The sequence below is a fragment of the Coturnix japonica genome, chromosome 5 (genome assembly GCF_054131305.1).
Source record: "Coturnix japonica strain WE chromosome 5, WE-NBRP24, whole genome shotgun sequence".
NCBI classification, from domain to species: domain Eukaryota; kingdom Metazoa; phylum Chordata; class Aves; order Galliformes; family Phasianidae; genus Coturnix; species Coturnix japonica.
In genome coordinates, this window is record NC_140667.1 from 41,401,590 (window position 1) to 41,689,947 (window position 288,358).

General features: G+C 37.5%; 5 protein-coding genes and 1 long non-coding RNA gene across 21 annotated transcripts; 3 read left to right on the forward strand and 3 right to left on the reverse strand.

Moving 5' to 3' along the window:
- Positions 1-4,070: 4,070 nt before the first annotated feature.
- On the forward strand, positions 4,071-35,124 carry SPATA7 (spermatogenesis associated 7). 3 transcript variants are annotated; one of them, XM_015865376.3, is made up of 12 exons: positions 4,071-4,437; positions 12,178-12,264; positions 13,382-13,474; positions 14,268-14,315; positions 22,294-22,427; positions 29,725-30,206; positions 30,604-30,670; positions 31,318-31,388; positions 32,548-32,601; positions 33,455-33,532; positions 34,183-34,240; positions 34,550-35,124. In XM_015865376.3, the coding sequence occupies exons 1-12, from the start codon at positions 4,269-4,271 to the stop codon at positions 35,039-35,041; spliced, it is 1,833 nt and encodes a 610-aa protein (XP_015720862.1). In that variant the 5' UTR covers positions 4,071-4,268; the 3' UTR covers positions 35,042-35,124. The 3 variants fall into 3 exon arrangements, with proteins under 3 accessions (XP_015720862.1, XP_085406645.1, XP_085406644.1); XM_085550519.1 differs by lacking the exon at positions 4,071-4,437 and adding an exon at positions 4,566-4,933; XM_085550518.1 differs by lacking the exon at positions 4,071-4,437 and adding an exon at positions 4,583-4,734.
- Positions 35,125-46,799: 11,675 nt separating this feature from the next.
- PTPN21 (protein tyrosine phosphatase non-receptor type 21) lies at positions 46,800-81,948 on the reverse strand. Of its 4 annotated transcripts, XM_015865345.3 has the most exons (20): positions 81,564-81,948; positions 78,160-78,531; positions 69,348-69,517; positions 68,328-68,425; positions 65,650-65,717; positions 65,125-65,195; positions 63,755-63,842; positions 63,451-63,539; positions 62,468-62,555; positions 62,236-62,315; positions 61,007-61,108; positions 60,314-60,374; positions 59,244-59,328; positions 55,979-57,450; positions 53,604-53,741; positions 51,545-51,766; positions 50,838-50,966; positions 50,299-50,533; positions 49,578-49,738; positions 46,800-48,768 (listed from the first exon to the last, which is right to left on the reverse strand). In XM_015865345.3, exons 2-20 carry the CDS (start codon positions 78,337-78,339, stop codon positions 48,640-48,642), a joined length of 3,666 nt encoding a protein of 1,221 aa, XP_015720831.1. In that variant the 5' UTR covers positions 78,340-78,531; positions 81,564-81,948; the 3' UTR covers positions 46,800-48,639. The 4 variants fall into 4 exon arrangements, with proteins under 4 accessions (XP_015720831.1, XP_085406642.1, XP_085406640.1 ...); XM_085550516.1 differs by lacking the exon at positions 61,007-61,108 and having other exon boundaries at positions 62,236-62,311; XM_085550514.1 differs by lacking the exon at positions 61,007-61,108.
- A 3,358-nt stretch (positions 81,949-85,306) lies between these two features.
- Positions 85,307-105,184, forward strand: ZC3H14 (zinc finger CCCH-type containing 14). 2 transcript variants are annotated; one of them, XM_015865295.3, is made up of 17 exons: positions 85,307-85,410; positions 86,193-86,235; positions 87,665-87,779; positions 90,256-90,296; positions 90,668-90,863; positions 91,210-91,630; positions 93,594-93,754; positions 95,411-95,511; positions 96,689-96,844; positions 98,133-98,207; positions 98,679-98,835; positions 100,118-100,341; positions 101,724-101,844; positions 102,288-102,424; positions 103,457-103,551; positions 104,176-104,282; positions 104,907-105,184. In XM_015865295.3, the coding sequence occupies exons 1-17, from the start codon at positions 85,375-85,377 to the stop codon at positions 104,911-104,913; spliced, it is 2,193 nt and encodes a 730-aa protein (XP_015720781.1). In that variant the 5' UTR covers positions 85,307-85,374; the 3' UTR covers positions 104,914-105,184. The 2 variants fall into 2 exon arrangements, with proteins under 2 accessions (XP_015720781.1, XP_015720780.1); XM_015865294.3 differs by having other exon boundaries at positions 85,312-85,946.
- A 4,227-nt stretch (positions 105,185-109,411) lies between these two features.
- Positions 109,412-196,266, reverse strand: EML5 (EMAP like 5). 9 transcript variants are annotated; one of them, XM_015865289.3, is made up of 44 exons: positions 195,842-196,266; positions 179,583-179,742; positions 177,205-177,303; positions 176,618-176,686; positions 174,485-174,670; positions 168,350-168,485; positions 164,416-164,617; positions 163,176-163,313; positions 162,233-162,489; positions 161,476-161,688; positions 158,957-159,124; positions 158,562-158,668; positions 158,095-158,213; positions 151,219-151,405; positions 150,544-150,649; positions 149,654-149,747; positions 147,842-147,942; positions 146,607-146,809; positions 145,329-145,440; positions 143,807-143,934; positions 142,932-143,073; positions 140,981-141,133; positions 140,059-140,190; positions 139,007-139,095; positions 138,097-138,273; positions 136,922-137,123; positions 135,303-135,429; positions 133,554-133,568; positions 130,465-130,473; positions 127,571-127,649; positions 126,867-126,996; positions 126,096-126,194; positions 124,040-124,060; positions 121,055-121,228; positions 119,765-119,973; positions 118,637-118,794; positions 117,591-117,705; positions 116,921-117,109; positions 116,560-116,732; positions 115,889-116,051; positions 114,967-115,070; positions 114,113-114,266; positions 113,280-113,380; positions 109,412-112,988 (listed from the first exon to the last, which is right to left on the reverse strand). In XM_015865289.3, the coding sequence occupies exons 1-44, from the start codon at positions 196,036-196,038 to the stop codon at positions 112,952-112,954; spliced, it is 5,934 nt and encodes a 1,977-aa protein (XP_015720775.1). In that variant the 5' UTR covers positions 196,039-196,266; the 3' UTR covers positions 109,412-112,951. The 9 variants fall into 9 exon arrangements, 6 of the variants coding, with proteins under 6 accessions (XP_015720775.1, XP_015720778.1, XP_015720779.1 ...); XM_015865292.3 differs by lacking the exons at positions 130,465-130,473; positions 133,554-133,568; XR_014947257.1 differs by lacking the exons at positions 130,465-130,473; positions 133,554-133,568 and having other exon boundaries at positions 112,140-112,988; positions 126,100-126,194.
- Positions 196,267-197,629: 1,363 nt separating this feature from the next.
- LOC146760777 (uncharacterized) lies at positions 197,630-198,898 on the reverse strand. The gene is made up of 2 exons (XR_014947260.1): positions 198,604-198,898; positions 197,630-197,824 (listed from the first exon to the last, which is right to left on the reverse strand). It is a non-coding gene; the product is annotated as an uncharacterized LOC146760777 (long non-coding RNA).
- Positions 198,899-207,201: 8,303 nt separating this feature from the next.
- On the forward strand, positions 207,202-241,990 carry TTC8 (tetratricopeptide repeat domain 8). Of its 2 annotated transcripts, XM_015865296.3 has the most exons (15): positions 207,202-207,398; positions 212,630-212,659; positions 215,752-215,872; positions 219,876-219,939; positions 220,096-220,255; positions 221,129-221,218; positions 224,161-224,205; positions 229,596-229,681; positions 230,874-230,961; positions 233,382-233,492; positions 235,431-235,570; positions 236,846-237,020; positions 238,347-238,469; positions 239,709-239,792; positions 241,306-241,990. In XM_015865296.3, the coding sequence occupies exons 1-15, from the start codon at positions 207,285-207,287 to the stop codon at positions 241,420-241,422; spliced, it is 1,548 nt and encodes a 515-aa protein (XP_015720782.1). In that variant the 5' UTR covers positions 207,202-207,284; the 3' UTR covers positions 241,423-241,990. The 2 variants fall into 2 exon arrangements, with proteins under 2 accessions (XP_015720782.1, XP_085406646.1); XM_085550520.1 differs by lacking the exon at positions 215,752-215,872.
- The last annotated feature ends 46,368 nt before the right edge of the window (positions 241,991-288,358 follow it).

Sequence of the window (288,358 nt, forward strand, 5' to 3'; positions counted from 1 at the left end):
ATAGTATGGCAATTAACCACTGTGTGATTATATATTCCTATAGTTCCAATCATCTTCTTTATCTCATTCTCTCTTACTTTAAATTAGCTCTCTTACTGCATTCTAAATTACAGCATACTAAAAACTTCAAGTTTTAAGACATGGATCACCTCCTCTTAATTGTTTCTGCATCATCATTCCCAGTGGGGCCCTAGCCTTTACAGAAATATCTGATTACTGTTCCCATACAACAATAACAAAACAACTAAACATGCTGCCATGAAGAAAGGGAAAGAGTCTCCAGCCTTGTCAGAATTTTGAAAGTAACAATGTGTGCAGTCTACATGATTTTAAACAACTCTAAAGACCAAATGACCAAAAAAGACAAGAAATTTCTCCTAGAAAAGCATGCTTAAAAAATTACCCTAGATTTTACTTGTCTTTCCATTTTGCCGTTGCACCAGCTCTTGGTGAGCTACTCCTTTTGCCTGACACAGTAATTTCCCAAGTAGGAGCAAAAAGTCTGCTCAGGCAGTCTGTTTAAGTGTATTTAGAAAGCCCTGCTTCCTCTGATGTTTCAGGGAAACATTTTTCTATCTAGACCACTGTAGAAGAATGGATTATGTGTGCAATAGTCTGAAAGTGTAGGCTGGAGATTTCTGCAAGGCAGCAGCTGCCTGCTGTGAGCAGCAGCCAGTGTTGGGAAGGTGTACACGCTGAGGCACAGGCAGATGATAAAGCCACACAGGGCACTGATGCCAAAATGGAGAGAGCGATAATCTCAAGAAAAACTAAAAAAAAACTTATTTTCCAGTACACAGTGTGATGAATTCAGGGCTTTTCTGTATGAGCACAGTGGGCAGATTTGGTTTGGGGGATGTGTTCTGCCTGCATATGTAGGCTTACTGAGATAGACAGCTGTAAGGAAAACAGCATGAAGGAAAATACAAGCAAAGACTCTCCAAAAAGAAAAACAAACAAAAACAAACAAACAAACAAAAACAACAAACCATTTTACCAAGCAGGCTAAATCCCAGGAATGTAGAATTTTTGTCATTACAAATTGATCTCTGTCCTAAATGAAATGCCAGCTGTTGGAGGTGCTACCTGACAGGCAGTCTTTTTCAGAGGAAACCAGTCTGATCTGTGCTAATCATGCCAAAAAAAGCTAAGCATCTTATGGACTGATTCCTTTTTCTGATGTCCTTTTCTCTAACAAATTTGTTTCTTCCACAAAAATAAACACTACACAGATCTTGAAAATGCTGTTTTATTGCAAAATACTATTAACGATAAATATGCAGAATGGTAGGTGTCTACATTAGGTCACAGAATCATAGAAGTACAAAGGTTGGAAAAGATGACAAAGATCATCGAGCCCCATGACCAACCTATCATCATCATGCCAATAAGCCATGTCCCTCAGTGTCACAGCTACCCATTTCTTGAACAGCTTCAGGGATGATGCTCTACTACATCCCCAGGCAGCCTATGGCAATAGGCCATAATTACCACTCTTTCTGAGAATATTTTTTTTTCCTTTTATCACAGCAAATCTGAATGTCCCCTGGCTCAGCTTTAAGTCATTCCCTCTCATCCTGCCACTGTTATGTAGGAAAAAAGGGCCAAACTCCACCTCGCTACAACCTCCTTCCAGGAAATTGTAGAGAGTGGTAAGGTCTACCTAGATGATAAACTGGGGAGATGTAGTTTGCAAGTAGGTGATAGTAAACCCTTCAAACATAAGAACAGGTGTCCTTCTAGACCTTCCACTGTGACTCCTCCTGCTGCTCCCATCCTCCCCAGTGCAGGCACACTTTAAAACCATTTTGTATGCTAAAGTTTCAAGGAAAATGGGAAAATGCCCTCCTGAGAAAGACAGCCAACAACATTCAGTGCTGTGTTTCTTGTTTTCAATTTGGAAGAGGACAACATTTATAGTTTTCAATACGCTATTTCTTTGACAATGGTCTCTGCAGCAATTCATTTATTTTTGAACTTACTGTGATAGATCAAAATCCATGACCAATTAAATTTATTTTAAGGCTTATTTTTATTTAGTATATGTTGCAGGACTTAACGTGTGAGCACACTGCAATATATATGGGTTAGCTTTTAATTACATACACTCTTAGAGATCAAATAAAGCCAAAGAGCAAAAGCCTGTGAGTCAGACCAGTTACAAACACATAGAGCTCTGGTATATGTTGCTATTGGAGGTCAAAAACTTCAGAGCTGGGGTGTTTCTAGGATGCTTCTGATCGAGGGGGAAATAGTGGAAATTGCTACGTTCCCACAGTGTTGCCTAGAAACCAGCAGAACAGTGTTTCTAAAAACACTCACTCACATTTGGGAGTTGTAATTATCTACAAGGTGGAAGAAAACATATGAACAATGGGAAGGACACTATGAGAAATACATAATTAGGGTCAGAAAGAGCAGCCTAGTTACTATGCTTTGAGAATGATACACTGGGAATTCAAGAACCAGAATTTCTGAATTCAAACAATGAAACAAAAAGTATTTGAAAAGTATAAAGATATTGCTATGTCTAGCTCATTCGAAAGCAACAAAAACAAAACAAACAAAAACGAGAGATCTTTTCAGTAGCATGATCTCTGTAGTCAATACACAACATTACAGCTACTGCCCAGGACACCACACAGCAGTGAGATCTCACACACCTAACATTCTCTGCAGTATCATCAAGTATCTGAAATCAACACTGCTTTAAGACAATCCCTACCTCCACAGTTACTGATGTAACTCTGTGAATTATTACAAAGAAGTCTAAGTACTGAGACACAGCAACTAAGGTTTCCTGAAGCCCTATCTCCTAAGTTCTAATTTTACAAGCAATCAAAAATCTGCTTTAGGGAAAGGGAAAGAGAAATAGTACTTGGGTTCAGGGCTTTCTGGATTTGCACTTTATGCATGGAGGAGTCAACTTATCAAACACTATTCATGACATCATTGTCTTCACACCAGAAGAGATATCAGAGAAAGAAAAAAATGCTTCTAAATGATTTGTTTTAGCAACAAACAAACAAACAAACAAAAAAGAAAGCTATTTTGTCATCTAACAGTTGGTGAAAGTTGACATAGCATGGGAGCAGACACTATAAAAAACAATCAGGAAGATGAGTTGGAATGAGGATCCAGGGAGGCTTGTATTTCCTCTCCTGACCCCTCTTAGACAAACTTAAAAACAATTAGAATTACAGATGATTTTACAGAAAGCAGTATCAGACTGTCAAAATGATCACTATGATGTGGAGAACAAGAACTAAGGCTATTTCCAAAGAGTACTTCACACAACTAATGTGTGTGTGAACCCAGCAAGAACTAGGGGTTAACAAGAAACTTCAGCTATGCATCCAACATTCAGTAGTTGACTACTCAAAAGTTTTCTGAACTATTTGGTAAGCACTACTTTCACGCAAAGCATACAGCAGTACTTAGGGTTTCATCCAGCATGACTATATCTGTTTCTGTGACCTACTGGGAGTTTGAAATGAGGATGAAATAAGGCTCTTGTTCATCACTGGCAAAAATGCATAGCTAAGGTTGCTGACTGCGATGAAAAACAGCGTTTTGTAGCTGAGAATTCGCTCTACCAGTGTTTCTGTGTTCTTTGTATCATCTATTGTAGTTTCCATGGAGATAAATAGGAGACACTACTTTTGGAGTGACTATGTAAAACCAAACCTATCACTTCTTCAAAAAGTTAGAAACAAGCACATCAGCATTAATACATACATCAATGATACGATCAAATACTGCTTTTCAACATTTGCTGCTGTGGAACTGTTCTTTTGAAAGAGTGAATTTCTTCACTGTAACACACTGGGAATACTCCAGCTTCTCTTCTCTCTTCCAAAAACAAGAGTAATTTTGCTTAAAACACTCATTGGTACCAATTATTTTGTTACTTTCAGTCAGGTTGCAAGCAGGTTTAAATAATTACTGTGGATTCCACAGAAGAAGCAAAACTTTGGAGTGTAACACATTGCTTAAAGATTCCTGTGCCAGCAGTGATTCACCTTTATCCAGCTCACGTTACATGAGTTACAACAACGAATGTAAAAAAACTGACAGCAGCGCAACGTGGATGGGAGCCCCAGGCCCAGGAGAGGACCCAGCTCGGGGATCGAGGGCTCCCGACAGCGCTGCTTCCCAAAGGCGGAAGTTAGTGCAAGCAGACCCCATGCTGTGACCGGGGCCGGGGACAACCGCCCTCCGAAGCCGCGGCCTGGCCCTGCCCCACCCGGCGCGACGCTCCCGACACCATGGAAACAGCGGAGGCCGCCGGGCCAGGCCACGTCTCTCCGAGCCAGACTCAGGGCCCCGCCCCGCTCGGCAGCGGCGGACGTAGAGCCGCTGCTGCCTTGAGCAGAGCGTCGAGCTCTCCCAAGAGCATGGGGGTGAGGATGGAGAGCGACGGCAGGCGGAGCCAAGGTGCGGGGCCGGGGGGCAGCGGGCGGGGCCTGGCGGCGTTGGGGCGCGCTGCGAGACTGCATTGCTCGGCCTTCCCAGCCGGGGGGTGCTGGGGCGCGGCTCTCTGTTGAGTGGGGACGGTGCCGGGCGGGTCTGTTCGGGTGTCAGGGTAGTAATGGCGGCGGTGCTGCCGGGGACCGAGCCCGCAGCCTGCCCCGCCGTGGCCGGGACCGGTCCGGTTCGTGTTGAGTTGGGCCGTTCAGAGCCGTTAGGGCATCTGCCCGCAGGGACCACGACTCGGCAGCGGCCTCCAGGAGGGTGAGGGGCTAAAGGTTTAACCTAGAAACGTGGCCGCTAAAGCGACCGCCTTGCAGGCAGCATCGTTGCGCTGATTCTGTTTTTTAACGGCGCTCAGCGTTGCTGTCTCAGTGCGGTATCGGATGGGCAAAGAGCCGCCTCGTTGTCAGTCTGAAGTTCTGTGCCCTTTGGGATCAACATTTGTTCTTTTCCAAAGCTGGTACGGCTCTGAACTGTCCTTTATACTGCGGAGTTTTTCGTTGTTGTTTGTTTTTATGTGTGTGTGAGCAGAATTCCACTATTGGGCTTGGGCCAGGTGATCTGCTGCCCTTCTGCTGCTGTGATTCTGTATGATTCTGTAATTCCTTACCCAGATTTAATCATCTGTGGGCTGCCGTTGTGCTCAGTTCCTGCAAATACTCATAGAGACATTTGTCATTTGCGAAATAAAAACAGGCATAAACATGAAAAAAATGCTAGCATGATCTAGCTCCAGCTCTTGGAAAGTATCTGAAGTATTTTTAGATATGAACTTGATGGCATGAATGGTATAAAACAGTGGTAGGAATTACTCAGTGCTGTGCAGTCAAAATTGTACACAGCTGTGTCAGGTCAGATCTAGTGAGATAACATTTCACATTGCATCTTTGTGGTGTCAGATCAAGTCTTTGGAGTTGGTGACAGATGTCGCTCCAGATGATGTCTGGTATCAGAGTAGGGTTTTAACATGAGGTCTGTTACTACATGGGAACTTCTGGGCAAAAACTAGGACCTTCTGCATCCATATATGTATGTATAATGTTCTTGCAGTTTCTGTTGAAGACATTCCCCTTCACTGCGTGAAGACAGACTGTCATGTTCTTCACTGTTCATGTTCTTGATTCTCAAAGTATTTTTATGAACAATCATAATCTGTTGACTGTAAAAACAGAATAAGTAAAATATAAGATCTAAATTTCATTCAGGTTGCAGAAGCTTTGAAAGAATGACCCTCACTGTCAATAAAAAAAAAAAATAAAATCATACAAAATAATTCAAATTAGGAAATAATCATCTCTTTAAATGCTAAGCTATTGTTTGAATGCTTAGGAATGTATCACATTGTTTTGCCTGAGCAAAATGGGCAGAACAGCCCTCCACGTGCTTACAGGCAGTTTGTGAAAGAGGCAGAACAAATATCTGTATTCTGTATGAGATAGTTGTGTCCATATAATGTCTGTCCAGAACAATTCTTGTTGTTATACACAACAATCAACTTAGTGATACCATTCTGAGTCTTCAAAAGTTGACCAAAGAAGAAATGACATACGGTTGAACCATAACGATACGTTTTAACTGAACGTGGCAAATGTTAATTGCTGACCATAACTTTTTACCAAATTAAAACCTTGTCTCAGCCAGTCATTTAAACCTGTCATTAATTTACCCATTGGTAAAGTAGTCTACTCAGTGACTTTTATTCACGTAGTATGACTCATCCCGTCTTCATTGAGGAAATAGTTTAAAATTGTTGTAGAACTGAAATACCTAATAGGTCCAATTTCATTGAAGGTTTCTGGCATGCTTCAAATGAAGTATGTGCTAAAGTAGCAGAATTCAAATCATTAACCCTAGTTGCTCCAGATCATACTCTGCAACGTTACCTGCAACTCAACGAAGCAAGAATTCTCTGATGTGTTCTGCACAAGGCCAGCTGTGCCTTTTTGGTTAGAAATATGGGTAAGTGGAAGATAAAATACTGATGGAGAGGGAATTCCTTGTAGGCACAAGTTAAAAAAGATCAAGAGGCCTTTTGTGTCTGTACACTATAAACTGAGTAGAGTGTGTTTTTCTCTCTATATATATGCATGTCGACTTGTACGTGATACCTGCTAATGGGGAAAATTGTAATATTTTTCAAGAATTCATTAAATAAGACTCAAAAGAGCCTGTTTTAAGGCTATTATTTTGTTTTATTTCTTTAATCAGGAGGTTTTGAATTTTGAAATATTTTTGTTGAATAGTTTTAATTTATGCAAGAAACTGTTACACTATTAGTTAAGATAATGTAAAGAATTGAGAGACCCAAGTCTTGCACATTGAGAGTAGATGTAAAGAAGAGGTTTTGTGTAATCCAGCAGAGTAAGCATATAAATAGCACCTATCTAATTAATGGCTTAGAAGATTATGTATGGTGTGCGTGTCAGGGAATGGTTCATTGAATTACTTTCATAATATTTTGCCTCTGACACAAATGATCACGTGCAAAATTCAAATGGAACATTAGGATCTTCATTTTAAAATTGGAATATTGTAGCCTTATTCATCACATTTTACTTCAGAAAAACTGGGAAACAGCGACAACACATTTATTTATTTATTTATTCATTTCTGGTTGATTCTCTACTTTTAAAATAAGTCTTAAATGTGGTGTTGTAGAAGGCAGCTTTACACCTAAGACTTTGTGTTCTCAGGATTCATGGGAGATTTTCTTTGTAATTGAAACCAGAAGCAGTTCCAGGAGTCTTTTGCTTAGTTTTCACAAACAGGAAGAAAAGTAACATGTTATTAAGTCATTATGAAGGGCTCAGTTTTACCTCTCATACTTTTCAGATAGAATTGAACACTATCAGTGCATTCCATAACCAGCTGACTATGAAAATGTTACCTTTTGTGATTGTACCGCCTGTCTTCCTGAAAAAGGAGTCTGTAGGTTTATCTCTACTGTCTGCCAGCCTTTTCTTCTTTCTGGTCCTGAATTTGTTAAGCAATTTCACCCAGCTGTGAGTAAGAAGTAGGAGTCTTAGTGTTTACTGTGTGTCTATGTTGTATTCATATGGACAACTTTTGCAGCATGAAGAGTTCATGGATATTTTGATTTAAATGTTCTCATAGTACCAAAAAGGTAAAAATCTACTTAGCGGGTCCAAATTTCACTCCTTTAAATATGACCTTTTCAGAAACGTTAGATTTAGATGCTTGAAGGAGTTGCCTCCACTCCTGATATATTTAGGATTTCACACTCCTGTTCATGTGTACAGTGTTAGTGCTGCAGAATGCTGTTAGCATGTACAGAGTTAGCAAATGAATCTGTAGCAGGATTCACTGAAATGATCACTAAACTAGCCAGGAAGGGTGATAGAGAATCCTTGGCTTCTGGTAAGTTTGTGGCAGAAAGCCACTTCTGTGTGTAGTTTCTGGAGTTACCCACTTGGGCAGAGATGTCTGGCTGGCTTTATTTTAGAGTATTCAGGCACTGGGAAGGAAGAGAAGAGGAACTAGTAGTGGAAAAGGCAGCAGCTCAAAGCCTTTAGAAGTTAGGGTAGTGGATATTGTGTTTGCATAGCATTTTGAATGTCCTCTGGGAGATCAAATTGTCACATCTCACATGAATGCTGCAGTTTCAGTCCATTATAGGTGCTTTCCAGCCAAGAGGCCACTGTGCATCAGGGAATGCAAGAATCTTTGAGCCACAAAAAAATCCAATACATGAAAGGGTGGTGGCCTTGGCTGAGTGATGGGCATGTTCCACTGGGACAGCTGGGGAGACCTGAGGTCTAAATCTACATAGGGCTTGGGGTTGTTTCAACCTCAGATCAATAAATTGCTTTTACAGAAACACAGAGCTCACACAAATCTATACAGTTAGGTGGAGGGCTTGTGGCTTCTAGTCCTGCATGTAGGTGCCTGTACTCAATATTTCCCCTCAGGTCTCTGTATTTTTATGAGTTGTCTATTAAATAACAACTCTTTGTAAGGTAAAGGTGACTAGATTGAATTTTTTTCAGTATTTTTGATTTGCTGTATCTGAAGCATAAAAACAGCAGGTTAATAGATGTGTTTAAATCCTTCCTATGAGAATGCTGTAATGAAAGACTGGCAATCTTTTCTGTATCTATTAATGTTCTAGATCTGAAATTATAGAATCAGCAAAGTTGGAAAAGACCTGAATCCAGTCCAACTGTTCACCTATTACCAATAGCTCCCACTAAACCATGTCCCTCAACACAACATCCAGTTGTTCCTTGAACACCCACCATTATTTTTGCTGTTGTCGTTTTGTTAGGTTTATGTTTGATAACTAAAAAAATCCCACCTTCTTTATTTTTCGTTTGGGTTTTTCTTTTCTTTTTTTTGTTTGTTTTTCACTTATCTAAGCCTTCAATTGTAGTTAGTCTTTGCTACTATGTAAATAACTTTGAAAACAAAAACTGAATTGAAACGAACACCTGCTCAAGTCAGTAGACAAGTATCCTGTGAGACATTTGAATCCTAACATTCTACCTCGCTTCAGTTGTTTTGAACTAACAATAAAATAAGTCTCCCCACATACCAGGTTCTCTATTTTCTTCTCTGGCTTAAGCAATTTAAGAGAACAAATTCAAAGCTGTTTTGAATTTCAGACTGCAGGTTTATGGGGTAAAAATGTAAGCTGAACTTAATGTAGCAATGATAAATGCAGTTGAATGTCTACATGAACAGTCCCAGATCCTAAGTAAACAAAAGTTTACTTACTCCTTACTGCTTCAGTAGCTCTGACCATTGCTTATTTCAGTCAAATTGGTATCTTTGAGGCATTTGTCTGTAAAAAGAAGGTGTCAGTGAGTTCTGTGAGACGAGGCGGTTCACAGAGACTCAAACATCCTCTTTAATGGAAGTGTTACAGAAGTGTCTCCACCACTTCATTTGGTGCAAGGGACAGAGAGGGTGGGATGTAGCACTACAGGTATGTGTGCTTGTGTGCTCTGCCCACAGTCGGAATACTAGATGAGCCTATGAGATATTTCTTCCTCCTGACACTTTCTGACAGCGTTTCTTTCTTATTTAATAATGATGCAGGATGTTGGGGTAGGAGAGAACTTATTATTCCTCCCCCCCCTCCTCCTTTCCCCTTCCTCCCGACTCTGTAACACATGAATTGCATAGGGCAGAAGGAGCCAATGCAATAGTTCTTTCCATACAGCTTATCCGTGTTGCCATCTGCTGGTGATGCGAAGTAAGTGAACGTGTCAGAATCCTCACATTTTTCTTCTAGTGCTGAATAGAGATTTACTTCCATCTACAGACAGTGCAAGCAACAGTTTCTGAGTGGATCTGATTCTCTTTAACTCAGGACAGAGGCATTAAGCTTATCAGAAATGAACCATCTGCCGTTACGAGAACATCCCCTTGCATTTTTAAGATGCCCATATTTACCTCTACAACACTTGCACACAGAAATTAGTTAGAGATGACCTTATAGCTGTTAATCTCATGGTATCAAGTGTCATCTAGAATTATTACTTGGCACTGAATGCAGAAAATACAGGAGGTTTTTTAGGTTATTTTGAGCAACTGTGAGTGAAAACCTTCAGATTTTCATGTGCCTGTTGAGATTACATTTCTGGCTTATATATAGCTTACACATTTTCCTTTTTTTAATCATCAGGACAATATTTTATTTACCAAAATGTTATAATCAAACACTTAACTCTTTCAAAGGACTTCCATTCTCTAAAAATGTGAGCACTGTAACTTCAGGAGGTCGTGATTTTCAGGACAGTTATCCAACTAGGTTGTGAGTACCACTTTGGTGTTACACTGCAAGAGAAAGGTAATCCATAAATAGGAAAGTAAGCCATTATTGACCAGGGTATGTAATCATTACAGAGGCAGTCATTCTAAACCTGATAAATTCTTGCTATATGCTTGGAATGCTAATACTTTTATAGTCTTGCTTGCCCATGTATGTTTAAATTATAAATAGAGACTAGGGGGAATTGTACCACAAGCAGATTTTAAAAGAGCAGATTGAAATGGGTGTAGAAGAATGTTTCCCTTTGGCTTCAAAGAAGATATCATACCTTAAGAACAGTTTCAGGCTAGCACTGAAAAAATCTGTGATAGCACATTTCCTTTGTTCTGCCTTCCTGGCACCTCCCATCAGAAGGGGTGGGAGTGTTGTGCCTGAAGACACCATGTCAGAGCTGGAGCTGTGTAAAGGCAGGCTTTTCTGAGTGTGGAACTCTCATGCTATTTCAAAACTGGTACAAGTTGTGCTTTGCAACTGTGGGAATCGACAATGTTAATTCAGACATGACAATGTCCTAAGAAAATATTAGGTAAAAATCCACATACGTTAATCATTTTCATTTTATTTATTTATTTTTTACTTAAGCTAATCCTAATCACTTGAAATTTAGTACAACATGTCTTTCTATAAAGTCTTTGAGGAAATGATATTAAAAAAAATATTGAGAATAATTTATTTTGATGTGATCTCTGCCAACTAATAGTTGGACAGCATCTCATGCAGCATGTTTAAAAGCAACATTTAAAGCTGCGCTATGACACACTATAGTGATATTCATAGCTTTAACAGTACTGTTTTATACTCATAACTGTCACATAACAGTGGGAAATGAAGATAGAGAGGATGGAAAGCAAAGTGCTGGGCAGAGGTAAAAAGAGAGTAAAAAGCTATGAAAAGTGGAATTAAGGGGCTGTTAAAAACATGGCTTAAGCCTGGCTACGTCTTTCAGCATAATTTCTTGCACTGTGCAGTTATTCTGTACAGATGCCTGCCTTTGCTGATCCAACTGAAGCCCAGACAGAAAGATTCCCACTCTCCTCATTTGTTTTAATTTGTACTCTGAGCAGGGTCTTGGAAACCATGAAAAAATGCTTTGTATGTGCTAGTATTTGAAACAGCAGTGCACCTACCTTCTGTTACAATTTGTTCTAAAAATGCTATGAATTCTAAATTAAATTGGATGTGTATTTTAAATCATAGGTCACCTTACAGACAGTGGTTGTGAGCCTGACATTGCTACTTCCCTCCAACCCCCCCCTCCGCTCTCCCCCCCCCCCAAGGGATTTCAATTCACATTTTTGTATTTCGGGACAATTGGATGTTTATGTTTTGTCAGTATCTACATTTGTTTAGAGGGTTTTCAGTCTATAAACTGACAGAAGATGGAATAGCAAACCAAATTCTTTTTGCATTAACAGTAACAGATATTTGAAAGAGCATGTCCTTATTAGTAGGGTGGTTTGTCGCACAAATGTAATTAGTTTCTTTTGAATCTATTAAACTCTTGAGTTTCATACTAAACACAATCTTTATCTACATACAGAATTTCTTACACATTAATTGTTTGATGTAATGATAAAATTCAATCAATAAACATTTAAATTAGAGTTTATCATAGCTACATAACCTTGGCTGAGTCTCTGTGCAGTCTAATGACTAATGTTCAGGTTGAAGTGATCTAAAGGTCTCTTAAGCTGCTTAAGCCCTTGAACCAGTAGATGTTTTACAATCGTATTTTGGCATCTTTATTAAGTTACTTAGTTATGCTGTTGTATTCTAGGGTAATGAAGACTTTTCATCTAGGAAAAAGTGTGCTACAATAACTGAATAATTCTTTGGGGAATTATATTTTTATTTATTTTGCTTGTCTGTCAGAATGTGTATTTTCTCATTTCTAACTGTTTGACATTTAGTTAAAGTGCTTGAATACCCAGCTGTGGTCATTCCCAGATGTGGTCCAGCAAGCCCATTTAAAGGACAGCTAAGTACTAAAAGTAATGGTAAGTAACACACTTTCTTTCATTGAAAGGCTGTTAGGGTTTTTCTGTGTGAATTAATTGCATTCATGATCAAAATGCTGGAGTCAGAAGTTGGACTTGATGAACCATGTGGATTCCTTCGAACTCAGAATATTCAGTGATTCCATGGGCATTTACACTGAGCTCTATTGGTTAAATTTAATAGTACTTAAAATTACTACACGATATTGATTTTTTTTTATTATTTTTGCCTGGACTGTTACACTAGCTAGAAATAATTAGGAACACATCTGCATTAGCTGGAATAGGTAGAATTACTACTTGGAGGAAATGTTGAATTCAAACCTGTTCCTTTGCACGTAGTTGCTGGGATAGGATAGGATAGGATATGTTTCTGTGCCATCTCAGACTCTTTTTTAGAAAGAGCTGGTTAAAAAGGAAATTTCCATGCTGACATTTTCCAACTTCAGCTACATCAGTAACTATTTGTCAAGCTGATGGCTCACTGTGGGGATAGGGGGAACACCAACAAAGGAGCTAAGATAGTTTCCTGTTATACTGGCAGGTTAGGCAAACTGGCTTCCACTGAACAGAGAAGCACACAGTAATTTTGAGTTTGTAGCTTCTGCCTTCTGCAAACACTGAGTGTTCCAGAAACACTACTAGATGTAAACTGGTGCTGCAGTGGGAGTAGGAAAAAATGACCTACTGCTCAGAGAAGTGCTTTTTCCACAATGCTGCTTCTCTGGAGGTGTCAAGGCCAGGCTTGATGGATCCCTGGGCAGCCTTTTTTAGTGGCTAGCAACCCTGTCCACTGCAGGGGAGCTGGAATGAGATGATCCTTAAGGTCCCTTCCAACCCCAAGCCATTGTATGATTCTGTGAAAGCTTAAGTGGAAGTCTGTCAAAAGCACAATGTTGTAACTGGCTCATAGAAAAGCAGAGTTTTATCTCCATACTTGATACAGGATAAAAGTTAAGAGCAAAACCACCTTAATGTTCTTTTGGCTTTTATTTTTACTGGTCAGGTGTCCAGCTGTTATTGGAAATATGGGCTTTTATATTTGAATTGCAGTTAATAACTTCAAAGTCAGAATATTCTTTTACCTGCTTTATAATGTTAATTTTAATCTTAATAGCTTTCTGCATCGACTCCTCCCCAAGTCTGACAAACCAGTACCTGATCAGAGACCACTTGATGTTTCATTATAACAGAATTCTTTCAGCCAAAGGTAAAAATTGCATATATAAATAATTTCCACTTCTAGATTTATCTCATTTTTCAGAATAGGCTTATATCAAAGGGTTGTCAGAAGCCTAATTTTTTTTTTCCTGTTTTGTGCTCAGAGTGATGTCAGCAAGAAGATACAGCTTTTATGTAGTAATACTTAAGTGATATTAGGATCGAAAGTTTTGTATGAAAACCTTTTCTCTTGAGCGCTACCAAAGTTACAACTTTATTTAAGGGTACTTTGTGCTGTATTCTCTTCATTCAGCAGTAGTGCTGTAATAAAACAGGATACTGAGATAAGCATATGGAGATAACCTCAAGAGCAAATATTCCAAACTTATTTTACAAATGATTACAGAACATTTTCAGTTAAACTAAGGCCACTGACTTTTTTTTTGTCTGTATATAGCTGTTAGTGTCTATATTTTTATTTTTTCATTGCATAAACTTGTTCTGGGGATTTAAGTCCAAGAAATATTAATGTTCAGGCTTGGCAGAATGTACTGAGTGTTTAAATTCAGTGCAGAGAATTTTGCAATAATATGACTTATGTGATAAAAGGTTTTTGAATACCTCCCAAAGCACTGTACTTTCTTTCAAGCTATTTTCAGAAACAGTGTTTTGGATGTGCTTATGCTAATTTTCCTATCATTTCTCCATTTCTTACTGTATTTTAAAATAGTGAAAAATATGCTTTATTCTAATTAAATTAGCGTATGTCCTGTTTTATTTTTTATTTTTTAGCCATGACAAACACTAATAGTGAATTGCATCCATTTTTTTTCTATTTTTAGCCTCTGTAGACTGTTCACTGCCCAGAAGTAGGCTGAGCAGCATTAAACGTGAGTATCTGATACAGTAATTCTGCAAAAGCTTCTGTAAAACTAACCTAACAAAGCAAATGCCAGGTGAATGGGAGAACAACCATCAATGATGCATATTTCTATATGCTTGTTTCTTCAGATTTTCTTATCCTGCTCCTATCTATTCATAGGATTCTGTGGTGAATGTAATATCAGTGAGATGATCATAGTTTATCAGTGATTAATTAATTCGACTTAGGATCATAACTAATTTTACTTAGGATCCTTTTCTGCACAGTCAGTGGAGCAGAAGAGAAATGTAGTAATTTCTCCCTTATTTCTTGTGATACGATGTAAGCTTAGACTTTCATGAAGAGTGCTTATGAGTACAAGGTTAAGAGAAATTGGGGAACTGAAACTAAAACATGCTGTCCTTTTGACAGAAAGTATAGTCAGCCACAAATGCCCATCACAGCAGCCTGAATGCAGTCACTTTTTCTGAGAGTTGCCTCATTTCTTAATGCTGATGAAATGTGTCAGTACTGTAGTTTTTCTTTGTTTTAGCTGAAGAGGAATACTTTCAAGTCATTGACTTAAGGAATATGAATTATCAAGGAGTGATGGATAGCAGCTGTTGGTTAAAATAACAAAGATGTATTTCTGCTATCTGAAATCTTTTTTTCTAATCCAATTAGAGAAAGTTCTTTTTTCTCCAATTCAGTATTCAGTTACATCTGCTAAGATACTGGAAAAAAATTAAAGCGTTTATTTGGGATAGAAAGATAAATCTTTTCTGAGTAGTATACTTTTTAAATCTCAAATCCAGACAAACCAAAGTGATAATGCTTTGCTAAGTGATTAGAGTAACCAGAGCTTATGTAGAAAATCACTCATCCTTTTGGCAGAAAGACTTCAGCGTTTTGTTAGATTTATTTTTTTTTTCCCATTACTTTTGCATAAGGAGTTGAGAGTGAATGAGGCAACAGGCTGCTTTCAAAAGGTGCAGCACAATTAGGAACTGTATTACAGGGCTATCTGTAGTTTATGGATTGAGATAACTATTATTGTTCCATCACTTTTCGGGTCTTTCTAAACATCAGCAAATGCCAGATCGTTTTAGTCTGTTTTCTTTGCAGATAAAATGCTCCCAAGCTTGTGTGTTTCACACCAGCATGAGTTGCACAGAATGAGTTCATTTTGGAAAATAATTATACAGCTTTAACATTAACAGATAATTATCACAGGTGTAGCAGGTGTGCTCTGTAGTGAAGACATTTCCATTTTAGGTAGTAGGCTTTTTTGCACTATGTTTCAGTTTATCTTTCTTATTCTAGAGTCTGACTATGTAACTGTGTCCTACGAACAGACAGAATATTAATCTCTTATACAGAGTGTGATGGAAACATTTCACCTTTGTTGCTGCTTTAGTTTTTATCCATCTGTCCAATAGGTGCATTAAATTTCATTAACCTGCTCTTTCAACTATTTTCAATCTACACTAGAAAAAGCTGATGGTGGTTTTTATCTTATTAACCATGGTTGCAACCAAGACGGCTCTAATTTTTTTTTCTTACCTGTTTTCTTAATAGTTTTGTTGTCTGACTGAGATGTTACTTTTTATAAGCAGTTAAGAAATTATTACATAGGCTGAAGTTTCTGCAGACTTGGCAAAGGTATATTCTGTAATGGCACATCTACTTTCAATTTCTTGATTACTGCTCTTACAGCCTTCAAGGTGGATAAGGTACTCAGGCCTCCCTTGGCCGGTATGTGCAGCGTTTTTAGAAACTGCTGGTATTTAGGATGAAATTGAAAACTTTATAAATTAATTTCGTACCTAAGATTAGATGCTTGGTTTGTGGTTTTGGCTTTTTTTCCCCCCTACTGTTATAAGCATTATTTATTCTTCAGAATCATAGATTTCAGTACTATTCTAATAATGCAGCCAAGTACAAGGTGTCCAGATACTAAGCTTAATGCTAGGTATCATTTATTGGTTCTCTGTTCATAAAAGGGGGATATTATAAAGCATGCTGGGGAGATGACAGCTAGTACTCAGGTAGCAGTATTGAAAATAGAGCTATTGAAAATCTGCTCGTGAATTAAGTACACAACAGGATTTGGAGAATGTTTTCAAACCAGTGTATTTTTTCTTACTGAAGAAGGGACACACCATCCTCAGATGCAACACCAGTGTGACTATCAGCCATACTGATAGTGTCACTTGGATCACAGAGTTTACAGCCTTATTCTTCACATAGTTCTGTGCCTGTCATTGCCTCAATTGAAGCATAGTACTGCTTTTCTCTTTAAAAAAATATGGCGAAGGGGAATAAATTTTCAGTTTGAAATGTTCAGATCTATTAATAGCATAGAGTTGCTAAATGGAATTCCTGAAGATAGTGTTAAAAAAAAGCCCCTAAAAATATGCATCAAGTATAGCTAAAATAGCAGGTGAGTATTTCCCTTTGGGGTTGTTGCCATGAATCAGTTGTTAGTGTTTAAGAATTAAACATGATACTGTAGCTGGCATGCTCCCTGGACACTAAATGTGTACTGTCCTTAATGCGGCTTTAGTTTCCACTGTTCTTTTCCTGGTATCTTAGCTGGCAGCAAAAAAGGCAAGCTGCCATGCAACTGAGCTCTCAGTGAACATGTTCCTGTGTATTAGATCAGCCTTATTAACTTAAAATAGTTGTTAAAATGTGAAACTTATTGACATGTGAAACTTCTATGTTCAGAATTAGTCCAAGCATGTTGATTGATACCGGTGGCCATTAGAAGTCTGTGGTTATGGAATTTGTGCCAGAAAAGTTGATGTAAGCTGTGCCAAGTAAGACAGCTGCTGCTACACATGTCCAGTTCCTAACAGTCCTGTCTTTTCAATCCATATGTTTAGAGGTTTTTCCACGAGTATATTGATAGCACAGCCTGAACCCAGTGATTAGTGTGCTTGGAATGCAGGTCTCTTTGATACTAAGGGGGTGAAAAAAATAAAAATAATAAAATAAAAAAAAATAATAATAAAAAGAAGAAAGGAGCAGCATTTTCACAGTTTCAGTCTACACAGGCTGCTGTACAGTGCATCCCACCAGCAGGAGTAACAGTGAGATTCTGTATGAAGACCCTGTATGGATCAGAGGTGAATGGATTCAGGATGACATTGCATTTCTAGCCTCTCTGAAATTCTTCAGATGTATTCAAGTCTCACTGTTAGGCTTTACTTGGAAGCTTTAACAGTGACCAAATTCTGCCGTTAGCAGCATTGCCAAGCAGTGTCATGTTTCTTAAGTAGATCATCTGATGCAAATATTGTTTTTCTGAGTAACATTCTATTTGATATAAGTAAGGCTATAGGTGTCAAGTCCTTACCAAATCCTTTATACTCTTTCCTCATTGTGATTCCTCCTTTATTTGATAAAACAGAATTACCGATAATGGATATGTAGAAGGACTGCAGAATCAATAAGTTGTGAAATCTGAAATTTGTGTTATGAAATTTTTAAATTTAAAATTGTGAACTTCCTACCAATAGCAAAACTCAGTTTGAATTTGATGAGAAGTCACCCCAGTTACATAAAACATGTTGTGTTGGGGATTTCTGCTGTTAGGAAGGTAATGCTAAAAATGCATATGGAAGGAAGAACTTGTGTGTAGCCATGATACTACCTGGTCAAACAATGAGGTTGATGTTTGCACTATTGATCTAGGAGAATTTATAAGGGGGGAAAAATAAGAAGTGTGTTTTTGTAAAAACAGTTGATATAAAGACATTGCAGGAATTCTCGATGCTTTTGAGATACCCCGTTCAATGAGCTACAGAAACATTTAATTGTTTGCCTTGGCTTATTTACATCAGTAATTAAATGTCTTGAAGGTTAAATCCACAAAGTGTACTGTAATGTGACATATGATAAATTTAGAGATTGGAAATTCAGAGCTAAGGACAACCACTTGCATTCCAAATCATAGTGTCCTCTTTAAGCACAAACCTTTCAAGCTGCTTAGGCGTGTGATATGTATGATTTCTTTTTTCCTTTCATGTTTATGGCATTCATTTTATAATTCTAAGTGTGGGTCTAGGAGCACTGCTGCGGCCTAGATTTAAAGGAAGAAAGAATCGAGTATGCAGAGGGAGTATTCTAGCAGAGAAACACAACAGTCTGATCTCCAGTTTCTGAGTGTAGTGTAAACTTTGTGACAAGGGTATTTGCCTCAGCAAAAGTGTTAGTTCTATGAGAGTCTGGTTGGAGTTTTATAGTTTACTCTTTATACAGAATGCTACAGTTTAACCTCTGAAATTTATAGTTTTTCTTATGCCTACTCTCAATGCTAGTAGAACTGAGATAACAGATTCATGGAGTGGATAGAATAAGTTATGGAATTTATTTAGTTTTTCAGACTGAATTTATCGGATGTACAAAAATTACTACTTTATTTATCATCTAATGCACTGTTCTCTTTATTATGCTGTAAATCTTTGTCATGGTTTTAAGCACAGCAGTAATGAGATACATTAATCTCAAAGTCTTCTACAAGGCTTAAAAAGAAACTTGTGCTATTTGGGTCTATAGACAGTGTTTCTAATATCTAAATACTTAGCGTACTGTTTTTAAAGAAATAAAAAACTTATTTTTCTTCTTTTTTCTTTGTCCCAAAATACCTTGTGTCTCGAGCTTTTTCTTTATTTTCAAATATGACACACTTCTGGTGCCAATATACAAAGTTATTTGCAGTGAAACTGTAAGTTCCTATTAACAAGTTCAGTTTATATTTACTTTCTGCTACTCTATGACAGTATTTTAAAGGCATCCTGTGAAATTTAGATTATTAACTTCACTGAAACTAAAGAAGCTGTGACTGTAATTAATTTGAAGCAGAAGCTGTCTAGAACAGCGTAGAATCTTTCCAGTTTTTAATAGATACATGTCTCTTTCAAAACTGTGTATTTGTTCCTGATTGCTGCTCTCATTCTTTCTGTGTATAATATACACACAGATGCAGGACAAGTCGTTGTGTATGGCAGTCTGGAGTATCTTCAGCTACTGTCAGTTGTAATGTTATTTGTCATCAGTGCCTCAAACGCTCAGGCATTTGGTAAGATACCATTTCCTGTTCAGCAAACGCAAGGTCTGGATTCTTCAGTCCTTGCTTGGAGAAATGATGTGTTAAGTAAGGATAAGCTGTCAGCATGCATTTTTGGGGTCTATACCCTTGTTGGTGTGGCTTGCTGTCTGCCTCAGGTCTGTCCTAACTTGCATCTAGTTGTCTGTTTATACCTACATTAACTCTATTCAAGAGGGATTTCTTTTTTTCTGAATTTGCTGGTTTTACAGTTCCTACCTTTTACAGCAGATCTAGCTTGAGATCTCCTTAATTTGGCAACAAGGTAGGTGGGTGCTCTGCTAGGATTTTCTGCCATTCTGTTTTGCATGTGTCTGCTTTGGCCTGCAGTATGCATGAATGACTTTATAGCTTTTGGAACACACTTGATGGATTAGCTGAGATAAGCTTATTGGTGTGAGGCAAGGGCTTTACATTTCCCATGTAGGTGACAGTAGTCCCAGTGGGTCATTCTGACAACCAAAGATAGCCTTAGCAGCCTGGCGTGCTTACTGTTCTTTCTTTACTCTTGACTTGGGCACAAGCCATATTTTGGCTGAGAGAAGTCATAGCACACAGTCCTGGAGGTGATCCGTAGAAGCAGGCTTTTATAGCTTTGAACTCCAGTTGTAAAAACCAAGTCTACCCACGTGTGTGAAATCTCAAACCTTATCCTGTAAAGAGTGGAAAAAAGACAACAAAATAGCTCTTTTTTGTTGCTGTTTTTTTGTTAGTATTCACCCTGCTTTATGCTTTGCCAAGAAACTCCCAATAAGTCACAGTATGCAGGCTGAACAGACAGTAAGAGGTTTAAGCATATATTTTTGTAGACAAGCCCATATTCCTCCTAAGCACTTGAATGTAAAGAAGTTTCTCATTAGCCATCTACTCGTACTTACAAAATGAGAAAACTATAATTCTGATTTGCATTCTTGCCTTGTAGAGCTCTATCACTCATTCATTCATTGTTTCTTAAGATGTTTATTCAGTACTCATGCACCATTTTGTATAAGGATTCAGCAAGACTTCAGTTTATGCACACAAATGAGAGCTGTATATACAGACACGGTCTGGTAGACCAGCATAATTATCTAAGCATATTAAACTTTTCACATGTAGCTAATTTTTGAGTGCCCTTTTGTAGCTTTTAAGACAAATAGAATTAGAAATAATAATAATTTAGAATAGCCACATAATAACAATTTAGTGTAGGAAGACAAATATTGAGTTTTGATTATTCAATGGTTAGTTCAGTTATAAGTCATATTTTAAATTCATAGTTGTATAATTTAGCATATCTTAACTTCAGCTAATGGCTTTCCAGTAATAAAAACAACTTTATATTGTAAGTACTTTAATGGAATATACAGAACAAACCAGCCGCTGTAAAAGAAATTACTTTGTATTTTACTTTCTAAAATGTTTTAATAAAATTAATATATGCACTTAACTGAGTCCTAGAGACACAGTGTCTCAGATTAACGTACATTGATGCAAGATGATTGTATGTCCCCAGATAGCTGTAGTTCTCAGCTGTCTGGAAGAATGTACCACATCAATCCACGAAGTGCTTGTCCATGCACTAAGTATTATAATCTGTGTGAAGGTTGAGGTCTACTGGAGTATGATATAAATACATTTTGAAAGTGAAGAAGAAATATGCAAAGGCCTTTCTGTGTGTCTGTTTCAAACATACCATTCATATGTTCAAAAAAGACAGGGATCTTCTAGAAAGAGTCCAGGGGAGGGGGCCACAAAGATGATGAAGGGCATGGAGCGTCTGTGGTATGAGGGAACGATGAATTACCTGGGTCTGCTCAGTTTGGGGAAAAGAAGACTGAGGAGGAGATCTGATAAATGTTTCTAAATATCTAATGGGAGGTGGGAGGCAAATGGATGAAGCCAGGCTCTTCTTGGTGGTGTGTGGTAATAGGACAAGGAGTAATGGCTGAAAAATTGAACACAGGAAGTTCCATACAAATGTACAGGAGAACTTTACAAGAGGGGTGATGGAGCACTGGAACAAGCTGCCCACACAGGTTGTGGCATCTCCTTCTTTGGAGATATTTAAGACCCATCTGGACACCTACCCATGTGACCTATTGTAGGGAACCTGCTTTAGAAGGGGGGTTGGACTCAATTTTTGAGGTCTCTTCCAAACCCTATAATTCTGTGATATATCTGAGTCTGTATATGGACTTCCAAAGTATGCCTTCATTTGTGTTTGAGAATAAATTATTCATGTTTTTGATCAGTCTTAGCTGGAGTTTTAAATTTTGTGAACTTTGTCATCTGTGACACCTAAGTGCTCATAATATTAAAAAAGCTTTGCGCTATCTAAGATAACAGATGTAGGTGATAGCAAACTCAAACATAGAAATCATACCCCAATAACAGTTTCTCCTCCTTATCAGGCTGCATCCCTTCCACAGAGTTAGTCTTCATTGTTTGTGCTCATTACATGGAAGTATTGTTTTGCGCAGGATTTCTATACTTGGGAGATTATTTTTACATAGGTTGAACACAGACTTTTATATATTCCACATTTGCTAACTAGCAAACATGTTGTTCCTTGCTGAAATATTGGATGAGAGTACAGTTATATGAGATTTATCCATAAAAGTTTAAGAGCAAACTTGTGAGTTTTCAAGCAGGATGTTCTGATAGACTTACAGATCTTGGAATTAGTGCACATTCTTGTGCTACTTGTGAGATCAACTACTAGCATACTCTAATATTAATCTTCTTCTAAAAATGCAGGTAATTTTTCATAATTCCTGAGTAGGGTTGAACCTGTTTTCGTGGCCTCACTTTGCTGAGCATTTGGAAAACCCTTTGATATTTTCAAATCACTTAGGACAAAAAGAGAGTAAGATTTCAGATTGGATCTGACCAACTTTGTCTCTTTCCTAAGTTGCTGACCAGCGGAGAAGAGAGAAACTGAAAAAGAAGATAGACAGGTATGAAAAAGAAATGAGTGTGGGCAAAAGTGCCTCACGATCCAACTCAAGAGCAAGTGGAAGGCGTCTGTCAACTTCTTTTGGAAAGGTAGATATTTTAATTTTGTTTGGTAGATATCATGATTGGCTTGCCTCCCCTAATGACAGCTGATGACCAATGCAGCAGTAGTTTTAGAAGGAGGACTAGCATATTTCTAACAACAGAAGATAAGACAACTGTCTTCCTGGTATGCACCCAGCTCTCTTTCAGCCTCCTGACAAAAGTGGCAGGTATGTGGATAAAGCGTGCCTGTGGTAAATCCAAATTGTAGTTACCCTTTAATTCTTTCTGTATCATCTCAGGTCAAATTCCCATGTCTTCTCTCAGTCATTGAAATTGAAAATAGTATTTAAGCCATCCAGACGAGTGAAGATGACTACTTTTCTGTCTCAGTGTTCAATTATTTTGATTGACACTTCACTCAGATATATGGTGTGTGTTACCAAATAATAAGTAAGCAGCCTAATAAACTATAATATTATTCATTATGTTACATTGTATGCAACTTAAAAAATGAATGCTATTTTAACTTTGGTGATTTTGGTGGCAAGCACATCATTCATATGTTGTTTTAAGCATATGTAAACTACATTTCTAAGTAGAACAGGAAACATCAGTAGTTTTTCTGTGTGACTCTTTTGTTTGTCTTTGGCAGTGGGCAGTCTTTGTATGACCTTATTGTAGTGAGACATAATGCTCTGAAATTCAGTACATAGCTCTTATTTACAAATGAAATGATAGGCATGAGTAAGAAAAGAGAGGAAGTGCCATACTTAAAATCCAAGTTGATTGGATTTTAATTCTTCTGTTGATAATATTTTTGTTCTTCTGCACTATTTGCTGTATACTGGGTGGTGGATAAATTCCTTTACTTGTTTTTGCTGTGAAGTAACTAAAGAGGGCTTAAAATCTCTAACTGCTATACAAATTCTCATTTCTAAGCAAAAGGATGTAAGTGTGGACTTAATACATCTTTATGAGATTGTCACTCTCCCTATGCTTTAATCACTTTCAAAACAAAGTCTTCCGACAATAATTTCCCAGTTCTACTAATTAAATACAGATACTTTCCCATCAAAAGTTGTCCTGAAGGTGTAGTTTTTATCATACCAAGAGTAACTGCAGTTTTCCTTATGTTTGTTAGCCTCAGAATGAAAAAAAAAAAACAACAAAAAACAACTGAGTCTGAACTTGAATATATCAATTAGAATATCAATAGAAAGATGTGTTTTATGAGTGATTTTTGTGGGCTTGCCAATTTAGTGTTTAACAACACGTAAAAAATAGTTTTTTTGATTTAATGGTTTTGAAGGTTTTTTGTTTTTGCTTCTGTAGTATTTTTGAGAAGTAAAAATCTGTAAGAGAGTCTTCTAATGGAAGGGTAAGCAGAGGAAGTAATTGGCCTCATTTTTAGTAGAAAAAATACAGCAGTCCATATTTAATCTTTACTAGATTTGACACAATTTGCATTGGTTTCCTGTGTTTGTTTACACACCAAGGAAGGATTCTTCCCCTTTAAGGATTAGATGTTTTCTAATGCATTGTTAGGATAACTTAACTTAGCTGTTCTAATTGTATTTCTCCAGCTATAAGAATATATAAGTAGGTGATACTTGGAAAACAAATTCTAAGGATACCAATGATAACATAAAGATTTTCTGCCATCTCTTAATCATATTACTACACTATCTGTTGCCACTAGGAAACTAAGATAATTATACATCATTCATTTGTGGAATTACATGAAAAAGTGTGTTGTTAAATTAAGATATTCCTCAGTTGGGATGAGATTCAGAAAGAAAAAAAAATTGGAACAGGTAGTTGGAGGTAATGGCAAAAAGTAGAAGTGTCTTATAATGTAGCTGGTGGAAAAAAGTGGCAAATAGAGCTCTCCAGGCTTTGCCAACACTATATTTAAATGTGAGAACACAAAAGTTAGAGATGTGACTTTTGTAATGCATAATTTATTGACTAATAAACCCTGACTCTTATGTATACATATATATTGAGTTTAGAGTAGTAAGTAAAACTTACAGCTCTGACCAGGTCAATGTCTGAATAGATTCTAGGCTAAGTGTGGGCTCATCAGTTTTGATTTACGCACCTGACTTTTTATTTTCATTACCAATCACTTTTTATGCTTTCTGTTAAGTCTGCTGCTTTTATTTTATCATTCTTCATTTTTTCCAGAGCTGCATTTATTGTGACTTAATTTTGTACTAGAGCAGAAAAACTGTTTTAAATTGAGTCTATGCTTTATGCATGGTAAAAACAGAGCTAAAATTATTCCTTTAAGACATAGAGATTATAAGAAATTTATAACTTACTATGTGGTTGTCATTTAGTCAATGTATTTTATTATACACTGAACTGAGTATGAAACTGAATATCTGTAACGTGCCTTGAATTTGACTAGTCATCTTTTTCACTATTTTATGCAAGGGTTTGAATGCATAAGAACAGTAAATTCTTCATTTAATAACTAGTTATAAATGTAAAGTTACTGTAATGTGAGAATCTACAGCGTAATGAAATTAACTGAGGAAGTTATTTATGTTGTGGTGACCTAAGTTTCATTACTGAGTTGATTAAAATCATAGATTATCTTTAAAGGAGAGGGTTTAGATCACTAAGTTGATGTGGGTTAAGGTGTGATAGATGGTTGTGCTGCATCATGCATTTCTGTGCTTTTAGCAAAGACCCAAATGTGAGAAGCTAAGGAGCCAGCTGGTTGTCAAAATACACAATGGAGCAGCCTTTTCATGGGATCACTCACAATTAAGATGCTTCAAAGACAGTCATTTCTCTCACAGTCAAACAGAGGAGCAAGGAAAGCATAAGATGTATAAGAGATTGCTTTACTTCTCTTTTCTCATTCCATGCTACATAATGTTGATAATTGACACAATGTGTAAAAGTTTATCAAAACAGTATGATAAGCTACAGATTTGGAGGCTGAAAGAGCTGATAACTTTGTGTGTCTTTGTAAATAGATAATTTTGAGTATTTAAAGTCTCCAAATATTGAGGATGAATAAGCAGCACACCTGTGGGCATCCAGAGATTTATCTGTCACCAAATTAAGTACATACATTCAGTATTAATTACTTGAAATGATTTTCTTACAACAGAAGGGGCTTTTTAATGCAGTCTGGAAAATGTCATGTTCAGTAAGTGAAGCTGTATGAAGCTCAATATGACTTAATTATAAGCAAGAAAACCTGAAATGACTTTCCCATGAGTAAAAGCTCTGATTTGAGCAAGACTTGCTATTTTGCATTCCATGTTTAGATAATCTTATTATTGGGCATTTCTGACTGCTAAACATTTTCAAAAGAAATTACTCCACGCCAAATGTCAATTGAAGGGATTCTAATCATTTTTAAAAAGAGTTGTTTTAAAAAGAGCCTTTGGAGTGCTAAGGACTGCTTCACTTTTCAAGATGGCTTTCAGTCTGATTTTTTGAGACTTTGATTTCTTAAAAATGACAGGTATGACCTTTCATATGCTTGAGCATATGAAAAATAGATTAGGAAACACCATTAACAGTTTATAATATCTGTTAATTTTTTATGCTGTGCACATGCATGGCTATGTGAGTTACCTACTCAAATGGTTTGTGTTTAAAGATTTATTATACTGTTATGATGAGTCTGAAGAGGTATCATGCTTGAATTAGTTCTTGTCAGAATGATATATGTGAACAACTAAAGGAGAAGAACCTTCTGAATATCATAAGATGTTTTCATCAGGAATGTTCAATACATTCTATATCCTACATTCTATGTTCTGTACTATTTCTTTTCTGGCTTCACAACAGCGACCTCCTCCCATATGTTGGTTGTTTGAATAAATGTGTTTCCATATGCACCTTTAGTAATTTCCCTTAATAACATAATGCTTCTTGATAGAAGCAGTGATGTGTCGCATTATATAACTCAATAATATGTTCATGTGCATATAGAAAATGTAACTAGAATGAGAAAAATAGTTATTATTGATGCCAGCATGCAGACTGATTATATTCATTCACATCTTTCTTGTTCCCAGGTTTGTGTGAATTTTCTCTCTTAATTTTCTCAGTATTTAAGTAAATATCAGTGTATAAGGAAAGGAACAGGTGATATACTAGGAGGACTGTGAGAATATCAAATGTAAAGAAGGTTAAGAAAGTCGCTTAGTAAATGAGACCATTTACTCTGTCTGAAGAGCAGAGAGCAGGAATTCAGTTGACTTACAGCAATATTAGTGGCTTACAAATTGAGCTGTGTCAAGTTAAAACAATCAGATGTTCATTTATTACCAAATTGCAGTTTCTGTATCTTGACAATACAGTTGATAAAGTGTGAGCTATGATGGTAGATTAAAATACTTACAATTGACTTCTCTAGAATGCTGACAGATTACAGAAAAGCAGCATTATCCTGCATTCCTTCAAATCTTTTTGAAGTCAGCAGCATAGTTCCTCATTCCTGATAGTGTCTCTCTGTATATCCAGAGGCTTCGTGCCCTTCCTGTTTGAGCAATAAAGGTTTAGCCTGAGATGGGGGGTTCAAAATACATTGTCTTTCTCAATACTTGATTGAATATAACTCAGGATTGACACAAATGCAGATATGGTTTGTGGACCTACTAGCTAGTCACTAGGCCTGTTCTGCTTATGACATATCTTAGGAGAAGAAAAGAATTTCCTGAACTTCCTCAAAAATATGGAAAGTTTATGGTATATTGCCATGTTTACCCCGTCCTTTTGTCTTGTTTTAACTCAACTAGATCCACAAAATAGGTTATGTGGCTCTCACGAGTAGTAGTTCTCATTAGTATGTTTCGTTTTGTTTTTTGGCTGTTTTTTTCCCTGTAAGATGAGGCAGCAGTCATCGTCCTGTGTTAGCAAATGCTTTTACAGTCCGATGTATTTTGCAGCTCCAATCACTGAGAGTAAAGAGTATACAACCAAAAAAGCTGTTTATAATACGTATTTGAAAGGTGTGGAATTAACTTTTCAAAATAAATATCTATATAGGTGGATTCTGGAACTTTCCAGTCCTATCTGTTTTCTGTGGTGCTGAGCTACCACTGCAACTATTTTATATGCAAACAATCACTCTTGTAAGCCTTAATTGTGCTGTTTGCTAACACAGGCATTTGTTTGGCATTGTTACCGTATGTTATCAGTTCAGCATTTAATTGTGCTGTAGTGGTAAAATTAAGTTGGCAAATGTGAGACACCATCAAGAAGGGCTTTTTTTGGCTCTAAAATCACTTCTTTGCATCAGTGGTAGGTCAAATTCTGGGCTACTAGAACAGATAGTTCTACTGATTTGGGAGGAAGTTGTGTGGAATTGTAAAGGAAACATACAGCATGACAGCAGTGTGTTCTGATTTAATTTTGATGATAAACTCATTTTTGAGTATTCCTTTTAAACAGCATTTACTGCATACTATAAAGTATATATTGATTGTCTTGAGTTTTAATTTAAAATACAAAGCAGTTCTAAAAGGTAAGAACTGGAATAGTGTAGATTCAAAGCATTAACAGTAGCAGTTATGAAAACATCCAACATTTTCACGGTAAAAAGTCATTATTTGGGTGTTCTTAGAAGCTTTATTGTAGAAACTGAATAGTAGAATAGAAATTCTGTGCATTTACAATCACCATACATTACACAGGTTAATCTTCCATATGTTACTCTAATTTATATTACCAGGCTACAATGTCATGAGTTTACAATAAATACACAAGGACTATTAGGTGTCTGTTTTTCCCACAGCACACCTACATCCTCAAAGTAGAAGGCTTCAGAAGTCTCACAGCAGATATTTATTATCTTGCAAAGTTCCTATTATTTGTTTAGATGGGAGGTATATCAGCAAGTTAATTTCTGTATTGCCTACGTGGACTTCTGTTAGAAATGTGTTCCCTAATTGGCCTTAGGAATTGAGTTCTCATATGAAACATCCTTGTTTGTATACATCCATTTAAATCTTGCAGAATTTACTGATGCAGTTGCTGTGTAGCTGTGCAAACAGGCTGTAAGGAACAGTAATACCTGAACTCTTAAATTAGACATGAACTGAATCAATTTAAGTTTGTAGTTGTTGGTTTTGAATTGGGCTTTGTCAGATGTTATTCTGTTCTAGCTGTTATTTTGTCTTGTATTATATGGCTTGCATGGTATAACCTTGAGATTTGTCACTCTCTGCTCTGCATTTTGCAGCGTCATCTCAAGCACTGTGAGGTTTTGGGCTCCACAATATAAGAAAGACAAAAACTATCAAAGAGAATCTAAAGTAGCACTACAAAGATGGTGAAGTATCTGGTGGGCAAAACCTATGAGAGCAAGTGAGGTCTCTTGGTTTGTTCAGCCCAGAGAAGAGTAGACTGAGGGGGGAGGCCTCATGGCAGCTACAGCTTCTCACAGGGGAGCAGTGAACAGTGCTGAGCTCTGCTCTGGTGACAGTGACAAAACCCAGGGGAATGGCATGGAGCTGTGTCGGGAGGACCAGTTTGGTTCTTTACCAGAAGGTGGCTGGGCACTGGAACACAGGGTAGTAGACTGCCAGAGATTGTGTAGCATTTGGATGCACTCAGACATAGGGTTTGATTTTTGGGTAGTCCCATGTGTAGTTAGGAATTGGACTCAGTGATCCTTGTGGGTCCCATCCAACGTGGGACTCCTGTCTCTGCCACTAGCACAGTGTTTCTTATAAGAATCAACATAACCAAAATTTAAACTGTTAGAAACTTTTTGTGCAACTGTACTGAAGATGTGCATCTTGCTCCCACAGGTAGAAGAAAAGGGTTACACAGGGAATAAGCAGCTAATTATAGTATCCTTACTTTGTATATTAAGCCATGTTACAGTAGTTTCCTTGTTGATCTAAGATGAATCAGAGAGTCGTGTCCTTTACAGAATGTGTATTTTATAAAGATAGCTACTATATGATGAATTTTTAATCAAATAGGATTTGGAGAAGGAGGCAACAAATACACATGTGAAGAGAATTTAGGTGGTGTCATCAGGATAATTGTGGATAATATCTATTTACCTTACTTTGTCTGGGCAGAACTAACAAGCATACCCAGATAAAATCATTTGTCTCAATTCAAGGATTATTAGCTACATGACTTTAAAAATGTTGTATGGTTTTGGTCTAAAGTAAGATAACATGAATCTTTTCACATCAAGGTGTTAATACTTGTTAGCACTGGAGCTGCTTTAAAACCAGTTTCATCTTAGGTCAAAAATACTTCCAAGTTGGTAACAAAAATACCAACTGGGTATCAACTTGAACAAAGCTGGTAACTTGCAAAGCAATCAAATCTTGGTTTAATTTTTTTCTAGAGTCCTTTGGAAGTACAAGATAAAGACAATCTGTTCTCCAGCGCTGAGCATTCACCATACTCACTATACCTGTCAAGAGGACAGTCACTTTATGGCGAGCTTGGCTTGCTTCACTCCAGTCCAGTGGAATGTGCCAGAAAACATTCTTGGAATAGATCTAATGCATCTAACTCAAACTCAAATGTCAGTGTGTCAAGTACAACAAGAAAAGGCTCCGGAGTTTCAAGCTGTTGCTCCTCTGATAGCTCTGTGAGCATCACTCAGAGGCATCAGAAAAGAAACGCCATAACATACAGTGGGGATCTTCTGGACAGGCACTCAGAACTTTTTACCAATAACCAAAAAGCTTTTACTCCACGCACCTTAATATCAGATGCTAAATCTACACTGATCAGGTATAGGTGTTACACTGCTGCTCAAAGGCAAAGGAGAAAGCACTGCAAGAGACACGTGGAAGCTGAAACACAGACTGATGTGATCAGGTACAGAGATTAAAACTTTGTTTTGCAGCTGTGGAATTTCACTACCTGCTACTATACTATTTACTGTTCTGTATGGTGTGTATTTGTGCTTTCTGTCTTCTAAAGAATTAACTGCCATAATTATGCACATCTTCCCGCCCTCCCCCCTCTATTGTCCCCATAGTCTCACACTTTCCAATTCATTAATTAACACATCATGCAAAGAAACGGTTTTTATTTCTTGAGTGCAACTCTTTGTTGCCTTTTAATCATTTTAATTTAAATGCCTTCAGATATATCCAATATGAAGTATCCCAGTGTCCTTCTGAATTTCCACAGTGGGTGGCACTGGTATTCACATTCTGTTTACCTTGAAAGTAGCTGCCTTAGAGATCTAATGCATCTCTAAATTTTGTAGCTTTTCAAGTACAGATGAAGCATCTGATAGAAAAGTTGTGACTGAAGAGCAGGCGATGACAGCAAAGGTAATACAATTATCATCTATCTGTCATCTAGATACTTTTTCCCCACCCTTCACTATCATTTTGGAGTATATAATTCCTCTCTGCCACCACAATGTGCAGGTTTCGTTTTCTTTGTTATTCTAAGTAAGTTAGATGGAGAAGAGTTCAGAAGAATGAACAGAAATGGTAAGAAAAAATATTGAGCTGAGAAAATTAAAAGAGTTTTGAAAGTTGTTTTTCTCCAGACAGTTTTACAGAGGCACTGGTGTGCTTAATTATCTGTAAAGGAGATAAATAATCAGCACATTATTTATCAGCAGACTTTTCTGCCTCTGTTACAAGGATTTTTTTCTTTATTTTGCATTGGTTAACATATACATAAATTCTAAGACAGAAGAACTGGAACTAAGGAGTCCCTTCCTGTTAGGAAGCACCCAAACCAGTAGGCAGAAATGCTTTCATTGCTGTTGTTTTCTTTCAGTCTTCTTTAATGCATCTGGATTTTTTTACTGGAAAATTATACCACTTAAGGTTCTGTCTGCTCCTTAGTATTCTACATTGTAGTCACAAATGGTTACAAACATATAATTTCAGTAGCTGAGTGCTCATCATTGATATAATTTACTGTGTATTTTCATTGATAATAATATTTTACTTCTGCATTCTAGACTGAAGATAAAAAATACGATATGGATGAGCCTGAGAGAGAAACAGCTGCTTTTCCAAACTCCTTTCTAAGGTACCTAATTTACAGCAGGAAGAAATAGTTGTAGTATTCTTTCTGGCTTTCAGTACAACTTCTTTTTTGGCCAGTAAGCCATCATTTACAGAACTTGTTTGTTTTAGATAAATGGCCTTTTCCAACTTAACAATGTAGTTTTCTTTTGATGAAGTTCTACTGTAAAGGCAATAAAGAAAGAGACTTCTGAAATACACGTGATGTTTCATGGTTTGAGGTGTTTGGGTTTTTGGTTTTTTTTTTTGGTAAGGAGTGAGACTAAGGAGAATTTAGTACAACTTTAGTTCTGTATATAACTGTGAGCTTATAAACTATGTTTAATGTACTGTAGCTGTACATCACCTAAATATAGCATTGGCAAACCTTGCCAGAAAGCAAGTCTCCAGAAATCTAGGCTTTCCATTCTCAGATATGCTGAAGATTCAGGCCAGAGGTATTTTCCACGTCTTTTTCTGAAACTGTAACACTTTACATTAGAACATTGTCTAAAATACAAGAACAGTGTTGAAAATCAAGCCCTGAACCATGGGCTCCTAGCCCATTCTCCTTATTGATGGAGAATAGTTTAGAATCATGCTTTACTTGCTGATTCTCTTTGTGGCCTTTCCATAGAAATCTAATGGGTTAGATTTCTTACTATCAGTGTAACAGCTGTTATTTAATAAAAACAAATATCTCTTTTAGTAATTCATGTATTAAGTTACCTTAGTATACAGACACCATTCTTTCAACTGATGATTTGCAAACTCCATATGGTATATTTAAGATAGATCTGTCACAGTTCATTTATAGACCTGTGCCAAAGGTTATCACTTGGGCATTCATCCTTCCTCTAATCTACTATGCGGCAGAGGGCACAGGGAGCCTTACACATTCAAATACCAAATCATGTTAAGGCTAAGCACTTTTTATGGATAATGGATACCTCTTTTTGAGTTACTGGAAAACCTGCATCTCGCGAAGTGCTGTAATACTCTTCACCAGTCAGTTTTGCTATTGGAGCAGGGTTTCAGAACTTCTGGTGTGTTTTTTTTTCCTTTAAGGAGTAGTGGGACAAGACAGGCAGATTACTCCAGAAGAGCGTGAGATGCAAGGTACTATGCAGGGTTTTGGTAATGTTGCTCTTTGCTGTTTCTTACCCTCTGATTTTTCTGATTAGAGAGGAGTCATTGGATTCTGAGCAGCCTTCAGAAAGGATGGATATCAAGGCTGCGTAAGTATATTTACACCATTTTTCTGATAGTTTGGAAGAATAAACTAGATGCCCTCAAAACTGATAAAACAGTAAATAAGGACTCAGAATAAACTCGTTCACAATCTAAAGTATAACTGATATATGGACTTACATGTCATAGTTAACAACTTCCATGTCATCATTCCAAGTCTACAGAAAGTTCACTATAACTTTGCAGGTAAGATAGATGGCTACTATCCAGTAGCTACACTTCAAACATTTCCAGTTCTTTTTTGAACTGAAATTTGTCTAGAGCAAATTAGAAATTAGAAAGATTAGAATGTGGAGCTGAGGTGAATTCTTAACAAATTTCTGCTCTGAGATTTGATGAGAATTAACTGAGATTTGAGTTACATTCAGAAAGAGATTGTCAGTGATCTCTCATATGACCTCAGGAAAGTGGCCTTTCCTGTTGTCTTTATGCTTTAGATAGTCTTGTTCTTGTGTAACTTTAAACATGCAATATAAATTATCTATAGTCATCTTTCATAGAGGGTACCAAAATGACAGTCTTCAGACTGGATGACAACTCTTACATTACATCATGAAAGTTGTATCAGACTTGTTATTTTCTGTTTATTACTAAACTGGAGGATGATTCTGTAGAGCTGAATTGGTTGGATACTTTGGGATATTTAGAAAAATGCTATGAACAAGAAACAATATTTAAATGTTTTCCTTTTTTAAAAATGGGGGTACTGGGGAGGTAGCAACAGAGTTTAGGAGCAAACAAAGAGTTTTCTTTTCCAAACAATTTTTGAATTGAGCGAAGGGTCAGGTAGGTGTCTTTATTTCTAAACATTTAACATTGAGCTTTCTGTTCTTCCTCCAGAGATGATGACCTTTTATATTTAACCTTCATTGAAGAGATAACAAATGAAATTCTTGACATTGGGCTGTTTTCTAACAGGTAGATTATGGCTGTCGTTCAATTTGTAATGCTGTGTCAGTATACACTTTGTTGCTTTTTAAGAATATGTAAATACCTAGATACCCTTTGCTTGTTTTATTTCCTATTGATTCTTGCTTTATATAAGAAAAGAGGTCTGGAAAAGAGCTGCAGGTCATCTACTTCAGTATATTGCAATGTAAAATGAGATGCGGCCTCTCTTAGGAACTGATCTATGTGAAACAGTGCTCAGAAAAAATCTACTCTGCAAGATCTGTTTTGCTAGATAAGCAAAGCTATTAATCTTTGATACAGTACTTCCTCCATTGCCTTTCTGTCCTTGTTCCTGTTCCAGTATGAATTCAGCCTTCAATATGCATTGTAAGGATTACATACTGTTCCAGATAAGGGTTCGCTAGTTACTAAGTCATATATATATTTTTTAAATAATTAAACAATAAGTAATTAATCAATACAGGGATGCAAGCATTACTCCCACCTTCTTTACTTACCTGTAGAATAAAAGCTCCAAATAGCCCTCTTTGTGACAGAGCTTAATTAAAACAGTCTTAGTGGTCCTCTTCAGCTAATAAATAAAAAGCAAGAAGCAGGTTTGTTAAAACATCCTTTTGTTTGTGCTACCTGATTTAATATATTTTTTTTATTTGTAGAGTTTTGGAACAATTGTTTGAATGTCATATACAAGAATACAAGGACCGTTTGGATGAGGTAGGTACTCACTTTCCACATTTCCAAAGTACAGTGGAAAGGTACTGGTATGTTTTCTTGTGTATGTAACCATAATAATCAATGGGGAGCATCTTCCTTTCTAAGATATTTGCAGACCTCTACCAAAAATTTGATCTACAAAAAAAGTGACAACAGTCAACTCAGTTTGGTGACTCCTTCTGTATAACTCAGTCAATCAGTTGCCAGCAGTCTCCATTTCTTTAGTCAGAATGAAGCCCTGAGCTCTGGGTAGATAAGTGCTACAGGCTTTGTCTGCAGAGGTGACACCCTTTCTTTCTTACTCCCTAGAGCAAAATGCGGCACCTGTTGGATATGCTTAAAGCAGACCTTGGCTGCAGCCCAGACAGTGGTGCTAAGCAAATCCACACAGGCTGGAAAGCCTTGGAGTCACTGGATCTGGGAGAGTTTCATATGGTGGAACAGCTTGAATTTTCCAGCAGAAGTTGGAGGCAAGGAAAAGCTACAAAAAGCGAAGGATTCCTTAAGAACTTGGATTTATTATTAAGAGAACCAAGCACATGTGAAGTGCCACCATGCAGTGAAAATTCAAAGAAGACAGAGAGCAAGGGTGACTTTTCAGAAGATGCTGATGAAATGATAAATGCTGAGACAGAATCTCATGCCTGTGTGAAATCTGAAGACCTGGATGCTTCACCCTCATGTGAGGAAACTCTAAACTCAATTACTTGTGACGGTGATTTGGAAGCCAACAAGGAACTTGAAGATCTTGAGGAAAATTTTGCAGAAGCCCTTCAGATCACAAATGACCACTCATCATAGTGGCCAAAATTTAGCTGTTAAATAGGGTGGAATCTATTTTTGTAGAGACTTGCCATTCACTAAATAAAGAGAAGTGAATCGTTTATCTTTAGGTGTGTTTTAACAGAATCCCTGAATTCTTTTTAGCAGAGTATTTATTACAAATCAGTGATTTGTAAATCAACATTTCTCTACTGATTTAGAGACTGGAAAGGGTAAAATTGCTGTTAAAGAAAACACTTTGTATATATTTTGTCTATAAATACAGGGCCCAGAACTAACTTTTGAGAATATTAAATTAGATGCATATTTTACAGAAAGCTGCAGAGTAAGTTATGAAATATTTATTGTTTTTATTTATGAGAAATAAATTAACTGATGACATTTCCAATATAATGGCAGTCCATGTTATAAAGATCCAAGATTTTTGTAGTTTGCAAGAATTCAGTTTACTCACACTGAAATGTGGTGTGCTGCATAGCTGCAGAGCTGGGACAGAACTGTTTGTTCAGCCTGGAAAAAGCCACATTATTTCCTCTCTGCACGTTCAGCCATTGTTTGATGTTAAATCCCAGTGGAGCATGAAGTTCTTACCTCCTTTTTTCCTTTTCACAGTACCTTTAGCACATAGCAAACAAGGTTTCCTTGCATTAGCTTGAAAGAAATGAGGCTTGTGTATAGACAAGCAAGTTTCCAACAATAAGCATTGCTTTCTGATAGTGCTACATGGTCATTTCTTTTTTCCCAGCCTAGGAACTGAGTTGTCTTATTTCTTGCATCAACAGGTACAAAATCCATTTTGCACTATTAGCTGGTCTCATGCCAGAAACACATATAGTTCCGGATGTTGCATCCATCAGCTTTTAATCTATTCAGTACACACGCAGCTTGTTTTATGTACAGCTCTTGAGCTACTTAATCCTACTTGTCCATGATTTAGCTGGTAATTCTGGTAAGTGAAGACTGTAACAATTTTCACACTGCATAACACCAGAATACACAGTCCAGTTTCTTGCATTGATGGCAGCCTTGGCAAAGCATTCTGCGGGGAGTTTGGGGTTTGGGAAAAGAAGAAAAGTCCAAGAAGAGTTGGACAAACCCAAATGGTGGAGCTCATCAACTTGCACATGCAGTTCCCTCCTCTGTTGCTCAAGAGCTTCTATAGAACACTATTAAACTTTTAAGTTCAGTGATCGATTGCAGTGTGCCAGAAGCTCCAGTAAACATATAAACCACTGCTTCATTGTGAAGTATAAGCTTTTCTTAAGGATAAAAAACAAAAAACAACTCCCAAAAACTCTTTCAAAAAGCCTAATAAAAGCAATGCTTCTGGCACTCACCAGTATTGCAGTGCAGTGTATGTTTTCCAAGAAAACAAAAAGGCACTTTCCTGGCTGTCTTGGTCATAACGATAAATTACCCTTGTTGACAGTGACAGCAGAGTGTGTTTTATTTTACCCATGTACACGTGGTGGAGCAGATGGGTCTTTCGTCGGCCGTGCTCAGCTGGCTATCTTACAAGTCTGGCCTGCACTGTGAGTGCTCGGCTCACTGAAAAGAAGAAAAGATGATGTGAGGATTTTGCAGTGTTCCATCAGAGCCGGTCTGAACGAGAAGACAAAGCCACAGGACTGACTCACTCAGTGCCAAGAGACTGAAACCCTTCTCCCATCCCCAGAGCAGCTCCCTTTATCTTCCTACCCAGACAATTAGGTTGTGTATTATATGAAAAACAAAAATAACACAGAGCGACAGGCTTGGTCTGGTGGATACAAATATGGTTTCGATACAGAACCAAAGAGTGTGGTTAGCCATCTCCAGGTGCAAAGCCTTGTTGCTCCTCTGCCATTGACCATGGTGGCTCCTGGAGCCCTCCTCCCTCTGAGTTCTCCAATGTTAATCCATTATGGAATTAAAACATTCTCCCACAACTTTGTTGTGTAACCTACATGATAGAAAGGGTCGCTCAGCAAACTTCGGCTTGTGGTCAACACAAGCCTGATTAGTGTGAGATTCATACTAAAATTCTGCGAATTAAAGCATAGCAGTGAAAGTGGTTGTGACTTCAGCATGGAGAAAGGTGCAAATAATGACACAGTCATTTCCTGCACTATGAGTAACGTGAAATAAGTACTGTTCCTTGACCATGTTTCCTGTGGATGAGCTGTCTGAACATTGGTGACGTTTTATCTGGGTAGGCGGTAGTGAAAGCAGTAAAATAAATTAATAAAAACTGACCTTTTACAAAGAAAGCATCTGCCTAAACCACAGTTACAGAAATTTCCTGGACATGGAGTGAAATATTTGGTAAGGAACCACAGGGGAGCCCACTGACGTGCTGGCAACTGGAGTTGTCAGCACAGGCAGGGGAACTGATTTCTTGTACAACCACTCCCAACAAGTAGTAGGGAAAGAACGCTTGAGATAAATGTTGTCAATATGAAATCACTCAGCTTATCTCACCTATAGATCCAGAAGTACATTCAGGCTATCCCAGGCCTAATACTTCCCTTGTTTCCTTATTCACATTTGCATTCGGTGGTTCTTCAAATGTAGGTTGTTTAAGCAATTTGATACACAAACCAGACCTGCATCACTGCTAAGATGAATCAACAGTGCTTGATGGTATCTTCAGATTTTGGCATAAGCCCTATGAGAACAAGGTAAATCTCACCACCATTGACTACAAATCTGAATACTTTGGAAGTAACTGTTAGGAGCAGACAGCTGCTGTGAGCTACAATAGAAAGATTTGCCCAGGCTCACATGGGCAATAAACACATGTAATAGCATCAGTGTTTTCTTCAGATGATCAAAAAGCCCGTTACTGTTACTTTGCTCTGTGACAAAAAAAGTCTCATCTTAAAAGCCTTCACTTTTGTCATCAGTGGCCTTGTTTTCAGAGGTAGGATTCTGTTTGTTTACAAGTCAAAGTGGGGCTTTGGGTCATTTGAAATAAAGATTTGTGTGATGAAGGAAGAAGATACTTAGGTGTCTTAGTGCTATCTAGAGGAAAAGAAAAAGGAAAACCTGCAAGCAAAACCCAAACTGTCGTGTTATCCCTAACCAACATGAACAGCATAACAAAAAAAGTGAAAATACACAACATGGTAATTTGAGGCTTAAAATTTCTCACCCCACAACAACCAACCCAGATACTCACCAACAGTCCTGTTTTCTTTGTCGAAAGTGAAATCTGCTTCATTCAGAAACATTCATTGTCAGTTTCCATTCCAAGTGGCAAAGCAATTGATGTGCAAACAGGTGAGTGGTAAATTAATCTGCTGCACCAGCCATTGCACGTTGCATGGGTCACCACCAGTCAGGGAATCCAGTTTCAAAGCTTGTAAGTGGATCTCGTGCCAGCGGAAGCTGAACTTGTTGCGGGGAGAGCACAGCACTGGGAAGGGAAAGAAAGAAGCAGCACAATTCTCACTTGCATGACAGTTCATTGGTCGAGCCACAGAGGACCTATAGCTCATCTGCAACCTCAACCACCTAAATGAAATCCTGTGAGGACTTCACGAGAGCAAGCAGTGAAAGGGCAGCAACAAGAAAAGTTAATTCAGGTGAAGGGAACCAAAATTAATGATGCTGTGCCTGCTATGCACAGGGCTTTATGTTCCCTGTAGAAAACATCCAAAGTAACTCTCAACAGAGGAACTCATCCAAAGTAACCTCTTGACAAAATAGCTCTACAGGCCTCACATATGACTTGGTCTCCTTAATGCACTCACTATTCTCATCTCAGCAGGGAGCAAAGGGCAGGAGATGTATGGGACACCAAGGTGATAATACACAAGTTAAAACTGCACTCACATGGTAAGCTGTTGGACTGGTCTGCTAAAGTTATAGGGATGCTAGAGACACAGGATATATGGTCTCACTGAGAGTAAGCACAGCCTTCTGTGCAGTAGTTGTTCCTGTTGCGTGCTCAGCACAGCCAAACTCCTGTGCAGTCCTTCCAGCCCTATCACGTTGGTGGAATGAAATGAGACCTTGAGAAGGGCATGTAAAGGCTAAATAAAAGGAGTGGGGAGGCATCTGAAACTTGAGAAACTCGCTGCCTTGATCTAGCAAGCTGTAGAGCTACACTGCCCCATGCTCAGAGGACAGGCAGCGTGATCTGTAGCACGAGGTGCAGAGCTCTCAGCAGTTATCCCAGGAATTCTGCAAGACCACAGGACTCCCCTTACAGTATCTGCACGAGGCTGCAGTGTAACTTGCATCTCACAGCAGCCTGCAGCCAATTCCTGAAGATGAAGAGCAGAAAAATGAGGTGACCCTTACCCAGCTATCTCTTTCTCTCACCGACAAGGATACTTGCATGCCAAAGAAGAAACTAAGCAATGTGTCAAAGGCCATCAGCTCTCCTGTCAGCCTGGGAATTCCTCACAGGACCTTTGAGCAGGGGCCTCCCCAGCCATAAATTCAGCTTGGAAGCATTTGGCACCCTTTTTCCCAGTGTCTGACACAAGCAAGAGCAGGGATGATACAGACAGCACAGCTTTGGGAGCTGGCTCTGAGGCTTCCCAAATGCTGGGTGCAATCAACTCAGATAACAATGGATTGTGTGAGAGAAATAGCTCAGTTTTCCTTTTCCCAGAAACAAATACACATGGTGGGCCCTTCCCTCCAGCCTTGAGGGTCTTCAAGAGCTTTCAACCTACATGTGTCATACTGTGACTTTCTGTGGCACATATATTCTTCATGGCTTTTCCTCAATATCTGAGCTTCTTAGAGCTTCTGCTTGGTTCAATTAACAGCATAATGAGATCTCCCCAAAGAGTTACTGGCATATTCTCTTTATGACCCACTCCAGAACCTTTACCCAAAGTGGCAACTGAGAAGTGAGAGACCTCCCTGCCCCTGTTTTTTCTGTAGGTATGGTAAAGGAAGGATGGTTGGACTAAATGATCTTGTAGGTCGTTTCCAGCTTTGTAATTCTATGATTCTATGGTTCTATGAAGCACCCATGATACAGTCTCCAGCACATTCCAGTCACCAAACTATGGGGCCAATCAGAAACAACATATCTAGTAATACTGGAGCAGTATTTCCAGTTTCTTTCAACAGCAAATGTAAATTAGCCTCAATTCTGCTTATTTGTCATTATTTAAAGACCAGCATTGTGAGGAGAGCTGAGGCTGCCATTTTATCTTTCAAACACAACAGTTCCTTCTGCCCTTTAAAACATAAGAGGAATTAGGGGGAAAAAAAGACAAATCTTTCATCAACCACCGAAGTTGGTTTCTATTTTTGCCCAACAATTGTGTTTTCCTCCTCTTTCCTAATTACATTTTAACCCTGACTACAGACACAATGCTGTGTTTCCTTTCTCCTTACAAAAGAGGAAACAGATGTTCTCATTTGAACAGAGTGCTGCCACTTTTTCCATCCAGAAATTATCACATGAGAAAATCCAATCAAATGCACTGGTTATTGTTGCTGGCCGACCTCAGCATGGGAGCTTTCAGGAGTACTGGAACCAGGAAATAAAAACAACACTGTATTTATAATGTGTCAGTGAAAGGATGGGTCTTCCTTGAGCTGAAAAACTGAGGCAGAACAGCTCCCTAGGATTTGTAGTTTCAAATTAAATTGTCTCCCCAAATTTATGAAGAAAAGTCCATATTTGGTGTCTGATGAGAATTAAGTGATGGAGACCTACAGCTCCTGGGTTTTGAGAGACAACCTCTATTTCTGAAATACAAGGTGAGAGTGAAATGTTTCTAGAGGCTCAGAGACAGATAGTTGAGAACAAATCAAATTACTTCTATACACTTATGGTTTAGTCAAGTCAGATAAATCCTGATATATCTACTAAAACAATATCGTAAGCATTATCAAACTAAAAACAGTCTTCCACCTTTTAAACCTCCAAAGCGTTTTTGCTCAGGTTCTGATAATGGAAAGACATTTTCAGCCACAATCAGTCATGAATAGCATGGTATGCAGAGAGAGGACATCAGATACACATAGGCACACACCAAAGTATGCGGTTCTTTTTAATCACTGATTATCAGTATTAACCAGGCTTGACAGGGGCTTTCTTCCTCGGTACTTAACACCAGTGAAAATTCTTCATCTGCCTCTGGGTATGATAATTCTGGGTCTGTTCGTGGAAGGATTTGATGTCCTTCTAAATTTACCCAAGGCACATGATTGTCACTTTAGAAAAGGCTAATAATAATAATAATACGAACTAAGATCCTTAGATTAAGAAAATTCACGTGCAAACCCTCAATGTCTTTCCTGCTTTGTTTATCACAGCCAGATTCCTTAAATGCATAGAATAAGCAGGGCAGTAAGTAACACTGCCGTGCTTATTTGAGTATAGCCAATGTTTGGCTTAAATTTAGGTATCTGTCTGAAGGATTGTCCTGCTCATCTCTAGGAGATGTGGTGATTAATTCAAAATAGGAAAGATTTTTTTCTAAGCTCTATCTCTTATAGCTTCCCCATCTGTCCTGTGCCCTTTTTCTTTCAGAGAGTACAAAATCAGGCACAAGCCCCAAAGTCCTTTCTTCAGAAAAGCTACCAAAGGATGCGAATAATTCAAAGGTTATTTTGTAATAAAATAGACCCAAGCTCAACCATTTCCAACTTACTCTTGCTTTTTCTTTGAATTAATGAGGCTAGGTTTAAAGCAATTGTAATAATGAGAGAACTAGCTCGTAACTATCAGAACAACCACTTCCCTGCGTGCCAGAACCACAACACTGCCATCACTCAAAGGCAGAAGTTTCACCCAGCCCAAGAGCCAAACTGAGCCAATGAGATCTAGAGCAACATAAGGTAACTTGCTTAGCTGATGAGCATCCATCAGTTTCATCTGGTGCTCCCTCACCTCCAACTCTACAACAGCATTCTCCTCTTGGTACCTGCATCAACGCAGTTGCCATTGTACTCACAAACGGTGAACATCCACCCATAGTCCTCTGGGTGCTGTCAGTAACCCAGCAATTTCTTTCTGCAGCACTGTGCAGCTGCTGTCCTCATGCAGAACCCAGCCTTCCAGACAACAATCAGAACAACAGTGGAAGAGAGGCTTTAGAAAACATAAAAGATATATATATATATATTAAAAAAAATGGTATGAGGGTGGCAGACAGATGACTTTGCTACCACAAAGATGAGAATGATAACTGCCTGACAGTGGGATTTTGATCTTCATACTGAAATGCAGGGCAGTACTTGCAGAGCTTTAAAAGAGGGATAACATCATCTTGCACAGGAGGCCAAGTTCCAGACTAGAACACATATTGCTGATTTGTCTTTTAATAATGGGACAATAAAACCACATTGTTGCTTCAAATATTTATTTTTCATGGCAAAAATAGACTATGAATATATTCATTTCACATATATTACATTCAGTAATACAAGCCTTTTTGTCTATGAAACACAATTTGTACATTGCTTTACAAACCAATTTCAGTTTTACAAGAATTAAAGCTGTTTTGATTATACATTTTTACAGTATTGGTGGCAAGACAGCAAAATAGACGTGTTAACCACTAGCTTAGTACTAGAAAATAATACTCAAAAATTCATGTTGCTACTGTAAATAAAGTCCCATTTAAATCCTTCCATACTGGCTCAAATGAAAACGGAAGAAAACTGAGCCAGATCCTCTGACATTAATTACTCAACCCTACAAAACTGCTGAAAGAATTTAAAACACCAATTTGCTTTAACAGAATGAAGAGACTTCAGCATTGCGCAGGAGGGTACCTGGATTCCTACTTACTGCTTGGCAAGCTGGAGTCTAAGATTTCCATCCAAGTCTCCCCAGATCAGTCATAAGGAAGTCAAGTAGTTTGGGTGTTTCAAAGTAAGTTGAGAAGGTATCTTTGTAAAGGGACAGCATATACTCCTCGTCTGCCAGAATCATCCAGGATAAGCAAGGTGACAGACTGGAGGATCTATTTTTCCTATTACTTTTCCTATCATTCTAAAACTTAACTGTGTTTATCGTTAAATACTTCCACATCTCCTAATTTTACTTAAAACATTTCCAAATGGAAAAACAGCATTTAAATTCCCTTTAAAAAAGGTTTCAAAAGGCGCCTTCAGAAATTGTGCTCACAAAAGCATTAATTTGGTAGCTTTGACTGCCGCCTATCAGAAACAAAGTAAAACCAGAGCATCTACAGGCTTGCTCTCTGACTTGCCACACACTGCATCTGCTGTAAACTCTATCTGCTAGATTCTTTGCATTTGATTTCTGTCTCAATTCCCCGATTAGAGCTGAAAAATGGAATTCTAAGGAACAAATACACTGGAGGTTATTCTTCATCACCAAACGCAGCATCCTGTGGAAAACTGCAAAGAATAGAATCACGGGTCATTTAGCAGCCAGTTTTTGAAATGCACATAGAAATGAAGAATGTTTTTTTTTCAGTCCTTGTAGACCTTAAAGGAACATTCACGATGCCAGCAAAACACATCAAGTTAGCTGGTCCCCAACAGGATCTTCAAAAAAGATTTCTTATACAGCCATATTTGCAAGAGCTGTTGCTGCTGAAGTTCAAGATATTTTCCTATAGCATAGCACAGTATGAGATATTCTCTGAAGTTTTATTATCACTGTACTGCAAATGGTGCAATGCCATCTTTGAAAGCATATGCCAAATCTCCACAATTCCAAGGCCTGGTTTTCAGCGCAGCCTCAACTTGATCCAGTTTGCATCTACAGTAAACAGCTGCCTGCACTCAAAAATCATTTCAAATAATCTAATCTGCATCCATTACAAATTATTGGTGCAAATTTGCACATACGCCCCTTTGCCTTCAGCTTGCCCACCTAAAACCTGAGACTGCGGCCTTAAAAACTGACCTTTAGTAAGCAAACAGGAGCTGTGGTGCCAGATTGCACTGAATCTGTTTGGAAAAGAATATATTTAAAAATAACAGAGCTCCTGAAATAATATCTGGAGCTTCAAAAATAACATTTTAACAAGTCAGTAGAAATAACACCTACAACTACATGCTCACTTACCCTACTATGCCATAAAAAAAATAAATACCATGTGAATCAAACCCTTCTCTAACAGCTCTGCTGTGGATACAAAATGTTCCAGTTCCTCCTCCAAATGCCTTCAAGCCATTCCTCATATCCACACTCACCAGTTCCAACATTCTGTACTTTTACAAGAGAATTTCTTCCAAGTCATCTCAGCTACTTTTCCTTGTAACATTCTAGCTTCATGTTGGCACATTCCTGATGCATTCTTTTGATTAATTCATGCAATCTATATTTAAATTTAAAGTAGATGCAAATATTCACATTTTAAGGGCTTTCACTGGCAATAAGTACTGCTGAATCCACTCACAAGAACTTCAGAACTTTTACGTCTTGAGGGGCTGGGTCTGGCTTTGCAGGCTTTTTTTGTATTGGAAAAGAAAATAGAATACCTACCTAAAGCTAATAATACTTATTAGCAGTTGATCTGTTGTTCCTTTTAAATTAATAACTTGAGCTAACCACTGGAGCATAGCAATGAGTTCACTATTTTAACTGTGGTGTTTTAGTAACAGTACTGGTATTAAAACTGAGGTCCCATTACAACGCTAGCTTATAGGACAAACAACCACAGAGTTCCCAAACTTGTTCCAGAGACTGTTGAGAGCTGTGAACCACTCAACTTTAACAAGTCAAACAAGAAAAGTTTACCAGCAGCCTCTGGTAGTCTTAGCTATAAAAATTAAGAATTTTGGAGAAAACTGCTCCAAGTGTCATCCATTACAAATAATAATAATAAAAATAGAGTGAGAGAGAAGCAAGTTGACAAAAGGAACAAAAAATGCATACTTTCTCTAAAGGTCAAGAATTTTTCCATTTAAAGTGTGCATTTATTTTAGAATCACAGAATAACTTGGGTTGGAAGGGATCTTAAAGACCAGCCAACATTATAATTATATTCCCATGCAGTTGTTTTCACCATTCATATGTGCAAAAGGTGTCACAGCGAGAGCAATACTAAGGCATTTAACCTTGCTATTCATGGGGACTGCACTCCAACAAGCAGCAGAAAAGGGGGATCACTGTTCTGTGGGCTGCAGAGAAGCAGTGCAAAACTGTTGTGTAGCACTGAGCTTCTCCATCAAAGAATGAGTGAAGAGTTGACAGCAAAGCCTACTAAGTGTCACCTTCACAATCAACAGGACTGTGAATTTATGTTTTTAGAGAAGACCTGGGATCCCAGGAACACAAGCATTCCCTGACCAAAAATAAATCTCTCTTCAGAGAAAACAAGACAGAAATCAAACATGCAGAAACCCCTACAGCAATCCATTGGTTCTTCTCCTGACTCTTTGTGGAATTTGATCCTAAGAAAGCATTTACCACCTAGACCACAAAAGACACATCTGTCTCTTGATAGTAATATAGCACCTTTATTTATCCCTGAGAACTCTGGCATTCCTAGAGATCAGCATTACGTTCTCTTTTCCTATTTAATAAAGTTCAGCTCAAATCTTACACGATAATTACCTGGTTTCTCTCCCATATTAAGAGAAGCACACCTGGCAAAATGGCTTATAGAGGAACTTTAAGCTTTTGACAGAAGGATCCAATTTCCACTCAGGCTGTGACTGGATTTGGGCCACAGATTTTCCTATAAAGTCCCACACTCCACAAAGCATCCATCACAACACATACAAAGCATCCCTTTAAAGGCTCAGAACAACAAAGTGCTACAAACCGAATGTTGTTTTAAAAGCTATCAAAAAATCTAAACATTTTTAAAATTGTGACAGGAGGTTGTGGAGTTTTACTTCTTTCGGTATCTTTAGAAAAGAAACTGTTTATTTTCAATGCCCGCTTGGAACCATAAGCTAACATGTAAAAACAAGCCTGCTGCCTTCATTAGGAAGGTTCATAGAAAGTCAAGTCCTATTAATGTAGAAAGCACTGCTAATGGAAAGAATGAAAAGCTGAAGTGGAGGAGGTAGCAGTGTGACTGCTTTTAACAAAACCAGACTGTGACTACAGGTTGGAGAGCGAGCACCTCTGAAAGCGATCTCACCTCCTCTCAGAAAGACAGAGAAGAAAATGGAAGGGAAAAACTTCCTCAGCCATCTCAGAAACTATCTCACAAGTTTGGAATGAAACTGCTTATTTCAATTGGTTTGTGTTTGTTTGTTTTTGTTTTTTTTTAATGCCTGACATTTTTAACACCTGACATTCTGTCCAAAGAGCTGCTGAATGGTGAAAAAGGGTTGCAAAAAGTTGTGGTCATCTACAGTTTCACTAAAAGCACGTGAGCCATGTTGAGAAGATCACAGCTCAAACTTTGGAAATTAAGAGCTACATTCTAGAGCGCACACTTTTCTATCAGAAACTTTTTTAAAAAGAAAGAAAAACAAATATTTGTTTCTATAACAGAAGACAGCACAAATATCCAAATACATTTGCTTCATTCAGTGGTATTTCTGTTGACACACGAATGTCAAAACGGTTTGCCTGCAAGACTATATGTAAGAATCAGTCTTCAGTTACTGGTCTCTTCTGGAATAAGGCATTATTTCATTTATTTCCTCATTTGGCAGTAAATACTTGCTAGGAATTTTTTTTCCCCCCGTTTGAAATATTCGATATTACTTCACTGAAGGAAGAACAATTTGGATTGCCTGAAAGAAGACCAAATGCACTAGTTGAATATTATGGTGTATTTTAAGGTAGCAGGTATTTTATGGAATGACATATTAGCAAAATGTCGTTTGGACCTTGTGTTTATGGAAATAGCTTATTAAAAAGGAAATTGATGAAACATATTTATTACACTTTTAATCTGTGTTTTGAGAGGACAATCACTGTTTGATGCGGGAAGGGGATATTCTTCATAATAGCTTCCAAACCCTTGTCACAGCTCAGGGAACAACAACATCATTTTACCAGCAAAAAAAAAAAACAACACCTCACAGACTCATTTTATTTTGCTAAGCAAGTATCGTGGGAAATGAATATGCAGACATAGCTGCACACTTGTCTGTCTACCACAGGTGTTTTTTGAAATGACACCAACAGTCAGCTCACTTTGGTATAGGGTCAGAACACTCCAAAAGCAGGCAAAACCTCACTGTCCCCATTTTACAAACACAGACACCGAAGCATTTGAGATACTGTCAATAGACCAGACCCATGCTAGTCAGGGACAGCACAGAACCTACCAGAGGTAGGACATCTTCAGATCTATGCTGCAACCTACGCAAAATACCTACATCTCCAGTGTTTCCTCTTAGCATTCTTACATTCTGCAGGCATTCTCAAGTGGCTCCTGTGAACATTCTTCATTGCAATGCTGCACAGCATTGGCAAAAATCAGTTCTGGTGCTGACAAAATAATCTGAAGGATTCTAGAGAAAATTTTGATGCTTCAAAGGTTTTTCTGACTGGAAACATAAACATTTTTAATGGTCATCTTTGCTATGCGTAAACCAGCAATCATAGCTGCCACATCTCCACTAATTTCCTCTTCACCACTATGCACCTTCTTACTCCAATTTTGGTTCTCTCACTTCATCAACTTTAAAGGCTCTTCCTCAAATAATAGGTTAGTAACAGCATTTCACCATACAAAACAGTATATGATTATAGTTTCTATGTTTAACTACATAAATAACAGAGCAAAAAAAGTGCTTAAAACATTTGCATCCACTTTGATTTCAGCCAGTAAAATCAAACTGTCCCCTAAATTTCTGAATAATACTGAATATGTACTTCCTCTCATTTGTTTATTACCAAGAACTTGGTACATAATTATATTACTTTTTCCCTGCTTGTAGTCTACAATGCAATAGGCAAAGATGCCCCCGCTCAAATGGAAGTTATCAATAGTTAACATGATCGTTCCCCTGTCATTCTATTACACAGCACTCTACTGCTACCCATTACACTAGAACCATATGCACAATTTGTAAGAGGTTAGTACAAGCATAGATAATCTTCTCTGAAAACATTACAGCATTTGAAAAGTTGGGTGTTTTTTGTTGTTTTTTTTTTCAAAGTTAAAAAAAAAAGCTGGATAGAAAAATAACTGCCCTTAAAGCAACAGCTTAAAGTATCTAAGAGCTGCTAGTTCTGCTAAGTAAACCAGAGGAAACCAAAACTTCGTTTTTAAAAATATAGATGTATTGTTCTAAATATAAAATTGAAAGCAGAATGAAACCGTGTGTAAGACCTTGACATCCCCAAAGAGCAGCTTTCTCTCCCCATGTGCATTCACAAATTTTAGCCTTTGCACAGTTCATTATCATGTTTAAAAAAAAATAGTAGTAAATTGTGTCATGTATTTCCATCCTGTTAGAAATTTATTTTCCCCAGCGTAACACCACTCTAATAAAAATAACGTGTACAAGTACTAAAGACCAGTACAAGTAACATCATTCCCTAATATGGCTGTAGCTGAACATGGGAAGAATGTAGTCCAGCGAAGATCCTGCTTTGCAAGGACTGTTACACTGACTTGTATCTAACAGCCACATACCAGCCCTGAAAGTTAACTGCATGATTCATCATATGAAGAAAAAAAAAGAGTAAAAGCAGGTCTGCCTGGACAACTGTAGTTTTCTTTCCGTAAACTCTTGCAGCGTCCCTTAGGAATCGGCAGGGATTATATAAGTCTAGAACTTTTGAGAAACTGAATGAGAACTCCATAGACAAAAGTGTACTGAGAAAGAGTCTGCACCATCATCATTCTCTGATGCCTCAACATGTCCAGCACTCGTGGGATGTCCAGCATCTGGGGGGAAAAAAAAGCCATTACAACTGGTGAGCAAGGAGACTTGCCGGTACTCAGCAGGAGATTCAGCACAGTGTCAGTGATCTGGGGACAAAATGAGCTGCTCTAATTTCATCTCTGACAATTCATTGTCCACACCTGCAGTAGAGACCTCGCTGTACCACTGACCATGCATCTACCTTAACTTCTGCACCCGTGAAATATTTGTCTCACTCTGGGACATGTGGATGCTCAAAAATCTAATGGCTGCAAAAGTTTGTCACAGATGAAATAATCAGTTTGTTGAGTTTCAGATGGAACATAATGTTATTCATAAATACTTTATAATTATACACCTCTGGCTAAAGCCTGAGAAGACTAGGTTTTACTAATTAAACTACCACTTTGTCCTCTGCTGAGACCCATATTGCAAGTACTACTATACTTAAGAACAAAAAGTATTAAATGAAAAGCAGAGACCAGCTAGAAAAGATGTTCTTAAATATTAACAATTAAAACTAAGGCATGAAATAAAAGTGTTAAAGTCAGGGCAAAATCCTGAAACTAGTAGCCCAGGGCATATCTTGTTCCACTGAGTGACTCAACATCCTACACAGTCAAGAATCCAACTGAGCATTCCAATACCCAGTGGATAAATGGAAAACTCTAGAAGATTATTAACTTATATTAAATTGCCAAAAGCACTTTCAACAGTAAGACTTTTCCAAAGGCCACACCTTGAGAAAGCTCAGATGAACAGCAATAACAGACAGGTTATTTACTCTTCCACTACCTAAAACTATCAAAAAATAAAAAGAAAAATAGATCACCTCATTGTGTTCCAAGCAAGCAATCATGATCTCTGACAGAATGACTACTCCCGTTCGTCCTACACCTGCACTGCAATGCACCAGTACAGGAGGATTAGAGTTTTTAGGATCTGCAGTGCTGTTTGTATGGCGCCGCACTGACTGTATCTCTTCCAAGTATGCTATTAAGTTGAACAAAATAAGAATAATAAATTCAGGAGATTAGTTACACAAGCAATATTTTACACTGAATGACCATCAGAAAAGTAGTAATTTAGCAAATGACATCCCACAGAAAAATTACATACTGTATAAATCATAAGTCATAAACCAACTAGAGCAATACAGATCTACGAAAATCATCCAACTTATGTAAGGTTTTCCTTGTTCCTCTGTTCCCCACCAAAACCAGCTTACTGGCACATATTCAAAAGTGTGATACTTGGTATAGTTAAGCTTTAGCCTATATGACTTTTTAGTAAATTATATATTTGGGTTTTGACTTAAATGGTCACTTTAACATGACCATTAAATGGCAGAAACATTCCTGCTAGAAATATAATTCAGCACATTTTACTGGCACAAAGATTTCTTTTGCAGTAGCATGCTTGCTGTAATTGTCACAAGTTAATTCATGCTTAGCAGACATCTTAGGTGATTAAAAAGGAAAAAAAGAAAAAAAAAAGAAAAAAAAAAAAGGAAAAAAATGAAAGAAAGTCAAAAGCCATTAAACACAACTTACAGAGAAATCCCTTTAAATCCTCTGGACAGCCATGTTCTGGCCAGTCAGTATACTGCAAATGCCAAACTGTTCTCTCTTGCCCTGTGAGAAGATGTTTAATCTTCAATCCCGTAGTTGCATAGCAGCCTGAGTCAGTACGGAATCGTGTGGTTATCTTAAATCTTCCATATGTTACAGTGTTGTGTCTTGAGCCAAGACGTGGCCAGTATCTGAAGCTTTTTTCTCTCCCACTTTCCTTAAGAATAAAACACTCACTTAACAAGAGATGCGAAAACATTTACAACTAATGATCTTGTAACAATTGTGTTTCTCATCTATTAAGCATCACCACAATGTTTTAGTTTTCTACTCTATAAATCAGTCTTCCACAAGACATAGTTTGCAAATTCAGGTATTTCTGACAAGGAAAGCAATACATAGAGGTCATCAGAAAATTATCTTTGACAGTTGGCTTGGTGAAGCAAAGAGACCCTTCCTCTAAAAAATCAGAACAAAACTGCATAAGGTTCAGGGATAGATCTGACCTGGTTTATACTCACTTCCTCTGCTGTCACCATAGCTATGATGGCAATCCCTTGTTCCCAGATCATCTGCCAAAAATCCTGACAGGTATTCTGCAAAGGGCCCTGTGTAGCAATGTAATCCCACTCTATGCCACCAACAGAGATCTGAAAAAAGAAATAGATTACTAATTACTTAAAATCTTTCCCCCATTTTCTTAGTCAGCTGTTTTAAGATCCACCAACTGAAAAAGATGGCAACAATTCAGAAATAGGCATGCTGACTTATAAGGGTATCAGAATATTATGGAAGAGCAGAATTCCTTCTAGCTCCATTTGTTACTCTAACAGAGGAAACTTAAGCAAGTACCCAGACTATTGCCTGTTGTGGATCTAGCCTGAGGTTACAGAAAATAAGGATATAATTATTGTCACTGGAGCTGAAAAACATTTTCATCATTGCAAAGAATCCCAATTCATTTAAAAGCTATCTGCCTTCGTTCATAACTATTGGAAGAATGGACCTGCCTTCTGTTGCTATCATTCTAAAGAGAGATGGAAGAAATAGGAGAGAGACTACCAATATAAAATACCTCTTCAACATAGAAGTGAAATGCAGAAGACCTCTCCAATAATTAACCCTCTATTATTATTCCAGACAGTGGGGATAAACAGTTTCCATCTTTCCCACAGAAACAACTGTAGAGGGAGGGAGGAAAACATTTATCCAACAGCATTTCTCTCACCTTGATATGAGATGCATTGATGTAACCCGTGTTATTTTCTTTGGTTGGGACTAGTTCTACTCTGGTATCATCATAGGGGAGGACGTCCTGGAACCGGTTTCTCTCAGCATTCTCAGGAAGCCGAGCTATTGAGCACTCACCATCTATAAGCCTTTTCTTCTGAATGCGCTCATATTCAGTAAATACCATCCCCTGCTCTAACCGTTGTTCCAGAACTTTACACTAAGAGACAGAAAAAAGATAACCATATGAAGTCACACTCTAAAATGAATCTATTTTAATATGGAATTCACCAAGGATAAAATGTACATATTTTTCCCTTCTGTACAATTTTGTTATATTTTTTAAACTATTATTATTTTTTACAAACATACCAGAACAAATTAAAATCAATTTGAACCAGCAGGACTTTTGCTCAAGTTAAAACTGTCTAAAAAATCCTGTTATAATTCACTAGGTTAGTGAATATCAAAAACTGCTTTTTAGCTTCTATAAAGACAACTCAGTTGGGAAAATAAATATTTGGTTAAACCCAGTGGTTACGCTACACTACAAAACTGGTTTGAATACTTTAAAATGAGACAGACTCATTTTTCATTCTTCTTGGTGTATCACACTGGTTAAATCATTTTTAATGTCTCATTTAACTGTGTTGCCCTCATCCCCTCCCTCTCTAACTCCCCCCAAAAAGTCAAAATTGTCACATAAGAAAAACTCCACAGATTTAAAGCAAAATGCTTGCCTCATTTACTGAGTTTATCTCCAGTATTTCACATTTACTTAGACTGAAAATATTAAACATTGAAGGCAGCAGTAAAGCCCCCTCTTACAACCTCAAGTAACTTAGGTATCAACCAGGATTTGTTTTTCTAGTAGTAAAATTCAATCTGATTTATTAAGTTAGCCTACTGAAAGATTTATTCTTTCAAAACTGAGTTCTTTCTAAATCATAAGATACTTCTGGAATTTCAGCATCTCTTTGCCAACAATAATTAGAGGAAAAATATGTAACATTTCAGCCAGAAAATTCCATCTATGTCACATGTGACCAGCCTCTTTCAGCAACTGCTCTGTAGTATCAGATCAGAAAAGTATCTTGTATCAAATAACTTCAATGCCAAATGCTGCAGGGGATGACGTAAAACCTCCTTCATATGCAATTTACACATCAGTACATTAACTATCTAAACTCCTTTAATATTTTTAGGCTAAGTTTTCTAATTTAAACTGATAGAAACATTTAGCTGAGCAATAAAACAAGCACTGAATCAACTATAAAATCTTTATTTGTCTTCTAAAAATATCTCCAATCTGGACTTTCTTTCATGTCACATATCTGATTTGTACTGCTTCTTCAGTCATTCCAATTTCATTACATCTATTCTTCCTCTACACGACTACCTGAAGAGAATGTGTAGAGATTTACACCTTCCTCATAACTTGACTTAACAGTTTCTTCTTCTCCCTCAACACTTTGGTCAGAACTACCTGCGTGGTAATATGGCTGAATTAAATTAACATCAACCCAGGAAGAAATGATGGCTATAAATAAGAGGAAATAACCAACGTAGGTACTAAATGTAGAAGTGTGCTTTAATAATGTGATTTTAATTTCTGTCCTCCCCTACTATTTTTAATGATTGTATATAGTTCAAAAACTCAGCTCAGCTCAGCTGAATTTCATAATCAAATCTCTCTCCTATAAGCCTCAACCCAAGCCCTCAAACTACAAGACCAAATTTCTACTGTGCAACTTGCAATTTTTTTGGTCTGTTCCTCAAAACTGTTGCTAGTCAGAGTGTGACTGCCCCTTCAGGTTCTAATCCTGCTCAGTGACTGCCAACAAATTGAAGCAGATGGTGTTCAGCAGCTGAGGAAGTCCAACCATTGTTAGATTCCAAAGAGACTATTAGTCAGAGTACATACAATAATCACCACAGACCTTGGTTTATGCAGTTGCTCCCTGGTCAAACAGCACTGTTGTAAATAGCATTTCACTAATTGATTTTGAAAAAAACACTCATGTAAGTGAAATCAAACACGAAAAAATTCACCATACCCGTTCATCATTTGTTGCTCTTGTTGATTCCTCTTTCCCCTCATCTGGCAGAGGCATTCTAGCCAAAGTTAGTCCATTTAGGGCTGCAAGCTTTAGAGGCCCTATTTTTTTTGCATCAGTTTTATTCTTTTTCATACCCTGCAAACAAAATGCTAAAATTTACAAATATTTTTAAAAAACAAACAAAGTTATAAAGCAGAACCCAGATGAGTTCAGTTTAGCAAAGGATACTTCTTTGACCTCTCCTGCAAACAGCTCTGATTTTTTTTCATGGTAAGCACTGCAGTGAGTGGTGAGTTAGAGTGGTGGGACAACATTCCTCCAAGGACACAACACAAGTCTGTCTTCATTCCAGACAGGTTAATGAAACTGCACGAGAATGCCAAATATTGTTTCTAAAAAGCTCACGTGTGAGGTTGTGAGGCAGTTACTCTGGATCAACCTTGGACAGTTGGAATCACTATCCAACCAATAAATACATAAATAAATTTTTACTAGTCCATTTTCAGACACTTTGCTTCTCTATAGATGGTCATAATAATGAGATCATAAGTTATTTAGATACAATAAAATGTTTGACTACATTCGCAATAAAATGCACATACAAAATATGAACACAGAAGAACAGGATGATTTGAGTCATGAACTGAGAAATATCACCAGGAGATTCTAATGTAAGGATAAATTCAGATTATCCTTTTAGAAAATGTGAGAAAACTATCATTCCTTCAATTGCTCAGTTTAGCTATTAAAAAAACCAAAACCACTGAAAATATGGGCAAATATTCTGCTTGAATGGTGGTCAATGTTTCCAAAAGCTAAATGCCAGTAAAGAATAAGGTGACAAAGTTAAGAGCTTGAGACTGTTTTTAAAAGTGAGCATAAACACAGCAGTAGAAGCTCACTGGAAAGTTGAAAAGCAAAATGGAAAAGGAGTTGCAGGGGCAGCTTTTGCTACAAGGTAGTTCATCTTAATGATGAATACAAAACCACAATTCTCTACTCTGCAACAGTATTCTTAAATATTACTAACCTAGAAAGTATTTCACTGTTAGTGCTCAGTAAGAAGGTTTTAATATCAACTTCATTTCAAATGTTGATTTAAATACTTTCTCAGCTATCACAAAGAAAAGGCAATGTGTGATTTTGGTAGACTCATCAGTGTCTGAAAACATCTTATGAAGAAAAAGAACACAAACTGAGTATATCTAAATGTGAATATAAGGAGAAAGCTATCATCTTTTTTTTTTTAATATCCATGTAACACAGAAGGCAGGAGATTTAGGAAAATAATTTTTAAGTAAATTAAAACTGATTAACTGTGATCAGTTCCACATATAAGTAAGAAGTCTCACATATAGAAAAGTTGAGCACACAGCAATAATTTAAATACACAGTTTACTTCAGGTTAGCTTTTGTAACATCAGCTCTAACAGATACTACACAGCAGCAGAAGCTGTATAGTAGTTCCACTGCAGACTAGTTTGTGCAGAAAATGATTTGACACAAACTCAGGCAGGCAAAGTTAGCAAGAACCAACGGTGGGGAAAAAAAAAAAAAAAAAGCAAACAAATTATAAAAGCATATTTCTCCATTAGCATGTGAAATATGCCAGGAGCTATATAAAAACAAACAAACATACTGAGTGGTAAAGAGTGCAAGTGAAATCATAGAGTCCCAAGTAGAACTTGATGTTTCTATGAAGAGGGGATGGCAGGAAGTGGGAAAACTGCAGTTGTTCAATTGATTTCTTTTCACGGCTTTGTAAGACTGGAGTAGGAGAAAGGGGCATGGCAAGAAGGAAATAACTTCAGTGAGATAAAAAACAACTTGAAGGCAAGGGAAAAGGGGAAGGATATGAAAAGAGGGAGGTACGGAGGAAAGAAGAGTTCACAAGCAAAGAATTTATTGCCTAATGTGTCAGATTATCCTCCTAGGTCAGACTAAGAAGACAAAGGAATTTTAAAAAGTTAAATATTCAGCTACATCTGATTTTTCAGTGAGTTCTAATATTAGAAAGCTGGCAGTGGAACAGACACAGTTGGTTCTGATACAGGTAAGGATAGGGAGGCTAGAATTTGGGATCTAGAACTAAAAACTAGTTGCTAACAAGGTTAGTTATGTCAGATGGATGGAGGCTACAAAGTTGGATTTGTGTGGGAGGACTACACAGACAAAACTCACACACTGCAGAGAATATAAGCAAGCAAAGTTGATGAGAGAAAAATAGAAGAATAAAGATAAAGCTTAAAGTAACTTTCAATTCTTATATTTTAAAAATATAGGTTGATTTAAAAACAAACAAACAAAAACACTTAGAAACCCCACACAGAACATCCTGAAACAACATAAAACAAGAAATAATATCCACTTACACCTAGTGGGGGAAGGCCTTCCACAATATTCTTCTTCCCAGACAAAAGATCGGACACAGGTCTCTTCTTTATTGAAGAAGAATCCTTCCTTAGTCTGTATCTCCCTGATGTTGTAAGGTCAGATTCTGACATAGATGGAGTAAGCAGTCCTTCCCCTCTCCTCTGTATGTGGTTTTCCACTAGTAAATGAACTGGGCTTATATCTTTCATTCTCTTTTCCGTTTCTGTAATATGTAATTTAGGCTCAAGAATATGCAAAGGACCAGCAGATGAAGCAACTGAGCTATAGGGGTAGTTGAGTACAGAATCATGAGAATAGCCACCCATCATGGATGAAAGCTGGGTTTGATCTTCAGGAAGAGGAGAGAGGCTAGTACTAGCTTTATTTTCTTCAAAATCCTCTTCTTCTTCTTCACTACTGTGAATCAGCATAGTGGCATCTGAAAGGGTTTTCTTATGATCACAGTTCACACCTTCATCTTGCTCATTTTCTTTTTGCTTTGTTCTCTCTATCAGAATGTTGGGCTGTGACCCTTCTGAAATAACTCTTGGAAGAGCCACATCTGCTGCAGATGCTGACATGGTCCTCTCTTTTATTCTTATTCCTTCAAAGCTGGGAGCCAAGCCTGCTATTTCAATGCTGTTCCTTTTCTGCAGCTGAGCATGGCGTGCCGATGTTAGAGGTTCACTGACTTCCTGTAGAGAATGTGCCACAGGCAGGCTGTCTTCCTGAAATGTCTGGACAGAATGATGAACTCGCCTCGTGATTAGATCTGGGTTGCTGCTGCTAATGTAGATGTGTCGAGAAAGGTCTGGAGTACTATTTGCAGGTCTTGGATATGGATATGGGGGAGGTGGTCGATAGACTTGGGTCTTCATTATATTTGGTGCTGGATAATCCTGAGCCTGGAGCTGCACATTTGTTAACTCAGGCACACTGACAGCCCCAACAACTGGGCGTTTCTCAGCAGGATAGGGATAGGGGGATGGGCTATGAAAACTGTAGTTCAGGTTAAATGGATAATGGTTAGATTGTGGGGAAGTGAAGTGGGCATGTTCTCGTATTTCAGGTTGGCTGTAAACCAAGGCATCGGGCCTGCTGTAAGCATATGTATTGCTGATGTTAAGATTTCTCATTGAGTGACTCTGCCTATCTGTGTGTACCATTCCTCTATTGAGTTGTCTCATCACAGTTTCATAGTCTGGTGTGGGCCGATAAGATGGTGGAATTAGTGCACTATGTCTATGTGACGGGACATAATCAGTTCTGAGGACATCACTTCCAGTAATGCTTGGGTTAGATGACATGGGGGATGGCTGCAAGTAATGTTGTGGGTTGTTCAAGGAGTTTGTGCTATGTGCACTATAGACACTACCATTGCGGATTCGACCACTGTAGTCATGAGGGGCTCTATCCAAGCTAGTCTGAGAGTGGTAGTAGTATCCATTCTGACTGCTCACAAAGAGGTTATCTGAAAGTAAAGTTTAAGAACAAGTCTTATGTTCAAGACCTTGAACAACAAAGATGTTTTCTTTTAAGATGTTGCTAACTGATGTTTCAGACTTAAAATCTCAGTCAAAATTCACTACATTTTCAATTGGGAAGAGAAAAACCACAGCTTTTTTGATGTTGTAGATACCTAAGGTATATTTACCAGAATAGATCATGCAAATTTCTACTGGAAAGCATTACCTCTGTTTAATAAGGGCTTTCTTCAGTTTATGATAGCTTTGTTAAGTTTAAATTTAGTAAAACCCATCTAAAATTTTAAACAGTTCTAACTGAAAGAACAAACATCTATACCAAGGTCTGCAATACCCTAATGAGATCCGTTTAAATAGCAAGAAAAAACACCCTCTCTTCATAGTACTCTCATCACAAGCACTTTAAAAAAATAAAAATAAAAATCAAGTTAACTTTCACCCAGAAAATTTGGATTCAGTCTGAACAAGAACCATATACAGTTTGTACATTAATATGTACACCACTGATGGGTAAAGAAAATTTTCTAACAGTTTATGGACAATATACATTTAGTACTCTAACAATTACTTCACTAGCTGTACAATTTGCCCAGCTGCAGGAGAAAACAACTAATTGTTTAGATTATTATGATACAACAGTTCAAGTTATAGGTATTAATGTATATGCAGAATATATATTCTATGTATCGTGCGTATAAGCAGGAGGGGAAATGACTGTTTACGAGTGCAGACGGTGATAGGACAAGGTGAAATGGTTTTAAACTAAGACGGGAGGTTTAGGTTAGATATTAGGAGAAAGTTTTTCACACAGAGGATGGTGATGCACTGGTACATGTTGCCCATGGAGATTGTGGATGCCCCATCCCTGAAGGCACTCAAGGCCAGGATGTGGCTCTGTGCAGCCTGGTCTGGTGGTTGGCAGCCCTGCACATAGCAGGGGGGTTGAAACTAGATGATCATTGTCGTCCTTTTCATCTCAGGCCATTCTATGATTCTATAAGTTCACCGTTGCCATACTTATTTTAATGAAATCTCCTACAACCAAAAACTCTTTTTGTCTGTGAAAAAAAGATCTGTACAGATCTCAGGAATTAAGAAGCCTGAGAGCTTTCACTGCATCGAGCAAAGATTCCAACACTGTGTTGGAAACAATTCAGGTACATTCTGAATCTATAAATCTTTTGAGTATTTATACAACTATTTACATTGAAACGTGATCATTCCCTTACAGTGAGTTATTACAAGTCTTTTTTTTATCTAGCTTTTTTTTTTTTTTTTATCTAGCTCATTTTTATGAGATGTAGGAAGGGAACTATTCTTCTTTCCTACCTTCCTTGTTGTTTTTGTTTGTTTGTTTGTTTGTTTAATTAAATTTTTAATTGTTATTTAGTCTTTGCAGTTTTTAAGATCAGTGTTGACAGGAATCTCAGAAGGCTATAACACACCAGCTTGTTATGTAAACCAAAAGACAGAGTCAGTTAGATTCACACAAGGGATCATAATCAATAGTTGCTGTATCTGCTACCATAACTACCTCTTATCTCACTTTTTGCATCAGCATACATGCATGTAGAATAGCAGCAAGCACACTGTTGACTGTTGCTTTACTAACCTGCCTCATGTTTAGCTCGAGGTAAGTAGCAATGAACACAATTATAGCTTTTACTTTCAAAGTGGTGTACTGTGCCCTTAGACTTCATAAAAATCACAAGATTTTCTGTTTTCTACTCCTTTTAAAACTATTTAAGCATTGGAACTTTCCAAGACTGCTACAACTCACCTTGAGAAGATGCATATGGTTCAGTATAATGACCATTGTAATGAAGCTGAGGTGGTGGAGGCATCATATATGCTTGAGGCTTGGGCTAAGTAAGAATTTTATCATTAGTTAATGATCTCTTTATTGAAGTAAACAGTTCTTGACAATTACACACACAAAGATACCTAATCTTAAACCATTCCTCTAAATCTGCAATTAAGTTCCTCCTTAGGAAAGGTCATACAAGAATTACATATTAAAAAAATAACCACAGACTATATATGTTGCCATCTGACATGTAGGATAGTCTCTAGGATAGAGTAAGCAGTCTAGAAATGTTTAAAATATTTTTAACTGCTATTACTTTAATTCCATTAATCCTAGGTTACATTACAGCTTTTTCAACAAGTCAGAAACACTTTTCACTCAACAGCTTCATCTTCCTCAGTGCTTATTTTACTTCACTGAAGGAAATTAACATCCTTTTCATAGCCAATTTAAATCCTTAAAAGTGCAAATACGTAGGTCACTCCAAAAGCAATGCCTCCTATTTATTTCAATGGAAACTAAATCAGATACAAAGCACTCAACACTATTTGATAGAGCAAGTTCTCAGCTGCAAAACACTATTTTTCAGTATAGCTATTACCATTTGTTACGCATTTTCACCAGTGATGAGCAAGAGTCTGCATGCTGTGCCCAGAAAACATTACACCAGCAGAGGTGAAACATTATTGCCACCGCCACTGCTGAAAAGCACCACCCACAACCTCACTGTGCTCACATCCGTTGTTGGGTCTCCACCAGTGTTCAGCAAAAATCAATAAATGCCAATGGGCACAATGTTTTCCACATGGAGAAACTCCATACCTTTGCTTCATGTGCACTTCCACATCATACACCACTCTGTCAGACTGCCCTGTCTGCTGCTACCTGCTGCACAGCAACAAATTTACTGGAATACTGGTGGGAGGGTTCAACCTCTACTGACATATCACCAGCATCGACTACTGATATCATGGGCCAGCATGATAAAATAGGAGGCATTACTTTCGGAGCAGCCCTTGTATAAAACTATTTGGTCTCCTTACCATAGACATCCTGGAAGAAGACCGCCTTCTAACTGGATTCACTGTAATGGGCTGGGTTTGTCTACAGAAGAAATCTTATGGTGAGAGATGATTCTTACAACACCAAGATTTATTTCAAACCTTGCAAAGACCTCCCGAGGTCAGCTAAAATCACTCTATGCTTTCTGGAGCACTGTTAAGCAGTCCTTCCAACAGTCTCAAAACATAAGAGCTCTGTGTATAAACCACCATTGCTATAAGCAGAATCACAAAACCAGGATCAAAATAAGTGAGGTATTTCTTTGCCTCTTTTACATAAAGCATAAAAAAGTAATGGCTGAAGCTGTGCAGAAGGGTAAAAGGGGACTAGTTCCAAACCTGAACCCCATAGAAAACCTCATACTATAAGTAACTTCTTCCACAAGACCATATATAACATTGCTTAAAAGGGGTCCTTGACATTTGCAGTGTTAAAGAAACCAGAAAGTATGAGAATTTATATGCTTTAACATTTTAGCTAATGATAACAACTTCTCACAGTTTATTGGACTGCCTCCATGTTGGACTGTTAAAAAACCTTAAACTCCTTTTTCCCCACCCTACACTGCACCAGTATTCCCACAGCAAGACAGGGGTTAAAAAAAAAAAAAAGGCAGAGTAATACAGATATAGGAACTGCCAGATATCAGAAAGAAAAATCATTTTTCAGCTCACCCTTTGGGAAGTGAAGGACGAGAAAGGATTGGAAAGCGTGGAAGGGAAAGAATGAGTGAAGATTTCTGAGAGCCCTCCTCAGGTGGAGAGTCCAGGGAATCTCTAAATATAAGGTACATGCAGATAAAGATAAATAGTCTGAACTTAATACAGGCATGCATAAGAGTTTTCAGCAGCAGCACCAGATGACAGGGAGTGACAGACTGGAGATAACTACAGTGGGTTTTTTTTAATGACTTCTGTTAAAATCATATTGTGGTGAAAGGGTAAAAAGTAAGTAATCCTAAAGACTGACATTCAATATAGAACTACAGAACTCTACAGAACTGATACCATTCAAACTGCAATTCACAATTCCCAGAAATTCACCACAACTACCAACACTTCTCAACTCTCTCAAATGGCAGCCAGCCTTACAAGCTTAGAGATATGAGAGCTATTTTATTGCAAATTAATATTACTCTTCTAAAAAGAATTAACCATGCTGGTGAATCATCTGTGGTACAAAATACTCTGTTAACTGCATGGAATTTTACATCAGCACCTCCATAGATAGCCTTTTGTGGGTTATTTACTGGGTCTGTTTCGCTATTTCTGTCTGAAGTAACTTAACTAAAAGAAACCCGTACCAGTGAAAATGATTAGCTTAAATTCCAACCCTTGATTTACAAGTTGGAGACCAGCCCGTTTAAATTTAATTTGATGAATTGCATTAAATTTACTTCATACTGGTGCTACTTGAGCTACACAGATACCATGAATATCCAAAGGACCACATACCTCTCAGCTGTCAATCCAGCACATTTCAGGAGTGCTTCACATTCACTACCCGCCCTTTTAAAGGCCTTCAGAGTGTCCTTTCAGGGCAGTTGACCCAATCACAGGCCAAACCCAGTCCCAGTGCTTCCAACAAACATTCTAGCAATCATAGCCTCCAAAGTAACTAAAGTCTATCACAGCACTGCGATCCAGCATCGGGGGCTCAAACATTACTACTTTTGGTAAGATTTTCAGTACTTACTATTGCCCTCCATTATAAACCATACTGAAGGTGTGAGTTTGAGAAACAGGTGATAAGCACGACCTCAGAGATGACTGGGGAAAAAATATAAGCCATACTTTGTATAATCTAAAAATGACATTATAGAAATTACAGAAGTTGTAACAAATTTTGCTTTCCCATGGGAACTTCTAGTGCACCAAGTGTTCTTCTAAGGTATACTACTTACAGGCTGCATTTATTTAGTCTGTAAAATTTGTGCCTCGCCACACACATCCTCCACACATATTTTGCTGTTTCCATATCTTCCTGCCAAAAAAAAAAACAACAAAAAAACAAAATTTGCTCAGTAGTCAAAATACATCACTTAATTTCATAGAAGTCACGGAAATTTTGAAGACTAACTTGCTATTAACTGATTTTTAAAAGTTAAAAAAGTAAAAGAAATAAAATCCACATACCGTTTGGAATTGAATTGTCTCTTCTTTGTTTGCCAGCTCTAATGCAAAAAAGGATTTGTTGTGGGACATGTTGGCAATGTCATGCCACCTACAGACAAAAGGAACAGAACGTGACTGGTGAGCTATGTTTTTCAAACCATAGAAAATGGAACTGAATTGCAGAAGCCATGTCTACAATTCAACCAACAGAACATTAAGTAGCAGTCTAACTAAAATAATGTATGAACTCCAAATACTGATGCAAAAGTTACCACTTAACTCTCATACTTTGATATGAAATATGTGAGAGATTATTGGATAGTTTTACAAGTGAATATTGTTAAATAAACTGACATGCATATCTTAGGATGTTATATGGTCTGTGCGGAATTGCTCCTTTTTGACTCAAGAAACGTTTCACAATTAAACGTATATTAAATGTTCATCTCTTAGAATTAATCCAGCTTAAAGGGATTAACTGCATAGCCAACAGACTTCACTGCAGCCTTTCAGTATTTAGAGGGATCTTATAGAAGCAGGGAGACCAACTTTTTACATGGTTTGATGGTGATAAGACCAAGACGAATGGTTTTAAACTAAAAGGGGAGATTTAGTTCAGGTTTTAGAAGGAAATTATTTACACAGAAGGGGGTGACACATTGGAACAGGTTACTCAGAGAAGCTGTGGGTGCTCCATTCCCAGAGATGTACTAAGCCAATTTGGATCTGGCCCTGGGCAGCCTGAGCTGGTGGGAGGCAAACAACTCATGGCAGGAGGTTGGAACTGAATGGTCTTTAAAGGTCCCTCCCAGAACAAGCCATTTTATGATTCCTTCAAAATTCAGTATTTATTTAACATAAGGGCTAGAAGATAATGCCCAGGTTTATGAAACAAGTAAACACACATCATATCTAAGAGTCTTTCATGCTAGTGAGGTACATACACAAAACATTATGTATAGGATATTGTAAAGATATAGGATATTATACAGAACAATACTAACCTAAATACAACAGGAGGTCGGCTATTTTTGTGTTTCACAAAGATACCATCAAGACATGCTCCAATGAATATGTCACTTCCTTGGCTGTCCTGGAAAAAGCAGCAAAAAATTAGGCATATACAGAAAAATTCTTAAAAAGCAAATCTGTATGAAAATCAAGTTTTAGAATTCTGAGGAGAGAGAAGGAGTTGTATGCATTTTGTTTTGAGGATATTAACAATTATTTACTTTTATTTTTGACAGGAAGCAGCTATTTTTACATAGGGAAGAAAAGCAACTAAGACAAAAATAAAGCCCCATTTACCTTTGCAGGATAGGTCTCTTCACCATAGCCCTCCATTCTCTCCACTTCTTGCATATATAACATTTCTGCATCAGGAGGAGTAAGGCCTCTACACAACAAAACAGTGGTAACAGTGATCAGCAAATACAGTCAACAATATAAAAATATATATTTGTTTTACTCTGAATGACACCATTAAATCTATAAGAACACCACCAAGACAAGCAGGCATCCATCAAAACATGCTGTTTCCATCTGTACCAAGGTCTGAAAACTTTTCTCGACCTTTACACTGTGATTCTGGTTGCTTCTTTATCTTAGTCATCGCAACCAGAAATGGCAACAAAGACCACTTTAAATTATTGTTTCTGCTGATGGCAGAAAATCATTGCATCCTTCTTCAACCCATCACTGTCACCTTATTTTCTCACTCTATCACAAGAAGTAGTCCAGCACACACGTTCAAGATCTGAATTTTTCCTATTGCAGTATACAAATTTAGTATATAAGGAACTACATCAAATTTGATACTTCACATATCAGGAATGAGAGTTATTTTCTTAATCTTTGGCAAGATAAAATTTGTAGTTAAAGCCCGTATGTTATTTTTATGAAACCCGCTGGCAAAAACAGTTTTTTCAGTAACTTGCAGTAGCATTACAGGGCTCAAAATCTTGTATGTCCCTAACTACTCCAGTTGATCTCACAGAAGGCATGATCTCTACCTGAAAGGTTTTGTCATGTTCATTCTTATGCCTCTCAATACCCTCTCAGACATAGTTTTCTTTATTTCTTCACTTTGTCCTAATGTCCTGCAGTCTTTCTTGCTGGACTTTATACATTCCATCTTGTTATGAAAACATTTCAAAGCTAAATCAATTTGAAATTTTCAAGCCTCTTCTTTAAAGTAATACAAAAAAAGCCAACCCATATTAGTACTTGTATCATAGTCACAAAACACATTTTGATAATGAAGTGACAACAGAGAAAGTAACTTTCCTCTGTCTTGGACCACCATATTAAGCAGCCTTTTACTTAGATCACAAGCATTCTGGCACAGTGACCATTGTTATGGTTCAATTGCCTGCAGTATTTGCCAGTACTGTTTATTGAGAAACATCATTACTGGGGCCACATCTTGATGTTGTGATATATTAATATCCTCTTGTTTACTTTAACAGTCATTAGTTCAGTTTTCTTTTCACTTAGCAAAAGAAAACAACAACAAAAAACAAACAAAACCAACCAACAACAAAACACAGCCATATCAGTGAAAAAAACTCATTTAAATGGGAGATTAAATTATTTCAGCTGCCTTCTGAGATTCTCAGTGCCCTGACCTACTGAAGCAGTCACATCAAAATTGTACAATAGAGTTTTAGAAATATTACCTGTATTTCTGATGTAATAAGGCAACTTTTTGTGTCGCTTCTTCCAATATTTTTTCTTCTTGTAGCCAACCCTTAGAGTAAGAAAGCATTTATAGAATGATCATTCTATGAAATAAAATGGCTACAGTGCCTTCACACAGAGAAATCAACCCTCCACACTAATTACAGAGTTTAGGTTCCAGATAACATAAACAAAAGCAAAAAGTACAAAGTTTTGAAGTGGTTTTTCTTGCTTTCTTGTTTCTGCCCTCATCATCTTGTAAAATACAATATAACTGTCACGGGTTACCATGACAATAACCGAAGATATCTTGCAATATCTTTGCTGCTGTGAAATATCTCACCACAATCTCAGAAAACTTAGACTGAATTTGACAATCTTGGTAGCAATAAGCTGGATAAATCATATGATCTTTAATATATTTATCAGTCTCATGTTAGGCTTTAGTACACTGAAGAGTACCTGCAACACAGTTTGCTCGTGCTCAATAACACAAAAAAAAAGAACTTAAAGAAATTACTTACCACTGGAAACAAAGCAAATCTTTGTAGAAACTCCTGAGATTCATACTGATCATAGTCTCCAAAATCAGCTAAAAAATAAACGTCATATTCAAACAGTTATAACAAAATGATTTGATACCCCATTAATTGCAGAAGGAACCCCAAAAAGCAGATCTTCATCTTATTGAACTATGATCTAAACACTAACCAGTAATGTTTATGAAGAGAAAAATAAAACAGATTTCATGTTTTTATCTTGTTCAGAAAAACCAGTAAGATTCCTTGTGGATAGGAGAGCAGAAGAAATGATAGGACAAGCAGAACTCCACTCCAAGTTCCTTATGCTTTTATTTGTGTGGTTTTAATCACAGTTGAGTACAGAAGGGGCCTCTGGAGACTAGTGTTCCCTCCTGTCCAAGCAGGTCAGCTACAGCAGATTATCTCAGGGCCTTCCTCAATCATATTCTGAATACAGATTTCTGGGCAATCTGTTCCAGTGTTTCACCTCTCTCAACAAAAAATTTGTAAGATTTCTTGTATCTCAACTTGTGCCCATTGCCTCTTATTCTGTCCCCGAGTGACACTGAAAAGTGCGTGGCTCTGTCTTCTTTACTCTCTCCTCTCTGATATGCACTTGCACACAACCACACTGTCAGTGTAGAGCTGACAGACTGTTCTCGCTGCTGGATTCTGATCAGCCAGAGCACCTTGGACTCCACAGCTTCTGTTCACAGCTCACTACATGAAGACATCTAGAAAGTGGAAATCAGATGCCTTAACTTCCCTGACTCAAAGATATGCTCAGAGGGGACTTAACAAAAAACTGATTTTATATCACATCAAAAAGCATCAAGAAGAAGTGCCTTTTTTTCTTTCTAGAAAGGAAATAGCCAACAGTTCAAAGAAATACAATAGCCTAAATCAGAAAATTCTGTGGTGCTCAGGGATATGATTTAGCAGATGGTTGTTATAGTTAGGGTACTATGGTTAGGCTGCGGTTGGACTTGATGATTTTCAAGGTCTTTTCCAACCTGGGTAATTCTAGGATTCCATGTGTAATCTCACAAGATAAACTATACTAAGAAACATCATCCTGCCCAGAACGGCCACTCCAAACCACAGAAACATAATCTCCAAGTATACGTCTTATTTACATTACCACAGATTCTAACCGATAATAGTTTAACTGTAGAGACATTTAGGAATCAGGTATTTATTATGCATTAGCAATCACTATGCAAGTTATTCATGATTAAAGGGAAGAACTTGTGACACACTAGACCAACAAAGTACTTGAGATAAAGCAGTGCTTAGAAGCAGCCTATTGTAAGTATTTCAAACACAAATCATTCTTGAAAACAGTTCAGTCAGAACAGCCAACAACTGTTTCTGTTAGTTCACTAGCTAAAATTAACTGACCTACCTTCTATAAGCTACTTCAGTCACTGAAGTACATTAATTTAGAACCTGCACTTTTCCTATGTTGTTTTTTTCATCACGTTATCAACACATGTAGTTCTCATATAAAAGAGAGAGGAATGTGAAAGCTACAAGGATAAATATTTTTCATCTGGAAGAAGATTATATTGAAATATATCTATAAACAACTTGCAGAGCAGAGAAACTTTTATACTGTCTAAAGATATGAAAATAACAAAGTAAGATTTTGCCAGCTGAAGGCCATTAAATCCTGGCTTATATTAAACAGATACACTGTTACATAAACACTAACATTATTCATCTACACCACTGATAACTATACTCTCAGAAAAACAAAATCATCATATTTAATGTGATGCAACCATTGCACATAATTAAAAAAAAAGACAAGACTAAATAAAAAAAGAATCTTGTGTTTGCGTGCACCAGTAGCGATATGCAGCTTTACAACTGCTGTTAGATGTACTGGAAGGATATCCACAGAGAAGCAACACACAGACACAATAAACAAAGCTATTGCAATAAAAAAAGCCTGTTGACTTGAGAGATTTAAGATCAAACAAACATTACACAATAACACTAACTAGGAAAACACTAATTAGCGTAACACTAATTAGGCACACCAAAGTAACCATTTTCACATATGCATCTCAGAAACGGGTCTTCAGGAAAGATTTTAACATAGAACACAGGCTGTTAAAAATTCCAAGCTTGAAAAAATCTTTGGTGTTAAGAGAAGAGGTGGATATACTAGTACTGCTGTGCATTCAAATCTCTGCTTATTATTAAAGTATGTCTCTTTCTCGATGTCAGGATAAAGAGTTTTTGGTAAGAGAAACAGATGAAAGCTCTGCTGACACAAGCAAACAACTTGCCTCCAAAGGTATTCCAAAGGGATTCAGGCGTCTAGATACCTAGGCACACCTCAGAGGACTGCACTGAAATACCATTAAGTACTTGGTCACTGATCCCACTGTCTGTCCATTCCCTTCTCTCCACCTTGTTCCCCTTCCCTAGCTAATACACCAGGTGTTGAAGTTCTAAGGAGCAAGCCTCTGACCTCTCATAATCTGCTAAACTGAATCTTCACTACATTTGTAGGGCTGTCAACTGAAAACAAAAATGTGCTTCATAGAAATAAAATCTACACTGGAAAGCAACTACCTCTTTAAGTCTTATTAGTGCAAGAGGGGTCCGTAAACAATAAACAGAAAGACAACAAACTTTTAGCGCAACATCAGCATAATTGCCTTACTTACCTTGAACAGCCAAACCAGCCAAATGTATTGCTTGTTCTAGTGTGCAAGGAATGCTGCCCTCCAAGATATCTTTCTTTAATTGCAAATAATACTGATACCTATGCGAAGAAAAAAAGAAAAGGAAAAAAGGAAAAGCTAACAATAGGCTTCTTATTCTCAAAAGACTGTACTTCCTCCCTCCATTCACTAGTATCTGGGGAGGCCACTCTCATCATTCAGATCCACCACTTTATGGTCCTCATCAACTTCTCCTTCAGCTTTCATTTATCTACTGCAGATAGATCATTAAACTGATCTTTTCCTGGGTCATCTCTTGAACAGGCAAACCCTGCAAGTTATAACTGTGGTCCACAGTCTGAATCACTACTTACATGAATACTCCTGACCTCATTCAGCCACCTATATCACGCCCTACCTTAGCCAACAAGCACATTTGTTTTCTATGAGACCAATTTTAAAATAATTATTGACCTCCTCATACTGTACATTAACTATTGTGAAGTAAAGCTTTAATACTGAAGACCCAGAAGCACTGCTGCAATTGAGAGATTAAAAACAGTAACGTAAACATTTTGATAATCAGAAGCTATAAGACTGATCTTCCTTCTCTGAACTGTTAAAATTCGGTGATACTTCATAAATATTACTCAGACTTTTCCTAGATCCTATTATGAAAAAAGCACCATGCCACGTCATGCCAGATAATATCCTTACATAAAAGAATCAAAAATAACTGGGACCAAACAAAAGCCCTTAAAAAAAATGAAAGGAAAAAGCTACAGCGTATCAAAGCAAGTTTGAGCAGATTCCTAAGATCACTGAAACATTAATACTTTGCTTAGTTTATAAACTATTTCAAACATTCAAAAGGGAAATAAATACATAGTTTGAACATAAATGCTGCCTAAAATTATAATATCTATTTCTATAAAGACTGAAAAGGGTAAAGCAGACAATTTGTACGAGCCATATGTTTCTGGATGCTGACAGTAAAATTATAGACAAATGTATAAAGTTCACCTGGTAATCTCCTGCTGAAGTTGAGAAACAGTAGGCACATAGAACACTACTCCAAAATACACTGTTGGTTCCAAGGCATATTTGTCCAGCTGCTTTTTCAAAGGTTTGTCCAAATCTACCCATCTGCGCTGATTCTGCTTGTTGTAATACCACAGACTGAAATACGTTATCTGAAAGAAAATCATTTCGATGATGAAACAGATTTAATATTGTCATATTAGATAAAATATATTGCACGAAAGCCTTGCTCCCTAGAAATAAAAGACTTAAGATCCTAAGGCTACAGGTAATTGAAAAGCCAGAGAACTGCAGGGACATAATATTTTAATATCAAACCCAGGTATTATATCCGGATAAGCAATTTACGTTTATAACAGCTATCAAATCTAATTTTTATTTGCAAGCAGTCCCTGATTTAGTTGGGGTATTGCATTTAAGAGTGACAAGAAAATTAAGGGAAGTGAGAAATACAAACAGAATTGGACTAACAGAGAGCAGAGTGCGTCTTGTCTGAAAAACCAGTGAGCAGCCTCACATAGGATGTTGAAGGACAAAAGGGCATAGGACAAATTGTCAAAAAATTACTCCTGAGCACAAAAACAAAGCCCACAGAATACCATATGCAGTGGAAGAGACTGCCCAAAGCAGCTGAGTGGTGTCCATCCATGGGATCTGACTGAACAATGCTTTGAGTAACACAATCTAATTTTGATCTCTCCAGTACATTTGAACTGATTAAAATCTCCTCCTGCAGCACTTAACTCCTTCAGTTCAGAATTATCAAGCAGACGTGTACTGGGAAATAATGATGATGTCATTATCACAGAAAAACTAGAAATCATAATTACATTTTCTTATTCTGGGTGGTAGATAAGGGAATGCAATGAATCACCAACTAAGATGAGGACATTCATATGGAAATTTGCCAAGTCTTTACTACACATACATCATTATATGATGAAATGGTAGAAGTACCAACACCTCTAATCCAGCACTTTTCTTTACATAACTATGATTTTAAATTGTACAAAATAAAGCTATAAATGAAGGCATTTTACAAAATAAAGGAGTATTTATCATAACATGGCATTTTCCTGAATTAAACTTGGAAAATTTATCTACTTTTCAAGGAAAATATTTATTCTTTTCTCAGAAACTATCATTTTGGTGCTTTGGACTAGAAATCTAAAATTTACTGGGGAATGAGAGCTGGTAGTACCAAAGCTGTGTTTTTGTAATTTCCTGTTGAATACAAGCATGCCTGAAAAATCACACAGAAATCCATCTTTGTAATTTATAATCTATATGAGATGAAGGATCCAGCATTGTGGTATTCACTTCATTCCTTACAACTCTGTTTCATGCAAGCATCCACAGCATGGCTCCATACCAGACTGTAGGGATAGCAATGAAGTCAATTCTCTGTACCAGCACAGAGCATTAAATAATTTTGGACACAGAAGTCAAAGTATAACATTACATTCACAGTATCACCCATTCCATAAAAGCACCATCTCCAGCAATAATTGTGAAATTAGAGCTATTTTAAAGGCATACTCTTACTTTCATATTCAGCAAATACTTCTTAAATCTATTGGCAAACGTACTTCTTTGCTCCTCTCTGAATTACGATCAATGCATTTTAAGTGACTTTTCTTTACTCAGTGCTTAAAAACAAACTAAATTAACGTGATCAATCCAGGTAATTGCAGATTCAGTACGAAGAAGACAGAACATGTTAGAACACAGGCTGTCCATTTAGCCTTCTTTAAGTTCTAACACAACACTAGTTCCATTTGATTAGAAACACAGGCTATCCTACAAACACTAAGTTAAATTAGAAATGCCCATAGACACACACACACACACACACACTTTTATTTCTGTGTTTCAATTCCACCATCCCTAAGATCCAGTGCGCGGTAATCCCTGTCACCTCACAGCTTAAGATTCCTTAAGATGTTAAGAATTTAACAACAGCACCACAGATACTCCATGAAGAAGAAATATTACATTTACAGCAACGTCTCACACTGTAAAAGGGTAAAAAAGAATAAAAGGTATTCCTCACAATCCATTCTGTGCTCTGAAGGAGGACTGGAAGCCCCCTGTGGTGGTCCAGCTGGCTGGCCCGTGGCTAACCACAGTCTGGAACATCAACAGCAGCTGCTGGACGCAAGCAGAGACCTAGCAGACAGCAAAAGCTACAGGAAACAAGGCCTGTGGAAATGTATCATCAAAGCTGAAAGACTTCTGAAGAAGATATCACATAAACGCTTCTGGAAACCAGACAAACATTTATAAGCAACACTTCGAATAAGTTTCAACTGCAGCTTTGGTGTACGTAAGCTTCAAGCAAACACAGATTTGTAACAGAAAGAAGAGCATGAACGGAAATGTCTGGTAACAGCACCGCCACTGTGTACTCTCTAAATGCAGATACTCCTGATTCTACAACCTGAAGGATAAACTGAACGTACAACCTATTTTTAAGCTATGATGTTTGCTTGTGCTAGTCCATTTCCATACAATACAGACCACTTTTCCTTACCCATGCACAGAATCGAGATATTACCGGCACAAGACTAAGAAAAACGTTTCTGTATTTTAAAATATACTCTGGAATCCAGAATATTCTTAATTAAGATTTTTCTGTCATGTTATTTTCCCTTAAAAATCTCCTCCAAACTGGATTGTCAAAAGTAACTAAAATGCAAGGCAAGGTAAATGCTATGGGCCAGAACCCACCTTCTGACTTCTATGCAATTGTTTCACTTCAAGGGCAGAATCTGACCCCATGAATTTTCAGAGTAGTTTATGTGCCCTGGAATACTTTCACTGATTAAAACAGAATCCATTTTATTCATTATAAAGTTTGTATTATTAGCAGGACAGGACAGCACTCAATTCTAAAAAGAATGTAATGACATAACTCCTAAAATATGTTAAGCTGTTAAGATTAACACTATTTTGAGGTTGATTTATTTTAGTGACTTATTCATCACCCAATCCCTTTGAAGAAAGTCAAATATAAATAAAAGGACCTTAGCACTTCTCCATTTGCTTTCTACTCAGCTGCTTCCTGCCACAACAGACAGAAACATTAAGTATTTTTATACCAAGGTTGAAAAATGCAAAGAAAAGCCCAATATAATCTTACAGCCAAAAAGGCCCATAGGTTTGTGGGAGAGAGAGGTAGAACCCACATCTGCATTTGCAGTCACTGAGCCTTCACAAGCTAAGCAGAGGGGCTTTGTCAGGTTATGCGTGCCACAAAACTACATTATTACTATTATATCTTCTTCCATGATGTCCCATGACAGTCTGAGAAGCAAAGTTGATCAGGCTTGAGGAGGGACATATAAAATGTTACTGTTTTTTTCTGTTACCCAATGGCAGAGTATAGGGAAGACAGAGCCAAACTGCTCTACTCAAGGAGACTTCCAGTGAGACCCACTGCAGGGATGAGAAATGGTGAGCATGAGCTGCAATGTGGGAAACTCAAGTCAGATTAGGAAAAAAAAAAAATCACAATGAGCCTAGTCAAACACTGGAAGAGGTTTCCCAAAGAGGCATCAAATCTCCATCCTCAGATTTCCTTTGAAACTGAATCAGTGATTCAGTCCTACACTGTATTGTCTGATATTAGTTGGCTATAATTAGCAGCTGTATTCCATTTTATTCTTCCTTAAAATGAACCTGTCTTGTCCCTAACATAATCCCACTTTGTTTGGCTCTACTTCAAACAGAATTTATACATATCAGTTATTCTGTCTAGCACGACACACAGAAGAACATCTTTAATACAGAATCTCAGGGTCTACTTTGGTCACAGTTTACACTATCTAGAAAAGGAATCTGGTTGACAAATGTCAAATATCAAGTGCATAATATTTTCTCTAAACAGCAGCTGTTATGCATTCTCAAACTAGACTGTGCCTTTCTCTGCTTCGCATTGTAACACAACAGAAAAAGTTTTATTTCCTAGGATTTTGAGACAACACAATTACTGCTGTCTCTTACAGAGCTATTCTCTGTAGATCCACACATAACGAGAAAAAAAAAAAAAGAAAGAAAGAAAAAACTTCCATGGGTGTTTTACTGTCTTTACATTGGTGTGTATGAATACAACACGCCATAAGGCTTTCTTGAAGAGAATGCTGAAAACAGTATCTCATCATAAGAGAATGCTGAAAACACTGTCTCATCCATAAGCTTTACAGCCAGACTAAGAAAATCCCAGTTAGCCCACAGACTCCACTGAGTCTCACTTTATCTTATACTTGGATACAAAACAGCCGCTGCCATCAGAATACAACAGTTCAAATAAACTGCTTTCAAAACTGGCTCAATAATTATGTACTATGCACAACTGCCAGATATCAAACGAAGGCTTTACTCTATGTCCAATATTAAGAACTTCAGAAGGAGACAAAAGGTACTAAAAATTCTCCAGAAACTTTCTTCTTATCACAGCAGACGTCCCCCTCTACAAATCCTCACAGTCTCTAGTGGAGAATCCTGGACTGGTTTTGGAGCAGCCTGGACTGGACAGGGTACAAGACACAAGATTTCCTGGAAGTGGTGAAAAAAAGAAAACCTCTAAGTCTTGGCATGTATCTGCCATCGATCAGAAAGCTGCAGCCCTTGACATCCACCAGTGCCTGCAGAACAAGCAGGGCTGAGGAGCCCTTCATTTTTTTGCCCCCACTCGAAGCTACTCACTTCAGGACACTTTGGCTTTCTTGACTATTTTTGTTCTAGCACTGACAAGGTATTCAACTACAGCAAAAGGGAGGGTTTAGTAAGGTGCCTAAAAGAATTCAGGAAGAAGCCAAGCTTAACTATTCCTTTCATACAGTAAACATTTTTTCCAATGCAGCCTACAGACACATCCCTCGCAATGATTTTCTCCTGACTGCATCCATATCATTCTGACAAATGTGATTTAAACAAAGCAGTTGCCAATTACAGCTTAAATCAATACTGAAGGGATAAGAAATTTAAAAATCATAGTTTTAAAAGCCAATATTTTGCAAGGTAATCTAACATTCTAATTCAGATTAAAGCACGGCAAGAATGCTGGTGTGTATTTTCACCCCCTCCAAATACCTTGAATAAATGGGATTTCCTCTGACAGACAAGGCAGATTTCACTTATCAGAATATTATACAAAACTAAACTGGCTAATCTACAAGATAAATAGCAATACTTTTGCAGCACATAGAAGACGTTATGAACCATCAAAACATAGTTTAATCTCTTGCAGAAACAGGTCAGCTATTGGTTAATATAACCAGGAAGCACAGAAAGGTACCCTTTTCTTCTTCTGTAAATAGTGCTACTTTTCCCACCTCTGTTCAAGACTCCACAAAGGACAGACTCCCATACCTGCTTCTGACTCTCACCTTATAAAGCACCAACATTAAAGGAAGTATTACAATCACAATTACTGGATTCTTAAGTTCTGATCACTTTACAACATCAAAGTTGTCTAAAAACACAAAGCTAACATACTTGCTTCAGAACTAACAAAAATCTGTTGAAATTAGTGCAAAATTAGTATAATACTTGATCACAATTCACAGGTATTGTGACAGTGAAAGTATACAATCAAACGGTACATTCAAATTCTGACCTAACTTTATTAAGGCACTTGCTGATTGTAGAATGTTCTGTCCTCCTGTGTATCTGGACACTTAAATTATTATTTCAGCACATTTAAAGTTAGTACATGTTTTAGATGGAGTCAATTCTGTTTTTCAAGAAAGTCATATTTTAAATTAATAACACACTGAAGGTTTTTATATGCATTCCTCCGTGATAATTTCTCTCCCTTTCTTAACGTTAAGCTTAAAAACTTCATTCAGAGAGGCAGCCATTAAGCGATCACCACTTCTTGATTTTATTTCTTTAAGCATTAGCCAGTATTCCATAAAAATTTGATACGAGGCATAAACATAATTATGTCAATGACTCCTCGGTCTTTACTTGGCCCAACTTTTATCTGCTGGTCAGTATGCTTACTAACACATACGCACACAGCAGTGTTTATGGTTGCATTTGGTCTTATTTTCAAAAGACTGTTTACTTATGTAAACAATCATTTAATGAACCACCACGCTGAATCTAAAGTATTTTCATGCGTTTTCTCCAAAGAAGAGTTGATCCTTTGGACTTCAGAACAAAGTTTTAGGAAACACTGAAGCACTGTTTCAGATTTTCCAAGTAATTCAGAATCTGGATTCCTTCCCATTCATGTCCAATACAAACAGAGGAATTAAAATGTACACCACACATACTTTACAGAGAAGCTATTTTTTTAATGAGTCATTATTGCACTTGTGTACTGCACATTTGCACTGAAGTCAGACTCTGTTTGCAAGCATCAGCAGAATCTGGCCCTTTATTCTGCTACTGAAGTGTTATTAGAAAACAGAATTAAAAGATCCAGCAAGAGAGCTAAGTCAGTTGTAACATCTCCTGCTAAATATCCTTTAAATATATAGCTGTATTAACATTTTAAAACCTTTTATATTTTCAAGTACTTAGTCTGTATACTTGTGTCCTAAATGCAATACGTGCAGTATTAAACATTCTTTTCTAGTTAGTTAATAATCAGAGCTCTGAACATTTTTTCTCAACTTGCAACTCCCAATGGTTTTTCACAACAAATACAGCTCCTCCTTTAAATCAGGTTTGATTATAGTCCTCTCACGGGACAAAAGACAAACTATCCCTCAGTTTACTGCACTCATTTCACTTTTTTTTTGCAAGGCTTGCTGTTCAGTAACAAAATAAAACTGTTCAAATACTCAGACTTTCTGAATCCTAGGTATGCATACATGCAACTTGAAAATAAGAATTATTAATTGGAAAAAAAATCACAAAAGTAACCCAGTGTTAAGCTACATATTGCACAATCTGAGGACTACTATTCAAGTACAATCTGTTAAAACAAATAGAGGATGGTACAGCACTAAGAAACCAATCATTTCACTGCCTTGATTCTCTAATGACAGATTACACCAAGATAAATTTCACCATTGAGTGTGTAAATGGGTCAAGATTCCTCTCATAACTCCTGTAACAAATTATTCTGAGGCTGTACATCAAAACTATGTAGCCCATATACAGTAATTTCATGCTTGTATCTCCACTTTCGTATCTGAGGTAAATCTCAGCACTTAAACAGTCAGACTTTCATGTTTAACACTTTCAATTCACACTTTAAAGGGTGTGTCATGCATTAAAAACATGAATTCTTAGAGAAAGTACTCAGTACTCCACAATCTCAAGGATTAATACTGTTTTCATAGATACAAGCAAATGCTGAACAACCTTCCTGAAAACTTCATACTAAGAAAGTAGTCAGAAATGATCCCTGTATCTGCTTGGCAAATCCTACTATTTAAAGGAAAAACAACATCTTTTTGAACGCAAGCTCTGGAAAGTAATTTATATCCCTACTTTCCATTCCCTTTTATTGCAACACATTTTCCTGCCAAAATAATCCAAGCAAGAATGCATGACCAAAAGAATTTGTTCTGAGTTCAGGAGTGTGGTGTCAACTCCCTTAGTCTGATATATGACTTTTAATTGAGGGAACTGCCAGCCTTATTTTATATTTTTTTTAGGAGTAGTTCCAGTAAAAGAGATAATGAATTGCTGGGGAAAAAAAAAACAAACCAAATAAATAAAAACATAACCAACCACGCATCTCCAATGCTTTGTAAATAGATAAATAAAAGCCAGTTGTCATCATTCCAGAACACAAAGCCTCTGCATTTTGCAATCAAACACTGTTAAATTCTTTACCTTCTGTTGACTAAGCAGTGACATCTGAAAGTGTGTAGGTAAAACTGACAAACTCCATTCAGTCACAACAACTGAATTCTAGATGTGTTCTAAGTAAATGCTAAGGCTAGGAGAGTAGTCAGATTTTCTCTTTTCTAGAAAAAGCAAGAAAAAATAAGCCATACCACTCCACAGAACTTCATTTTTCCACAATGACTGTACAGATTATCTGGACTACCCAAAAAGCAAACTGGGACATAAAACATAGACAGCAAACAAACAGAGATGAATGGATTCCCTCTTTTTTCATTTATTATTCTACAAACAGGGAGAAAAAATATTTCTGAGAACTGGGGGAAGAGGTGAGAGGGAAGATGTTATACGGCTACAGCTAGGGCATACCATGATTCTCTATAAGGCCAGACATTGATCTAAATGACTAAATGCTTGCTCAAAAGCACTGTCTGCAAACAGGTTTGCGATAAGTGAACAAACAATAGAAATAGTCACCAGCACAGATATCACATTTGTGCTTCTGGTTCTTTTCACAGCACTGATCCATCAGAAATATATGCATATATATATAACATTCTCTTTCACCTCCTAATCTATAAGGATTTAAAAATCACATGTCTCTCAGCAATTCTTAGCCATGTTGCTTAGGTAGGAAAAATACTCGGTGATGTTTGTTTTCTCTTCTTCTAAATGATATTTTCAGCATTGTTAAATTTAAAAACAACCACTGCTGTGGCTTTGCTCATCTTTCTAAGCTTCTGTTCACCACCACTTCTCACACGTTGTTACCTTAGGCATTCTCTTGTTCTGTCAGGTACATTTTGCACCTGTTTTGATCAATCCAATTCATCCTCAAGACCAGACTACAAAGAAACAAGGGGCACACAGAACAGCTGCATAAATAAGTAAATAAGCTGACTGCCCCAAGTGGTAAGGATTCACCACAAAGGTCATCTAGCACCAAAGACAAAGCCACACCTGAACTTGACAGTTCACTTACCTCCCGCAACTCAAGCCTCTGAGCCACTGCTTCCAGACTTTCCTGGCCCGTGCTTTCCACAGATAACGTGAACTCCACAAATTCATTATTGAGCAGCTGGATCCGAGCCACCAAGCAACTCTTGCTGGATACTGTATAGCGTCGAGTTCGTTTCAATTTTAACCCAAAAGGTAAAGGCATCTTCTTTCCCACACCAATGGTGAGAGTTAAAAAGCTACCACCACGAGGAACTCGGGAGAGGAAAAGCAGCAGTTTCCTCTCAAACAGTAAGGAGCTGTAAAGTCTCCAAAAATCAACCACCAGCAGCAGTATCCATTAAAAGTGAGCAATTTTTTCCACTGAGACACGAGTAGAGGGGCATCCACTGGAATCCTAGTAAGAAGCAAAAGGGAAAGAAAAATATACATGAAGCAGAAACAATTTTCAGAGCTGCTATACATTCAAATACTCAAAGAAGCACCAGAGTTTCTGGTTTTTCCACATATAACAGTAGTCTTTGGCAAAACTTTTTTGTGTACTTCTTTTTGTTTTACTTGCAAATAAATAATAAATCTTGATTAAACATGGCTGAAATGCCTTAAAATAAGAAACATTTCTTAACTGAATCAGTAGTTAAGTAAAAGACCTCCAGAACATCCTACAGTACTTTTAATGCTGACAAAAGCCTTTTCTTTAAGAGCAAAGCCAGCAGTTGGGCATTATTTCAGAGCTGCTATCTGTTGGATTAAACACAAAACCAAGCCCCAAAGAAAGGCAGGAAGCGAGGCACTACACCTCACACCTCAGCCATTTCCTACCAGACAATTAAAATCCAATTCTTCTAATTTTCCCTGAATTGCAGCTCACAGAGACATTATTTCTTATATTAAAGTGCGGCATGCTGTTTGAGGTTATGGTTTCCCTCACACCACCACAGTATGCTAATTCTGAAAGCTATTTGTTTTCTAATTTTTCCTTGGGGGAAGGGGGGAGGAAAAAAAAAAGGACATTTCTTCTAAGCATAAAGGCAACCGCCTGTTCACCCCCCGCCTTTTGCAAACACCTTCACACCTGCTCTCCTTTTGGCTCCGCCGAGCACTTACTTCACCCTTCCTCCCTTCCAAGCTCCGTCTCACCCCTTGTGCCCCAGCCTAACTGGTCTGGATTTTCAGTAGCACAAGGAAAACAAACGCACTGCATGAACGCAGGTAGTCCTGCAGCGGTGTGAACGCTCAGAGCACCCAAGCAGCGCGGCTGGGTGCTGGAGCCACCACTTAACTGAAAGCGCTTCATCCAAGCGGCGGACAGCCCCAGGAGAGCCGCCCAAACATCATAACTCGAGCCCGTGCCCACCCGGCAGCAGGACAGAGCTGCTCCCAGCCCAGGCAGCCCCTCCCGGGCAGGAGCGGGTCGAGCCGGGCCCAGGCGGCGGCCCCGAGCACACGGAGCGGCCGCATTGTTCGGAATCCGCTGGGTGAGCGGCTGCGGGACCTCTAGTGGCAGCACCGTGCTTCTCGGAAATAAAGAGGCATTATCACGAACACACACACACAAAACAAACAAACAAACAACAAGCCGCAGGAATAACGCGTTTTAAAAGTCACAGGTTGATTCCCGAGGGCTTTTCTCAGATAACTACAAGAATATATCCATTTATTTGGGAAAGGGGGATCAGAAGTGACCTCCCTACCGCACCCGTTTGTACACTGAAAGGTTTGAACAACCAGATAGCACCGTGCTGCTTGTATGTTTACACACACACGTATAAATGCAACAGTACTCATCACAACCAGACTGAGTTGCAATGCCCTGCCAGGCTCCGTGCTCCGCTCTTCCATGCACTGTGGAGGAGCAGAGGCAGAAGGGCTGCAGGCCTGAGGGGCGGCGTGGCATTTTTCCTCGATGACATCCTTGCAATTTGGAGAATGACCAGAAGCACGTTTCATGGCCATCCGTCTAATAAGCTGGAGGCTGTACACAGCCCCCATCCTGAACAGATACCATCTAAAACCTTAAGATTCATTACTACTGATTTAACGCTTGCCCCCACCCCAAAAAAATAACAATAATAATAAAAATCCAGACGCTGACTCAATTAGTGTCGGGTGTGGCCACAATAAGTTACAACTGACAGCAACAAGTTTCCCTGAAAATTCTAGAGACAGGCAGAGTCTCCTCGCTTGATTACTTGCTCTGCACACTGATCCTCCAAATCCAGCCCCGAAGAGCAGCACGCAGGGAATGCTCTGTGGACAGAAGCTTTTAGTTTCCTGCCCACTGCCAGCAGAATCCCTCACTGGGTTTATTCCTGGCACTGAAACTTTTGGCTGACTGACCTTAGCTCACTTCTGTGACACATTCTGTACGCAATTATGCATTTTTTTTCTGTTTGGTGCTACAGCAATGTGAGAAACCATTTTATTCACCTTTTTGAAGGCTGCTATCACAAGTGAAGTGCTGTTCTAATCTCAGTTTTACAGACTGAATGTAAAAGACTGAAACTAACAGCAATCCCAACTAACTGACCCCATCAGAACCTTAGAAAAGTATCCCAAGAGCGTGAAAGAAATATCAGGAAGCAGTGGTAGGTGAAATTCACGAGGCACCTAATGCTGACTTTAGGCGGTCTCCAATCTCAGTAATTTCTCTGTGTGTGTAGGTAGCAATGCAGGCATGGGGAGGTGTCAGAATGTTCAGAACATGCCAGGAGCGATCAGCAATGCCAGGTGCTCCCCTGTTTGCCTTCTGCGTAATTTTAAGTTGGGATACGTCTGCATTATTACAGAGCTGCTTTAGCAAACAGGAACTACAAACAGCCTGAAGTTGCAAACCCCAGGTGACTCTCTCAAAAACACCAAACCTTTATTTATTTAGCAAACCTTGGATTTTCACACAACAAGTAAAAATGTCATTCGTGGCCAAACTTGGTAGGCTTGTATTTCGACACATAGTTGCTTTTAAAATTACAGCAACGCACTCATGACTGAAACACAATTACCAAGCACTGTGATATCTTTTCCCCTCCCACTTCCCACTTTCCCCTCAATAAGAAGCATTTTACTCTACAAAGATTTTCAAACAGTCTGAGTCAATGATAGCATGTGAAATAAAACTGCACCATCTTACAGAAGAATAAAGTTACTTTTTTTTTTTTTTTTTTTTTTTTTTTTTTTTGTGAGTTTTAGGGAGCCAGAAAAAAATCAATCAGAGTACTCTACCCTCCCCCTTGTTTTACCAGTTAATCTTTGACTTGGCTCCTGGACTAAAAGAGCCACAGTAAGTGCACACCTCAAACTTCTCCTTCCTCCAGGAGCACGGAGCACTACAGTCTTCACTTTTCAAGAAGTAAACGCTGGAAGCTCCTCTCACAGCACACAGCCGTGCTTACCCACCAAGTTTGCCTGTGCCCGCTGTTTTCCCATTACCTTTTGCTGCGATCCAAAGCCACCGAGCGTCCTTTCACATGTGTGCAGCTGAAGAAAAACCACGGTGCTCTGAGATGTCTTGTGGCGGAGCCATCTCATCTGTACTCCTTGGGAGCTGCCTTGCTGTGCTCCTCCCGCACCGCACAGCTGCTATCTCGGCTAACCCACCTTCTTCTCAGATCACTCATAGTGAAAACATTCCTCACTTCCTGTCTCAAAAAACTCGCTCTGGGTATCATTCCACTGGGTGAAGAGCTGGGGGTGGAAGGAAATATTTCAGCAAAATAAAGCAGCGTCAGCCAGCTCTGCAGGCAGCCTCTCCACGCCACGCTGTGCTGCACGAGCACAAAATCGCCTTCTCTGGAATATTTTCAAGCCGTCCGTCTCCGTGTGCCCGTGTGTGTGTGCATTTAATTTCTTTTCCTGGAGGCGTTCCCCTCGCTCTACCCATGCGGAAGGATACGCCGAAAGAATTAAAGCGAAGGCCCGTATGCTTGCAGCCCATTACCTCACAGAGTTGGAATGCCTGGCAGGGAGAATGTCAGCAATGAACAGCTGCTTCACTGGCTGCGGGCTGCTACAGAAATAGGGGCTACAACAAATAGCAGGCAATCCTTGCTTTTTTTAATCATATGATCGTTTATTTTAAGCTTTTCCAATTAAGGGAAATCTCTTACAAAAAAAAAAAAAAAAGAAAGAAAAAAAGAAAAAATATGTGTTGGCCTTATTTTTATTACTATTCTTTTTACGCAGCTTGGAAGCATTTTCAAGGTTTAATTCTTATGTGCCACACCGAGTGACCTGTGCACATATATTAATGCGTGCAGCTAAAAGCAGAAGTCCTTGCAAAGTTTCAGCTGTTGGTAATATACACAGCAAGCAAATGCAGGCTTAAAGGCTGATCCTTCAGCTCTTCCTCTCAAATCAAGACTCCCAAAGGCTCCAGTAGAAGGTATGTCTTTAATAACAACCATCTTATCAAGCATTAAAGTAATATTTATAGCATTTAATGAATTCAGTCCTCACATAGGGGGCAATATTCCCTTCTCACATATACTCAAAAAATAATGCAAATATACAAGAAATAAACAAGTGTTGTATGCTGTGTAGAGTGTCATTCTCCACATTACATGAGACAGGTAGAAGTATATACAAACTTGAAACAGGTGAGGGATGAGGAAGAAGATAAAGCAAACATGCTACTGTCTGAGCAAGTCTAACTTGCAGACCTGCTATGCAAACAGAATGCTACTGAGGAGAATAATCACAGCTGAAATATGTAAGCAATTTTGTACTATCATGAGTTCTGAGTTATTTCTCTCAGACACAACAGGTTTCCTCCAATCAGGGGAATTACCTATTTTTTCTCCCACATATGAGCCATAGTTACAATGAAGAGTCCACAGGCCAGGAAAATAATTCACTCAGTCTTATATGAAATGAAATAAACTAAATGGATATCCTTTTCTAATAGTATCTGTTAGAAGCCAGAACTATGGTTACTTGCCTGAGAAAACTGAACAGCATAATGCATGACAAACCCAAACCATGAATGTATTTCTAAACAATTAATACTGGAAACAAAGTCTCAGTTGTCCTATCTGCTTCATTTCCTAGTCTAAATTTTGATCGCACCATTTTCCTGCCTGGAAGTTGCATTATAACAATTTTCTAACTTGGCAGAGTTACTTTTTCCTGTATTTTCTCTTTGCACATTCATCAAAGAAGGTACATCACCTTAAACACAGGTAGGACATCGCTCATAGGCTTCTCCACAGCTTACGTTTTCTCCTTTGAAGCTCATCAGACTCCTAAACTCCATGTTTTTCTTCTGCTTTCTATAAACCCTAGTTTGTATCCTAACTAATACCTGTCCATATTTTCTCCATTTTGCTCTTTATATCTCATATTTTGCCCCATCAGATCTCATTTCCTGCTTTATCTCTTATCTCTAACAAATAGAACAAAGTGACAATGAAGTCCATGATCACACAATGATCTCTGATACAGGAACATTAATAAGACATAGCCCAATTGCCTCATGGTGCTATACTGTGCTACTGCTGCTCCCCTTCAACTCCCAGTCTATGTTTACATGACATGCATGGTGAGAAATACCCACATCCCTTTCTTTACTCTCCTTCGATCTACAGAAGAAACTAACATTGCAGCCCTCATTCTAAAACGGCACAGAAAAGTTTCTGCCTATTGGGTTGATTCATGCCCTGTCTACAGGGTGAAGGCTGGTGCAAACATTCACCTTGTTCAGATCCCAAGAACTTTGTCCTCCATCAGGTCTTTACAGACTAAAAGAGGGAAACATCAAAGTGAGCCAAATAGGAAGCAGAATCAGCCACTCCCCTGTCAGAAAAGTGGTATATATATGTATGCTTTCCTCGCCCTAATGGAGAGGTGATAAAATTGTGATAAAATACAGCATAGTCCCCTAATTACCAGTTAAAGGGCTACTCCCAGGGTGCTAAAAAAATAAAGAATTCATGTAGAAAAAAACTTAATTTACTTACTAGTCAGGCAAAATAGTGACTTAATGAACTGAAGAGACAGAGTACCTCTGATTCTATGTGTGATTGTTAAAGCTATTCTCTAAACAAATCCACTTTATTACTCCCTGTGGCTGAGACCTCATTGTTTTGTCACTTTTCCTTTCCTTATCTGTGACAAACCAAGAGATAGCTGGGTATCCATACGCAACAACATGACCTTACTCAAAGGTAAAAAGAAAAGAGGTAGAATGGAAGCTGCTAGAAAAATAAGCACACACTATGTCTGTTACATGCTTGATGCCTGAAATTACACATTTGCAAGATTTATTTTAATTTACATGGCACTGTAAAATGTTGAACTGCGTCCTAGTAAATAAGTAATTCATTTTATAGGGTTTTACTATATTAAACCAGTCAGTTTTCCAAGGCAGGCAGCAATGAACTAGAAGCAGTGAGCTTCTGTCATAATACATAAAAGATACTTTTTTGGAACAAAATATTTTTATGAAAAGTAAATTAATTAGTTGATGACATAAATTTAATCCCTATTAGTGTTCTTCAACGTTTTTATTTATTTATTTTATTTTTTTTTTCTCTAGCAATGAAGTAATATAATTTATGTGAAATCTAAACAGAGCTAAATATGTCTCTCAGAGGTCAAAAAGGAACGTTATAATTAAACTAATCTGTTACTCACTGCATCTCACTGTAGCACCAGTACACTTTAAGTATGGTCAGGCCAACAGCTCAGATCATTAGCATTAATTAGCGTAGGCCACCTCTGTGTTATGTTTGGTTTATATTAGGAGCCGTGATGCAGAAAGAGATTAAAACAGCTGTTGCCATTGGGTAAAATAAAGACCAAGCATTATTATTTTTAAAATACACTTTATATGCCAATCTTTCTGTTCCTTGCTGCCCACTGAACAGACACTACTGAAGTGACATGGGACATTGGTGCAGGAGACAAATGGCTTGTTTTCTGTTTGTCTGCCTTCTGTGTCTCCTCTGCGTAGTTCCTGCTCCCTCTGAAAGCAATCACTTGTAGCACTAGCAGATGTCAGAAAGACGTAGGTATATTCTTCAACTCAGGACCAGATCCAGAGAGCCGCGGGGCCGGGCCTTCCTCCGCGGTGGGAGAAATGTGTTGCACAGCAACCCAGCGTCAGACCGAGCCGATCAGCCCAGGCCCGGCGAGGCGGCGCGGAGCGTTCGGTGCGGCCCGGCCCGGCAGGGGGCGCCGCAGGCGGAGGCCGCGCGTTGCCCGGCGCTGCGCTGCACGGCCCGCGGCGCGGTACGGTGCGGCCATGGAGATCGGCACGGAGATCAGCCGCAAGATCCGGGTGAGAGAGAAGCGGCCGGGTCGCTCCCCGTGTGCTCGCGGCCACGGTCCGACCCCAGCCCCCGCTCGCGGGCTTAGGCCCCGCCGGTGCCTGAGGGGCCGGCCTACCTCCGGCCTCCTCTGAAGGCCGGGCCGCCGCGGGCCCGGCACCGCCGGGTTCCCTTCTGTCGGGGGAAGGAGGCGGTGGGACGAACCGGGAGATGCGGGAGGCCTTCGGCCCCGGTGTTCCCCGGGGGCAGGGATGCCAACAGGGAAGTTAGCGTTGTTTTGGGAAGGGGGCTGGGCCCCGCAGCCCGGCGGCCAGCTGTTGCCTCTCCTTCCTCCGGAGCTGCAGGACGAGGCCTGGGCACTGCGGGACGCAGGCCCGGAGCCAGAGGCTGCCCGGAGCGGAGCGGACAGCTTTGGTGCCAGCCCCTGCCCCCAGCGGGAGCCTGTTGTCAGTTGCTTTCGCTATGTGCGGCGTTAGAAGTCCCAGCAGGAATGAATGACCTTCTTAAACCATCCGGGACTTTGGTCTTTGCGCCTTGGGAGCAGAAGGTCTCTGCTTAAAGAAGGGGCTGGGACCTGGTGGTTTTCTGTCAGTGCGGCTGGTGGTTGTTCTCGGTGTTGTGCTGGCAGTTGCTCTGTAACAGCACTTAGATGTGAAGAATAGGAAAAGCAATGTCTGTTATACCACAATGTTCAGATATATAAGGAGGAAAGCCTCAACAAGTGAGGCTCACTCTATTTTGCATTTTAAAGCACGTTGTTCTGTCCCCTAAATGTTGTTTCATTATTTTCTAGGGCGCTATAAAAGGAAAGTTGCAGGAGCTGGGAGCTTATGTCGGTAAGTTTTACCACTTGTTTAGCAATCAACCTTAGGTTTGTTGCTCAGTAGGAAACAAGCAGATGGATAGTGCCATTCTCTGGAGCAGTGTATTTACTTACTGTTAACTGTGTTGTTGTGTGCAGAAACCTCAAGCATGAGTTAAGTTACCTCCAGGCTGAATTACTGCTGGTCTAATATGAAAAAGGAAAAGGCTTCCTTCACAAAATGGGTAGTCTAAGTGTAAGGGGAAACGGTATGTAGACATGAATGAATGAAATAACAAGGGAGGCTGACGGTCTCCCCTTTCAGGGAGATACTTTGGCAGAGGATTTGAAAAAGAAACAAACAAACAGTAAGATGTCTTTTGAAATATTTAAAGAAGGTTATTTGAAGCACAAGAAGAAAGTTTATGTGAAGCAAAATCCTTCCATGTAACATCAGTTACTTATCACCACTCTAAAACACAGCCAGTCTTAGGGATTTTTCTGACAGCATTTGAATTTCAGGTATTAGTCAGAACTAGGAGAAAGAGAAAGGATACTACTATGAGACAGAGTGGGATTGACTGCTTTAGGAGTATGAAAGACCTTGTCAGAAATACATTTTGCATGTTTGTTCTACATAGTTTTCCGTTTGTGCAACATAGTTTTCTTCTTATCAATGGAAATCCTATTAAGAGCTACGTTATGAAATACACGTGAGGAGGATATGTTGGATGTGTGGGAACAGATGTGGGTAATGCAGAATGACTTTTTCCCCTGAATCCATGATGAAGTTGGTGCTGCCCTTTAGAGCATGTTTTCTGTCTTTGTTTTCTACAGCACTGAAGTTGACAGTTAAGCGCAGTGCTCTTTTGGAAGCAGTCTTACAACTGCCTTGCTACTTGTGTTGTTCCTTTGACTACAGATGAAGGAATGGAATTGAGACCATAGTTCAGAGATCCTGTGATTTGCAGAACCAGGCTCCCAGTTTGTAGTTTGACCTTGACTTCATTTTTGTTCCAGTTTAAAATGGGACATTGTATTTACAGAATCAATGTATTTGGATTCTATGAGCTGACTTTCTCAACTCAGCCAGTTCCAGGGAACTGTGTTTAGGTTTTTTTTTTTCATTGTTAAGTCTTTGTCACCACCTCAAGTTGTCTTTTTTGTTAACTGATTTTGCTTTTCTTCTTTTTAACCAACCAACAGTGTTTTGTTGCTATCCTGTCCTTTTTCTGTTTCATTTACTCACTTACCAAATACTTTGGTCTCATCTTAGGCTTATGCTCTTGTGAAATTTGCAATCTTTTATTTCTCATTTGTGGCTGAATGTTGTATTAAACCTCAGATGATGTGGAAGACTCGTTAATTTGCTAACCTAGTAATCTGCCTACAGAGGCCTTGTAGAAAAACATGGGGTTTATGGTTTGTTATACTTTAAAACAATATGTTTCTCTTTTTATTAGATGAAGAGCTTCCTGATTATATTATGGTTATGGTGGCCAATAAGAAGAGTCAGGAGCAGATGACAGAAGACCTTTCACTTTTCCTTGGAAACAATACTGTCAGGTTTACTGTATGGTATGTTTGCAAGTTAATTGTCACTCTTCTTATCAGTAAATTCCTTTCCATAAAAGAAAACTTGAGAATGTAAGCATTTGCTTCTCATTATGTACATTAATCAAAACTTTTTACTTTGCAGCCCTAATAAATAAATCATTTGTAGTTTGTCAGCAGTTAAATGACTGCAGTGATGAATAAATTTCAAAGGTAACTGGAGGGCTTATGATCTTTTTTTTGCCTACAAAAGCAGTCAGATTTTTGAATGAAGTTTTCCATGCTCAAGTAACTGAGCACTGTATCTTGAGTTAAAAAGTAGTTTCCTCAAAGCCCACTTTGAGCATGGGAGTTTTATATACTGCAGCTCATAGAATCATAGAATTGCCCAGGTTGGAAAAGACCTTGGAGATCATCAAGTCCAACCGCAGCCTAACTATAGTACCCTAACTCTAACAACCCTCTGCTAAATCATATCTCTGAGCACCACATCCAAATGGCTCTTAAACACATCCAGGGACAGTGACTCAACCACCTCCCTGGGGAGCCTATTCCAGTGTTTAACAACCCTTTCTGTAAAGAAGTGTTTCCTAAAGTCCAGCCTAAACTTACCTTGGCACAGCTTGAGGCCATTTCCCCTCCTTGTTTCACTTGTCACCAGTGAGAAGAGACCTGCCCCACTCTCACTGTAAGCACCTTTCAGGTACTGGAAGAGGGCGATAAGGTCTCCCCTCACCCTCCTTTTCCCCACACTAAACAGCCCCAGCTCCCTCAGCCTCTCCTCATAGGGTTGATTCTCCAAGCCCTTCACAAGCATGAGATTCTCCAAACCCTTCACGAGAGTTAATTCTTTAGATGTAATCATTTTAAAACAACTTCTTTTATGCTAACAGTGCTTCAGATCGCTGTTGCATGTAGGAATTACAGGACGGATGAGTACTGAATCTAATTCTGTGCACTGTCTGTGACAGGGCTTAGCACCAAATGTTTAGGTATTCCCACCTCTCAGGCTGTTTATTTACTGCCACTACCCAGCTGTACAAAACAAAAAGAGAACCCCAGAATTGCTTTGAAGAGGACAAATGAGCAACAGATGAATGATGAACTTTTTTTTCCTAAAGTCCTGACAGTGGTGAATTAATTTGTTCTATGCTACACGTGAGCTTTAGATATTACAGAATGTTTTCAGCATTTTCTTTTGTGGTATTTGGCAGATACTGCGTTGCTCTAGGGATTTTTTCAGGCTTTCGAAGTTGTGTCTTTTTTGCAGTTAATCTTATGTTCAGGTCTCTAATCCAGCACAGTTTTAAGTTTATGTACTTTGATACATACAGATGGGAGATGTACTGCCTGTTTCCTTCTTCTTATGTTTAAACACAGCAATAGGCAGCAGAAAATGCTTTTTTGGCTTTGTAGGTGAAGAAAATTTTATTGAAAACTAATAAAGACAAAGTAAATTTCAAGAGGAGAAGGAAATCAGGACTTTTCTTGCCTATATTTAGAACTGAATATTAACTATATGTAGATACTGTGTCTCCTGCTTTTTATGATTCCTGTTTAAATTCCACATTCAGTTGAGTATCTGCACTTGTTTATAGATATACTTTCTATTTCAGGGTGCTTTATTAGATGATGAAGTAGGAATTGGTTAAAAGTGTGATAGGAAAGATGAAATGTATGAAGAAGACTGTATGAGGACTAGTGGGGACAGAAGTTATGTAGTATTGTAGTTAGCTTGCTGTGGTTTTGTGTTGTTTTTCTTTTTTTCCTTTCAAAAGCAGCTCAGAATTTATACTTTCTTAAGCAATGAGTGTCTGGTTCGATGAAATACTCAATGAGGCCTTGCTGCTTTTTTTTTTCCCCCTCTGTAACCAGTATTTCTGGGTGATGCAGTAAAAGTTTCACTGCAGTGCTGTGGTAGTGCTGGCAACTCTTGCTGGTTGGCCAGTGCTTTGTACTGTGAACCAGGCATCATGTCATGGAAAGCTGAGGGTCACTGTGAAAACTGATGCACAGTGGTCACACCAGCAGAAGTTGGCTGACAAAACCTATAATGGTGTTCTAGTGAAAAGTCTTACTTATATTTGCATGCAGTTTTGTTTGTCCTGGTTTTCAATACAGTTTTGCTCTTTGACTCCTTTCTGATACTCAGTCTAAATTTTGGAGATGCCTGTGATCAGAATAGGATTCTCTCTAGGTTATATACTTAAGAGTTTTATTTTGCTGTAGTTTTTAATTTTTATTCTTTTTGTAATGCATGTTTGTTTGTTTTTTTTTAAGAGCATTATTTTTTAGCCTTTTGATTTTCTGTATTGCTTCAGAATGGTGCTTCAGAGTTTAGACATTGTCGGTTGGTGGAAAGTGAAGCCTTGTAGAAATAAGATCCTAACTGAAATGGAGGAAGGATAGTTGATTTCTGAATGATTATTTTTCTGAATTCAAGTTCTTTTATTTCTCCTTTTTCTCTTTTGTTTCTTCCTCTCTCCCCCTTCTCTTTCAGGCTCCATGGTGTTTTGGATAAGTTGCGATCTGTAACTACTGGTAAGTAAGAAAATGAGTTTTGAGTGAAACTGAGTTTATCCTCTCAATGTAATGTTGCATGTCTAGTTAGTTTCAAGCGATATTTTACCTGTCTGTTTTGTTTATTTAAATTTCTATGGTTATTTTGGGTCCTTTTAGAAAATGTGGGGCATTTTTTTGTTTGTTTGTTTGTTTGTTTGTTTTTTGTTTGAGATAAAGAATATATTCCCATACCCGACATTTCTTACCAGTGTTTTTAGCTGAAAAAACTTCTAAGGTTGATCTATTTTTATATGAGTGATGTCTCATTTGCTACATTTGTCCAGATAAATTTATTGCAAAATCTATACTGCTCTTCTTTGATATAAAGCTAAAGGTACCTGTCTTTGCAGAGCCATCTGGTACAAAATCTTCAGAACCTAATATCTTTGAGAGCAACCATTCTTCCAGCAAAAGTAGTTCATGTGTGAGTGATGAGAGGAGGCGTGAGGATACCTTGCCATCTCTTGCAGTTTCCAGCACTCGATCTGAAAGAACTGACACCAGAGTTTCAACCAGTTCACAGGAACAAAGAAACACTGCTTCACGGTAAAGCTGCTAATGGCTTATGGACATAGGTTAAGCCTTCTGGGAGTTGTATGACTGTGGTAGTTGTTCTGAAGAATGCAGGTACTTGGAAAGGTTGATGTAGTTTTGGAGAGGAAGGCATTTCTATAATTTGTTAAATAAAAAAGCATTTAATCAGGAGTTGTATTAAATTTCTTTCAGCAATAGATGTGCTTAGATTCATTAATAAAAATGGTGATGGTTGTGGTAGGTTTGTAGAAGAAGTAATACCTTCATGAATCTTCCCATCTGGCTTTGTTTTATAGAGCCAGAATTTTCCAGTAATTTGTTTGCAGAGTTAATGTTTGACAATTTCTTGTTTTATCAGGCAATCTTGTGAAGATGGTTCTGCCTCCCGCTTAATGTCTACAGTCAAGCCTTTGAGGGAATTGTCACCTTCTGAAGCTGTAATTGACATTAAACCCGAACCAGATGATCTAATTGATGAGGACCTGAACTTTGTACAGGAGAATCCTTTGTCACGGAAGAAACCTATTGTGACTGTAACATACGGTTCTTCTCGACCTACTGCTGAAATCTACCGACCACCAGCTAGCAGGAGTGCAGATGGCAGCTTACAGGTGCACAGATTGCCACAGCAAGGCAACATGCAGGGGAGCCGGCAGCTAGATGCACAAAGCTGCAGGTCTTTGGAAACAGTTCAGCTGTGCAATCCAGAAGCATTTGGCAGCTTAGCAGAGAGTTACAGACCCACCTCCAAACTCAGTGCCGATAAAGTAGGCAGTGAGGTTAGTATGGTCATTGACCATGACTGTTGCTTTATCTCACACTTTCTAGGAGCCTGAATTTCTATGTGTGCTTTCACTGAAATCTTCACCTTGGAAAAATCAGAGGACTAATGTTACTTGTATGAGTGGGTTTGAGATTTTGTTCTTTGGGTCCGCTGCTAGGTAGGTGTTGTGGAGTTCAACGTCAGCACATCACAGGATGCTGTGTAGCTGAATTAATTAGCTTGTACATCTTGATGCTATTTTGAGCTGAATTAATGTGTTAGCATATTGCTATGATGAATGTGATATTTTTAGCTGTAGATTAGAGGGGATTAGCACGGTGTTTTTAAGTGCTGTGTAAATCTACAGCAAATATGTTTTTAGGGTAAGATTTGTTTCTAACTACACCATGTATGTGTTAGGTACACATTAGTTTCTAAGGCTCAAATACGTTTCTTATTTGGATCATTGTTTACTGTTTAGAGCCATGGCATTTAAGCACTTCTTGTGGTAGGTTTTGTACAAACGTGAACTAAGAGATGGTTGCTACATTACTAACTTGGGAAGCCAGACTAACCCAGGCAGAGTTAGTCCCAGCTGACAGTTTTAAGGCTATCCACTAAGAGATCTCTGTGAGTGGAATGGAGATTGTTATGGCTGATGTTGTAAGCAGAAGTTTTACTTACACTGTATTGCATCTCATCTGTGTTTCCCATTGTGCATCTAATTTTCTATATTTGCTGCAGCTTAAGTGATTTTTGTAAATGGGCAGTGATTTTTGTTTGGAAATGTAGAAAGCTTTGTAGGGATGTTTGCTGATGTCTTCAGGTTTTTAAAGTGGGAAGTGACAATTAAAATGTAGGGATTTGTATAAGGCTGCACATAAACTGTTGACAGCTGAGTCACAGCTCTTCTTGGTCGTATGAGGAGAAAATCTTAGCACATTTCTTATTCATCATAATGAATAATTTCATTAGTAATCTCCAGGAGAGTGCTATTTCAGTGGTGTTAATTAGAACTGTGGGCCTTTGCTGTTCTGTGCTGCATCCTTAGGGAAGTCTTTGTGGTTTGGAAAATCTTTGCTTTAAAAAGTAATTTACTTGGGAATTGGTTTGTGTTGTTCGTTGTGTTTTTAATTGCGTATGTCTTATGTGTTGGTGTAGTCCACGTACACTCCTAGCAGCGCCTCATTTCTGCTCTTGTGCAGTTCAATGCTGAGTGGTGGTTCCTATTGGAAGTACTGATGCGTATTGCTTCTCCAGTGCTTTTCTACAGGCTAGCACTTAAATGTCACTACCGTGTGCACTGTGGTTGTCAGAAAAAGCATCTTGTACTTCCTAAGCTCCACCAAACTGACTCTGTGAAGCTGCTAGCATCCTTAGATTGGATGTTAGGGGGAAGTTCTTTGCTAGGAGAGTAGTGAGGTCCTGGAACAGGCTGCCTTGGGAGGTTGTGGATGCCCCGTCCCTGGAGGTGTTCAAGGCCAGGCTGGATGGGGCCCTGGGCAACCTGATGTGGAAGTTTGGTGGCCCTGCCAGGCAGAGGGGTTGGAGCTTCATGATCCTTGAGGTCCCTTCCAACCCAGGTCATTCTATGATCTTTTAGAACATGACAGATAGCTAAAATTTAATCTTTATATTGATCTAAGAATTAAACTTTCTGCATGGGAGAAAGTAGTTCTCAGTTATTTCTCTTTTCTCTATAACAGTCTCAATGGGTGCTCCCTGAAAGGCATTGTGTGTTGCTTTGAAAAACCCTGTCACGTTTTTATTGAGATACTTCAGTGTAAATGTATCTGATATTCATGTTTTCTATTATTGTCATTTACTTCTGCACATGGTGACTTAGTCTTAGATTCATGCAATTTGAATGCAACTTCCCCATCTTCTGGTTGTAAGTAGAATAGCAATATTTATTTTGCTTGCTTATTAATGTGTGTGTTACACTGAATGAATTGTTTTGGCTGCTTTGTTTGCTGCAGGAAGAAGGCTCCAGGAAGAGAAGGTTACCCATTGTAAGCTCAGTAGTCAAAGTTAAAAAGTTCTGTAATGATGGTGAAGAAGAGGAGGAGGAGGAGGATTATGGGCTGCGGACAGGAAGCATCTCCAGCAGCGTGTCTGTACCTGCAAAGCCAGAAAGAAGGTACTTAAGATGACAGTGATTCTATGCAGGTTCCCGAATAAACTTAATGAACAAAAAACAATTTGTAAGTAGACACTGGTGAAAGCTGTTTGCAGTTCTGAAAACTGCCAGAAAAAAATCAGCAGGCCATTCCTACATTTTGTACTGCCTCACGCTTCATTGAGTGAGCTGCCTGTTTATTGCAGTGCTTTTTCCAGTGTATCTTCAAACCAGTTGTCATTAATTGGACAAAGCTAATTCTCTCTTTGACACTGCACCTGCTGACATCGTTCCCATCTCTGTTACTTTAGAACAGAAACTAATGGATATATTTTTCAAATGAAATTTGTCTCTTTATGTTGCTCTGTTTTTTAAGATTATTCATAGAATCATAGAATTACCCAGGTTGAAAAAGACCTCAAGGATCATCAAGTCCCAACCACAGCCTAACCATAGTACCCTAACTCTAACAACCCTCTGCTAAATCATATCTCTGAGCACCACATCCAAACGGCTCTTAAACACATCCAGGGACAGTGACTCAACCTGGGGAGCCTGTTCCAGTGTTTAACAACCTTTTCTGTAAAGAAGTGTTTCCTAATGTCCAGCCTAAACTTACCTTGGCACAACTAGAGGCCATTTCCCCTTGTCCTGTCACTTGTCACCAGTGAGAAGAGACTTGCCCCGCTCTCACTGTAAGCACCCTTCAAATACTGGAAGAGACCATGTCTCTTTTGTACTGAGGTGCCCAAAACTGAACACAGTACTCGAGGTGAGGCCTCACCAATGCCAAGTACAGGGGCAGGATGACTTCCCTGGTCCTGCTCACCACACCATTCCTGATACAAGCCAGGATGCCATTGGCCTTCTTGGCCACCTGGATACACTGCTGGCTCATGTTCAGCCAACTGTCTATCAGCGCAACAAGGTCCCTTTCTATCAGGCAGCTTTCCAGCCACACCTCCCCAAGCCTGTAGGGTGGCCTGGGTTGTTGTGACCAAAATGCAGGACCAGACACTTGGTCTGAATATTTTGACTTTTCAGAAGATTTAAGACCTCCCCATTATGTATGAGTGTCAGCTGTTAGCCAAGGTCCGTCAGCAGTTTGTGTCTGACTTCCAGCAGTGAGAGGAAAAGCATTTAAACTATGGACCAGATAGTTCTGCAGTGCTAGCTTGTATATGATTTACTTTAAGCTGAATTTATCTTCAGCACCACAGCATGCCTGATTTAAACTTTAAAGTTTGAAGAGAAAAGAAAGATTTTTTTTTTTTTTACAACTAATACAGTTTTGACATAATCAGCCTTCATCTGGATCTTAGTGCCTGAGGCAGCTGCATAATTAATGCCAAAGCACACATGGTAACAGGAATGTGAGGGGCAGAGGTGGGTGGACAGGAATGACCGAATTTGAGCATTTCAGAAGCAGAATAGTTTTGCAGCTGTGGAAGACGAGAGGTAAAATCATGCCTCTGGACTTCACTTTTATGAGCACTTTATGGATTGTGATTCATTCAGGGAGTAGCTTAACAGGTTGAAAACAAAGTGAGTTTTTAGGTGATGATTTCTATCTGTATTATGTTTATGTTAACACTTGTTAATGTGTTAAAATATATGTGTTTAGCATGAATGTGTTGCAATCCATTTACAATTAATTGCTTTTTTCATCTCACTTAGACCTTCGCTGCCACCTTCAAAACAGGCCAATAAGAATTTAATACTGAAAGCAATTTCTGAAGCACAGGAATCAGTTACAAAAACAACAAATTATTCTGCAGGTAAGTAGTATTACTTTATGTTTATGCCATGCTATAGTATTTGCAAGCCCTGTTCTACGTATGCAGTCTGAACATAGCACTTAGAGATAAAATAGTGTTGAATGGTGGATGTCATTTATACATAAGGGATTTTCCATGTCCCGTGTACATTACAGTAATAATCATCAGTGATGAGTTATGAAAGCATACGCAGGGGAAGAAAGAGGTATTTAAAATCTATTAGTGAACACAGTAAGGCTGTGAAGTATATAGAGGCCAAACCATAGAATCATGGAATGGTTTGAATTAGAAGAGACCTTAAAAAGACATCTGTTTCCAGCCCCACCCCCATGGTCAGAGTTGCCATCTGCCAGATCAGGCTGCCCAGGGTGCCACCCAACTTGCATCTGAATGCCTTCAAATCACAGTATACTGGATATAAGTAATCAAGATGCAGAATTACAAGGAACATAGTGTTTGGTATATGAACTTATATTCTCTATAAGTAGTGAGGCTGGAACTTAAGTTTAGATACTGAGATGCTCTTGGTACAGCAAATCAGCAGTTGCCTGTGTGTTGGCATTCAGTTTTCCTAGCTATGAAAGACTGATGAGGGGCAAATCTAGCTGTTGCCTGTGTGCTGTCATTTCATTGGATGTTAATAAATCCAGGTCTGTCAGCACAAAGCATTGCATGTTGGCAGGGAAGGAGCGTTCATTAACTGTCTGAACCATTACTTTTATTCTACCTGGAGCAAGACTGATGGCTATCCAAAATTTCTTGCCTGCTCTCTCGTAGAACCTGTAAACTAACTGCAAGAATCACATATCTTCCTTTTATGTTAATGTATTTACAAAATGGTCATTGGGAACCTGTTTCTTGCTTTCTAGTAGTTGCTGGTATTTTTGGTGTTGTGTGGGTGCTGATAACTTGATCTAAAGGCATGAGATGTGCTTGACTCCTTTGTTAGAAGGTTTTTCCTTACAAATAGATGTTCTGTGATACAACTCATTGAGTGTTCTGTGCGCATCCATGAGTGTGCATTTCTCAATGAGATTCATACAGGTAGCTAAAGATCCTCTTTATTTAAACAGATGGTTGAGGTTTGTGTGTAATTTATTAAAGTTATTTTAGCTTCATATGTAAAAGTAATGCTTGGATTAGATTTAAATGTTTACTGTTGTTTCTGCATTTGAAGTTCCACAGAAACAGACGGTTCCAGTTGCACCGAGAACTCGAATTAGCCCAGAGGAACCTCACTTAGAAGTAATCCATCTGCAAAGCAGACTCCCTGCTCTGTGTTCTCAGCTTCAAGTAGAAGAACCAAAGGAGCAGACAGTTGAAGGAATTCAAGGTCATCTGATAATATTCTTTAATAATTTATACCAGAGAATGTCATTTTACAGCAGGCCGAGAAGAGAAAAAGAAGTGTTTAATTTTTAAGTCATCCTTAAGAGCTGCATGTGAAAATGACCTGAAAACCAAGAAGCTTTTAGAAGCATTGCTGCAGAGTACAGCCATACACTGATAACATTAGATGAGTTAATCAGCAGACAAAGGGTGAAATAGCATTCTGGCCTATCATGGAAGAATGATTTTGCATAAACAAATGCAATAAGTGAATTTATCCCTGTATATTTGGATGAATTCTTTGCATTTTTTTCCTTGATATCTTGTAGGAGTGATGCTATCATAAAGCTTACGTGAGAGTTAAGATAATGTACATTTGAAACACTTTTGTAGCATATTACAGATTCTTTCCAATGTGTTTTCATCACACAACTAATTGTAAAGTTTTAATTTGTTGCATTAGTGTTGGATATCAGAGTAGTTGTAGCTACAAACAATAAGCTTTACTTTTGCTTCTGGTAGGAAACTCTTTAAGGGAAAATGTTATAGTGTCTGATGGTAATCAGACTGTATTTTCAGCATGAAAGAATATATGTCTTACAAGGAATTATGGAAGGAAGGTGGTAGAAAAATGCTCCTGTGAGAAATCAGTTTACTGTTAAAACCACGGCACTATCTCAGCTTGCTGAGCAAAATTTGGTTTAAGGTCTTTGTTACATCAGCTCATTGTCATTGTTAAGGATTGGTGAACATTCCTTATGGCAACAAAAGGATTCCAACAAAATAGTTGGAATTGTGTCTGTAAAATAACTTGAGAAAAACATTTCTCAGTTTCTGAATTGATGTAGAGAAAATGTTTATGTGAAGTTATGGCTCTTTTCCAACTGAAATGGAAATGACATCTTTCTTAAGAAACAGAAAGCAAAGTAGTTTTTCTCAAGCTGTCAGTCAAATATGGAGTGTTGCTGTTTGTTTCCCCTCTTTTTAAGAAGAATGTGATCTGTTGTAGTTGGCTGCTGTCACGGCTCTGAGTGTTCTCTGAATAGTTATCACCCCCAGACAGCTGTGCTGTCTGCCTGGAGAAAACTTGTTTCTGAAGCAAAGAAGAAAGGGGTTCTTAATGAGGATGGGCTTCAAGTTGTGGAGCAGGTTATGATCTATGAGAGTATGCTTCAGTTCTACAGCTTCATTGTTAAAGCTTCATTTAAAGTTTCATGAATTAGTCTGTAGTTGCATTGTGACATATAGTAAATCACACTCCTGATTCTTGTTTCTTTGTTTCTTTGTTTTAGGAGCAGAACAAAAGGAGCTCTCTTCTCGGCTGCAGGTGGATCCTGTCACTGAGGATACGTTGCAAGTAACTCAAGGTTAAGTCTCATGATCTTTTATTCCTAACAAAAAATTGCTCATTCTTAAATTAAACATTACTGATTGTGAATACTAAAAGAAAATTTCCATTTTTTTTTTTTTTGGTCAATTTCTAGTGTTTTCTACTTCCCATATGTCTCAGGAGAAAAACTGTTACATCAGTAGGTGCTCAGAGCCTGAGAGATTCTGTGTGTGTTTCCTTCAGTGCTGTTTCAGTACAGCATTATTACATTCCAGTGCAAGGTTTTTATGTGCAAGTCTGATATCGTCAGTGGTTCCCCTTGGTCTGTGTGGAAAAAGCAAAAGTAAAAATGTTTCCTGTAAGCTACTAGACAAAAGAAATGTAATTTGTTGGCCATATAATTGGATTTTTATTAGATATGGTGAAAGTTAAGAGTGCAATTACATGATTATTTTTGTGTTTGGTTTAGAGGTTTTTTTTTGGTATGTAATTTTTCCTCCCAAATCAGATTACTACGATGGAGAATCGATGGTCCATACCGATACGAGGTCATTCATCCTGAAGAAGCCCAAACTGTCTGAGGAAATAGCACCACAGAATCAGCAACTGGGGAAGAGGGCCACTGAGGCAATGCGAGTTCTCTCGGGACGTCTGATACAGACGCGGTAAGAAGTAATTTCTTACTAAGTCAGAATGTGTGTTTGTGAATTAAATGGAATTGTTCAGCCATTCTGTTGTTTGTATGTTCAGCCAAGATATGTGTGGTTGTGAAAAATGAACTAATGTTCAACATTGCTGTGGGACAGAAGGCAGATCCTGTTTCACCTTCTTCTGTGTTTCTTATGAGATGCCTTTTAATGCAATCTTGAGTAAGAACAGCCTTGCTCGAGCTGTCAGTGTTGGAAGGAAAACAGCACATTCTTCATGTTTCTCAGTACTGCAAGTCAACACACAGTGTTTGGGACAAGTGATTTAACTCATCTTGTGAGTGTGGCCAGGAGTTTAAATGTGGTAAGACCAAAAGACCGGCAGACCAATAAGACCAAAAGACCAACAGGTGTTGGTAAGACTAAAACCAACAGTGAATGAGCAAATCACAAAGGAAAGTCTTTCAGAGTAGTTGACACAGTTCACAGTTGACAGCTGTGATATTGTGCTACAACAGGAGAGAGGCAGTAAACAGAACTGTTTCTGACTAATTAAGAGTTCTGGCTAGTCATGCTGTTAGCACTGTTTTTCTCTCTTTTTTAGAGCATTCTTCACTGTAGTTGCTTTTAACCCAATTTTGTAGAAAAACAAAGGTCATACCGTCACTTTTTGTCAAAGAGGAGAGCTCCATAGTGAGATACCAAATATTTACAGTCACGTTGGTTTAGTTAAGCCCTCAGATGAAATGGATGGGACAGTGGAAGAGTGGAGAAAACATGTGTGCATCTCCTGCTTTTATACTCTTCTGTCCCCTTTGAGTGTTGTCATTTACAGGATCCAAGGCTACCTTGATCTTTTGATAAGGTTGAGCATTGAAGTTCTTAGTGCATAAAGCTTTTACTTAACTTTCTCATAATGTGCTGTTTGGTTGTTATGAGGAGATTGTGATTACAAGAATGTTATTTACCTTCACTTTATTCATCTCAAAACAAAACGCCCTGAAACAGTAATTGCTTTCCTGTGTCTGTGTTTGTCAATGGTGTTCAGATCTGCAGCAAAACTTGAGTGTACCCATTGGTTCTTTGCTGGATGCTGCTGTAAGCTACATTACTTACTGGTGTTTAAGAGATGCCAGAAGGCAGTTATGAGTAATTGATGTTAATTATTGTTAGTCTTAAAAGAAAGTGTGATGCTATGTCATTCTCTGGCTTGTAGTACTACTGGTACTAAGGCAGCTCACATTTTGACTTGAGAGACTTGAGTAAGACTCTATTTTTACTACCTTTCTTTGTTTTATAGAGACCAGATTGTACAGCCAGAGAAACCTGCTAGTCCCAAGTTCATCGTGACGCTGGATGGTGTGCCCAGCCCCCCAGGATACCTCTCAGACCAAGAAGAGGAAGACATGTATATAACCGAAGGATTAAAGCCAGTTACCCAAAATATATGTCCAGGCAAAGGATTAAAAGGCCTTCGAGCACAGCAGATGCAGATTGTAACCCGGCAGCTAGACAATTGTGATGGTAATTACTCTTGCCAACAGGATCTAATACTAATGTGGTGGTTTGATTGCAGGCTGAACTCCTGGACATTATCATTCTCCACAAATCAAAGTGATGGTATTTATCTTTCCCACAAGAACATCCTTGAGGCTAATGAAAGGTGATAGTTCAGTGGGTTTGTATGTTTGGAGGCCTTTATCTTGATAAAGGGGAGCAATACCACTCCTAAGTAATTCTCCATGCAGCTCAGTGCTGGTGTTTTTTGTTTGTTCGTTTGAAGATATAGTTTGTCTTTGTTAGCAGAAATCTGGAGTTCAGCAGACAGCAACAAAGATGATGAAGGGCCTGAAGCATCCAGGACTAGAGGGAATGGTTTCAAACTGCAGCAGGAGAGATTCAGGCTGGACATCAGGAAACATTACTTCTCAGAAAGGGTGGTCAGGCACTAGAATGGACTGCACAGGGAGGTGGTGGAGTCACCGACCCTTGGGGTGTTCGAGGAGCTATTGGATGTTGTGTTGGGGGACATGGTTTAGTGGGAGCTATTGGTAATGGGTGAACGGTTGGACTGGATGATCTTTTAGGTCTTTTCCAACCTTGGTGATTCTATGATCTCTTGTATGAGGGAAAGCTGGGTAACCTGGGTCTGTCCAGCCTGGGGAAAAGAAAACTGAGGGGGGAATCTGATAAATGCTCATCATTATCTAATGGGAGGTGGGAGGCAAATGGATGAGACGAGGCTCTTCTGGGTGGTTTGTAGCGATAGGACTAGGAGTTATGGCTGAAAACTTGAACATAGGAAGTTCCATACTAACTTGGAAGGACTTCTACGTGGTAAGGGTGATGGAGCAGTGGAACATCTCTGGATCTCTTCTCTGTAGATATTCAGGACCCACCTGGACACCTACCTGTGTGATCTATGGTAGGGCACCTGCTTCAGCAGAGGGATTGGACTCGGTGGACTTTTGAGGTCCCTTCCAACCCCCACAATTCTGTGATTCATTGGTGTCCTTTTGCTGGCACAGAGAAAGACATATTAGAGTACCACCCTTAGAAATGTGTGCTTTTACTAGTGTAGCCTCTTTAATGCTCCTGACTAAAGCTTTGTGGTACAGGTAGTATTTTGGGTACAGGTATATATCTGTTAGGGATTCTTAATTGGTAAATGAGGTTAGTCTGAAGTCCTATACTAATAAATTCTATTTGTAAAAATATACACATTTTTACTGTTGTTACTTTCTTGTTAGTAAAGGCTTGTCATCAGTTGAGCTGGGGGGGAGGGGGAGGACATGAAAGAAAATATTTTGAATTTCAGTTATGCTATACTATACAAGTCAAAATGTGTATGGAACCAAAAGATCCAAGATCTATTTATGTGTTTGTTTCTTTGTTTTCCTTCTTAGTGGAAATGGAACAGTTGAATATGTTACAGAAACAGGAGAAGGTGCTTGAGCGCTGCAAGTACTGGCCTGCTTGCAAAAATGGAGATGAATGTGTGTACCATCACCCCACACAGCCTTGCAAGTGAGTAGTACAAAGCTCGTCTGCCTGAAATCCTGTCATTATTTTTACTTCAGTGCTCCAAATTTCCCTTCTGTGGTGCTTGTTATCCCAAGGCAGCATGTCTATTGTGGTAGTGATGGAACTAGGCAGTGGGATCTCACAGTGCTTTTCAGTATGTTAAGGTAACATTAAATGGTTCTGCTGTCTGTTTCTACCTTTGCTGTCTCTCTTTGATACTCTGTCCAGCTGTACTTTGTTGACTGTACAATGGGGGAAATGAATGCAGATGAGTTATATATAGTTTGCACACTGTGTCTGCAGGCCTGGCTTTGGAAGTAACTACTGTACATGTGCAGACCCTGCTGCAGTTCTAGGCGCTGTGTGATAGTTTGGCTTTCACGTGCAACAGCTGCTTGGGGATTTGGCTCTGATATGAGCTTACATCTTCTTTTCTTTTTATTCAGAGTTTTTCCCAACTGTAAGTTTGCTGATAAGTGCTTGTTCATCCATCCAAACTGTAAATACGATGCAAAATGCACTAAGCCGGACTGCCCTTACACTCATGCCAGTCGACGGAACCCCCTTCCACCTCCTAAACCAGGTGAGCTCCTTTTGTTTTCTGAGCCTTAAATGAAGGGAAGGTGGTGTAGTAGGAGCTGAAAATGTCATTGATGAAAAAAAATATATATTTTTGCTTGATGTGACTTAATTTTCTTTGACATCTTAATGTTAGAGAACAATAATAATCCAGTATTATGACAAAACCTTGGTTTGCTATCAAAAAAATCCCGGAATGCTGTTCCTTATGAGTCCATGTGAAATCTCTATGCAAGGCCAGAGTGGTACTTTGTGCATGGAGCTCCATCTGCTGGAGGAATTAGTCAGCATTGCAGTTCTCAAATGTGTTCTCAATTGACGTTACAAAGAGCTTGTAACACTAATTGTAAACAGAAGGGATGGGATATGTGAGTTGTTTGCTTTGTTATTTTTTGTAGGAATTTGCTTTTTGTAGTGAAAAGATGATGTTCAGGGGGTGAGATTTCCTTACGAAAAAAACTGCTGTATTTGAAGCATTAATGGTATTGCTAAGCCTAAGCTGGTGTTCCTTGAGCAGTGCTAAGGCAGACGGCCTCTGCACCACTGAAGTCATGAACTTCTTTAGGACGTGTCTTTGCCCTTGGTCATAGTAGGATGCTGCTTTGTTACTTTACCAGCAGACACGGTACAATGTGCTGCTCTCCTGTATCATTTCCAGCAGCTCCAGTGTGTTCCTGGAGAGCAGCGCACTGCCTGTGCATTTCATTTCTATTGACTTACACTCTCAGGGGCTTTCTGCTCTAAATGCAGCACATGAAGTTTTCTGCCTACCAGGTTCACTGCTGAATTTGTTGGAAGCGTTACCATGACGCTTCTGCTGTGAAATGGAGAACTGCGGCTAATGATCACCTGATAGTCTTGTACTGCAGGCTGAAATCCACCTAGCACATTGTGATGGGTTTCCTGTATTCCTTGCAGAACTTTGGTCTATTATAAAATGTAATTTCTTCTGCGAGGATTGATACATTTGTGTGGAATTACATTTAAAAAAGCGATTTGTTCTGATGGATGTCATTTACCTGTTCTTTTTTATTAGCACCGCTTCCCACACAGCCTGTATCCTCCAGCAGCCTGCTGTGCAAGTTTTTTCCTGCTTGTAAGAAAATGGAATGTCCCTTTTACCACCCAAAAGTAAGAACTGTTTCCTGCGCCTTTGCTTCTTTTCTACAGAGGACTTGAACTATGTTGCTTTCAGTCAGGAATTGTTGTTAACATTTCCTAATTAATTTTTGCTTTCACTTTTCACGTTTTAACTTTAGCCCAGAACCTGAACCAGAACATTTAATGATTTAAACAATCTGGAAGGAATTTATTTCAGACTCCTGAGTTCTCCTCTGGGTGTGCTGCAAAGACTATTGAACAACTGACCAGTTACCAGAGTACATCCATGTAACCTATATTAGATTTTATAACTGAAGAGCCTTTACACTTGAGAATTGTGCCTATATGTAGTTTCACACCAGGAAGCTCAGGGCTTTTTCAAGCTCTAATGATGCTGAAACACACACTTGAAGTGAATGAGCTTCCACCTGTCAGTTCAGCAGTGGCTTTGGAGCATTTAACTCACAGTTAATATTTACAAAAGAGAATGCCCTTCTGCTGTGGGTTGAACTGACAGCACTCATCTAGGAGGCCATTAGCTGAATGATCTGAGAGTTTGTACAGTAATACAGATTTGCACGTAACTCTCAAGGTGAGTTTGTTTGGAAGGTAAAAAGCCAACTTTAGCCTGTGCTAAAATGCTTTCCTTTTTAGCATTGCAGGTTTAACACCCAGTGTACAAGGCCAGACTGCACATTTTACCATCCAACGATTGCTGTCCCTCCTCGTCATGCCTTGAAATGGACTCGAACCCAAACCAGGTGATTTTCTAGGGTGTTTTTTTTCCCCTGATAACTGTACTGAAGTCACAAATGCAGCTTTACTCATGTGAGGGGTGAAGTGTCTGTGATAACAGCCAAGATTCTTTGAAGAAAGACAGCTGTTAGAGGTATCTATATTGAAGAGAACTCCATACTGTCTGGTCTTAGTACCATAAACATTTGTTGATGTGATGGAATGCTATAATGCAAGTGCCCTACAGTTAGAATGTGAAACAGCTGCTGAAATCCTGTCCTAAAAGTGTTGGATTTTCAGCTTTATTCAACTAAAAGTTGGTAAACACAACATCAGTTGCTCTTTATCACTCTTTTATTTTCTTACTAAGCTGTCATTTCCACAGAATGTTCAGATCTGAGTGTTTGTGAACTGGGCAGTTCTGTGTTCAGGCCAGGAGACTCTGTGGTGGAGCAGCTCCAGCTGTCCCAGCGCCCCAGTCACTGGCCTCTCTTAATGATACTCAAATTGCCTGAGCATCATATTCTATCTCATCTCATAAAAAAAAAAAACCAACCAACCAACCTCTCAATTGCTATGAAGGTAGGAAATGATCTTTCTAAAAGGGTAGGATTTTTACTTACATGGATTGTTTCTCTCTTTCCTCTCAGTGAATGATGGTGATATAAATGGGGACTGAGCTTTGCCTCCTTTGTATAGGAGCAGAAAGGACAGCTAACCACCAGGGCACGGGATGGTAGAAGAATTCATACATTTGGAACTTTTAATATACATTGTTTTCATAAAACAAAGTTGTTGCATACTTGAAATGTCTCTAATTTTCCAAGTTTGTAAGCTTGAGCAATTTTACATTTGTTTTTTTTACACGGTAAGAAGATGTCTGTGTAAGAAACGTTTACTTTAAATTCCATTAAAAACTTTCAAAGCACGTTTTGTGTTCTGTTTGAGTCCTGTTGCTTAAGATGAGCCGTGTTGAAGTATGTCGTTATTAGGAAGTTTAATCCGCTATTAAGATTATGCCAAAAGTGAGAATTCCCAGTGGGTGACCATAAATCCTCTCATGGGTATCAGAATGATGGACCATGGGGAGCAGTAACAGGAATGCACTTTTTTATTCAAGGTTTCGGACCTGTAGGGGAGCTACATCTTCACAAAAATATACAAAAGAATTTCCTTTTTACAAATATTTACATCTGATATCAGAAAACAATGTCAGCTACATATTATATTGTAAAATCATATTCGACAAATAAATACCGCCTTGGATTGGGAAACACAGCGCTCCGGGATATTCGTCTGGGGTGTTTTAAATGTGAATTAAAGTAGTCGAGGTTCATAATCAAATTTAAAAAAATCTTAATGCAAAAAATCTGATGTTTAATTTATATATATACTTTATATATATATATATATTATATATATATGCTTTAAATAAACGTACAACATCGTTACAGGAAATAGATGTTGGTGGTGGAAGCCAACATGGAGTACACTTAAACCCATGACCCTTATGACAGTAATACATGACCATACCTTTGGACTAGATCAAAATACTGGTGGGTGGTTGTTTGTTTTTTTGGTTAAAGCAAAAGGGATTATCGGACACACTCCATAATGAAACACAACAAATCTAAACAGACAACTGGATTTTAAGCTTAAAGAACTACAGTAAAATATTCTTTTAAAGTGACCCGATGGGAGGAGAACAGCAGAGGACGGGCTTTTGGGCTCTTGGCTTCGTAAGGAACAATGCTGCAATGTTGGGGTTCCCCCCCCCCCCCCCCCCCCGGTAAAAGACTTTAAATTATGGGGTTTATTCATTCATTTACTTTTCCAACACCTTCATAAGCTGCCCCTTTCAGAACAAGCTGCCACCGTGGAATTCTTTTTCCTTCTCAGGGTGAGATGACAATTTGTAAGGACAGGAGCAAACTATCACTCCATTGCTGAATTTCAACAGCTCAGTTGTAGTCTTAGTGCCTATTGTAGAAGGTTGGGCGTAAGGCAAGATACAGACACATTTCTGCTTGCTTTAAAACAAAGAAGTGACTAAACCCAGCTGTAAAGCTACAAGCATGTATATTTTTAAAGGGAACGAGTCTAATGCAGTTACTTAGATTGTGACGTTTTAAATGATCGATGTGATCTTCAGTGTTTCTTATGTTAAATGTTACATAAAAATGCATCAGCTACCTCCACAAATTGGCAATGCAGCTCCTCCATTACTTTGTGTCTACTCACAACTGAACTAAAATGCATAAACTAGGCTCATAATTACCAGATACTGCTCCATTTTCTTCTTTTTGTTGTTGGTTTTGTTGTTGTTTTCACTAGAGAAAAGATACTTTGATTCTGAAAGCACAACACAAAGCTAAAAGCAAAGGAAAAACAGACCAGAGCTATGGAAGGTCCTATCCCTACTACCCAACACACCAACATTTCACAGAAGGACAGAAAACCATTTTTTTCCATGCAATTTGTGCCAGTGTTCATGCTTGGTGGAAGTTAAGTTAGATTAACAGTGCCTATGGGAGAACAATGGCAGAAGATAAATGAGTTTTTGGATATTATGTGAAGAACTTTCATTTCCTCCCAACTGGCTTATAATCCTTCAGAGGACTGAAAATAACAACTGTAGCCCTACTAAATCTCCTTTTCAGAACCAACCAGTGCAATACTCACTTCAATCACCTACATCTTTATCCTCAATCATTCATCTCCTGCTCAGACCAACTGAGAACAGCTGACGATGGCACTATGTGAAAGCTCTATGAAAGCTGCAGCTACAAGAAACACCTGGGATAACAACATCTGTCCCCTGGGACAAAAGAATTCCTGCTATATGAAAGACTGGTAAAGCATGAACAGCGCTACTCCCATAGTCGGTCAGTTCTGCTGGGCCTGCTTCAAAGTGGAAACGATGCAACACAACTCTAAGAACACAGAAAAGCCAGAGGAGAAGAACTTGAGCCCCAGGCAAACTGTGGGGGGCTGCAGTCAGGGCCATTCAGCTCCCAGCAATACTTGAGCAGAAAGAGTAGCAAACTATGGTGGGAGTCAGATGCGTCTTTGAAACATGGGATAAAAACCAGCCAAAATTATATACATATTATTATTTTTTGCTTTCTTTTCAGCTTAGCTCCTACATGGCATCTGTGCCCAACCAAAGGAGAAGTGCAAGTATGTAAATGACAAAACTGCCCTGCAGGGACAAAGGAAGCAATTGAAATAAAAGATTCTGGGTTTTGGCTCTTGAAAGTGAAATCCAGACACATGCTGCCTCACGCCAAACACAGCTGTCCTCCTGCAGGTTCAGAATAGTTAAGACGCTTATGCAGAGATGATTTGATGTTTCTTACCAAGAGCGGCCACAGATAAAAGTCAAGCTTTGCCTCCTCAGTAGCACCTGCACTGAGTTTGGATTTTCAAGGTACAGCTTACCTTAGGACTGAGTTTCTTTCTTTCATAATCACTGATTTGTTTCTACTGGAATGTATTTAAAGGCCCACATTACATTCCTCTCCTCATACCTACATTTGGAGGCCTATGACAGAACCACTGCAGGACTATTCATCAGCCCACGTGTGCCCCAGATTGCTCTGTGCACACCTCAGCCCTCGATAGAGGCTGCCTGTGAAGTTTTCCAAAGTGTAACATTTCTTTGGTTTAAAAATTCTTGCTTAAAGAAAGCATTTAAGCCCATTGCACAGGAAACTAAAATAAGGATAAAAAGCAGAAGAGACCTATTAAGACAAATCCATTCTTGGTTTAGGTGGGAAAGATAAGTAGAATTTTAAAGTACAATATGAAACTCTTTTACCTGAGCTCTCGAAATCACAAAGCATTTTTCCATCAACACTGTTTAACTACCAATGTGCACATGCTGCAAACACTGGTAACCAGCGTTAGCTGCAGCCCCCCTGTGCTAAATGGTTGTCCCATAGATACAGGAGTGGAAAGAGCAAGAAATAAGCACCTGCATCAAAGTTGCCAGCAGCCTTTCCCTGAGCACTGTTTACTTGACACTACTGTTCTCCAGTCCTCCAACCCCATGAGCCACCCATGAAGACCTGCCATCTGAAATAAGACATCTAAGACGTCTGTTCTTGGTGTAGAGCTGCTCCACCTCTAGTGCCAGTCCTTTGGCTGTGCCTTTGCCTATATCCTTTGTTTCCCCATGTTTCCTTTGCTTCCCACTTTCTCCTTTTCCCTGGGTTTATATTACTAGCTTCTAACTGCTGTTTACTCCACTTTCCATAGTTTAAGAAGTACATGAAATTATGGCGATTGCCTATTGCCACTGTGCTCAGATAACCCTTAATTATTTTATTTTTCCTCCACACTGTGAGGGAAAAAGAACACCTTCTGTGCCTGTTCTTTTTTCCTCCTGCTTTTACTTTAAGTGATGTAGTTGGATTAGTGGCTAAACTGAGTTAAAACAAACAATATCAGAGCCATGACTATTATGCTACAAGTGAACTGAGAAAGGGGGGGTTGGGGGGGGGGGTAACCTGTTCTAGCATCAAAAACAAAACACAAACCCACCCACTAATTATTACTTACTAACAGATGATTTTGGCAAGGTAATCTATTGTGGCTCTTATGCATATTATACACCTAAAATGTTTGTTGTTGTTTTTTTCCCTTCTGAAATGAGAACTGCAGAATTTAAGTCTGAAGCCAAAGTTGCTTCAGATCAGAAGCCAGAGAGAACCAAAGAAATGGTTTTGCTCTGACCATGCCACAGTGATCGGTATAAAGAATGCATAGTAGGCTTTGGCAAGCTCACTTCTTGTCTATATACACAAGCAAAGATTGAATGGTGCCATAAACTTTACGAAAGCAGAGCAGTCTGCGAGGAAGCGTAAGGAAACTGTCAGAACAAGGGGATGCAAATGCAACGCAGCAAGTGATGCTAAAATCACAGACGTGACAATTCATTCTGACTTCCCTTTCTGCACAGTCTACAGGATGGTTCACTTTGCCCAAAATACGGACAAAAAAACATTTGTCTACGCTAACATTTGCTTATTCTAACAGAATAAGAAGGATCTTCCAAGATTAAGGCTTGTCCCATCTATGACAGTGATAACAAAACAGGGAAATATATCATCTTGCCTGTGTAAGGATTGTATTTGAAACCTGCCTTCTCCCATTCTCTCTCTTTATTTCCCCCTTCCCCTTGGTGTACTTAAGTAACTTTCAAGAGTGTATTTCTTTTTTAGGTGACGTTACATTTTGTATTCCTTGGAACAGTTCTCTATTTCTTCTTTCAAGAGACCCCAGAACATGCCTGAAGTTTAGGTTAGCCCTGATGTGGTCAGGCAGATGGACCAGACAGTTTCTTTAGGTCCCCTTCTAGCTGGCTGTTCTGTATTGCTGACTTTAAAGATCCCAAGGGCACACATTTGCCACTAACCACAAAGACACTTATAAAGACAATTAAACTAAGAAATAAACCCAAGTAAACTAAAAAATAAAAATAAATACAAGTACACAAAGAAGTTCTGCTTCCACTTCCTCAGCACTGCGTAATCACAGAAAAGGCTTTCCCCAGTTCTTGATCAAGTCCTTTAGCCTACTTTTCTTCTCTCCAATGTTTGCAAGGCTGTGACCAATCCCTCCACATGCCAGCATCCTCCTCAAAGTGCCATATCAGGTCATGTCAGCCTCTGCCTTTGCCTCCCGAGAACCAGCTACAAGGTCCCAGCGTCCACTGACACAGGCAGCCTGCTGCCCTCTGCACAGGCTTCAAGCACCAGTCTGGGTGGCAACAGTTATCAAGTTACTACAGTAGCACTTAATGTAAACAGCAAATGAGGCACAATGACAAGCACCATCACAAAGACCACGAAGCTGCCATCTTGAAGCATGTCTGCAGCCAGCTGACTGCACAGAACATTCTCCAAGTGGTCCTCAAGAACAAACCTGCAACAGAGGCTGAACCCACTCCTCTCCTCCCCATCTGTGACCATTCCCTGCTGGCTGACCACATTTTATCTTGCAAACCCCTGAGCAGTCTGTCAAGTAAAATACCAGCTTCCAAGATGGCTGCAACAGGCAAAACAAGGCTGGTAGTTTTGTTTCTAACACTCTTCAGCTTCCAGCCCCTGCCCCAGCTCCCAGCCCTTATACAGCTGCAATGAGGTTCAGGAAGGAATGAAGAAACAGGGAGAGCTGGAGCTCAGACTGTTGCACTGCCGCTCTCAGCCTTGCCCAGCTGCGAACCATCCACCAGTTCTTGCTGGTACTCCACCAACCACGTGGCATTTGAGATTTATCAGGACAAGAGCACCAATGACAAATAATCAGTGGAGAGGCACAGTTAAATTAACAGAGGTGGAGGAGAAGAGGACATGATCAGAGCTGACCCTACACGGATAAGGAACAAAACTTGATGGTCCATATATGTCTAACCTTAGGTGAAGGTCTATAGAAGATCCTAAGGATGTGAAATAAATGAGCCTAGAATTTTGAGGGGAAAACTTATAAGAGGCTGGAAAAGAACTTTGTTCTGGCAGTTTGTGTTGGACAGACTATGAAGGAGCTCTTAACAACCATCCAACTTAAACTGGTAAAAGGCAAATCTCAAAACAGAGGCAGGAAAAAAATCTTACTACAAGTCAAGTAGTCCTTCATGGATATGTTTAGAAAGGGAAAGAATTACAGCTATAGCACAGCATACTACAATTGATTTCTCTGGCCAAGATTTAAATGTCAGTTACCAATTTTCACACAAAATAGGCAGAGAGGCAACAAGGTTATGACACAAATCAGGTCTCATTTCTCAGGTGCAATTCCCCTAATATCAAAGATGTTACTGATAAGATTTCCCTCTACACTCATGGACCATATTCACAGAGTATTTGATCCTGCAGAATAGCAACTACATGACTGGCAAGTCTTTGCTAAGAAGCATCAAGCCAAGAAACCTGCTAATAGTCTAGTTCATCAACTTCTTTAAAATAATATATTTGCTATATCTTGATATCTAAAATATATTATCTGAGCCTGTGGGATAAATAGCTTTGTAGAGTATATATAACAAACATTTTTGGACCTAGGAGAGTATGAAAGTCTGTCTCATTAACTTTTTTTCCCTCTTCTACATGCTAACCCTCCCATTCACAAGAGAACTACCACGCACACAAGATGCTTACAAAAAGAGATGAATTTTCTGTCACAGGTCTGGTATAAGAGAATGTGCGAGGGGAATAATATCAAATCTGCTGACTGACCTAAACAAATGGCATCATTAAAGCAACACTGACTTACATAGACAGAAAGAATTTTATGTTCCTATCAGAATGCAATTGTGAGTAGTGCTGATAATTACTTACTTCTATTCCCTTCCACGTTGCACAAAAAAATAACCACACCGATTAAAAAACCAGGTTCATTCTGCAGCACCTCACTATGTCATGATTTAGACAAATAGCTGATGAAATCTTCCTCACTTGCACCTCATTTATACTTTTCAGGTGTTCACCATCACCAAAGTGTTGTTTTTGTTGTCACCTTAGCTGTGTTGCAGGACAGAATAAATGCACTTCTGTGAGAGGTGACAGCAGGTTCATTTAAAGAAGCAGATGATTGGATGTATTTTACAATCAGGAGAGAAATCTGAGCGGACACTTATCCCAGCTAGTCCCAACTCTGTTAAAAAGTTAAAATGCACAAAATATAGAGTTTGGAAATTTCATATTCTCTCTGAATTTCCCTATGATGCTGAGAAAATAATTCATATTGCTACGAAATTCTATTTTTGCAACTGGTGATATCCCAAGCCTTATCAATTACGAAGGTTACAAAACTCTCACCGTAGTCCACATGTCCAGCACAGAGGCCAGCAGCCCAGTCAAGCAGCACAGCAATTACCTCTCTTCCACTGAGAATAACTTTTATTCACAAGGCAAAAATTGGAGTTAGACTTTTAGGTTGTGGGCAAGGCACTCACAATGTGAGCAAATCCGATTTTGCTCACAGAACTAATTTAATGTTTAAGTGCAATGAAAACACTAAATTAGCCATGAAGATCATGCATATCCAGTAGCTTTCACCAGACATGATTGTGACCCAGGCCTCTAAATACAGAAATGTGTAAGCCCTAAGGAATTGGCTGTCTTATCTTCTGCTTAATCAAATAACGTTTCCTTTTGATCGGTCATAGAAATATAATTTGCCATTATAATAATCAAACATTTATTAAAATACTATATATTTAAGATTTAATATATGGTTTCTTTCAGTAATAAAATACGGAATACTCTTTTTTCAATGATATTCAGACCCCAAAACTTAAAGCAGAAACATTCATGCTCAGAATAGATCAATGTACAGTACTGGACCAGAAATAACATCTCTTGATTAAAAACCCAGGATCTTACTGTGATACTGTACATTGACTAACAATTCCCTTTTTTCTTTTATCCATGTTTTTCATTTTCAACATCTGGCAGTGAGTGAAATACAAACCCGGATTACAGAAGTAAATCTAATGGCCTCAGCATATTTCGTACAGTCTATCCTTCTGACAGACTCTAGAAACTTGTCTTTCAGAGACTGATTACTCTGTGTCTTGGATCAGCACCATTTCTTAAGCATGCAGGGCACAGTAGAATATCACATTGCAATCCTGGGTATTTCATGCCTGGTACTTCATGCAGCATCCTCTTTTCAAGTCTCCATGTCTCCCTCAATGAGGCATATGCACACATTTCCAAATAAATAAGCTGCATTTTCAAAGAGAAATTAAATATAAGATACAGTCAAAATCTTAGAAATCATTTAAATGTATCATACATGAATACAGAAATGCACACACTTTGATTTAGTAAATCCTAGCTGTTCGTACTGACATCTGGGTTGTTTATTCTGCTGCGAGTATTTACTTCTTTATATCCAAACAGGAAAACAAGCATAGAGATTCAATGATTCAAATTCTGCACCTGAGCTTTATATTCTTAGGGATTGTTCCTGTCCACTCTTATACACTCTCAGATAAGAACAAAACAGATACATACCTGCAGTCATCCCCTCCAGCACTAACCACATATCTGTCTCCACTCGTAAATCGAATGTTGGTTAAGTGGGCAGAGTGACCTAAAAATCGTTTGTGTTTTGCCTGAAAAAAAGCAATGAAATGAAAGAGTCTAAATCCTCTGTGTCCTTGTCAATCAAGCCAAGTTGGCATGCACTCATCTACCTTCTTATTGCACCACACAGTCATCTAATTCAGAATGCTGTATAGCCTTTCAGATGTGAAAGATCTCCCTGAAGAAGCGCCAGTGAGCTGCCAAGATAAAATTATCTCCAAATGAGACAGCACCCACAAATTTGGAGCAATGTCAAGCTAACATAAGAATACCAAATAGATTTTGTCACGTGATAAATGTCTAGGAATTTTTTTACTAAATTTCTAATACTGAAAAGAAATGATTTTCATTACAAGTTATCAATGCAGTGCAGTCTCGAATCTTGAAAATTAACTATGCGACTATCAGGGGCAAATCTGTAAACACTTCATCCATGGAAAACACTGATGGTACTGTCACTACCAAATGTTTTCCTCATCTGTCAAATGGAGATTGGAGATGTGGATTAATAAAATGAAGTCAAAAGGTGCTATGTTAAGGCAGCCTGGCAAGCAGTACTGACACCTTTCAGACCTAATACCAAGAGTCACAGTACAGAATGGAAAAATGAGGAAAAATTTGAGATGAAGCATGCTTATGGGACTAAAACTAAGGTTACAAAGATGTGTTAGAAAGCTACAAATTCAGAGATGAGAATATTTTAACAGTATCAACAGTCTTTCTTTTCATTTTTAATAGCCATGCAAAAACCAGGATCTTACGAATTTTTCAGGACACGGAAAGTCAAACAGTTTGACCATGCCAAAATCATCGCCTGTTACGAGATTGATTCCCGAGTGAGAGACACAGGCACAGTTTACATCAGCTTTTTCAGCATGTCTGGACCAGATTCCTATTACTTCATCACCTAGAACACTGAAACAGAAGAGAGAGAGATTCTTCTGGAAACTGCAGGAAAAGAAATACAGTAGGGGAACAGTAAAGCAGCTCTTAATAATGTAACATGCTTCAGAAAAAATATCATTTTATTCCTACACATACAAAACTCATATAAACTTTATTCTGTGATTAATGTTCACATCATCCTGTCTGTAACATTTTCATATCATATCATTAGATGAGAAGGCTCCTTGAGTTCAGTGAAGGTTATTCATTAAATGGGGGGTGGGGGGTGGGAGAGGGGGCTGAGGGCAACAAAGAAGAAGTGCATAACTTATGACTCCAAAAAGCACATTAATAGAGAACTTCATCTGCAAAGCCTTTTCAAAAGTTGCTTTTTATTCAACTGTGCATATGATGTATGTGCACACTTCTAGGAACAAAAAGAAATGCGTGCTTGATCGCTTGTTAACAGGTGTTTGACTTGGGAATTTTTCTGTGTTTTTTTCTTCCTCACAGAGCACAATACAGTATATTCAAATATTTATTTATTTTTTACTTCAGATATACTGAGTTGTTTTCTTCCTGTCCAAAGCTTATCTGGTAAGTTGCCAGAGCACAGAGGTGCATTAATGGAAAGTATGTGAATGAAGGGATGAAATACGCTTTTAAATAGCAGTTGCTTCTCCTGGAAGTTACAAGCATTTTAAAAGGCTTATATCTGTGAATCACTTACCTTGTCCAAGTAGCCCAAGTTATTCTGTCAATCAAAGCCTGGTCCACAAGCTGTTTTCCTGAAGGCACTTCATAGACTTGCCTTTTGTAAGACCCAGTAGATACCTTACAGATGAGCAGAGAAGAGTTAAAAGGAATTTAAAATACATGCACTTGTTTGAAATGATGAAGTTATCATTCAAAGGGGTTTTGAAAAGCATTTTCTTGATAGTACCTCTAAAACGATCTATTAATAATGCATCTTGTTCAGTGAGTTGAAAATAATCAAAAATCTATGCAAGTAAAAGGCAATGGGGAGAAAGTGTTAAGAAATCTTCATTTTTAAAACATCTGATCAAGAAATATAGTTGAAACACACTTCACATTCCGCACATAACGTTCATTCTCTCCATATACTGTGCATGCTGTTATGTATGTGTGCATATCAATAAATAACATAAAATTAACTTCTAACTTTAAAACTGGTATACAGATATTTCACTCAGTGTGGAGAAGTAAAACCATGCTCATGTAATTTCTCCTCTCAGATAGGAGCAAAACAGAGAACAAAGTAGGCCAGAAATGAACATAAGCATAATGATGGTCAGAGATGTGAGGATCCACAGTTCCCTGAGGCTTACTGAACGACAGACTGTACGCCTACCTCATTTAAGAGGAAGCACTGAGGAAATAAAAAGGCAGGGAAACACATTACAGTGATTTTGAAATATGTTTTTCCTTTCTGTTCTTATTTCTTGCATCTAAAATCCAGGATAACTATTTTGTAATCCTCATACCACTGCAATACAGTAACAGCTTCATGGCAGTGACCCCCTTCTCCAATATTTCATTGCAAAATTTAGTAGTTTTTAAAGAACACCTGAGCAGCAACTGCATAAGCATAGTTGCTACTCAATGTATAATGAACAATTAATGACTGATACCTGGAGATAACAGCTATCTGCAGAGAAGTCCATCTGGATCACAAAACTTGGGATATCCTTGCAATAGCTGACTCGATTCAGTGTGGGACCCAATGTCAGATCATAAAAATCTACTGCATTCTCACTGGAACCGACCGCTAAGTAACGAGAATCTGGACTAAACCTGAGAAAGAGATTATGAATACATGAGCTTATGATAGTTTTAAAGACTGGTTTGATTTTACAACAGATTCCAATACTTGAGAATTGTGGAAAAAAATGCATTTCAGGCATCTGCTATTCAGAATAGAAGGAGGAGGGTTTTTGTTTTGTCTGCTAAGCAAAACAATCTGTGAAACTAAATATTGGGGGAATGCATATACATTAGAATGTGGCAACAATTTTGGTAGTCATATATAAGGGAGCAAAGCAAATCTCCAGATTAATTCAGTTCAGGGCTTGGTTTTGACTGCTTGTTATTTATTTCTTAAGCACATGTAGCACGTCTATCCTTTTTATTCCAGATACGAGAATAATCACACCAACTCCATGCTGCACGCACTGAGTCCAGTGCTCTGAAACGTTACTGCAATTCTTCTCAGAAAGCATGCAATTAAATTATATTTTTATAAAATCAAAAGAATGGAAATGTCAAAAATATCATAGCATACAAATTCATTGCATTTTCTGACCTGATATCTTGGATAGCTGATCTTCTATCTCTCTTTTTTCCCCAAATTTTCAGAGAGGTCACAAGCAAGATAATAAATTCTCCATTTTTCATACCAATAGCAACCATATCACCTTCTGGGCTGTAACATACGGTACGAGCTGCATGCCCTAAGCTGACTTTGTTCAGCATCTTCTGTGAAGGAATAAAAATTCAGAAGAGTAAATGTTTCTTTTTGTCCTTACTTTGAAAGTACTTTATGTTTGTAATACCTCATGAATTACTCTCAGAATAGATTTATAAGCAAGCTTTGAGTCTGCACCATCACCACAAGTCTAGGATTTTTTTTCTTTTTCCCAAAAGAACTCATCTTCAACACGTACCTTTTCAGTAATATCCCAGAGTCGTACTGTGCCATCTTCTGCAGCGGAAAGGAAAAAATCTCTGGAAGGGTGTGTTGCTAGGCCCCAGATAGGTCCATCCATATGACCATTAATTAAAATGTTACATGCAGCATTTTTCTCTCCAACCTCAATTATTTCAGCATTTCTTGTGCCAACAAGAATTTTTCCCTTGAACAACAGCAAAAGAATTATCTTCGATATAATACATTAGCTACTTGTGATTAACATTAATAAAGATATAAACCAAAGCTATACTTATGTTAAGAAAATGTGCCCAAACCAACTAATCAAAGCTAATTTACTTCTTAAACTCAGCTATGATCTACTGAAGTAGTAAAGAGTACATAAGTGGTATCAGATGACTTATTGCTTGCCAGGCAGCTATTTGAAATGTGAAAAAAAAAATAAAATAGAAATTCTTTGTCAGTCTACAACAAAATATATAACAAACATTAACCTGATTCAGACTAAGATCTCCTGAAGTGCATTTCTTTTTCCTGCTTTTGTCAGCTGTAGACATCTTGCAGCAAAACTTTTAATTTCAAATGCCAATTATCAGAGAAAGAGGCAGGAACTTGCCATATTTTTAATGCTAAAGATCAATCCACAAGTAATAAGCTTTATTTTAAACACATAATGATTCCTTTACCTTGCCCCTGCAGACAGAGCGAACACAGTCAGTTATCTGTCCTGTCTCCAGTCTGAAGGCACGACATCGTTTCAATTCTTGATCCCATAGTTTAACAGCTCCTCCCTCCTTTGACCTATTATGAAAGTATGAACAACTGTGAGCATAAGGGCTTGCACATAAAAGACAATGAATATATGAAAGAAATATATATAAATGAATATAATTTACTGTAATTGATGCATTTTAGTCTGTTTTAAATCATTAAAGATCCAGTAGATTTTACTGAACAGGTATTATTTATTTCTCAAAACATATTTCTTTTTTCCCTCAACTACATGTCTTCTACTGCACTTGCCATGAAATAAATTGCTAAATATATAGGAGAAAAATGAGGTAACAAGCTCAAGTGTTAATCATCAAAGCACAAAGTATTCCTCTCATTTTCAGGAGTGCTGGTGTTCCAGTGAAGAACACAACAGAATCAAAACAGTTTTCAAAAAGGAGTTAATGTTTTAATGAAAGCATTATACGGTTGAGCCAAGATGTACATTTAATTTGTCTTCAAAGAGAAAATCTCCTAGCAGAAAATGTAACATCCCATAATGCTGACACTCTGAAAATGAAACTCTGACAAAGAATTCCAAAAGTTTTCATCACAGTTACTGCTACTGTACTATTATTATAAAGAAATGCAATAGAATATAAATTGCTAGTACTTGAAGCACAATGTTTTGACAAATGGTTTGTTATCATACTCAAAGAGAATGTATCAAGAGAGGCTGGTGGAATGCAATTAAAAATGCCAAGGTGGATCTAAAGACACAATTTTCACACACGTAGAATTTGTTTTGTGTAATTTCAATATTTAAGTACTTCCGTACATACTTGAAGCTCATAAAGTAGTGAGATTTAGTTACTATTAGGGATCTTAAGGTGACTACTCTCCAAGTTTTGATGTCTCAATCAGCTACTCAGTGTTAGAAGGGATTAATCCAAATCCTTTTTAGAGAACACATGTATGTGCAGGAGAAAAAAGAAACAAGAAAAAACAAAAGACGACTCACGGCCTTTCCTTGCCTCCTGTAACAATCAAACCATCTCTCAATGTAGTGTACATTGTGAAAACTGGTCCGTTGTGAGCTTTGGCAACAATCCGAATCAACACATGATCTTTCCAAACACAAACATCTCCACTGATAGTACCTGTAAATGTCAAGTTATTCTGAAAAGAGGAGAAACATACTCAAACAATTGATTCTGAGTAAGGCAGGAAGAAACATATTCAGAAACAGACCACAATCATTTGCTTCTATGCTAGATTGCTCTTTTTAATTTTTCCACTTGTGCAGAACAAGCAGTTGTGGAGATATAACATACAATGAATGAGCTGCTGAATGCTTTGTTGAAATCTGATATGTATGGTTTCCTTGTCGCCATTAAGCTCCACACTGCAGAAACGAATGCAGTGACTTAAAATTCAGCCACAGTGTAATCTACGGTTTCAATTCATCAGGAGCACACAAATCTTGATAAAGAAGCTGCAATACCAGGAGCAGTTTTGACGCTTCCTACAAATAGGCAACCTGCACCATTTTGCTATGTCCATTATGACTTTAGTAACCAGTCTGTGAAGAAAGTAGTCTCTTTTAGAATAAAGTTGTCTGTGTATTTCTGCTCCTTGTTTTTGGAAGGTAACTCGAATAATTATCTCTGATGCTTAAGGCCAAATTCTTAGGATATACTATAAACTAACAGGAACTGTTTATTAAGCAAAACTGTTTTATTAAGTGAAGAATTCTCAAATTCAGTGTCTTTTAGTATTCATATAGGTTCAATAAGAACACTTTCCTTTAATTGGGTGGTGTTGATTTTCTACACCTACTAAAAGGGTCAGGGTGGTGGCCTGTAATAAATCCTTATGAGCTTTGCATCCTCCAAGAAGCTCATACCTCACTCCAGAACATTCAGCACACAGACCAATTTGCACACTAAGTGTATTAGTTGGTATTAGTTACAAACAAAAAAAATAGAAGCACTGAACTGAATTTAAAAATCAACTGATCCAATCATTAGCAAGATAGTACAGTCTCATTTGAATTTTAGAAAAAAACAAAAACAAACCAAAACAACAGAGAAGAGTAAATTATTTTTTTTTTTAATGCAATCAGTTTAAAATAGTTTAAGGTACGTACAGCTCCAAAAGCTACAGACAGCATTGTCTGCATTCGGGCATCTTCTATGGAACTCAGTAGCCCTTTTTTACTGAGAAGCGCTCTTCCAGCCAGTGTCCAGAACCTCACGTGTTTCACTCCCACAGAAACAAACTGGGTATCTGAGTCTGGTCTGAATTCTGCTACAAATATGCGCTGGTTGTGACCAGCTCGGCTGGCAATTTTGGCACCTAGTAGAAAGAAAATGGACTTTTAAAATTCACTCAGAAAAACATACATTTATTTGTTCGTTCTGGATTCATCTAAGACTGCACAGGTCATGAAGAACAGCAAAATTTGCTCCTAAATTAAAATTAATCTGGAAATGATTTTGCAAGACCTAGCATTAAGGTGTAACACCTAAAAAGTGTGCTCTCTACTTATAAATTTCAATTTACTCAAGAATCTAAGAGAATTAGGAGCACAGACCATTCCATCTTCTCTTAAATTACTTGTAATCCTCTAAAACTGACAAACTGTGTACAAACTTGAGAGACTAATGAAAGTCTTGCCTGAACACTTTGTCTAAAGAGGTTTTATTTCTTTCTGGTGAAAACGCAGAAACTAACTTCATTACATAATGACTGTAAAGTAATACTCTTTCAGCCTTTTCAGAATTATTACTATTTCAACCCATGCTATGTGAAGATTCCTCAATAACTTTACTACCTGAAAAAAGCATTTTGTTACCTAGCCTCCTCCAGCTTTTCCAGACAGGAAGCAGACAACCAAGTGGCTTTATCCTAAATCCTGACTCATATAACGTCATTCTGAAAAACAGCAGTATAACTTAACACACAAATAATATAGTGGCACAGAGGAGCTATAACACTGTCGTGTTTCTGCTGTGTTCAACTTCTAGACCATTATTTTTGGTGTAAAGCAAATCAGACTTTAGAGAAGAATAAGAACAGAAAATTTAATCTGGAAGTAAAAGAAATATATATTTATAAGTGGTAAAAACCAAGTAACAAAGGAATGACTTTTTTTTTTTTTTTTTTTTTTTTTAAAGATGAATATTATTCTTTTTAATTACTCTGTTTGTAAATCAGTGAACCAGGTTGATCTTAACCCGGCAGCTCTATATGATATTTAGCAGTTATTGAAACAGAGAAGTACATTTAGCTTGCCTCTTCTTACAGGGCACAGAGCACAGCATTGATCACAACAATTTTCTATCTGCTGATATTTTTACTTTACAGTTGTCTTTGCCTCAGCCCAATATATTTCAAACAACATAAACACATTCTATATAAAGAATCATTTTCCTACCTTCCTGCCACTTCCAAATGGTAATGGTATGTTCAGGATCAAGCCCTACAGAGAGCAGCAGTTTGCCAGTGGCACTGAAACTGACTGAGCAAACTCCTTTTGAATGGTAGCACCGCAGTACTGATAATGTCTGTTTGTTCATTGCATCCCACACATGAATAGAAGGAGCTGTAGCTACATAAACATACAAAAAAAAAAAAGTTAATTAGTGTACATTTTAACAGTGTCTAATGATTTTCTTTCTGAAGTTTTGTTTTTGTTTTTTTTTTAAATTAGACTATATATATATATATATATATATACATTTATCAGATGAAAAGAAAATAAGAAAAGAAAGAAAGGAGATTTTGGCCTCCCTTTGGAAACCAATTTCATGCGAACAGGTTCCTTAAGCCAGGACCTAAACGTTAGTCTCATTACTCTATCAGAGATATAAATATTGCTTAATGTTTTATTGAACTTACAAAGCTCTGCAAAAGCTTTTAATGAAAGTTATCTTCTCCTGTTTTTATTCTAGAAGTACTCAGCTCAACATGCTAACTCAAGCCTCTTCAATTAGCAAGTAGACCATCAGGAATGTAATTTCTATGTAGGGCTTTTGGACAACTGATAGATTCTGAGAAATCAGTTTCCAGTGCAAGACCAAAATCTCCTTTTCTACAAAATGGCCATCTGTCTGAAATGCACGCTCTCTTGGGAGAACACCAACTGAATAATCATCTTGCTCACTGAAGGAGAAGAACAAGGGTATTTAACTTAGTTTGTATTGTTTAGACCGTAAGCTCTGCAGTTGGAACCACCTTTCCATACTACTGATGAATGTGATTATTTCTAATATGATGACAGCTAGTGTTTGTAATGCCTTCTCTGAAGATCTTACAATCCAATTGTAGTTTGCAATCTCTGCGAAGCATCCGGGGCATCTCTAGGATGGTAAGTCTCTCTGAAACTTCTTTCCTTCTAATCCCAAATAAATCTGCAGACCTGGGAGGTTACCAGTTGCTGTCCAAGGCCCAGATTCATGGAAAAACATCGATTTCAGCTCCTGACTATGTGTTTTTAATTAGCTAAATATAGCCCCCCAAGGGCACCCATATAACGAGAAGGAGTGTGTGCAGGGACTTAGGTAAAATTAGTCTCATGGAACCAAGTTTCTGAGCATAATTCCAAATCTATTGCCAAATAGTCTTTAGAACAATCTCTTAATTTCTTCTGTTCCCCACAATTTTCTCCTGTGACACCGACATTCACTTATCATCACTATTTGATTAGTACTACATTAATGTGCCATTAAAACAGAAAGGGCAAGGTTTGTCAATAACTGTCATGCCTCCCTGCTGTCCTCACAGAAGCTTAAGATCCTTTAAGTCTACAAACTGTTCTGTTTTTATGTTTTTTTCCTCTCAGCACTGCATCTGGTAACATGTGATATTGCCCTTGACCTCCCATATAACCTCAACTGAATTTTCTTCTCGGTTGGCAGACAAAAAACTCCACCTAGATTTCATAAGAACAACTGAGTAAATTTTCAGAACAAGTCTGGAAGCACAGAGAGCACTGACTTGAGTATTCCTGCTTGACTGTGTTCTTTTGCAAGTCTCTGACCTTACCTCGTGTTCTGCTTGCAGAATAATAAAGTAGCTCAACAACTCCTCTCTAAAGAGATTTCCTAATGTGTGTTCTCCTTATGGGAGAAGTTAAATAAAGCTACCATGGGCTGACAGGACAAAAATATCTTCAGTAAGATGAAACAAATCAATACCAAGACATTATGAAACTTAATTTGCCAGTCCAGCCTATGACAAACATCACTGCTTCAAGAACCCCTGAATAGCTGCAGAAAACCATAAAGTCAAAGTCATTGAGAAGAAGTGTGCCAAATATCCATCAATAAATTTCAAGGGAAATAATCTGTATCTTTATAATGAAAGCAGCCAGCAGCTTGGATTCCAGACTAATGGTTCCATAAAGAAGAAGAAATAAGAGTACTGGTTTCAGGCAGTGACAACAGAATTGAGTAATATACACAAGCTCAAAGTAAAGTTGCAATAGGAAAACAGCAAGTGAGAAGGAAAGTCTCCAAGCATTATATGCAGCAGTAGAGATGTTCTTTTACATTAAAAAACCATATAATCACTGCTTATTATATACAATTTAAAAGTGTAGGAAAAGGTACCTATATTCTTCCTCCCATCCTTAGAGCAAGCACAATTTGGCATATTTGAAAGAAGTCAACACACATTAAAAATGCCAATGTACATCCGTTCTTCAAAGAACAATCTTTAGATGCACATGAAGATTACTTTACTCTCTAGGTAGACATTAACACATACTTATGTATCTCTGAAGATAGGTCATAAAACAATTACGGCTGCCCAACAATGAACTCAGTCACACATGATGGTGATGATTTTTTAAGGTTACATTTGAAAAAACACACACTAATAAAAAGAGCTCAGTCAAGACAGTCAAACTGTCAAAGACCCAAAACGATACATTAAAAACTAACACAATAAAAAGCATTTTGGATAAGTGGTAGTACGTGCATGACAATCATACATAAATGTGAAAAGTGATTGCTTTATTCACTCAGTCACGTAGGCCTCCTCAATGGAATTTACTTTGAAAATGTGTAATTAAAACTATATTAAATTACGTATCTAAAACAACTGTTAATGGTCGGCCCCAACATGCCTTTAAAACCTGCAAACATCCAGAGGAATGCTACAGTAGCAGTATGTATTAAAACTCACTAATCACTGGGCAGTAAAAAGGGAATCAAATTAGGTATTAAGATCTAACATTTTGAATTTTAATGTTCTAATATCTACAATTTGCTGAGATGTTGTTTATGTTCAGTGCTAACAGTACAGGGTTTTAATAAATAAAAAAATGAATTCATGTCATTTATTGCTCTATAAAATTGTAGATGGCTACTAGATAGGCTAACTACACCTGAAGATGTTAAAATTTTATTTCCCTTACCTGACATATCTGCTGAGTCTCCTGTAATGGAAAAGCAGCAGAAAAATAATTAGATCAGAAATAAGATAAGTGCTAAAGAAAATATATGCCATATTTAGTGTAATTTCTTAACACACACTTTGATGTCGTCTTGCATTGCAGCAGCATCAATACTGCACTTTGTGTTAAAGATGAAAAATTATTGATAAATGGTTGTCACACTGGAAATATGAATTAGTAGAGTGAATATGTTTTTATTTCTGTTTTAAGTTACAACAAAATTAATTTCATTTTGCTGTATGAGGGCTGCTCTGAAAGTAGTGCCTCCTAGTTTATTATGGTGGTCCACAACATAAGAGGTGGATGTTGGTGGTACAGAAGTAAAGGCTGCTTATTCCCACCCTTACTCCGCTAAATTTTGTTGCCATGTGACAGATGGCAGCAGAAGGGCAGTGAGGCAGTGGGTGGTGTGTCTCAGCAGTGGCGATATGAAAGACAAGCCACATTACAGACAGCTATGCATAGCTTTTGCACCATGACATGAAGAGAGAATCTACAAGCTCATCCACATGAACTGGCAGATTATGTTCAGGGAGCCGAACATCAGCTTCAATGCATTGGAAACAATGATGGCAATGTTGAAATATTGCAAAATATATATCTTGTGGTCCCCTAAATGATCACACAGGAACAGAAAGAAGAACCCTGTATGCAAGTTTGTTGAGACCTTTTGAACCAATGCGATGCTGAAGGTGACAGTTTTCTGGATAGCATCATTACTGGTGACAAGGGGCCACTAAGAACCCGAGTCAAAGCAGCAGTCTATGGTGTGGCAATATGGGAATTCACAACGAAGAAAAGGCTCAAGTGCAGATTTTTAAGAGCATGACATGCTGGCTCTTGTTCATTGCCAGTGAAAACACATAGCTAATAGTAGCGACTGTGTTGAAAAATAGTGTTTTGTAGCTGAGAATTTGCTCTATGAAATAGTGCTCATGCTCTGAATATCCAATGTAGTTTCCATGGAAATAAATAGGAGGCATTACTTTTGGAACAACCTACTTACTTCAATACTCTCTTTGCCAAACTCTAAATAAAAAAACCTACTCTATATGTTACTGATATCTGTATATATATGGATATAGTGGAAAAAATGCCATTTGCTATTGTGCTAATAAGAGTTGAACCTGACAAGTGGCAAATACACTCAATGATCTTCTATAGGATTGGTAAGCAATCAGGATTATAGGTTCAGATACTAGAAAATCTTTGGAAACAGTGTGTGTGAAACACACACTTAAAAATCCAAAAGATGCAGGAAAGTAGGTAAGAAGTTCTGCCAAACTGACCAGATTGAGATGACACTAGAAGAAATACATTGGAAAAAAAAACCACAATCTGTTTTTGATTAAGCAATCTTTTTTGTGTGTGTTCTACGTACTACGGAAAATAACGTATGCTTCAACCTGCCAAGAAACAGCTGCAAGTATGAAAACTGTCATTTGTTTTTAGGACTACATTAAAAAATATATATATATTCATCTGAAAAATTTGAAATAGGGGTATTAGTAGCTATGCAAATACAGGGTGGTGGGGGTTTTTTGCTTTTTGTTTTTTTGTGTGAGCTCATAGATCAATTGCAATGTTACTATGAAACATCACTCTTTTCCCCCCAAAAATCTAATGTTATGTGTAGGAATTATTAGGGTTTGGTTTCTGTATAAATTCTTACGGCTGTGCATTATCAAAACTCTCTGATTAGACAGCCCTAGTTTATGAACTCTGGTTTTAACACAAGCTGATAAATAAATACAGAGTAATGGAATGGGGCTTAAGATTTCCCAACAAATATCTTTTTCATAATACTACAAACAGAAGATATGCTTCATTTTTCAAACCGCAATGTTTTTCTTTAATTTATTATATTATACTTAAACATATAAAGAGGACAGGTAACTGAGTAACACTCATACAAACGGAGAGTGCATAATCAAATACTTTTGTGATTTATCATGAACTCACAAGGCCTAAATGCATGCTCTTACGTTAGTTTCTTTTTACAAAAATACAAACATACCTACTTGGCCAGTTGCCACTATGTTGGTAAACTTGGGGTGCTGATTTACAGTGAGGCACAAAATATCATCATTATGTTCTTGGTAAAAAGACTGAGAACCTAGAATAACAAAAGAAAAAAGAAAAGCCATCTTTAATTAAAGCATTTACACACATACAGACATCTGTAGTGTTTGAAAAGTTCATAGTATTTGTTACAGAAAAGTATTATGGCAGTGTTACAGTTTGGAGTTTAACCCAAAAAACAGAAACCCCTGATATTTTTTTAAAAATTTTTTTAAGTTTTAATCTAAATTTTAATACATAATACTCATTAATTCTGAACATTTTCTTTGTCAAATTGCTGAAACATCACAGAAACAAATGGTATTGTGTTTTTTAAAGGTCTGTTTTATCTGAACTAAACTGCATATAGTGAATTATGTGAAGTAAAACAAACAGATTGAGAAGAAATATGCAGATTTAAAAAACATTAAACCACATTGCTCAGCAGTTCTTGTTTCCTGGATAATTTTAGCAAGCAAGTTCCAGAAAGCTCACACCAAAATAATCAAATCTTTACTTTCTGGAAAATTCAGAACCCAGAAATATTTAAATACATACAGCTTGTTTCTGCAGATACTAATTATGATCTGCATAGGCTGCATCTTTTGCAACATTAAGTAAATATTTTAATGTTTCCATTTATTAGATTTAAATTCTAACAGTAATTCCATAAGGTCTAGCATAATACGAAAGAAGAAATAATATTCTTTAGTGGGTTTTCTCTTACCTGTTGCCACATTGTACAAGATCCCAATAGATGCAGTATGATAGATAACATCAGCACCATCGTTCAAATAATGCACATTGTTCCGGCAGTCCTTGCCTCGGTACCCAAACACCAGCTCCAAAATTAGGTCCTAAGAAAGACGTTTGAGTACATCAACCAAAATCTTAAAGCAATTATGAAATTCTACAATGTTTTCTAGGGTTTTATTGTTGAAATATGTCCGGATGTAGAAACAGAAAAGGAGTTAAATGATGTCTTGAACCAACAGAAACTGATGTCTAGCCTTTTTTGTTGGGTTAGAAACACTGGTCTGCAACTTAGTTCTAGCTGCCAATTAAGAATGCTGAAGTACAACATAAAACTTCCAGAACACTGATGGCAAAAGGTCATTTTGTACTTTAAAACAAACATTTTGTTTCAAGTTGTAAAAAATATTTCAGTTGACACGAAGTATTGCATTGTTCACAGTTAGGTGAAATCTCCACTTCAGATTAACCAAAAGGTGCATTTTTACATCGGCTATGCATAAGAAAAAAGAGGTGCTGGAGTCAAATACATCATGAATAGCTTTTCTTCTTTTTTCTTTTATATATATTCATATTTTTAACACAACTGTTAACAATAATAAACAATTACCTAAATAAGGCATAGAGCATTCTACATATTGCATGTAAGAAAAAAAAAAAAAAAGTGCTTTTTCTTACCTCTATAGGTCTCTTTTTTTTCCCAACATTATTTGTTTGAAGTTTCTCAGGCTGTGGCAATGCCCTACTAACTGGTGGTCTGAAATAAAGAACTGTGAATAAGAGAAGGCTGTCCGTCACCCATTCCATACTAACACAGTACCTTCTAACCTGCTATTGCATACCGAAAATGTCTAGCACCACCCTGCTTAAGACATTTCTGTTCATCTTTAGAAGATGCTTCTGTCAAATTAAAAAAACACATCTGATTTCAGAAATGCTGAATGTTACATTGCCTGACAATTCTTACAACATCCCATGAATTAAGGCAGAAATTTGTTTTTCAACAAATGGACACTGATGGATTTTAATTGCATATTCTTATAGTACTTCCATCTTCCCCATACCTGCTTAATCTAAATACTTGACATCGCCGTTTCTTTTCCCCACAATACCTTAGTAGGATCTATCTTTTCTTATTATAATTGTTCATAAAGAACTCCTTTACTCCTGGTACAACTGCCCATTCATTCTTACAGCAACAAATGCAAGTTATTCCAACATTCAAAAGTAAATCATCACCATGCAAATGGCATGAATACTAGCATTAACTTATCTTCCACTGTTCTGAGTAGTCCAGATTTAAGAAATGCCATATAGATATGCCTGACAAGATCCATAGCATCTTTCAGATAATGTTGAACTGTTTATACTCAATGAAACAATTACATTTTGTTCATCAAAGTCAGACAGTTGTTTCTGTTTTGCAGGGTCAACTGTTATTGACTCTACAAATGAAATACATATGGCCATGCAAAGGAAACCGAGAGAGGGACAATTCATTTAAAAATAAAATCTAATGATAGATTCAGTGAGATTTTGATAATTTAAGCCAGAAGGCAGTGTGACAAACTGGTATCATACATAAAGCAATACATCAACTCTCTTCAATACTCTCTTTTTAGTATGAATTTATCCTTTAATTCTGTCTTTGTTCAAGTGATGATGCATTTAAGCACCATTCCTTTTCTCACAACAGACAATGGTTTGTTAATATGCAATTATGAACTAAAAAGTGTCATCTCAATTATCCAAATAAAATACCATTTTCTGAGATGTATCATATTTTCCATTTCTTCTGCCCAATTTGAGTATAATTCATAGGTTTATTGTATCACAAATCAGAACAATTGCATATATAATGTTAATTATACTGCAGCTACAAATTGTGCTCTGAGATACTTCAGTTACTTCCACTATACTTAGAAGCCTGTAAATGCCTACAATAAATAAATAAATAAATAAATAAATTCAAAAGAAAACCAGGTGACAAACAAAGTCTCACTGAATGTTGGTATCACCCAAACACAACCAGTTTTTTTTAAAAAAAACAACACAAAACTGGCTACTGCATACAATACAGCCTGAAAGAGACCCTTTACAATATTTACTTCAGTGACATTAATCTATATTTTATAAAATGTAAAATCTTAAAAATAGAAAATGCAAATCCATATGTAAAAGAAAATATTACTTTACGCTGGATAACTAACACATGGTGTCTTTTCACAGGGAAGGCATATAGATTGTATAAAAAAAAAATTCTAACTAAGAATGAAATACTTAAAGACAACGAGACAGAAAATTCAGGCCATGACAGAAAATTACTGAGTCTCATGTTTCATACTTCATTTCATATTTAGTATTAATAAATAAGTGCAAGTGTTATTAAGAATGGAAAACAGAACACTAATTGAAGTATAGCGAAATATATCTAGATGAAGATGTCTACTACATACAGCAATGAAGGTCAGAAAACAAGTCCAATGTACTCATGTGCTAAAGGTATCTTACTTAGTATATTATAATATTATAATTATATTATATATATAGTATATAATATTACAGAAATATTTCATTTTTTGCATTGGTTTGTAAAGGCCACCTATACTTAAATGCTTTGCATTTTGACAGATACAAACACAGGCTGATAGTCATCATTAGCCAACCATCAGAGCTGGTAAATTAACATATGTAACACATGTACATTAACATAGAAAATAATTAAATAAACTTGAAAAAAGTTGACCAGACTATTTACACTCAGTAGCAACTTCCATAGGTAATTATTCAAGTACCCATCTATGAAACACTAACTGTAGTGTTTTGGAATGCAAACTACAAACATGGATGTATATTTTCCATAATTAAGTTTCAGGGTGAGAGCTTGTGCACTTAAAAGAAGGAATGTTGAAGCACACCAGAATACATTTTCCAAATAGTTTTCTGAAGTTGCAAAAGCTATTTTTCATTTGCTATTTATGTATAGAAAAGTGACTAATTTCATACAGAATATATAGTGCTCAAATATTTGAACGTAGAAAATAGGCTGCATGCTCAAATACTATATGCAAAAGAGGAGAGAGAGAACAGGAAGAACACAGGGGGTGAATGCACATATGGATGGGGTCAGTTTGAATGCGTGGAAGGAGAACTCCAGCCATCTATCACAGGGGAAATAAATACCTTGATATTGGCACTTTATTTCCAACATGAAAATAGGATTCATATTTATACATCAGAATTTCTTTTTAAAAGACTGTTTTTGTTTAAATATCAGAATAACAGAAGCAACATGAAGTAGCTTATGGGAAAAATACTGCTACCCACTAGTCCTGCATTGTATCTTATTCCCTATATTCATTATTGATATCATTTCCAAAGTTTTTAAGAGGACTAAGGATGGTTGCCTGAATTTTCCTTCACTGTAGTTAACATAAAAGGTGTCTGATAAAAAAATGTGCAAGTAGTATGCTGAAGGTGCATGGAATAGCACCCAACATGAGAGATGGCTTCTCAAGGAAAATGAGAAATGACAGTACAATATGGAGTGGACAGCAAAATAAAAGCATTACCTGGAACCTCTTTGCAGCAGCAGATAGGAAAGAGAAAAGGATTACTTATAAAAGTTTGGCTGAAAGCTAACTGTCAGTGAAGTATTCAACAAATAATTATTACTAATTTTCTGGTTTATTTACTTCTTTTATACAAGGAAATTCAAACTTAATACGCTGTGCGGGTTTTTGGTTTTTTTTTTACCAGTACAGAAAAATTCAGTTCATTTCAATGGGCATAATAAACATATGCTGCCATGAGAACATAACTCTTATAAGTCATATTGATCAAAGTATCCTATCTTTGACAGTAACAAAGAGAGAACACTTCAGGGAGGGGAAGAACAGGATAAGAATATAGTTATTTTCTCCAGGCTAATCTACCAGAGGTTTTCAGGTCAAGGAGTAGCTGAGCCAGAAGTGTTTTCAAAATTAACCATCCATGATGTTTTTTAATTCTAAGCAATTTAACAAGTATAAAACCATACCTGGAAAGAACTTTAGCTAAAGAATAGAGAGAGTTTTCTGATTTGTTTAATGATGCAGACTACCCATAAGTCTATCACAGAACATCCTACAGACAGTAGACATATTTTCAAATAAAAACATACCTTTCAATATTGTTATTTGGAAATTTTAAATAATGCAAAATATAGACTTAGTTTAATTGGTGCCTCAAAGCCTATTATTTTGTGGTTTTGATAAAAGTTAAAATAAATATTCAAATGTCAACAATGCATATTATGACAATTTTACTGTATGTGGGAAATGATGTAGAGTTACTAAAGTTGGCCTTAAACAACAAATACCACAAGCAGACTTCAGTGTGCAGCAACTCTGAATGAAATCTCGTTGTTTAGTATCTAGAACTTTTCCATAAAGTTTTGTGTGAAATTTAAAGCTTCGGCATATTTCTCTTCAGTATATTAACTTGTACAGCACTGACATCTCTCATTTCCAAACAGTATCTGTGTATCAAACTCCTATAAGTAAGCAAGAAGTCACAGGAATACTCCACTTGCAGTATCTCATTATTACTATTATTATTATTAGTTTTCAAATCACTGTATCATACAATGAAGGAATGCTGATTTAAGACTTAGAAAGAATGTCTCTCTAATTCAATCTTTGTTAATTTTAGAACTTCCAATAATGTGAAGATTCTTACACACCTACAATGCCAAACAAAAATAAGTGTTTCAAATACACAACAAAAAACAAATTGGAATAGATTTAAATATAATTTAATTTATATTTTATATTATTTAATTTTAGTGAAGGGTCACTGGGCAGTAATTACTGTGATATGCTGACAACAGAAATCCATCATTCGCAGAGAAAATCCCTACTTACCCAACTGCTGAATTTTGTACCCTTCTTTGCTTAGTCTGTTTTTTTGACCCTAGGATTCTTTTATGTTACAATGCCAAGCTTTAGCGAAAGGAATTGATATTGTTTTCACCTACCTTATTGTGTATATTTGCATTTTTAATAGACTAAATGGCCTAGACCTCTGATTTCCTATGTCATCACAGTTCTTAAATCTAGGTCACTATACAAAAGGTGAGATCGAGTTTGCAGCTTAATAATCAAACTAATTTTACTGAATCAACTTTTGTTACATAGCAGTGTCATTTGTGACTGATTTCAGGCCATAGTACAGGACTCGAGCAACTCACAGCCTCACAGATGCTTTTGTAAGGTAGCAGCAGAAGACTGAATTTTCAGGTATGTGTGTTCCTTTGATTTAACCTAACTCACTTAATACTCTGCATATGAAAATATCGTAGTCCTAGCAGTCATTCCTTCTTCTTTCTGAACAGAACTTCATTATTCAGCCAGGTTTCACAAGTTCCACTTCAACTATCCAAAATCTCAAAACAAGATGCCACAATTCCATGCAGTAACACTGGTCTACATAGACCTAGAAATCAATTACCTGGTAGTATCTATCTGTCTCATTCTTTTCTCATAGAGCATTAAACTCTTTCACTCAATGGTAAAACAAACAAATGAATGTTCTCAGAAGTATACACTAGATTTGTGTGCACCCTGTGCTCCATAGAGTACAGGGATTCAAAAGCTCTCTCTTCTAATGCCAGGCAGTCAAGTGTAACAAGCCTACATCATGTGGAATGTCCCTACCCACATTCTAAGCAAAAAGCCAAATACCCAGCAAATAAATAAAAAAAGAAGAAATGCACTGTAAGGCTTACATAGAAATGCTGACTTTACAGTTGAACACTTTTAAAAAGCATAAAAATAGGAGTTGATACAACTTGCTAAATTTATGGTATGAGCTAAAATTTGGACAAAGATGTTGGCCTTCTTAATTCTGCCTAGTTGTCTGAAGAAGAATACGTATGTATTAATGAAACTACATTTAATTTGTATGATTTCACTTTGGAAACAGGGCCCATATAGCTACAAGATGTGTTTTCTATTAACTAATGTAGGCCTGTTCATGTCTGCAGTAAAATCTGCAGTTCAGAGGAAAGGTGATCTGCAGCCTAAAGATTTGTTGTGCAGCAGAGGTGTCTGTTTTTGACTGTGATTCTGTGAAACTGAATATGTGCAAAAGCTCATTTCTTCATGCAAGCACATCAGAATAATGATAGGTGAAGCTATCAGGTCAGATCCTTAAATATTACATAATCATTAGCACAACACTACAGGGCAAGTTAGTAACATCCCTCTTCTCCCAGATGTTTTTATTTTTTAGCTCCAACATGGTGATGCAGACATAGTACAGACATTTCAGGTTTCTCTGTCACTTATTCCCCACACTGTTTGTTCCATGTTGGGCATCAACAATAACACTGTCGCAAGTACAAAATTGCATAATAAACTAGTAGAGCTTTTAGCCACTGTAGAGTACTGAGGAAGAGAGGATGAGATTTGCTCATCTCCTTCCATCTACTCCATTCAGTGTCCACTCTTATTAACTCAGACTGAGCAATTTCTTTGCCTCATATGTCTCTCCTAACCAGTAACAAGCTACTATTTCATAGAAGAGTGTGAAAAAATTCACTTCTATTTCAACGTATAGCTTTATTTTTTCAGCTGCATATGTTTTTAAAATATCTTGCACTCTGTGCAACTGAACTTACCTCACTACCCCCTGCCTTCATAGGAAGCAAAACAGAAAGAATATAAAGTAAAATAAAAATTAGTATTTATGAAAATAGACCTAAGAGGACATTTACCAATCTTAAGTAATGTTATTAATTTCAGTAATTCAGAAGCTAAAACGCACACAGGAACCATATCATGCTTTTATTCTTCACAGAAATGTCTTTCCTCTCCATTTGAAGTTTTAGGACCCCAAGCTTTTGAATAACAAAAACAATTGAGTACTTTCATCAGTTTTCATGCATTTCAAATCAGAACCTAGTTGACTTACTCAAAAGTTAATTTTCTTTAGTATTCTACATGAAAACGAAAACCACAGCTCCATCAATTTCAAGACACAATCATTGAATGAAAAACAAGAGGTGTACAGCTTCGTTTTTAACATTATTAAACCACAGCTTTCTATAGCAGAACTAAATATATATACATATATAATAATAGATGTATTATGTTTTTTTTTTTTGATTTCCACATCAAAATAATCCAATAAATCAACAGAAAGAAAGCGTTTCCTTTTAAATGAAAAACAGGGATCATTACTTTATATGCATCCCTTTCCTACTTCAGAGACAAAACATAAAAACAAAAGACACCAAAACCCCCACAGACATCAGGTTGCATTTCTCAGTGAGGGCGTCACATATCTGCCAGCTTCACTAAGGGAAGAGACAATGCATCGTAACATATCACCTCGCATTCTTGCAGGTTCCCCATCTGCTACTTCTCTACATCTTCCCAACCTTGTTAAACTGCTTTTTGTTTTTACTCTTCTCTTTAATACTAGTGTTCCCCCGTTGCCTTATTTTACAATTACTTTATGTGCTGGTCTAACTTTATTTGCTCCCCAGTAGTTCCTCTCTCTTCTAAATCATACACTACTGAACCAGGTACAACTAACTAGTATGGTCTGTGGTGATAGAACAAGAGGAAATAGTTTCAAGCTCAAAGAGGGTAGATTTAGGTAAGATATAAGGCAAGTCTTTTACAGTGAGTGCAATGAGGCACTGGAACAAGTTTCCTAGTTGATGCCGCATCCCTGGAGACTCTCAATGTAAGGCCAGATAAGGCCCTGGGCAATCCAACATAGCTGTGGTATCCCTGTTCACTACAGGGGGCTAGACAGCCTTCAGAGGTCCCTTCCAACTCTAAGGATTCTATGAACTCCAAATCACGCAAAGCAATCAACTGTATTTTCCAAGACTCATGAATAAAACTGTAGCAACACAACAGACACAATTTTTCAAATAAATGAAGAAATTACAGGGAGATACAAACATGATGTAATCAGAAAAATTAGTCAACTCCACTTGGCAAAAACAAACAATTGAAAGTTGTCTTAAAATAAAACAACTGAACAGGTTCTTACCTACAGTGACATCACTAGCTATCACTTGCAAACAGTAAAAGTTTCAAAGGTAGAGTATTAACAAACAACAGCAATTGTTTCAATTCTATCTCAAGTAATTCCTCAAATACAGTGAAGTATATTTGTGAAGTATATAGTGAAGTATATATACATCAATAGCAGTCTTCTCTCTGAAAAGAAGATACAGCCTAGTCCTTAGCCATTGTCAACTAACTGATGAACATTTTTTTCCCCAATAAATTATTTCCATTCTTTTCATACATATCCCTTTTAGATGTATATATAATTCAATATGATTATATCTTACTATTAATTATCTTCCAGATTGCTTTCTTGGCTAGAATTATAATTTAGCAATTACCTTTCATCTAAGGTTGGCTCCTTTTGTTGTAGATGAGGCTTAATTCCAAACATTGGTCTAATGTTTGTTGATAAGGCTTTGATGGTGTAATTAATTTCATTTTCCCTTGTCACATCACTGTCATAACCTAAAAAAAAATAAAGTGAACAGAATCAAAACAAAGAAAAAAAGATGCATAATTTGTGCATCTTTCAGTGAAGCAGTGTACAATTATAGCTTATTAAAAACAAATACAAAAAGGAAGGAAAGCAGCTGGGAATTGTGAATATTGTTAATGAAAACATTCTAAGAAATCAAATTCCCTGCAACATCCTTGGGGAACTATTAAGAAAGATTCAAGTGACATTTGAAGCAATCCTATTTCTGTTTGTTTTGTTACTCAAAGCAACTAAAAAGCACCTGGCTGCATGACACCTGCTATTAGTTCTGGAAGATTTAGCATCTGGTTCTTGTCAATTTCAGGATCTATCCACAAGGTTCTAATATATTATTATATATATTATAATATATTTAATATATAATAACATATTCCCTAAAGAATATATTTGCTATACTCAGTATAGTAGACATGATCAAAGGTAGAGTGACTGGGTTGTTATTCTTCATTTCATTAAAAAAACAAAACTACTAATTGCAACATTCTGTGCATTTATTATCTAACTAAAATTCCAAAATTAACAAGACATGATAAAGAGAAATTTTCATGGAAAATGTTGTCATTGTCTTTCTAAATAATGGATCTTGCTTTCTCTTAGAAAATATTTGAACACATACCTTAAAAGAATTCTGTATAAAGCACTTGAGCACAGGTAAGCTTATTGGGCAAAGCTGTGTTGACTACTCATAGGCAGAAGCCAAACAAAAACTTAAGATTGACATTTTTGATTCAGAAAGACCAAGTCCCACATTTGTCCAAATATTTAAAACTTTCTCTTTGGTCATCTAACAGATTTCACTGAAAACTGAAATTTACATACTACACAAAATTATCTGATTATTAGCAAGACGACTTTAAAAATTTTTAAGGAGTCTACAAAGAAGGAAAATTGCACTTTGAAGGACAGAAGGGGCTCATGAACCCTTGGACTTACACATGTAATAGGAAAAATTAAGCATGGCAAAAATGACCAGTATGTTATCACTGTATAATCTAATCTATTGCAAAATCATAACAATACGTGAACATTAGTCTACCTCAGACTGTGATGTTTTTATGCTATGGAAATATCTGCAATGGAAACATGGAAAAAGATCAATATAAGTGTTGTATGGATTTCAACATAATTCCATCATAAATAATGTCCAAATCTAAACTGTTAGGAATTTATTTTTTACTATAATTTTTTGGATGTTATCTATAATCATCATCTATAATATTTAATTTTATGGATGTCAAGATTCTCTTATACTATCTAACTCAAAGCACCACATCAAATTTCTCCATCATCTTCTTTACAATAGTCTTTCCCTCAAAGAGACGTTTTCTTAATGTTTTGAAGCATCTTCACTATTATTACAACAATCACATGAAAAAGTTATTTCAAAAAAAGCAGTTTTCCATTAAAAAACAGTTTTTCTAAGACAGTATAATCCAGCCAGTTCTATGCATTATTACCGACCTCCATCTTCTTCAGAATCTAGGTCAGATTCCTCACTGTCACACTGCCGGCTATCCCGATGTCCTTCCATCTCATAAGTCCACAGCATTAAAGATGTGTCTGCTCCTCCAACAGTGACCAACAAACTGTCATCATAGGTCCAACGGACATTTGTTACGTGGGTACTATGAGCAACATACCTCTTAAATTTTCCAAATTTTCCCTACGTGGGAAAAAAAAAAAAAAGGACAGACAAAAAATTAGGCTGTCTGCTTGATCAAACCAAAACAAATTGCCAGTGCATCTTTGTTCTATACCACTTAACTTCTTCACTTCATGTTTTAGCCATTTTGCATTTGTATGATATGATTTGCCAAGTTCCTTTTCTCTAGCAAAGTTATGGAATGCAACCATATTTCCATGTCAAGCATCTAAGAATTTGTTATTAAGAGATTCCAGCAATAAATGCTGCACTGTGCTTTGCAAGAGAGAAGATAATCTAGCAGATCAAGAATAAAATGCGTACAGAATATTTTGGGTCAATGTCTGTGCATTTGGTAAAATATTTAAAATTGAAGAAATATTTACTGACAAACAAACAAATATATAGGAAAACTGAAAAAGTTCTCAAAAAGCAATATAAATATTCTTCTAGAATGACTTTGCTATGTTAACATTATTAAATAAAGTTAATGATACTCATTTTAGGGAAGAAAAGACTGAGATGGGACAGAATGGGTATCTATAAAATCATGAATGATATGAAAACAAGTGACAAAGAATTGTTTATTGCCTTACAAAGACCTGAAGGGGCTAAAAATACACCGATAAAACCACACTGTGGATACTAAGGCCAAATATTTTACTAGAAAGTGACTGGCCAATAAATTGCTAGAATTTGAGGCAGTACCACTTCAAATCTGTCACGTTTTTATATTTTTGTCCGCACAGCTGCCACTGTCAGTGATTGGACACAGTGAGATGGATCTTTAGTCTGACCTGGAATAGTCATTCTCAGTAACTGACAGATTAATACATTGCAAACTTGCAACATTCAGTAACTTCCCTCAATTGTAAGGACAACATCCTAAAAGCATTATTTTATTTCCAAAGGTAAATATTTACATTTTTACAAATACTTTTAAAAGGTAGTTTAATCGACCAATCTTCTACATGCACAGCTGAAAACTACTTACTTTAGCAGGGTAACGAAACAGTTTCACAAATCCAAAATCATCTCCTGTGGCTAATACTTTACTATCACTAGTGAGGCACGAAGCAGTTACATCTGTGACTTCACCAATTATTGGCCAGATTCCTTCACAGCAAGAGCCCAAAACACTTGTCCATGATGCCCAGCCAATCTTTTCTACCTATAAAAACAACCTGTTTGAGACAGAGCATGCTTCTTCCTAAGCAGTCTTCTTCCATATCTGATTTCAATAATAAGTCCTTGCCATCTAAAAGATAATATTTTAATATTAACCACTAGTATCATTCAAATTTTCATTTAAGAGCCTTAACTTTAGTAACATCCACAAACCCTGTGGATGTGCTATTTAAAAAAATTACCTTGTCACTTTAGCCTAGAAAGAGCAAATGATGTTTTTCAGGGCTGCTTTTCAACCTCACAGAAACAATTACTCTGAAAATTATACATTTTCACTCTCTGTGCTCTAATAATGATCCTGATAATATCTGAGAAAAATGAAATATTAAACCTATAACATAATAAACATGACTATGCATATCATGTATTCTACATATATATCCCTTATATAAAGATGGATAAGAGGTCTTTCAAAACAAGTTTAAAGGCAAGGCATTCTGCAGTAGGTTTTCAAAGGCCTTTAGGTACTAATTAGTGGCTTATCAGATTTTCACAAGCACACAACTCAGTCTGATATCAATTTCTTAACAGAAGAAATAAATACAACAGTCCCTACATAATTTATCATCTCAATTATATTATTTAATTGAACAATTTGCAAAAAAAAGCATGAAGGACGGACGAGTTGTGCTTTTATACAACATCTTCTATGTGGGACAGCCTGTTGCATCTTACTTCTAATTTGCAAACGAAGTAAGAAGATATTGTTTCCTCACCTCCAAAGTAGGAATTGTCTGTTTTTTCCCACGAGGAGCTTCAAAAAACAACTGCTCTTTAGCACCAGTGTTGACTTGCAAGAGCTTCCCTATAAAAATATTACATAAGGTATCTTAACATTAATCAGAATGTTCAATTAAAATAGACACATACTCAAAATTATTTGTTTCCATTTAAAAGTTGCATATATAACTAACAGAACTGAAGTGTGATCTTCTGTATCACTCTACCCATTATACTCACACTCTCTATAAACTGCAGTAACACACCGCTTTACTCTCCTTATGGTCGTCCCATAACACAGCAGACAAAATGTGCCGGGTATGATTCAGAACTAATTAGTGGCAACTGTCTGACTATTATGCACATGTTCCTGGGCTTGAGAAATACACATGCTGCCTGATTGCAAACAGCCAATTTCTGTTGGCCTCTATACTTCTTTTCATACAAAGTTCTAATTAATCTTCCTGTTTCCTTCTGTTCTTAAATTTCTCAAAGGAAGCCAATACCCACCATTTTTTTCAAATTAATTTCAAATGGGACATTAGCAAAGGTGATTCTGTGGAGGAACAGGAACTGAGAGATTACATGATAGCACTGCTAAGCTTTTTCATGAAATGGAACTGAAAATACTTAAAGTGATAATGAATTAAGATCCAGGAGTCATATACTAAGATCGAAGAATAAAGCACTGTTATTTTTAACAATATTCAAGAATACATATTCCTAAGCTTAAGATGCAACTACAGCTTGCAGTGCATTATTTAAGAAGCAAAAGACAAAAGATAAGTATAGAAGATGTATATATATATATATATATATAATAATTTATAAGGGCAGTCTATATTACTTGAGTTGCACAACTTCTAAAAAGTAGGAGTAAAAAAAATCATGCTTTTATATTTATTCATATGCTGCGAGCATCTTCAGGAACTAAAACAGCTCTGTTAGCAACATCAAAAATTCATGTTGTCAATGGAAATTACTGTTTCAGTCTGTAATACAGTCAATCTTCTGGAACATTTTTACAATTCAGATGATTATAACTTACCTCTTATGTCCCAGTCCAAGTGTGTTATATAACTGGAGGCCCCCTTGCAGATTCCTACTCGTTTACTGCTCATTACATTGTAAATATCAACAAAATTGTCACAAGATGCCACAGCTAAGTACTTTCCAGCTCCTAAAACGCAACAGTAGAAACATGAGACATGTTTAAAATCTTTAATGGTCTGTACATTAGAAACAAGATCTTCCTGGAATTCAGCTATATTTGTGTCAGATTTCTTTGACATGTCTGCTAATTCATACACAGATTCTGAGAAACTAATACTGATATTAAATAACATTTCACTAGGAAATATACAACCATTATTGTCATATGTTTAGTACTAAACTATGAGATGGTGGTAAGTGGTAAGACTGAAGTAACCAGAAAGCAATTTTCTATGAGATCTTCTATCAGTTATTTATGTCAAATTTTGCCTGCAGAAGAGTATTTTCACTGAAACAGTATTAGTTATTTAGGCCATACATTTCAGTGTTTAAGAGCTGCATTGTTTGCAAACACTGGTTTCACTGGGATTGTTAAGCTGGGAGGATGGGAGGAGGAGAAAAAAGGAACCAAGTTGCAAGCATTCTGTTTAGCTAAAAATAACGTAAGTTAGATCTAAACTTAGCTCAAAGTGTAACCCATTTTTTTGGTCCCTAGGAAGTCTGCTTGATGCTCATGATTTAAAAATCTTACAGTTGCATTTAGGAGGTTGCTCTGAGCAAACCTATTCTAAGAATATCACCCTTGAATGAGAAACACTGGACTTTACAACCAATACTTTTCATAATGTTAATATCAGTCTTGCTGACTTCTACATTGGACATGTTAAAGAGTACTACAAAACTGCATTTATCTTTTAAGGATTCTAAAGCTTGTTTGAAGAATTTCAATGTAAAAATCTTCACTTAAGATCACTTACCTGGAGAAAATCGTATCTCTGAAATAACATCTTTCCTGTGCTGGAAGGAGACTAGATCCTCCAGGGTATCTGCATTAACTATTAAAAAACTTCCATCATTTAGACCAACTGCTAATGCTTTCCCATCGGGAGAAAAACAGCAACATCTGCCCCCTATGATGAATAAATAAATGCTATTCAGATATGGTTACAGCAGATAATCCCTCCTTTTTTTTTTTTTTTTTTTTCTTATCTCCCCCCCCCCACCCCCCCCCTTTTTAATAGTAAAGAAAAGCTGTTTTTTTAGTATATAGTTTAATGATGTATTATAGAAGCTGCCAAGATCATTTCCAAGCTCTACATCTGTGATAGTGCCAGTGGTAAATTATAAGTGCTCAACTCCAGAATCTCAGATTAGATTTGCATATTGATAAACATTTAATCTAAATTAACAATAAAATTTAGCCACTGTTGTCTATCTACATCTTATTTTTATTTTACCTTTTGCTTTAGAAAGTAGAAACTAGGCAGCAAAGATCTTCCGTATTCACACAATCCAGTTGTTTGCTTTCATGGTCACTTTGTCATATAACCCTTTCACTAAGCATGTCAAATCTTCACTTGGTCAGCTTATACACATTAGTTTCCATGGCAGAATTTTCCATTAGTATAAATACTTTTTGCCTGTTACTTTCCCTCTAAAAAAACTGCTGTCAGCAATCCTTTATCCAGCTAAGCTGACACCATCAGACAAAGCTTTTCATTCACTACTCTGTGGCTCCTCTTTGTCTACACTCAGCTTTCAGTGTAGGTGAACACAGATGAGGGTACACCAAAAATACTGATTACTCTCATGTAAATTACATGAATACTTCATTATCTTTTACGCAAAACCTTACTACTACATGTACTTGTCATCCTATGATCAGCTCCAATACTGTTAATCTCCTACTCCTCAATTTCTCTTCAGCTCAACAGACATTTTTCTTACACTTATATTGCCTTTTTTAATTACAAATATTATGTCATTTCTATTACTGCATTCTGCAAGAGTATCCACCTTATTTTGTACAGTACATGCATGCTTCTTAAGACTGAGAAACCATCTCAAAATTTGTTTCATCTGTGAATTAGATCATCACAGATCTTACTTTTCTGTGAATATTGCTAATATTAAGATATATCAGCTTTAAGACTCCAGTAGGCTCTAATTTGAACCTTCTTTTTTAACATTACCACTCCTGCCTGTGGCAGCCCTTCACTTTTCTTCCAATTCGTTAGTATCCAGATCATTTTCATCTAAGCTTCCTATAAAGTGTGGATCAAAATTCTTTGCTGAACTCCAAACACGAAGCCTATCACATCCCCTTGTCTAGCAAGTTATATGTCTTTTTAAAAGCTGGTTAAGGCAAGCACAGTATAATCCTAAAAACAGTCTCTTTATATGGTATTATTTACAGAGTATTCTTCATCTGTCAAAACCAGAGTTTTATTACATAGTAAATGATTAGTATTTCTTTTTCTTCCTTGTGGATTCTACTAATATTCTCTAATAATAATAATAATAATAATAATAATAATAATAATAATAATAATAATAATAATAATAATAATAATAAAGAACAGGAATTCACTATTCTGAGTTTTCTTCAGAATTTTTCTGGAGTTGAATTCCTTGACTGTCCCAATATGCAACCATTACTGTCTTCAATATGGCAGGTTTATGTCACTGGATCAACTTTTATTGTTAATTCATTGATTAAATATTATTTACAGCTGTAGTGGATTAAGAACGGTATTACAGAGAAATCTCTAGTACAGATTTCTTAGGAAAGCACTACATAACTCATGAATACAGCAGCAAAAAATAATTACAGAAAAGGATCAAGTTGATCCTGTTTCTGGAAGAATCATCATGTAAGAAAGTATGAACTGAATTCTGGTACATTTTTTTTCATACTAAGTATCTTACCCTTCTTCAATTTGCGAACAGCTAACATACAATGGCTAGGAGATAAATCCCATATTCTTAAGGTTTTGTCATCACTTACAGTGGCACAAATGGGTAAATGAGGATGAGTAGCTAGACCCCAAACTTCCCCCTCCATGTGACCCTGAAAAAAAAAAAAAATAGAATCAGACGATTCCACGTACCAAACTGAAATAAAAAATAAAAACAAGGAGTTAAGAAAATAACAAGACAAAACCACCAGGTGAGAATAGACATATTTACAAGACAATAAAGAGGTATCTGAACAGAAACAGTGTACCTGAAAAAAGTCCTACCCTACTACTTACAGTAGAAGTGCATATTATAGTAATTTCTACCAGTGTATTTGTAATACATTCTTTAAAAACTCCAGTTATTTACATATTGCATTGGTCACTCATAAAACGTGAATTAAAGAGGCACCGACTTGTATTTACATATATTATTTAAGTTAACATTGTGAAAAAAACATGTTTTGTAGACAGTGCTCACTGTATGGTATGGCAAGAGAAAACTGATTTTTTTTTATTTATTTATTTTTTTTTTTTGCGTAATTATGACAAGAAACTTAAAACAAAAAAATATTTTTAAAAATAATATCATTAACAAATAGTCAGAACAGATTAGTAAGATTAGTATCTCATTTTTAAACAGCAATACAATTTTAGTCAGATAGAATGAACTTGATAAATTTCTACATGCAATTCTGTGAACTTCGCTTATCTGAGAATCATGCTGGTTTATCTGAGCCTTAAAAATGTGAGAAAAAATAATAACTTGCTAACTTCACTGGTAATTAAAATGCTTGTTATTTCAAACCTGAAAAATGAAATAGTAGCTGACTGATATCTACATACCTGAACCAAAAGAGTTACTGGTCCACTTTTATCTACCTCCAATATTTCACCATTCTTTGTGCCCACTAAAATATGACCATGTCCTAAGGAAATGGCACGAATAGAAGGATTATCTTCTAAGAGGAGTCCTAGAACATTAAAAATAATACAAGACACAAGATTCTTGATTATGCCTCAAAGAAAATTTTTAATAAGTACACATTACTTTCCCATTGCAGAAAAAGATGTTCAGTAGGAAGCAAAAACCTATTTATGCACATCAGAACTCATGTTTGGATTCATATGGAACACTTTAGCAATTGCCCAGTGGAGGGAAGAACATACACTAGTTGGGGACTTCAGTTTGGGGACTTTATCTTTTCCCATAATAAAGCACCTATATAAAGCAACTGCCACTATGCTTTCTTCTAAATAGAACATCTTTGCAGTTTAATCAGCCTGACTCATTAGTAATCTTTGTGAAAAATACATGTGAAATAAACATCAGTTATATCACTATCTTAACAGTATTTATAATACATTATGATTTCAGTGAACTGATAGGAAAATTAGATAACCTGTAACTGAATGTTTTATTTAATAAGTGTTCCCATTCATGATTTCTGAAAATTAAGTCATACACACTAAAACACAGAAAAAAAAATAAATTTAGAATATCAAGAGCATGAGTCCCACACATACACTCCAGAAAATGTAACAGGGAAAGCCATAAATCAACACTATAAGCAATAATAAATTAAAGTAATAAGAATTAAATAATAATAATAATTTCAAAACACATTTGTATTTACAGAAAGTCATGAAATGTACTAATGCATTACAAATCTAAACACAATTCTAAATTCCATTTCCTTTGCAGACTCCTTCTCCAAAAGAGACAAACAACAACAACAAAGAAATCAGACAAAATTACTTCATGATTAGAAACAGAAAAGATGTTTTGGTTGTCACTTTTTAAAAAAAAACAAACAAAAAACACCTGGAAGGTAAGAGACTCCAGGTTAAATCAATTAAGTCAAGCAGATAATACAGAAAATAGGACATGAAAATACAGTCTCAGTACACAAGAAGAAGGTCCCAAGTTGCATCCAGGGAGGTTTAGATTGGTTATCAGGAAAAACTTCACTTAAATTGAACAGCTGGCTGCCCTGGGAAACAGTGGAATCACTACCTCTGGAAGAACATGCGGATGTGGTGCTTAAGGTTTAGTGGTGGACTTAGCAGTGTTGACGGTTGGACATGACGATCTCAAGGGTCTTTTCCAACTTAAATGATTCTGTAATTCTCCATAAATACTAAGATCTGCTTTCAATAAATGTGTAATTAGACACTACAACATACCACTCCCCTCCAACAGAAATATGACTCTAGAATCAGTAAAGACTCAAGTATTAGTATTTCCTATGTCAAACGTGGATCTTCCCTGGCTGGAAAAAGCAATTTCACTGAAAAAGTTTCCTATTAAGTAGAAATCAGAACCAGAACTAGAATCAGAAATAACAGGATAAATCTGATGTGTTACCTTTCGACCCAGGGGCCAAAGCAGCCCTTTTGATGGCATAGGTTTTGAGACAGCGTTCAAAAGTATCATCCCAGAGAGCCACTACCCCATCCTTTCCTCCAGTGACAAATCCCTGAAAAATGAAAAAATAAAATAAAAAACCACAAGATAGAATCTATATTTCATTAATATTTCATTGATTTCTACCAATATTGAAAATTGATTATATTGAAAATTACTGTAATTGCACATGCACAGAACTACACGTTTTAAAGATGAAAAAAATCAGGAGCAATAGAATGATTTTTTTGATCTCCTGATCAAATCATTACAGTTCTATGTGGCTCAGGTACACAGACTGGATTTACAAACTCTATCCAATAAGCTTCTACTATACTAAAAAGTATTGTAACTGTCTGACATATTAAAGTATTTTTCTTGATACTTAGCCTAAGTACTCATTTTGCATTTCATCTGTTTACTCCAAGTCACACTTCATATCAGTGTTTAAATCATCCAATATATGTATATTTGTGTTATTACAACTTAAAAATTATCATCAACAATCCTTGCTTTGTCTGAAGTTTCTGTAGTGAAACTCTGATATTAGAAGGTGGAGTAATGATTTATAATGGAACATAATAAAACTTTAAGTATACAGGTAATCTAACTGGTAGAGTTATTTACACTTAAGCACATGTTTAAAGGCTTTTCAAAAGAAGTTGAAACCCAGTAGTAGCCTACAGATTGAAAGCTTCTGGAAATAGACTGTAATTGCAGCACAGAATGTGAGGGCATGATCTCAGTTAAAACTGAATACAATTCTCAGTCATGCCTAATCACCTTGTATTTAGTGTTCCAAAATATTTAATATCATGACCTCAAGAAAATGCTTAGTTTGAAAATAATAAAAAGTTAAACGACATTATAAATAAATAAATAAATCTCTCATACAGGGCTATTAGCAGTATGTGTGAAGCACCTCTTAAAAAAAAAAAAAAAGAAAAAAAATGGAGTCCTTTTCCTCATTCCAATCTGGTTGCATTTATGCCTTATGCCAGTACATAAAAATAAGTTAAAAATAAATCTTGTTGTGCACACAAATATGGCAGGGCAACAGAGTCTAACAGAATAATCCTCTTTTCATTCAGACGGTGACCTTGGGAAATCTCACAGAAAGCATCCATTATCTTTTACATTATTTGTTCACTGCCATTCTCAGAACATCATGAATAAATGAGGGGCTTTTTTTTGGATGTAAAAATAAGTGTTTACGTAGAATTATAGCTGTTAACTTACTTTTTCTAGTGCATGCATGCTGAACACAGGACCATCGTGTGCTTTGACAGTTTTTATGAGAAACACATCTCTCCAGATACAAACATCCCCTGTGGAAGTTCCAGAGAATGCCATCTCTTCAGTCCAGCCATATACTGCACACATCATTGTATCGGCTCTTCCCATTGCACCTATGCAGCCCTTTCTCCCAATTAGTCCTCCCCCTGGTTTAAAACAAAAACAGCTCATAATAACAAAATTAATACCTACTACAGTTCATAGAAATTCCATTCTCATAGTTCCAGGGTTTGAGGAAAGGTCTCAAATTTTTGCCATCTCTTGACACTGAGGAAATTTAATCCAAACTATATGCTTTGGTGTCATTTCTCACATTAATTGAAGCTGTTCTGACACAGACTTCAGAGACTTCACATTTTTAACTCAAAAGCATATTTCCTGTTTTTATTATCTTAGTTAAGATAGCAAGCACAGCTGTTAAAATAGTAATTTACACAGACTTCACCTTTTGGACAATCTTGCAGCATGAACTGAGAAAGTTAATACCACTTTTCTCCTCACAGATTTTTCTCTAAAATTAAACTTTTGCATGGATTTAAATGAGCTCATGTGCATAGATTCTGCTTGAATACTTAGAGCGCTAGTAAGTTAGTCTTCTGTAGCCCATTTGTATTCATAACATTTTTGAAGTCTGATGCTATAAATTTGAAACTAACATCATGGAACGGGCCTTTTCTTTACTTTTTTTTCCTTTACTGTTCACAATTTTTCAAGCAGATAAAAAGTAAGCTCCTTATCTAGGTTTTTAATTGCAATGTTCTATAGCTGCTTGTAAAACAATAGGTCTCAACTGGCAGATGTGTCCTCTTTAATTTTTGTCTCCTTTTTACACAATTTATGCTCAAACTGTTCTTCCAAAAACCGCTGTACTATTTTACAGTCCAGCAACATTTTGAGATGTGCTATATATGCTATATAGTGTGCTACATCATTATTACGTATAAAGAAGTCAGCGCAAAGTCCAAATTATTCTATTTCTGCATCTCTAACATAGAAAATTGATAGAATCAGCAATGCCATAATTGCCATTAGTGTTACTTCTATTAGAACTAGTAAGAAGCTAACTTACAGAGGTATATGGAGAAAATATCTGCCTTTCATACATGAAGTACACTTTAGAAGATGTATCATTTATACTTTAAATAACAGAAAATGCTGTAATTCCAAAGTTACCTTACCTGCTCTACGCCAGAATTTCAGGTGTTTAATTCCAACTGTAATCAATTTTTCAGGCATATAAGGATTAATCTTAACAACAAAAATCTTATCTTTGCTTCCCCTGAAATACAAAGCAAAATATTTTCCTGTTTTAAATAAAATAAATAAGAACCTGTGTTATTTAACATCTTTGTAGGTGACATGGACAGTGGGACTGAGTGCACCCTCAGCAAGTTTGCAGATGACACCAAGATGAATGGTACAATTGACACACTAGAGGGAAGTGATGTTATCCAGAGTGACCTGGACAGGCTTGAGTGGCGGGCCCATGCCAACCTGATTAAGTTCAACAAGGCCAAGTCATATTTTTTTTTATGAAAAGGAAGAAAGTCAAAGAATGAATCTACCAAATCTTGTTCCATTTCTCACTACCTTTCCATTTCCAAAAGTGAGAAATTCACTTCAAAAATCCACTAGGTGGCCTTTTAGTTACAAAAATATCTATTTAAAATCGATGCATTTACACTGTGTTTAAACCTCTGAGAGCTCACCATAAAATTATAAGTCATCCAGTTCTAGGTATTATTTAAACCATTCTTGCATTGTGAAAGTAAACTACCATTTAATAATAAACAAAAATTACCTTTTGTTTTTTTATTTTTCTAGTTAGAATCAAAATTATGCTGTTATATCAATTTTCAATGGAATTTTCAGCTGTTTGTAGAAGCAGTGAAATTTGCTGTATGTTTTGGGTATCCCACTGTGCTCCTAGATACATAAGGCCAATGCCTTGATTCAGTTTTGAGTTTAAAAAACAGCAGTCAATACATTTACTACTTACGCAAGGACATAAATGATTACTATTAGTTTTCTTTATTCAAAATGCTGAAGAGCTACAAGTTATTAGTCCCTGGACAAGAACAGCAAAACTCTTACCTTCAGAGATTTTCAGACCACTGAACAAATTAATAGCAAAGACCATTCACTGGGTCCTTTTTAAACTCATACTGTGATCTGTAAAGTACAGCTGCTGCTCTCAAATATTCTATTCTAGATAAAAAACAATTCAGAGTCTAAACTGATAAAGTTTCATTTATAAAAAAGCAGTTTGTAGGTTCAAGAAGAAAGCGAATTAAAATAAACAAGCTAAGTACAGAGTCCAAAAGGTTTAAGCATCATGAGAAAGGCAAGTAAGTGCAGTCTGAGGGCTGGATGTGACATTTCTTTATCAGACAAGGTCAGTGACTCAAAGACCAGCAACCGTATGAAGCAGACATGCTTACAAGGTTCAGAGAGGGAAGAAAGTTCGGGGAAAAAAAAAACCCAAAAAAACAGCAAAGAAATACAAATTAGATCAGTGTCGGTACTGAGTAAAGAATGAGGGATGCACATATCTGTGTTTCAGAAATACTGAAGAGAACCATAAAACGAGGATCATTAGGGAGAAAAAACAAGACAGGTTTACAAATTTGTATTAGATAGTTTAGATGTACAGAACCTTTGACAAATTTTTAGCACAAAAGGTTACAGGAGTGACAAAATGAAGTGCATAGTGCATAGAGTTTTAAAGAATTATTTCAGAACACATAAAAGAAATGTACACAAATTTAGTTTTGTCTTAATTCTTCAGCATTTGAGCTTCCCCTGCAGTAATTCTTGTAGAATTCATGAGAGCTTCAATTTTTATTCAAAAGGAATATTTAGGGTGTGTCAAATGCTATAACTTAAGTGTTAGAAACTCTAGAAAACTCATTCTTTAAGTAATATATTTTACTCGCTGTCTCCCAAGACTAATTCTATGCAAAAGTTTTAAAATGATGTTAAATTCCTACCTTACTGCTGAAAGCTTTTCTCCTTTCTTCCAGTCCCAGAGTACAATAGTATGATTGTCATCTATTCCAACTGAAGCCAATCTTTTTCCATCCGCTAGAAAAATAAATTTACAATTGAGAGAGTAGATAGACAGATAGATAATTTCATGCTGCAATAATAAGAAATTATATGAAAGAACATTTGTTCATTTAGAAATATCATAAGGAAGATAAAGAAACAGGTGAGCAATCATATCACATGCTGTGCTTAGAGGCACATCTGTCATCTGCTTTTAAACCTGAGTGGTCAGCTGGATAGAATTTCAGGCTAGGTTAAGTCTGTATTAATTTAACAATTAAGATCTTGTCATGGTTTTGTGACAGACTGAATGTAGCAAAACATCACAACTTTCAAAGTTAAATATATTACAACCATCACTCTCAGATTTTTGAATTATCCACTACCCTTAGATATCCTGTGTTTGTGCTCAGCCCTTTGCTCAGCCAGTTGCTGGCACAGCTGCCAAAACTCTTCATCACAGGTTGCACTGAGTACTTCTTCTCACTCTGAAAATCCCTGCTCATTTCTGAACAGCAAAGCACTGAAGCAACACTAGGAAGTTCATGAAATATTCCTATACTTGTTAATGGTGTCAAATCTTTCAGTAGCTCTGATATTTATCCCATGTTAACCATGAAAAAAGTTTTATGCTTAAGACTCCACAGGAGTTCTTTTTAATAAATGGTCACTATAAATAGCCTCACTCATTTGATGTCGGAGAATATTTTTAATATAAAACCTTCAGTACAAAGGAATTTCTCTCATTAGAACAGATTAGTTCACTCTTTTGTACAGTAACGGATATAAATAAGTGATGTACAGAAAATGCAAATAAATAGATATTTATTACCTGAAAAATCAACAGCGCAAACGCCATACTGGTGATAGCCCTTTAGTACTGAGAGTGGTTTTATTGTTTCAGTATCCCAAATGTGTATAGAGGAATCTCGACCCACCTAAAAGTACACATATTTTAAAACTGTTTTTAATTTTTTTCATTATTTTTTATTATTTTTTCATGTCAATTATTCAAAAGTTGTTTAAAATTTTAATGTTGGCAAATATTTCAATAACTATGTGGAATATGTCAGTAACAAATTTTTTTTAGTACTAATTTACTAACTTACTGCAGCATCACAACTACCATTCCCACAAGCTGGCTCTCTTCCCTTAAGATAATAAGTGTGTCATAAGCAAAACTTTAAGTTTTAAGTCCTCCACTTCAATAATAATTATTTTTATGGTAGTAATTATTATCATAGCAATAATCATACTAAAAGTCAAACTTTCAAGTACTGGTGTACTGAAGATAAAAGTCAAGAGTCCTAGAGGAATCCATATATATAACTGGAAAAAAAAAATAAAACAACAAAAAAATCTCCTATGTTGCAGTTTGTAGCATTATTCCATCTGCAACAGAAGTGCATCCCATCACTGGAACAAATGTAGGTTGGACCTCCTTTTTCCAAAACAGGCTTTTCAAAGTGATGACAAAAGTCTTACTGCAGGTAAACACACTTCCTACCTGGCCTGTTGCCACATAGTCCTTTAAGGGATGAATAGCAAGGCAAAGAATGTCATCATCATGACCTAGATAAAAGCGCTGTGTGTTCTGCTGTCGATTGTACACCACTCCCACTGCAGCAACATGGTATACAATTTCACCCGTCTGAGTGTAAAATAAATTGCTCCGACAGTCGTAACCTCTGTAACTAAAGAAAAAAAAGTTTGTGCATCAAGGTCATAACCATACACACTGATACTTTATGATATGAAATTATGCACTACGTGTTTGGTAGATGTAAAAGTTCAGATTACTTACCAGTTAGTATTTATGTGGTTTTGGAATTATTAACTTTTTTTTTTTTCCAAAAATTGATCAATTTGCTTTACTATACAGGTACAACTAAGCATTAGTTTTAAAGTAGTTGCTATTTAATAGCCACTCTTAACAACCACTTTAGAAGAGAAAGTAATAAGTAATAATTTTTCCAGACCACGTGGAGAGTTGAGACATGCAACAAAATTAAATGAAATACCCAAAACTGATTTTTTGGACACTTCCTATCTTTTTCTGGTCAAAAATTGAACAACAAGATTTTCTACAAGAACATGGAAAACATAGGCACCAACCAATTTAAACCTATCTCCTTTCAATATCAGTTCAGCACAGCAACTGGCATGACAGGGCCAATAGTCAACTGAGGCCATTATGCACTATAGCACTATATGTATTTCTTCCTAGTTGTGACTAACTATTCCATAAAATAAATACATACATACATAAATGGCATTGTCAAAACAGCTAGAGTAATAATTTAAATAGTAAGGTTTGGGGCTCTGAAATTTAAACAACATTAAACAAACTAGTAAGCTTTAAAGTAGTATTTGTAATACTGCTATCCTTGGTAGTGAATAGAAGGAACGTTCAAAAATGCCAACTTGTTTCCATTTATCTTCTGATAAATGTCCATAAATTCCTGATGCACTCTGATTCCATTCTCTTACTTTCCTGATAAATCTGCTTCTGTTTCAGTTCTAGCAGATCCACTCTAAATCAACTTTCCAGCTGCTTTAGAAAAATATAGGCAAAATCTTATTTAAAAAGGTAGTTAAATTTACAGGAAGGGTACGATGCCTGAATATGGCATCATATGAATTGGCCATTAATTGTTTTGATGTAGGGATCAAAAGGATAAGAATGTAGCCAAGTACTTTTGCTCCCAACTTCTAACTAATCAAGTCAAAAGAAAAAATATATATTCTAAGCTGACAAGGAAATAAAGCAAGTGAAAATTGACCAGGAACAGCTACAAAATAACAGACAACTGTAATGCCTATTTTATACTTGTGCTATTATTTTCTTTGGGCAATTTAAAGTATGTATCAAAGAACAAATTACATTATTTTTATGCAGGGGAAAAAAAAAAAAAAAAAAAAAAAGAGGACCTTTTTGCAACATACAGGTCTTTCAGTGCCACATAAGACAACAATGCATCTGTACACATACCAATATGGTGCACGGGACATGAATATTAGACAACCACTGGATGCAAAACACTGTAAGGGTTTAAATGGCACAGAAACTATGCAGTCAGGATCCAATACTTCTTCATAAATTTATATAAAGCCATCCTAATGTACATAGTGCAACAATATGCGCAGGCCAAATAAGAACGGTACTTGACCAACGTTAGTTTAAGGAACACATTTCTGAAAACTCTAGTCATGAATCTATGTTCAGTCATACCAGATTTACATATTGCTGGATAATGGCACAGCACATACTTTAATCAGGTCTGAATGCACTGTATTTATGTTTGTTTACCTACATTACATGCATTGGAATTTATAACAGATTATATATGTGATTAGGGATAAATTGCTAAAATCATCCCATGAAGTTTTTAAATAGATTAGCAGATGGTCCAGCTCAGCAACGTGCTACATAGCCAAATTCTTTTGCCTCAGTATCACATGCACTAAACACAGATGTACCAACTTGTCTAACCCAAGTCATAGTGAACAGCAAATCCAAACAAACCAACACATGATTAACACTTTGCAAAAAAACTTCCCCCAGAAGGCTTACTAGTCTTGTCTCAAACAGTGAAAGAGTTGGGTTTCTTGAAAATATGAGTTTGGTTATTTACTAATACTAATTGGTAGAAAAATACAAAAGCAATCTTTCCCAAAGGAATGACATACTCAACCCAAGCCACAGACAAACTTTCTGCTCCAGTATGTCCACATCTCTCCTGTACCAGGAGGCCAGAGCAGGACAGCACACTCCAGGTGTGATCTCAGCACTGCTGAGTAGCAGGGAAGGATCATCTCTTTGGAACTACTGGCAAAGCTCCTTCTAATTCAGCCCATGATACTGTTGGTCTTTTTTTGCCATGAGGGTGCATTGTTGAATCATGGCCAGCTTACTGCTCACTACAATCTCCAAGTCCTTTGCAGAATTTCCAGCCATGGCTGGAATTACTACACGCTAAACTTTGCATTTCCCTGTTCTCAAGTTCATGAGATTCCTCTCTGCCCAGTTCTCTGTCTGTCCAGTTCCCTCTGAATCACAGTGCAACCATCTGGCATGCCAGCCATGCCTCACAGTTTTGTATCATCTGTGATACTGTGAACTCTCAAGATGGGTTTCATAAAACCACAAGCACAGAGAGCTTCCTTAAAAAGCAAGAACTGTGTTAGTACAAAAAGTAAAGCTTTGTAAATAAGACTTCTACAAGCTCCTTAGATTGGTAACTCACAGGCAGATTCCTAATCTCAGCTTTTCTTCCAGTCCAGCAACCTTTCAGTGTCTCCTGAGTTACGTTTCTTCAAGATAGCCAGAAAAATCAGTTTCCAGTGAGCTCTGAGCTCTTGTCAAAACGACCAATTTAGACTAACACTATAGGTGCTTTTCCAGCTAGGCTTCAGCCTCCTTCCACCCATATCTTTCATTAAAAAATTCCCCCAGTAGCAACGCATGGCTATTTTGAAGCTGGGTGATTTCTGCCTGACCCAAAGCAAAACAGTCAGTCAAGGTAAGCAGGCATTTTTCTTTGATGCCCATCCAGAAATATCTTTTAAAGGAACATAATACGCAATGACCCACAGCAACTATGAAGAAATAAAAAATAACCTATCACAGTACACAATAAAAACAGCTTAAGCACACGAAAACATACAGTGAAGGGCAGAGATTATAGTGACGGAAGCAGTGCCAAATATATCTGGACCTGTTCTTGCTCAAAACTAATTTTCCCATGCCTCACTGTGTTCTTAACTTTGTTAAAAATTTAATTGCAAGTACAGAATAATAAAAACTATGCTGAAAATACACCTTAAATGAGATTTTAAAAACCAGATATGAAGGAAAAACTAAGATTTTTTCTAGCACTTTGCCAGTATATTCTTAGGTTAAGCATAGTGAAACTAAATTCGTTAATACTGTATATCACAGGAGTACCCAAAACTCATCTAGGATGCAAAAGAACGGTTTGCCACTTATTATAATCAAATGTTTGAGGCTTAGTTTACTTCCACCATTTACCAAAAAAAAAAAAAAAAAAAAAAAGAAAAAGAAGCATTCAATTAAAATGAAGCATATTTTGACAGAATGTTGAGCAGCACAATGAAGTTTTGTAAACCAGTTAAACACATCTGAACCTTCTCATGTGCCAATTTACTAAAACCTTGACTATATATGCACTATTCATGAAAAAGATAAAATAGTGGCTCCAACAATCCGAGGAAGGGTGAAAAAGAGGATGCTTCAGCATTCAAGACTGCTGTCTGAGAGTATGATTTTTTTCACACACAGGCATTTACAAGACATTGCAATTAATGACTAAGAACTAAGCAGTAATGAAAGGAAGCTCTAGATCATATTTATTGGATAATATCTACAGAAGCACAATAAACATGGCACTGCATTCCACAGTACATGATGCTTACAGGTAGTCTTCAGTAACATCTAATCAGTCCACACAGGACTGACTGAAGTTATCACGGTAGAAACTTTAAGAAAAAAAGATAATTGAGTAATACATAGAAAAATAAAAGCAAAACATTGCTGTTATCATGGTCATGAATAAAAGGGACTGGATTCAGTCTGAGTTTAAGATATGTAAGCATAGATGGATTAGATGTATTAACATATATATTTAATCAACAGCCTTCAGTCAACATAGTCTATGTAACCTGCAAAGAAATGGGCATTCAATTTCATATGAGCCAAATCCATGTCTATGCTACACTACTGGTTGGATATCCAGTGACTGTAACTAATGATGAGATATACACATAAGAACATCTACCTTTAATTAAATAACTGTAAATTCTTTAATCTAAAGCTAAATCCCATTCCCAATTGCACGCTACACATCTTTGTGCCCAAACCAGGGACAACTTCACAGGTAATGTGCTGCCTGGAAAAGAAGTACCTTGCCTAATGCTGTAAATGATTCAAATGGGAAAATTTTGACTGTAGCAGAACATTCCCCTGAAAATCTCCAAAAAAAACTGATGTAAAAAAAAACCAAACAACAAGCACACAGCTGAGATCAGTCTTTAGGGGGATAAAAAAGAAACAATGAGTGAAAAAAAAGCGCCGCCTTATGGAAATGCTTTCTTGGCAGGACCACTTATTGTCTACTCTTTTCAAATGCCATTTGAATCTATATAGCTCTGGTAGGAATCCATTCAAGGTATCATAAGACTAATTCATAAGCATGAGAAATCCCTACCCATCTTCAAACCACAACCAAGTTTCACCTTACCATCAGATTGGTTCAATGAATACATCAGAGCTCAAAAAAAATTTTGCATAAAATCTTTTATTTTTCATATTAATGAAAAATAAAATCTGCTCTTAAGACAGCAATAAAGCCTAAAGATAACACAGGGCAAAGGTATCTGTATCTTTATTCCTGGGTTAGTAAAAAGATCAAAACCAATGAGTCTGAGAAACAGTTCCTCTGAATATCTCAAAAAATGTATCCTTTCTATGTTTCTGAACCACCACAGCTGCACATGGCAGAAGGAAAATACAGGAGGCCAAACTATTATAATCACTTTAATAATCTGCTCCCGCTGATGATTCCATCAGATCTCTTAGAAAATGATGCACCTAAATATTAACCTGTTAATAGAAGTTGCTTTCTCATACGTTTTTATTCATTAGGCTGGCTCACATACTAAGCATTATTGGTTTTATCCCCTTCCAAAATAGGAAGTAACCAGAGGTTTAAAAGATTTCCTATAGGATATTAATATATTTTTATAGTTCATCTTTCAAGACAGTTGACAAATTCAAAACACAAAAACAGGTCAAAAACAAAGAAAGGAAAAAGAGCTTCTTACTTCCCTAGTTTTGGAAAGCACCACTTTTTACACTTTCAAGGAACATCCAAGACATTTCCATTGCATCTAAAGAAAGGTGAAGCAAAGCAGACTTCCTGAATCAGAGAATATGCCTATTACTCACTTGGATGTGGGTCACTTTAAAGTTAACAGCCTGGACACATTGAGAAAAATCTGTTGTTCAGCATGGATTCTTCATTAGTTTCCTTGATGCACATTGGGTAACCAGACAGAACTCAACAGGACATTCTACTTCTGTTCATTCCTGGATATTCTGGCCAAGCTTCACTTCTGTTGTGAAGGAAATAACAATAATCCCAAAGATCCAGGGCCCTTACTCATACTGCATCTTCCTCAGGATCATCTGGTTTGATTCTTAGAGCAACTTTTTAATTAAAGACTAAGCGCAGCTACCCAGCTTAACGCATTTTCCTACATAGCTATGAAAAAAATCTTCAACTAAGAATCCTGGACCATCAAATAGAGACAGAAACAAAAATCCCAGCTTCATACTAGGTTACTAATTGTCATTATTTCCAAAGCTAATCCTGAAACTCCACGTCTTCTACAAACAAAACTGCTGAGTTGAACCATTAAGCATTCTTTACCAATTAATTCATTGAGCATTCCAAGTGGAATCATTTTAATGTTGTTTAAGAGTCATTACAGACAGTAAAGATAAACACTATCAATAACTTATCCTTCGTTTAGTTACCTCTAGTAAATGACTAGTATTCCTGAAGAGATATCTTTTGAAAACACACTATTGACCAATTTCCAGTGCCTTAATTTAACAAGAAATTTGGTTTTGCTTTGTATTGAGACTTTATTATTCTAATGTAGTAATGTCCACTATCAGCTTGCTTTAAAACACTACATCTTTATTCTGATGAAAAAGCCTTCACTTACAGAGAAGTATGGAAAACTGTCAGTCCTAAAAATGAAATCATAGGATTTCAACAATATGTCTGGGAGTTACTTTGTTACTTAAATTACTAACACCAAAGAGAATGAAACTGAATTCTAACACATTCACAGGATCTATTTAGAAACAAAATTTAATTCCCACTAAAGCCGAGGTACTTATAAATTCTTTATAAATTCTTATAAATAGCTAGTTTATAGATAATAACTTTTTTCTAAATAAAAGACTGTTAGAAACATCACTTACTACAAAACCCAAGTGTCTTCAACTAAACCAAGTTTCTATTGTAGTTTCTGTAATATGATACCAGTAAGAACTTCACAGAGTAAAAACATGGGTATTAGTCAATTTTTTTATTTAGTCACCTCTATTCTAATAATAAATCAGCTAATTTTCAGTGCACTTCAGAATTCACATTCAGAACAAGTCGAGCTTGGCATAAAATGTTTTACACAAACTTAGCATAGATTTACTTTCACAAGAATAAATAAAAACACTATATCACATAGCCTTTCACTAGATTTTTAAACTATATAAAAGAAGTTTGATTAGTCTTTTGGTCAAAACAGTTAGTACATTCTGGTTGTATATTTTAAAGAAACCTGGTTTTCATACCCATGAACAAAATGCAATCTTATACTGTTCCCTGGAGCTCTCTCTCTCCTCTTAGAAGCTGCACTTTTTCTTTTTTCTTTGCATTGCTCTTTAAGTTGAGGTAGATCTTCTTTGTAAACCTTCAAGAAAGAGTACACTTATAAATCAAGAGATTCACACGGAAATGACATTTCTGAGAATTCAGCTACAGTTATCACCAACAAAAACGTTGTACCAATGAAAAAATGCTTTCAGTAACCATAGCTGGTACAGCTGTAGTAGAAAGTAAGTTGTTTCTAAATTAGAACCAAAATTCTAATTAATGTGCCAGGTATACATGTAGGGGTATATTTATTTATTTATTTATCTTGCCCACTTACTACCGACTTCTCACTCTTCTCATTTCTCAGATTTCAGGAGGCCCTGAGAAAAGACCTTCATAAATTCCAAGAAACATTCCAACTTCCATTAAAACTAAAAATCTTTACCTGTCTACGATATGTGATCTGTGTCTCTTGTTCAATTTCAGAGTCCAGCTCTGGAACATCAGACTGATCTGAATCTGATTCATCACTATTAGAATCAACCAGACTCTCTGTCAGTAAGAAAACGGTAATAGAAAATGAAATAAAATAGATGACAAATTAAGAAGCATTTTGAACAGTTGCTTAATGTTTTTGATTTGAAAATCAATTTTTATATTAGCGATAACACAAAGAGCTATCATTTAACAGGATCAATTTTGTTGATACAATAGAAACAAGCTAACTTGAAAGTACAGTAATTATTTAAGGCATTTTATCTAATTTCTCTGTTTCTGTGGCATCTAGTAATTTTACTCAGGCCCCTTTCTCCCCCCACCACTATTTTATACATTACTTACCTTGGGGTGCTATATGAAGAGAATCCTTCAACTTCCGATCAGGGACAAATTTCCACTGAAAAACAGAATGATCTGCTCCTCCAATGGAAACAACCCACTGGTGATCGTGTGACCATCTGACATTTGTCACATGAGCAGAATGACCAAGATACTTTTTAAACTTTGCTCCTAGAAAAGTAATAAAAATCTCTTTCAATACACATGGAATAAATGTTTCAGAAGCATAACAGAAATTTATATAAAGAAAATAATAAGATACCCTGATTACTAGTGATTAAGCTAATTAATACTGCAAATTGATAGCAGTAACTTTTTGTGCTGTCCTAAAATTTTAATTTCTTTAAAATATTGTTAAAAAAAATAAACAAAAAAAATAACAACTTAGATTCTGGAATATACTGTTTCTAATAAGTTAAACATAGAGACAAGACACATGATAGTCCTGTATGAGGTATATTAAGGAACACATCTTCATTTTATCAAAGCTATTAATTTTCTTTATTTTTCATATTAATCAAGATTTTTCAGTTACCATTTCTACACTGAGATGTGATCACTTCAATATTATCTCAAGCATACAAAGCTCAGTGAAAATACACCCATCTATGTTCATAGTACTGGTTGCTGCTTTTTAGTGCTAAGCATTTCCAGCAATTCTTATCGAGTAACAGCAGCATAATATCAAGTTAACTTTTCAATTGACTGCATAAGCTCAACATAATGATTAGATTACTTAGTAGAAGGAAGTTCTAGAGAAGAAAAGGGGATAAAAGGGAATAAATACAGTTTCCTTGAAATGGTTAGGAGATCCTTTGATGAACACATTTTTTAACTACCTCTTAAAAAACCTCAGATTTAAAAATAAAACTGGGAAGGCAAAATTAAATGTTTATTTTGATACCATCACCATTTACAAACAGCAGTGAGAAAATTAAGAAGGAATATTGGTTGTTTAAAAAATTAATTTCTCTAATAAGATATATTTGTTTAAAGGCATGTCCTAAGAGATAACATGAAGAGCAAGTGGTTGTACTCAGCATTAAATATGCAATGCTGCAAAACTGCAATGATCATAGAATCATAGAATCACCAAGGTTGGAAAAGACCTAAAAGATCATCCAGTCTAACCGTTCACCTATTACTAATAGCTCCCACTAAACCATGTCCCTCAACTCAACATCCAGTCTTTCCTTGAAAACCCCTGAGGTGATGTAACTGTAGGACTTGTTGTTTCTTCTTTCAAAAACCAAAGGTTTGATTTAGTCTCCAGGCAAACTTTTTAAGTTAAAATAAGTTTCCTTAAAGGCTAAGACAAATTGTACAGGCTCTGTCTTAACATTACCACTTTACTAGCTTGAAGATAGTTCTCTGGTGCTGATGCTTTGTTTTAGTACTCAGTTCAACTCAAACTGTGTCTGGAATGGAGTTATTAAAAACGGCTCTGAAAAAAAAAAAAAAAAAAAAAAAAAAAAGAAGCCTTTCTCATTGAAAGTAAGTAAAAAAAAAAAAGATATTTCTTCCTTTTCATTCTACTGTGAACATTAAAATGAAAAATGACAGACATTGCTTCAGTTTTCATTATTAAAAATTTTACCTTGCTCTTCTTAAAATGTGCTGGAAAATTTTTTTAACTTTAGAGAACATAGCGCGATAGTCTGATTGCAGGACTGATTTGCTGTTCCCTTATTTATTGCCCCTCACTGTTTAATGAAGTTATTTTTTCCAGTTCCTTGTGCAAATCTCCATCACAGTTCCAGAAGAAAGAATAGTAGATTTGGGTTGTCTAGAGAAGCGCAGGCTCAGAGGGAACCTCACTGATCTCTACAACTTCCTGAGTAGAGGAAGTGCAAATGGAGAAGCCAGGCTCTGCTCCCAGAAACAATGACATGACATGCAAGAACAGCATTAAGCTATGCTGGGAAACTTCATGTCAGACACAGGGGAGAATTTCTTTACTGAGGGAGTGGTTAAATACTAGAATAGGCTTCCTACAGAAGTGGTTGATGCCCCATTTCTGGCAGCACTTGGATAATAGTCTCATTAATACACTTTAACTGATTAGCCTAGAAATGGTCAGGCAGCTGGATTAGATGATCTTTGTATGTTTCTTCCAACTAAACTATTATAGAATAATAACATAGATAACTATTATAGAATAATAATATAGAACTACTTCAAGACCAAGGTGAAAATACTTAAGATACTTATCTCAAAAAGTGTGGACTGCATAATTTTGTGAAATTCTATTTAAAAAGAATCATTTTAAAAAATAAAATACACAAAACTTTAGAAAATCCCATAAAATCCTGGTGCAACTACTACTGCAGTTGCCTATGAACCATCCTGTCATTTATTTCTACTCTGAGACCAAACTAAATATATTCTAAAGAAAAAAAATATTGGCAATAAAAAAAAATCCAATGAATTGGATTTTATTTTCAAAAATCAAGTTTTCTAAGATTTTTCTCTTGAATAATCAAAATTCATGAATATGCACTTAACAATTCAAAAGGAACTACCTTTTCTCAGACACGGGTATCGAAAGAGCTTTACAATTCCATAATCATCAGCTGTAACCATAACTTGCCCAATAAAATTTGCATCCACAGAATTTATATCATTTATATCTGAATATTTAGGCCAGATTCCATTAACTTCAACACCAGAAACACAAGTCCATGATGCCCACTGAATCCCTTTTAATTCCTCCTTGTTCGTTACTTCCTTTCCACCTAAAAACAAAAATAAGAATTTATTTTTTAGTATTTATGTAATTCTAAATAAAATACTATTCTGGAAAAAAATACTTCTTATAGCACAAGCTCTTGTAAACTAAAGATCTAAAAAAAAACAAAAACACACATGAGAATTCTGAGATATGATATACTGATTTTTCATGTATTTTTAAAACCCTCAGTGCAAGCAAATATAATCTATCTGTTTGATATTCAAGTTCAATAATAACAAAGTTGTTAAAGTATTAAAAAACTGAATTTGAATATACTTTCTTTTTCCAAAAAAGCAGAACAAATATTTACTCTGGAGAAATAAATTTTCAGTCAGAAGCTCTAACATGCAGCAGCAATAAAAACATGTAAATAACTGTCAGAAAATGCTGTATTAATTCAAATAAAGCAAATATTTCCACAGACTTATTAAAGTTTCTTCACTATCCTGTCCTTGAACCAGGATCCATTTTAATTCATTTTTATAAAACTGCTCTACATTCTTTCTGCAATTACCAACAAATATCAGAAAGGCAACTCAGAATCTTACTTGGCATCCTGTAAAAAAGTCTTTTCCCATTGCCATCGTTTGTCTGTATATATTTACTGTCTGAAGACCAATCCATATGGGTGATGAAACTTAAAGATCCAATACATTCCCCAACTTTCTTGTATCTCTGAACAACACCATATATATCCACAGAGCTATCATTGGAACCAACAGCTAGGAAGTTCCCATCTGGTGAATATTTCAATTCATGAATAGCTTCTTTCCTGTCTTTGATATGAACAACCTCAGTCATATCTCTGTGGTATGAAAGAAAGCGTGTCATAAGTATAAAAGAGCCTTAACATATTGTGAAGTTCTTAACCATAAAAATAAAAAGAAGTAAAAAAGGAAAGAAAGGATAAGACCACATCTGTAAAATGATGAAGTGAACTGTAACTATTGTATGTGCAAATAACCCACTACTTTCAGGGCTAGGTAGGGTTTTGTGGCTAAAAAAAGAACACTGACACAGGAAGGTCCTGTACTGGGTTATTCACTTAGAGAAGAAAACTTCACAGACATAAACCACAGGACCTCAGTTGCTCTTTAAAACTGTGGTATCACAGAAACAAGGCAAAGCACTATTGATTTTGTGTGTGTGTGGTAGTAACAGAGGCACTGCAAAACAATTATGGAGGACAGTTTATTTCTTAATAATTCAAGAATAATTAATAAAGCAAACATTTAAAATAAAACACTGCCTAGAATGCTGCCATTCTTTAAAAACATACCAATGTACTTTTAGATATATGTTATTACAAAAAGCCTCTCCCCACACTGGTACAAATATTTGTATAATCTGAGCTCTCTGAGGATCAGCAATTGAAAACAAATCTAAGTGGTCTCCTGCACACTGTTGCTACTGTATTCACATATATACAAAAGTATTTAGATTATCTACTTAAAAGTGTTTTTCATGTATCTACTAATTTCTGTGTCTTACCTGACCCTAAGCACAGTGAAAGAGCCATCCTTCATTCCAAGAGCAAGATGGATTCCATCAGTACTAACTGCTGCACAGCGAATGGGTTCCTCCATATTGCACCGGGCAATCAGAGCATGGTCTATTAAACTCCAAATTCTAGAATAAGGCATTAATTACAAATACAAGGAATGGTTTGCAGCTATGTCATAGAAAGCATGTAGCCTGCAATTTCGGCAGAAAACATGACATAGTCGTATCCTATCTGAAAATACGTTTCCACAAGCAATATCTAAGACAAAAGTGTCAGTTCTCCACACAGGAAAGCACATTCTTATATTTAAGTGTAGGAAAATATCTAATGAGAAAATGCAGGAGCAAGTATTTTTTGTCTTTCTGAATAATAAAAAATGACAACCTTAACTTTTATATCACTCTGTGAAAATTCCTCTCTTTTGTTAGTTTAGCTAAAAATGTTAAAGAATAATTGAAGAATTCACAGATTAAACACACCCTTTCCTATTAGCAAACCATCATTTATAACTTCCTATATTTGTCTAGATAATACTATAAATCTTAATTGTCTTTACACAACACTTGATATCTACCATTTACAAGACATCTCCAGCATTCTCTGGTTCAACTACAATTTTTCTTAACTATGTTTCAATATATTTAGCAAAAAATGGTAACACATTTAATATCTGAGAAAGACAAAAAAAAAAAGGCATTTATGACAAAAAGTTGAGCTTTAAAATGAGTAATTTACTGAGTTTTCTCAGAAAATGAATTCTGTTTTCTATGATGCACTTTCACTAACCATAAATTTCAACTACAAGGATTATTCCAAAATTTATGTCTCCTATTTCAGCAGTGGTGACAGCGATGCGAATGACAAGCCACATTATTGAGCCTGGCATACAGATTCTTGTTCATTGCTGGCAAAAATGCATAGCTCATTTTGAGATTATGTTGAAAAAATAGTGCTTTGCAGCTGAGAATTTGCTCTAACAAATACTGTTATTGTGTTCTTTACATCTATTGTCATTTCCATGGAATTAAATAGGAGGCATTACTTTCAGAGTGACCTATGCATTTTATTATTAGAGATCTCTAATTCCATGCATAACTTCACAAGCACTTCAGTGCCAGCTGATATCAGTGCCAGTGATATTAAAATGCATACATTTCAATTACATTATCTACAAAATGAGTTGTTTGCATCAAATTACGTGCAATTGAAATTCAGATAAATAACAACCTGACTGATCGGTCATCACTTCCAGTCATTGCTAATGGTTTTGTAGGATGGACAGCCAAAGCCCACAGCTCTCCTTCACAGTGCCCCTGCATTATCAGGAAAGGCTTATTACGCTCATGTACCACAATTTCAAAAATCTCACTGTCTTGTGTCCCAACAAGTATATGGTCTCCTCTCCAGCAAACACTTCGTACAGACAGACCTACAGAAGGAACAGAATGTTACTGAAAGGACCATCCTTAAAATGTGTGAAACAAAGATAACATTAACAAGACAAAAAACATGGAAAACCATAGAAGTATGAAAATGTCAAGAAGTACCCATACACTTCCTGTTCCCCCCAATTACTCCCTTTATCTATTTACATCACATACTGTTGTCCTTGGAACATTAAATTTTCAACACTAGAATTTTAAAAACTCTAAAATTTGACCCTTATTTTAGTAAAGCAAAGAAAATTCTTTCATAATAAGATCTCTGACAGAGGAAATCAATACTGATCCTTGTCTCCTTTAAATTTCAAAACAGGTAACAGAAAATGTAAATTACAACTTCTGATCAAACGATGAATTTATATGACTAGCTGAATGTTTCTCAATTATGTATGTGACAAAAGCATCAGTGCAACATATAGACAAGTTATAAGACAAAGAAAGAATCCAATTCTTTCCAGCTTGTTTCTAAGATGCTACTCTTAAAGCAAATCCTTGTAACTTCTTAAAAATATGTGCTTTTTTTTTTCTTCCCCCCATCAAAGAAAAGAAAAACTAGGACTCACTGGAATATATTAAAGAGCTGGAAAGAGTTTATGATGGAATTTAACATGGATTTCAGGTTTACAATGGAGCTGGACAGTTGTACATGGAGAAACCAGTCTAAACCCAGTTTTAAGAATACACACCATTTTAAAAAGGCTCAAATTATTACAGCCTGATAGCACAAATCAATTTTGCCAGTTTCAGATATTGAGAACAAGATGACAGAAATGCCTGACATAATTCTCTCTGCCAAAACACTGACTTTTGAAGGACAGATCAAGAATGACCTGTAAAAAACTACTCTGAATTAATATGTGAGGCAAAATTATATACATCAAGCAAAATAAAACGAATGTCATATAAGCTGAAGTGCGCATATTATTTTTTTCTTAACTGCATAGAGGGAAAAGATGAAACTTATGTTTTTAAAATTACATATGAAAAAACTTCAAGGCTCAGAAACAGCAAACGTGTGCATCAACAGTCCAATCTGGCACATGTTCATCTATGTTTTTTCATTTTTAACAAAACAAGCTTTCAAAGCAAGGTCTACTTACAATGCTTTGCATCTAAAGACAACCTTTAAATGTACTCTAATTGTATTTCCATAAGAAATAAAAAGGAAAAATGCTCAGAGTGCACTCAGTACATTCCTACTACTACACAATGTTCAGTCTACTAGATATGACGACTAAAGATAAAGACCTTCAAAAATTCGAAACAAATAGATATAATGCTTATTAAACTCTCTGCATTATCAGCTTTACAGATTTGTTCCTATGGTATTGTACTGGTGAATATACTCAAATATTTATGTCTATAATCGAGGTATTTTATATTTTTCACTATATTGACTATAGTAATTAAAAATAAAAATTGAAAAAGAAATAACTGGAATATTTGATGAGGAATGATAAATTCATCTATTTTAGTAATCTGGAACTTCTTGCAGTGGAGGAAGATACTTTGAAACACAGTTTGGAGATATATCTAGAATCATTAATTTGCTCTGCCTGCCTTTCAAGGAGACGCAGAACTTGAGATCCCATTCACAGACAAGATTACCAACACATAAGGTGGGACCAACAGAAAATACAGTTAAGAGAAGAAGAATGAAAGGCCATAAGGCTATCCTGAAAAGGATATAAATAAAGAAATCACAGGTGCAGAAGTCTGAAGGGAAAAGATTGTGGAAAATGAAATTATGAAAGATACGATTTAAAAACAAGTTATTAGGCACATAATGGGCATTGGATGAGTAAAGAAAAATGAAGATGGAGTAATCGTAACTGATGAATATGAAGAGTTCATGTCAAAAGCAAGGGAGATGATCTGGAGTAGAGAATGAGTATGGAAGAATGAAACAGAATAAATTGTAGCTTTTAGCTACATGCAATAGAGAAACAGCATCTATGCAATCTTAAAAGCCAAAATTTCTAATGTATGTGAGAACAGATCTCTCCTGCTCTAGTCATGTTTTTCTCAAATCTGGACTGATGTTTTAGTACAACAGTGAATCACAATTCTGGCTTTGGGATAATTTCCTCATCAAATATGAAGTTACTCACATGTTCTATGGTTCTTCAAACTACAGGAAACTTTACAAGTGCAAAGGCTCATGAGTTTACCACCATTATTCTTGTTGTTAAAACAAACATATCTAATATTTGTTATAGGTCTAAGGAGGCCACAGTTACATAAAACAATATAAGAGAGAGAAGGTATCTACAAATAAATTGTTTTGAAGGGAAAACTGAAATTACCAACAGCTGAAACACATCTGTGCTAGTGTAACTTCAATATATGACACAACAGAAGAAAGCTTTCCTTTCAGAATGCATTCAATAATGTACAAATTCACTTAGGAGACACTCAGTTTTGCTAAGACAACTTTAGAAATGCTGTATTAATTCACTGATAGAGTGCAGAAATGCACGTGAATGTAAACATATCAAATGTATTAATGTACCAAATGTATTATAAGCTAGATTAATCTTTTTAATTCACAGGGACAGTTCTATATATAGATATAATACTTTGAAACATTAATTAGAATTTGACAGAAAATTAATACACAACCACTATTTTTATATCCAACAAATTCTGTTCTTTCTGTTTTTCCAGGTAAGTCAGTCAGACTAAACAGAAACTAAAATGACTATCCAAAACAGTCAGTTAAGCACTGATATTAAAAAAAAATAAATCAATCTTCTTATGGAGCAAGGGAGGTATAAACATGAACACATTTATCTCTTGATTTGAGACTGAAGCAATTATTTCTCTTCAATTGCCTCAGTCTTGACAAAGTCACTGTACCCCAGGGCATTTCAAATTGAATGTACTTCATCTTTCTGGAAAATATCACAGTCTTGGTGGGAGTGTCAAGTCAGTTACAGAATACAAACATTTAACTCTGCTTGTAAGCAGTTATTTATGGACAATGACGTTTCTAATTCTCATGAGACATTCTACACCATCATCAAATTCTCCACAAGGTGTTAGAAAAGAGCAACGGTACTGGGAAACAAAAAAAAACCCCACATGTCTATGAAAGCAGTATCATGTAAGATATTAGTGTTTCAGTGCAAGTTTATATTATATTCCTGCTCACTAAAGCACTGATACCTAGAGCAATGACAGAATACACCATAGCCTGCTTGATATAAAATTTTATTATGATACAGGTATATGTAAGCATATAGTTGTAGGCATAAGTGAGCATAGTTCTAAATACCATACAACTCTATCCAAATAGTTTTTTTGAAAATGTGGATAACTACAAAAGGGAATGTCTTCCCTCTGATGTTTTTAATTGCAGTGTCGACTCTAAATTCTCATACTGCTTTACTGTTCATTGTTAAAAACTGCTCTGCATCAGAAAGGACATGTATCAGTTTACCTACAGCTTCATTGTATATAGTCATAGACAAAATCCTGTCCAAAACGTCTTAGTATATATTACGTTGCATAGCACCTTTGATGGGCTACATATCCTCTTAATTGTAGGCATCATGAAAACAAAACATGCCTTGCCAATAGTACATAATAACATCCATGAGTTTCACTCCTAGTTTATTTATTTCACTCCTAATTTATTTAAATAAGCCTTTTTCTTTTCCCAAACAATGGCAAATTTCCAATCTACCATATGTTGAAAGTGGCAAACTTCTTCTTACCTTTATATCCCTGGTCCGTTTCCCTGAGATCAATCACAGTAATTGGTTTAAAATTTAAATCCCACAAGCGAACACAGCCATCTCTGCCACCAGTAGCAAACCCCTCTTCACACGCATTCATGCTGAAAATTCCTGCCTAAAGAAAGAAGAAAATTATTTTTTAATACAGATTATAGAGAGCAACATGGAGAGTCGAACCCTCCTCCCTCTTTCACTGTTGTTGAAAATTGCACAAAAATACACAATTAATACATGTTTTAGATACAAGAGAGAACTGGAATCTTTAGAAAGAAACTTTAAAAGAACAGCTTTGAATAATATGGGTTTTCTTGGAAGTTCTGAAGGAACTAATAAGAATTTAGGTTCTGATTTTTGAAAACTTAACCATTTTTGTTTGTTTCTAGTGAAGGCAGATAAGAAACCAACAGAAATACTAAAAATTACATTAATTCATTTCAGGGCTTGACAGATGTTTATGTACTGTCAGAAACTGAGATGCTTCCCAAAATGAGAGCTTGAACACAAGAGAAATATACTTTAGCTTAACAGAATTAAACCAAACTAAAGCAGATCTAGCCTAAGATAGGTTTGCAAGCCCCCATTTTTTTTTTGTTGTCGTTAACCAAATAATTAAATGCACTCAAATAAATACAGAGTTATAATAGCTTAAAAATTAATGGGTTTTTCTTCTTTAAAAATTTTACAGTATTTGTTGTACTGGACTTCTCCAATACTACCATGAGTAATAACTACAAACTCCAACAAGCATTCACTACTTCAAATTTCATGTTAAATCTGTGCAAATTGATCATGTACACAAATGTGTCATATTTTAAAGGTAAAGACAACAGTATCTGAACTGATGAAGTAATTTCATCCACATAATAACCCATATGTAATCAAAAAACCAAAGAGTTCACATTTGGTTACAAAAATAAGTTAAGAGGATTGTTTCAATACTGCTTTAATTCTGATGATGATGACTACAGTGATGCTGCTTCTTATCTCTAGAAAAAATATAACTTAATATCCTCCCTCCTTAGGGCAGGATCCAACTCGTACAAAAATCAGTAGAAAGATTTCCACCAACCTCCATTAGGCTCAGTTCTGGGTCTTTGTTGCTATTAGTTACTTCCAATATAGGCAAACATATGTCTGGGATTTATTATTTATTTTTACACATTTTTAGACATGGAAGATTGATTCCTAATTTTAAGTTTAGAATGAAAATATATTAAAAACTATGCTAATTTCCAGGCTCTCGTGACTATCTGCTACCAAGCTGTGTTTTATTTTCCAATTATATCTAAAGCAAATATCTGAATGCACCATAACGAAGTATGGAATCTGTTCGCTCCTTAGGTGTTGTTTAACAAGGATTTAATTGTTTCAAGAGTTGAGCAAGATAAAAAATAAAAAACTTTCTCAGCTTTCACAAGCTGAGTATTGTTTGCTAAAGTGTACAACAATCAAGACTGAAAACTAGGGTGAAATAACTCCATCTTTTTGACATGTAATGTCCATCCTCAGGATACTGACTTTTAAGAGAACACACATTTTCATAAGTAGTATGTTCCTAAACAGACATAGAGTACAATTTTTAAGTCATAAGCAGATCAGAAGGCTAACTCTCATATCTCTAATGTTCCGAAAATCCTCTTTCTGTTTCTTTGGGTGCCTAAAGATTTTACAAAATCAACTCCTAATCCATTTGTTTCTCTCTGTGACTATTTGTTTTAGTGCATTAACCTTTTAGCATTATTGAGTAAACATAAGGCTGGAGGAATCCTGGCCTTTTTTTTCTGAAACCATATGACGAATTGACAAATGTTGCCCAAGTTTTTGCACATTTAAACAGTTTAAAGCTCTTTTTGGAATGCAATCTTGATAATAGAATTATTCTCTTTTCTCTAATTAACTCCTTCTAAAATCCACAGTCTAATTAGTCCATATTTATTTTAAAAAAAAAAAAAAAGACATTTGGTAATGTGGGAAGCTGGCTGAATGTTCTGAAGATAAAATCAAGTGGATCCAGGATTAATCTGTTTTCAATTTCATAGAATATCCTTATCTCGAGAAGGACATACTGGTTGCCAAGGAGATTTGGCAGATGTGCTCAATCAATCTCCTGCAATGCAACAGGACATCCTCATTTCGGTGTAGGTGCCACTGGAATAATAGGTGAAAATGACAACAAAGGTCCATTATGGGTTTCATTTGGGATGAAAGTACAGCATAGGAAGTTCCGCACGAATGTGCGGAAGAACTTCTTTACAGTGAGGGTAACGGAGCACTGGAACAGGCTGCCCAGGGGGGTGGTGGAGTCTCCTTCTCTGGAGATACATAAGACCTGCCTGGACACCTACCTGTGTGACGTGGTGTAGGGAGCCTGCTTTGGCAGGGGGGTTGGACTCGATCTCTAGAGGTCCCTTCCAACCCCTACAATTCTGTGATTTTGTGATTCTGTGACGGGGACCGTAAGTATCTGATGGAGGAAGCTGAGCTTAGCTACTCTTTATTTCATTGTTAGGCCCATATTTAAGGGAAGAAACTTAAGCAAAAAGCTCTAATTATTCTCAGAGCTTGGCCAGTCACTGTTCTTCCACTAAATTTCTGCTTTCAGGAAAAATAAGGTTTGCTAATTCAAAACATCTTTGAAGTCTTCAAGATTCTCTCAATCACAGAATCATTCAATGGCTTGGGTTGAAAAGAACCACACTGAACACTGATCCTTCCATTTTAATTGTTATGAATATAATTTGGTTCTCAATCCTTCAATCTGTGGTTGTTATGAACATTATTGAGTTTTTTTAATGGTCAGCAGTCTTTCATCAGTAATGAGAGGCAAACTGACTTTGATCCAAATGAATAATATGAGCAAGAAGAATTGATTGTACTCAGGACACAAAACAAAATCTGCAAATCAAATTATCCCATCTTAAAAAATAGTAAATTTGCCATATGGACCATCTTTTTCTGTTATGGATTTTTCATTACACTTCCTAATGGATGAGAAAATTTTATGAAGAACTCAAATTAATCAGCAGTTCTCTCAGAATTCAAAATATTTCCTATTATTCTAGCATAACCAGCTGGTATCACATCTGTGTTCCCTCAGACTGGGAAAGAGAATTAAATAGGAGCAAATAAAGAAATTCCCAGACAGACCAGAACTTGAAAAAAAGAGAGAAGTACAAGAGTTTAACAAAGGTGGCCTAGACTACATGTATATTTTCTACTGCTTCTCTCCATGAAATTTAAAATAGTGAAGTAGCCTTGTTTTGACTGGTGCTTCTGGATCTGTCTTGTCTCCAGCAGACACAAATCAATTGCTAATTTGTCCAAATGCAGTCACTTCAAGATGCAATTTACTTCTTCTGAACATTATGGAGAACAGAAAGATTTTGCCACTATGATAAATAATCCAGAAATTCCTTTTTGGTCCCAAATGTAATTCAGGATCCATATGCTAACATATCAAGCAATGTATATAATGGACTATCCTAAGTTAGTCTTTCCCACTATATACCACACAGTTAATGGCTGGATTGCAAATACTTAAAGCTGGCATCAATACATTTGTAGTGGAGAGCAACTATTCTGAAATTTAGTCTTCTTATGTCCCAAATTACCCATAAAATAGTTCAAAAATGGGCATATGACTATAAAAAATAAAATTCATTGTTCATATGCCTTTCATTGTCTGAAATAAGTCAACTATTACTTTTCAAATTCACAATGGCTAAACAATAGGGAAAACCTTCTACATTACTTAATGTGCTGGTAAATGATACTGGCTTAAAACCATTCATTTAAGTTCATTATATTGTTTCCATCTATATTTAATTAGTGTTCAGCCAACTGACATAGACGTGCAATAGTTCTTACAGGGTGCCTGTTATTTAACCTCAGGTCTGTTATTTAACCTCAGTTTCTGACATCAATCCACACAACTTTAATGTGTACCTCTGAAAGACTATCTCAAAATAAATTATTCAGCTGCTTAGAAAGCATCTTATGTACATTTACAATGCACGGCAAAAACATTGCATATAACAATCTATAAAGCATTCAGTGTTTTTAAACAAGCATATTTTCTTTTAATGAATGAGTGAGATCTTGTGTGTATGTTTCAGGTACTTAATCCCAGACTACTTTGAATACAGAACCTGTAAAATGAATAAAATAAATAGTAAAGTCTCTAGACTGTTGTTTGCACTGGTACAGCAATGTAACATTGGATAAAGATTATTTTTTCAAAACAGTATATATATGGTTAATTTTCCAGAATCACTGCATGCTTGTAGTACCACAACAGTGCCAATGTGTTTTCGCATATTTTCACGTTGCCTTGTTTCCTTTCTCCTTTTTAAGACTTTCTCCCTTGGTTTTATTATTAAGAAGTGATATAATTCCACAAATTCCCAGTTATCCAGCGTTCCCTACAAATACTTTCTGTGCCTGTAGTCTTCACCTCTGCTCATTTTCATCTTTTCCTACCTTCCACTCCTACTTCTATGTTCAGTGACCTCTGCAGTCCTTTTCCAACAAATTTTCCAGTCATCCAAACATGCTATTTCCTTTAACCTTTTTGATTCCTCATCAAACTCAGATAGGAATCTGCCAGAAACTCTTCTTTCCTCTGTCTACAATTATTAGTAGATTAGATTATTAGCAAACCCAATTTTGCTTGGTAGTGCTAAAGTTGTTCCTTCCCTCCTCTGTTGCCTACACTGGAACATACTAAACTGCTCTTAAAATAAAAAATATCTTTTGAACTAAGCTAAATATAAAAAAAGCAGTCAAACTCTGCAAAGTACTTGTTTGCTATATTAACACAGACCACTGCCAGCCAGATGGACAGTGCTTCCACATCATTAATATGCTTTAGAAAATATTTTTCTGTAGCTGAGATATGTGCCCTTTTTGCTGTAAGACAAGAAGACATGGTATTCAAGTAAATAATGAAACACTCTCTTTGAACACATTTTCAGTCTAATTCAAGCCTAGTGAGGAGTAATGATAGGGCATGATAAACAGGAATGCAGGGATGACAACTGCAACACTAGCACACTGAATGCAAATTTATACTGATTCCTTGCTATGCTCAAACTGTACTTTTGACAACATATACCACAACAAATGATACCATTTACACCTGCATTTTCTTCTAATAGAATGGACAAGCAGAACATGATTTGTAAAGTCAAGTACAAAGTAACTGTTAAAATGTAATGATTATAATTTAGTATGACTGAAGAAGCACACCAAGCTGTTATATTTTGTACTTACTATAATCTGACAACATTATCCCTTTAACTAATATTTCGTTGAAAAATAATGTTTCATTTTGTTGGAAAGTAAACTTCTGGACAATATTTTTTTCTTAAATTGGTGCAATTTGTAATGACTGTAAAAAATGAATTCCAAAGGCATGCACCTACTTAATTTTCAGCACAGCAAACTACAACTTCGATGAGCCTAAGGGACACAGCCAAAAATAGAAAGTTAGATAAGACCTTTTCCAAGGTCACTTGAGCTCAGTCCACTGACTCTAATGAAGATAAGGAGCACAGCACTTCAAATTTGATCTTGCGTTCAACAAAAAATGGATGTAGTATAACAGAGCAACAAGCTCCCACTATCCTGTATTCATCTGTTGGGTCATTACACGTTTCCCACACTTAAATTTTTCATAATTACATGTTTATTCATAAACAGATAAATCATCATATTATACAGCTGTCTGAATAATTGTCCAGTCTCTCCTGTAAGTTAGTTCAAAAAGGTGCAGCCATTCCTGACTGCACACTTCTCAATCATGAGTGAACAAAAAAAAAAACAACTTACTATTGACTGACAGCAACCACTCCAACATATATAACATTCACCATTCTTTTCCATCCATTCTACCTAATCAAATTATAAAGAATGATTTTAATATTTCAACTGCACCTAAGCATATGTGCCAAACAAGGTAAGCATACAGGCTCATGTTGTCCATAGAATTAGACATAATTAGTCTCTATCACTGAAATTGTTTAAAAACATAGACCAGGTGATCTTGCACTGTCCTTTTGGGCTCTCCGGAAATCTATTTAGCATTTTACATTAATTTAAAAGAAATATACTTACAGCATGTGCTCCCTGTATTGTTCTTACAAGGTTGATTCCTTTCCATACATAAATATCACCATTCAGCGCACCAGAATACGTCACTTCATCTCTTGCGCAAGCTAGGCACAATATAGTTTGAAGATCACCAGTTTTGCCAAAAACACCACGTTTTGGTGTCAATGAATTGCCACACAAGCTCCAGAACTGCAAGATAAATTGATTCAGAGAGACAGATATTTTCTAATCTCCTATAATTCAAAATGTTCAGTTGAGATAGAAGTACTTTACCTCCTACTTACATACATTTTCCATCTACTTCTCACTGCTTTAGTTCTCCAGTTGTTTAACAACTTTCTACCTTATTAACCAATTTTAACCTTCTACAAAACCACAGTAGGCTAGATAAGAAGTTTCTGGGTATCAGTATTGCATCTGAAATTCTTTGTTCAAATTATAATTTGCACGTCAGCTGTATCTTCAGTCATTTTGGAGTAAAGTTTTCATAATACAATAACCTGATCTTGTTTTGATGAAAGACAGAAGTGATGCACTTTCAATTTCCAAACTCTGCATTTGTAAACCAGGCACTTAAAAAATGCAATCTGACTGTATAAATTCCTGATTCCAATTTGCTCTGACTGTAAGTGGCTAGTCCGATTACAGACTTAGCCACTTCTCATCAGAACCACAACGAAGCAGTACCCCATCAAACCTTCCTCTTCAAACACATAAATGTGCACTGGAAAGGCAACAAGCTGCTAGACAGAATTTCAAATCCAATGTTTGATGTAAAAGCATTTATGTAATCACTGTGGATAGGTTACACTACCACTGCTTAAGCCAGCTCCATGCAAACACGTTTGTGAAACTCTGCTTCAGCGAAGTTCTATGTTACCAATAATCTTACAAAAATTCAGAGTGCAGAGTTCAATCAATACAGGGCAATTTAAGCACTTACAATTATCAGATTGTTGTACCAGAAGTAATGTAATTAAGAGAAAAACACACATTCATTAAATAAATCCTGCTATCTTAACTGTTAGCGCTTTAACAAAAGCAAACAGTGTCACTGATTATGTTGTTGTCTTTGAAGTAACTGCACAAATTAAACATCTGTAGAAACATAACATTAAAAGCAAATTGTCTAACTTGATTTTGTAAGGTACAGAATATGACAGAAATATGAAGATGAACAATAAAAAGTAATTATTAATTCAGTTCACGGAGACTTGATTAATTTAATAAACACTATGCTCAAAGCTATATGCAATCTAACCAACCATTAATATATACTAATCTCAATTTCTTGGTATAAAATTAAGAAAATCACCAGTCTTTTTTTTTTTTTTTTCTCACCATAGGAACCTAGAGTTAAGAGTGATACAGAACTTTGAAGCTGCCATCTACTGCTGTTATGTGGTAACACAGACATCAGAGCATGAGAAAAGGGACTGACTTTCTTTAGGAAAAGTATCTGATGGCAGTCAAGCGTTCATAATCCTAGTGACACAAGATTGGAAAAGAAGCTTTTTTTCTGTGTGACAATTGGAACACATGTCAAATGAAGTAAGAGAGTTTCTATGAAATACTCTGCTTGAAAAATATACAAAATGCCAATTTACAAATCCTGTAAAATGCAAGGAGTATTAAAAAGTAGCAAAAGCAAAGAAAAAAGAATGAAAAGAAAGATCAAGATTTTTTCCTTTCTCTTTCCACTGCATTTTCACATCCTCTGAAACTCTGAGAAATGACTTAAATACATTTCATCTCATTCATTAATTGCTTAAATCAGAAATTTGAGTACCTGGACTTACACTGCTTGGGATTTCAAACAGTATTTTAGAGGAACTAAATTCTAAGTTACAACACAATCATCACATACAATACTATTGACAAATCCTTTCCTCTACTTCAACTTTTTATCTCTTCTTCTACTTTTTTTGTCTGCCTGGCTATGAACTCTTTTTAACAGGGATGGTCAGTTTTCCACTGTGTATTTTGTAAAATGTCTACTGTAATCATGTGTGATACATAATAGCAGTCCCCTACCAGTAGATTCCTTTTAGATAAATACTCCTTTTAGATTCTGATTTTTCCCTTATTTTACAAAGTTTAAATAAGTATTTTATGAAGTAACATTCATTTCATTACCTTGATGTGTTTTACACCACAGCTGACGAGTTTGTTTGGCTGGTACAAATCCCAAGAAATATCAAATATCTGCATTAAAAATAAAACAGCAAACCACAAGAATGTCAGCAGAGATGGCCTTTCTAGCACAGGAGACTGAAAACAGAACAACCTTGTACCAAATCAGCAGGCAAACTAAAATGCCTTAAATAGAAAGACTTCTTTATCCCTTCATTCAACACCGAAGTTTCAACGTATAGCTCACATTATTTGTTTGTCTGTTTTTCCCACCACATGAAAAGAAACTACAAAAAGATTAATTTATGAAAATCTAAGAGACTGAAAAAAATCTAAGAGATTACCTTTAGTTTGATTTTTCACATTGGGATTTGTGTCCAAAAAGCACCTTATTTTTGCACTTCCCATGCATGTTCACAGTCTCAAAGTACATGCAAATAAATGAGCTACATATTTTATTTACATGTATTTGTCATACACAGAATTCATAAAAGTTGGAAAAGACCTCTAAAATAATATGGTCCAACATCTTAATCCAAATCCAAATTCATGCGATTTCACTGACACTCAAATTCTTGATCTATACTTACTCTGTCTGTATGACCAGGAGCCATTGATAACAATTTTCCTTTTCTCCAGTCCCATACACAAACTGTGTTTTTTGAATCCAAACCAACTGAGACCAACCGCTAAGAGTAACCAAAATAAATCAATTAATACAGATAACCCAATGCATGAATCAAGGCTAGAGTCATTACTTTAAAGGATAACAAATTCCCAGCCAAGTTGAATAAGAAACAATATCTACACTTTGATATAGAAAAAACCTAAAGATACGCTACCTTATTCAAAAGCTTTGTCTCATCAGTTACTTTTCCAAGAAATTATAGAAAAATAAAAGCTTAAGAACTACACCCTGCAGCCTGGATCATCTTCAGCTCTAAGAACACTTGGCACTGATTTCTTGACACATATTCTTGACACTGACCATATTAGTTACTGTAATTCTACTGCACTTGTTAATCAGTGAAAAATCTTATTTTTTCTTTAAAGTCTTTTTGTTGAGAGTTTGTAACAGTACTGAAAACCAGACAAAACGAACCTCGGTTATTTTGGGTTGTATTTATTTTTAAAGGAACTGAAATCTTTTTGTTCAGCTACTGTGACATCTTTATATCAAGATAAAACCTTAGGAAATCTCTTGGACAAGTTCTTCTCAAGCTAATACTTACACACACTCAAAACAAACTTAATTTCAATTTTTTATGTGCATTATAAAATTGAGTTAGTAACAAGCAAAAGAAAACAACAAATGTAAGAAAGATTTTTAGAAAAACAGAAAGCTATTTCCAATTAAATTATTTCTTTACTGTCTGCAAGGCTCCAAAATCATGGGAATAAAAAGAAAGAAAAGAAAAAAATTAAATATGGGTGATCTTCAGGATTCTTATTTATTAATGCAAACTTCAATTTTTCAGATACTCTGATGTCCATCTTTTCTATTCTATCTTTAAAAATGTTTTTGAAAGGAACATCTGTTTCAATTCCAGCTGTCCTTCTATAAAGGTCAATTCCAGCTCAACTGCACAAGAAGTATGAAAGTAAACTAGCTCTCTACTTGATACTCATCAATCCCCCCCAAAATTGGATGATAGTTTTATTTCTCAAAAAGAGATCACATGGTCTTTTCAGTTATCCTAGAAAATACTGTTACCAACCAGTACACCTACACAATGGAGAGCTCAGATGAGAAGATCGAAATACTTGTGAGCTTACAGAAGAATTTACTATAGAGAAAACTGAACTTATGTCAACAGCACAGAAACTGAAGAGCAACCATGGTTTTAACTGAGACAGTTGCATCAATATGAGACAGCTAACAAAGAATGCCTTCCTAAGATATCCAGACAAGCAGGAGTGGAGTATACACACTGTCCAACAAAAGTACAAAAACTAGACAACTAATAAAACAATCTTTGAAGAAAGCAAAAGGCTTGAGCTTGCTTCTGTCCATCTATTCCTTCCTGGCAACTGGTGATTCCCACTATTGTGACAGTGAGCATTTACAACTGGTAACAGGAATCGTGTTTTAAATGTGATTCATCAGCATATTACAATTGCTACATTATGCTTTTGTTGTGATTTCAGTACCTTGCTTTGTATCATTCCACTAAATCAAAATATAATACAATGCCCAACATATAAAATAATTAAACTTGATATCAACATTAAATGCTCCTTGTGGGGAATATCTAGAAGAACCTCATCATGGAGAACTGCACTCTCACGAGTCTAGATTTAAAAGAATAGTTAAGATGTAAACAAACTTACTTTACATATGGAGATGTTTCCCTTTGAGACCGTGAAATTTTAACAAGTGCCAGAAAAAAAGCAATCATATGGAAACACTGAGGAAAGCAGACAGTCTAAATTCTGACAATTCATAGCTTTAAATACAAAATATCAGTTTTCAGTGCAGCCAGAACAGATCACAGATCTACATTCAAATCTCCTCTACAGGAGATACAGGAGATTTGTACATAGGGAATACATAATTGCATTCTAAGAAAGAGTTAGGGGACATCAACAAAACAATCTAATACATTTTCATCTCAAATTATTAAGTGAGAAAGTGACAACTTTACACTGATAATAATAGCAAGGAGAAAAGACATCAATGTCAACCAAAAACACTGTTGAAAGACACTGACACTAGAAAGCTGTAAATTGTGAGAAATAAAAATGATATAATCTGTAGATCACGCCAAAAAAACTCAAAGCCTCCTCATAACAATTCCAGTATGTTTTTACAGAAAAAAGTTACAGCTGGGCTTCCCTCTATGTTCAGTACAGCACCACCTGGCTTCACCTTAATAAGGATAGGCACTTGTCTCTCCAACAATACAAGTGCTGTCATAGATACAGTTTTTTAAGGTGTTTGGAAAAAAAAAAAACAAAAATTACATACCTGGCCATCTAAATCAAAAGCCAAGCAAGCTATACCATGTGTGTGAACATCCTTCAGAACAGATACAGTTTGCACAGTGTACGAGTCCCATACGCAGATATATGGTTCCTTTCCAACTTGACCTGTTGCCACCAACACACGTTCAGGATGCAAAGCAAGGCTGCGAATAAAAATAAAAAGATACATAAAAAAATGTTGCATAAAATTTCTACATTTGCCTACTTGGTTGCATTAATTTGTTTTCCATAAAAATGACTTCAGAATATTCTTCCCGCACTAGTAGTAGATACTAAATAATTTTGTTCCAGATGCCACAATTTATAAGTTAATTTATTGGACTCTATTACCGCCCACAGCACCACTTTTTTTCAATTCAAGCCTTCAAGGATTTCTCCAGTTAAACTAATTGCAGAAGTTATTAATCTTCTGATCTAAAATTCTCACCTTAAATTAAATCAGATTTTCATACACTAAAATGTACCTCTTTTCCCTTTCTCCAGCTTTCTTAATAATTAAAAATACAATGGAAAGACAAAAACAGAGTTAGCATTACTCTATCAACACACCTATCACCAATGGAGAAATATGCATACCTAGAACTACTCAATTCTGCATACCCTTTGATATTTTTGTTTCTTAAGATACCTCTCAAGTGATCGTACACCAAAGTCAAATCAGAAACTAGGTGTTATGACCAGAATAAACTTCAGGTGACTAAACTGACACAGAGCAGTTGGGAATTGCTCATTTTGAATAACTTTTCATGCTGCCAGCGCTGTAGAGAATTTCAGAATCTTCCACAGCATCTTCATAACTGTGTTGTCAAATGAGGGATCATGAAAGCATGATGGCCAGCAAGATTGTTTTGCACTTTGCTTATGAAAGCAAGCTGCAGGGGAGGATTTGACATCTGTTGATTTATATTTCATTTAAAAAAAAGAACATCCTGCAATAGAAAATCATCTACACTACTCGATGAGATTCTACACAGTCTAGGTAGAGAAGCCCAAAGTGATCTAAAAAATAGCATTCATGAGTCAGGAAGACATACAGTCAAAATTAGCTATTTAATTTGGTTAAAAATATTTCCTCCCCCTACTGACTAATCAGAGGAATGATCCTCAGAGACTGCTAGAGAGAATCAATAACAACATATGCTTTTATTTTCTCAAAATTACATGGAAAAGAGAAAGGCTGAGTACATTGCTCAAGTAAGTGTGACCTTACATCTGAACTTCTATTTTGATAAATGAAGTTCAAAGGCTGGTGGTGAGGGAAGCCTATAACTGTATTCGAAATAGCCAGGATAGATTTTATCAGGAGATGATCAGAAGGCTGAATTATAAAAACATTTACATTTCCTATACATAAACAGACAAAGAGACAACAGTGTTAGAAGCCGTTTAATATTCATGAGGTCATGATGCCCCACACACTATTCTTTTGTATTTTTTCTATTTTAATATAGCATTCCAGATAGTTGCCACTGCTCTAAAAATTCCACAAGCACAAAACTAAGAGTCAGGAACCCTTTAATCTTCACAGTTTCTACATAATACTGAACGACTGTGGACTCTGGAACATTACTGCGGGAATTCCTCTTCCTTGCTATTCTGCATTATCCTCGGTACTAGGATCAACGAACCAACATTTCCTTGGTTTGCTTCTCTTCTAGAACACAGTTACTTCTGTTTGCTTCCTTCTTTATTTGATAGAGCAACTCCATAATTAAAAAGCAACACAGAAAGGAATTGGCAAGCAAAACTTATCACATTTCACTTCAGTTCTGCCAGCTAATCCTGACTAACACCTGCACAACTCCCAGAACACACTCAGGCAGATGGTGTATATGTGGGGAAATAGGAAGAGCATCTGGAGGGCGAGAAAATGTTGCACTTGAAATGATCTAATTTTTACAAACACATCATGAAGAGGGCGAGAATAAGACCAGATGAACAGTGAGGAAATTCAAGAAGGGACAGAAATGAAGACTAAGAAAAAAAAAGTAAAGAAGAGAGAGAGACAAACTAAGAGAATAAAAATACAGTAGTCTTATGACTGATTTATGAAACTTGTTGTCAGGACTTTTCAACCCTATACTTAGCACTGCTACTAACACATCACGCAAGTGAATCACTGGAACACAGAAATGTTAGAAGGGATTATCAGTGGATTCCCATTCCACACCTGCAATTTTGATAGAACCTCTCTGTCCAAAAAACACTCAGGAATCACTTTGGATATACATGCACATGCATATGTTCAAACAGCCTTAAGAAGAGTTCTGGATCTGAAATTCAAAGTTCTGATCAAAGCAGATGAATTCTTGGGTTGGGCTCTTAAGACCGCTGCCAATGCTGCGGGTGTAGGTTCAACAGACTACAGTACCTTGAATTCTCACAAAGGATTTTCTCGGGTTGTTTTTTTTTCTCCTCTCTCCCACAGAGGGATAGGAGAATACTTAGTGCAAATGAAAAGCTCTGCAATCAGAAGGAAAGAAGACATATTCCTTTTACCATCTTGGTAACAAAAGCTGGGATAACCTCTCCAAGCTTGACTACAGAAACTGAGCTTGCATCTTACCCATACAGATAAAATATGAAATTTTGCCTCATTTCTTCCGTTTTTATAGAGGGATGACTAAACTGATGAATATCACTGTCCAAAAAAAGAAACAAATATTCTGAACAAAGTAAGCTATTCAGGCCTTCCTACTTCTAGCCTTTCTGACTTGGATTTTCCATAACAGACATTAGTGTCAACAGAGTATTCAATGAAAATTAACTTAAGGAAAATGTTCAAAAGTCAAACGCAACCATGAAATAAAGCAGGAATCAGGCTAACAAACTGCTTAGACAAAATAATTCTGAAGTAATAATACTTCCAAGAAGAGCTAAGAAATGGAAAACCCAAAAATATGACTGTCACTTTTTTTATAAAACCAAATAGCCAGATTTGATGAGAACAGACTTCCACCGATATCTCTGACTGACATGTCATTTTCTAGATAGGTATTCAAAGCAGACTGAAGTACAGCATTACAGTTTTAAAAGTATAGTGAGTATATACATCTCAATCAATGCATTCACACTCCTCTTTATTTAAACAATTTCTCACCTCAGCATTCCCCACCATTTTGAGCAGACTACTGTATAACACCGTATGATTAGATCAACGGTGTTAATTATTAATTGAAGAAATGAATGAAACTTCTGGAAGAAATAAATAGAACATGTTGATACTATGTCTGTTTGTCTGGGATGATATTAGAGACATAGATGTGACCCTTCGGTCTGTATGAGGTTTGTAAGGGTAAAGGATCTTGAATGAGAATAGCCCTCAACAACTTTATTATAAGATAAATCAAGATTTTTCCCTCTTCTCTTGTTTCATGCTGGGCATTAACAAGCATTGATTAATACAGACAAGCCGCAGACAAGGATACAATATTAAAGATGATGTTTCCTTAGCAACAATATTGGATGAAAATCCAAGAGTATATTCACATGACTACATCTGAGCTTCATAAAACTAGGGCACCGGTAAAAAAAGAATGCTGCAGTAAAATAACAGTATCTCAGATATCTATTTAAGTAAAGTTAATTTCAAGTGTGAAATTGTTTCTACAAGCAAACAGAGATAAGTATTTTCATCATACATTTCAAGACATTTTATATATATTTGTAGATATTCTCTTAATAGCCGCCACTTACCCATATTTCCCCAGAAAGTATGATAGGAGAAACTACAAATCATTTATGTCATACTGCTGAAGTCATTATAGCAGGAAGAGATGGAAGCAGCAAGCATTTCTCATCAAAGTTTATACAGATCAAACCTGGGCAGGCTTATTTCCCATAAGAAAAACATTTGTGAAGCATCATTCCTAGGCCTGTTATATACTTGTAATCAGAGCACCAGCAGTATCATAAATAGCTCTTAGAAGATTCCTTAAATTGTACGTGCATACAGCTTCAAAGTAAGAGTCTGTACTGAGGTCAGGAATACAAAGCAGATGGACAAACTAAAACTGTATACCGATTATTCCCAGCTGCAAACAAGTAGCACAGAAAAGCATCTATTTCACAGGAAATGCTCATCCCACTGATGCTGGGTTGCCATTTATAGGCTCAACTAGACATTAATATATTTTGTGGTGGAACCAACATTACATTTCTTTTATCTAAAGGCTTGTTTATAAGCAACTAACTTATAATAACTGACAAAAACCTTTAGATTTTTATCTGCTCCAAAACTCAGCAGAAAAAAAACAGACAAGATGATCTTAAAAGAGTTAGACAATGAGTGTAGTAGCACTGATGCAAAGTTTACAGGCCAAAAGATAAGAAAACTGAGGAAAAAGATTCTTAGAACTAAACACCAGTTCCTGCAGATGCCTGTAGGCATTAGTCCTCGCTATAGTCCCACAGAAAATAAAGCCACCTCTTCTGGAATTTACCATCTCTGCATCTAACTTCATGTCCATAAACACGAAATGAGCCAGAACATCATTTAAAGCTGGAGAACACTTGAAACTAATTAGTTATACAAATGGGAAAGAGCCCAGAATGCTGTGAAGAAAGTACTTGAAATTCTCATTTGGCTTTCTATCTTGTTAACCACTTAAGCAACAGCACAGACATACAACAGTTAAACAGTTTTCTAAAACAAACAAAAAAGACAACAGGTATTAGAAGCATAAAAGAACAGGAAAGCATGGGTAAATGCAATTCTGAAAGGTCAACGTGTACTTGATAGACAATAAAATCTGTTGAATATTTGGACTCATTAACACCATTACTGAAAAACACTACAAAAGAGAAAACAGATAAATAGCAGTCATGAGCAATACTTTCAAGAAAATGCAAGTATTCTGCTCTACAATTATGTTTATCTCAAGCCTAATGATGCAGTTGTGTATTCCCAATAAGGCAACAAAGTACACCAATTATCAAAAGCATATATTATAACCTGCCAAACATTAATTCACAGTTATTTATAAATGAACTTAGCAATGAATAACATTTCATAGGTTATTCATTTTTATGCCATTAATTCCTATGTTAAAAAAAGCAGCAACTGATAGTGTTAAATAAAAAAGAAAAATGCATCTAAAATGCAATTTTGATCTAAAATCACACACACACAAAATACCAAGTCAAATATTTACCAGCTCTTCGGTCTTTCTTAACGTTATTTCTTTAAATATTCTAGAAGAAAAATTTAGCTAAAAATGTCATATTCACCACCAGAAATCCTCAGGCAATCTCGACATGCTGTCAGATGCCTCGTCTCTATCTAAGATAAAGCATCATTCACCTTGCTTGCTCTTGTGGAGGGATTATAAGCAGGGAACAAGGATTAACACAGTTCTAAATGTCAGGAGCAGGTTCACAGAGCTGTCAGCTAACCAAAACATAGAATTAATCCACTCCTTCTGCATGCATCCTGCCTTGTTAAAATGGAGACATACAGGGGTATGTATGTGTGCTCATAATGTTTGCCCATGTCTACACCACAGTGGTATTTTACAAGCCTTTTTTATTATTAAAATGTTACCCTATAATTCAGAAAATTGAAGAGGTGCTATTTTTATAACACTAGATCCAACCAGATTTAGTCTCAAAAATGTACCATATAAATTTAAAAAAGCTAAGTAGTACAATTTCTTTTCTGCCTAGTCTTTTAAAGCATCATTATAAGACTGTGTTCCATATGCACAAGCTTCATTCTCCAGTTCCAGTAAAGAAATAACACAATATTCAATCAGGACTGAAAAGCATGAGCTGGACATGAGAACATGACTTTACAAGTACTATGGTCACTATCTCAGAACTATATTTCAGCTTCACTGTCAGGTCTGGTCCTTTGCTTCAGTTTTGTTTGTCTTCTATTTAGTTTAATTAATTACCTGAATTGAACTTTTTCTTGACATATGATAGTGTGTCACTTATCTAATACAATATACTCTTGTATAAAGACAAGGAAAGTTAAAATTGCAATCTAACATATTCCATAGTAATAGTGGAAATATTTCCTTGAATGTAATATGTCACAGAACTGGCTAAACCACCAATAGAAGTACCACTTGTGGTAGATAAAGTCAATCATTTTGTTTAAAATGACATTATTGTCTTCAAAATTTGGCCACTTATCTCTTTAGACATGTTCCTCCACTTCCTAGGGAGCCAGAGGAAATTTCAAGTAAGTCTGTTGATTTGCAATAAAGTTTACACATTGTTCACAGAAGAAATACAATGCAGCCTATTTTTGTTGTGAAGTAAATACCAACACCAACCAAGTTATCTTCACTGAGATGTATTTAGGCAAATTTATTGCTGCAAATATCAGCTTTGTACATACCTAGAAAATACAAGTGTATAGTACAATAACAAATAGACCAATCCCCTCTAATTAGTATTGCTCATTAATTAACCAATGTTTTTTTTTTTTCCATTTGTTTTAATCACTTTAACTATTTCATCAGTAGTGCTTTAGAGCAAACAAACCTTTTCCCACCCGTTTAAATCCTGGTCCAGTGTTTGTTTTTTCCTTAGGCTATAAGTTCCAAATGCTATCACAACTTTAAAAATAATATGAAGCACGTGTAAAAATTATCCAAGTCATCTATAAAAGGAACATTTATTCTACACTTCTCTAAAAATAACATTTTAAAACTCCTCAAAGTACCTGACAAAGATGACTGTGAATATTTAAGCAATATAAACCTGGACATCATCATTAGGATGGGAGTTAAAGAAACACATTTCTTGAAATGAGTGGAAGCATGTTTATAAAGCAAAAGAACCAGAATACCTGGGTATACAGACACAGACCTTGATCCATCCTGCCTGCAGACCAAAGTCATAGCTGCTATAACTAAGAATTCTCATGAAAAAGGTTGGAAGATCAAACACTGACATGAAATTCAGAAAAACTGGCTGGAATGATTGCATCCTGAGCCTTCTGAAATGGCATCTGTATACTCAGCACTTTCATAGGAGGAAAGGTATCAGGCACTGTCTTACATATCCTGTTTGAAAGAAAAGGAGTCTACCAGGAAGACTTTCAACACCTTTGAGGACTTCCAATCAACAGAAAGTCTTTTTCAGCTAGGCCAAGGAAAGTCACTGCAGAGCAGATTGGAAATTTCTGTGGAGATTTAATAACACAGATATTCTCTAGCAGCTAGTTAAAATACCCCAGGGAAAAAAAGAAAGACTTCTCTAACAGAAATGGACAAAGATGTTACCTTAAATGCAGCACAGAAACAGAATGTGCGATCTATCAGAAAAACAAACAATAGAAGTATCAGGATATGGTCCTCAAAAGATGTATTTTTTTCAAGTTTACAAGCAGAAGATAATGTCTCCAAGACTGATTTTCACAAAGCAAGTATGGGCTACTAACAAATACACTTGTCCTATTTCTTACTAATACTGAAATCACTTCTGCTCCTGATTCTGAGCTTCTTGGTGTAAATCAAACAATTCAATATAAATAAACACTACCTTGTAGTAACTACTTGTAGTAGCTATAACAGTACTATAAACAGTAACACAGGAAAGTTTTTTTAGCCATAAGAGCAACCAGAGTAATCTGAGCCTTAACACAAGGAAGTTACACATACCTGTAAAATTCCATTATTTCCCTAATACTCCAAAGGAAATTCAGTCTAAAGCAGATGCACTCACAACACTCTCACTGTATTGAAAATCTTGACTGTATTTGTTTTGAAGACAATTTGATATGATCTACCTCAAGCATTCATCTATATTATTAAGAGAGCCTGGGGAACTTTTGCACTCTGACAAATAACTTGGAAGAAAATTAAAATTATAAAGTTACTTCAAGTGCTCAGAGGTATTGTGTTTAACACATGAAAGAAGCAAAACCAACAGATTGTTTCAAATCAAATAACTACTGTATCAGTGAAAAAAAAAAATCACTGACATTACTGGAACAGCATTATATATCTAAATGTGGCTTAGAAAGGATTTCTAAATTATAACTGAGCATCTGATTGATCCTTAACAACGCAGACCAGACAGCTTTGCTGTTTTTCTGAGCAGTTCCTCACTTACTTTCTTTGATACCAGATAAAAGTGTCATATTAAATGAAATCTTAATCCTGTGAGCGACATCGTAACAGTAACAAAAATCAAGTAAACTGTATTTTGAATTATAAAAACAACAACAACAAAAATGCAACAAAAGCAGACATTGAAATACTACATAATGAAAAACTAAGTTCTCCACCCTCAACTGGATTTTATTTTCTATAGTTTTGGGGACATTATCTAATTGTTACTTTTTTGTTTCACACTGTATATACTTAAAAACAATAAGAACACAGGGATTACATTAATAATCACAAAACAATCTAAACTCTTTTTGATATGTCAGGTCGGCACACTATATGTCAGTTAATCTAAGGAATTCAGAAAAAAAAAAACAACTCAACTTTTAAAGCTGAAATTTATTTCAGTGTCTTAAAGCTTAAATCTTCAAGTAAAACCCAAACATTTTACTTCAGACTATTCCCTCAAATGAATTATTTTATTCAAATAAAGCTACTGTCTGTCACCATGTATGCACATATAAGCACAATAATAAGAGAACTTCATAATGCCGTTATGAAATCAGCCAGGTACATAATCTACTTTCCAATCTATATTAAGAGGATAACTTAAGAAATTAAACGTCCGAAAAGTAGGTAAGCAGAAATATAATTGCTTCAATCGCAGATTGGAAAAATGAAAAAAGAAATAAATAAATAAAACTTGGGCAGACCTCAAAATTTCTGTAAAAAGAAATTGCTAATAATCAAATATTATTAAGCTTTTAGCTAAGTTTCCTATTCTTCCACAACATGCCATCTTAGAGCCTCATGTTGTTGCATCAGTTCTGAGAGAAACAGCCAACTACCAATTCAAGAGAAGAATTTCCTACTGCACTGAGATGTTTTCTCATTTAAGAATTGACCTGATGTGACCCTGCCTGTGAGTGCTGACAGAATCAGATCAGAAGGTGATGTGACTGCTGGCTATGAAAAGCACGATGCATGAAGGCAGGCTTGCAAGCCTGTAGCTCCTTACTGTGTAGATCTACTTGAATCAACTTCTGGTCTGCTTCAGATGTTCATTTTTGGCTGGATATTTTTAATATTTGTATTTATGTAGTTGTAACTAGAAAAAATAAAGCTTCTTTAATGATAGGCAGACATATTAAACAACTGGCAAATTCTAGTCCCTTCCAAAAATGAACAGTAAATGCTTTATTCTGCACTTCCAAAATACATTCAATACATGAGATTAATTCACACAACTGACACTTTAAAAAAAAAAATGCATAAAGCTCTTACCAAAAACAAACAAACAAACTACTTGTACCAAAGATTCAACAATTACCCCTTCACACAACATCTGCTAGTCTGGTACAGCCCGTGATTTGCCACACAGATCTAGAACTACCAGAAAACTTGTTTTTCTCAAGGAGAAAAAGCAGATCGTTCTCTCTCCTCCCTCACTCTCCTTCAGTTGTTTAAGATATGAACATAAATCTTCCCTCCAGAGTTACACACACCTGATAGTCTGAGTGCACTTAACATGAGCAGCTGGACAGAGCTTAACTGGGGACTTTGGCATGAAATGAAGCGGTCAGAGTGACCATCTTACTTACTGTCATAGTAATTACATCTGTAAGAGATGCCTTTTTGACTGGTAAGACAGTCAAATATACTTGAGCTAGAAGCTCATAGGAAGACTGTTTAGTATAATTATGACATAAGTCCCATTAAGTCAGAAGTTCTTTTATGGAGGGAAATAAATGGATTATGCCCTCAAAGAATATCTGGAGACGAAAGCGTGAGAGTAGATTAATTTCTCTTTAGTACAAACAGAAAAAGCATGGCACCATATAAGTAAGAATAAGCTAAGAAAAAAAGATGATATTTAAGGTGAGAATCTAAACTTTCTGGGGGGGAAAAAAACAGTCCCTCAAAAGACTGTATTCAAAAGGGAAAATGCTATCGACAAAGCAATGCACTCTCTTAGTGCGTTAACCTGTTTAAGCAGTTTGAGTTGCTGTGATGGAATTGCACGCATTTCATGATTTCACCACTTCACTGCATTCCAGGTGCGGCCTCACCAGAGCTGAGTGGAATCAAAGGATCACCTCTGGCAACACTTTGCTTAATGCAGCCAAGTACAACGTTAGCCTTCTTAGCAGCAAGAGTACTTGTTAACATAGTTATGTTCAAACCTGGTGTCCACCAGGAACCCCAGTTCCTTTTTATGCAAAGCTGCTTTCCAGCCAATCAGACCCAAGCACATGTTGGTGCACAGTTATTCCCACCACAGTCTTTCTTTGGCATTTCAGGACAAGACTGGTTTCCCAAGACTACCCTCAATAATGTACACACATCATCGGTCTCCTGTAATATAAGCAATATTTTGAGGTGTTTCTATATGAAAAACATTTCAGGCATAACTGCAATATGGATTTTACTCCTGTTTTCTACCAGCAGTCTTACTTGAGGAACCAAAGAGTGATGACTGGACTTGTTTAAAGGCTATGATTGCTGAAATAACTTGGGTGTCTACATTTCCACCAATAAACATACAAACAGGCTTCCCTTCTAAAAAGTTACATCTGGATTGTCTACAGTTCAATGGGACCCAAAGAATTCCTCACCAGAACATGCTAAAACATGTTTTTCCTCTATCACATTAGTAACACAAAAAAAAAAGGTTGAAGATTTTAAGACTAATAAACTTCTCCTGATGAAGTAACTGTGGCAATTCATTCAGTTGGAACTCCCTGGCATGTGAAAAAAAACAAACTTAACTGTGAAATTTCCAGTGAAAATTCATTATCTCCTGCCAAAACAAATGACAGAATTCCATATTATAAAATTTTGTAGCCATACATCTACTCCACTGTTTAACATTTACGCATGACTAGAGTTAGATCAATTATATACTATTCATTCTAAGCAAAAAAAAAAAACAAAACATGACAATAAAGCTGACAGCAAATACCCTAAACTTTAAATTACTTGAATTCACAACTGATGTTTTTAAGAACTAGGATGGATCTTACAGAGTCAAACTTCTGAAGGATTAGAAATGAAAGAAATAGAGTAACTTCTTGTTATGTTATTCCCTCTAGCAGCAGGTATCCCTGCCATGGCAGAGGTGTTAGAACTAGATGATCTTTATGGACCCTTCCAACACAAATCATTATATAATTTTGTGACACATTCTTGTGAAACCTGTTTGGCTCTTTTTCTTAGAAAATAAATTTTCTTTTTTTCTTAGGGTTTTCTCATTATATGCATCAAATGAGAAGGGAGCAAACAGAGGCAGAACGATAGAGTAAAAAGAACTGGTATGAATGCACAGCATCTTCACAGAAATCCAACAGGTATTTATTGAAAGCAATAACAAAAAAGAGGATAAGAAAAAGACCAGAGGCATCATTCAAAACTAAACATGACTAATCACTGTACTGCTAGAATTTCTGTCTACACTGCTAGAATTTCTGTCTACAAACCACTGAGATCTATGAAGGAAGCCTGGACCTGCCACTCCAGGAGAGCATTAAATTGTAGCCCCTCACTACAAGAAAGACATTGAGGCCCTGGAACGTGTTCAGAGAAGGGCTACGAAGCTGGTGAGGGGTCTGGAGCACAGGCCTTATAAGGAGAGGCTGAGGGAGCTGGGATTGTTCAGCCTGGAGAAGAGGAGGCTCAGGGGAGACTTTATTGATCTCTATAACTACCTGAAGGGAGGTTGTAGTGAGCTGGGGGTTGGCCTTTTCTCTCGTGTAATCGGTGATAGAACTAGAGGGAATGGTTTTAAGCTGCGTCAGGGGAGATTCAGGCTGGACATTAGGAAGTATTACTTCCCAGAAAGGGTAGTCAGGCATTGGAATGCACTGCCCAGGGAGGTGGTGGAGTCACCGACCATGGGAGTGTTCAAGAAACGTCTGGATGTTGTGTTGATGAATATGATTTAGCTGGGAAGAATTGGTAATGGTTGGACTAGATGATCTTCTAGGTCTTTTCCAACCTTGATAATTCTGTGATTCTGTGATTCCGTAGCAGATTCAAAAAGCTGCTGACAAGAGTCTAACAACTTCTCAGATACTGATGTTTGGACAGACTTTGAGAGTGCAACAGTTGGTAGAAAGATCTCTTTCAAAATGGGTTGGTGGGCAGTACTAACTCCAGAGAGTAGACATGATTGCAGTGGTTTTTATTTCCACAACTGCAGAAATGTTGATGCTAGGAAAAAAACCACACATTATTCTGCCTGGAATATAAGAGGAAGACCACAGAATCACAAGCAGGATAATCTCTTGTAGACTGAGCCTAATTCTGACATATAAAAGGATAACAGAGAGAAATAAAATGCCCATGAAGACCACATTTCAGAGCGGAAGGAGTTTTGGCTACTTCTTGTTCTCTGGGAACAAGAGAGTCCAAAACAATTCATGTATAGTCCAGAGCAACAGAAATAAACACTGGATTGATCTCAGGATTTGCTTTTCCTTTTAACTAGAAACCACGGTTTCAGGTAAAAAAAAATAATTCCTAATAAAATTCCAATACTCCAAAGTTCACAGGGCAGTAAATATAAATTTTATATATATATAGGAATAAACAATCTAAAAGTTTGCTTGGAGCATGCAAGATGCACTGGTAATAACAAAGGGCAGTAGACAGACATTTAAAAAGGTGAAACAGTCCAGACATTTGAGCATTTATAACTTCCATCAGAGGAAGTACAGAAAAACACTTCAGCTGTCTCAGAAAAATAAAGAGCCTCAACATGAGCTTCAGTTTATATTATGCCCCACAGAGGCTTTTTCTGAAATCTTTATACAGATCAGGATTGAATATGATCTCTCTACAGTCTCTCAGATAAGGGAAAGACAATCTGTCTATATTAAATAACTCATGCTTCTATAAACAACTAAAATTATGAAGAAATGATCTAACATGAAGTTACCAAGACATTGTTTCTTCCTCCTCTAATACAAAGTGCTCCAAAATACAACTCACAATCTAGTTTTGCAGTTTATTAAATCCTACACTCTGAATCATTGCCCTTGCAGTGATAATTCACATATTTTTACAAAATCAGCATCTCCTACACATAGCCCAGGGTGGATCTTATCTTCTGCAAACAGAATGGACATTCACCAAGTTATGCTGCTGCCACCAGGTAACACTACTGAATTAAGTTTGCTGAGATTACACGTAACCCCAATAAAATACCTTCAAAAAACAAACCACCACCCTCCCCCCCCCCAAAAAAAAACCACCATAATTCACCAGCATTCCCAAAAGTACTTCCACAGCTAAGTGCCATCATGCACAAGTATCCATACACAGAGATGATCTCAACACAAAAACAAACAAAAACCAGAACAACAACAACAAAAAACAAAACAGTGCACTGACACATAAAAAAGCAATAGAATTAAGAGCAAAAACACAATACTCTCCATCCTCCAAAACAGTGGCTTGATTTCCAGAAAATAATTTGCAGAAGAGATTAAAAAATAAAAATGTAATAAAAAGTTACCAGAAAGCAAGATAGGTCCCTTTAGAAACAGACTGAAGCTGAATAACTGAAATTGTTCAATTAAAAAAAAAAACAAAAACAAAACCACCAACTAGAACAAAACCAATAGAAGAGTCCCTCAGTGACCCTAATTACCCTCTTCTAAACAAAGGATCATTCAATAGAACTAGATAAAAAGTACCAAACTCTTCTCTTTTCAGTACTCACAGTTACACTGAGGCTAGGGGTGGAATTGTGATTAAAATTGAGATTAGATTGGAAGTAAATTTAACATTTAATCTCATTTAAAAAAATAATAATCTTACAGTGTATAGTTTTTTGTCTAATAAAAAGATGTTAAACTCCTCAGCAGACAAAAGCCAAAGTAACTGCTAGTGCTAGAAAGAAAATTTTCAATAGGAAAACATGCTGTCCATTCATCTAATACCACTGTCTATTACTAAAGAACTAGTCTCTGACTTAAAAATTGCAATTCCTCTCTTCCTGACGGCTGCTTAAAATTAGAATGTCATTCAAAGCATGTTAATGATGCTGAAGTTCTCATAATGAGGAGTACTAATAATATCACCATGTAGCATGCAGCTTATACTGCTCAGTCTTGTACTGCTTCTAGCTACAGAACTGCACTCTGTAGTTTGATTCTTTAAACACATTAAGTTTTTCAGATATCAGACCTGCTTTCACAAAGGAGATTCCATGCAAAAAGATGATCAGTCCTGTAGCTGCTTTTCCTGAACTATCAGAAATGTCTTAGCATTCAGGAGGTACTTGCTGAGAAAACTAAAATATACTACATTATTATTTTTTTTTAATACAAAACAACTCAACTTGCATAAAATAAATTACTGCATTATATAATCACACTTTTGCCCCCCTCATTTTCTCGTATTTTTTAAATTAACACTATAATTTTCTACATTTTTTTATTTTTAATTGAAAATCTGCTTTGGTATGCAAGTTTGGTCAAGAAAAATATGTGATGATTACATTTAAATGGCACCATGTTGCTTTTCAAAAAAGATAGAAGTGAAATACCAATCAATGCAAGGCTAATCTTACCATTAGAAATAGACAAGTGGCTATAGACAGAGAATGATTCCTTAAGCATACTAGAACTTCTACATAAGAAACATGCAAAATTCTTACTGTGTAAAGTTGAAATGCTTTAAGATATTTATTTCCTGTCAACATTAGTACAAGTCAAAGCAGGAGTAACTCCAGCATGCAGGTTCCTGGTTCCATCAAAGTATATCCCATAAAAAGAAACCTCATGAGGTCGTTGTCACTGTTCTTATGGGAAGTTATGCTGGAACAGTTACACAGAAGCAGTCATGGATACACAGTATCAAAACGTTCAATTATGGCAACCTTGGATTTTATATTGTAGCCAGTAATCAGCCGCTGCTGACTGTTGTGGATCTGGATTTCCCGCAGCACATGACATAAGAAGTGGCTAAGGCACCGCTAAAGAAATACCTCTTACTGGATGCAGGTGAGAACGTTAAAGCATTGAAGGACATAGAAGCAATTCAAACTTCTGATTCAATATTCAACATTTCAAGTAGAACAACCTACAAGGGCTCGCTAACCTTCTCGTTACATTTTCAGCACCATGGACAAATACACCACAGGCACGACAGCCTTGTAAGGGGCGGCCACAGACACACTTCAAACGTCTTGAAAGCTCTTCATGCAGACTTAAATGCAGAAAAATGTGGCAGTTACAGCCAAGTTTTCCAATGCACATAAAACAATGGATGACAGACACAGCATCTGCTTTGCTCTCTGCTCTCCTTGCCTGATACTCATGAGTAATACATATGGAAGGCATGAACTGGAGCATTAAGTAACCAAAAAAAAAAAAACAAAACCAAAAACAAAAAACAAAAAAAAAAAAACCACCCAAATGTGCTGTAAATGACAAAACTGGTCGCAGCTCTTACCCAAACGGGAAAAGCAACGATATGGGAATTTAAAACCCATCCGCAATGACACCTACTGGAGAGGGCTGATGACTCAGGCTCACATCTGCCCTTCACACTCCTCGCGTTCTCTCACCGATCTCACAGCACCACCGAGCACACAAAAGCACCCCTGGGCGAAAACACACTTAAGAAACAACAACAACAGATTTCCTTTGCAATATCAGTTACGTTTTTTAAGAAGTTCAGCGCATTGTAACTCTCACTGCAGGTGAATTCCCGATCTGTAGAAGCCCCGATTCTGCAGGAAAGGCTGCGCTCTCACTCGAGATTACCCCAAAAGTTGCACGAGTTGCAGGCAGGCCGCTAATCCCGCAGGCACTCACTGCCTGCCAGCACCGAGCCAGCCGTCCGCTGCCGCAGATTAACCTCCCCCACAGCGCGGCGGCGAGCGCACGAGGCTTCCTCCTCTCCTCCCAACAGCACCCAGGGGGGCCCTCCCGACGCCCGGGCGCCCACACAACTTTCGGCCCGGCTCTAGGACGCGGCGAGGCACGAGCCGGGTTCGCGAGCCGCCGCCGGGCCGTGCCCCGCCGAGCTCCGGGGCAGCGCCGCGCCGCCCGTCCGTCCTTCAGCCGCCTCCGTCCGTGCCCCGACGGACGCGGGAGGAGAAGGGCGAGGGGGGACGCGCGGAGCCACGGGGGAAAACGGAGGACGGGGCCGGCACCCGCAGCGGCGGTACCTGATGATGTCGTCCTGGTGCCCCAGGTAGAATTTCTGCCGGTGCTCCCGAGGGCTGTAGACCACGCCGACCCCAGCCACGAAGTAGACGATCTCCTTGGCGGCCGTGTAGTACAGGTTGTTGCGGCACTGGTGACCCCGGTAACCGTAGACCCACTCCAGCCGCAGGTGGCAGCTCGGCGCGCTCCGGTCAGCCATGTCCTCCCGCCCCCGCCACGCAGGTACGGCTCTCTCCCGCCGGAGACCCCGCGGGAAGGGGGAGACGGCTCGGTCGGCCGCCCCCTCCTCTCGGCTCGCGATCCGCCGCGCTAATCCCTGCCCGCCGACATGAATGCCCGCCGCCGCCGCTCGTCCGCCGCCGCCTCACAGAGGGCGCCGCCGACCGAGCCCGACTCGCTGCTTCGCGCCGCCAGACATGGCTGCACTGAGACACCGCCCGGGACGCGGAGCGAGGGCGAGGCGCGTCGCCGCTTCGGCCCCCCCCAACTCCGCGTCCCGGCCTGCGCCTGCGCCGAGGGCAGCGCCGTCAGGCGGCCGGAAAGGGCGGCGGAGATGGGGGCGCGAGGACTGCGAGGGCGAAGGGAAGGAAACGAAGCGCCTCATATCGCGCTGTCTTGGCTCATGGTTTTGCTGAGCTTTTACGTCCAATATTTATCTTTGTTGGCTGGGCTCTGTGTCTTCTCCCTCCCCCCAGCTGGATTTGGGCACCTTGCTTTCCCTGCCAACCCACCACCCCCCAGTTCTCACCAGTCGCCTCACACTGTCACTGTTTGCCCAGCACGCTGCCTGAATCTCATCCAAGAAAGAAAGGTCAACTGTAATTTTTAATGACTAGTCATTAACCCCACTGCCTGTGTCACGCACCACGCAACAGTTACTCCTTCATCCATGCCTTAATTTCTTCACCTATGCAAGAAGAGCACTCCATCTCTCACCCGCAGATCACAAAGCCACCAGAAAGTTGCTATTTTTATAGAATCATAGATTCATTTGGAAGGGACACTTAGAGGCTATCTAGTTCAACACCCCTGCAATGCACAGGAACACCACAGCTACATCAGGTTGCTCAGAGCCCTGTCCAGTCTGACCTTGAACGTCTCCAGGGGGAATCCACCATATCTCTGGGCAGCCTGAGCCTCACCACCCTTGCCATTAAAAAAAATAAAATTATTAAATTATCCAATCTTTTTCACAAAGAAAAGATGTCATTTATCTATGTTACAGGTGGGAGTAACTGCTCTGTGTTGGACAAGATGCCCTTGCAGGGGAACCCCTCACCATACCCAAAATTTTGGTCCAGAGGACATGCTCCCTCACACTTCTGTCAAACTACAGAGGATGCAGTTGGCCACCCAACTGTGCAGTCCATGATCATACAAACAACTCTGCTCTACAACACCGAACAGCTGTACTAAAAATTCCCTGATAGCTACCCTGGTTTGATGATTGAAAATAAAACCAATCATTTTCCTAGTACTTTCAGCACAGATTTATCTTCATAGGTGTTTGTGGGCTGTCAGGATTTATCTACATTTCTTTTACTTCTATTTCTCTTCTGTTATTTTATCAGTTATACTGACATGTTTTGCCATGAAGCCCATGATGAGTTTCTTCATGTTGGAGACATTCTTCTGTGCTACTCTATTTCTATTCCAATCAATAGAAGTGTTTTTTTTTTCAAACCTTTCCTGAAAATTTAATATTCCTTTAAATGTTTTAAAAAGGCATGTAAGAACATGTACTTAAGAATTCCAGACACTTAGCTTAACGTCAACATGTTCTCACAGTCTAGAACACCAAGAGACAGTATTTATCTCAAGCACTGACAATAAGGATTATGACACCAGGATCAGATGCAGCTTTCAGTCCCACATGTTCACTGAAGTGAACACAAAGCACATAACAGAAGTCTTCAGAGAGAAACCTGACTCAAGTATACAGCCAAGGAAACTCCCCTTTCCATGAATTTTATTTCATTTTTTTCCTGAAAGAGAGAAAGAAATCATAACAAAAAGTCATATATATTCACTAACAGATAAAGCAAATGTTACATCCACAACATCAAAAGCATTCCTGTTCCCTTCTTTTTTTTTTTTTTAAAGCATAATTGAATTGCTCCCCCTTAAATTCCGCAGAACGTTTTTAATGTTGATATACATTTAGGCAAATTTCTAGTAGGATTTTTTTAGCAAAATATAAGAAATTACAACTGTAAGACTAATTCATTCATAAGCTGAAGCAGATGGATCTAAAATTCTAATCTTTATGTCTTATGCATAACTCAAATTGGAACAAGACTATTTGGCTACTTAATGAAAGTGAAAAGGCTGTTTTCAGCCACGCATTCAAAAAATACTGTTACTGACTAAAGCTGAAAAGAGAAAATAGCATTCAGGAAGAAACTTTAATATGCAACGACACTAGCTACTAACTGTAAATTTTGGGTCTTATTTCCTCTGATTACCAGAACACAAAAGTGAAGTTGGAAAAAATATGCTTATGCAATGCAAGGGGGCAACGGCATGTCAACACCACACAAACAGCCAATATTTCCATTTGATTATTCCAGAATTGACTACTGTCTCTCAGATAAGGAAATGCCTGAGAGAAAATTCCAAGAGAAAAACTATTTGTAGGCATCGTTAGCTAACTTACGCCTACACATGAAGGATGCAAGTGAAATTTCATGCATTTGGCATCTGTTTTTGCCAGGAGCATCACAACTCCTTCTTCTCCTGTACCCTGCCTACTACTCCCACTCACCTCTGACACAGAGAACTCCTCTGGCATCTACCAGCCAGACACTTTCTCCCAGCACAACAGGTACGGAGTAGCCTCAGGAAGGAGCACCCTCAGTCAGCACTGTGCTCTTCTATACATTACACATGCCCAGCAGGCCTCTCACACTAATCTCTCTCCTTTCTTTTTTCTTGGCAGTCTCGGCATGGCCTGTCCCTTACAAGCCCGTGTCTGCATGTCATCTCTTGGCCGTGTGTCACCTCCGGAGCTCTCCGTGGTGCTGAGCTCGATGTGCACGTTTCCACGTGGCCTGCTCGTACTGGAGGAATACACAAGTTTATAGCCGACAGGCTGAGATATGAGCAAGCTTTTAGGTAAATAAGACATTTGATGTGCTCCCAAAAGGGCTTTTTATAAGGTAAACGAAGTGTTTTGCCTCAGCTGCCTATGACAGGTTTTCTATTTTTTCTATGATGTTGGAGAAATCGCTGCAAATTAAATTTTGTTAGTATACAATGACACAAGTGCATTACTTTTCTAAATAAAATCAAATAACTGACATTTTAGTGTCGCAAAACACCTAAGATGTACTTCCTAGTATACTGTAAACATATTTACCAAATGCATCTTGTTCCACTAAATGGAACAAGGCTTAAAGAAGTAATTTCTTAAACAAATGCTCTTGGAACAGCTAATTCCAGAGTACAAGACAAGGGATTATTCTCTGTTAAGCCCTAAGTAATACAGAGTAGCCAGTTCAAGTAGTAATTATAAAATATGAGACAGACAAGCAACAGTGACAACATTAATTTCAACATCCTTGGGGATAGAATGGTCTCAGTCTGCTATGGGAACACAGTGTCTGAAAATAAGGTTTATCAAAACTAAGTAACCTATTTAAGAGAGAAAGTGCCTAAGGACTGTCAGGAGAATTACCTGCTACCATTTAATTGCACTGAGGCATAAGCTAAGGATCACAAAAGCCTGTTTACTACTGGATAAAAGTAAGAAGGTAAAAAACAAAACAAAACATATAACACCCAGCATGGCAAAGTTTGAAACGCTTAGCTAACTCTCCTTCAGAAAATGAAAAAAAAAATAAAAAAATAAAAAAATGAGACTATATACCACACCAGCCAATTCATAAGACGCAAGTTGTATTGGAGTTTTAAAGGACTAAGCTATTAGTCCTTTAACAAGAGATGTAAAATTATTTTTTTTAAATAGAAGTAGGAAGCCTTGAAAACGATCAGTAAGTCTACTACAATCATCAGAAGCAAAGCAACCAATTAAGAAAAACAAAGTGGTGCAGAAGAACAGTTACTGATTTCTTCACCTCTCTCCTCAACATAGAAAATTCTAGGAAATACAGACTGTGAGTAAATACAAGAAATAGTTGGATGGAGATGTTAGGGCAAGGTGCAGGAAAACAAAAAATTAAAGAGCAGCAAGTCATGAATGCATTATGTTGTAACCTGAAAAAAATCAAAATGTTTTAGCTGACATTCTCTGATGAGGTCTTTTAAACCTTTAAAATGTCTTATGTTGAAGCAGTATCCAACATCTTTATTATTTTATAAGAAGGTTCTATAAACTTGGTAACTATAAATCTATATGCTGTCTTTTGGTACTGATTGACACAACAGATACAAGGGTTGGGATGTAAAGAGAACAATTACACATGCATGAAAGTAAGTACTACAGATATTATTATTATTATTGCTTCTGCAATCATAAATTACACTTTGATAATCATAGAAATTGTGTTCATTTAGTAAACATTCATTCTGGGCACTGGAAGAAATAAGCATCCTGTTGAGAAAATAATGAACATGTAATTATCACAATATAGATATCAATCAAGGCTTCATTACGGATTTATTCACAGAACTTTAATTTAGAAATGTCCTCACATAATGGTTTCCTAAAAGAGGGCAGGAAAAGGGATAGACAAGATACAAACATTGAAATTAAATTAATCCATCATTAGAATAGAAGGCAACAACTTATTTTGGACATTCAATAGCAGAAATAAACAGGTTTATGAAAGGAATGATTCTACAAATGATGAAGAAAGCACTATGTTTCAGACTGCCAACAACCTGACATTATAATGCATTTTGAAGCTGCTCAGTGGAGCACTCAGGTTTTTCTCAGCATTGATACACTGTTTATACAACGTGTCTACTCACCACACACACATTTAGATTTAAACAGCTTTTTTCAGTTTGCATGTTATGCACAATTACATGAGTACGGAAGTAATTCATCTAGGTGATTTGAAGAAGCATCAAGCATCAACATTTTATATAACATTTGACAACCTAAGCAGGCTTAAATGAAGGATATAAAGAGAGGGTGATGAAATCCCAATGCATTTTCTATCAATAGACTTTTGATGGAAATCTGATTCTGAACTCTCAAGACTGATTTCAACTGTTGGCTAAACTACATAATGCAATTTATTTCAAATTCTTCCTATGTGACAGTCATCCCTGACTCCATCTTTCAATATGATCTAAAATGATGGGAAGCAACACCTTGCTTGCAGGCAGGGATATTTTTCTACCCATTTTCAATTTAGTTCTTTATGACTAGGATGGATTATATGATGATCAAGTCCAAAGCATGCAGGTAATATTTTGTATGGTAAGAAGAATATTTCAAGTCGCTGATGCAAGCTGTTAGATTAAAAATTGTCAAGTCAAGATGATGCCTTTTTACACAGTTAATTTAATTATTTGACTCCATTCTATCTTATTTGACTCAGTCCTGGAGCAGACTGGCTAAGGATCACAAGGGGTGGCCTAAAGAGGCTGTGGATTCTCCATCCTCAGAGATTGTCTTATCTCAACTGGACAAGGCCCTGAGCGATGCCATTCAACTTGGAAGTTAACCCTGTTTAGAATAGGAGGTTGAATTAACTCACAAAGATCCATTTCAACTTAAATCAAACTGTGATTCAGATTCTAAGTGTTGTAGTACCACACTTCAGTCATTTATTTATTTATTTATTTATTTATTTATGGTAGCAAACTGTGTACAAGCTGCTATATAAAATAGCCCACATTTTCCTTTTAGAAAGCATAAATAAATAATGTAAGAGAATAACAACGTTGGAAAAAAAGACAGTAGATTTACAGGATGCCAAAATCATTTTTTGTATGAATTAACAAGTATGTAATAAATAATGTCGCTGGAACAGTTTTGTTATTAATACAGCAGACTGAGTACTCTCTCTTCCACTTTCATGTATGTAGTTTATATATATATATATATATATAAATGGGTTATATATATATATATACAAAAACCCATTTACAAGATGTTTCTCTGACATGACTGAGAACTTAGCATTACTTTAAGTGTTCCTACCTCAGTCTTCAGTATCTACTGCAATTTAGATTGAGCTCTTGGTGCTCAGAAGATGCTCTAAACCTGAAAAGAAACACTGAACATCCAGTCATCAGGGCATTCTTTGTAAATTTTTGCAAGCTGTGTTTACATGTAAATGACCTAGCAGCCTTTTTCATATGCTGCTTTTTTTTTTTTTTTTCTAATAGCTGCATAGGTTTTTGTCAGTGAGGTGAACAACAATCTATATTCAGCACAGCATACAGAGTATCTGCAACAAACAAGAAATAGTGCCTCATATGAAACACAAAAGACAAAAAGGAAAGTAAGTATCTTGCTTGAAAAGTCTCCTGTTCCTCCTGTGCACTAATGAAGTTGTGGATCTGATCACAAAGACTATTCAGTCAACTCCTAAGTAGAAAAGGGCACATCTAAGCTCTTGGAAGGTTAATAGCTTGGGACCTGAACAGTATTGCCACCTAAATTCTGTTATCAGCTACTGGATGATCCCTTTTCCTCTAGACCATGGTGACCATGGTTATGATAACCTGTATGATCAGCAGGAAACAGCAGTATTCTTATTTATGATAGGAATGGTTGGTATTGATGAATGTTGTTGCCTTGGCTCATCACAGAATGAAACCTGTAGCTGTTATTTCAGATACCAAATACCCTGATACTGAATTTAAGCCTCAGCACAAAACTCCGTTCTTCACATGGTTTCACTTGTAACCCCCTCCTAATTTCCTATGATCAGCAAGACATGGGTTCTATGAGCAAAAACTACATCAACTCAAATTTGGATGGCAAGATTCTTCCCAAAAATACCATGTGAAGAGGGTGTGTTCTTCCTCCACTGCTACGTGCCTTCCCAGAGAGGGGGTCTGATCTGTAATCCTCTTTGGGATTACTCAAAGCACACAAACAATAATTTGCTCTACAGTCTATTGCTCTCTGTTCTTTCAGTATTCAATACATCTCAATCACTAGAATGAACCCTTCATGCATTCATTCTTCTTGATGCCTTGTTTGAAGGCAAGTTTGGTTGTCTCCAGCTGAGGCCCCCTCCAGGTAGATATGTGGTAAGAGCAGTGCTTCATCTCAGCCTTTGTTAATTATATTGAGCTGCTGATCATGCTTCTTGCCAATATTCTTACATCTGGAGAGAGGCAAGTCAAAAGACAGAAGAAACAGATTGCGTCTGTATGACAGCTACTGTCTGGGGGACACCAGATATCAATATATCTGGATATCAACAGAATTTTGGGAATAAGGAATTGAGATTCTATTTTGGCTTTTATGATAACAGTGTGAGTTCATGATGGAGATATGAGGCCTGAGAATTAGCATTCCTACTTAAGAAACAAGAGGAATAGTTTGGTGCATAGAAGACCCCAATAGATGGCTTCAAAAGGCAAAGGCAGCTTACAGCTCCTATGTTTTTTAAATGAAACAGGCCTTAGATACTGGTGGGCTTGTCCTACTCTTCCATACATACCTTCTAAGAGGCCATTTCATGTACCTTACATTCATAGTTTAAGAGAATTTTGCAGAAGGGTCATAAGAATATTTGAAAAATACAAAGCATCAGGTACACAAATAAGGACAACATTAATTGTTAATGCTATTATTATTAATAAATAAATCTACCCTTTCAGAGCTTGTTGTCAGTACTGGTTCAGAGAACCTTGTCAGTAGAAGAGAAAAGCTGCTAAAATGTAAGATGAAAATAAGAAGCACATTTAAATCCCTAAGTTGCATTTAAACTTGACAAAAAATTTAACAATTAACTGAAAAATAACAAATCCACTACACAAAACTATATTTTGTCAATAAAACCCATCATTTCTAAAAAGAAATTATACAAACCCATGTGTTTATGAATAAAGATGAATAATAACAGGATTCCTGATATTTAGTGACACAAGACAAGCACGCAACTTTTTTAAAAGAAATACTGGTGACTTCTATAGCTTTATCACAACTATGTTATTGTCTCAAGAAGCATCAACACAATGACCATGGAGTGATCCATTATAGTTTGAGGACAGTAGAGTAAGTAGTGCATAATTTGGCCCTAACAAACTAATAGAAGAGACCAAATAATAGATGCCAAAACTTCTGAAAAAGAATGCAGACAAGCCTTTCAAACAGTGAAATCCATCTTGAACCCATAAAATCTCTGTGAGGATGTTGCTATGTTACTATCTTTTTTTTCTTATCAATGTAGAAGAGGAAATTTGTTTTTCTCCCACACATCAATTACATCTCAGAGATAATTAACCAAAGTTATTTTGTCCAACTCTCCACAGATTGGATTTTTCTCAAGTTGGGGGAGAGGTGTTACAAGGAGCAGATAGCTATAGCAAGCTACTAAAAAAAATGTATTACCCCAAGCTACAAGAATGAGAAAAAGCAGCTTTTACATACATAGTAACTTTTTTTCCAGACACTATGCACACACAGTCCAGAAGTGATCATTCTTGAAGCACATTATGCATCTTGACCTACTAGGAGAACATCACTTTGGCTTCATCTCCAACTGTAATGAATGCCTTTCCCAACAGTGTAACAAATAAAAATTGCACAGGGACTGTCTTCCTCTTTATTTTGCCAAGAAGCCATTTGTTACAGAAGTAGCTAACAGAAAGGTGAATGAATGGTCACATAACATTACCCTCAGCCTCCAGTTCAAATAGCTACCGTTCAGAAATGTCTACAAAAAAGAAGTCTGTTACCAAAATTTTTGATGCATAGACAAACTTTGGAAGACTGTGACTTCTTTTACTATAGGCAGAATCTCAGAACTAAAAAAAAATATGGCAGAAAACCAGTGGTATGTATTACTGATATATGATAAAGCAATTATTTTATACAAAAAACATTCTCTTCCCACCTCCACTGTCCTCCCAAGAGAGATATATGAAATGCTTACTGCGTTTCCTCCTTTAAGAAGCAACCTCCCACAACCAGGGACCAAATACTGGCAGCTCACGTGATTCACAATTTGTTTCCATTCATTTTCTAAGTATAAAGATGCAACTTTCTTTTCTTTTTTTTTTTTTCCTTCTGAAAAGTCATTAGCTTTATTAAAAAGAACTCCAAGTTCATTCCCCACATAAAACATTAAGCTTCCTGCTTTTTTTCTGGCTTTCCATTCCTTTCAGCTGGAAAGCCAAGTCATCTTGAAGATTCCAGGACACAGAAACCTGTTTCCTTGTCAAGCCAAACACCTTCAGGTGTGCCAAAGCATGGAGTAGTTGATGGTACCTATCACTAATCCATGGCTTTGCTCAGAGGAAAGCACAGCATTCAGCTTAGCAGAGCACCTGGGAACCTTCACCTGCTGAGTTTGCCCATAATTACCATTTCACTGTGTTTCTGTTTGTTTCACTAACTCAAAATGGAATTGCTAGAATCAAACATTAAACAGGTAATTTACTTCGTAGCCTGTGGGTTGTCATTAAGATATTAAGGCTTAAAATAATTGCCCACAAATTAAAATTTACATGCAGTGCTTTAACTATGAGGTTTTTAATAAGATTGTGTTGGAGTCAATGACATTTAGGAGCTACTGGTCTTTGTTTTCCTGCACAGATAAATGGGGTGTTTAACTGCTGTTCACAAAACTGAATTGCCTTTTAAAAACAGGAAGTACAAAACAACATTCCCTCATTATTTGTCTCTGGCCAACAAACTATCTCCTGCTTGACATTTTAATCTAACAACACTGGATCTATTGGACTGACTTCAAGATGCGTCCCCACAATCTAGAAATGCCCTTCATATTACATTCTATTAAAAAAGTAACCGTTCGAACATGCTAAATTCTGGTAATAACATGGTGATAACAGCAAGCATTTGAAGCATTTAATAACAAACCATCACATTATTGTTTACAAAGGTAGTTGGAAGAACTTTAGTTTAGTTTTTTTAAATAAATCTGTAGATTCTGGCCAGTGTTCGCAATCTCTCTGATCATAGAATCATAGAATTACCCAGGTTGGAAAAAACCTTGAAGATCATCAAGTTCAACCACAGCCTGACCAGTACCCTAACTCTAAAAAACCTCCACTAAATCATATCCCTGAGCACCACATCCAAACAGCTCTTAAACACACCCAGGGATGGCGATTCAACCACCTCCCTGGCTTAACCATAAAATGCAAAGTATTTGCCAGGCTAAAGAACATATAGAAAAATCAGATACTATTTTAGGTGCCAACAGGTTCTCAGCCGCAGTACTACAGGTATAGAGCAGTATCACAGCAACAAGAAATACTGCTCAACCTTCTGACCAACCCAAAGTACAGACTGAGTGTCCTTGTGCAGGCCTCCAGCACATTCTGTGGGAATGCAGTACATACTGTCTCACACAACAAATTAAAGAGACTGTTATGCTACTACCGTTCCACCAGTCCCTCCTGGGAATGGCGTGGTCTCAGAACACACCACTCAGAACACTCCTTCCCTGAGCACTCTCTGTGGGACAAGCAAAACCCAGCCATCCATAGATGATAGTTTGAGTCATTTTACTCCCCTATTAGAACAAACAGTCTGAGGGTTGGTTATTTCTAAAACCTTCCATTCCACATTCAGCTTGCCAGCTTAGCCTGGGTACCTGCTTCAAGAGGCTTCCACTTTGAATGAACTGAGGGTTGAGGTGAAACAATAGGATTAAATTCAGAATGATTTGTTAAATTACCAGTGACACGATTTTAGCTATCACATTATTGTTCATCCATCAGATATTTTTGCTTCAAAACCCCTTTTTTTTTTTTTTTTTTTTTTTAATTATTTCTCCAAGCATCCCTAGGGAACTTTTCTTCCTTGGGCTAATGGTTGCAACCAACACTCAACAAAACATACATAGAAAGAGTCATAATCCTGCTTTTTTCTTCTCTAAACACGTCTAGTTTTACCTTTGCATACTTAACGAAATAACAGACTAATGGAGCCTGAAAGACCTGATCAGAGCAGTGTGTGCTCTTCCCAACTGAATTCCCACAGCTCTAGAGGACTTTTTACTCAAACGATGATTAAAAGACCGCATTATTTTTCAGCCATATATGCTCATTCCAAATGGCTCTCACTGATTTCACATTTTAGGATTTCACATTCAGGATCCATGGAGCAGGATCCGTCTACCCACCCTCTTACAGCACCGCCCGTCTCCTCAGTCCCTCCCGGCTCGACGCGACGCGCAGGCCCGGCCAGGCTGAGGCGGGGCCTGCCGCTTTCGCCGCTGCGGCCCGGCTCCCCCTCCCCGCTCCGCCTCGGACCCGCTCGGCAAGCCGAGGGCCGGGAAGAGCGGAGGGCCCCGCCGGACCCTCAGCCATTCCGCCGGCGGGATGGGGTTGGAGACGGAGCCGCTGTTCCAGGCCTGGAGCTACTTCAGGCGGAGGAAGTTCCGGCAGTGTTCGGAGCTGTGCTCGCAGCTGCTGGAGGGGGCGCCCAGCGAGCAGGTAGGGAGCCGGGCCGGGAGGCCGAGGGACGGGGCTACCTGTTGCTGCTGCCAGAGAAACGCGCCGCGATCTGCCGTTAGAGGGTCAGTGAGGGGCCTCCGCCAGAGCCATCGTGTGACCGGCTCCAGCGCGGGCCGAGGGGCATCGATCAGCGCTGGGCGAGGTTCTGCTTCTCGCCGAGCTGCCCAGTTCTCCCTGCAGGCTGCAGGCGGTGGGCATGCCGCCTCAGATGTGCCCCGCTGGGTGCCCTCCCAGTCCCAATAGGGCGTGGAGCAGTGATGGAGCGACAGGTGAGTGGGGCTGCTGGAAGCCAGCACGTCCCAGGACTTCCCACACCACCGATGAGTTTGAGCTGTTAAGAGAGGAAAAGCCACGACCAGAAGAAAATCTGCTTACAGGTGTTGCTGGCGATTTTATATAGATGTTTGTGTATTGCTGTGTGGACTAAACTGCATAAGAGATACATGTTTTACCTCATCCCAGGTACAAGCATTACCACCCACCAAAAGGTGTTGTTGTCCTGCTCCGTTAACTCTCCAAATGCCAAGTCTAGAAACGTTGGATGTGTTGTTAAGCACCTGCATTTTTTACTGCTATGCAGAAAGTATAAGTTTGTGAATGATGTTTCTAGATTAGTTTTTGTATGCATGAAAAAACTGTATTGCTAGTTTTAGAAAATGTCTCCAGTAAATGTCTCCAGTAATTGGACTTTATCATCACAAACACTTTATATTACATAAACTGCATCTCCAAAGTATCCTATGGCTATAGATTGTAAGAATTTTGAAGGTGATCTCTTTCATCACGGGTAAAAAATCTTTAAAGAAAGCTACACAGTCAGATGGCTGTGTAATTTACACCATTTTAGGGCTGATATATAAAAGGTGCTTTTGTTTATGGTATGTATTGTAAGGCACCAGTAGAGAGCCATGAGCAGATTGGACATGGGGAAATGGTTTCAAACTGAAGAAGGGGAAATTTAAATTGGATATTAGGAAGAAGTATTTTACATAAGGGTGGTGAAGCACTGGAACAGGCTGTCCAAAGGTGATGTAGATCCCCTGTCCCTGGAGACATTCAAGGTCAGGCTGGACAGGGCTCTGAGCAACCTGATTTAGCTGTGGTGTCCCTGTTCATTGCAGGGGAGTTGGGCCAGATGGCCTTGAAGTGTCCCTTTTAACTCAAACGACTCTATGAAAAACTCACTAAAGAAGGCATTCCAAGAAAACTGGTCTGGAACAACAAGTAGGATTTAGCATGACTTCTGTGCAGCATGTCTTCGGTTTCTGTGAACTTGAATTACAATTAGTTTGGCTGTTGCCTCATTTAATCTTCATGAAGAATCCTGTTTAAGCAGCAATTAATAACTTAAATTTTTTTTTAAATGCTTCTTCCTAAGACTAGAAAAACATGTTTTAACATTTAAAAAATGCTTGAAACACTATTTCAGTCTTTCTCTAGAAATAGATTTCATAGCATAGTGTTCAAGTAAAGCATATGGCAAGTGTGCAGACACCAGCAAGTAGATTTTGCTTTATATAAACACTTCATGTTACAGGTTCATAACAGTTCAGACTCTTAGAAAAAATATGAATGGAGAGCTGTTTAAGGGGAAATTCATCCAATCAGTGTTTCTTTGGAAGGATTATGAATTGTGCTTCATGGTGTATTCTCAAAATGTAATGGTTACACAAGTTGGATTTTTGTTTTTTGTTTTTTTGCTGTTGTTCCTACCTGTTAATCTAAATAAAGAATGCTGCTCCTGACAGGAGAAAATGTCCATTATTTATATCCCATTTGTTGTGGTGCTACAGGTGGGAAAAAACAGAACATTGGTTCATTCTCAAGTGTGCAGCTTGAACCAGACTCAAACTGGCTTGACATACAAGATCTTACTCTTGAAATCTCTAAGTTAAACATTTTCTAATGATCTAAGTTAAAATACAGCTTTAATGTTCATGGCGGAGTTAACATAGAATGGAATTTTTTTTTTTCAGTCAAATGTGGTCATATTACTTTACCTACTATTGTAGTCAACACGAAATCCTCCTTGGACAGATAAGCACTAAAAATAAAGCCCGTATTTAATTTTTTTGTTTCTCATGTAAAGCCTTGCAGGTTTTACATCATTCTGTGTTTATTCTAAAGGTAGTGAATCAGTTACATTTCTGAAGCTATGAATTCAATAAAAGTGATCTCCTTAACCTCCTAGCAGGAAAATGGTGCTGTTGTCTATTCATGTAAATTAAATTAGTAGTATTTTGTTATGATGTACAAAAACATTTAGAACTAAGTATGCATATAATTTTTGGTACCTAAAGTGAAATATCTCATTTATTATGCTTAGAAAGCACATAACAGTTCTAAATCCTTTGATGAGGAAACCCCATCTTGAATTATGGAAGTAGTTCTGCAAATCAGGCCCAAGATACGTTATCCTGGACACCAGGAAAGCAAATAGACAAATGATAACACTTATGGAAAGCTTGGATTAAGTGAGCTGTTGTGCCCTGCAAGGCAATACTCAACTGCTGTAATCACAGCGCCATCTGCTCTCATCCTGTTGTCCCATATTTCACTAAGCACGTGCATCCCAATCTCTGCAACCAGTGACAGAAGGACCTCGGAGCAGTAGCCTGTTCAGAGAGTCACTTTGAACAGCATTAGGAGGTGATACATACTGAGCCATGGGAGATGGTATCGTTTAAAGAGATACCCAGGAAGGGCTGAGTTAAACTGTGTTATGGACTAGAACTTTTTTCATGCTCAGGCAGCTAGCATAATCCCTTGTAAGACATGATTTGACACTGGTAAGTAAAAGAAGAGACTAACAGTGCATAATCTGTTTTCATGCCTGAAAGACCCCGTATTTTTGACAGCCTGTATTTCCTAGCCACGTCAGCTGGTCCGCTAAATGATATCATCACTCCTTCTCCCTTGCAACTGCAAAACTGTCAGAAAGCTGCAAACAGCTGAAATCAGCTCTTTAGAGTATCCTGTATTTTTTGCCAGTCATAAATGTAATAAATACATTTTCTTGGCTTGCTCCTAATTTGTTGCTCTCTATACATGTATCTTACTATTCAGAATGTGCTTTAGAACATAAAGAGAGCTGAAAAATAAGTTTACTGATGGATGATCTAATTAATAGCTACATTTACAATTAATATAATTGGCAATTACATTTAATTGGTGTAGTACTCTTTGAACTCTCATCAGATGCAGTAGGTATTAGAAGCTTTTAGATATATCATATAGACCTCTTAGCCAACTGAGTTAAAATCAGGAATTTCCTTTTGCAGCAGTATCAAATGCCATTATAAACACACATTCTTATAAAACACATCAATTAAGTTGAAATGCTATAAAATCATTTATGTAATCATAAAGAGATTTTCGTTACAAAAACTTAACATTTTTATAGAACAATAATTACCTCCTATTGAGTTAGATTTTATGGAAGACAAAAGTACTTTTTCTGTACAAGCTTTTCTGAATTTCTTCATTTAAAAAGTAAGAAAATTATTGAAGTTAATTTTATTGCTTATAAAATATTATCTCAGGATAGATAAAACAGCATGTTCTTTGACTAGCACTTGGGAATACAAATACAGAAAGCACTGATGTTCAATTTAATTATTTTCTATTGTAACCAAGTAAACCGTCTTCTATGTTTATAGTAATAGAATGACCTAGAGGAAATACAATCCGTGACTGTCTCTGTTTATCATCCTGATTAGTTACCTAATCTGATTACCGTTCTTTGTGTTCCATATGTCAGATTCAAGGCAGTAAACCAGCACCGATGTATGAGGTCTGCTCTAGTTTAACAAAAAATAATAAATTACTTAATATCATTAATGAATATACAGTGGGTGTCCAGCCTTTAACTTGATTAATTGTATACTGTAAGGATTTGCTCTTGTTCATTTGTCCTTTCTTCTCCTAAGGTGCAATGTCAACTACTATTACTTGCATACTGTTTTCTGTAAGGTCATGATAAAAATAATGCATTTACATGGAATGTGATGTGAAAAAATATCTTCAACCAAAATAACTTATGGGTTCAAAAGACTAATTACTAAGTTTATGCATAAAAACTAGTGATGCATACAGATGTCGCTGGTTCTAGCTCATGTATTTTGTGTTTCTGCTCTAGAGAGGTATTTTTCAGTTGTACCGAATGTAATATTCAGCATGTATTAAATCATATCCAACTAAAAAACTGATTATAAAGTGAAGGTTTGGGGGTTTGTTTTTAGAATAGAGGGTATGTAATCTTGTTTCATTCTTTCTTCTAGGCTACAAGCATCAGAAGACATCATTTTTCTAAATATTTTTGTTCTTAAAATAAACTGACTCTACACATTAACTTTAATTTTAAAATGCCCTTAGTGGATTTAGAGATCTGGGTTAAATCCTTCCTTCATTGCTTTTGCAATCTTATTAATTTCAAAGGAGCTTTATATGTGTAAATGAAGAATAAATTTGACCTTTTGTTTTGAGGTACAAGCTTATAGGGCAGCGCTACATGTTAATCCTCTCAAAGAAATCTTTACTCTGAATCTAGTTCCACTGGATTACTTGCATGAGTTGCAACTACTGGATCCACCTATGTTAAAAGATGTTGCATTTTAATGTTATTTCTGTTGTTTCCATTTAAAATCTTGTTATTTCCTGCATTAGTTTATCAGAATATGTGAACACACATTTACACCTACAGTTAAGACAGAACGATGTTTTTTAGGAAATACAGTTGATCAGCTTTATTTTTTCAGTGATGAAGGTTTTCATTTTTTGAATTTCTTAGCACTGTGAATGTTCCTATGTAGCCGCATTCAGCTGATTAATTTATTTTCTTTAAGCTAATGGGCAGTGCCTGAATTAAGATACATAGCTGTAACATCAAGGCATTTCTGAGTTAGCTTACACAAGTACAGGTACACCAGACAACCGAGATTAATCCCTCCATTAATGTTTAGTTCCATGTTTTCCATTAATGGTTAGTTTAGTTTCACACTCTGGCACTGCTGAACAAATTTATTACAAATGCAGCATGGAGAAAGATGTGAGAGCATTGCTAGTGCTCCAGTTCCCTGCTGTCATGGAACTGATGGGGTAAAAGATGGTCAGATTGGAAGACATGTAGCCCATGCCTCATACTACACGGGGAAGTAAGGAGCTTGCCCTCACCATTTCTGTTCTTTAATTTCTCTGTCTTCTCTTGTCAGGAGCATGATACTGGATACTCTGCTTTTCAGGTAAAACTCTTCCCATTACTATAATTATAATAGTATATAGTATATATAATAAATATATATTTATAGTATATAAATATAATTAATTATAATTAAGAAAAAAATTGAATATATTGAATAATACTTTTATTGTTACAACCTTAGCGACATATGTTTGTTTTTCATCATTGGCAACAGATTTAATAAGGGGTATTTTAAATAGGCAGGTTTTTAAATAAAGTTATTTGTCTCATATTTCTTTAGATTTATTCAGCAGTTCAGTAGCTCACCTCTGAATCTGCATCAAAAAGAACGGCCTTCATCAGCTGGTGAGATTAGGAAAAAATACAATGTGTATTTCTTTAGGGTTCAGGTTTATGTTTCCTGTAATCCAGTGTAATGGCGGGCTGTTAGACCTCTCCTTCCTGATCCTACAGCTCATTCTCCTAGCACCCGTTTTGTGTAGATTAGGAAATCCTGAAGCTCCATGATGATACTTTGCTCAATGGATGAAAGACAGGGTATTTGAATAGTTTTCATTCTGCCTATATTACTGCTAGATTACTGCAGTGGGAAGAATGGCAATGTGCAGATTGTGGCTTCTTTTAGCTCTAGCACACAATATTATATTTTATAAGTCTCCTACTAATTCCAGTAAAGTAAGCTGTCTGCATACAAGATTATTTTAATGAAATACTGATGGATATATTTGTAACTGTGAAGACTATGCTTCACAAGGTAGTTGCTGCGTTCTATTTATTTTTTATTTTTTAAGATTTCATAATGCATGGTATAAAATTTGTGATAATGAAACATTATCATTATAATTTGATACTTCAAATGGGTCATATTACTAGAAGTTAAGATTTTTTCCTAAGGTAAATGTCATCTTTCTGTAGTTTAAATAATGAATTTGACATTTTTCTCCGTCTTGCTGCTCTGATCAGGGGTCCTTACACAAATATTGCTATAGGCAATGCTCTGATCTACAGTCTAGTTACTTCTTAAGGAATAGTGCATGAAATTCAAGGTTGTTAGCTGTGGAGCCCCAGAATAGGAGCTGAAGACTGTAAGAACAGTCTAAGAACCTATTTTTTCATCACAGATTTGTGTCTGATAATCAGAAGGAGACATACTGCTTTTAAAAACATGTTCTCTGATCTTTGTTATTGGGAAAATCAGAATGATACACCTGTGTCTGTTAAGAACCGTCCTCTTTTAGTGATCAGAGAAGTTGCTACTTCCACTTCCCAGAAAAAGATCCTTCCTATGAGCAGCTTTTTATATCTCTATTAATAGATAAGCATTTGACTATTCTGAGAGCTCTAATTTCAGCATGTTCTCTATATAGACTCAATTGTTCACTTTAGACATGTATGTCTTCAAAAAAAGCAGAGTAGCATGAAGGTTTTTTTTTTTTAAAACAAGCTCAAACCTAAGTAGTTTTCTAGAATAATGAAAAATGGTTGAGGATACTGGACATGTAACTGCAAATATCAATGATAATTACAGACTGTCAGCCAACATAAGAATAAACAAAAAGATGATAAAGCAAATCTGGATTATATCTGTCTGGCCTAGATTCAAATCATCCAGCCCTCTTCCTTTCTCTTCTTACTTGAACAAAGGTTTCTAATTGTGCCTGAGGTGGTTGCCTAAATGCCTCCTTAGCTTCTGCTTGGAAGAAAACTAGAGATAAATATTTTAACATTTTTAAATTTACTTTTTTTTTTGGGGGGGGGGGGCAGGCAGTTATAACGCTGCATAGAAAAATTACATGACATAAAGGTAGAAGTAGGCATGATCTGAGAACTGATGAACAAGAGGTGTCCCATTAAGTAACGAGTTACATCATTAAATCTATCTGTTATTTAAAGAATAAGCACTTCTATGTATTTGACCTTCAGTTCCGTTAAGAGTAGTATCATCCTATTTCTATTTTGAAATGCTTCCTTAGCAAATATTAATGGTGCTTATCCTGTAGCCCATGTCAGAAAAGCAACAAATCAGATTGTTTTGGTAGAAAAATTTACTTCAGAAAATTTACGATGATCTGTTCAATATCTGAAGGAAGATCAGTGGTTGATCTTCTGGCTCCCTTTATCACAACAGTTCTATGAGTACATTACACACATATCAAGTTATCGAGGAAGTGATTGGATTTATGGTTATTTTGTTGGTACTGATGTATGAATTCCCAACTGTTTGTTTCCTCCCCTCTGATTTGCTGTTTCTGTAGACTACATGAGAGTTGTCACATAGTCGAGAGTTATACTTGCCTTTCCACACTGTCCCCCAAGACATTTAATGTAGCAATTTGTCAGTTAAGGTCACTAACAAGTTCTCCAGTAATCTCACAATCTGAGATATGCTGTCTATAGCTCTGAACAAAGGAGTTTTAGATTATCTTTTTAAAGGCTTGTAAATACTTAATGCTACAGTAATTAAAAGATTACTGGTTAAAAGATTTTCCTTCTTTCTCCACTGATGCCTTGGAAAGGCATTACTTTGCATTATAATGGCTTTACTTACCTTCCTTTCCCATCCAGTACAAATAAGGTGTCTGTCAGCTGTAGATTTTGAAAAGCACTGGTAGCTGAGGACATCTTCAAAAACATGAGATCTCAGTTGCCCATGATATAAATTAGTCCTGACTTTCATCAGGCATGAAATTCTGTCCTCCACATTCAGTGACTAGCTGTTCCACTCCAGAAGAGTTGTCTAATGTCTAATCCCCTGTTTAACTCCATCAAGCAACTATATGGCTAGAGTAGCAGGGAAGCCACTAGCATGTTTACCTTGATGAGCAGGACAAGCAGTGCATGAGCCTGCTGGACCTATCTGAGCATATAGACACCCCTAGTGCTTTTCCAAAGATGCTCAGGCTACACATAAAGCTGCACTTTTGTCGTGCATGTTAAGCGGCCATGACTGTATGCACAACATTGGGTCTGCCTACAGTGAATGTTCAGCTGTACCCAATTGTTAAAATCAGTAGCTTATTCAAACTTATTAGGGCTTTTAAGGAAGTAATAATAATTTTATTTTAGAAGACAAAATTGCTGTTTAGATTATTTAATTGAAGATGCTTTTCCTTTTGCTTTATCCTTATTCAGGCTGCCTGGAGCCTGAAAACACGAGCTTTGACAGAAATGGTGTATGTAGATGAAATTGAGATGGATCAAGAAGGAATAGCAGAGATGATGCTGGATGAAAATGCCATTGCTCAAGTCCCACGTAAGAACAGCTTTCTCTTAAGTATGTTGTAGCAACAGGAGCTGTTTTTGTCAGGATTGCCATCAATCGTAAAAGGGTTCGTGCTGAGGTGACGTACTATGGCTTTTAGCTATTGTTGCAAGAGTAGTTTTCAGTTGTTTCTGATTGTAATGATCACATGATTTTGATAGGCTTAGGCCTGGAATTTAGACAGTGTTTTGTCAGTTTTTCTTCTAAATTTCTATACTCACTAGTGTTGTGGTTTTTGGTTTTTTTTTTCCCCTAAGCATTTATTTCTTAAACTCCTTTCTGGTTTCTTCTCCACTGAGAAATGAGAGAAATATATGTCCTTGATGTACTATGAATCCCATGCCTGTGCCTGTACTGTTAAATATGCTAATATGCTAAATATGACATCACCTTTGTGTACCACTCCTTCTGCTTTTCTTTTCTTTTCTTTTCTTTTCTTTTCTTTTCTTTTCTTTTCTTTTCTTTTCTTTTCTTTTCTTTTCTTTTCTTTTCTTTTCTTTTCTCTTCTCTTCTCTTCTCTTCTCTTCTCTTCTCTTCTCTTCTCTTCTCTTCTCTTCTCTTCTCTTCTCTTCTCTTCTCTTCTCTTCTCTTCTCTTCTCTTTCTTTTTCTTTTCTTTTTCTTTTCTCCTCTTCCTTTCCAGGGCAGCTCTTCAGCCCTATGACTGTTTCTTGCATGCAACTCTTCTCAGTTTTGTCAGTTCCTGTCTAAATGTGCAGTCATTCCACTACATTTTGTTTTTGGTTTTTTTTTTGCATCGTTTCTGTTTGCTCTTTTTTGCCAGTATGATTGATATAGGAAATTTTATACATTTTATTAGGCGCATCTCTCAACCACTCAACCAACTACCATGCTCTGAGAATTCAGTGGAAGAACTGAACATAGACTAGAACTAATACTTGAATCATTAAAAGTTATTGTTTTTTTATCAGAATAGAAGTAGGCAACTGCATACTTATATCTATCCTTTTCATTTTTAAAAGCTGTCATTACATGCTTCGTCACATATAAAAAGTAAAGCAGTACTCAAGTTATGTTTATACTTTTTGATAGTCTAATTATGTTATGTGTACTTGCCTCAGAACAGCATAATATAACATACAATATATAATATCGCTTCGACTTTATGCACCCTGTAGTAATGACTACCTGCCAAGAAAAATCATTTGATGAATATTTTGAGAAATGGGCGATTATTTGGAAAATGTCATTTTGCACTATGCTTAAACTAAAAAAGTGGTGACTTTCTGGATACTATGTCACAGATTTCAAAGCCAAAGGAAATCATATTGATAGTATAGCCTATAGTCATGAGCCATTGAGATAAATAAGACTTTGCTGTAATTGCTTCAAAACCACTGGATATGCCTGTGCTAGTATGCTGTTTTGTGGGAAAGTCTAAAAGATTTCCATGAAGAGCAAACCCACTACAGTCTTTTGTAAAACAGTGCATTTGCTTTTCACAATATATATCTCTAGCAGGAACTATGAATTGAATCTCCATCTATTGCTTCTTTGTCTTGCTTGATTCAGGGTCTTCTACTGAAACTAATCTTTCAAGCTATCCTCCCATAATCTTGTTATGGCTTACAATCCTAAAGACACGTCATATCTACTGCATTATGGCTCTTAATGTTCATAGTTCGCTTACATAATTTTACGTTTCAAAATCTTTTGCATCAGATACATATCTACTTAATTTTGGCATCTATCCCTATCTCAGTCTCCAAACAGAACCACTTTACTAATGATTTTCTCTTTCTTACAACATCAAATAATTACATGGGATCCACTAGAAATAGCTATTTTTCTATGGCTCTACTTCAGTACTGGAATTTGTATTCTACACATTTTTTTAATTCTTATTGTTTTGCCATGTGAATTTTCCAGCATTCTTGTTTATTAATACAAACACCCTATAGCATCATTTTAAAGAAAAATTGTAGTGTATTACCTTTGGACACAAAATACTATCAACTACCCTATTAACTAGGGAGTTAAAGGAATCCTCTGCAGTTATCCTTCACTGCTGAAATTAAGCTCTTAAATTCTATAGCTGCTAGTGGCCACACAAACTTTTTCCTCTTGATTCCTGTTCATATCTAGTTCAACTGGGATTCTCAAAGCAGGACTCAAAATTGAGTAGTCTGAGGTGAAATCAAGGGAACTAATCTGGCAAGTGTTCTCCAAGTATGCTGAGAGCACATAACAATCACTGTTATTTAAAAACGTATCTGAAAAATGAATTTTAATGCCTTTTCTAACTTAACTGTGTGTTGAGGTTTAACCTGGCAGGCAGTTATGTACCATACAGTTGTTTGCTCACTCTCCTCTCTCAGTGGGATAGCGGAGAGAATTGGGAAGAAAAAAAAAAAAAGTAGAACTCATATGTTGAGATAAAAAAACCCACCTATTTACCATAACAGTAAATGAAGGGAAAGGAAAATAATAATAGTAGAGATAATAATAAAATATATATTTACAAAAACAGCGATGCACAAAGCAGTCGTTCGCTGCCTACCAGCCAGTGCCCAGCCAATCCCCAGGCCACAGCTGCTACCCCCCAGCCAACTGCCTTCAGTTTTATAGTTTTCATATGATTCCATACTGTATGGGATATCCCTTTGGTCAGTTTAGGCCAGTTGTCCTCATTCTGCATCCTACCAGCTCCTTATACCCCCTCAACTCCCCTTTCTAGCAGGACAGTACAAGAAGTTGAAATATGCTTGGCTTCAGCACTGCTCAGCAACAACTGAAACATCAGTATGTGTTAAACATTTTTCTCCCAAAGCCAAAACAGCATCATACCAGATGCTATGAAGGAAAAATCAACTATGTCCCAGATGAAACTGGGACACTGTGGTAGTTTTAAGAAAACGTAGAAGACTGGTTCATTGTCTGCTAACCTGAAAAGCTGAAAACCACTTTTCCAGTGACTATTACAAGATGAGAGGCAGGAATGCTTGATGACAGCTTGGTTTAAGAATACTAGAAAGTGCTCAGATCGAGTTAAAGGTTATCTGTTTGGACAAGTCTATCTTTTTGCTTAAGCAGTGAAATGGCAGCATCTCAGAGGTAATTACATCCTGAAGATGGGAAAAAGAGAGAAGACTGAAAAAAGGGCAGATGTGAGGTATTACACTGGTGAAAAAATGAAGTAAAAAAACTATATACGTATCAGTATAACTTCAGTTCTTTGAAATGTTTGAAGTGGGGCTGGTCATGAGTACACAGATAGATGATTGGTCAGAAACTGCCTCTTTTAACATAAATCTCATTTCCTTCCATACATGTTGACAAAGCAGCAGACATTCCAGCAAACAAATATATCCTATCATGCTTTCAAAACCAACAAAGGTGATGGAAAATCTATATTCGTTATCTAGCAATTCTTAATGAACTAATGTCAAAACAGGAAACTGGGAGAATACCTGCCCTGTAGCTGAAGGCTTTTGCCTTAGTTAATCAAGTCCGGGTGTTATTCTAACCCCAGGTAGAAAATAAACCTTTTTAAAACAGCGTCATCTTATAATTCCAATAGCCTTTATTTCTTAAATGCAGTTCTGAGATGTTCTTGCTACATCTTACTACAGTCTGTAGTATGTGTACAATGACAAAATTGCCTGCCTTCCCTGAGGAGAAGGTTTCAAATAATAATTTAACCTAATGAAATAGATGTTGTACAAGTACTAGAGAAATTTGAAATCAGTACCATTTCTTTAGGAAAAGTAAAGAGGAACAGCACCTGCTTAACATCTATAGAAAAAGGATGAAAGGAAGGGCAGAAGAAGAAAAGTAGTACATAGAAGATTACTTTTTCCCATGTTTGTCATGGCAGGTTTCTAGGAATAATCTAACAATTTACTGATAGTGCAGTTTGTTCCTGTCTTCCTTGTCTAGTGCTATGACTTACTGTAAGACATAAGCATTTTTTAAAGCCCCTTAGACAAGTGTGCAGTATCTCCAGCTGCAGTCAGAAATGTTCTTATTTTGTAGGACCAGGAACATCTTTGAAACTCCCTGGAACTAGCCAAGGTGGAGGCCCCAGCCCAGCAGTTAGGTATGTGGTTGTTTTTTTTTTTTTAAATATGATCAGTTGTACACAAGCAAATCCTAAATTTAGCTTCTGAAAAATGAAATATTTCAGATATAAGTGCATAAACTCTCTATCAGTAAATTCCAGTTGACACGAGGATAATGTGCTTAATATCTTCAGGCCAGTAACTCAGTCAGGAAGACCTATTACAGGATTTGTGAGACCAAGTACACAAAGCGGACGGCCAAGTACTATGGAACAGGCTATAAAAACACCTCGAACAGCTCTAACAGCTCGTCCAATCAGTAGTGCTTCTGGGAGATATGTCAGGCTAGGAACGGTAAGTTGGCTGGCTGTTCTTTGCAAGACTGCTTTCTTGATCATAGTGTCTGGGACTTTGTACTTGACACAAAGCTGCATCTAATCTCAAGTTTGAGGGACGTCAGCATTTTTATTTAAAATGTTTCCAGAGTCAGAGTTCCTCATTATTATTCCTCATTACCTCATTAATTTGCTATTCTGTTCATAGAAAAAATGTACATCAGTCCACAGGTTCACAAAAATTAAGAGAAATCCAAAAATTTACAAGTTTTGTGAGACCAGTTCTTAATCACTGAAGATTAGTGAAATGACTATAACATGACTTTGCCATAAGCATGCTTAAACCTTCAAGTTTTTAGTTTACTGCAAAGCATTTACTAATCTCTCAATATCTACCACTTCACCAGACTAAGAAAATAAAGTGTATTAGTTTGATTCTGTTCTGTTGGCCAAATTAACACGCTGCAACTGGCATGAATGTTTAAAACTAATTAACATTATGTTATTTACAGATTCTCACTATCATGAGTATGAACCGATCTCCTTAAAACTTTGTGAAAGATTTTTTTTGTTCCATATCTTACCCGACTTCAGTCCCTGTAACTGTGCAAGCTACATGCCATGGCACACTGTGGAAATAGTGAAGAGAGGGAAGTAAAAAGTAATTCCAGAATGTAGTTCATGCAACCTTTTTCAGGAAGCGTATGGGAGTAGGACAGATTCCTGCCTTTCAGAAAAGATGGAAATTGTGAATAAAATTCCCTGTCACAAAGCAGAAGAATACATCTACAACTGCATTGTTTTTAGTCTTTTTGGTATATTGCTAATATTTTGAGAAAGTTCTGGAAAAGTTTAGGGGCTCTTCCCACTTAAGCATGTTTCTTTCTGTCAGGCTTCAATGATAACAAATCCAGATGGCCCTTTCATAAACGTGTCTCGACTGAATTTATCAAAGTATGCTCAAAAACCCGAATTGGCAAAGGTACGTAACTATTTTGGTAATCATTGTGGTATCTGTTTCTGATTTTCTGGCATCATTCTTATTAAGCTGTACATGGGATTGCAGATTGAAACAATGGTGAACTGTGTTCAAGTTGTAAAATTGAGAGAAATTTTACCTTACTTATCTTTTATGCTCAGGCAGTGGTTACCAGACTTGAAATTGAAAAGTATGTGTGAAGCAACATAGTTAATAAATTTAGGCTGGTAAAAACATCTGGATAGAAAAAAATACTAATAAATTGCCTTGAACTGTGACTACATGAGTGATGAAGGGCAACTAAAAAAGAGTGAAGAGGAAAAAAACACAGCAGAATACTCCAGTGTTAGCTTCCCCATTCTAAAACATTGGTTACTATTTTTTGATATATGGTTAGCAATTCATTTGCTTTCTCAAGCTGCTTTTTAAAACTCGATTCAGATAGTAATTTCTACTCTTGCCAGGCAAAAGACTTGCAAACTCTCCACTGCAGGCAGCTACAAGCCAGTTGTTTCCCATTTTGGAAGAAACTGCAGGCCTTTTGTTCAGTTATGCTCTTGTTAGCAATCACTCAGCACACACATTATTCTAAACCCACTAGAGTTTATAAAATAGGGAGAATGTAAGAAACCTGGAAGGATTAAGGATCACACGATATGTCTCTAGGAAATTAAGCTTAGATCTTCTTAAAGACAGCTGGGTTTTATTTTTCCTTTGATAAATGTGTATACTATTTAAGTAGGTAGGTTAGCTTTCAGATGAAATATTTATTCTCAGCAACAGCTCTCAAGAATGTAAAACATAGATTTTCAACAATTTTTTAATCGGCATTTTCTGGGAAGACAGAGTCAATTTCATGTGAAAAGAAGCTTAAGCCAGAAAATATAAATCAAGAGTCCTCATGGAAACATCCATAGGCAGCAAGTGTACTTGTGAGTATTACAAAGCTAATACATTATGACATTAATGTTTCGCACAGAATGTAAGATCTAAGTTTAAATTTGGATCTACATGGATTTATAACCTTGTTTTTAACAGAATAAGACAGCATTAAAGCTAAAGCCAAAGGAGGAGGTGAGACTACAGACTGTACTTTTGTGCTGAGAAACTTTGATTGAAGTTTTAAAACTCTTTGAGCTGTCACCTCTCTGAGGTGCAAGCAGACAATAAATCTTCCAGTTCTTAAATTCACATAACTAGTCTTTGTATTCATGCTGGTATTTACCTCTCCTATATACTTCTTCCTTATGTTTGGAAAGTACATGTTTCATACCTCTTTTAAAAGTAGAATATCTAATTTTAAATTTCTTGACTATTTCTTCCTAGCTTTTGAAGTATAAAGGAATGGACAAACAAAGTTTGTTAAGTCACTTGTCTCTGCCTTAACATCAGCCCTGTTTAGGACTATTGCAGGAAACGCCGTATTAGACATAGGACTTATCACATGTCCCCAGAGAGAACCACTATTCAGTCTCAGTTAGCAGTTAGTTTCTGCTAGGAAATAGGAAGTTTTATCTTCATTAACTTTTGAGGTTTTAATTGAGTTACTAAGATAATTCTAGTTATTTTCATCTACATAAATGTTGAGTCATTTAAATCTGTTTGAAGGTCATGAGTATAGATAGATAGCCACAGTAAATTACTTATGCTAGCCAACCAAGAAAATACCATCTTAATCACTTCCAGATTCACTCACTTTTACTGATTTTTTTCCTTATTATTGAACTAGTGTAGGAGGTGTGCTGCTACTTCTTAATTTTCCATTCTTTTGCTATTTTCACTTCTATTTACCTTATAAATAAACGTCTATTCTAATTTTCCTGTAAATGCATTTTTAGTAATCATTTCTTTTGATCGTCTGTGCAGATGCATTTCTGAACAGAAACAAAGTTGTGGTTTACTTCCTCAACAGACATGACCACTTACTTGTAATTTTCTCATTTCCTGAAGGTGGATCTGGGCTAACATTTTCATCTAGGGAAGTTTAGGTTTTTGTTTTAATTGATACTCTGAGCAGCAATTAAGACTTGAGATTTGCATTCTCAGAAGGGTCAGCGTTCAAAAAAAATCACTCTACTCAGTCACTACTGCCTCACTACTATTCTGGCTTCAAGACTCCCTTCAGAAATCCAGTTTCTTCCAATATCATTATACTCACTTCAAATACCAACTCTGTTTATCTGTTACCTGTTACTATTCCAGTTTAGTACAGCTGGAAGGTAGGAATGGTCATTTAGTTTTATAAAGGGCTAATCAAAAATGAAGTTATATTGCCTTGCAATTATTGTAGTATTACTAGCAGTTAGCATAGCACAGAAATGTTACATTTTAAAGCTTTGTTATAATTATGGTGTGTATGAATTTCAGAAATGTGATATTGTTAGCATTTATCATTTATGAGTAAAAGGGCATTTTTTCTTTTACAGCTCCCCAAATTACATAGCTTATAGAGTGTTTTGGTTGTTTTTTTCTTAAGACATAATTTTTTCAGCTTACATTTCTAACAAATATACATTTAATTTAATTAGATTTAGCTGTATGGAAGCACATAATTAAACAATGCAAAAAGTCTTTGTTAGATCATTTTTTGATTCTACCATCCAAAAGTAATGAAAATGGTAACAGGTTTTCAAATTTACATTCATTTTCGAGTTACAGCTATTTTTTTTATTTTTATTTTTTAAGGTAGTTTTAAGGACCAAAGCTTAAAACACTGAATGCTTGCAGCAAGAGTAAAATAATTTCCTGTAATGACAATGTAGAAAATCTACAGATTTTGTCTGTTCAGGTCTTAGTGAAATGTCTATTTCAGCTGCTAAAATGTGTAAATGTAATTGCTTGCACAAAGAATTATTTTCTACATGGTGTAATCAAGATTCTGAATTACTATTGCATTTCATATTTTTTACCTTCAATTATAACTGTTTTAAATATTCTTCCAACAGGCACTGTTTGAATATATCTTTCACCATGAAAATGATGTAAAAAATGTGAGTAATTCATATATTCCATTTTCAGTTTTTAAGTATTAAGTTATTTCTGTTAGTATTCTATTCTATTAACCTAAGGATCCAGGTAGTACATCATATCTTAATACAGAAGCGAAAATTCCAAAGTACTGATTATTCTCTTTTTATTTTCTGAAAAGCAAAAGCTTCTAATATTGTAAAATTAGATCAGATCCCTTGTCTATCAATATGGCAAGATTCCCATATTTAATGATTTCACATTTGCAGAATTTACTGGAGTCTGAGCAGTAGCACACATCAGGGTATTGAACTGTCTAGAAGCATCAGAACATTCAAGTCCTGTCATTAAGTGATAGGACATAGATAGCCTATTACAAGAAGAGGTGAAAATATTTGATAAGTACAAGTTGCTAGTTACTGTCATGAGCACTGTTTGCCATTTGGAACCACTGAGATTGTTGCTCATGTATTTGAGTGAGTGGAAATGAAATGTATTAACTACAGAAAAATAAAATATCCATAACAGTTTGGACCCTTATGTTAGAACTGTAATTCCATAGCAGAGAGGTGTTCTGTAGCCTCAAGGGAGAGAGTACATCATCCATACCATTGTCAATAACATTTTTTCTCCAAAAGTTTTCCTAATGATATAGTTTGCCTCTTATGCTGTCCAAAAACTTTCTTCTGCTATTCCTCTCATGTTGTTGCACTGAGTAGGAAGATCAAATTGGAGTACATATTGTTTAAACTTTCAGAAATAAAGGTTGCAGATATTTTTTGGCAGCTCATCCAGGGAAATAATTGGTTTACTGAATAAATAAAGTGGCAGAATATTTCTGTACTCTATGGATATATACGTCAAGTTGAAATAGAATCAAAATTCCTGTTTGAAGTATCTATCAGAGAATTGCTAGTAAAGAGTGCATTCTGCTGGACTAGTAACTGGTGTGTGATTAAATATGAAGTTAAATAATTAAATAGTGTCATTTTCAGCAGTTCATAACATACATATATTTCATTGTTGACAGTGCAGATCAAAACCAATTTCGAATGTACTGCTGTTTGGAGCTTTTAATCTAGTATCAAATGATTATAGCAGTACACTGTCAATTTATTGCATAGCATTTTTCTAAGAGGATTGAATTGCAATGCACTGTTAATCCAAAACGTGGTCGAACCAGTAAGTGCAATTGTCAGATACATCAGAGAGAAACTGCAATTAGCATTTACATACTCTCATACTCCACATCAAGGGCCTGTTTTTATGCCTCTAATAATTAGAATCCTCTTTGTTACTTGGAACTCTGTTCACTAAGAATTGGTCACAGAACATAACCTGTACTTTAAGGACATGCCAGGATCCTTAGACTGGTCAGATAAATTCATTTAATGCAAGTAATTTTCCAAGCACACCAAAATAAAGCTCTTATATTCTATTGCATGTGCTTTGAAAACTCTGCTGAGATTCCAGGATTACTGACTGACCTATAAGAGATTTTTGACTGTGGTTTTATACGTTGCCTAGCCACTACAGTAAATCTTTAAGCAAAGAAGTGTCAGTGTCAGCTTAGTCACCACTGTTTATTGTATAATGATAGAGAGATTGTCACTTTTGGTTCATGATATCATCTTGTCCATGAACAAAAATATGTCTTAGTTGACAGAACAAGGTGCCTTTAGTTTGCAGTGGGTTTTACTAAAGTTTTTTTGGGACTGTTCAGTTTGCTTTCTCATGCTTTAATTAATTTCTCTTCTGTTCTGCACTTTCTTCTCTACTATTTACAATACAGTACAGCTCTCCAAACTGTCCTCCCTTCCTTTTGAATCTCATCTGTACAAAATATTCATAAACTCAAAAATAAATAATTTTTGCTTTAACTCAGCTGTGTCACTATTTATTCACCCTTCCTAACAAACACATTTCACTGATATGTTTTCTCCCTTCTCCCTTAAAAGACTGTGATCATTTTGGATTCAGTAGATGTGTTAATGGTTTAAAAGTTGATTGGAATCTCACTTGATCATTTTACATTCAGTGATATCTCTTGCACTTTTGGACAAAAAAGCTTTCTGCATAAAATGATATGAAAAAGCATGGAAAGAGCTTATATCACACCTTGGGAACATAGCTCAATGTGACTGTAGTGATGGAAAAGCCTCTACTAGCAGTCTATCTGCATGGCTAGAATCTGAAGACAATTCCTGCAGTTTGATAAATAAAACACAGGTGTAATAGCGAGGGTATGTTCCTTTGTCACCCTGCTGATCTGAAACAATGTGTTTTCAACTGCATTACTGAAAAAGCAAAGGCGGCAGTTCTATTATATTTTCATATATATATTATATTATATATATATTTGCTTCTGTTTAGTATTCAACCAGTCTGTAGAAAGAAAAAAAAATGTTGTGGCGATCTCAGTTGGAAATATTATTAATCAGTGTGCATTCAGCCACACAAATAATGCTAGGAACTCAGTTTAAATTAACAGTAAGTACATCTATAATCTATCATTTGTCATAACTTGGGGGAAGGAAGGAGAGCAGTGAGCTTATTCAGCTCTTGAAAACGCATTCAAAGTTCTTTCATCTACTGTAATGAAAGATTAAATATTTCTCTGAAGAAACTCATATTACCCTATCCATTATTGTTCTTGACTTGTCCTGCTTTGAAGACATACACTTTCTATATTCCTTGACTATTTCTAAATGCCATTTTATGATCTACGTGCAGTTAGAGAAGAGCAGTTTAAAAAACTTGTCCAGAAATAGCTCAGCTTCTACTTGTTTCAGCAGTAGGCTGTGACATTGTATCCTACCATTATTCATAGGTGGGTGATGATAACAATATATTTGTCTTGAGAAAGAACAAAGAATGTACAATATGTCCTTGGGTCCAGAAATTAAGACCTGTGATACACTCTAGTTCTTTGTAATAGTTTGAAGTTTATGCTCTCTGATAGAAATCTATTTATAATGGAATTATGTAAGATTTACAAACCACGGAATTTCAGAAGACATTCATCAAAAGAAATTGTTTTAAATTGACTTAAATTCCTAGTTTATCCTGTGTCAGGTTGCCTACAAGTTCAGTCAATAACAAACGCTGAAAGAATTGTTTCTATCCAACAGCATGTGAAAGAAGCAATAGATGCCTCCTATTGTTTCCATTTATATAATTTATCAGTGCATACGCTATGCCAGGAATGAAATTACTGAGGTTGAAACAAATATAAGTTTACTGATTTAATTTTGCAGTACCATAGCATAATACAGCTTGTAGGGCTGTAGTAATATAGCATAGTTTAGTTAAGGAGAATAATTATTTAATCATTGAAAAAAATTAATTTAGCCTTAAATTTAGACTTTTTAAAAAGTCTCATGGTCATGCTAAATATAGCATGGAAGACTTCTCAGGATTAAGGCTATTGAATAGAGACTCCTGCATTCATGAATAAATATGGTAAGTGCTCTAAGAGTCACAATCTCAGCTGATCAGTGTTCCCAGATGATATAGACTAGTTTATAAGTTTATCCTAAAATCAATTAAAACTATTTGGACAGTCTTTTTTTTTTTTTTTCCTGCTACATACAAGTGAAAATCCATGAAAGTAGGTTACATTATCTGTCAATCTACAGTCTTCACTGTCTTTCACTACTAGATATTAGTATGACTGTACCAATACTCAGAAATGCACAGGGCTTCAGGTCAGCTTGAACACTTAGTACTGTTATTACTGTTTTTAAATTAACACGCTGTGCAGGTTGAACATTGGTTTGTACCTAAACTGTGTAATTGAAAAAGAAGTTCACATCAGAATGAAGATGAAATATTTTGAAAGTCTGTTTTAACAAATTAACATTTCAAAGGCCACGTTGTCAAAAGAATTCATTGTAATACCATCAGAAAGTCTTACTACTGGTGTGCAGAAATCTGATGCTGACATGCATAAATACTTTTTTGGCAAACACTTCAGAAATGTTGATAACATCTGTGGGTTTTGTGATTACATGAAAAAGACCAGGAATAGGATATTCCTACTCCTTTCCAATTTCCTTAACATAAAAGTATAAAAACAAGACTTACTGAGTTTTAGAAACTAATTTCAGAATGAGGTTGAGCTTTGTTTCTTGGTGCTAACAATAAGATCACAGTAAGATTCTAAGGTCTGCACTAACAGCAAGAGGACTCTTGTTATGGTCTACTACGCCTGAAGCACTTTTAGTTCCTACTCTCCACTAGCAGCCAGAAATGTTAGCCTTGCATAAAATAGTTTTCAGAAATAATTAGGGTACCAGGAAGAAGGCTGGATGTGTGGCTATGGAAGGCATGGCTGTTTGAAATTCAGGCCTTCTCCTTGAATCCTTGTCACCAGAGCGCTCTAAGGAAGGCTCTTTAAAGTATGTTATTTATAGTATGATCCTTATTTGTTTTATGTGACTGCTTGTGACCTATTTGAAACAGGTGTGGTATCTGACAGATGCACACATTCTTTACCAATTCAAAACTCAACAAAATGATGTTTCACCCTCGGCCATCTGAGGACTTCTGGGATTCCACATACCTGAAACAAATAGTGACTTCAGAATTGTAAGCCTTCCTCAGTTTTCTCACTTCTGTCACAGAAGTGACAACTGTCTCTCAGTTTGAGGACATTATGAGTGCAACAACTTAAACTGGCTTGCTACAAAAAATATTCTTTTTCACATAGGCAAAAGAGAGCAACGTGTTTAAGTTGATGCAGCTCACTGACTTTGCCACTCTTTGTTGGTTGCTAAAACACAAAAAGCCACAGATTCTGTATGTGATGGCCAATGACAGCACATCAATTAACACAGCTACGTTTCCAGTGTACCAGGTAGAAGACATTCTAGAGTTCCACCCTTATCAATAGGTATTTCTTGAGACTATTTGTCTATTTTTACTACAGTGTAATTATTATTTACATCGTAGACTTTTTAAAGGAAGAATCATTACCCACTGTATGCATCTGACAGTTCCAAGAAGAGGAGGCAGCCTGGTATTAGTAATGAGATGACAATTTCTGCAGTATTTCAAACTGGCAGAACAATTTCTTTAGTGTATTTCTACTTGTTTTCAGCAACTTTTTGTGAACCAAGAGGGGAAGTCTGGAGGTCTGAAACTGCAATTTAGAACTCTAATCAAATTAATTTTGTATTTTCTCCTTGCACTACTAGAAACTATTAGGAAAAAAAGTCATCCTTTTAGCTACTTTATGTAACATACCGTAATAATAGTAAACAAATCTGTGCACCCACCTCAGGTTTACCAGGACTGTTTGTTCAGTGTTTTCTCTTTAGAAAAGTCTTTTTTGTTGTTTGTTTCATGCTTCTTTTTTCTTTATGTAAACACTGAAGATACTAACGTTAAGATGATGGGTTTGTTTTGGAAGGCTCTAGATTTGGCAGCCCTTGCCACTGAACATGCACAGTTCAAGGACTGGTGGTGGAAAGTCCAAATTGGGAAGTGCTTCTATAGGTAAGCCATTGTTCATTTCTGTAGTAATCAGTGAGCAGAAGTGCAGGACCTGAGCTGCTGTGTGCTGAAGATTCAAAAATAGTTCAGTATTTTTAGTTAGAAAGGTTTGTACTTTAATACAATGAGGTTATGGTCTGCCGCTGAAGGTAAAAGTGCCAGTATTGAGTACCTTTAAGTAACCATATCATTTGCAGCTTCGACTTCATTAAAGTTTTTTGAAGTCGTTGTTTTTTCAAAACAAACTGAAAAATATTTTGAAATATTTTGAAAGAAAGCTTAAGGAGAGCAAATGTAGATAGAATGATCATGGGTGTTGAAAGAAGTAACAGTTAAACAAGACAGCTTTGTATCGGGCAGGAAGACTCAAGCAGTAGAAATGCAGGATTATGAGATGATAGTAACAGAGAGGCCCTCTGTTAAGTCTGTTCCAGAAGTATGGAAACCCAAACCAGTGTTATCATACTGTTATTATTAACAATATACAGCAGGATACAGTCCCATCTGGGGACTTGAACAAGACCCAGAAATTCTCACTTTCTCTGCAAACTTGTGTAAGAAAAGCAGCAATCAATGTCCTACTGTCCTTCCAATTATCTGTCCAAAGAAGCAGAGGTCTCCACTGCTATTTATAAAGCAGTAGGTTTCACGTAGGACTATGCATTATTTTTAAGAGTATTTACATAAATGAGGAGAGAGAACTATTGTTAGTGAGATTAAAAATGCTAAGTAGCGTTCTTTGTATTCACTGGGAAACATATGGCAACCGTAGATGAAAAAAGACTGATAATGTTCTAATTTAGCAATATAAATTTTCATGACAGGAATATCTATGGTTTTCTATTTATTTTTTTTCAAGAAAGAGCAATGAATGACTAATACTAAAAAAATGTTGATTTTATATGTTGAGTCAAAAATATTTTTTACAGTCATTGCACTTATATCAGACAACCAGGATTGCTTATTGTCGTCTTCCTTAGAGTTATGATGTTGTGAATAATTTTAAATGCTTGTCTTTATAATCTCTATATATTCAACAGCATGAATTTTGTTTGCATGTCCTTGAAGTATGGTTTGGGGCCATTCCTTTTTGGTTTGGTGTGCCCTGCTTCATTAATTAATAAGCTTTTTTTTAAAAAAAGAAAAACAAAACAACAAAAAATCAACTTTCTACAACTCTCTATTGTCTCTTTAGGTTAGGATTATATCGAGAAGCTGAAAAACAGTTTAAGTCAGCTCTCAAGCAACAGGACATGGTTGATACAATCTTGTATTTGGCAAAAGTAAGTCACTTGCTTATTTCAGAATGAATTGAAATCAAAACTTATCTATGCACCAGAAGAGCTGAGTATTGAGCTCGATAACACTGTTGAGTTTATAGTGTATGATCTCTGCATAGACCTGAGACAAAAGATGCTTACAGTTGAAACTGAAATCTATAGTTTGAAAAAGATTTTGAACCTTCCAGATTTCATTAAAAAAAATATCCTTTCCAGTACCTTACTCTGTTCTTTGCTCTAAAGTCCAGTGAGGATTACACTGCTAAATAATTTTTGGAGTTTCAGTATGAGGAATAGTGTAGCTATCCGTGGTCTCCTTGGAAACCAATGCAATCAGCAAGTGAAAAGTAAAGATCAAAATCATAGTTTCACAAGCAAAACCAAAACAAACTGAGCTTAAAGAAAGCAGTTTGAGACCTCGAAGCAGAGAATGTTCTGTTTAAATAAAGACGTTAAAATCCTTAAGAAAACAAATAGCACAGCTGAGCCCCAGCATTACTTGTTTGCAGATCTCTCACACATCATACTCCAAGCATTTTCCAAGACATTCAAAGCGAGATTGCCTCTGAGAAACTAAACCTGCATTTTTCATCCTCTAGTCCTAAAAAGAGATTAAATCAGTTTCACTGTCAGCTCTTGTCAAGGCAGCTGTATCAAATCCAACTAAAAATCCTCATTAGCAACAGATAATTCAGATATTCATATTATGATACTTGCTGTACCTTCATATTTCTTGAGCTGTTTACTTTTAGGATGTAAATTACCATCATTTACATCTGGCCTTGTCTTCAGTACAGCAGTTTGAGTTATTCAGTTGAGTTTAGTCATTTTAGAATTGTGTCACTAACAGGAGCCGCTCTGCAAAATACATTATCTACACAGAATGATTCAACCAACAGTGGATTGTACTAACAAACAGTGATTTATTATGGGTGATATGTACTGCCACCTCTCACCACTAGCTCATGTAAGAGCAGGTTTGAACTTACACTTCCCACTCCATGGACTAGCTAGCTCAAGTAGAAGGCATCACATAGCATGAGTTAGTGACTGTGGGTGGACAGGCAATAGAGTAGGACACTGAGTTATATCTCAATCTGACAATACTGAAAAGATAAATCTTGAGTTAAGCAGCTATTAAAAGACTAATAGGACTACCTCGAGTTCAGTGTAAACTGACCAATACCACAGTCCCTATTAGTTTTCTTGTTATATTCTCTGTAACAACAGTTAGCAACAGTTTATTTCAGATTTTCTTGAAAGATAACTTTCCTTTGAATTGCTGTTTATAAAAGAAAGGTTAGAAGATTGAAACTAAGATTGAAAACTAAAAAAGGCCATTTAAACAAATCAAGATTATTGAGAAGTTACAAAGTATTTCATGACCCAGACTGGCTGGGAATAGGATTTTTATACCAGGGTAAAAGATAAAATGTACTTCATAAACAAAGATAAAAAGTATTTTGAAAAGAAACATGTCTTATTGAGTTTATCTCCTCCTCTTTTTACAGTTCCTATTGTAAGAATATGAAGATAGCTCTGCTCCATAGCTAGATTAGGTCAAAAACCAAACATGCAAACAAACAAACAAAACCTCCAGCAATTATATCAAGTGTTAGTACTAAATGTAATATTTTTCCATCAGGAGCACTCAAAAGACTTTTCCACTCAGTGGGAGAGAGATTAGTCACTGTAGTCATCTAGTTTCCCAAAGTAGGTGAGTGGGGGAAAGGGAGGGGGGGTACCTTTGCTGAAGCTGCTTTTTAAGATATCCCGCAACAGGAGGGCTTTGGATTTGTACTCTCAGACCGCTGCAGAGGTGGTCCCCATCAACACATTGACATCTTCTACCTAATTATCACACAAAGTTATCCATATCAAATGTGGTCATAATCAGCATAGAAGCCAAAATCACAGGGACTGAAATGTCCTCTTGCTGCTAACGGATTTTATTATTTATGAGAGGAAAAGTTGGCAGAGCAGTAAGAAAATTTGACAGCATCACTGCCTGGTGCAGTGCAGTCTAATTAGACTAAGTAAAATATTTTGTTATTTCAGCACTATCAACCTGAACATCCAGTACTTTCAAGCCCAAATATACATTTTTAAAACTATATTAAACATGAATATATTCAAGGTAATGCCTGCATCTCAGTGTCAAAGTTTTATTATTTTGATACGGTGATAAATAACTTCTTTAGTTTATTAGTAATGTCCAGATTAATTATTAATGTCTAGTTGATATGCGTTCAAATTTAACTATCTTAGTTAGCCTGTTTTATCTTTATTCAGTATTAGCTGACTTATTTCTGTAGTATTATCCACAATCACAGCTAATGTGATTCATTCCTTCCAATTAACCTCCCTTGTAGAATATGAGTATAAAAAGACATTTGAATTTTTTATACACTTTATTTTCTTAGGTGTATTTGCGTTTGGATCAGCCTGTAACAGCACTAAACCTTTTCAAGCAAGGTTTAGAACGATTTCCAGGAGAAGTGACTCTTATTTGTGGAATTGCCAGAATCTACGAGGTATGCATGCACTATATAATTGTGGCCAAGGTTAGCTGCCTGAGCAAGTAAAAGAGACAACAGTCAAAAATAAGCGGAAAGGCATCAAAAATTAAGTACACTGATCTACAGTATCATGAATGCAAAAATCTAATCTAAGATTCCAAAGTAGTTTCAGGGACACTTGGACACTTATTTCAGTGGTTCATCACAACAGTGAGATCCTATTTTCATGTGTTCAGACATGCGGAAGCAAAACCACATTAAGTCAAGTGTTCCAGGTATCCAGGTCTAGCTCATATACAGGTATTTTAAATAGGACTAAAACGGTTTGAGTCACCAACAGCCTGCTGGCAGGATGAAGCAGTGAGATAGACTACTAAGAAGTGCTGTCTTTATTGTCCCATAAGTCACTGTTGACTTATTAAGCCAGTGAGAACAGTTGGAATGTTTTTTCTTAGTTAAGGAAATAGTTGTTAACTTTAAGTCGGGTTAGCTTTGAAGGAGTTGTTTCAGTTTAGCTTGATACCCACATGTTTTGCATTTTTGAAATGTGTACCTTCACGCTAAGCAGTGGATTTAATGATTCTATTCCCAAATCAATGTGTAAAACAAAGTCACAAGGTGTTCTTTTTTCTACACTCATATCTAGCATTCTTTCCTATTCTCATCATTTTCATCTAACCCCTAAGCATTAATCCATTTTCATATTAAATCCCTTTTGTCCTTCAGCAAGGAAGAAAACAGCTGCATAATTTTGGAGTCTTTCTGAATTGTTAAACAGTTTTCAGTATGGATATGATTTTGCAGAACCATATACATAACATTGCATAACCCTTTAAGGAATTATTAATGAGAAGCCTACAGCTGACAGGATATAGTTTTACACTGACGCCTGAGTGCAGGATTATAGCTTTATTAGCAAAGATTTGTGCTGCAGCAGAGGGCTGGTCTTACTACACAGTCATAAATGGAATGCATGCATCAGGAACCTTAATCAGAGTTTTCTTTTGTCTGCCACTACCTTCTGGTTGCAGAAAGAGTTATGGACCTTATTTGTTTTAAAAAAGCATTATTTGTATGGGTACAGCTTTAGTATTGTTTCCTTTAATTGCAGGAAATATATTTTTAATGGCTAACTGTACTGGTAAGGTTAAATAGAAGCTTGTTCTTTCTCCAGACAATCTGTCTACAGCACGCAGGTAGAAAATATTCCTCTCTAAACACAAAAGTGTGTTTTTAACTACTTTATTTTCTTCTAATATGGAACAAGGTTCTGTGGTGACTTGCATTCGTCAGAAACAGCGATGTTGTTTACAGCAAAGATTCCACCCTGATTCATTGGCCAACTAGCATATATCCAAGCTATTTTGAAATAAAATATAGTGCTTTTAATTAGCATATCCTAGCAAGTCCAAGTTTTGGTAATAAATGCATGATTCCTGTTTTCAAGGGCACACACTAATTCCTCATATACAATTATAATCTCGTTTAAGTTCAAAGCAATTCATGAGTTGACTTAAAAAACACTGAAAATAATTGAGACATTGACTGGGGAAGTAAGTTTTCTGTATGATTCCACACTGGGAAATCAACTGGACAGAACTTTGTATCTTAAGGCACTGTACAAAAACTAGCAAATACCTATTGTACATGCTGAGCTTATAACCAGTCTTTCTTCCTTAAAAATACCTTATTTGTACCAATGGCATAGAAATATGACAAGTACAGCTAGCACTGATAGATGCATTCTTCCTATGGATGTGCATCACTTTGGAAGTTGCTGATCAGTGATTTAGCATTGTGCAATTAGTGAACTGTAAGAACACACAGTATTAATCTCAGTTAAGTACTGTGCGGGACACAGATAAAGCACTCAGTAGATAGACATTCTGGTAAATTTTATTATAAAAATTGCTGATAAGAGTAAAATTAATCTGATTTTTCTACCTTATATAGGAAATGAACGATATATCTTCAGCTGCAGAGTACTATAAAGAGGTCTTAAAACAAGACAATACTCATGTGGAAGCAATTGCATGCATTGGCAGTAACCGTTTTTATTCAGACCAGCCTGAGGTAGCTCTGCGGTTCTATAGGTATCTATTCTTGTGGGGAGGGAGGAGGAACTGGATGCGTGGGAGGTTGATAGGGTTGGCTTTTGTAATGCTGATAGCAAAACAAGAATGCTAGGAGATGGACATTGATAAAGCTTTTGGATAAAGATCACCATAAAATCAGCACACCAATTTATATATCTTTTCTGCTAGTGGTAATTATGTCTCTTTCAAAAATTTCTCGTTGTTGCACATGAAGCTTATAGAGGTATCAAGAGGTTATTTAAATCATTGATTGTTTGATTAATAGACCAGAAATGATCTCTCTCAGCATGAGGCAGTTTAAGAACATTGTGCCTTATTCTCAATTCCATTTGTTTTCAGGGAGCATATGGGCTTCCAGTTCAGCCTTTGGAGAAGTAGAGGGCTTTGAAAAACTATCTGAATGCATGGGTAGTTGTGATCACCAAACCTTTTACTTGAATGTGGACTGAGGTTCCCTTGTGTTTTCTTCCAAGCAATAAAAAGACATCTAAATGCTGCCTGTTTGTTATTTTAATACTGCCAGATTGCAAAGGAGTCTGACTCATGCTCCTAATTCTAAGAGCAGACTGAAGTCAGTACAAGCTCTGCTACGTCATTTCTGTTGTACCCTGTGCCACTTTATGCTTTGAGTTTGGAAACTCAGTAATACCAATGACATCAGCCCTCTTAAACCCATGTCCTCCTAGCATATGTGTTTCCCTATGAATATAAATTAGCAGAATTTTATAAAACACCTTCATCCTAAAAGACAAATAAACAAGATCAATTTGAATCAAAACTTGACTTATGCTTCAAAAGTAAGGTCAGTGTGTATTCACATACTAGATGTTGTGGTAATGATTACCAGCACTGAGGGACAGGAATCGAGCAAAAATTTGAAATCTGAAGAGTTATGAAGAGCAGCTGGAGCAAATTACAGTCTGATTGAGGTTAAGGGACTGGAAAGAGGAAATGGAGAAAGTCTGTGTACAGCCCTTTTTTACAGTAAAGTCAGATCACATGACACTGTCAAAATGCCAGAACTTATCTAATTTACATGAAGACCGTTTGGTACAGCTATAATTCTACTAAGCAGAAATGCTCTGTGCTGCCCTTCACTAAACCTTTACCAAGTGGACTGCAACAAAATCATCTGAGAGCACAAGATAAAGTTAACTTACATGGTTATCATGCTGTTTCAGAATAGGGAGTAAGGAGAAGATTTGTCATTTAGAATAGAACTCATATTTTAAATTGGTCATAAAAATAAGTTAATATTTTCTTTCAATCTAGACGGCTCCTGCAGATGGGTGTTTATAACTACCAGCTTTTTAACAATCTGGGCCTCTGTTGCTTCTATGCCCAGCAGTACGATATGACACTAACTTCATTTGAACGTGCACTGTTTTTGGCTGAAAATGAAGAGGAGACAGCAGATGTGTGGTACAACTTGGGACACCTGGCTGTGGTATGAAAAATATTAACAGTTCTTCTGAAAAAGTATTATTTTACAGAAACTGGAAAATAGCTTGGAAAGAATCATTGTCCTACTTTGAAATACAAAAACCAATATTGTCCTGGATAAAGTACACTATAGGCTAGACTAAGGGTTTATTTGCAGTTCAGGAGAGAAGAAGAGATAAAAGAAAGAAGTTTTGTACATGATCACAGAATGGAATTTACTCCTGCTGAAAGACACTCCCTCCCCAGCCATCTTCAACCTTCCATTCTTTCTGAAAATCTGCAATATGTCCCAGCCCTCAGGGGCTTTAGCTGCAATACAAGCTAGTCTGACATAAAAATTGAATTCAAGATATTTTTCTCTGGGCTGTAACTTACATGACATAAAGCATTAGATTGATTTTCTGGTCATCAAAAATGCTGAGCAGTGGGTAGCTGAGGAGGCACATTATCCTCTTAGGGTAGGCAACAGAAATATTTTGAAATTATGTAATAAAATGTGTTAAGTTTGTGCACTAATTTGCATTAAGTGTGCATTTTTATGGATGCTCTTCTAGAAGCTGTGTCAGATATTTGCTTAGCTGCCCAGGGTAGGGTTACTAAATAGCGTTTTTGTTAGCTTTCTCATACAGGTTCTGTCCAAATGTCAATTACTGTTTAACTTAAGCCAGAGAGAAACTCAGCTGTTCAACTTGTTTGTACAGCAATTGAGATAAATGAAATAATTTATACTGCCTAAAACACTGAAATTTGAACTGATCGGCATGTATTTTTCAGCATTTTACAGTTAGAAGGTTTAACCTAATGCCGTATCAGTCTTGTCCTAAAACTAGAGCACTAAAGCAGTCAGTGGCTCCATACAAAGAGATTAATCTCCCTTTTCTATCTTGTAACAAGTAGCTTTATATAGCTTTTTTTTTTTTTTTTTTTTTTTTTTTTTTTTTTTTTTTTTTTTTTTTTTCAAATCCATGAAGAGACTGAGAAGCAGGATGATTTTTGCCTGGAGACATCTCTGTTTTTTATACCTTGCTATAAAAGGTATCATATTGTATGGTTTTTAGGTGATACTGTTGCCATCTAAGTTAAATTGGATGAACTGAATCTCACTTGAAGTGTGGAAATTTGTACTGGAGAGGAACAGTGCTGTCTGGATAAAGAATGGGAAGCAAATGGGACAGTCTGGGAAGAAAGCACACATGGTTCTGATCAGCATGCTTGTATTGCAGTTTGCATTTCATGGTAGTACATATGGATGAAAAGATAACCAAGACAGCAAAACAGATGCGTGTTGTTTCCAGTATATTGACAAATTAAAATGCAGTCTTACTTTTAGGGAATAGGAGACCTGAACCTGGCTTACCAGTGTTTCAAACTGACCTTAATCAACAATAACGACTATGCAGAAGCTTACAACAACTTGGCTGTGCTGGAAGTGCAAAAAGGTCACATTGAACAGGTTGGTGTTAAAGATGTACCTAAGCAGAATGCATCCTCTGGCCTGCCTATACTTGACCATGTCAGTAAGTTTGGTGGTCCTTTTTACCTAAATTGAGTGTGCTATGTTATATTGCAGTTAAGTGTGTAATTGACAAACACAGTTGGCTGAAAGCAATCACTTTTATATGCATACAGGGAAAGATAGTATCTGTTAGCTGAACCATTAGAACTGCTGGGGACAATTTAACCTTTCTGCCTGGGAACAAGACTATTTTGGTGGGACTCATGTAAACATCAGAGAGTGACAATGTACTATAATGACTTTTTAAAATACATTTTTAAGAGCAAATCATACTGAAATTAGCTTTATTCAGGTAGACTGGCGATCACCATTGAAATGAGCCCAGCACTGGATGGTTTCAGTGACAAATGAAATTCAGTTTTGGTTTCAGTTTCATATCCAGTCATACTACTGACATTTAAATCCTGGGTATATCTTCTATCCATTGTAGAGAAAGTCACTGGTAACAACTAGGACTAAAGAGCCTTTACACTGTAATCAAATGCTTTGTATTTTGTTTTACAGCCTAAAATTTTCTTCTTGCATCACATGCATAATAAAAATTCAGAATTGTTCAGAGCAAAAAGTATGGAAAAATATGAAGACATCTTGCTCCATGAATTTTGATTCATGCTGTTATTGCATGCACGTGCATGGAGCTGCTGGATTGAGGGAATTTTAATGAATTCTATGCTCACTTCCTTTCCACGATACAGATATTATTGTTTTTAAAAGATTTGATCTATTTCCATATTCTCTGTGTTACAGTGAATGTGCTCCCAAGCTGATCCAAATTTTCTATTGAATTTATAGCATGTAAATGCATGCTGGTAATTAATTTTTATTAGTTTTTAACACTGGTCAGAAAAAGGACTGACTCTAGCAAGTAAATTGTTCAGTACTTAACCAGAGTCAAGTTTTACAGCTTCACATTCCTTCAGTGATTTGTTTAAAAGTACATCCTAGGCCCAGAGATCCTTTTTCTTTCTTTCTTTCACAGGAGAGACTATTTACCATATTCTTCAAAATGTATGGGCAATTTAGGCTGAGCAAAATATTTGGGTGTCTGTTAAGGCTTAATAAAAGAGATCTCCAAATTATTTCTTTCAAGAGTTATATAGATTGTATTAGATTCTTGTTATGCATCCTCCCTTCCCTCACAGATTTTTTGACATTTTTGTTTGTTTCTGTACCCAGGCAAGAGCTTTGCTGCAGACTGCTTCATATTTAGCACCTCATATGTATGAGCCCCACTTTAATTTTGCAGTTCTCTCAGAGAAGGTAAGGCTCTGTCCTGTCCTCAAAATCTAAATATTGAGCCTTTGTGGGTTTGGGTTTTTTATGTTTTTCTTTCTAGATAAGTAGGATAAAAGAAAACAAAATGCATAAACTCAAGATAAAACTTAAGTTACATTTTCATTTTAATCCCCAGAAGGTTTGTGTAAAAGTAGTCGTTCAGATATTTGCTTTCAAGAGGAGCCAACTAGATACAGGGTGTAATTGTATAAATATGCATGGAAGATGAATGATCCATTAATATTTCCACATCTTTACAGTCAGCAACTTTTTCAGAATATGAACTGATACAGTATCAAATGATTTATCGTTGACTATTGAAAGAACATCAGTTATTAAACTCATAATTTTAGTGATCTCAAATGGAACTTCTGTTCTTTAGATTGATGACCACTGAATTTTGAGTGCTGATAGTTTTTTTCATAATGAGGTCTCAGACACTGAATTAACGGTGTCTGGCAGTACCACTAATAAAGAGAAACTTGTTCCAGAATGTCCTAAAACGAGGGAACAATCCTCCTTGGCTTGAGCCCACAACTTCAAGATTCCGTGATGAGTCCGTTTGTGTGGCAGCACAACTCCTTAACTACATGCATCAAGGAGAGGATTAATTTGTAAACATACCTTCATTGTGAAATGGAAGACTTTAATAATTGCATTCTATAATTACTGATTAAGGAGTAAATCCTAGTTTGCAAACGTTATGTATTTTTTTTTTGCCCAGAAGAACTGCATTGGTTGTAGGAGACAGATGGCAAGATCTTAATGCAAGCTGTTAATGCAGTGTGATAACAGATCCAGTGTAAGGGATGGTTTGCAAGACTGAACTTCTCTGGCCAGGACTGTTTTTCTTCTCTTCACAGAATTATTGCTGTACTAAAACTGTGTGTAGACTGACACACAGGCAATGAAGGTCTCACTTCCCATCCAGAAGCTATCAGTTTTTCTAGATGGGATCCCAAACATTTGGTGCTTTTTTTTTGAACCCACTTTCTAAGATGCTCTCCTTGCACACATTTCCCTCTTCCCAAAAACCGGTGGAAAAAAAATAAAGTTGTAAACTGTGTGCAAACATAGTTCTAAAAACAGCAAAGGACTAATATACACCTAATCAGATCTCTGATGCTGTCCCTGTCTGTGAGGAAGCAGGAAGTCACATGAAGTTGTGACCATTGCAAGTGCCAGATCGGCTCTCTCTTTCTCTATTAATAAGACAGCACTTCAATGAAATTTAAATCAGGTCTTCCCCTTTAAGTAGTGAGCACAGTGTATGTTGTTTGTTCTCCAAATCAGGTAAGATACGAAGGTACTGTTTTGGTGTGCCCCTCCCTTTAAAAATAAATCAATCACATTTCTGTCTTGACCTCTTGAATTAAGTATGAGGTCATTCTCAGGACCAGCTACATTTAAATGTTAGTGAGCATCAGAAATATACTGCACTGTATGACAATGTTTGCATCATACTTGTATTTACAAAACTATTTTGTCTATTGTACAGGTTGGAGATTTTCAGAGGAGTTACATGGCTTCTCAGAAATCAGAGGAAGCATTTCCAGGCCACGTTGATACACAACAACTCATCAAACAACTAAAAGAGCGATTTGCTATGCTCTGATGATGTATTTTTGAACGTGTTAAATTAGCTTAAAGTTTGCTAATGTCCCAAATATTTTATTCTAAATAGGTAAACTGTAGTTAATGCATTCCTGTTGTAAACCTATGCTACGTAGAGTAGCAGGAAAGGTTTGGGAGTCCTCATTAGCTTCTGTTATCTTAAAACAGCTAGAAAACATGTTTCACTTCCATACCACTGAGAACACAGAAGTAGCAGGATATTGCTGGTATGAAAACTTTAAACTAGTTATCTGATCTATTAACAAATAAGTCTGCATTTAATATTAATAAACATTTGTGAAGATTTTTTTCCTGACTTTTATGTAGAAAAGGAAGTTTTCATACATTCTTGTGTGACAGTCTGCTGAGCTGCGCAGAATAAGGATGGTTTGTAACTAGTCTTCAGACTTGGCTTTTAGTAGTATACTTTCTATACTTTCTTACTGCATGTTAAGTTTTATAGCCATGGTAAGCAAAACCGTGGATTTTTTTTCGTACTGAGAAATAACAGAAGTTCTTATATTCCTTGTTGTACATTATGAATTAAATAAATTCCAGTTTGTACCATTTGTCACTTTTACTTGTTAAAATTACATCCTTATTACCTTGAAAGTAAAAGTCAGAGGCTATAAACTATTGTGAAATACAGCAGAGGTGGTACTAAGCAAAATAGGTATTCCTCTCTACCTAGAAGAGAGAGCTTAATCTTCATTTCACTGAGGGAAAAAGATCTCTAAGAGTCTTGCTAAGTGCCTACTAACAGTTGGGAACAAAACACTGGTTGGGTGGTTACGTGCTCCCCCTACCCTGGTAAGCAAGGCTTTAAGGGCAATTTAATTTTTTCCACATTGATCTTTATACTGTCAGAATATTCTCACAAGCCAATTAAAACAGAACCTTAGTTGCCAGTTGTCATTATATAAATAAGATTTTACTTTTTGCTAAAGAGGAACAATTTTCAGGGAACCTCCATACTTTGATCTACTTTACTATGTCTTTCCAATTGACAGTGCTAAACTTACAAAGCTATTGGAAAAGAAAACACTTCAGCAGTTTAAACACAACAGTAGAGAATTTCTGAATGTCATATTATTGATTCAAAGTATTTTAAAAATTGCAGAGTAAATAAGATTATTTCTACATGAACTGGAACTGAAACTAGTAATAGAAATTAAGGTTTTAATCCACCGTATGACAGTTCACTTGTTCCTCATAAGTGCTTATACGATCCCACCTACTGTGATCACTGCTCAAGTTAATGCACTGAATACCTCTTCATTTTAGCAAATAGCACTCCTCGGAACATAGATCTGATATCATTATTCTCTTGATATCAATCCGAAATACTGGATTTTGAAAGGGGAATATATGATAAGGAATTCATGGCACAGGATTCTTTTGTAAATTAATTTACAAAAGCTCACACTTCTAAGTGAGAATTAAAACCTCTTTAGCTCTAACGTACAGCATTTGCAAGTTGTTCCAAATACATCTCACATGGTGTGTTTTGATTGCCCCAAAAGGCAGCAGCTCTTTCCTTTGTTGTCCTTTCATACCCCAAAGCATTTTGATTATTTTTTCCACAGCTAGTACGCACACAAACTAAATCAAATATGGTAACAAGAGCAGCACTGCAGCGAAACAACAGATGAATGAGCAGGCTGTTTGTCGTGGAAGAATCTTTCGATTTTGTTTTATGTTAATTCAGCGCGAGCTCTGATGAACAGATGAATCGGCAGACCCTGGGGCAAACTGCCCTCAGTTAATTTAGTACGACGCAGCATAGCACAGTGCATCAGAATCTGTATTCATCTCTGTGGTAGAATCGAGTTAGGACGGTGTGACCTTAATATTGTAGGCAGCATTTCTGTAACGCAAAAATAATTTTTCATCTAACCTGTATCACAGCTCCAGCTGCGTCCAGCCAGCATTCATAAGGCCTCTTGGGAGTAAAGAAAAAATGAAATGTAAGAAAACAAGACAATTTTTCAATCTACTGGTGAGATGATGTCCTCAACAATGTTGTCTGGAATGAAACCGCTAAAACAGATTGATGGGAGGGCTTAAAGTTTCTACCTCCCTAATGTAAAGGTTTGCATAGTTTATGGTTGCTAACACCAATTCCACTTGGTCTCTAGACAAGCCCTGTTATTGGAATCTTTCTGATGGACAAATCCATTTAAAAGTTCATAATGAAGAGAGAGGTTTATTAATGGATTTTGATTGTGTTGAAGGATGTCAGCACCATAACAGCATTCACAAAACTGATTGAAATGTGGATCATTTTGTCTGCAAACAGCAGTCTCGGAGGACACTGGAAAGGATAAGAGCAGTTTGCCAACATGTGCCAGTTCAGTCAATCTAAAACTATGGACAATTATCCTGTTATCTCTTTCTCTCCTTTTGATTGTTCCCTGTTTTTGTAGGCTAGAGAATCTGGGTCACTCAGATCTCTGATAATACCACCTGGGCCAAATTTTCTAAACCATTTGTCCTTTTTAATGAACCCAGTTTGTGCTTATTCAGTGATTACCTTCCAGAGCTGCATCAAGTTTTGATATAAAAAAGCTACAGTACCTTTTGTGAAAGATTTTGTATTCTATCACTCCCACCACTCTGTTTTTCCTCCTTCTAATGGGTGACTGCATGTTCATTTGACTGCTCCCTTTCACCCACCCCTTGCCTTGTGTCGTCTACTCACACCCCAGCACCAGTAGGACCATGGCCATTTTACCTTCCCCAGCAATACTAGTGTGTGCAAATGCCATCTGTGACTGTTATTTTTTGACTAGATAAATTGTTTACCTACAATGGGCAGGAAAAAAAAACAGAATTTAGAAGAATCTTTCATACCAACCTACTTGTCTAAACTAGGACATGTATCTTCCATCCAAACAGCAAGAAACAGTTGCCATGAAAACTTACTGGCAGATATCACCTACGCCCCTGAGCAAAGGCCAAATTGGACAGGTTGAAATGCAGGTCAAAAATCAGTTCAAGGTAAGTGAAAAAGCAGATGCCAACCAGGACAGTGAATAAGCTGAGTAAAAGACCTGGTGAGATGCCATCCTGTTCTGCCTCATCCCAAGCTCAGAACTGCCATTTACCGCACATCAAATAAGAAGGTTTACTTGATAAAGACTTTCTAGATAGATAGTAGGTCTGTGAAGAACATGTCTAAAAAAGTACTTCACTGAGATTATTATGAAGTACTGTTATCGACACTATGTGCTTTATGTATAATTGTATATGTGAACATGAGAGCAAATACACAGATGCAGTTTATCTCCATTTCCTTTTTCACAGATATTGCCTGCAAAACTAACTACATTACTTCAAAGATAAGTCTTAAAGTCAGAAGGAATGAGATGCAAAAAGAAACAGCAGGACAGAAACTTCACTAAGCACAGTGGAAAGGGCAAACTCATTACAAGCCAGGAAACTTGGGCTAAGGAAGGAGACAAGCCTGGTGATATCATCTCATTTTCAGCTTATTCAGTAGCCATTTCATCTTACTAAATAGTGGAGATTTTACATTTTAGCCTTGGTATTATTTTACACTGCTAACAGTTCCATATTTTGCCATATCGATACCATATAGCTCCTACATAGCCATTAAACTTGTTATCTAATTAAGCCTCAGGTACAGTAGATTCAGACTATTCTAATCAAGGGTCAAGAGATTCTGCTTTGTTTGTAGATGTGATAAAAAAGCAAATTTAGGAACACATCCTAAAACTGGTACTTTGAGCTATCATCAGTCATCGGTACAGGGGTTCAGACAGAACTGATTCTGCCTTAGTTGGTAGAAGAAAAACAAATGCATATTTCTGTCCTGGCTTCCAAGCATTTAATTACTGGTTCGTCCAGAGATAACACTGTGGAAGGCCTAGTAGAAAAACTTTAAAAGCTTCTGACTTCTGCCTGCAACCTTTCAGCATATAAGGTAGAAGCTCAATAACATTCCCAAGCATTTATTTATCATGGTATTCAACTGTAGCTACTAGGATGAACGCAAGATTTGAAGTTTGTCATAAATCCTACACAGGCAGGTTGATAAGCAGAAGACCCTGTGCCATGTCAATCTTCAAAGCAAGCAAGCAACCAAATAAACAAATGAAAAACAAGAACACAGAATCTATTCTTTCCTGATGCACACCCTGACTTAAGTCACATCATTATCATCTGTAACTTCTCATCACATTATCTTGCTGGTCCCAACTGTGCTGCAACATAAGTCAGTTGTGTCATGTCAACTACCATAGACTGTAAGCAAATTCCTTTCTGTCTAAACATCTGTTGTTTCTAAACAAATGGAAGGTTCTTTAGGCACGAGTCTCTTGGACAAAGAGCATGAGAAAACCTGTAAAGTATTATTTAGACAGGAAAAAATAACATTATTCTAATACACCTCTGGGTCTCCTATAGATTTTCACCCAGTAACACAGCAGGCTTTGTGAAGATCAAATTCTGCTGCAGCATATTAACATGTTTATAACCACATGCAAACAGACAAGTTTTGCCCATAGAAGTCTATTCAAGCACCCTGAGGAGACAACCACTCTTGCTACACGTGACTCTAAGCTGTACGTACTAAAAATAAATCCTCCTTCCCCCTATGGGAGGCTCACTTTCACTCAGGTTTAAAACACCACAACACATATTTTCACAGTGCTTGAATCATTTGTGGCATACCGTACAACTGCTGATCTTTAAGGGCTCCACAAAGCAGAGGGAAACATCAAGTAGCCACCTTTCTGAGAAGAGCACAATTCTTGTCTTTGTAGCCATGCATGTTGAAAATTTAAGCTAGACACTGACATGTTATAATATTGTTCTGCTGCTGCAGGAGATCCTATCACCAGGCACAACAGGTTTAACATTTTTGTGTTTCACCATAGCAAAGGAGCAACAAACAGGAAAGATATGAGCATTCCCTCTTCTTCCTCCCTTACATAAGGCAAAACAAGTAGTCAGCAATGCTCTTCCCATCAGTCAACTGACTGTACCTGTAGAACAACTTTTTTTTTCCCCTATTCCTGATTTTGGAGGGTTTTTTAACCAGCAATTTCGTCACTAACTAGGTAATAGAACTGCTTATAGCAGAGAAGCAGTAGATGCAAATACACCTCTTAATTACTGAGAAATAAAAGCACTCACAGCGAGCACTTCTCAGTGGACAAGGAGAAACCACACTGCGGTGCCCCCCAACCATGCTCAGAGCTACTTTCCTACATAGACAAGCATTGGTATGAACATAACAGCTCCAGCAGATAAACACACACTCAAAAAAAGCACAATAAACCAAGAACGATCCAGAAGTTGTTTTAAGGTTTGACTTACCTTTAAAAAGAACACTACAGAGAAGATCTTGGTACCACAAAGCTTCTCCTAGCTCCTGAAGGCCCAGGAAGCTATTCTTATATTTCATGGCTAACACCTGGGAGGCAGAGGCGCTAAAGCTACTAGTGAGGCTAAAAGGGAGCATTAACCCCTTCCTGGAGTTATAGTGTGCTTGATTAGTTAGCAGGCAGCTGAAGTAAGAAATACCTTTGGCTTCTAGAATAAGAGTTGCAAAAGTCAGGTTGTTCTTTTTAAAGCAGACTGGAAATAGAAATAATTTCTGATCTGTGTTACAAAACAACCTAAGTATCACTAATGAATAGCAAGCATGGTTTCTCCTTTCAGTTTTATGACCTAGTTTTATCCTTTCTCTCAGGATGTGTTCATCCTGCCACAGTTTGTCTGTTTCGTGACTTCATGTTCTGTTTCCAGGCAATTTTGCCTGCATGACCCCAAAAGCATTTCTTTGCTCTTGCAGCTGTAGAAGGCATCAGCCTACTTTTTCTCAAAGAAAAGCGTTCCTCAGATAAGAGTCATAGAATCATAGAATGGCTTGGGCTGGAAGATTATTTAGTTCCAACCCCCCTGCTGTGGCAGGGTTGCCAGTTACTAGATCAAGGTGCCCAGGGCCCCATCCAACCTGGCTTTGAACAGCTCCAGGGATGGAGCATCCACAGCTTCTCTGGGCAACCTGTTCCAGCGCCTCATCAACCTCTCATTGAAAAACTTTCCCCTGACATCTAATCTAAATCTCTCCTCCTTTACCTTAAATCCATTCCCCCTTGTCCTATCACTGTCTACCCATGTAAAAAATTGATGTCCGTCCTGCTTATATAGCCTTCATATGGAATGGAACAGGAGGGCATCACCATTGTGTGTGGGTGCAGAACCTGAGTGAGCAGCTGCCCAGACAGATATTTAGCGACAGCAAACAAAAAGGCGACTGCTCACCCTGGGCTCTGAGTGCAAACAGAGAAGAAAATGTCAAATCTGCATAAACCCTGCATGGCTCCCTGATGGTATAAAAACACCTCTTTTGAACAACATCTTCTAACTACAGAAAAGGTGAAGTAACCTTTCCTTTCTTTTCCTTTCTTTTTTTTTCAGAAAATATTTCCCTTCTAATCCTAATGGCATTTTGACTTGGTAAAATGCAATCTACTGCCAAACCTGCACATAATAATATTGTTCAGATCTTATGTCCATTCAGTTCCTCCTCAAAAACATCACTGTTTCCCAGCTGTATTTTTCTCATGAACTACAGAATAAATTGTCCGCTGTTCATTCTGCAAATGTGCAATGCATAGTGGCAAAGTAATCACCGGTAGAGTCAGAAAACTCCTGGAACATGACAATTAATGATGAATTCTGATATCTAAGAGTAAATATTCTGCTGCTACAAAATGAGAAATGAAGATAACAAAAACCCGCATTGCCCTGGAGGCAAACTGAGCTGCCTCAGGAGTTGCTGCTATCACAGGGATACAAGATATTTGTCAAGATACAAAATAGTTTTATGTCAAATAAATTATTCATACAGCCATTGCTCATCACAGATTTCTCCTCTTCATGCTCTTTCACATACAGAGATAAGAGTCTGCTGCTCACTCTGCTATTACGAACATCACAATAGCTGTTAAATCTTCACAGAGGCCGTTTTCTGAGGTAGTCCCTGTAGCATAGTTCCACTCCAAATCAGTAGAAGGCCACAGGGCAAGAATTAGCAAAATATTTTCCGTGAAAAGGATGTTTTTTAGAGGAAGGAAATCATATATTCAGTGTGGCTAAAGCTCACTGTTACAAGATGCACAGCCCCTCATGAGAGCCAGCCTGTTCATTCATCCATCAGCAGCTGGAGTCCTGGCAGCCATTCTGCCATTATAAGAATAGCAGATTACCTGCTGTCGCAGTTGGGATTTCACCTTCTGGAGGGGGTCCACTGCTCTCAGAATCTGAGTGCTGGAGAGGACGTGGCCACTCTCCCTGACCCCTGGGCCTCTCAGGAGAGCAGCTGCCAGGCATGGTGCAGGAGTCAGAAAATACTATTTTGCTTCACAGAAAAATTTGCCAATTCCAGATGAGGGACAAAGTCATGGAATGGGACATGCACGGTGCAGTCTGACTTAGTTTCTGACTAAAATAAGGATGAAAGCTCAGAGAAAGAAATATTTGCCATTTGCACAGCCAAGCATTGCAGCGGAAATGAGGGAGAGCCACGCTCTCCTGGGTGAGCACAGCTCAGACCCTTTCCGTGTGCTGTTTCCTGAAATACTGCTTTCCACAGCACTCTGCACCCGGCCTACGAAAGTGGAAGTAATCTGAGCTGCACAGTTGACTTAAGCTCTGATAAAACACTCTGCTGTGTTACTGTCAGTGTGCCAGTAAATGTCATTGCATTTTTTTAGGGAATACACCATATTAGAAAACCTTCTGGGGTAGAACTTGAATCTCCTCACTGGACTCAGCAGCAGATGAAGTCCTCCCACCCCTCCTGTGTGCCCCTGGCACAGCACCTCCCTGTCCCTACTCATGTCCACTAGGTAAGGCAGTGTCTGTGCACTAATGGGCTGCCTTTTCCTTTTTCTGTGCAGAATTTTTCAGTCTTCCCCAAGAGTAAGTGGTGCGAGGCCTCAGCACACTGTCATGGTGTTGCACTGCGAGACATCTTTTGGCAGCTCGGGATTTTGTGATGCACAGCCTGCACCCCATAGAGCCACTGGCAGTGAGTGAGTGTGGGCCAGACTCCAGCCAAACCCAGGGCAGACAGACGGGCTCAACTCAGGGGGGCTGAATTACCTTAAACATTTCTCTTCCTGATAGCTCAGCACTTCTCTCACAACAACAACGAAGTACAGTTATTTTCACCCACCAGGTGTTGTGAAATTAATTATGAATGGCTTTGAGATCATTATGTGAGAGGAGCTAATAGAAGTGTGACCATTATTTTTAATAATGCACAGGTAATAATTTATTTAGCATTTCCTGAAATTGGGTTCCTGAACCCAATTGCACTTTTCTGCTCTGTCTGCGACTTCTCTCATGAAAGCTGACAATGAGCTGTGAAGTTTCTTGTTGGTGGTGGTTTTCTTTTTCTTTTTTGAGGTAATGAGATAGTGCATCTCAGCCATTAGTGCTGTGACATCTGTTCTGTTAAATAAAGGATGTCGAGTTTAAATGGAATAGGATATGTCACAAAAGAAAAAGAATGAAACAGCTACTTTGTAAACATAATCTGCTAAATCCAGTTACCAAATTTAGTCATAGTTCTCTGCAATGAATTTATTCTGTGGTATAACGCATTCATTTCAAGGCCACGGTGTTTGGGTAGAGCTCAGATAGACAGATTAACACTGAATGCTATGTGCTGCACTATGCGTCTGCAGAATCTACTTGTGCTTCAAAATGACAGCAAAACAGCACACATTCATTTACATGACATTGAGCTACGTAAAAGGAAAATATTTTTTCAGGCAGAAAAGAAACAAATAATAATGTGCCTCATCATGCATAATCTGCACTGCAGATGTACACTCCTGTCTGGAGTGAAGCAAGTACTCAGAGGCACTATGCAGCAGAAAAATAGCTGCACCAGCCCAGTTTGGGATTTCATAAATGGGACAGATATAGGTAAGGAAAGTCGTGGTTGAGGGGTGGTGCTGATGGAGGCTGCCCAAGTACACACAGGATGCCAAGTCTCAGGGAGCAAACGGTCATCGCTGATTATAAAACAGTCACGGTGCACAGATGCACATGCACACGTAAACTCATAAGATTTTATATGTGTATATACACATATTCCATATGAACCAGACACCTTTCCAGTCTCCCATAACTCCTAGGACATGTGCCCAGTGAATTGGTGAGCTCTTGTTAACACAGCCTGCATGACTGTGCTATACCAACAAATATTTTGTGTTATGGGGGGCACCACCTTGTTGGCTGAACACTCAGTGTCATCCCCTCAGATTTATCATCGTTTCTTCTCTGTCCTCTTCTTGTCCTTGTCTGTAGGAAGGATTTCCTATGCAGCCCAAGGAACTCCACCCTGTATTACTGCAGGGGACATCACCTTTCACAGCTGGCTCCTGAGCAGCTGCATAATGACAAATAAGAGAGGAAAATAGCACACATCAAAGAAGAGGAAGAACGGCTTAGAACACAAATGTAAACAAGAAGAAAATGTCAGATGCTGCCTAGAGAGTATTTTTCTCCCATGTAAGTGTAATCAGAGCTGTAACACTGGGTTTCCTGGCAGCCTCTCGCCTGCGGTAACTAAATCTACGTGTATGTGGTGGAACAGCAGAGTCCCAGGGAAGGGTCAGAAGTTCACTGTGGCTCTGGACATGCAGATGGGTGCTGAGGAGCACAAGCCCAGCAGCAGCAATGGGTGTGGGTCTGGTGGGTACCATGGCTGTGCCATAGTGCAGGCACAACATCTATTCAGGCCTATGTGGGGCGGCAGGGGGAGGCAGTGCATTGAGGTGCAGGGGGTCTGAGGTCTGGGGTTGGGAGACTTATCCCACACAGGCAGAGGTCAGGTCTGGCAGGGCTGAGCAGGAAACAAAAGCCTATCTTGTCTCCCTGGGCTGGGAAAGTGTCAGTACCAGAGATCATTTTAACAGCAGCAATGCTTATATAAATACTCTCCACAAGCCATATTATGAGTATGAGGCAGGGAAGTTAGCAGCATGCTGACTGCTGTGGGGTGAATTAGGAAGTGCTGCTCCCCACTGTACTTACAACCAGAAATGTCCAGGAGCAACCCAAGCACCTGTTTACAAGCTAAGGATGAAGCCAGCTGCTTGGCCCAGGGGTGACCCTGCAGGGAACACCACTGTGCTCCCACAGCAGCAGCCAGTGCTCATCTTGCACAGAAAAACATAATGAGAGAGCCAGTGGCTGTGATGGTGGGAGGAATACAGCACACATTCGGGAAAGCAAACCCTTCTGCTGCAAAGAGAAAGCAGAGAGAGGTCTTCCAGCCTAGGTTTCATACTCCCTAACCACCAAGCAAACCTGCAGGTTATACATGCTGCATTGACTTCACTCTTTCTCTGTGTAGTCTCCAGACTCACAAAAGAATCAAAGACTCCCCTAAGATACAATGAATTTCCTTCACATCTGTGGCCTTTTCATTTCCAATGGTAATACATAGCAATTCTTATTAAAAACAGAGGAGTATAGGAAGGCAGAATCTCCCTTAGAAGGAAAGAGAGATGTCTGATTGACCCGACTGATCTGCGTGTTGTGGCTGCATAGCAAACAGGCTCCATCAGCACATAATTGCCTTCACTGAGGAAGAGCCCTTGACTCAACTGAGGCTGGTACTTACTGTGCTGGGTACAGACATCTATTAAGAGACAGTCCTTGTCCCCGTGAGTCATCTAAGTAGATGGAACACATTCAAAAAGGCAGGGAACAAGCAGATCCCTTGGCACCAGCAATAGGCAGACCTGATTTCCCAGGGATATTTTTTCTGAAGTGACTGTTTATATACAATAGAAGGTAAAAAATTGGAAATTGTATCTGTGATTAGGATATATTAAATAACTTTTCCTCTTGAAACCTCTGCTGTCTAATAGTGCATGAGGTTCCCACTCAGGATCCTTCCCTGCTACTCTCCTCCAGGGCATCACCTCTGGAGCACTTATAAGAAGTGAGAAAGCACTGTCTCATTCAGACCATTACCTCTGCCAATGTCACTGAAGCTGGAGGGACTACAGAGAGGTACATACAGGCAGCACAGTCTTGTCAAACCTCCTTCCCACAGGAAAACAACATATTCCAGGTAGAGCACAAAACAGAGTGGCAAGGCTCCTTTGATTTTATTATCTTTTTAAATGTTTGCTTCTTTGTTTTCTTATTTACACCCTTTTGTGAATGGATGTGACTTTGCCTTTTAACAGAAGATGCCAGTCAAAAATCTGAAAGTCAAGAGACCCAGTTTGTATAACGAAACGGCTGTTAAAAGCTTTACATCTCGTTGCACAGATACTAATGTAATCTTTGCAGACTGGGGCTTCAGAAATTGACATTTCTGTGGGAGTCCTTTGCAGGAGAGATGTGGGCTGTGAGTGGGAATCAGATCCACTCCCATGATAGATGTTGTGATTTGTTATAAGCTCTCCATACCAGGCCATCCAGCACTTAGTAGCAAATACTCATCACTTATTTATCAAGCAGTGTAAAGCTTGAAAGCAAATTTGAAGTTTTTACTATCAGTAGACACCACTTCTAGGTACTGAACATTTCTGTTTTGAGATCAAATTTGGTGCTCAGAAGATTCTCCGGGAACACAGCAAGGAGTACTGTTAAAGTTCATGGCTCTAGATGAAAGAAGAGAGAAAGAAAGAGAGGCCTTTGGCCTAGTGACAGTGGCACTTTGCAGACCTGCAGTGTTGGGGGCTGGTGTGCAAGCACAGAATTCACCACCTACCTGCAGAGCCATGCAGTGTCATATATGGCGAGATAGGAAAAACTTTCAAAGAAGCTTTGAGAAATTAACAGTGAAACCCCAGAGACTGGAACACATGTTCTGCACTGCACAGAATGCCCCTGGGGCATTGTAATATTTGTGTTGAGAGTTAGGATAAAATATAACGTCTAGCAGGGTGAGGACATGGCAAATTTTCTTGGCTGCTACTACGTATCTAAATATAAATGGTTGCAACATTTTGAGACTTTCTGCATGATAAAATGACTAAATAACTTCTTTTGTGTCCTTGTGATAACCAGGGGCACAGCCTATGGCTAAGGGGTCCCATGACCTTAAAGTCACTCCTCAGCTTCTCTGTCTGTGAAATAGCACGGAACTATTTGCATCTTTTTGGACTTTTAATGTCTTCAAAGCACTCAGAGATTTTTCAAGTATGCCTTGCAAGTATGAGATTTTAATAAAATAAAATAAACCAAATCCTCAGCTTCCTTTTGTCAACACGTCAAGCTCAAGCACGAAGCATCAGAAGCATTTTGCCATACTTAATGTAACAATGTGTTTATTAATTTAGCCAGCAGGCCAGCTCATGTTCTCATTGAGGAGTACATAATCCTCAGCTATTTAGAACCTTTCATCCGCAGATGTCAAAACATATCACAAGTGCCGCAGTACCTTTTGTCAGCGCAGAACTTTCATTAACGTCAGGGGAAGGAGGATTAAGCAAAATATGTTTCCTTGATATAAATATTTATTAAGAAATTACCTTGTTTGTTCCACCTCACTGTCTTTCAATGGTGAGTGTCACCAGAGCTCTCGCCCTCCCTCCCCAGGCAGTGACTCACGCTGCCGCAGGGCCCTGCTGCCCGGCCAGCAGCCATCTCTAGCACTGGGAGCCACCGCCACGTTCTGCTGCTCAGCCCCACCAAGCACAGCAAACAAAAGCCCAGACGAAAATTAATCACACAATTGCATTAGTGCCCTCTGAACCAGCACACTCAGCTAGTCCTCTGCTGAACTCTGCTGTACTGAGGAGACCTTTGGGTGGATTATGCTTAACCAGAAGCATTAGCGCTGCGTACAGCGCGGAGCCCCGTTCCCTCCCACGCGGATCAGAGTTAATGTCACATCACCACAGATGCAGCTGTGATGGCAGCATCTGTGATTGCTTGGCATGAAACAGTTTGGCTTACCTATGTCTTCTTTTAGATCCTATCTGAGAGCCAAAGCAGCCTGGCATGCTGAGCAGCTGACCCAGTGCTCTCCTCCAAAGCACCACTGCTCTGCAAGTGCTTTGTGCTGCTCCTTCTGCCCAGAGGTGAAAATACACCTCTTAGCCTCGTGTAGCGCAGAGGATTATCCTCTTGACCTCTCTCGGTGTCAGGATGAGGGCAGCTGGCGCTCAGCTCTTAGTCGGGAAACTCCACCTGGTGTTTCTGCTGCCAGACATCTCTCATCCCCATCCTGCAGGGCAGGACCTGGCTGGCCCCATACAGGCAGGCTCTGCAGGGGTACACTGGGGCCACGAGCCACCCCCAGGTGTAGGGCATTTCCCTGAAACCTGGGACAGGTGCTTGTGTAAGGCTGGTGCTCGCAGCTAAGCACCTACTTCATACTTAAACAACAGAGCCTTCTTTAGAATATGCTTGCTCTTTTAAGGCACAGACAACAGCATGCCCATCACTAGAGACTCTCAAAGAAGTGGATGCGCTCTCCCCATTCTTCCCTGAGAAACAGCATTATTGGTTTGAAATGAAATCACATTTAAATCTTATTCTGAACTCAGAACAGCAGTTGTCTGTGCTAACTATGCCCAAATACGCTTACATGGTGTGTGGAGGATTAAGGGCAAGAGATTCTGATTTCTAACCAAAGCGTAAATGTGCAGTAAGCATGGAGATGTCCCACCACACAATATAAGAATTATTTTAGGCACAGTGGGAGCTTTGGAACTTGCAGCTTCTGAGTGCATAGGGCAAAGGCAGTAATTCTGGGGCTGTGATTTTGAATTGAAATGCTATGTGCCTTTGTGAATCTGGGCCTTGGGTGGTAGCTCAGTAATGCAGACTGCGGAAATTCTGTTCTGTAGGGTTGTATGGTGGAGCAATGATCCTGATTAACAAAAGCGTGGAAGGAACGATCTACTCTGCCCTCTGGGGTGCCTGGTGTCAGTCACAAAATAGAGATAATTTGTTAAATTATTAAAATTCCCTGCACTGCAGAAATTGGAGGAGATGGGCACGCAGGTACTGGTCCCCTTATGCAAAGGCTTTCAATTCCCATTTCAGCGCGGTTCTAGTTCAAATAAATATTGATCTAAGAAAGATGGCTCATCCCAGCAGCACTTTCATAGATAAATTAACAACTGTGGTAAGCAGACGTAACTCCAGGGGCCTAACACTGTTTCCTGTACCCTCAATAGTCAGTGTCGCCTTGGAAAGATTTTGAAGCAAAAGGAGTATGGGGTGCTGGGTTGCCAGCTCCCATTAACCTTGACAAGTGGGTGGGCGGGCAGGTGGAACTAAGGGCCTCATGATTCAGTGCAGCAGAGGCTGACCTCTGTGTTTGCCTCCTGTGCAAACTCATGCAGAACAAATTAATGCTTAAACACTGCCATCTCCACTGCAAACAAGGAAATCCAAATACAACCTATTCCCTCTGAGCTGCTCTCAAATCCAGCCTGGGACTGTACTGCCTGCAAACACCAAGCCAACTTGAACCAGAAACCCCAGATGTTTAAAAACTTGAGATCAACAAACAATTACTAATTTCACTGGGAAAGTCCATATGAATCTGGAAGTGACTGGAATTTCTAATGACCTTAATTAAGTACAGAGCAGTGGGAGAAAATGCTGCCTGTCCTCAAGTGAGCACCTGTGAAACAGTGGGGATCCCAAGCACCCCAAAACCAAGTCCAAACCAAGTCCTGCTGCCCTCCTACGCTCTGTGCACATTTCCTGCCCTTGCCTCCCCTCTCCTCCCCCCTTGCAGAGAATCAGACATACAGAGTGGGCATTGGCATCACCACTGGGCACCCAGAGCGGTTCCTTGACGTGGCTGGCATCTGGAAATGAGCACTGGTGGCATTTCAGGAGCATGAATTATTGAGGAGGCCCAGTTAAACACCACCGCCTGCTGCCTTCTACTGTGGGGCTGGGTTATGCAAGAAGGGGATATCATCAGCGAGCAGCAGCAGCAGCGAGCAGACAGGAGTCCTGCAGGTCTTGGCAGAGCTCCAGAGAGAAGTGAAGTAAAATAGAATAAAAAGTGACTCTCCTCAATTCAGTCCTCAGATTACCCTAAAATAAATGGCTCTCCAAGCTTCCTAATTATATATACATTTGCAAAGCCATCCCCCAACAACAACAAAAAAGGCACGTAGCTGTCTCTACTGAATTCTCTGCAGTGTTGTCACAGCTAAAAGCTGTTAGATTTTTTCACATATATATTTCCAGAGTCTTTCCTTTGTGAACAATAAATCCGTCTCTAAAAATATATACAAACATGGAAGAAGCAGCACCTTTTAGAAAAGGGTTTTGATTTTCTGTTATTAAAGTCTTTTTCAACTGTGTTTCATGTTACTATCATTTTTAATTCTTCTCTGTATGAAACCGTGACATTTCATATTTAGCTCTGGGGTGTGCCTGCTTATTTTAAGTCAACATATTGTATTTTAGTTGTTAATGTTCAGCTGGGAGCTAAGGTTTGCTTTGATCAGCCCAGTTTTCTGACTGAGCACATTAGTGCTCCAGACTGACCTGAAGATTAAGAAAAACGCGTAATCGACATTAATTCTGGAACTGAGAAACATCTTTGGTCTTTGCACATTTCCCCCCCCCTTTTTATATACTGAAACATATAAAAACACATCATTGTCTGATGAAGGATTTTTTTGTTATATTTATTTAATATCCAGACTGTGAGAGATACGATCTTAGGATAAGAACAGAAATATAGTCTTATTTCTCCTTAATCAAGACATTTTAAAAAGCATTCACAAAGCAGCAGTGCCAAGGGTTCCTTGCCTGTATTTGGTGTTATGAGGTACTGTACATATAACAAAGGAAAACCAGTCCTTGGGACAAAGGGAGTTTTAAAAGGAGGGCTTGTAAGAGGCAGGAGGGTCAGGGAATTGGTTTAGGAACCTTGACCTTACCACTCCTACCACACCTCACTTCATATCACTGGTATGTGGCTCTGACTCCCCACCAGCTCAGGTTTGTGGGGCATCACATCTGTACTGGGTGTCTCTGCAAATGGAAGAATATACACAGCCACAACTAAAAACTGTGACAAGCTGGATAATGTATTTACCATGTGTGGTAGAAATAGAAAAGGCTGAAAACTGCACCTAAATTTTCTGCTTGAAAATGACAGTGGGTGAGCATATAGCTTGAATTTAAAGGCAGTAACATGATTTTTCTTTATTCTCCTCCTCAGGTAGTTCTCAGATTGTGCCTGCTGGTTACCATTTGTACTGCCTACATGTGTAAGGCAGTGACCTGCATTTATCATGTTGTCCTTCATCACAGTCAGAATCTCAGCCCTCAATCCTACCTGCAGAAAGGGCAGGCAATACCAGTGGCTGGAAATGGGAACAGCTGGGGCTCTGCCTCACAGTGTGACCAGCACTGAGGAAGGGAGGGAGTGCTGCTCCTAAAGCAGCACACTCCCTACAGCCACAGACAGAAACACGAGATCACCTCATGCCAAACCAAGCTGTGGAGATAAGAAGAACCTCTGTTTACGAAGCAGCCTCAGGCACCCAATGGGTGATGGTGCCTGCTGTACATGAACACGTAGGCAAGAGCATCTCTGAGTTCAGAGACAATTCCTAAAACCTGTAGCTCTGCCAGCAAGGTTGGGAAAGTCACAGAAGCATTAAGGTTGGAAAGGACCTCAAAGATCATCTAGTCCAACCATCAGCACCATGCCCACTAAACCATGTCCCTAAGCACCACATCTATACTGTTCATGAATAGCCCCGGGGATGGTAACTCAAAGAGCTCCCTGAGCAGCCTGTTCCAATACCTCACCACTCTTTCTTCCTAATATCCAACCTGAAACTCTCCTGACGTTATATGGGAGTCCAACACTCACCTTGCCACAACCTCCTTTCAGGGAGCTGTAGAGAACAATAAGGTCTCTCCTGAGCCTTTTCTTCTCCAAACTAAACAATGCCAGTTCCCTCAGCCACTCCTCATAAGACTTGTGCAAGCTCCTACACTTCTAGCTAAGCCACTGCTCAGACTTACAGTGAGGACCAAAGGGCTTACAAACCAGGCACATCAGCATGGTGGGAATGACGTGCAAAGGCACACAACCAATAAAGAGACGATGGGCATTTACAGTTGTATATTGGCAACATACACCCACTTAGGGCAGCTGGAGCATCTGCAGAGGTCTGGTAGTTGGGACAGGACCTCTGGGAGTCTCTCAGTATTTGCAATAGCAGCTAGAGGCCAAGCAAGACCCTTGTACACAGTAGTTGACACTGGATTCCTGGCTTTGGAAAATGAATCCCACACCACCTTCCAAACTGCTGCATAATTCCTGGTCTTTCTTACTCAGATGCCAAGTCTAGCCAAAGATGGCTACTGTCCTCATAACAGATTGACCAAAGACAAGCATCTCTTACAGATAAGTATTTTTCAGATCCTTTTTGCTCATTTAATTGCAAACATTATAACACATCACTTCACAAAAGTGCCTAATTCTACAAGGCAGAAAGCACTGACTGTGCTGGGGAAGAGCGGGGATGGCTCCAAAGAACCTTGGCTCTGGCTCAGCACCTGAGTCACTGCATCTGTATCTCCATTTAATCAGAGTCCCCAGTTTCCACAGAAACAGTTGTTAGAAATATTTGTTTATTGATTATTCTCTTATTTATCTGACATTTTAAGCACCTTGTAATTATCTAATTCTCGGTCTATTTATTACATTTCACTTTAGTTTAAGCGTAATTAGCGGCAAAGCTGCTAACAACACCTGAATGCTTCTGCAGATACTGGAAAGAATAAAACACTCTAATTTTCTAAAGAAATGCTGGCTGTGATGTATCTGCTACTACAGATGGCAAAATATAACTCACTGAGACCATGAGTAGCTATTATTTTTTTTAATTGTAATTCTCATGTGGGTCAGAGCTGTCATGCCTGATGGGCATGTTGCACACTGTTATCTGTCAGATGATAAGACACTGCTTCTGGTGTTTACGAGAGACTCCATCTTATGTCTGCCCATAGCTCCTCTCATCTGGGCTCTGAAGTATCCGATCTGCAAGAGCCCTCAGGATGCCAATATCCAATAGCCTGCATGCAGTGGCAGCAATGGAAGTGGAGTTAGATGATCTGGTCTACAATGATTACTAAATGAGTATTTTAGACATAGCATCATCTGTACGTGAAGTTCCACCATGAATGCAAAGAATTTCAAGAATTGCCATTCTTTCTGTAATAACTACATTTGAACACTGAAGAATAAGGGCATGTTTTCCACTGACAACTTTTCAGCAGCACTGTAAGATTACTGGAGATTTCCCCAGCAGAGTATCCAGTCAGATGGAGGCAGATCACAGCTCATATTTATCGGAATACCAACATACTCCTGGGATCAGTCGGGCCCCACATTGTGAGTGTTTTTAAGCCAATAGCTGTTAGCATGTAGCAGGCACTGCCTTCTGGCGAGTGGTTATGATAGATGCTGATCTGTGCTGGGGGTGTTGGGCAGATTCAGCAGCCTTTCTGTGTCCTGAGTGTCATTTCCCATGGATTCAGTAGTACTGTAAGTCTCTGGAGCATTACACCTCATGGGAGAATCAAACGTTACCTCTTTGTGTGAACTTGATTTTCAGCCTCTTCTGGAAACTTTTTTCCACCCATATGCATAGACATCCACAAAGACCATCCTGATCCAATGTTTAAACTAGTCGAGGTAAGTATCATGCCTGTGCACATTTCTTTATAGCCCTGGTATTTTCAGGCAAATGAAGACTGCCATAATCCAGGCATATGATGAAGTACAGACCACATTCCTTCTGTAACCTCCGCATTTCCTTGTTTCTGCTTACCTACAACCTCGTCCTCCTGTTCTCCGAATTGAAGGAGTGTGTTTTGGCAGTGATTATAAACTGCATTTTTAGCTCCTTGGTTGGACAGTCTTAAGATAACTGTCAGCCTCAGTTCTTTCAGAGTCTGGGTAGCGTGGATATTTATAGTAAAACAGATTTGATGAGTTAAGACTAAAAAATTAGAATTTATATTACATTTCAAAATATTACTGTACAATTTGGAGACGCTGCCATGGAGACTGCAGTATCACCCTGCTTTACATGCAGGTTCAGTCACTAGGTCTCCCTAGGCTTTCATAGCAACTCAGTCTCTTATAGGCTTATTCCCCTTCTGAATGTTGGTTCAGATATTTGCCAGCTCCTGTCATAAGAGCACAGATCTATACACTTCCCAAACCCTGGCATTGCTGGTTCAATCCCAAGCACTGCTATTGCAACGGCTTCTAAGTGCGGCAAGAAGGAAAGGGGTCTGATCTCACATGTCTCCCTCTGACTCCAGGAGGAATTGTGGATTTTCTGTTAATTAAACAACAGAGATAAGAAAAGCACGCTCACAAATTTCATAGAGAAAACATTGCACGTAGTGCTTTAGCTTTATCTCCTCTTTAAGTCTTCCAGTTTGGCTCACAATGACCAACAGAAGGATTCACATACCCAACTGTCAGCCCATAACCTCTAGACCAGGTTCCTCAGTTTAGGCTTGTGATTAGGAGCACAATGATATCTTCTCATGCCCAAGGGCTAATAAGTTAATGTTCTGCCTGGAAGTGCTAGATCAGAATTGTGTCATCAGCAAGATCTCATGAATCACTATAAGTGAAGCACAAAGAGAGCTGTAACGAGAAACCCACATAATAATCTCCTCTTCTGTCATCCCTAAGCTATGCATCTGTTTGAGCCATGAGATAAGTATCCCAGAGTATATCAGTTGCATTTTGTGGAAGAATATTCCAGAGGAGCCCTCAGCTGCAACACAGTCAGGGCATGAAGGCTCCCTGGATACACACATCTTGCTTTCAAGCTTGGACCACAGAGCATCCTTGTAAAACAAAAGGGTACAATTCCATGCTTTCATCCTATCTGTTTGCTAACATTTTCTTCAATACAGTTAATTAAGGTACAGGTAAATTCTGAAGAGTGCAGTCTACCTGGGATCCCATCTTTCAGGAAGACTGATGAGCTATGACTGTACTGAATACATATGTCCTCTTGACACTGAACTTCTTTGCCCTACTGTAGTGGAGTCAACAAACCATTTTCAGTAGTTTCCCACATAACTTCAGCAGTATAAACAAAATCACTACCAGAGGGGGAAAAAAAGGTTACTTCTGGCTGGTCCTAGGCAGAAAGAGAAGCACACTGAGGAGTACTCAGGCTGTGAATGTGATGTGGTCATGTTCCAAAGGCCACACACACCTCAACATGCTAAATGTGTAGCACAATTCCAGTCTTCAGGCTTTGATCCACTTTTAACACAGGCAGTAAAAACTGAACAGCTCCCATCCCCAAATACACAAGAAAAAGAACAAGTTCTGCTTAGATGAAGTCCACTGAAGTGATGAAATCATTGCTTCCAGGACAGTAACTCCAGGGAGTTCCTTCAACTGCCAAGACACTCTTAGCACTTTAAACAGTTCACAGACTCAGCAAATTTCATAAGAATTCAGCTCCAGAGCAGCTGCATTTGCTCCCAGAAGACACATCCTCCTAGCTGCCTAGATGCATTAATTCATCCTGAAACCCCAGAGGCCAGAGTGGGAGGGCATCACCGTGGACGCCGCTTCTTCAGAGCTGATCCCACAGAGCCAGAACTGCGCCTCATGATGATGTAAACCCCATCAAATCAGCTCAAGTAAAAAACAAAACAAAACATATATTTCCTCTTACTGTATGGGTTGCTTCCAGAAATTATATGCATCTACTTTGGTGGAAAAAAGATTGTGATTTCACAGCATACAAAATATGGCATTGGTAAGCAGTTTATGCTGTCTTTCAGTTGGACACAGCTGTTGGACCTTGTCACAAGGTCAGAGACCTCACAAACACAAAGAGCTTAGGACACGACACCTTTTTTCATTTCCTGCCCAAAAGAAAGCTCTAAGACACCTAAAGCCTCTGCTCCTGCTCAGCTTTTGCTGCTGTTCACGCATAGTCCAGAAAAACCTTTGTAGCCTTGAATTATGATCAGGAATAAAGCACTGCCTAAAGCTGCAAATTTATTGTGATGGGTACTGGTGACGTACAGAATTCTTTTCCACGTGCTTCAACAAACATATTAAAGATCATTTTCTCTTTTGGGCAAATTATAAGAGGAAATAATATTTGTAACCAGAACTTCTATCAATACTTTTTTCCAGCCATCATGAAAGAGATACAAAGTGGTTGTCAAAACACATTGGAAAACTTCAGTGCTTTTGGTGGCACAGCTAGTAATAAACAGTTGCTTCCCTTATGCCATATAAACGTTAGGGAGCCTGACAGCAGCTTCGGTCACTGACTTAAAACTGAGACTCTCAAAAACCTTATAATGCCAAGAAGATTCCAGTAATGCAACTACTGCTTGGCATACATCCAAGATCATATTTACCGCTCTCAAGTTCTTTCAAACTACATCTGTTTTCAACATCAGTTGTCTGTCACACATAACAGAAAGACAAATGCAGTTACATGTTTATTTTTGCTATCAGTTTTTGTAGAGAGCTCTATGTGCCTGTGGGAGTAGGTTCAACCATGTTAATTGTTGACCTGCAGGAAGGAGACAAATAGTTTTTAGATTAGCATTCTCTGGCCCTGACCACACGTGTATTACTGTGCCAGCCTCATAAATTCAGAAGGTTAAGACATTTTCTCCATGACTTTTAGACAACAGTAAAAATTTTCCTTGTGAAAAGAGGACCTCTCTGAGGAAACAGAGGCATATTGTATATTTACAAGTTGATATGACTTCTCTAGGCAGCCACATCACACCTCCAGTCCCTAGAGAACAGAGCAGAGACACAGTCCCCACTGCCAACTGTGCCTTTCTCTAAACAGCAATAGGACTAAAGACTACTGTAGCCAGCTATGAATACAGCCCTCTCTGCTTCATCTTTCTGTCAAAGACAGTTTCCAGCAAAGACTGTATTCTACAGTTGATCATCCTCATGAGACAGCCTTTGAAATAGGAACAGTATTTTTCTCAGTGTGATGCATAGCATTGTCATGACTGTAATATTTTCTATAGTGAATTAAGCTTAGCTATCAAATTGGGTGCTGTACAGAATTTTCTTTCTTCTCCCAAAGGCAGGAATGTGCACCATACAAAAAGCAGAAGGGATTTACGGCTGTTCTGTATTTTCAGAAATACTGTGCTCAAAAAGACCTTTCTGGTCATGTAGTCCCACTTCCACCATCTACAGATAACAAAAACAGACCAGCTTCTCTGATGCTGCAAGGATGGCAGGCAAGGCAAGATCAAAGACATGCATTAAATACTTGCAGCTTTCAGAGGGAAGTCTGATTTCATCCAGAATTAATCCCTTATCACTAGCACTCACATTTAGAAATGTGAATGTGCAATGAAGTGCTTACTGGGACAGTAGAATTCTGCCCTTGGCAATCAAAATACTGCCAAAAACACCAGCCACCAAGCTGCCATGATGTTCAGCTTTCCATCCTGGAATCAGGCTGTAGTCACAGAGATGTAAGTTAATGCCAGCATTCCCCAGCTTTCTTCACCTGTTTGAACAAACTGTGTCATTGTCTCCTCAAGTAAGGGTAATAAATGACTTAAATATCAATCCACATGGCCTAGTTTATGACAGCATTCCATAATCCTACCATAGGTTTCGATTTGCTAAAGTAAGCTTATGCAGGGGTGGTTTCAGGCACACTTTTAAATATTTAAAACATTTTTATCTATGATTCATCCTACCAGCCTTGGAAAGGGGCTTTTTGTTGCTGTTGTTTGTGGTTGGTTTTTTGTTTGTTTATTTGTTTTATTTTGGGGGGAGGGTTGTGTGTTTTTCTTGTTTTGTTTTTGTTTTGCCAGGGGTTGCAGTTTTACAGTTTTAAGTTCATTGCATTATTCGTTCATAACGACGGCTGACACTGCTTCAAGGCAGGTAGGTAAGGGTAAACACTAACTGTGATGTAAATCGAAATGTTTAACAGGGTCATTTGTTTATGGGGAGGAGGAGTAAGAGAGCAGTAAATAGTATGTTTGAGTGTCTCTCACTTACAAGGATAACAATTACATTCTCAGTGTGTTTATGTTTAAGGACTGAAAGGACATTATATGAATGTTTTCCTGTCATGAATTTGCTATCTGGTCATTTAGTAGATATCTATAGTTTCATAGTTCCCTTCCATTACATCTCAGGATGACAAACACACCAGAGAATGTGATTTTCAAGGTGCGTGGGGCTGATTGTGATGACTAACAGCGAATAAGCCCTTTCTGAGAGATAAACATTTGATCCAGGCACCAGAGAGTGCTTCTGTTCATGAAACATAAATTGAATTTGAGTTTCCCAACCAGTCTTTCACAAATCAGACCTCGTATTTCTCCTAAACCAAACAGCAGCTACATCAAGAACAGGACTTACATCAATTCACATCAGTTTGAAAGCACGAAAATTATACAGAGCAGTGTCAAGTTTCCTTTCTCCTCCCTGGTGCCTTGGAAAAAGTTGTTCCCCATAGGCATCAAGGGAAAAGTTATCAGTCCTGTTGGACTGACATACCAATGCTTTTGCCATCACTGGGCAATCACTTGGCAGGAAGTTCAGTCCTTCAGAATGAGGGGCATGAACAACACTTAGGAGGATTTTGCAAATTAAAAAGTTTCATGCCTATTGCCATTCATAGAGGGAATGGGATAAATCACCGGCTTGAATGTTGATTTGGTTATGAAGTTTTCTATCTTTCATACATACTGGATCAGCAGGAGTCCTCTTAATTATAGTACAATTATACTAAATCTCCATGGGTGAGATACCTACCTCAATGAAACTGCCTCTGCTGGAGATCTGGAGATGTTATGACCTTATTAGCATCATTTGAGTTGCAGATTTTGTTTATCTGGAGAGAAACACAAATGCCAAGCCCCATAATTCTTGGCAGAGGCTCCAGCTCTATTGCTAGATGTGCAGGTGGCAGTAGAAAATATGAAAAATTAAGAAGAAAGCCTTAAAAAGAACAGTAAGCAGAACCCAGAGAATTTGCATTTGGATTGCAGCCCTGGGCAGTGAGGCTTGATGGCAGCCAATGCTGCCTGGACTTCTGGGGAAGGCTGCTAGTGGGCAGTCAGGAGGGATCACACTGACACAGTACTAAGACACAAGTAGGATGTACACCCAGACATATCATAATACAGAGAGATGTGCTTTTAGCCTCTTGCTTTCTTTCACTTCCCTACCCATCTGTATAGCAAGAGGAGGACTATCGGATATCAACACAAAGCAGAGAAGCTTTCACTCACTCTATGCTTGGCATTGCCATCAGTCTGGGGGTTGACCACATCTGCTTTAAAACTTTCCAGCCATGTGTATAACTGGGAAGTGAACTTCCATGCCTCAACTTACAGCTCCTGGGTCTGTGAGTCAGGACAAGGCCTTGATGCTAGTAGGGCCCATCAGAAATGGTAATTCTTTAAAATGGTGGCATTGTCTGTGCTCAGAACAAAAAAGTGGAAGCACAGGTGCTGGTTTTCTTGTCAGGCTTTGGTAAGTGAGCAAGCAGCATGGCTCCTTCCTCCTCAGCTTCCCTCCTTTCAGAGTAACTGGCAATATTGCAGATCTGCTATGAAGATTTAACATTTCCTTTTCATAAGCAGTCTGAAATCTTGTACTGGTGGCTACTAATAAACCCTCATAATATGATAATATACCTAATTTTAAACCAGAAGACATTTTCTGCCCTTCTAGAATTCTCACAGCAAAATCATTCATTAGAATAACTAATAAATGGCATGCATTCTTTTACCATTCCAAGTGTCTGAAGCACATTTTTTTCCTCAGTTACATTAAGTTACACAGTGAGAGATGCAGAGAATAGAAATTCCTCACCATTAAAAATTTTGAGACTAACAATTCTTTACTGTAAGAATACTTTTCTCAGTATTTCTCCTTCTTCCAGGGTCGGCATTAAATGACTTCCTAAGAGCATGTTATTAGAGGATTCTATTACGTGGGAGCAGAGATGCTTCCACATCAGGAAACTCACAGTTTCACAGGTGGGAAACAACTGACAAACCTATGTTAGCATCACAGTACACCTCACAAATGCTGCTAAAATGAAAAAGATTAGTCAGGGTCAAATTGCCCTAAATTTGGGGTATGAGATATTAGGAATCACTTCACTTTTTCCTTCAAAGTTAGTTAGATACAGGTGAATGTCCAACATCAGAAGGAATTAGAACTGTGGCTTTTCAAAATTAAGGGACTTTTAAATCACAGACATCAAAGTGCAGACAGACAAACAACACTGTGTCCCCTCCCTGCTGAAACTCAACATTCACAGGCTTGACTTTCCAATGACACATCTCAATCTATGGCCATTTTTCACGGCTGAGGTATGAAGCAGTACTCATGGGGACAACCACAATGCATTCCAAGAGACAGGGCTCCCCTTTCTGCATACGTTGGTCACCTCTCAGATTGAAGCCAGGAAGCACACAGACAAGCACAGCTGCTGAGACCATTTGTCCTCTTTGCTCTTTTTTCTGGTTTGGGACATGGATGAGGGCTCTTCCTGATAAGAGCTGCAAGAGAAGCATCACTGTTTCCATACCTGAAGGCATTCTGAGAGGGAAATATATCATTTGGTGGAATGCATCATTTTCAATAATTCCTCTGAGATCTGGATATTTGTTTTGGCCACAGGCAATGCAGCTTTAATTTTCCTTGATGGAACATCAGGAAAACACATAAAAGTTCTAATAGCAAAGCTGCAAAATTTCCCTTCCCTGAGAAGCGCAGGCACGCCTTGGTTTGTGTCTGTTTCTAGTGTGACCTTGGGACATGGGGCTCTCTAAGATGGTGCATCTACTATGCAATACTGAATGGGCAACTTCAGCAAGGCAGCATGAGTGGGGGATAATGCGACTCTTTTTATGCCGGCAAATTGTCCAGGCAGCCTCACCTTTCCCACCCTTTCCTACACTCTAAATATGCTGGCTGTCATTCAGAGAACTCTTCTAGGTAGCAATTTATCTGACTAGATGAAGCATAAAGGGGATGTAATACAGTCAAGATTAAAAAAAAAAGCAAGTCAGGAATAAATTAAAAAGCAAAACAGAGAGGGGAAAATCCAAGGCTTTTGCTCTTTGTATGTCTCTACCATTAGAATCCTTTGGCACAGAGGGATTCCTTAATTTCCATTTAGCAGAAAAGACAAAGAACAGATTATTATTCCTTTTTACTACTTTCTTCTTAACAGAGGAGGCATTTTGATTTCCTCTCATGTACACCAGGCACCTTCCATACAGGGACAGTACCTGAAATTGGATTACATAAAGTGAATTATTCCTGTAATGGCAGAACAATTTAATATGCCTAGCAAAGTGCTCTTCTCAGACAGCAGTGCTTTACTGTCTGCCTCCTTCCTGATGAGGAGACGTAAGGCCCACTGAGTCTGAAAGATACCCTGTTGAGATGACCAGGTGACAGAATCTCCACCAAAGAAGGCTTCCTTAGCTTAAAAGTATGTCAGGATTATCCAGAAACAGCAGTTTCCTCTAGCCTCTAACCTACTCCCTTTCTTCTGTTAATGCAGCCAGACTGATACGTGCACCACTTCACAAAAGAGAGAGATTATTTCATTATTTATGCACTGCTACATCCAACAGACATCAGGGCTGCATTTAAATACAGCCTTCAAGAGGACCAGCATCTTGAAGATGTACTTATTGCCTTTGATTCATGATAGAGACACTTAATCTGGAAGGAAAAAAAAAAATATATGTAGAAAAAAAAACCCAAACCTTTTCATATTCAGTATTTCTCACTGCTTATTACTCTGAATGATGACATGTTCTGCTCTTCTGGATCAGTCAGAAAGGCCGACCTTAGAAAATGACTTCTACCAAACCAGTAAAAAGCTCAGGATGTTCACAGTGTCTCCTGTACTGCAATCTTCTGCTACACATGGCTTTTAGTTTGTACTGATACTCATTCTACAAATGCTGCAAACCAGAGTTGAGCCGCACAGTCTCCTGTACTCCTAGGAGATTCACTCCAAGCTATGCTACCAACAGACGAGAGGCATCGTTCTGACATAGAGTGATGACCAAAAACAAAGTGGTAAGGGAAAGTAAAAAGGCCTGGGAACTGTGTGGGAAAGAAAGCCAGCACTCTTTCAGTGAAGACTTCAAATAGCATTTGTACGTTAGGGTCCTGGTTTTGCCAGGAACCTGCTCCTACTATCCCAGTAATAAGAGACGTTCAAAATTAAAGGAAGCAGTTGTCATAAAATACTATAGCTCTGCATAGTAGATTTTCATCTACATTTTCACATAGTTTTCATTGCAGTCAGCTCTCCATTACACATGGAGGAATTATAAGGCATGTGGTAAACTGTGTCAAAGGCACAAATGATACAACATAGTAATTTCTGATGATATGTCTGGGGCGTGGTATCCATCTTAGAATCATAGAACCACCAAGGTTGGAAAAGACCTAAAAGATCATCCAGTCCAACCATTCACCTATTACCAATAGCTCCCACTAAAGTCTTTGTTATCTGTGTACTGGTTCCTTGTTACGATGCAGTCAAAAGTAGGTTTCGTCAGCCAATATTTTGTTCCTTTGGATTGCATGTACAAAATGGCACATCAAATAACGCTCATCATCTATCATTCTGAGAACTGATGAGCTTAGAATGCAAATATCAGACACTTTCAACCTTTCCAACCAGATACTTTTGAGCAAGACTACCAAAGTCAAAGTTTCCAGGGGCAGACTGCATATATGCTAAATGTGCATTTATATGATTGATAATACTACAGCATATACCAATGATGCAAATACCACATTTTTCTACTGCACCTTATTATGGCTCCATGTGATTCAAACCATAGCCCAAATGGATAATGAAGTCTTGTATTTACCAGAATATTTCCATGCACTGTCCATTTTTAGCCATAACTGTAGACAAGGAGCAGAAATATTTCAGTTTAAGTTTTTTATTATTATCCTAATTGTAAGCAAAAGTTAGTCTGTTGCTCATTCAAATCCGTCCGTCTGGCAACCAGCATATTCACATTTGTTACAGGAAAGAATTACTGCAATTTATTCCAAATGACCGCTAGTTGAATTAACTGAGATCACAGATATATGCTGATTTCCTCCATTTCATAGGCCATCAGGGACAGGCACAGTGGCTGCTCTTGGAGATACTTCTGTACTGAGCACGTAAGGCACAGGCTCCTAATTGGTAAACACCACAAATAGTGTGTATTTATATTAGTGTCTAAGTCCAGATCAGGAGGCAGTCTGGAAGTGAACTCTTAACTGAGCTTTGGAAAGCTGTCCTGGCACACATAACCTGGATTCCTTTCAATTGAAACTGAACTGGAAGGTGACTGATGAACCACTAATGGAGACTTACTTCTGAGGACCAAATGAGAAACAGTCTGGATCAAAACCACTTGAAAGGAGCATAATGTGGACAGCAGATCACAGCGTCAGCAGTTTAGTTCTAGCCATTCATTCTCATTGCTCTGCACTGTTTGGTAATATAGACATAGCCAAAGGCAATCATTTTCTAAAAGTCTACAGTTCTAGATTATTGCCCCTTGAAAAAAAAATCACACTAGGTTAATCTGGCAGCTGCTGTGGTTACCTATCCTGTTTCTCTTGCCATGAACCTGAGAATAATTGTAGTTACAAAAGTAGTAGGTAGAACTACTATTACATTATCATCACATACATTTGAGAGATAATGAAACAGTAAAGAAGTCTTCAGTGGAAAAGCCAGCAGCAGAACTAGGGAATTCTGACCACGGTAGTTCTAGATTGCTTTAACTAGAAATATTACTTTACAAAGCCACTAGCAAAGGGCAAAATTGTCCCTCACTATAAAGAAATTACTCAAGTAAATCAGGAGTTAGTGGCGCAAAGAAGAGGACTGATCACATTGGGCTCAATTTCAGCTCTAATCACTCTCTGACCAATTGGTTTTCTTTCTATACCCTAAAGGATCACAAGAGTTTCCAGCAGGATTCACCTCCTTGTCTGCAGCACACCTCAATTAGCCAGATAGCTCTGGCTGCAGCATCAGGACCTGGTGGACTGATAGAATCATTTGCCACCACACTGCAGGCACTGTAGTGCTGAGTGTTAAGAAAGTCAGGTTTAGCGGGGACTTCCTCTAGTCTTCCGAAGGAGAGGGAGAATGATAAATAATTCTTAAGCCACAAAGTATTAATTTCAGTGTTACCCTGTTTAATATCCTTAATGCTGATATGGATGGGCTGATTGAATACACAATTAGTATATTTCCAGACATCACCAAGTTGGGATGAAGTGTTGAACTGCCTGAGGACAGGGTGGCCCTACAGGGAGCCTGGACAGACTGGGCCAGTGAGATAAAGTTCAACAAGGTCAAGTGCTGTGCCCTGCACTTCAGTAACACCACAGGCTTGGCACAGAGCGGCTGGAGAACTGCATGGCAGAAACAGACCTGGGGGTGTTGGCCAGCAGAGTGCCCAGGTGGCCAAGAAAGCCAATGGCATCCTGGCTTATACCAGAAATAGTGCTGCCAGCAGGAGAACAGAGGTGATCATCCCCCTGTGTTCAGCTTTGATGAGGCTGTACCTTGAGTACTGTGCTCAGTTTTGGGTCCTTCACTACAAGAAAGGTATTGGAACCTTGTAGCATACCCAGAGAAGGGCAACAAAGCTGGTGAGGAGTCTGGAGCACAAGTTTTATGAGGGGCAGCTGAGGGAACTGGGACTGTTTAGTCTGATGAACTCCCTGAAAGGAATTTGTTGTGAAGTGGGGTTTGGCCTCTTCTCTTAGGTATCGGAGGGAATGGCATCAATTTGTTCCAGGGGAGGTTCAGGTAGGATATTAATAAAAATTGATTCTCTGAAAGAGCGGCAAGGTGCTGGAACAGGCTTTGCATGGAGGTGGTTGAGTCTCCATTCCTGGAGGAGTTCAAGAAATGTTTAGATGTGGCACTAAGGGACATGGTTTACTGGGGAAATATTGGTGCTATGTGGACAGTCATACTAGAAGTTCTTAGAAATCTTTTCCAGCCTTAATGATTCTGTGATTCTCCGAGCACTGGGCTTGAAAAACCTCAATCTCACGCTCCAATGGAAAGATAATTTGTGCCACTTAAACAAGCTCATCCTTCACTGCTTGCACTACAGGGACTGAGACAAGTGTTTCCATGGTGCAGAGCAGCACTGCACGTGTCTTAGTAGACCAGAAACAAAACCCTTTTCCTGCTATTGTGTGAGTCCAGCTATGCAGCAGTAGCTACTAAGCCATCAGAATACCATCTCAGATCTTGCTTGCAATTTTTCAGAGATTACACCTAAGGTGCATCTCTCTCATATATTTTTATTTCACCCTCTGCAGAACAGTTGGAAAAATGTAAGTTGGTATAACTACTTATACTATAATTACCATAATTAGTTATACTAGTGGGGGAAATAAAAATGAGGGAGATTAAAAAAAAATAAAAACAGAAAAATATTTGTATCAGTGGAAGACTTTCCTTTTAACAACTTTCCTATTATTACAACAGGTCCCTGAAACTGAAACAAGGATGAACAATATAAGCTTCATTATCACCTCTGTTTCCATAAGCTCTTAGCAAAAGATGGACCGAACAGGAAAAGCTGAAACAACTAAAAGAACTAAGGAACCAATACAATCTATTCTCGATGTTTCTGAAAAAAAAAAAAAAAAAGTAAATAAATAAAAACCAAAACACAGCATCTTAGCCAAGCGAGATAAGTAAACAGTTTTTCTTCACCAGAGCAAAACTAGGAAAATCAGACTTTAAGGTAGATCCAAATAAGGGCATTCCTACAAGGTGTTTGTCTCTCTTCTTGGCATGCCTAATATAGATTATGCCTCGAGGAGTCTGGCTGTAGACAGATGCATTTTTTGTTGCCCTGCACTGTGTAATACTAGCTTACCAAATGCTAAATGAAAGTTTTACATACATAACACCCATACTGACATCACTGCTTGACAAAGTGCCCCACAGGAAGATTTTTTTCTTTGGAGAACTGACAGCAAAGATGTAGCTGTAAGCTATTGAAGTCCACCAACAAGGAGAAGTCATTGTCCATGAGGGTGTTTTACTGCGAATCAAACTCCTTGGGTGGGAGTCAGATTAAATTAAGGTTTGAGGCATTTTTCTCCACAGTATTGTGCCTGGCAAATTTCCAGCGAGACATGATCCCAAGATCCCAGAGACAGACTGAAAGCTTCTCAAAGACAAAATGAAAAGCTACATTTAGCTCCATTAAAAAAATTATACCCATTTGGAAGAAATGTAAAATATAAATCTAGTTGGAAGGAAATCAGGACCTGACTAAAAGCAAAATTTCTCTTGCAGATTTTGTGGCTTTAATTTCTTTCACTGTCATCTATCGCACAAACAGAAAAGTCTTTAATGCTAGGCCTAAAAATGATTTAAAGCTGTTCCCTCTTTGAGCAGTACATTTCCAGCACTCTCCATATGCGGTTTTTGCAGAATGTTTTAAACACTGTCCATTAGACATACAGATCCCCAAAGTGTTCTTTTTCTGTCAGACTAATCCTTAGCTGCATAACAAAATCTTGTCTTTAAGCATTTCTGGTGGAAGGATTTCCTTTTTTTATTGCAATGATGTCACAGATTGCTGAGGGAGGCTACTTCTTTCCTACTCCTGTTACCCAAGATTTTGTTGTATGTGGTGAGTTTCATTTTTCATCCTCTGCTTTCAGAATTAACTCAGCTGTGGGTGAAGACATACATCCTATTTTCACTATTCCTTTGGGGAATGCCTACAGCAGCTGCAGCTGCCATTTCATTTCTCCTTAATACCTGTGTGTCCTAGAACACAAATAAAACAAATTCTGGTATCTTGTCCACTGCACACCCCACATCATATTATTTAAAATGTACTGTACAGCTATATTAAATTCCCCTGATAAGACAGTGTTAATTGTTTTCAAAGAGGCCATTAGAATAACAGTTTGTGCCTTCATAATCTACCTAAGAATAATGAAGCTCCACACAGAATAGCAATAAGCGATCCAAGATCTAATAAGCCTTCATAACTCTGAACAGCAAAATACTAAAATAATGCAGAAATCGTGACATTTGGCAAGTGGAGTCATTAAAAAATGTACACAAACCCAAAAGGAAATGACTACATAAAATAAAGAAGGTTACAGCTAATGACTTACACTGATGCACTTGCCCATGTTCTGAAAAGAAAGCATCTAACATTTATGTTGATGACAAGTCACTTCTCATGCTTGTCATGTTATGATATACTGAGAGAGGAGCTGATGATGCCCCGCCTACTGGTAGGGAACGTAAGGGAACATTCAAGCAGTTTGATGCAACTGTAGGGATGGAGTTCATGATGCAAAATTTCCTTTTGCACAGAGTGGGACCTAATACTGGAATTCACAACCAAGTACTCTCAAAAGGATAGGATGGGAAAGAACAGCTAAACCAACTTGAGAGGACATGTCTTGAAACACGTCCCAAGGCTGCACAAAAGCTGTCCTGTAGATAGCAGCAGGGTGCAAAGTCTAGTTGGAGGCCAGGAACTAGTTGTTAGCTCATTTTCCTAAACTGAAAATATTTATCCTCTGACCAAACCAGCAACAGAGACAGTTGTTTGAATCCCCGGTTTTAAAGTTTTATCAGATTTATTGTCCCTATTCTCAAGTATAGCACAGCAGCTTAAGATGAAGAGACAGGAAGAGGTCTATTCAATTAACATTCTCCTAAAATTGAGTCATACTCAGATTATATGGGATTTTAGGATCAAAGAAAAACTGATTTAGAAACTTTGCCACTTCTAATTGCTTTGAAACAGTATTTTTAACGTTACCACTATTTCTGAGTAGATCTGCATTTTTCTCAAGCCTAATTTTAAAAGTGTGCAGGGTAGTTGACCAGCTGGTGTCAGTGTTTCAGGCTGATACCATTTCATTTTGCATAAATAAATAACAAGTTCCCAGAACTGAGGATGAAGCTTTTTTCCCCAGTCTAGAGTGTAATTCATACAGTCTGGCTACAAGGTGAGAAAATATTGTATCATCACGAGCAACACCTTCCTGGCAGCATTGCAAATCTAGCCACAGAAACCCGACCAGAACAATCCAGCAAACTCACTGTGGATGTACACACAGCTTAGAGAATGACTGAAAGTGTCATTCAGCTACAATAATCTTTGCCTTGTAGGTTGTACTGTAAAAGTCATAAATAAAATTAAGACAGCTAGAAGACACCAAACTATCATTAGTGTGTCTGTGTACCTTCTGCATGGGATTTCTCTTCTTTTCCTGTGGGAAGGAGTCAGTCAGTCGATTTTTATTTACTTTTTTAATATAGTAATAAAGGAGATGTACTATTCATTGGCTTGCAGGCTTCCTTGGGACATCATATTTACAGATCAATTTTATAATATAACCTCCAATTCCACACAAAATGGAGATAACTTCTGATCTTGGTTGTGCTGATAACCAACAAAGCACTTTCCAAAGAGAACAGAAGGCAGGAAGCTTGCTATGAAAAACACGTAGAATCCACAGATAAAAACAAGAAGCGAATGGGCAATGTGTGTGGCAAAATATGCTTGGGTCTCTAGCAAAAATGTATCATGTACTTGAGAAATGACATATGGCACTTGCCTACAACCCTGGCTGGCTAAACGCCCAGTGCAATGTGGAATTGCTTCACACCAGTGAAGAGCCCCTTCTGCACATTACAAACATATTCATATTGATTCCTTAGTTATGAGACAGAAACTGTGACAAGGAAAATAATTTTAGAATGGAATGAAATCAGGCAGCACAATTACAAAAATGTAGCAACACTTTTTGCAATGTGCAAGAAACATCCAACATAAAATTTCTAATTTCATGCTCTCCACTAAAATAAATATTATGAAATAAACACAACTCCTTTCTATATAATGTGCAGGAGTGAGTGACTGCTGAAATATTTCTTGTTGGACCGAAGACATCATAAATGTCTGGACAGCCTTCTTCAAATTCTATGCAATGTTTTTATGTTCTGAAGCTTTCCTTCTGTGACTTCTGGCATCACTGCAGTGTTTCAGCAGCAGTAAGATGCAAACTCCCAACTCTTATGAACAAACCTTCCATCATCTCCTCCCAACACCACAACTTCCTTACCTATAACTACGCTATTCAGTTCTTAGAACCAAGTTCTAGAATTAGAGAAACAGCCCATTTAAGACATACAGACTGTTTGCTTGTAAAACATTTAGCTCTACTTTTGCAGGAATAAAGCTGTTTTGTGCTGTAAGTAAGGAGTATGTTGCAGTGCCGCATGGCTGCTTGTTATCACTGCATGAAACTTGCAGTTAAAAAAGCCCATGGCCCATGTGTTTACTCTGAAATGAACTGGGCTCAGTTTCACCAGTTCTTCCATTTCCACAGCTGAACCCGTGTGACTGTGGGACACCCAGCAAAATGGCAGGAGGGTAAGACTGACATCTGCCACTTGACTACAGGAACCAACAGCAGGAAAGTCACTGGATTTTCATCCAGATCTCTTCAGCTGCCTTCATGAAGCATATTCACTGTCATTATAGATTCACTGACATGCACTGCTGCTAATCTGCTGCTACAGTTATACAAGTGCTGCTCTGAAAGTAATGCCTCCTACTTTATTACACTGGTGGTATGGCAGTAGAGGTTGAACCTTCCCACCAATATTCCATTATATGCTGTTGCTGAGTGACAGACGGCAGCAGAGGGGCAGTCTGACAGAACACCATCAGACTCAGAAGCACAGATGAAGCAAAGGTGTGTCACTGAACTCCTCCATGCAGAAAACATTGCACTCACTGACATTTATCAGTGCTTGCTGAACACCGACATAGACATAACAGTGGATGTGAGCACAGTGAGGTGTGTTTCAGCAGTGCTGACAGCAACACTGGGTCACCTCCACTGGTGCAGATTTTTACAAGCATGGCATGCAGGCTCTTGTTCATCACTGGCAAAAATGCATAGCTCATGTTGGTGACCGTGTCTATCAAACAGCGTTATTGTGCTCTTTGTGGTTGTAGTTTCCATGCAAATAAGATAAGAGGTACTGATTTCAGAGCAAACTGTGTGTCTCGATGCTGTCAGGGTCCATAAATCTGAATGCTGACAGTTGTTATTCATACAGACTCAAACACACAACATAATTAGATTTAAATTTATCTATCAGAATAAGAATTTGATCCCATTTCCAGGAACATCTACCTAACTTCTGCCGTGGATATCAAAGGTAACCTGGAAAATCAAGTAAGTTTGTTCTTTTTTTTGTTTTTCAAAGGATGTCGCAGTTCCTCAGTTCTACATTACTGAGGCTTTAAAAAAACCAAACCACAGAGAAACAAACAGCAATTTGCATCTTTGGTACATAAGTTAGGTATGGTCAAACTGAGTTCTCACTGCTTTACTGGGAAACTAGCTTGAGGGTTTTTTTTTAATCAACGTTCTCATTGAAATAATGTCACAAATGCAACAGTACACTTACATGTGGTGAACCCATTTCCATTTAAGAAGAGACAACAAATAAATACGATTTCACATTAATTGGATGAAATTTAGCTGAAGTCTTAAAACCCTTCACAAACGTGGACATGTGAAATGTTCCTGTTTTAGAGGCAGGGAAACCGAGGCACAAACCAATGTTAAAAATGAGAAAAGCAAGCAGCAAAATATGGAAGACAGCCCATATTCCCCGATTTTCATCCCATTACTCATTCAGTGCACTGAATCAGAACAGCCAGACTGAATTCTGATCTGGCTCTTAAATGCTTATCCATATGCAGAAGCTTTTGAAATTTTAAGGGCCTTCTTAATAAATTTGAATAAACGAATAGCATATAGAAAGCTATCCTTTTAGTGATGCAGCTAATGCTGCTCTCTCTTACAGCTCACACTTGAGAATTTCTATCAGTATTATGTCAGATGAGCAAACAGTAAGAGGAACATTTTAAGTATCACATGCTATGCTGGGAAGCTTTTAAACCATGATTTACATCTTTCTTCTTGATGGTTCCAAATAAATAATCCCAGTACTGAAAAACGTTGGTGAATGTTTAATCATCTGCATGTATAGCATTGCAGATTCAACACACACATACTCACACGTGCAAAACCCACAACCATGCCAATTTCCAGATGAGCAATTATCAGTCCACAAGAAATTCACGTGCCCTGGATGCTCCCACATTCCTGAGCTCAGTAAATGTGTCAGCCAGGTCTTTCACAACACCATCTTATTTTTCTTTTCCCACCGAACACGGAAAACAGAACAGATGGTTCAGACAAGTGACTGCTGCTGATTCTAGCCTGCTTGTCAATGAAAAACCCAGATATCTGAGCTTTATGCAAGGGCTGTGAGAAGCATGCATGCCTTCCTTGTGCAACGGCTTCTTGGTCCCAGTTTGTACAAGAATTGTATGATGAATGTTTGCTGGTTGATGGCTTTCTTTGGATTAACTCTGTGAACATTTGCTATCTCGGGAAATAATATAATGTACAAGACAATAGAAATTTGAATCACAGACAACAAACAAACAAAAAGCACAAGACTTCCCTGCTAGCTCCTACTAACTTTTGACATTGCCAAAGCTCTGTGTTAACCCTGTTGTTTCTTGTGGAAAGACCACATCATCCTGTGTTTGAGCTGCTTGTTCTTTAAGTTAGTGCAATTTCTAGCATTGTCTGTGCACAAAAATCACACCAGGATGTATACAAATAATTTTTAAAATTACCTTGAAGTATTTTAACAAAGATGGGAGGACCTTAAATTACATACGTTACCATTGTTTGTGACTAAGCACCACTGAAAATAAGAACATTCTGCCAAGTCAGATGACATATTTTTCTCTGTGCCTGTGTAACTATGACTATCTAACTAGGAGACATCTTCTAACTGCATTTTTTACACTTAAAGCTGAATACCAAAAAATAAAGAATCTGAACTGAAATGCCATTAGTAGACTTCAAACCCAGATGTCCATGAAATATTGGGGTGTCTTGACCAGGACTAAGATTTTTGAGTTTGGAAATTCACCTCTGGAAGAGAATCACCACGCCTAGTGGGAGAGCTGAGTTGTGCCAGACCCTGCATTCACACAAACTGGGTTTCAGAGAAGCAGAAAAGTCTGAACAGAAATTTTCTGTGCAACAATATCAGCTCTGACCTGTCAACTTGACAGCTATCTAGCAGACAAGGGTGGCCTCCCAAATGACCAGCCAAAGATCAGGATAGACAATAACTCAGTCTGTTTCCTGGCTGTCAGCAATGGCCTGTTGTGTCTCACTCCAGAATGGCCCTTGGTCATTTAGAGCTCTGTGGATGACATAAATTAAAGGAAAATGGCATAAATTAAAGAGTGCCAGAGTGAAAAGTACATAGAAGAACTAGCTGGGCTGGAGGTGTCAGCGTACGGACGAACTCAGAGTGAATTTTGAAATGAGCCATTCATAAATTTTATGCAGAAACACAAGCTAAGGCTGGGGTAGGCCCTGAAGAACAAGCTGTTTTTCTGTCTTGCATTCAGGAGCCAGAATCTGGGTCACTGAGAACTTCAACCAAACAACTCCTACGTCAGGCAAATATGCAGTTCAAGTTAAAATCATAGCAACGATGAAAGCAACTGAGTTAGGATGCCAAAAAGGTCACTGAAATATATGAAATGAGATTTAAGGAGAGGATACTAAATATGTACTTATTATGTAATGGCTATCACATACATTGCTTCCATCCTCGCGGCAAGGAGCTTTTTACCTCCCCACTGCCCTTGTCCAAGGGCAGGATAAACCTACAGCTCTGTAGCTAGTGCATAATTTCTAATTTCACGACAATAAAATTTAATGAGCCACCAATTCATTCACCTCAACAATTGTTTTCCACATATTCTTACTCATAAAATATGTATATAATCCTGACTCTTCCTATTTACTCCAGTAAGTAGATCCTCTGTTCTGCACAGGCAGCCCTGTCACCGTGCTTTAAGTCTGGGGACAGGCAGAAACCTTTGTACAATAATAATGGAAACTTAGTGGGGTAGAAGGAGATGTTATCAGCCATTATCTCTTGCTCCAGAGGAAGTGAGGAGAATATAAATAAATCCAGACACTGCAAACGCTTTGCTGCAAGTGAGGCGATTAAAGTATTTCAGATTCCTACAAGTCTATTTAAAGCAACTTAAATCTTTTTGATGGCTAGTAGTTCACACAGCCTAGCTGCCTGCACAGGCTGAGCCTACCCATTGCTGCATAACATCTGCAGGAAAACGGCTTCACCTCAAAGGAAAATTAATATAGCTAAGAGCTTAGGTTAGAGATACGTTCTCGGGAAATATTTCAGGCTACTTCTGTTTACTTTAGAGATATAAAAGCTCCCTTATGAGGCTTAGTAATGTTTCTTAGGCTTGTATACTTGAACATTGGTAAGAATTCCATATTCAGAGCAGTAACTGGTCAAAAGTTTCTTTTACAACAGTGTGTAGAGGTGAACTTCTACATAATGCTTTAGTAGAGGCTACAGGAGCATGGGAGTTCAAGAGGAAATAAAACAGGATATGAGAATACATCAGAACAAGCTGATGGGATAACCTCCTGAGAAAAGAGAAAAAGCGAAAGCGTGGGAGTAAAGAGCAACTTCAGTAACTTGGAATCATGAGCAAAAGCACATTCAGAGAAACACATTTTTAAAGATGTTTCCTGTTTTAATTGCATAAAAGACACACAACGCCAATAAGCTGCAAAAATATTAATACCACTAGAAAAATTTACATTCCCAGACAATTCCAGAATACTATATAAATTAAGAAGCTTCACTTACCTAACATGTTGTTCCCCCTGAGACTGAAAGCAACAGCCAGCGTAGTACTCACAAGGACTGCTCAGGGTGGGCTGCTCACAGCTGGCCCTATTTACCCAGGGGCTGCTGACAGAAATCCAGGCACCTAATGCCTGCTGAAGGTGAGCGAAAAAAGCCAGGCAAACACTTGTAATTTTTATACAGACAGTGCAGGCTCTTTATCCTGCTTATTTGATTCCTTCTTCAAATATGTAAGTAAAGCATGAAGGACTGAATGTCGCTGAGTAACATTTTCCATCAGCAAATGAACATAAAGTTTTGGATATTATTACCACTGAGAACATATCAGAATGCCAGGCTCTGGGGGAGGTATCAGCACATCTTTCAGAGAGAATGTTTGGCCTTTAACAGTGAAACCAATCATTAGACCTTTCTTCCTCAGCTACCTGACAATGTACTTGAGAGAACGTGATGCAACAACAGGCGACACAAAAAAAAAGACAACAAAATGTCTTAAAACAGGGCAAGTAATTCCTCCTCTTTCAGTTTTTCAGATTTATTTCCTTGAATCTTTTGATTAAAAATCAGGAAAAGCATAGCTGGAAAATAAATAAATAAATAATTTCTACCTATAAACAAAAATACTTCCCATGTTCCTTTTCTATGCCTTTTTAAATTCTCTGTCATAATTATTGCAGCTTGTGGTGCAAAGGGAATCTCAGGAACAAACTTTTATTCTGCACTCATCATTTTTCCCTCTTTCAGCTACAATTCTTATCAGTTTCTGTTATACATGAAAAGAAATGAAAAACTTGAAGATATGCTCTGTGATAAAAATCTCACTGTGCTTTCCAATGAGATCAAAGCAAATCAGCTAATAACATCCACAAAATAAAAGCTCTGCTCTAGATGTTCTAAAGTGAGGGAAATCAACGAGGTCATTCAAGGTCCAGTTCATTCAAGTAACAAAACCCATTGGAAGATTTTTTTTTTGCTTTGCTTGGGAAATGAAGCATTGAGATGACTAAAGGAGATAAGGTAAGTGTACAAATCATGAAAAGTATTTTGGAGGTCGGTATCTATTTCATGTCACCTCTTCTTAGCACAGATGAACAAGGAATCTATTGCCAAGAGACAGAATCCATATTGTTCACATTTTCTACAGCTGATTTTCAATGGCCAGTGGAGACTGAAACTACAAAGTTTTTAATGGAAATATTACATGGCATATTCTGCCCATTGCATTTAATTTAGCCATATCCAAAACCATTGTGTTCATTTCACTAACTTCACAGTTCAGGGCTAGCAAAGCATCCTCACAAATAGATTAAGGTGCCCAACCACTGGAGAATGGAGGCCGTTCAAAGCATGGAAAGAGCATGTCATAGTCAGCACAAGGCATCATTTAGAGAGGCAGACCAATTATTTGACAGTATTTCCCTAAACCATACTTGCTGCCATAGCTAACCTCTTCTGAAAGATGCACAAGCATAATTACAAACAGTCAAGAATCTGTGAAAGCAGAAATCACTCAAGAGTGGTACTTTCTTGTATTACTGCTTATCTTACATCAAGTCTGAGCATTGCTGACAGAACCAGATGACTGACCATTTTCGGCATAGAAATGACACTGAGCTAAGACAGAACTCAGGTACAATGATTGCTTCCACTAATGTACTATTTCAAAGCTCACATCCTTTTTCTTCCCTAAGATACTGTACTCCTTCAATACTGTACTCTTTACACCCACACATTCTGCATGTTAACTTCCAACTTAGCTTTGCTTCCATCACATGTAAACTGTGGCAAGCAATGTCTCAGTGCACAGCCTTGATCTTAAGCCATTACAGTATAATAACTTTGATTTCCTCTGTACCAGACAAATGTTTTAGCATGTAGCAGGGTTGAGTGCAGTGTGAGGAAAAAGAAGCAATCAGAGAAAGCTCAGAAAAGCAAACATTCCAGTTAGAGAAATGCAAAAAGCCTTAAGATTTCTTGCTGTATTTATTTTTTAACTTGATCTTTCCAGCCTTTTTCTATTAGCTGCAAGAATTATTTCAATAGAGATCACAGCTGTTCAAGGAAACTCAGCTGAGTCCCATCTGGCCTAAAATGTAACAGAGTTTGATATTCTCAGCTGCAGAGAGCTAAGTCACAGCTGGTCTGAAATTCAGAGCTAAGACACACCAGACCACGTGCTGCATCCAATGTCAGCCTGCCTCAAGTGCAATTGCAAAGCACAAGGAAAAGCTGAGTGTCTGAATTAAAAAAATGCCTTCAGGAGTGACAGCACCTATCACAAAATGAGTCTTGGGATGCCTTGCTGTAATCACAAGAAGTCTGCCGTGACCTCCACAACAGGATCATAAACTCATCCAAGTTTATACAAATAAAATTGTATAAGTTGGACATCCTTAACTTACCACTCACATCTCAGTCGTACAACAAATCTCACTTACTAAGAAAGGTTTATTAGTAACAAACACTAACAATGTCATATATTCCTTGTGAAGTGTACTGCACAGTTTAAAAGCATTTAGTTTTCATCAAACAAATGATCTCCCACAATCACAGAATCACAGAATTGTAGGGGTTGGAAGGGACCTCTAGAGATCATCGAGTCCAACCCCCCTGCCAAAGCAGGCTCCCTACACCATGTCACACAGGTAGGCGTCCAGGTGGGTCACAAATACGTATCCTTTGCTTTGTGTCCATTGTGCATTGCTTCCCTGGCTGATGACCATCTGGGCTATCTGTATAAAAGAGTATCAGTCTAACTTGATGATTCCAGATACAGCTATAACCCTCATTAGGCCCATTACTTCATACTTCCAACAACATGAGAAGAGCTCACCTTTTTGTACAGCCTATAAGGAAAACCAACACAACTGTGCTGCTCAGAGCTGTCTCTCACAACTGCCCTAAACCCTGACACCATCCTGTCCTGCTGAGCTGTACAGCACAAGTGCACGTATGTCTCTGTTTTCTTCTGTCACCTGCAGAGCTGATGCAGTGACATCAGAGTGAGCCAGGGGCATTCACCTCTCCCCAGCTACCAGAAGGAGCCTGGGGTTCAGTCCTGCAGCCAGGAAGGCTGGATCCAGCTCTATCACATCACTTAGATGGAAGAGGTGAACACCGTGCCATGCTGTCTGCTGTGAAACTAGAGGCAACTTTGGGACTACTGATGACAGCATAACTTTGCTGGAGCAGGAGAATGAAGACAGCCCTGCAAACACTACAGTTTTGCTAATGATGCTCATCTGCTGTAACAGTCTCAGAGAATTGGAAGTGGCAGAGCAGAGAGATGAAAAACCTCAGGGAAATCAGTCAGACATAAACTTCTGGAGCTGGTCAGAGGAGTAGGAAGACTCTAATTAGTGACAGAAACCTATTATTGATCTCTCAAGACACATAAACTCAGAGGTGATTTTGCAATTTCTGTTGTTTTTTAAACGCTGTCTTTAGAGACGTACATCTGGTGCACTGCGTCTACTAGCAAAATTGGCTGAATTTAAAAGAGCTTAAAGAAAGATATACAATACTGTATGAAACTTTACAAAGTCCTTGAAAGATGCAATTATTAATCAGAGTGTGTGTGAGGTGGAGGGTTCTGCAGGATGATGTCCTTAAGTTGCTGAGAGTCAGTGCTGCTCCTGGGCTGAGGGCAGCTGGACTGTGGGGCTCCACATGCCCACAGGAAAGCAAATGAGCAGACGCTGTGCAATGCCAAATTAAGATACAGAGTTCACTGACAGGCAGATTGTGAAGATGTTAACACGAATGACTGCTTCATCAGTGTGGTTTAGTTCAGCAGCAGAGCAAACATCTAGAGTAGGGATCTCACACAGATTATAACAAGTTACATTCTATTCAAGTATAATAATGAATAAAAACAGCAGGACTGATTTTCAAAGGTAACTAAGACACAAAGATCAGATATGCTTCTAGTGGGTCTAAGTTTCCTGTTTCCAATAAAGCATTTTCCACAGTTCTGATGGTTCTTATTGACTAATTTGTACGTATTTAGATTTCACCTGAGAAATTTTACCACTTAGCTAGAAACAACAAAGACTGGAAAAGGAAAAAAGTTTGTAGTTCTAGAAAACAGACCTGGAAGATTATCAGGGATAACCAAAGCACACAGAAAAGGTTTTTACTGTTCTGCCTTCTGGTACCACAGCCTTAATGAACTGCATTCTCCACTGGCCTAAGGGCAGAATGTTTGTTCCATGGTACAGATCTCCCATGTGCACCTATGTTCTACACAAGGCAGGAAAGGTTCTCTTTGCCAGCTCTCTACTGCCAGTAAGCCTGTCAAAGCATTGCTGTAATAGTGTATTATCTGTTGTTCTTACCACATTGTTAGATACGATCAGACAGGTTTTATTTCCTCTTTCTTTCCTCCTGTTCCTGTGAATGTTGCCAATTTGTGAAACACTGTTATTAAAATAGCAGCTGGCTGAAGTAAGTTTCATTAAATCCTATTGTAGTCTTATATGCAGTCTGTCAAAAATCAAAATTCTTCTGAAATTTGATAATTTGCTACACTTTCTTTTTTATGGAATAAAACTGGAAGAAAGGTTCAGACTGTCGAAATGTCCTTTTGATATTTTTAGAATAGAATGCTGCAGTGTTGTATCTTGAAACAGCAGTGGGTTATCCCCTGACTTTCTAATAAACTAAAAATAAAAAATGAATTGTTTAAAAATGGAAATATGGACACGGACTGAACATAAATTAACGTGATTTGCAGATAACATCAGAAAATCTGAGGGATAATGCAGGCTGCTACCAGCAAAGGACATGAAAAGGGAGCAAGAAAAGCTTTTACAGATGCATTTGGGATAAAAGAAAGAGAGAGCGCTGCTCTTGTCTTAAGCAGGAATGCTGAAAAATTACGGAAGGAATATGAAAGGATAAAATGTGCACTGCCTGAGCCTCCATGAAAAGAGTCGCTGTGGTCAGATTCTTAACTTTTATTTTGGAGCCGTGACTGGAAATAGGAGAGGGCAGCGAGCAAATATTTAGATGAGACATGCATCATGGAGCCAGCTGAAATTCACCCCAGAAGATTAAAGTACTTAAGATTGTTTCAGTTCTTAAGACACAAAGAGGACTGATGACAACTGAGTACTCTGCAACAGACTGGGAAAAGGGGGAGCTGGAAAACTGTAGGCAAGTCAGCCTAAGTTTAATACCTGCAACAAAATGTGAAGCAATTTGTGTATAAATATCTAGACATAAAGATGATAAGAAACTGCCAGTTTTTATTTATCACAACAAAGTATGTTAAGCCAAACTCATTTCTTTCCAGGTGAATAACTCAGCTCTCCAGAATAACTCGGCTTTTTGGGTGGAGGAAGGAGCGGATGTTCAGCTAAGTGAAACTGCTGCAGTGTCAGCCAATCTCCTCTACGAGCAAACTCTGGGAATGTGGCCTCAATTTTGTCACTATAAAATAAACCTGTCAGCTGTGGAAAAGACATGCTCAAAGAATAGAGAATCATATTCTCATTCCTATCTGAAACTGCACTGTCTTATGAAATACCAAAATCCTTCACAGTGTGAAACTTCTATTCTCAGCACTCGAATAATTGAAAGGGGCAATTTCTGGTCAGCAAAGAGCACCCTATAGCAAAGGAAGTATTTCAGACCATTGCTGTGCTTATTGTCACATCACAGGACAAATTGATGGAGACCGCAGCAGATGGTGAGTCTGGAAGCACTAAAACACCTCTGTGGGAAAGCAGCCGCTAAGCCAGCTCTGCCTGCACAGTGCGACTGGTGGTGCTGGGAGAGACAAGTATCCACAGGATCTGACATGACTGATCTCCAGCAACCCCGACATATTGATTGTCAGCGACTGTCAATGTGATTAGAAGTTTTATCTTATCTCTGGCCAACATATTCCAAGGAAGTGATTGCACTATGGTGCTGTGACATCTGGCTATGCTCAAGCTGCACACAAATTCAATATGGTTGTACCACCTTTGATGAAATTCTCAGCAACACTGAGTCCCAGAAGGGAAGGGAGAGGCACATGCCTGCATAAAATCATCCAGCTGGTCTTTACTGTTTACAGTCTAAAGCTTCTATAACTCTATTGACTTATTACTATATTCTTAAGTTACTGACTGTCATCAACTGAGATGCATTAACCGAGCAATTAAGTGACCAACTGAGGCATAAAACCAGTCCCCTATAGAAACATTAGCTGGCAGGATGTCATAGTTAATGGGATCACATTGGATTGGATCACATGTATCTAAGCCCTGTATTACACCTGAATGTAGCCCTCTATATTTTTATACATCTTCTGTAAAGTATTCTTGTTGTTTTAAATTAATACTTTATAATAGTCCTTTGCACATAGAAACAGGTAAGACTGTTCTTCTTCTCATCTTTAAAATCAGGAGATCAAGTAATTGTTTCTTTTCTTAGCATAAACTAAAATACATCTTAAATTACAGATATTATGTGAGTTAGGTTCTTCTCTTTCTATCAGCTTTAATTTGAGTCATTTTATTTCAATAAGCAAGGTCAGGGACAGCCACTAGACCATGCTGCTAGATTAATCTCTCCCACAGGAGGGTGTTAAATTATAATTTAACTTATCTGATTTAAGTTTTAGTAGAAACTGATCTATAGTTTCAGCCTGTGAGCTCTGTGGCTTTGTGGTGTCACAGAAATGAGGTTATTAGCAAGGGTCACCTAAGGGCTTTTTCTACAGTGGATGCTCAAAAAAGGGACAAGATTTCACCCAAAGGGAATACAAAGGCAGAATGGCTGTAACTAACAAGCAATTAAGACAAGGGTGTAATGGCAGATCACTGCCCCATGTCAAGCAGCAAGTGTGATGACAACATCTTTGGCTTCTTAGGTTCCTGCTCTCAGCTTGATGAGGGTGGAAGACTTCATCACCAGGACAAACTATGGCCCATACTCAGCACTTCTGAGTTGATGGTAAGATATCCTACAAAATTTGCAACCCCTATCAAACTGTACCATCTACATTAGCACAATAATCTTACACAAAATATCATTTCAGGAAGAAGAGTGTAATAGTAGGAGTGTAAAACTGCCTTGCGAGTTTACCATCCAGCCAAAACCACTCCTAGCTTGAAAGGAACTTTGGCAGAAGAGACAATAGTTCAACAGTGACTAGAAAGTAGTCAAGAGGCCACGGATAGAGAAAAAAAGTGTTTTGTCCACTTTCAGCAATTTGAAGAAATCTCCTGTGTCTTGTGCCCTACCCATGAGCAGCTATAATAGAAATGCTAGAGTAAAGCAAGGCTGTGTGTGTTAGTACCAACCAGTTACACTGGAGGGGATGAGTAGCTTTCTTCCCCACTGTGCTTTCTACTCAGTGAATGACAAGGTGATAAAGAAACCCCAGAAGCACTGCAGAGTTCACTAATGCTGACAGTACTGCTGAGACCTGACCTGCAGCTCAGAAATTTGCTAGTGTGAATGTGCCTGATCTCTGGATCCAAGAGAGTCTACAGTTGTTCCTCCAAGGCACTTATTTCTCTTTGTCCACCAAAACTCAGCTGTCTGTGGTGACTAACACTTAAATGAATTCACAATTTCCTCACCTTTTGGACAAGAAGGCTGTGGTAAACACTTTGCAATATTGTATGGTCCTCCATTTGCCGAGTGGAGTGGAGCAAACTAATCTAGAACTGAGGTTTGAAATATAGGCTATATATTAGGAATTTAATTACAATAACCTCAAGAACAGTGTTTTGAATAGCTCTCCTGAAATAATTAGTTAACTGGCTTTTTAAAGCCTAACTGTTAATAATTTTATTGTCCCATTTAATAATTTGGAATGCAGCTGACAATCAGTGTAATTATATCCTTCATTAATTTTTCAATAGCTAAGCCTTATCAAGATAATAGCTCTGATCACCCTTTGCATTACCTGGCATCTTGCATTGTTATTTCACTTTGGATGCCTCCACAAAAAGCAAAACCTTGTCTGAGCAAACATCTCTCAATGTCAGTAATGTTTCCTTTGCTCTATTTTCTCAGCATTGTTGTTTGCTGTCAAAAAACTCTTTA

Coding starts and splice junctions, on each gene's coding strand:
- ZC3H14 (XM_015865294.3), top strand. CDS start 85,890: ATGAATGACCTTCTTAAACCATCCGGGACTTTGGTCTTTGCGCCTTGG. Junction 91,631..93,593: donor CCGATAAAGTAGGCAGTGAG/GTTAGTATGGTC, acceptor TGTTTGCTGCAG/GAAGAAGGCTCCAGGAAGAG. Junction 93,755..95,410: donor CCTGCAAAGCCAGAAAGAAG/GTACTTAAGATG, acceptor CATCTCACTTAG/ACCTTCGCTGCCACCTTCAA.
- SPATA7 (XM_015865376.3), top strand. CDS start 4,269: ATGGAAACAGCGGAGGCCGCCGGGCCAGGCCACGTCTCTCCGAGCCAG. Junction 30,207..30,603: donor ACACAGACTGATGTGATCAG/GTACAGAGATTA, acceptor TAAATTTTGTAG/CTTTTCAAGTACAGATGAAG. Junction 33,533..34,182: donor ATTGGGCTGTTTTCTAACAG/GTAGATTATGGC, acceptor TTTTATTTGTAG/AGTTTTGGAACAATTGTTTG.
- PTPN21 (XM_015865345.3), bottom strand. CDS start 78,339: ATGCCTTTACCTTTTGGGTTAAAATTGAAACGAACTCGACGCTATACA. Junction 65,196..65,649: donor GATTTGCTTTGTTTCCAGTG/GTAAGTAATTTC, acceptor TCTTACTCTAAG/GGTTGGCTACAAGAAGAAAA. Junction 57,451..59,243: donor ACCATATGCATCTTCTCAAG/GTGAGTTGTAGC, acceptor CTTTACTTTCAG/ATAACCTCTTTGTGAGCAGT.
- TTC8 (XM_015865296.3), top strand. CDS start 207,285: ATGGGGTTGGAGACGGAGCCGCTGTTCCAGGCCTGGAGCTACTTCAGG. Junction 215,873..219,875: donor TGCCATTGCTCAAGTCCCAC/GTAAGAACAGCT, acceptor CTTATTTTGTAG/GACCAGGAACATCTTTGAAA. Junction 230,962..233,381: donor CAATCTTGTATTTGGCAAAA/GTAAGTCACTTG, acceptor TTATTTTCTTAG/GTGTATTTGCGTTTGGATCA.
- EML5 (XM_015865289.3), bottom strand. CDS start 196,038: ATGGCTGACCGGAGCGCGCCGAGCTGCCACCTGCGGCTGGAGTGGGTC. Junction 121,229..124,039: donor AGACTCAGCAGATATGTCAG/GTAAGGGAAATA, acceptor ATGTTTATGTAG/CTACAGCTCCTTCTATTCAT. Junction 113,381..114,112: donor TTCCGTGTCCTGAAAAATTC/GTAAGATCCTGG, acceptor GCTTTTTTTCAG/GCAAAACACAAACGATTTTT.